Genomic DNA, 253,584 nt, shown 5'->3' with positions numbered 1-253,584 from the left:
AAGCCTATGACTAGAATAAACAACATTTTCTTACTTATGTTTTGTATTCTCTTATCTCCTCTGTCCTCTCTAAGGAAAGCATGCTGACTGTAATCAGTGTAATAATGCTGCATTATTTGTCTTTTACTCTGTACTTTATGCTTCCTGGTGAATAGCAGCGTGGATTCTTTCTTACTGTGCTGCAGTGACACTTCAGTTTCCCTTGGGATTAATAGCATATATATCTACAATCTATTTATCTATAATAATGATACCATTTTTCATTTGTCTGTTAGGGGTTTCATCGTCAACTTATCTATCTCTTGCTGAATTCCATTAATGCTACTGAACTGTCTATGCTTTGCTTTTTGTTAATCAGAGGTCAAAAGTCGACTATAAAACAGCTCCCTTGGTTCTGTGGGAAGAGGTGACATGTTTAGGGGCATACTGGAGCTGTTATTTATCGCTATCTTGTTTGAAGCTAAATGGTCCATTTAATAGATGCAGTAGGTGGAAGTGTGGCGTAGAAGCAGCACCAGACGTATAAAAAGAAATACTTAAGTATGTAAGCATTGCTCATCAATCAAACAAAATACTAAGCCCCAAATAATGTCAGCACATCAAAATGTGCCATTTTACATTCATGGTACGCATCCTGTATGAATGTAACACCATCCAGTGAGCCCAAAAGGTTGAGAACAAGTAGTAAATGAGCCGTGCTCTTTGCTGACTAATAAAGGCCTTTCTCTGTCCTAACTTTGAAAAGCAGACAGTGCAACCTATTTTTGAATCTATTTGTACACCGCTGAAAGGGTCAGACATGACAGAACACTTCGATTCAAATGCGCCACTCCAAGTCTCTTCTTCTCTGCAGCGGATGATTTTTGAAATGAAACACGGCTTTCACAATCAGTCCTTTATTGGATTCATCAATCACACACCTCACAGTGACAGCTGGGTTTGTCTTTAAAGATCTAGGACTTCATTACAGCTGCAGTTACTTGTTTGTTTTCATTGTGAGTTATCTGGTTGAAGACATGTCATCAATCTGACTATGCAAATTGTGTAATACAAAAATAGTCGGTGGCGTTTACACCTTTAATCTGGGCTACACTTGCTATGTTTGGAACTATCATGGGTTTGTGTAGATGCAAATAATACTAATAGTAACACACGTGCAATTTGCATGTTTCAATAGTTTACTGATTCTTAAATTCAGCGACAAGCGTTACGCAAGGCACAGTTGCCTCGGTGATACTGCATCTGCTCAGGCTTTGTCACACAGTGCCATGAGTGATCTGCTTATTCCAAAGATCCAAAGCCTGCCTCGAGCAGCTCCCTCTGCTCTATCTGAGGATGTCGGGTGAAAGAGCTCTGCTTTGGAGTGATGTCACTGGCTGTCCTGACTGAAGACAACTCCCACCTGCTTCCTGATTTCATCCATGATCTCTGTCAGTAAGACAGAGTCCGCCAGAGGCATCCGTGGGCTCTCCTTAAGTCCTGCAGATGCAGAGGAGTTGACCAAGAAAATCAGATTGAGGGACCAGATGTGTGTTTATAACCACAGTTAAATTATGCGCATATTCATAATTTAGCATTAACTACGGTAAAGCAGGGATGTAAAGATTATGTAAATTAATAGAAGAAGACAAAGCAATGGGACCGTAATACACTATAGGCTAGAGGACATTCCAAGGACTGATAACAGCACTGATTATGACTAAATCTGATGAATGCATTCTTGTACAACCATTTGTCCAAATTTAGAAGCAACAAAAATGCAACAGTTTCACTGAATTGCATTGTCTTTATTTCAAACTCGCTTTACCTTTGAAACAGTGGCTTGGGCTGTTCAAACAATTTCATCTCTTTGAAGGCAAATACGCATCCTTCCTTTTATCATGACCTACCTTTAAGCAGGCACTGCCTCACTTCTTCTGCCTCATAGCGAAGCCCGGTGCTGTTGGTGAAGTTTAGAGGGAGACTCGGCTCAGGCAGGGGGTACTCAGTTTCCTTGTCGTTCACCACCAGGGTGGTCGGGCAGTGCATGGGGCCAAGGACCTGATGGGTAAAAAGGAGGAAAATATCTTGTGTACATCCAGTCTTTCAACTTGTAAATCATCAGATGTTTTGGGAATGGATCTCTGTCTGAGTACTTCTGTTTAATTAAATGTGAAAGTAATTATCAGTCAGCTCAGTCTTTGCATGTCTCTGTCATTTCTTAATTAAGTGAAATGTTCCTGCACAAGCCTAGCATAGCATACTTTAATGGAGCCCTTAGTGCCGCTGATGACAGCATCATTTGGAAGTCGAGCAGCAATTGAAAACGCACAGAAGGCCATCCTCTTCCTGGAGAATTTCATCACCACAACCACTGACTCATCCACTCCTGCCAAACATTTAGAAAAAAAAAAAAAATCATTGTTTAACCCGTGAGCAGAGAATAAAGGAATGAATGAACACCAACGTGCTGCTTCAGGTCACTTAAGATCTTTTCAATGTGCTTTTTATTAGCACATTCCATCTAGATTAATATGTTCAATTCTACTCAGCTTTAGTAGCATGATTTCTTAATTTTAAAATAAAGAAAGTGAAAATATATACAATGAAAAACATTTTATTTTGTATATTCAATAAATTGTCATAAACCCCACATCAAGGGAAGAAAATGCTCATTGCATGTACAATGTGATGGTCTTGCATTGAAGGATATCTTTCTGAGACATGCTGTTACATATTCCCCTGCCAGTTTTACTGTATTACTGTATTCTCCAGGGGGATTTGGATTAGTCTGACATTTAAATGATAAGTCTTGGATTTTCTGTGTGAAGAATTCTGCCCTGAGGTATTTACATTTTGGACTGTTCATTTAAAAAGTGATTTTCTGTCTAAGTTTCTCAAGGGAGTCTTTGCTCTTATTTTCTTCCTATTATGAGGCTCAATAGGCCGTTTGTGATCACTGATTCGTGCAGCGTGGTTAATGATATCTACTTACACTCCAGGTCTGCCACATGATCTGAGTGCTGAATCATACCTGAGTCAAGCAGCACCCCCGTGGCCTGGATGGACTCTGGCCTCTCGCCGTTGAACACCATCAGCACAAACTGCAGGCAGTAGACTCCAATATCCAGCAGCGCTCCTCCACCCAGCTCCTTCTCCACTGAGCGGGAGATGTGGAGCTGAGGGGAGCCGAAGTACGCCTTTACCAGCTTCACCTCCCCTATTGCCTCCTCCGCCAGCAGCCTGCGCACCTCAGCGTGAACAGGGAAACAGCGGGACCAGATGGCCTGAGAGGGACGGAGCAACTTAGCATCACTTACAGCAGTAAATAGTTTATACTGAACTTTCACCAGAGCCGCAGTTTATTGCCACAGCTCTTCACTTATACGACTACTGTGGCAGATGCGCACCATGAATCCTGAATATTCCCAGGATGCACCAGGTTTTGCTTCTTATCCAAGTCTCTTGGGTTTCAATGTGTACACTAGTAGTAAGATGAATGCAAGCTGTCGTTATTTATGCTCCACAATCGATCATGCACATAGGACATGATGCCAAGCAGCCACCTCAGCGGGTTAAAACGTTTGATATTTTGAGAAATTGCTCAGCGTTAGATGAGAACATCATGACCTCTTGTACACTGGTAATGGTGAATATGAAGGTACAGTCAGACCTAACAGATCTAACTTCTGTCAACCAGCTAATCTAAAACCCATTAATTGATTCAGTTTGTTTAATCTGTACATAAACTGAAGTTTACACAAACTGTATAGAGTATTTATTAAAATCAACGAATCCTCCATGACATAATACAGAGATTTTCTGAACTCAGTGCGGTGGCTCTGTCCAAACATCTCAGCAGTTGCTGATTTGTCCTAACCCCCAGCTAATCTAAAAATCAGCAAAGAGGTGGAGTGCAAGTAGAGCTGACAGGGGTCATGCAAAAACCTCTGAACTGTGAACTGTCCTGTGGGAGCACTGACCTGTGCCATTAAATATGTGTAATTCTAAGCCTTACCACAATTTAAATGAGTGAATTGTCCAAAAATCCCTCATGCAGTTGTCATGAAAGGGAAGTTTGCCATAGATACCAAAACATTATTTCTTACCGGGCTGTAACCATCTTATTTTCTGGTGTAACGTTGGCCATTCTTTGGTGACTGACTTGTTTTGGGGACAGCCTTAAGTGGCAATCCAGTGAACTGCAGCAGCAACTGCGGGGCTCTGGCTTAAGTGGTAGAGTGACTTGTCCACTAATAACAAGGTAGGTGGTGGAGCCCCCTCTACATGACGAAGTATCCTTGGGCAAGACAACCCGAAATAGACCCTGATAGCCGGCAAGCACCTTCCCTGGCAGCTCTGTCACCACTTATGTGTGAATGTGTGTATGAAGGGATAAATGGGTAACATTGTAATGTGCTTTTTTTTTTTTTACCGCTAATGTAGAAGAGGGTTATATATATGCAGATTATTTACTATTTACTTACCTGGGTTTTGTTGCCAGTGAAATTCCTACAAGATTTAGTATAACAAGGCAAAGTATAATACATATATAATACATTAGCCAGAAATAGAGGAGCTGCTGGGCTCTTTAAAAAGAACCAAACAAGCTGTTTGCAGTCCTTCTCCCATGCTAAACTAAGCAACTGTTTTGTATTTACCTCAGAAACACAATATTAATAGTCAATCTTTTCTTCTGTAGGAAAAACAAGCTAAGCTGTTTGCCAAAAATGTCCAACTACTCCTTTAACAGCAACATCAAATCTATGTATTTGTCATGTTGAGGTTATCATCATTTAGTCTTCATTCCTAAATGTCATTTTTTTTATGCACCTCAAAATCAGCTGCATGTCCCCAACAGTAAAGGGTCCCTGGACAAAGGTCTGTATGAACTCATTCCATCCCTGAAACCTTACCTCCATTAGGAAGACATTGTTTTTCTTGGCCGCAGCGATAAGGTCTTTCACTTGTGTGGAGTTCATAGCGAAGGGTTTCTCACACAACACATTTTTTCCCGCCTTGAGGAACAACAGACCAACTCGCCAATGCTCTGTGTGCAGCACACCCAGGTACACAATGTCTGTGAGGACACAGATGTTTTAGTAACACTGACACACCATTATCTCTGCCTGTGCAGCCATGTTGTTCCTAACTCGTACCTCACCGATGTCTGTGCTGTTGGCCAGCTCCTCATAGCTTCCATAAGCTTTAGGAATACCATGTTTCTTGGCAAAATCTTTGGCACGCTCCATGCTCCTTGATGCAATGACTACTATCTAAACATCAGAGCAGCTCTGTTCAGTGCAAAGGAGACATCCTGTGTGACAATAAAGATGTAGCGATGATGTTTGTACTGAGTACCTGGTGATCTCCAGGAGGAAGCGTCTTCATGGCCACGCTGAAGTCATGGCTGATCTTTCCCGCTCCACAGAGTCCCCATCGAGTTGCCATGTTGAGTTGGATGGTAGATGGCAAATGAGTGGGATGTTGCTTTAGCAAAGATCTGAGTTGCTGGCGAGTTGTGACCTTGGGAAAGGTTGGCGCGTTCAGGGGAAGAAACCTACTAAACTGTCACGCCTTAGAGCCAGCAGCTACACGGCTCCTGCATTTATATGCTGGAGAGGCACAATGTGTCACCTTCCTTCTGCTCCCACCCCGAGGTAGAGGTTGTAACACACACGCACAAACACGCACACACATCATGCTGTGTTGTTGTGATGTTGCTGATACAGGCCTTTCAATCCGGGCTGAAGTTGTTTGCACCAGTAGTCTCCAACAATCTGTAACAGCAGTATCATTGGGCCTTTTGCCCATCATTAACATGTTGAAGAGAAGTGCTCAGTTTAATGTGCACTGGCAAGGGTGAGGGTTCACCTTGCCCACAGGTCAGCAGTCTCCCACAGCAGCGCAGGTCAAGCATTGGAACCAGGAGCTGCTTTGTTTCCCGCTGGGAGAGAAACTGATTAGCCTGCGATGGTTTGACAGCCGCACAGAAGCCAATGATTAAACCAGAGTCTCGTGGGGCTTGCTGGAATAAATAGATTTGCTGGGTTCACAGAATGCTCATGGAGCCCAGCGCAGGGCAATTTAACTGACCAGTAAGCTGAGCCAGGATGACTATGGAAAAGCATCAGCTCACTTGCCCTTGAGCTAAATATTATCTGTTTAGTCAGACAGGCAGTTGTGTAAACTTCCTGCCACATGCTGCCAGTAGAGGACACTGTGTTGTCAGCAGAGTTTACTTTCTCTCTCAAGCTCTGAGGATTTGGCATGGCTCATTGTAGGGAATTATATACAGGTTTGGAAAATCAGGTGAACCAAGGAGGAGGTAGATGCACTGAAATGTCCCCACCAGAGGTCAAACTGAAGATGTCGATCATTTCGCAAAACAAAAGCAAAGATCAAATGTCATGTCAGGATACTTATATGCTAAGACAATCATTTCATAAATGTTTCAGATTGAATCTACAGTGAGTGTGTACAGTAGTAAGACAAGTTGTGGATTCATAACATTTCATAGTTCAAACAATTTGATCTACATTAAAGCAATTATCTTTTCCAATAATTGCTGTCTTGAGTGTATGACTTCTCCTGCAGGTGATGTATGGTGATTGGATTTACACGCGAACATCGTGCCAGCAACATCTTCATTATAGAAGAAAAGAGAATTTTATCAATGACTCTCCTAGCTGGAAGCTTTCCTTTTGTATTTCACTTCCAAATGAATTCTGGGAGCTGTGTGCCGTTGTCATAACAACAAGGTACCAGCTGGGCAATTTGTATGCAAATGGCATTGGGCTTGGCCTGATATCCCTGCCTATACCACAGAACCTGGTTGCCATGGGAATGCCCAACTCCTCTTTGAGTAATTTTTACTTTTTTTGAGGGAAAATACACAGCGGTGTTTCTTCGCAGGACTATTCGGTGACATCATCACAGGTGTTAAGAAAAAAGGTAGATGTGTGAGAGAGGAGGTGTAACCTGACAGGGCAAGTGCAACTAGATTTTGAATTGGTGTGAAGCGATGAATTGGTTCTGTGCTGCCTGACTCGACTGCCAGCAGATGGGCACACGACGCAGAGGCTCAGGTGGTCAGGGAAGGGTGTTCTGGACAGGATTTGAATGGGGTCACCTGATCACCCCCTCCTCCTTCATGCCCCTTCGATCTCACCCTCAGCTGAGCCATGAGTTCCTACTTTTCAACTTAACTTAAACTCTGAATCTTCTGATGAAAGCTGCCTTCCCCCTGCATGGTCAAGGTCATGAGGAAAACAAGGCTGTAAACTGATCAGACTTTCTGTTTTAATGACTGAAGTGTGGCCAGCATAGAGTGGAGATCAGCTTTCTGAGCCCGCTGAGCCTGGCCCGGGGATGGGCGCAGACGGTAAAGATGGCTGATGAGCCGAGTCATTCAGAAACCTGGCATGCGGAAGGAAGCCAGTGCCTCATTAATTCAGCATGGCCAGGACGATTGCCTTCCACTCCTATCACTTCTCACTGTCTTTATTTGATTAAGAATTCATGCATCATCTCTTGTCCACGTCCCCATTCCCCCAGAACGTGAAAGAATGGCATTCAATGGGTCATGTGACCGGTTACAAGTTTCTTTAGAGGGGGTGGATCATTTTGCCTGTGGAGGTGGTTGATCACAGCAGACAGTTTTGTTTCACACATTGTCATGTCATTTCATCTGTGTATCTTGCTGTCAGAAACATTTTGCCCCCGTTTGTCATTTGCATTGGAGATATAGGAGTGTAATCCCAGTAATGAGGATGCTCGATCTTTAAAGATAAAGATTTTTGAAGGGGGTTACAGTTCAAACATTTAAAAGCTTCCATGTTTTTTGGGGGGGAAAAATATAGATGTTTTACCGTTTCTGAATTAACTGGTGAAGATAGTAAAAGATACAATGGAGCTCTGCAACTCCAGTTACCATTTAACAGCTCCGTATTTCATCAGCAACTTCAAGTTAATGGGAAATAAAAAGGACCAGAGAGAGGCACCCTAATCCTGTTTTGATTGATGTAGATATGCAAAGGGTCTTTTTCTCCCTCCCTCCTCCAGCTGTCAGTAAAAGTGAGAGCCATCTTGGTGCTGTGCATGTTGGTTTTCTTGTGTGCGGGGGGAGAGAAACTGTATTGCAGCAGTCATGGGAGCACCATCACTCCTTCATCTCTGTCTCAAGGTCACTGCAGAGGAAGGGTGACAGGCTAGACGAGCGCCAGGAGGTGCTAGACATTTTGAGGGGAGGTTGGGAGCTTGATGAATCCAGCGAGGGAGAGGGAAGTGTGCAGTGAGGAGTAATAAGTCATTTTGTCAATGCTACAGCATGTTCTGATGTGTGGGCTGGGTTATATATATTTTTTCCATTAGAAAAAAGTATGATAGAGGGAGACTGAGAGGAGCAGGCAGAAATGGGAGCCTTTGAGCTGCCCAGTATTGTGCTGGCCCTTTGAGAGTCCTATCTTTGTCTGCAGCACACACACAGGGAGGCTGAGCTGTGGAGCAAGAGCAGGCTGGACCAGAGCTGACTTAGCAGCCCTTCATCTGGATGTTAGAGCTGATGGGGAGGGGAGCAGGATGTAGAGTGAGTATAGCCACACATAGAGGCATTACATCAAGTTCCCCTTCTTCATTTTAGCCCACTCTCTGTGTGTTTCCATGGCTTTTGTTGTCTTTTTCCAACAAATTCACATTTGCCATGGTGAGACACCTCTTCTCCGTATGCTTTGATGAGGCTGAAAACTCTCAGCAGGCTGGTTTTTATATGGTTGATAGTTTTATTCTAATCAGCATTGTGTGTTTAGTTGCAGATGCTCGGTCCAAACTTTGCAAGTAGACACCACCCTGAGCAGTATGACCTAATCCTAATCCTGCTTGATCTTAAACCAGTATTCTCCAAACTGATTTTAAACTGAAGTTATTTTACACTTGCAATATCGCATTGTGGTGTGTTCTGTGTTTATACAAACTACACACCAAAGGTTTGGCCAAAGTTGCACGAGGTCGGGCTTAGCAAGGTGAGTTTTCATGATAACAAATGTACTAAAATATGTCCCGCTTTTTCTGTTGTGTCTAATGGAGCTGAAAAAGGTTTTTCCAACCAGCAAATAAAGCCCTTTGAGAAGAGGTTTTGGACCGATGGTGTATGTTTATTTCTGTTTAAGTCATCAGTGTTGTTGTTCCACTGGAGTCGGTGCTATCTGTTTCCATTAACCACAGCCTGAATCCAGGGAGCATGGGACACACACTCTCACTCACTTTCTGTTTTTACTTACTGTATCTGGCTCTCTCTCTCACACACTCACAAAACAAAACAAAGCTGCGTCTCTATCCAAGTCCAGGGTGGTGCCACGTTATATCATCCAGATTGTGTGAGGAGATATGAGTCCATCACAGGGTCCCTGCGGAGGTGAGAGTGGTAGACGTGGCAGGAGCCCAGACATGGAGTAGATACCAACTTCTATCACCCCGCTGATAGTGCCTGTTTGGGTTTGAGGAATGTCCATTATGGAGTGAAGATCTGTCACCTCTGTGATGTTCTGCATGTCCAACAGTGACCTAGTTTCAGGGTCATAACATTTACATGCACAAAGAATGCTGCAGAGGTGTAAGACCTGTGATCTCAGATTGTAAAGTTGTTCCTCGGCTTGAAACCAGGCTTGGTAGTGATAATAACACTAAGTGTTGAACTGTGGTGTTGGACACATAGAGGCATCATCAGAGATGGTGGTGAAAGAGGTCCACAACAATGGAGATACCACAGTAGGAATCTAATGACTCAAGTCTATTCACCACACTGAAAGTAAAGAAACTATGAAACTAAGTGGACTCATGCATTCTTTATAAGGAGTTGTAATAAACTGCTTGATTAATAAATAATTTATTTGTGTTTTATAGATCAGAAATCAGTAAGGCTGTAGCGGCAATTCTTTCACAGGCAGTAAATGGTCAAATGATCCAATTCAGAGCATAAAAGACAATCACAGCTATTCTTAATTAAAATCTTGAATGCATAGATAAATGACTTATTACCTATTAATTAAGCCATAAGTTACAAGTTAAAACCCATTTATAAAGTGCTACAGAGAAGTTAAAAATACAAACGTTTTGAGGATGAGACCAGCTGGAAGGATCTTCAAAACCTGGCAACTCACCATTGTCCTCTTTAAAGGCTTAATACTGGAGAACATAATACCTTCACTGTTACTAAACAACTATGGTTTCAATATTTAGAAAATACCTATAAGCTACTGAGGATTGCAAATTTAACCTTCAAGGGTGACAGAAATGTGTTTCCAAATGTCAGTGATTAAACTCTGAAGTTCAGATTTCAATTTTTTCCCCCCAACAGAAACATTTTCTGAATACATGGTAAATCTTTTTCCACCAAATGACAGAAAAACTGCTCACTGTGACCAATGTAGCTGCTTCTCCCACCTTTTGCTTTCCCATTCCGTCAGTGGTCTGTATCCCCCCTGTTGGCCAGTCACACTGACTTCTCTGCGGGGAGGCCAAAGCCATTAGGCAGCCAACACACTCTGCTGCGTCTCCCTGTTTAATTGCCTGATAGGGCCTGTGATATTTTTATCAGCCATCCTGCGGCGGATGGCTGCCGAGAGGGGAGATGTATGTGTGTGTTTTTGTGTGCGTGTGCGTGTGTGTGTGTGTGTGTGTGTGTGTGTGTGTCTTTACGTGTCATGCCTCGGTACACCTCTGACAAGAGAGCTGCCTGCTTGCTGCAGGAAACCCTGGGCTTCTGTGCACCTGCATATCAAATGATGTGACCCAGCCTCTCAGCCGTGACATGGCACAGAACATCCATACCTAAATACAGCACTGACTTGGATGCCTCATCATCATTGTGCACCATGATAATGAATCATGTCCCCGACACTTTTGTGAGTTTTGTTCACTTTTATCACGGACAGCCATTTTCCAGCATACAGCGCACAGCTGTTCCTCCACTATATAAAATGGGAAGATGATTTCATCTGGTTGTGAGGTTTAAAAAATGGCTACAGAAAAAATATGTTGGATGGAGTTATCACTCCAGGCTGCTATCAGTATCACATGCAGTGCTTTTTCCTGCCTAGAGACTTCATATACAGATACACAGGTTACTCTGGCTTTCTCTCTCTCTCTCTCTCACACACACACACATGGATAACACTTCCCTGCCGGCTGTTAGGTTTATTAACTGTATGCTTGTCCACAGCCACAGTGATTTAGGGCTTTGGAGGGAGGTGAAGGGAAGAAGTGTCAGTAGGAGAGCAGGAGAGAGAGAGAGAAAGACAGCAGAGGATCCTTACTGGAGTTTTAGAGCCTTAACAACAGGCCAACATCAAACCAGGGGAAAACCAATTCTCTCGTTTTTCCAGCTGAGTTTTTGGCAAGGGATTAGGAGGTGGATTTCACCTTGCTGGGATCTCTTTGAGTGCAAGCTCTGTCTTATGTGGGAATTATTGAATTCGCTCTGAAACTCTCTCCATGGGGTTTAAGACATTTCACTGCGGTCACTCCACACACTGATTGGAAACAGCCCGTTAGTCACACTATCTCACAAAGCAAGCACATTGTTCCCTAAAATGGTGTAGGTGAAAAATTGGGAACTTTGGAATAAATGAATGAAAAAAATAATTCATTTTCAGTTCCGGGGCTGATTTTTCTTCTTTTATTTTTGATAGCACTAGCAATAATTTCATTCAGACAATACAATCGCAAGGTTCGTATGGGCAGAAATATGTGTCACTACAAAATGGATTTTATCAAGTTATATGAAAATTTTAAACTGCACAGGTGGAGTAATTGAATAAAAATTTAATTTGAATCTCAAGAGGATCAAATAGTTTCAGAGCGATCAAATCCAATCAGTTAAAAGTTTATTTGAATTCAGCTTTCATCTATAAATTCAAATTAAAATCTAAGTGATTCCAATTCAGTTTCTATTGACACACACTTCTGACCATAGATTTCACTAAGCTCCTTGGCTCCGAGCTTCCTATTTATTTCACAGCACACATAAAGTATTAACGGGAACAGATTGTGTCTCAAAAGTTTTGGTAATTGTTATCCATCTCAGTCAGAGATAGATGAAAGATTCTTGTAGTTTTCTAGTGGTGACTGATGGTTTTTCAGCCTGAGATGGTGACATTATATCAGCTCCAGAAAGCTGATTAAGTTAATGTTTCTGCCATGAGTCAATTAAAATGCTGCCTCAGCTGACTTTCTGATGTTTCTAGTTGTCTTCTTTTAAAATGCGAATCTTGTCAAAGAAGAAAATGAGTTTTCACAATGTCACAGTGACTTCTAGTACATTTGGACATTTTTACTATTTTAGAAATAAAGCTGCTTTAGATGAACTCTTACCAGCAGGTAAACACTTCAGAGCCAGACAAAAATAAAGTTTTAAACTCTCATTTGCACCCTCATAGCAGACACCTCTTATCTTTTTTGTCTTCTTATCTTTTATCTCTGGTTTTAGATTACATTTTATTTAGTATCGCTTACCCCCGCTCTTATGATCTGATTCAGAGTTTGATTTGTTTTATTGTATTTCATCCTGTGTCATGTGCTCATACGATCATGTTATAGCTAATTCCATGAGTGAAATGATATAGAGCTGTTGGGGTTAATCACTTACTGATCAGCTGTACGGTATCATGAAGAGACTGCACCTGTTTAATTTTTCTTTTCCGTGGAAGATGTACATATAAAACAACATTTTCCTCTCAGTCATCTGTCTGCTCTTCTGTCACTATAAAATGTGTTTCACTACAGATTATAGAATACATATCCTCTTTAATATAAACCACAGCATATCCAGATTACTCAAAATGAGCAACAACATTGTCTTACATTAGTATTCCATGTAAAACTGTACATAAATGTGGCATTCACACAACGCGGCTATGTAAACATTATTCCTTGTAAAATAAAAAATGGGACCAGAAAAGGCACTTTTTACCTTCTGTGTTTTCCAACTGCATAGTGAAAAAGATAAAACGAAACAACAATAATGTAAATTTCAATTCTGCACAGAGCGAAGAAGCTGGCTCGCATATTGAGTGGATGTAATTCTTAAATGTTTAAAATTAGAATTCCCAGACATTTAGATTTAGTATACATATAAGTTATTGGATGAATATAAGGGCCCTAAAGTATAGCAGACATCACGCATGTTGTAAATTGGCTGGTCTATACTGTTTTACTTTGTTAAAAGCCTATAAGCAAACTAGATGTAGCTCAGGATACTGTGGCGAGAGTTTGAACAAAAACATAGACAATGGTTCACATTACCCCACTTCTTAAGACACTGCACTGGCCACCAGTAGTATGTTTTAGAATTGACTTTAAAGGTACTTTAAAGAGCCTTATATTTCAATATATCTGAGAATTGATTGTGTTCCAGCTACATCCCTAAGATCCTCTACTGCTTTCGTTTTAAATGCTCCTTATATAAAGCCACCTACTATGGGCTTCATAATTGCATGACATTTGCTGTACAAGTAAAGTTTGTTTCAGTGGTGCTAGCATGTAAATAAATACTTTCACTCTGCTGTATAGTGCTTGGTTAGCACCATCGCCTCATGAGATCCCTAGTTTGCATCCCAGCCTTGGCCTAGAATTCTGTGAGTTTGCATGTTTCTCTGGGTACTCTGGCTTCCTCCCACGGTCCAAATACATGCTGAGGTTACTGGCAATTGTAATTGTATATAGGTGTGAATGTGAGTGTGCTTGTTTGTCTCTATGTGTAGCCCTGTGATAGACTGGTCACCTGTCCAGGGTGTCCCTATGCATCAGCTGTCACAGATTCAAAAAACTCAAATTGTAAATACATCCCAAATTCAGGGAGAGATAAACAAAAACAATGTAAATTAAACCGTCATGTACACAGTGTCAGTGTAATCTGTTTTACTTTGAACTACATGTTTCATTGCAAAACCATCCACAGCCTTCATAAAGTCCAGAGATCTGTCCAGATCACTGGAGCGAGCAACCAATTATGCCCACTGAGCTAACAAGTAGGTTTCCTTCTTGGGATAATGAACATTTCCTGCCCATTACCTTTGCAGCTGGTGCAGGTTAAAACACAAAATCAGTTTTCATGTTTATCTGTTGATTTATCTATGTCATTTTGACAGATTTTCTGCCCCCTGCCTGTACGTACATCTCACTAATCACTGGGAAACCTCGCATAAGGCTGAGACTGGAGCGAAAACTTAAAGTCTCAAAACATCCAGCATCCTTGTTAGATGATGATCTATGCAGAAAATACTGCTTTGTTAAAATATTTGCATTGGTTTTGCATTGAAGTGGAGAGCAGTTTATTGGTAATGTATGTTTGTTTTGAAACTTATAAATGCAAAATATTACATAGTAGATCTGCTAGTTATAAAAGCTCTACCTTTTTTGAATAAACTGTAATAAACTGTAAGATATGATCGATCAATCCATATTTAGGTTAACAAGAAAACAACACCACTGACGTCCAGCTTCATTGCAGCAGTACGGAGGGTGGAAATGATCCATACGAAGATATTATTCTAGTTGAACTGACTCCTTTAATCCCAATGAAGTAAAGCAGAAGTGGATATTAAAAAGCCTGGACTATTTTCATCTCCTTGTCTGTAACACACACACCTCCAGTACACTCACCCAGGCCTGAGACACACTCCATCAATCACCCATCACCTCACCAAGTCTTCCCTCTCACATCCTCCTCCTCCCTCATACATTATCTCCACTCTGTGTTCTCTCCTTCGCCCCCTCCTCCACCCCTCTTATCACACAAAACACACACATTTGCACATACTGACATACTTACAGCCTTTGTGTCCAGGCACACAAATGCATATGCACATGACCAAAGAGGCAGCGCCACACATATATACACACACACACACAGACACACACACACACACACACACACACACACACACACACACACACACACACACACACACACACACACACACACACACACACACACACACACACACACATTTGCTTCCTTCGTGTTATGTAAAGACTCTATAGTCTCTGTGAAACCTGCTTCAGATGGCTGTACTTTACTTGCATGAGACATGACTTTAAACCGTGTCACAGTTTAGAAAGACCAGCATTTGTCATTTCTGCAAATATGGCACATGCGTAAGTTGAAATGATTATTGTTCCCATGCATAGTTAGCCATAAAAAGACCAAGAATTGAATATTGGACTCACATTCACCAGTTGATCAGAGTCACAGCTACACATTAATAATAACATTCTGTAACTGCCACGTGTGCAGAAACTGTCTGCTGACAAGTTTGGCTGTCAGCCTAAATAATTGATAATTTGTTCTAAATTTGTTTCCACGTATTAATACTAATAAGTATTCATTTAAACCCAAATCATGATCTCTCCCTATTCCTAACCAAGTCTTTGATGTGAACAAACCTACGCAACCTGTTTCTGAAACTGTCTAAGATGGCACAAATTTATTGTACTTTTTATATTAAATTTAAAAAATGAAAGCTGTTTTGCGTTTTCCTCTGCCAGTAATATGTCAGTCGTCACACATGTAGCTCTCTTTGTTGACAAGATACGGACATAAATAATAACTTCAGTTCTTGTCCATATTACATGTTTGCTTCATCACAATAACTGATATTGCTAATTAAGCTGTGGAATATATTTTGGGGGCTTTGCAGAATTTTGTTTGTGATTTTGTGATTGTGTTTGTGACTTCCTTGTCTGTGAGTAATTCTTGTCATTGTTTACAGTTTGACAGGAGTGTAAACTGTCCTGCCGTGTTGGTGCTGATTAAAGGAGATTATTCAAAGAGAAACTATATCCGGCTTGTCACCCACAGCCCAGATAGTCTGGATAACGCTTCCCACCAAGAAATCAGGGTTACATAAATGGCACAACTTTGCAGCCCTGACAGGCAGAAAGAGAGAATCACCAAATGCCTGAGTGATCTGCACATCTCCTAAAGCGATATGTGACTTGATTCTTTCTGAAGTCATATTGGCAAAAGTGCAGAAATCCTTTTAAAGTGCCCTTTGCAAATGGCAGCTAAAAGATGACCAGGCCTGATCAATAAGGAATGTCAATCAATACATGGGTATTTCAGAATTTCGACCATATCGCCATTGTGCTAAAATTAATAAATTTCGCTCAAGGTCTCCTTTTTCACCAGCCTCTCATTCTTCTATCTTCTGTGCTCTGCTCTTTGCTCACCCACTCCTCTCCTCCTCCCTCTGCAGCCCTCTTTTTGTGAATGTGCTGCTCATTGTTCAGCAGTACTTTGAGCCTTCCAGTGAGATCTATTTCTGACTCTTAAGCACACCAGAGGTGGTCAGCAACAGGGAATTTTTATGTTTCATAATAATAATAATAATAATAATAATAATAATAATAATAATAATAATAATAATAATAATAATAATAATAATAATAATAATAATAATAATATTAAAAGAAGTCATTCAGTGAAAAGCCTTTCAGGCTTACTTTGTATGAAAGTCCAACAATCTCGACTGATTCTTATTTCACTCAGAGCTGCTAAATGTAACAGCTCTCCTGGGCTATATGACATAACATTACAGGCCACTTGACATAAGGTGGATGATTGCGATGATGGCTTTGACTCTTTCACCATGTGCATTCCATCTGCTACCCGGTTGACGAGAAACATTTTGTTTGTGAATCCAGGACAGGCATGACTATAAGATGGCTACCTCAAGATTGTTTGTTTTTAAATTATGACTTAATTGGTCGTCTCTCACCTCGGAGAATTAGGTCTTTACATGTGCTCCAGTCACATCTGGTATGAGCCTGACATCCACTATATGAATGGTCACATTTTTTCCCCTTCCCACCAGCAGCTAAGACATTCATTTGCAGGTGAGATGAAGCATGGAGGTCAGCAGGGCCGCTGTGACATTCAGAACATTGGCTGGCTCAAAATTGCTCCTCTTCTGTGCTCCCCTCGAGGAGTGATTCTGCTCAACAGACTGGCTCTTCTGCAAAATTGTAATTATGGGAGTCAGTAATGACACTTCAAACTATCTTAATTATTCTGAACAATGGCTAGTCTTACACTGGTGTAATTAAGCCGTTCTGGATACATATGGCGGATGATAATTTGATCCTGGCCCCTCCAACTGTTCATGACTGACTCTCACATCAACGTGATTTTATCGTAAAACACACTGCTGGTAATATTTATGAGGTTTTCATAGGCACAGAGAAAATGATTAAAAACTGTGTTTTTTTTTCCTTTTTTTTTGATTTCAACCATGGCTGGAAGAGGAGCCAAGGTAGGAACACAAACCTACCCAAACAGCCCATAATTTGCTCCGTTCGAAGCCTGCCGATGGTTTACTACAAGGCCATGTACTGTCAGAATTTAAACCCATATGATTTATGGTATGGCTGCTCTGGTCTGCTTCCCTCTTTAGTTCAAAGGCTGAGTCTGGTTGCAAAATGCTCAAGGGCACGGGCTAATATGATAAACAGGGAACAGTGGCTGCCGGCTGGGGGGGTTGGGCCTTCTGCTCTCTACAGTTTACCCTCACCCTGTGAAAAGCGAGCGATGGCAAAGTGAGGGATGCAGCGTCTGCGGAGCCGAGGGGAGGAAGAGATGCGAGGAAAGGAGGTCTTTTTCCCCACCAGCTCTCACTGGGGGAGGAAGGAGGAGGAAGGAGGAGGAGGAAGTGTTCCTCTGGGTTTCTTTTTATTGTATTATTTTTAGAAAAGAGAAGGATTTTCTGTAGTATGTAAGAATCACTGACTGAACTAAATGTATCCGGTTTCGTTGCAAAATGCCACGTTTGTTGTGGAGGGAAAATATCAGATTACTGTTGAGCATTAAAAAGAATCACTAAACATCACTCCATTTTAAATTAAAACCCAAAAATATCCGCTGGAATATTTTACTGTCACGCCAGCAATCAGTTAAGCAGAGTAAGGGTCATGTTTTGGAAATGGAGGATATCACATTTTGGAATTAATCTCTGCAATTCAATCTCAAGGGCCGATTCAATAAACAGTATTTAAACATTTTATTGGAAGATGGATTTAAGCCTTTCTAGTCACAAATAGGCAGCAAACTGCATCAGGCTCAGCAAGCTTGTCTGCAGGGGGGGATTGGTTGTGCTTAGAAACGGACATTTAGGACGGACTGTTAGCAGATGGCAGGGTGACAACTTGAGCTACTGGTTCTTGTGTTGACATATCACAGCAGGGTCGCAGCTCAAGGCCGCACATCATCACATCAAAGTCTGTCTCTCTCAGTTTCATTAACACTCAGCAGACGACCTGGAAGTGGCTGAAAAATGGTTAAAAAGAGCAAATATAGTGTGATGTATTTGATGGACATCATAGTATGAGCACAATATGAATGAATGGGTGATTGAAGGAGTGCTCTGATCTTTTATTTAAGTTTAACTACCAATACCACAATGTAAGAATATTTCTTCAAACTAAAAGTCCTTCATTTAAAATGCTACTTAAATAAAAGAACAGAAACATAGTCTTGACTGGTATATTAGGAGATTCTTAATACTGATTCATCAGTGTGTATGAAGCATTTTACTGCTGGAGCTGGCAGAGCTGAAGCTAGTTTTAACCGATTTATAATAATCTTGTATCTTGCTGTAGTAATTCAAAGGTCTGCTCCCCTCAAGGGCTCAGACGATAAGTCTGATCAGTCATGAGATGATAAACTCTCATTCTTGCAACTGGGATACCCACAGACCAAAGAGCTATCCTTTTCATCAAATCTCACAGGTGCTTTATTCCATTGTTCCAGTTTTTCATTACTTTATCATTTTGTTCCTAATGACTTCATATCACTGCTTTCTGTTTTTTGTTTTAATTTATGCTTTGAAGAAGGAGATCTGGATTAGAATATATCTGTAAATTATAGGTTTGAATGATATCAGTGTTAGATTTTTAGACAACAATGGCCAGCTGATCACAAATGGCATAGCTAAAATTTGGGGCATACACAAGTTTTTTTTTCAAAATTGGTAAAAACAACTGATACCAGAATCAAAGGAGTTTTTAGAAGTAATAGGGACTTTGCTCTCCCAGTGGATAGGTGCATTTCATATCAAAGCAAGTATTACACAAGATGAATAACTCTGATTTTCTAATTGTATTTTTTTCAGATGACATTACTTACACAACTAACGACACTTGGAGAAGAAATCAGCTAGCGCTGCTATGATGTTTGTTCCTTATATTTGCTAGTACTTCTATGTTAAACATGATGGTAGCATGAGGGTTAATGAGATTGGATGGAGAGAAGAAAATGAAAGCTCTGTTGCATAAATAAATCTGGATTCATATTTTAGAATCTTCAGTCATTAAAAGAAGTTTTTTAAGTTATATCTCTTTGGGCTACAAACAGTGAGAAGAATCAGACAGGAATCTTAGAGAGAAAAATGTCTCAATGTGAGAACTCTTAACTGATGGTTTGTAAGAGTTCAAAAGAAGCCAAAACGGTGGAGGCATTTGTTTCAGTTTTAATATGCTCAAGTATGGTATTGTATTTGCTTACTGCATGTGTTTTTAATGCTAAATTCTAAATAACTATGAACTTCATTGTCAAATAAATACAATTAAGTACAATAGTTCTATCTGAATTGTAAGGAGATCAAGGTATGGAAATGGAAATACTAGCAAAAAAAAAGCAATGTACAAAAAATGAATGTACTTAAGCACAGTATTTTCAGATTTTTTCATCATTGCAATTCAGAGTCATCAAAGTCCATGAGTTCATAATGCGCAAGAAAATCCATTTTGACAGACACGCATTCACTACAGGACTAATCACATTTCACATGTCTTGCCCTGGTGATGGAAACTATTAACTTGGTCCCAGAGATCATATTATCACCTTAACAGCCCTTTATTTCTAACACTAACCCACCCAGAGTTCAGTCAGCACTTTTCTCTACCTCTAAGTAGGGCACATATGGCCCATTTCTGACCATCATCATTTTTCAGCAGAGTACCGGGCTTTTTTTTTTTTGGGGGGGGGGGGGGGGGGGGGGGGGGGGGGGGGGGGGGGTAGTTGGCAGAGCAAGAGGCCGAGAGGGGACATCAGGTTGGCAACCTGTGGCCATCCTTCTGATGTTATCCATGCGTATGCTTTCATGAACATAATCCCACAAGGCACACACACGCATACGCGAGTACACAAAGTCGCCCACGTGCATGGGCACACACATACACACTGACACAGAAAGAAAACTTTCAGCCATGCGCATCAAAAGCTGGAGCCTCGGAAAGTTGGCATTTGGACAATATTTGCGAACAAACTGGCAGATGTCAAAAGGCTTTGACGGTGGGATTTTAGAGAGAAAAAACACTAATACGGATGTGCTGTAGTTACTGTGTGTGTTTCTGAGTGCTCTGTGCCCTGGGCTGCCAAAAAATATAGTGCAAGGCCTCCATGTGATGAGCATGAGAAGACATGGAAAGTAAAAGCATATTCCTTCAAAACAAATGGCCTGATATAACAGGTGCATAATATAAGGCAGAAAAGAGGACAGTTTGAAACCAGGTACTGACACATCTTAGTTGCTGCATTTATACCGCAACTCGACTTTTGATCCACTACTTCTCTGTACAGATCTTAGACATTCAGGACACTCAAATTTCATCCCTCTGGCCGACAGAAATCCATCCTAATCCCCCATGTCTCTCTCAGACGTCACTATTACAATTTCTTAATTTATGTGAGAGTCAAGCCAATCTCCACATTCCAGCACCAGTGTCAAGTTGAAAAGGGGCTATCTGGAAGAAGAGGAAAAAAGTTGAGACACATGCATGTACAGTGCTTTAACCCCGAGGCCGGCGGGGTAATGGTAGGATTAATTACCGCTAAGTTTGACCCAAGGAGAACTGGAGCAGATTATCCCAGATGCTGCAGAGGAAGGCATTAGTGCTGCTCGTCCCTCCATGGCAGCAGAGAGACAGCCACCTCAACTGCTAGGATGTCACCATGACCTCGCTGATCTGGCCTGGTGCACCAAACCTCACAGAGATAGCATAAAGGAGGCTCACGTGGCAGCAGCGCTTACACAACGCTAGCGTTTTTTGTCGCCATCAGATGCCAAGCAGGCGGCTGTAAGCCGGCTTCTCTCCTCTCAGCAGGCAGGCATCAGAGGAGGAGAATAATATGTAATTACAATAGACAATCTAAAACAAAGCCCTTCACTTTCAATGAGTTCCTCTTGGAGAAGGGAAGGTTACCTCAAGGGGGAATTCTAATGAAGCAGATGGCTGAGTGCTCACAGGGGCAGACACAGACTGTCCTCCTTTTTACAGTCTGCCAACATTTCCAGCATTCTGAGGAGCTTCACCTGTCTCTTGACCGCTCTTTGTGTGTATCTGAGTGAATGTGTGTGAGTGTGCGTGCAACAGACTTTTACTTATTGACACATCTCACAAGCTGGAGCGATAGAATAAGAAGAGTAAGCTCACAAATTTGCCACCGCCTGCATCGTGCATGCATTCAATAAGAATGGTGCCAGAATGCTCTACGGAGGTGTGAATATGACACTGTGAGATTTTGTGAAGTGTGACTCAGAGTATGCCACATGTAATCGAACCAGAGACAGAAACCACTCCAGGCAGGTGTTCCTTATATTTTATTCTATGCCATTTTATTTCATCCAGTATGTGTGCTTATTGACAGTTCACTCCTTTCACCGACACACAAACTATGAGCCACGGCTACCTGTGTGTGTGGTTGTTGTGTGGGTCAGCGCAATGTCCCATCGGTACCCATCAAATCACACCACACCTGCACAGTTCCCTTATTGCTTTTTCCCATAGTTCCCATGTTAAATGCAGAAAAAAATAGATATCCATTGAGCAATAGCAAATAGCAAATACTGTCCTCCTCAAAAGGTTGCGAGTCCTCATAAGAAGTGTTGAACCAGTCACTGCCTTCGTGAAACAAAAAGGTTGAGCCTTCAGGTAGAAAGTCTTTGTCTGTAGCATCATGTAATGAAAATGTCCCGCTCCTGCGCCGTACTAAAGTAAGTAAGTAGAGAGATTATACAAAGCAAATGACATGTTTCCTTTAAAAATCATGGACATGTTATGAATTCTGTACATACACACAATTAGGGGAACATTGCTTAGTATTATCTGGTATGGTGCTGATATCACTTATTAAGAGATTCTAAAATAAATACAGAAATATAAATAGGTCCTATGGAAATATATAAATCTGTGTAAGTAAGTACCTTGTCGACATTATGTCCCCAACATCAGATTAAGTGGAATTATAGTACGTACTTCAGCAAATGAAAGATAGCTTCGAGAGGCTGGATTTTTTTTTTTTTATGTAAACCCTCATCTCTTCAGAGTATAAATGTGCCCTTTCTGTTTCCTCCCCCTCCTACATTAATCCAGAGAAGAGCAGCCTCACCTTTGGCTTTCACACGAGGTTTTATGTTCAGCTGCAACCAATAGAGAAACATATGTAACGTGTATGTTCCAAATCTAAGCTTCTGTTTTTTTATATTCATTAGATTGAACAACCCTGTCAGATTTTGTACATGAACAAGGTGTATGTATTAATGACTTTTTATTGACAGCAACAAAGAGAGACTCCTGACAGTGTCATTAACCTGAAAGAACTTTAGGTGATCTGCAGAAGTCAACTGCACCCTACTGTTGCATGTTATTCCTAAACTGGGTCATATTCAGGTTACACTGCCCACTTTGTTGTCATTACTATCAAGTTATTCCATCTCACTGGAGCATCAGCAAAAGAGGTCAGTTGTTTTAGACGCTACAATAAACAACTTTTCACCACATATAGCAATTTCCATATCATATCCAGTCAATCTGAGGTACATTGTTACACCGAACACCTGATTCTGGTGCTTCTGTGTGAAATAAGTTGAGTGTTTACGGAAAGGCAGGAGGAATTTGTGGTCATGAATGAATAACGAGGGCTTTGGGTGGGGAGAAAAAAAAACTGTAAAAAAACAAAAACAGAAACACGTGCCTTTGTCTCCCCCGAGAAATTACAGGTTCGATTCCTCTGCTGCTACATCTAATCCTCAATCACAGTAAATGATTTCATTAGCGTGCATCGCTGATTTACCAACCCATATTCATGGGCGAGCCGGGCAGCACAGTGGGAGAGGGAGGCTAAGATTAGGCAGCGAAATTGGAAGTGCACCAAACAGAGTCTGTGAATGCTGCGTTACAGAAACAACCATGAATTGGAAATGCTACAGAGGCGCTATGTGGAACGCCACCAAGGCTCTGTGATTGGGGCTGTTGCGCTGAAGCAACTCACAAACCTGCTGTCTGCTTCATAACAAGTCGAGCTAGCTGAGGCCAACAGCAGGGCCAGAGCCAAGTGTGGCCTCAGGTAAGGGCAGATTAACACTTTTGCCAGACAGTTTTAATTTACCTGAAATTTTCCCTCACAAGAATCAGTAGCCCTGACCTAGATTTCATTCATTTGAAAATGAAAAACACATGTTTACGCATGATGGTAAACAATAATTTACAGGTGCTGATTTCTGAAAAAAACAAGCTGCAAAACATTATGACAGAATGCTGGCAGCTGTTGTAATCTTTCAACTGGCCTTCATTGCCATTTTCTCTATTGCTCTCAAACAGCCGTTTCCTTCCAATGTCTAGATGGGTGACACAGGGAGACATAATGAAAATAGTTCTCTGCATGAGCGAGTGAGTCACCGTTGTTTTTCTTTATTCACCTCTCTCAAAAGACACAAAGTTTCAAAGCCTCCTTATCTAATTCCCAGCTGATTCCTCTAAAAACACTGTCTCTATACTACATTACTCCACAGATGCGGCTGCAGCAAATAGTCTGGTAGGATGGAAATAGCAAATCCCCTTGAAGAATACACATTTCTGTCAGGTGAAAATCTTGTTACTCCAATTTTGTCTATTTTCATGTTTTTACTCGGAATGAAGGATTACATGCTCTTCTATAAGCTGAAAGTATTTCATGACCCTAAGGATTATGAACCCACTTCTTATTTCCATTACATACGGTAATTTCAAAGCTGCATGGCCATCAATCAAAAACTGCTTTTCTTAAGTTCATCAAAATTGACAGCATTTTTAGATAAAACGACTAAGACAGGAGATTTTGCAGAGAGGCCGGTCCGGATAAAGCAGACAGAACATCATGCAGATTGAGTCAGCTCTTCAACTGACAGTGACAGACCAGTACTGATACTGTGTACCCACCCACCTGTCCCCTAAACCACTTATCTGTGATAATGGACCAGACCAAGTTCAGGCCAACTAATCAATCCATGTCCAATGTCTATCTCTCCCTAAGCTCTGACCTTTGCCTCCGTGTCCCTCCCTCCTCCAACAGCGCCCAGCCTACACCATCGACCCTGTCAGGTAGCATGGAAACACTGAAACACACACACACCCAAACACTAGCTGCTACCTTAGAGCTTTCCCTCATATCCTAACAATCAATAACATGCTGAAAGACATCAACTAGCGCTCTGGAACAATCATCAAGGAATGGGGCAACATGTGACAAGTACCCCGTCAGCCTGAGTACCCCACAGGGTGGGTGCCTGTCTACCTGCCTTCCTCACGGCTGAGTGTCCGACTACATCATTCCCTCAGTGCATCAACGTCTCCTCACATCTGCACCTTCGTCTCACAGACTGGCTTCAAACTGTTCTTCAACTCCATACTTTTATAGGGTCATATTGTGAGGAGAATCTTTGCTGATGTGTGAGGCACAGCAGTCTGTCTGCTGTCGTGCAGAGGACCATGGAGGCTTAAACGCCTACACCGTGTGCAGACAATCAATATTCCAGATGTGAAACCGTTCCAGGTGTTTACTTTCTGTCATTTTAGCTGCAGAGTTCTGTCCCTCTCACCCTTTTAATCCTCTCGATGATGGTCTAAAGAGTCCTGCAACGAGGCGCAAGGCCAATGTAAATGTTTCAGAGCCTTTCAGAATGCTGTTTACTGCAGACGTAGGGAAGGTGAACAGAGTATCATTCCACCTATGAGTAATACAGTCTTTCTGTTTGGAGCCAGAGGACCATGAAAATGTTGTGTGCATCCACATAAACACAATGAATCATTACTGTTTTCACCCACAGTATTTAAACTAAGTCAAATGGAAATCTGTAATTATTAATGATAAGTTCTTGCTGTATCCTCTTCCTTCACATTCTGCCTTTTGTCATACTGTGGTAGAATTCTGTAGTGGAATGATGGTGGCATCACATAATGATGCCTACATTTAGACATTTAGACACTCAAACAAAGGACAGGGGAAACACATCACAACATTAATCCACACATTGCACCTTCATATAGAACACAGTGCTGCTCAAAATACAATTGCATGGTTTCAGAACGGACAGTAAAGAAGAAAAGCGTTGTTCTTTAATCATAGTGCTTGTGATTGATTTGGAAATGGGTGAAAAAAAATTAAAAGCAGTCATAATAACAAAAATAATATGTTAAATCCCTCATCGCAAACATAGTGCAGACTACTGGCATGAACTGGTCTGACTGATCTGAAAGCAACAACAGAGTGGAAAATGAATCAGTCATTGATTTGCTTACTGCAAATTTAACCAACGATATTTTCAACAGCTTGAATATTGTGGATGAGATATTGTTGAACAGTTTCTTATTTTTGCAAGGAGCAGTCACTGCGTGATCTTGTGGTTCTGTGCATGTCTGTAAATGGGAATCTGTGCACCTGTGTATCATGTCATGTGTATTGCTATACTTCATTATAGGGACTTGACGGAACTGTAATGAGGGGGGAACATGGTCGCTGTGCACCTCTGTGTAAGTCCATGATAGCTTGTGAGGGTCAAGGGATTACAGACATGTCTTGTTAAATTAGGCTGCCGTGGCTGAGTGCTGTGACTGAGTTTGGGACTCAGCTGTCTGAGTGGAACCTGGGTCTGTCTTGGTGATGAGCTACAAACAAACATGTAGAAGCATATCACTGCTCCTCTCCTTTGGGACTTTCCTTCGTCTACTGTGTATACAGTTTTCTTAACCACTGCAAGGCTCTCTGAGGGCCTTAACAGATTTTAGATATGCTTCGTTTAAAGGGTCTTTTCTCATGTTTCATTTTTGACAGGAAACATCTAAATGTCATCTATCAGATAAACTGTTGACCTTTGAATTTAGTTGGCCATGCAAACATTTGATCCTCTTTGAAAGAGTGCCAATTAATAAAGTCAGTCAAACAAATGACACAAAATTGACATTTTGTGGAAATTTTTCTTAAAAAAAGAGAAGAAAACAGTCACAAGGAAACAGTAAGTACATTACATAAGTACATTTATAACACTCTCAAATCTGTAAAAATAGAATCAGGGATTCAAGTTAGGTGCCAGTAATTAGAATCTCCATTAAGACTCTGCTGTTCTCTTTGCTTTTGAAGTGTGTAGTGTCATCGTGCCAAGATCTAAAGAGCTCTCTAAGGCTCTCAGAAAAAAAGGTTGTTGATGCCTCCAAGTCTGGCAAGGGCTTTAAAAGATCTTCAAATTATGTGAAATAAATCATTCCACTGTAAGGAAAATTGTCTACAAGTGGTTTAGATTTCAAACGACTGCCAATCTGTCTAGGACTGGTTGCCCCAGCAAATTTAGCCCAATAGCAGAATGTCTGATGCAAAAAGAAGCCTACAATAACCATAAAATTTCATCACAGGACCAGCAAGTAACTGTTGGTGTCAAAATTTTGCATCTACAATCAAAAATAAATTGCATAAATTTGACCTGCACATGAAAAGCTTTTTTCCAGCTGGCAAGTGAACATATACAAAAAGAGTAGGCCTATTGGAATAATGTGCTCTAGACAGATGAATCAAAGGTAGAGTTGTTTGGTCACAGTAACAGTATAACATGTTAGTCAGTATAACATGACCAAAGACACCATTTGGGGAGACATACCTCATAACAAATGTGAAGCATGGTAGTAGAAATGTCATGGTTTGGGGTTGCTTCACTGCCTCTGAGATCAGACAGCTTGCAGTCCTTGACTGAACCATGAATTCTGCATCATATCAAAGAGTGCTTGAAAGTGACATGTTCAGCATTATGTTCAAACATTATGTATGGAAGCTGAAGTTTAATCAGAAGTGGACCATTTAACAGGAAGGAATGACTCAAAAAGAATAAACAGAGGGCTATGGGATAACCAACTCATAGCACAGATAGGAATCCAATTAAAATGCTGAAGTGGGATGTGAAAAAGAGAAGCATGTGCAAGAAATTCCTTCAAACATCTTGCAGCTAGTTAACGTTTTGGCATGCTGATGTTGTATACTGGTGGACAATTACACAAAACAAGAATACAAGAGGTTATTTCTACTAAAGGGGACAATACAAACCTCTGAGGCCAAGAGTGTATTTATTTGTTCTATAGCAGAATTTAGCATCTATTGATATTTTAATTGAATAAATGGTTGAAAAAGCAAATCTTCTTTGTAGTTGCTGTCAAGTACACCACATTCACCTTCTGTAGCATAGTAATACAGAGGATCAAAGTTTTGCTTTCCAATGTCAAAAAAGCCAACAATTTTTAACATGCACTTGCTCCATGTACAGTACGTAGTGTATATTAAGCTAACGTCTTCTTTTTAAGTAGGGTACAATCTCTCTCACAGTTACAGCAGCAGAGCAGTTGTACAATACTTCATGGGGCATATGCAGTAAATAAGAGGACTGTTTTAGGCCGCTTACTTAGTCACATATCCAGATTGCCTCATAAACAATTTATCCTGTAATGGTTCTGTGTCTTTCTAAAGGACACTTTGGGAATAGAAATGACTGCTGATGAAAATGTGGTCAAAAATATTGAATCAAGGACCTTTTCAGTTATGGAACAGTCTCTTAACCCCGTGGGGCAGCGTGCCTTCAGTGCATCTACCATAGCTACAATACTTACTTTAATAAGCAATAATCAATGTGTATACATTCAACATCCCAAACTCAGCACTGCCCTTTCATCAGAAGACATATCCAAGTTGACCATATAGCAGCTATAGTAGAAGAAGTAATGCACAAATGAAGTATGCAAGTGGCATATTTCATTTTCCAGCACTTTTTGGATATTTCAGCTTGTGGAGTGAACGTTTTGCATTTCCTTAGTGACTGAAAATCTAGCTTTTGGGGCTATTTTATATTTGACAACTTTTGACTTTAAACTGAGTGCTACGCAGTGCATCACACAAGCTGTAGTTAATGGAAATCTTATTTTTTGTGTGTAAAAAGGCAAATTTCCTTTTGATCAGTCGAGGAGAGAGTCTTGCCTTGCATCTGACTGTCCCACTGATTCACACTTATTCTCATGAACACTCACACATTAACAGTTGCACACAGTCAGGAAGGAAAACAACACATGCTTTCTACACACATTAGTGGCATGAGCTTGGAAGACAAAGTGAGCTTGTTAGGACATGGTCGAGGACTCTGCAGAAAGCCAGTCACTCACATATTGTTACGTCTCAGTATTGAGATGGAGGGTAGCTCGCTGAACCCCTCTCCCCCTGCTTCAAAAAACAGTATTAATACAATAAAGTGGTATAAAATAAGGATCGACGGGCCAAGAGGAGGTGAATTATTATTATCCCACAGGAAAAGTCTTTTTGGTTTCCTAAAATCTCTTCTCCATCTCTCAAGGTTTTCAAAAGTTTATACAGAGAATAAATAAGTACAATCTAATAGATACATTTAAGGATCAACAATATGTGATCCCAAATGAGATGGTACAAGAGTCAGCCTGTCTTGAAGCATGTTGTTGTAGCTAAAAATTTCGATCTTTTTTTTTTTTTTTTGAAACACACAAAAAACCTTTATACATGCAGGTATTAGTGCATAGGTTCCTGCAGAAAAAGAGTATTATTGTGTAGTCCATTAAATTAGCTTCTCAAACATCACCAGATGAATTTGGCATAGTTATAGAAATAAAGAAAATGACTGTCCTTTAAATAAAGATCATTTTCACACCCTCCTAGTCCCTTGATTAACTTATCATTTAAATATATCTCTATCTATATACAGTATGTATGAATAAAAAAAAGACAACGCATAAAACAAATATAGAGTATTCTAGAGCTCTGAGTTACCCGGTAAAGTGTCTTTTAAATCACAGTAATTTTAAAAATCTTGCTAAAATGAGAGGAACAATGCAGTGAAGTCTGAAGACAAAAAAGAATGCCACAGATGGAGATAGTTTGTGTGTGTTTCAGTTCAGAGGAGCACAGGAGGGTGTGATCAATCCTCACAAATTGGAAGGGAGTTTAGAACGGACAGTTTGAGTTTCTAAATCTGGTGAGTAGGCAGCAGAGCGCCTTTGTAGAGACAAGGCTGGGGAGCCCCCTGGGGACTGAGTCTTGTGAGGGTGCCCTGGAGACATCTGGGTTGGAGGAGTCATGTGCCCTGGCACTGTGCTACAGGGTTTGGGCACAAGAGTAGGCGAGGAAAATGGTGAGGGGCAATATCCAGGTTCCACAGAGGAGCAAGGAGTTTGGTGGCCTAAGGCCTGGGCCACCTCCTGGGGCAGAGATGGGTGTGAGCTGGATAAAAGCTTTAGGTCCTCTGAAAAGCGTCCCAGTGGAGAATCTCTCCCTGTTGTGTGTGGCTGGCTGGGTAGCTGTGAAGGAAGAGAGGACTGAGGCATGAGCAAAGAACTGTGGGATCCTGTGGCACTGGAAGGGTCACTATAGTGGAAAGTCCTGCCTGTCACTGGGCTTTGAATAGTGGGACTGGGAGCCACTGGGGTAAGGCAGGGAGAGGCGTTTGCTGAACCATACTGGGCCAGGGAAGCCAAGGCAGACCTCTCCAGTGACATCTGGTGAGGCAAGCAGCCAGACTGGAGCCCTCCCAGAGTAAAATGGCTGAGGGAGGATGGGGAGCCCTCAGCAGGCTGCTGACTGTGCTGTCCTCTACTCGAGGAAGGGGAGCCTTGCGGGGGGGACTGGAAGAGGCTTAAGCCACTGTTAGTCCTGCCTCCTCCAGCAAACTGCTGCAGAGGAGCCACAAGAGGAGGCTTGGGAGGTGGCTGGTTATGGAGAAGCTGACCAGGCACAGGGCTGGATGAACCGGTAAATATAGGACTCTGACAGCGAGAAGAACTAACAAGTCCAGCTGTGACTCCACCAGTGGCTCCTGCACTAGTGAAAGCTGTAGACCCTGCTATATGGCTCCCTACACCACCTCCTACTGTTCTGCCAATATGTCCTCCAATCAACCCTCCCCCTGGTCCACTTGAACTTCCTCCTATATGGCTAGTTGTTGATCCACCAGAAGCCCTTCCCAAAGATCCTCCAGGATTCCCTACTGTCATGTCACCAGAAATGCCTCCAAATGTTCCCCCAGAGGCCCCACTAGAAACAATTCCCATTGATCCATCAGAAGCCCTTCCTAACGTTCCTCCAGTAGTTGTCACTACCAGTGATTCTCCAGAAGCCCCTCCCAATGACCCCCCAGAAGCTCTTCCCACTGATCCTCTAGAAGTCCCTCCTATTGCTCTCCTGGCTGTATCTGGTATTGACCCACAGGTAACACCCATCACTGATCCACCTGATGCCCCACCTGCTAACCTGCCACAAACAGCACCCACTGATCCCTCAGATACTCCTCTAACGGTTTCCCCTGAGATCCCTCCTACCGATCCACCAGTAGCTCCTCCCAAACCAAAGTGCCCTCCAGGAGTCACTTCCGTCACTCCAGTTGTAAAGTCTTCTCCAGCCCAAGAAGTGTCCCCTCCAGTGGCTCCTTCCACAGAACCTCCAGCAGCTCCACCTGAAGACCACCCTGTAGCACCACCACAGGCTCCAGCTGGCCCTCCACTTAGTCCTGACCCTGTGCTTCCACATATAGATCCTTGGTGGAAGAGGTTTGAGAAAGGTGGGGTGCTGGAGCGAAAAGGTTGTTGATGCTGTGGTTGTGGGTGTAGCTGGGCTGTACTAGATGAAGGTGAACCAGACAATGAGTATGGACCAAAAGGGAAGACAGATGCCCCTCCTCCACTGGACCCAGATCCAGCCCCACCAGGTCCAGGATGGCCTCCGCTACTTGATGCATGTTGACTTGAGCCAGTTGCCCCTGAACCTGATGACATCTGCTGTGCTCGAAAAGAGGCTAGCAATGGCATGTCCACCCCAGTGCGCAGCTTAGAAGGTGTGCTAGAAGGAGAGTCCCCAGCAGAGCCAGGAGCAGTGGAAGAAGGAACAAATGTGTGGAACTTCTTAAGTCGGCTGGGAGGATCTTTTAGGGAACCCAGAACAGACACTGGAGGTCTGAAGAGCGTTGGTGGGAGGTGGGGATGATGTGTCAGGGCGATGGCTACTGAAGTGGTGGCAGCTGCTGCCTGGAGTGGGGCCTGGATGAGTGGGGCCCAGATGACAGGGGTAGGTGAGGGAGGAGTCTGGGGTGGGGCGTTCTGCAAGAGGTGGGCACAGTGGGCCATGTCCCTGTCGTGTTGCACAATCTGCTGGATGATCTCATTCTCCTGGTAGTTGAGCACACCAGAGCTGAGGTCGTGTTGTACCTTGTGCTGCAGGATGGAATTTTTCTTGCCTTTAAAAGCACATGCCAAGAAGAAACACAAAAACAGACACACAAAGAGAGTGACAAGTGAGAGAAGAAAGACATAACAGGAGAGAATGAGCACACAACTTATAGGAATTTACAACCAGGTTAACATTTGGGTGCACTCAAGAGTCTCCCTATTTTCGAACAACCTTTTCTAATAGAAGAAGCTAGCACAGAAACATATCTGAATGAAAAGAATAAGGAAACGCCTGTACCCGAAAATCACATTTGTGAAAAGGGAGGAAAAAAGATTTGAGAAAACGACAGACGGTGGAGCCGAAAGGAGAAAGTCAAAGCATAAAAGAGCACATAATAAAAGTAACAACAAAGATAGGTGGGAGATAACTATCCAGAGACAGAAGCTCAAGATGCATGACAGACTAAGTTGAAGGCAATGTATGTTCAAGTAGCTCCTACTGAGGCCCTAGGTAACAGGGACAAAACATAAAACAAACATCATGCCATGCGGTGCAGGTTCAGGCTGGGACACACTGTGAGCTGCACTAAGCTCATATCTACAACACTCTCTTTATTATTATGTTTTCTGTGCTGTTACTGGCTGTTAATATCAAAGGGAATATTGCAAAAAACCTGTGATATAACTGGAATTATTGTTTCAAAACTCTGTAACATGTATGGGGAGAGTAATTTTACTATGCAGAACAAAAGTGAAAATAAAAATCAGAGATTTTGTTTAAGAATGGACTATTTAAGAATTTTCATTTCACAAGTGCCTAGCAGTTTGTGTTCTATCGCTTTCCATTCTAGGAACACATGTCCTCTGAAGTCCTGTGAGATGTGCACAAGGTCAAAGAGACAAGTTCGAGTTGCATCACTATGACAGGCTTACTAAGAGCTGACCAACCCTCCTCAGGAAATATGCGCAACCCCGACCTTAAAGTCCATTAGTCATTGTTGAATGGATGCACTAGCAGTGACAGGGTTAATTCACATGAGTGCCATTTTCAATTTGGTGTTAACAAAAGGCTGTGAAATCCAAAGATATTGTAAATGCAATTAGGTCCAGATCAATCTCTCCATTTTCTATTATGACTGGTGGCAGATTAGTTGAGGTGTTTCTGTGAGGTACTGTATCTACATCAAGCCTGACCTGGCACCATCTGACCCTTAATCACCTGCAAACCTCAAATCAGATGGTGCAAAGTCCATCAAGAACATAATTAATTTGGGGATCAGTGCGGAGTGAGTTACTTTATTAGGGAAGAAGGTTGTATATGAGAATCAAGCCCAGGAGAAAGGACATACTCTAGAGACCATTTCACAGAAACATTACTATCAGCCCACCACATCTTTTCAAAGCAGCCATTTTCTACAAAGAGACCCCCTAAAGCAATATCTCTATCTTCCATTCTAAACATAGCTGAGGATAAAACAGAGCATGCAGTGATGGCTGAGTGATGATACAGGCGTGCCTTTCATTGTGAATTTTTCATCTGCCCAGGCTGAGCCTGGGAACAGTGATGGAGAGAATATCAATTGTATGCATAAGAGAAGTCACACAGGGATTTCAAAACGAGAGCTCCATCTGCATGTTTATATGCAGATGACTTTGAAAGTAATTTCAGTCACTGAGTATCAGTGTGAACATTTTTATAGCCCTTAAGTTTTGTCTGAGAGCTCCAGCTCTGGGTTGAAATATTTTTGTTCTCCTGATGCTAACTGCGGCCTTCAAGCAGCATGAATCCTACTGTCAATGTCACTGAATCTCACTAATTTGAAATATTTTGTTTTGGTTTCCACATTGACTTGAATGGATGGGATTTCTGTCTTAAAAGATTTGTTTCTCACCAATGCGGTCCAGTCTGTCCAGGGCTACAGTCTCAAAGGCTCTTCTCATCATAGGATACTCCTCCAGTACCTCGTTGAAGTTGTCAACAGACAGTGAGTACAGACGACAGTATGTGTCGGCTCGGACACTGGCTGTTCTTCTCCCCCGTGTCAGCAAGCAAATCTCTGCAACAAAACAAAGCAGATAAGATACAGTTAGTGGAGTAAATCCTGGAGCTCTACTGCCTTTTCATGGAAATTGTTGAAAAAGTTTTACCAGTGCTAGAGCTATGGTATAGCTGTAGCAGGCAACCACTTTATTGTAAGCAGCTTAATTACAGTTACAAAAATTCTAAAAGGTAGCATTTTCTGCTAAAACTAGTTTGGTTATAAGTGTGCCAGACTTGTGAACAGAACCCATAATCACTATAAAACTCCTAAATGCAGAAACATGTACAGATTTTAACTGCCCCTTCACACCAAAGACTTAGAAGACATGTGAAGTTGATGATAACGTAATTCTTTCCTTGGTAATCATCAACATTGAGTCAAGTCAAGACCACTTGACGTATCACAGTCAAAGTCTACAAACAAAAGATGCCTTCATGAATGTGAATACAGAAGGTTTACTTTAAGATGTAAACCACTGCAGAACAGAAAAAAAGATTTTGACTTTACTAGAAAATCTGTTTTTTAAAAAAAAAAAAAAAGCCTGTCCAGTTCTGGAATAACAGTCCAGATCACACCAAGATGAACTTGTATCAAAATGAAAGAGAGTCTGGAGAAGGAAATGGACGACTCATGATTCAAAAAACGCAACATCCTCTGTTAAACATGATAGAAACAGTGTAATGGTATGAGCATGTATGGTTGTCAGTGGAGCTGAATTTACTGATGCTGTGACTGCAGATAGATGTATAAAGATAAACATTGAATTCTTCTGTTTTTCACTCGCTGACGACAGACCTGAAAGCAGAAAGACCCACAAACAAGCAGCAACTAAAGGAAGCTGCAGTAAAGCCCAGGCAAAGCATCTAAAGGGAAGAAACTCAGCATTTGGAGATGCCCATGGGTTCCAACCTTCAGGCAGTCATTGACTGCAAATGTTTGCATCCGACTTTAAAAATAATCACAATATTTATAAGTATATTTGTTTGTCCCATTACTAGGGTAGTATGGTGGATCAGTGGTTAGCACTGTTGCCTCACAGCTAGAAAATCTGGTTTGCTTCCCAGCCTGCCATCTTTCTGTGTGGAGTTTGCGTGTTCTCCTTGTGCAGCGTGGGGTTTCACCGGGTGCTCAGACTTCCTTCCACAGTCCAAAGACATGTTGATGTTAATTGCTGATTCTAAATTGTCTGTAGGTAGGAATGTGAGTGTGTTTGATAGTCTGTCTTTCTATATGTCCCAGCGATAGACTAGTGATCCGTCCTGGGAGTATCCTGCCTTTGCCCTGGGATAGGCTTCAGTCCCCTCTTGACCCTACAGAGGATCAAGCAGTGTACAGATAATGGATGGCTGGATGTCTGATTACTTTTGAGCCTGTGAAAGTGGAGGGACTATGTAAAAAGCTGCTTTAAATCATATTAAAACATATTAATGTAAAACATATGAATACTGTTTAGTCACTGACTATAATACATTAATTTACCTTCGTCTCTTTCAGTATTAATCAAAGTACAAAAAAAACCAGTAGAATTTCTTGACTTTAATATTTCTCCCAACAAATACAGTATGAAAAGTAAAGGACAATAAAATCTTTTTTATGAAAAAATAGAGCATGAGTGCAGAGTATCTTTTAATATTTAAAAAGCAACTTTTTTGTAGACCATCAGTGCTCTGGTTAATGTCATTTTCAAAGCTTATGGGTCTGTCAGTCCTCATCTGCCAATCCCGCTCAGGAAAATAATGCTCCATTTAACGAGCTGCACCGCAGTGCATGTGGGTGCAAGTGTGTTTGTGCTACATGCAGATGTTGCATGTGCATGCATGCATTATTCAAGTCAGATGTGTCTGTGTGAGTGCATGTCTGTGCAGGACGAAACTGTGATTGTGTTGGGATACAAAAATGTGTGTGGATGTCCTATACGTGTGCGTGTGTGCGTGTGTGTGTGTGTGTGTGTGTGCGTGCGTGCGTGCGTGCGTGCGTGCGTGCGTGCGCGTGCGTGTGTGTGTGTTTGTGTGTGCGTGTGCGTGCGTGCGTGCGTGTGTGTATGCGTGCGTTGTTTTATTCATGATAGTGAGGCAGTGTGGGAGAGTAAGGTATGGTGAAAATACAGGCTGTATATTGTATACTTTATAAACAAATGTACATGAAGGTATTGTATACATGTATAAAATTCTATATGCTTTACATGTGGGATTATTCATATGGACAGAGATTACTTTGACTGTGACGTATACATTTGTAAGTGTGTCGTGTTTTTACACATCCCCTAATGTCTTTTCTAGTCAGCTTTCATCTCATCTTCCGCCCTCCCTTCCTGTGTTCACTATCATACTCCGTCTTTCTCAGAAACCCATTTCCAGTTCATTCACTCACATGTGCTCTCATATGTATTCTCCTAGAGAATGCACTTCCCTACCCGCCTTCCCCAGCCTATTACATAAAATCTGAATTTAAAAAAAATCTTCCTTCTAGCCAATCTCTCTCCAGAAATTTCATGCATAGTTTGACTCTTTACTAAAACTGTAATTCTCTCCATTGTCGCTTCACCCTATTTTACCCTTTTAAATGTTGGGTTGTCTTTTTACACTCCTTATATAGTATGGGGCATGCCAAAGCAACACATGTTTAAAAAACACGTGCAGCTCTGTCTGATGCGTGTGGGTATAATGACAGTGAGCTGTGTGTGGGTGCGTGATAAAAAATTATGCTGTCAATGATCCAGGGTTTGTTAGGGGCTAGCAGCAATCACAGCTAATCACATCATCCCTTTACAAAGCAGTGCTCATATTAACATATTAACAAAACCTGCGTATTACATTCGCTAATATCATGTCATTCATCAGTCATAGGATGACCTTTATCACACCCAAGAATGTCACAGTTTTGCAGATTTTTACTGCAGTCACTGCAGGAAGCTTTGTGAAGTACTAAGATACAGCTGCAAGGTCTGATGTCAACAAGAGCGTTGAAGGTAGGGCAGCCCAGTGCTCTCTGTGCAAATATAATCACAATGTTATTGTCATTTGCAATTTCACAGTGGACACTAAATACATTATGAGCTGCAGATGGAAGACATTCTGTGTAGTACAGCCATATCAGGCAATTGCAACTGGAGTTAATTAACCTTAAAGAAAAGCACTCCCAGAATGCTTCAAAGTGGCTGTCAATGAGAGATGCTCCCAAGTATGACACAGGCATTGCTGAGATAATCACAAATAAACAAGTTATTTTTGCATTAATTAATGTGTAAAAGGCTGGTGGTTAGCACTGTTGCCTTGCAGCTAGAAGATCCCTGGTTCGCATCCCGTCCTGGACCTGGGTTCTTTCTGCATGGAGTTTGCATGTTCTCCCTGTGCATGCGTGGGTTCTCTCCAGGTACTCCAGCTTCCTCCCACAGTCCAAAAATATGCTGAGGTTAATTGGTAATTCTAAATTATCCATGGGTGTGAATGTGAGTGTGCTTGTTTGTCTCTATATGTAGCCCTGTGATAGACTGGTGACCTGTCTAGGGTGTCCCCTGCCTTCATCCTGAGTCAGCTGGGATAGACTCCAGCCCCCCCACGACCCTAATGAGGATTAAGCGGTGTATAGATAATGGATGGATGGATAAATAATGTGACCAAAAAAATGAGAGAAAATGAAAGTCAGTAATCTGTTATTGGGAACCATATCAGTGCAGTCCTGCTTTCTCTAAGCATGTCAGTGCCACAAAATTACAGCATAGTTACTAGTGTGACTCCCTTTGCTCCTTAGCAAAGAAAAAAAAAACAAACAATACCACAAACGTGTACACACATTGACTACAAATTGTAAATATTATAGGTTCAAGTTAAATGCCAGCTCAGTGTGTAATTTCTAATTTCCTTTATTGTTGTGACTAAACTAGTGAAAGCAGAAAACAAAGCTCATGTTGCAGTTGGATAAATGGAGTCTTACAATATATCTGTGAACAGAGTGGGCACTTTTTCCCATCTATTAACATATACTAGTATGCAATACATAAATACCTGTTAATATGATAAAAGCTAACAAAGATCATCAAAAAAATGCCAGCATTACATGTTTCACTTACTGCATGACGCCTTCACTGCATTGCATTAGACTGAACAGAACTTTGTATTCTCCTGACAACTGAGTGTAATGTGGTTATGACTGTGTGCAATGGTTTGAAAACTGAGATAGGGGAACTGATAAAGAGAGAATGCATGATTTGACAGGACCTCAGAAAGGCATATGAGGTGTACACGAGGCATAAGACCAACCTCATGCGCAGTGTTACTGTTTGTGAGTCAGAGAGAGCATGGGTGAATGAACGATAGACAAGTTAGCAAAAGAGCTGTGTGGATGTGAAGGACAGACTAAAAACATCTGTGCATGTGTTTGTACACTCATGTGAGTTGGTGTGTACTGTAAGTGTGTGCTGGCGGGGCAGCCCTGGCTATAAGTGTGCTGGGGGTCCATTTCTCGCAGCACTGCTCCAGTAATCCCCTCTGGAGAGGAGCATTGCAGCTCTGTATTAAATCCTCTCGTCCCGTGGCTTTCTGGATGAAGCCAACACTGCCAGGATGAGGCAGTGAGCCCTCTGGCCTCATCTAACTGTCTTTTCAAAGAGCAAGTAAAGCCCAGGCACTTAGTGGTGCCATCTGAAGTATAAGTGTGGACAGAAAAAAAAGAAATCATGGCACAGCTTGGGTCTGGTGCAGCCCACTCCGAGGTAAACAATGAGTGATTAGTGGGCATCTCTGAGTGCTAAGAAGCTAAATGCGGGTGGATGCCTTGAAGCTCAATGCTGTCCTGAATATCAAGATTTTTCAATATTGGGGGCAAATTTAAACGTGACATCAAAAGGAAATGTAGGTTATTTTTGCTAAATATGGTATTAAATGTATATAATGTCTTTTATACAGAAAATGGTACAGTATTCTTGAAAAGAAAGAAAAATTCAAACAAATGGAAGCATAAGATTTCAAAAGCATTCAGAACTAGAATGACAAAAAGCCACTGGAACCACTTCAGATAGCAGCGAACAAAAAAGCAAAAGTATTTGTGGATAAACAAGTTGAATCTTTATTTCTGACTATCCTGAACCATTCACACCAGGAAAAGATTTTTAAGTTTTTCTATTTTGTCATCAAAACAGTTATGATTTTTCAATGAAACCCATCATATTAATTTTAAACACACATTGATGTAGAGATCTAAAATGTTCAGCGTCAAATGAATAAATCATTTTCAAATGTATAATCACATACATGAACTCAAAAATAGAAACAAACCAATGAACTGAAATAATTCAGGTGACAATTATGCGTATTTTTGTAGTTTTGCTAATCTGTTTTGTGGAATTTCATTGATTTCAAAACACTCCTTTTCCAAAGCCTGTTCTTCTTTTATAACTCTTTTTTGTTTTAATTTCATGACATTTTAATTCTGTGTTGTCTTCATGACAGTGGTGTCCCAATTGTCCAACAATTCAGTTGATTACAACACAAAAGGCCTCAAAAATTAACAAGCTTATTAGCAGCTACAATGCCATGTTCACGTTACAGAGTTACTGTAATTACCTGTAAGTAGCGCAAATGTCAGCTCAATATCCAAGTAGCAATTACAAGTGGAAAAGTAAAAAATCTTCTTAATGTTAAGAAGTATGTAAGTGCGGGCAAAAGCTAGAAAATGTGGCTGTCATGTGGTCAAGAGACTCTAATAATTCTATCTTTATTCAATCTTTAATAAAGCATTATTAAAGATAATTATTTAAATTAATATCGTGCAATATCTGACAAACAGTGTATTGTTAACCTCGACAAATCCAACATATACAGTTTTAGGAAACAATTTGCTTGCCATATATTATGACGTTCTTTGAAGAAATACAGTTGAATAATAAACACAGTGTAGTGAATTAATGTCTCCTTTTATCTAGCTAAACAAAGCGGCACAATACCCACCGATACCGCTAACAAGCTAGGCTGGCTTTTGGAGCTGGAGTTATTTCTCTGCATCAAAGTGAGGATGCAGTGCTATCGGCAGCAGATACAGTTAATTGGCAGCGCTCTCATTCTAAAGATGTTCCTCAGAGAAGGACATGCAACTCTGTGAAGAGTTGAGAACAGTTGCTTGAGCCAACAAGAGCTCGCCTCCAGGCAGCTGGCAGTACAAGCCGGACCATGTGAACTCCACTGTGACAAAAAGTCGCACATGTGGGATGAAATAAAAATGTCATTATGTATATTTTACAACTTATGCATACATTTACATGTTCATTTTCATTTATTTAATATTAGATATTTTGGGGCTTTACTGCAGCCAACTCTACAATGTAAAGCATAAAAAATGTACTGCTGAGTGACATGTAAGCTGCACTGTTAAACTCAAGAATGCTTTCTGAGATACATTCAATTTATTTATGAATGCTCTGCTCCCACTGCTTACTCACATCTTCTGTGACTCATTGCAACACTCCCAAATCCTGCATGAAATCATAGAACAGGCTTAGTTGGTATAGTTCTGCCTGTATTCTGTAAGGGGTGTGTGTTTTCTCCTCAAACTGACTGCTGCTTCTATAGTTACTCATTTTTGGGTGGTCCTCGCAAACAATGAGCCCAAAATAGTGGACATTGTTAGCTTGAATTAACAGAGCCATAAAATCCTCATGATACAAATTAACTGGCTGACTGTGAATGAAATATGTTGTAATATTTTCAGACTGTCTATAAACAGCATTTAAGAAAACAATAATAAAATCGGTACAGGATTGCTTGCCCTGTAAATAAACTCAAAAGGACTAACTTAATAAGCATTTCTGTTCAGTCGCCCTGCTGTGCTGTTCAGCTTTGATCAGGACAAGTGTAACGACATGTTCCCACCACTGTATTTAATCAAGTTAGTGCCCGAGACACAAGGTTTTTTAGATTGCCATAATTCATTTCATTTGAACATTCACAATTACAGTACATCATGCATTTCAGGAGCATTTTTTGTAAAATTTTCTAAAACTCCCTGTACATCTTGACAGCAATCAATAGGTGCTCTGACAACACAAAGAAGAAGGAACATTCTGTCATCTGAGCAGTCACAGATCTGCCAAAAGCTCCTCCATTTGGCATTTTAACTACAAGAGATAATTGGAAGGCCTACCTGTCTGTCTAGTTTTGTATCCATCTACCTACACATATCTGTCCCTGCACCCACTGTACATTGCTGGAATCTTCCAGGCAGCTAGGCAGACACATTTCTATTGCTACTAAGCAGATACCTTAAGAACTGCAGACAAGATGCAGTCACATTATAGAGCTCCACCTAAACATACCACATTTTGGACTGCTAAATATGGCAGATGATTGCATCCTGATGCATGTGAACTGTTTAGGGAACATTGGGAAACTGTAGATAGATAATTTGCGTGTGCAGCATTTAGAGGACACCTGTAAATTGTAGCATCAGACAAAAACCTGGTTATACTCTCAACCTCTAAACTATGAGTATCTGCATGCACATCAGTTATACCACATCACCCACCACTGCAAGTAAATTCTCAACCACTGGGAAACACTAAAATATGATAAACATTATGCATTGCATATATTACAAAGACTGCAGCTGAAGCATGGCAAGGGACAGTGCTCCTGCTGTCAGGACACTGATGATCTGAACTGAAATGTCCAAAAAAAAAAAAAGCACAACGTCTCCAAGAAACTCATCCAGTAGCTGGCAGAGCTGCCCCCCTCCAGCATTTCAGTGCCAGTCAGCAGCACATTCAAGCAGTATGGAGTCAGAAATGATGATAACATTTACTACTGCTTATAATCTAGGAAAAGAAAAGCTACCTTTTAGTAACTCTAAGTCACAGTTAATCCTTATGAAAAAGAATGGTTTAAATGTGCCGAACATTGATCTGCACCTTTATTCCTGCTTACAGTCATTTACATAATGTGACAAAAATGCGTATGGGAACTGACAAAACAGGTGACGCTTAAAATGTAGTATTTGTGGTGAAAAATTGTAAATGCACCTAAGTTACAGTCATGGAAAAAATTATTAGACCACCCTTTTTTTCTTCAATTTCTTGTTCACTTTAATTTCGGGTACAACTACATTTGTTGCTGTTTGGATAAAATATAGTGATAACAACAAAAATAGCTCATAAGAGTTTAATTTAAGAGCTGATATTTTTTCATTTTCCATGGTTTTCTTGATAATAACCAAAATCAATTAAGTTTATACATTAATGTTCTGGTTCTCCATCCAGGCTTTAGTTGACCTTGCCGTGTGGCAAGGGGCATTGTCTTGTTGGAAAATGCAGTCAATGGAGGCAGGAAAGAGTTTTCCATCTGATGGAAGAAGACTGTTTTCAAGAGTAGCCCTGTACATGACCTGGTTCATTCATCCTTCACACAATTGCATTTGCCCTGTTCTACCCAGACTGAAGCAACCCCAGATCGTCATTGAGCCACCCCCATGTTTTACTGTAAGGGCAAGACAGTCTAGTTTGTAGCTTCTCCAGGATTCCTCCTAACTAGTAAGTTGGCTGGAATGGGCATCAACTGAAAATTGGATTCATCACTGAAGAGAACCTTAGCCCAATCATCAACAGTCCAATCTTTGTGATCCCCAGTGAAGAGTAACCAGGCTTTCCTCTGCCTGTCGTTGATGAAGGGCTTCTTTCGTGCCGTGTGACTTCAGACCAGCTTCAAGAAGTCGGTTTTGAACTGTCCTTGCCGAACAAGTCATATTTCTTGATGGTGCCCACTCATTTTTAAGGTCCCTGAAGTTTTGATGACGATTCCTGACACAGGAGCAGATGAGGGCACAGTCATCTCATGGGGTAGAAAGATGCTTCCTGCCACAACCAGCTAGCAGTTTGGTATTACCATGTTGGGCTCGTTTTTTCTTGGTGTACTGAACGGCTGTCTTGGAGATCTTCAGTTTTTCACTACCTGTCTCTCACTCATGCCAATTTCCAACAGTGCCAAGATGGCTGCCTTTGTGGCTTCACATAATTCTTTAGTTTTAGGCATTATGTGAGAGCTGACAACTTCTGAGTTGTGCTACAGCTTGAATATAAGCAGAAATCCACTCTAGGCCTTTGCTTGTGCAGTGCTGCTTATGACATGAAATGGCCTCTTATATACCCTGGGAATACAATTAAGCTTAAGCATGTCAAATAGGACATAAAATATTATGTAATCAGCTGCATTTTTTGTTGTGTTCATTGCATTCTTCAGGTAATATATCTTTAGTGGTACCAGGCATTAAAATGAATCAGAATTTGAAGAAAACAAGAGTGGTCTAGTCATTTTTTTCCATGACTCTATGTGCTCATGAACCTGAATGGAAAAAGTAGTACAAACATTGTAAGAAGTTAGTCTGGAACCCTGAGTATTGTACATTAGTTGGCAGCAATTATCATTTTCTTACGCGATTCTATAAAGACATTTAATGGGATGTTTTGCTGACGTGGTGATGTGGCCTACTTGTGTTTTTAGGCACAAGGCTGTTTTAATGTGCCATGCTTCTCTCTCTACAAACACTCTCTCTCGTGGATTAGTCCTCCAGCAGTACTCAGACAGTACATATGTTTTGGAAGACAGGCTTTGAAGGGAGACCTGAGGGGAGGGGTTTGGATTTTTATGGTTATATGCCATGATCTGCAGTTCTGCATACTCTAGCTTAAATTGACAATGCATTCATCAAAATTGAATGACACCAATTAAAATTAGATGATGCTCTGGGAGGGGAAGCCTAAGACATCATCTGCTATGACCTTGGTGAGAACACACATGACTGGTCCTCTGTTGGATAGTGCAGCCCACGTGTCCCGGGGTCTTACTGGAAAGATGCTTCCCCCAAGTCCCTGCACCAGCTCTCAAAGCTGAGAGTAGTGTATGTGGATGTATAAGTCTGCATGTGAGAAGGAGAAAGCAAGAAAGGCTAAAAACTGAATGAGATATCTTGTGTGCATTACCGCCTTTACATGCTTATGCACAGCAGAGTTTAAAAGTCCGAGACCACCTCTGAAGATTATTCCATTTTGCTTGTGAATATCTGAAATTTACCCAAATTTCAAAATAGCTTAGTATTTATTTGAACTTTTATTGCTTTAATGACAGGCTTGATACGCATGCACTCACATTTATGCTGAACCCAATATCCAATGTTATCTCAGCATGATCAAACAATGTTTCAAAGAGCTTCTTGTGATGTCAGGAGTGTTTGGCTTTCTCAGTTTTCAAGTGCTGCCATAAATTTTCAATAGGGTTGATGTCAGGTGACTGTGGATGGGTAATACATTATGGTGAGTCTTATCTCATCCCGAGCATTTGGCCTTGTTTCCCCTCCTGAGAAGTGGTTTAGACACAGTCATCCTCTGGGACAATACTATACAGCCTTGTTTTGACAGAATTTTGCTAATTGGAGTCCCATGTTCTTCATTTAGCATATTCTGCACCTGTGATGAAGTTGCTTTTCTAATTCTCAGTGCACAAATCTTGAAATATTGGTTTTCTGATGGCCTTTTTTGTTTGCGTTATCCTCTTCCACATATAGCACTGCCTGTTTAGAAACCCACATCTACTTAGTTCTGAGGCTTTTATTCCCCGATCATCTCAAAGCCATTTAGTAAGCTATGTTCAGCTAGACACTGGACTCAAAGCCATCTTTACAACAAGGAACATTACTGCAAATTCATTCACTTGAAAAAGCCTCAGAGAAGAAGGTAAATCCACCTGAGTATCATCTGAACGCTGCTTCAGCGACAGGATACAACTCAGAGTAATGCCACAAATTTACCCAAATTTGATTTCTGACCAAGAAATTATGCAGAATCTTAAATACTACTTTTTCATTTTACCTGTCAGAGCTTGTGGTGTTTTTAAAAGGCATCAAATCCTTAAACTTTCAGATTTTTTCCAGGTTTACATGAACATATGACAGATGTTTAAAATGGTCTCAGACTTTTGAACCCAGCTGAACACTGCATACTCCCTGTTTGCTCAGTAACACGTCTACATGTTGGACAGATAAACACAGAGTCACAAACTGTGTTCTCTCTAAGGTTTTATTGACTTTCCCTTGGCTACATCCACACTGGGAGCAGGAAGATGAGCAAAATAAAGTCAATAAAAATCTGCAAAGTAAGACTGAAAGGCTGTGGCATGAAGATACAAACGTTTCTAAAATTTTGATGTCTACATCTACATACTTGGAAGATGTGTAGTTAATAATACACTACCAAAGACAAAGCATCATGGGAAGGATGTTAAACTTACTGAATTCAGTTATGAACCCAGTGGAAAATCAATAATAAATACGCTTTAACTGAATGAAAAGTACATATTCTTTAGGTACAAGTTAAAATTTAGAAATGAACAGCATTTTTTTTTGTTTTTGAAAACTAGCCATTACAAACATTGTTTCAACAGCTTTGACAGCTTTAAAGAAATCTATATAATATTATGTGTAGGTCTTACGTATACATGTTCACATGAGGTACCTGAAAATGATTGTACTTGAGTTTGAGTGAATGCAAATGCTGGCCTTTGAATGTGCTTTTAAATAAGTTTATGTCTGCATGTGCATCTATCTGCATGTGATTTTACTTGTACCTGCCGTCCTCCATGCTTACAAGTGTACATGGATGTGAATTAATGAATACGAGCAGGGCTGCTTGGTCTGTGATGAAGTGTTTGTGTCCTGCAGCTTGGTCTGGCAAAGCTCACCTGGACTCTAAGTCCTGCCGTCAGTTCCCATCTCCCTCGTCGACAATGCCCCCAGCCCACAGAGGGGACACTCTGTAACCTTTGAAACATCCACAGTGGGCTGCCTGATTCCCCCTGACATGCAATGCTCACTCCCTTACAGCATTAGCATAGCAGCACAAACACCTTCCATTTGGCGAGCATGTACACAGAGATAGAACATATCTGGTGTTTTTGTGCACAGGGACTGAGGCTGAGGTCCCGTCACAACTCATCGTCTCTTTTTCATCCTCTGAACTGAGGGTGGATGATGTTTACGGTGGTGAGGGACCAAAGGCACAATAAAGCGACATTCAAGAACCAGAGGATGAGGGTGTACAAAGTCATATTTACAAGTTGGGTAATTTTTGCTTTATGAAAGCGAAATGATTTGAAAGGCGTGTTGTCTAAAAAAAATCCACCAAAAATCAGGGCAAAAAAAATGTAAAACAAGAATTGTCAGATTTCCAACTTCTAGGTGGAAATCTGACAATTCGTTTCCACCTGGTGGTGAAAAGGTGGTCGTTTAACTACTCATCTATGAAGTGCCATACCATTGTGCAATTCATCCAAATGTAAGTTGAATTGTGGTATTTTATCAAAGTGCTTTAAATAAAGAAACAAACATCAAACATAAACCATTTGCACAACATTCAGTAAGAAAACTAAAAAAATTGGTTCTCCTAAGTGCAACTGGGAAACCGTTAGTGGCTCAGCTAGACCCAGCAGTCACATGACAAAAATCAGGGACTTCTTGGCTGAACTTGGCTGCAATGCAGGTACAAAGTCACCATTTTTCCAGTTTTAGTAATACATCTGGGCACATGAAAAATTGAAGGAAATCTTCATTCCTTTTTTCAATTTTGTAAAATTAAAAAAATATCAAAGAACCTCAACTTGTGCTTTTTTTTGTTGTCTTTTTTTTTGAAGATTTATGGCATTATTACTGTGTTACAAAGCACAAAAGACATTCTTGAGCTCTCTCTACTACTAGTCATGGTGGTGCTGTTTTCATAGAAAGGAGGACCGTATACCGCAATGAAAAATTAGCCAACAAATTTTAAAAAAAGGGACAGGAACAAGAAACTGTTTGGGGTTCAGATGATAAACTTCAAGAGTAAAATTTTATGTGTCCCAATAATTGCTTTAATTTGCTTGATTTTGTAAAACCAATTCACAAAGTCTAATAGAAGGACAGTATTGGTGGTTTAATGATAAAAAGATGAGATGCATGAGTCTCTCATCTCTGGTGTGTCTATTAAAGAACACAGTTGACCATGACAACACTGGCATTTGGCACCTAAAAGCTGTTTTGACCAGTGAACATTAAATTTCGAAAACCCTTCCTATAGTACACAGGACATTTTAATTTTAAAACAATAGTTTTCCCATCCAGACACACCTTTGAAAAACTGAATGAAAATGTATGGTATTGTGTAGTATGTGGCATCGCATCATATTCCCAGCTGACTGCATGGTGCCCTTAGTATTTGGATGATGCGGCCCAACATGTCTCACAGTGTATTGTGTCATATCACATCACGCATTGTATCAAAGCACAGCATTATATCGTATCATCCTAACCTATCCAACCTGTCACATTATATAAGACAACTCTATATATCGTCATATCCCCCATTCTGTCACTCCGTCAGCTGAAGCTCCTTCAGAATAAAAGATGCAGAGGTGTTAACTGGGTTAAGGGCTGGGAGGATTACCTGGGCCTTTGCTGCTGACAGGCTCTCTCACTGACCCACTCAGTCAGGGTGGCCATTTGGCAGCACTATAGCACAGCCGATCTGAGCACAGTGAGGGGGCAAAAAGGCAAAAAAACTGACAGAGTGCAGAGACAGGAGGAGTATTAGTTCCCTAACCTAGGATTTCACTACAGATTTAGAGAGCACCATTCACAGTGAACCAGTCAGAGAGTGACTAAAGCCAAAAAGATGACACAGGAGATTGCAAACTGTGCAGTCGACTGGACTCCCCTCCTCTCCTCGATCCCCTCCCTCTCTCAGAATCTGAGTCGTACTTTCTTTTTTCGTCCCACTCACAGAGCAACTACAAGCCTCTCACTCAGAGGCAAAGTGAGCCGTCTTAGAGGTGTAATCAAAGGCAGCTTTTGATAAGCACCTCTGACTGGCATGCAGGGCCACCACAAGGTCACTGAGCTCTACTCCGACCGAGAGAGAGTCACAGTCAGCGCCGGCAACACATCAATTACTGCAGGCAACAAAGGATGAACTATAACAACACAATAACCTCCTCAGTCTGGGCACTGAGAGGGAAGCGAAGATGCTGTTCAGATAAGTGTTTCAATACTGAACTATAAGGAGAGAAAGAGGCAAGTGGAGGGTGGGGGTGGAGGGTGCATGTTTTCTTTCTGAGCCCAGAGCTGCGTCCAAAGAGCAGCCTTGGCAACAATCCATGTGTCCCTTGGCGTTAGTACTGCAGTCACATTACATTTCCCCTCTCCACTAGATGGCTGTGTGCCCAGCCGACGCTCCCATCCAGGACATGTCGTGTCCACTTTAGACTTTAGGCTCTGGCTCAAGCTTATCCAACAGCTAACAAACTGCAGCAGACTGCTGAGTTTATAATTGTGTAAATAATTCAGGTCGTCTTTGAATGAATGAGTTACGGTACACGAGTTAGTGGAGATGCTGATGAGCAAATACACGCATCGTTTGCTGTATTCTAAAGTGGAGCCTGCTGACACTGAGAGTGTTTGACAAAAATAAAAGCTCGTGGATGAGTGGATGACTTCTGCTCCTTGTTCACATGCTCGCGCAATTAAAAGAACGTTCCTGTGCTATAATACAGAAAAAAATACTCATTGCTTTTGACTTCCTGCTTGCTGATACTGACAGCCACACAGAAATCCACATGTGCCACACACTCCCTGTGCTGATCCTGCACCAATTAATTTCATGAATGACTAACTCGTGTTTGGTAACAAACTCCCAGTGGCTCTAGGCTTACCTCACTAGCCCCCACCCTTACACCCCCAGAGGAGTGGCACTGCCAGTAATAGTCACAGGATAATGGAGTGAAAAGCCTTGTGCTTATACCGCGCAAGAGGGAAAATAATTACAAATCCAGGACGTAAGATTAAAGCGAGAAAACCAGTTTCTGCACTTTCATGGTTTACACGACCCAAAGAAGAAAAAAAGTCAAATGCATATGCACTCACTTTAATGCATTTCGATAATACTGTCACCAAGAGCACAGGAGGTTCAGTATCTTTGAGTGGCACAATGTCCAAGCTGTCACACAAACTGTGCCATTACCAGGATGCATGTCTGAGAACCTTTCTGTGGATCTGAAGTCTGCCTCGCTGAAGAGGGACTGAAGGAGGGAACATTCTGGACAACATTTTAGACAAAATGGCTTTAGAGAGAGCTGAGGCCATGTTGTCTAAAATGTTGATTAGTTTTGGCATGTGTAGAGATAGATTGCCTGCCATCTTTTCATTATTTCTCTGGAACCCCCCGGAGAGAGGGCATGGAGATGGACTTGAGCAGGCAAGCCGTAATTAAACTTCCACAGACAGGTCATGTGCTGTTAAATGCTTTGCCACCACTTCTAATTACTGAACAGTGTAGTCGAAATGATACGCTGTCACTGGACAAATTAATTGGTATTTGGTGAGGGCAGTATGGCACCATTGTCTCCTACATGTGTCATAGGCTCCGTGGGACCATGAGAGGCCTATGCATTATCTGACCCTGATTAAGAACATAACACAAGTTAAGTACATAACAACTCCCGGTTACCCGCACAAGTCTTAAGCATTCATATAGTATGTAATTTCACAGCTTTCTGACCCCTCTGACATTTGGATGCATATTTCTTAATTTGCTCTACAGCAAGTGCTGTTTTCGTAATTTAGATTTGCCCTACATTTAAGAGACAGCTCATGATGTGAATTAAGGGAAAAGTCCTGCATAAACCATGAAGCTGAATTTTAAGTGAGGTGACAAGCAGTGCACAACATACCACTTCAGCCCCACAACGAGCTAATATTAAAGGCAGAAAAGCTCCTTCCGAATGCTGCTGCCTCACAAACCAAAATTCAAACCCAGGCCAACCTCTTAATGTTGCTCAAGGACAGCAATATTAATATTAAAACAGCACAGATTTAAGCTCCACAGAACGATGTGTGTGGATGCATGTGACCTTTGAGTTTGTGTTTCTGGTGCCAGCACCAGCTCATCTTACCCCCAAAGTAGGAGCCGTCTGAGAGCTTGGTCTCTTTATTGCCTTTGGTTAGTACGCTGACAACCCCATGTTGTATGAAGTACATTTTCTTGCCAATGGTGCCCTCCCTGATGATGTAATCCCCCGGCTGGAACACCTCAAACTTCAACTTGGTGAGCATCGAGGTGACAAAATTGGGGTCAGCATTGGCAAATAAAGGCATGGATGCCACCAGCTTTCGACAGTTAAAGTTGATGATTTCCTGTTCGAAAGAAAAGAGAAAGATTAAAAAAAATGAGAACAGAAGTACAGAGCTGGGGCTTTGCAAAATGCACTGACCTGTCACAATTTCATACAAGAGGGATATTAGAGTAACAACAGGCAAAATGTCAGTCGGGAAGAAATTTTGTAATTTTTTAAATTTTTTTTTACAAGTCTTTCAGTTTTACTCTTGTTTGGAAGTGGCCATGTGGCCTCAAGAAAAAAAGAAAAAAACACCGTTCGGTTGTGTAAGGATAAAATGTCAGGTAATGTTAGCTAAACTGAGGGGAATGTGAAGCAGTACACAGGCTTTTGGATACATCAGAGCAGCATGTGTAACCAAGACAGAAACAGTCGTCCCACCTCTCGGAGTGGCTCGTTAAGCTCTCCCAGAATGCTCTCCTCGTCGAACATCTTGCCCTGGTAACGGTGCTCGTAGTAGTCGTGGATTCTCTGCCTCATATCTGCCGGCAGCTTGTGGAAGGACATGTACTGCTCCACCTGTTTGTACTGCAGGGACACAGAAACACACACAACAATCAGGTTACTCAAAGGCCATACAGCTGTAGCACAAATACACAGCCACTGGGAGCAGCTGGCACTGAGGTCAGAAACACAAGGAAATGGAGATGGATACATGCAGGCCATTTGGGCTCTTGCAGGTTATGACTAGCAAAGTAGCACTTTTCCAGTCTTTGATCAGGTCTATTACAGCCCTTCTTTTAGTTCTCTTTTAGGAGTATCCTGAACACAGGCTAAATATACTGACTTGCTAAAGGAAATATAGATTTTACAATAATGAGAGAAATGTCAAGTCATGTTATTAAGTGCACAGTGAAGCTGACTTTTATATGTGCATCACATTGACTAATCTAGATTTATGCTTACAGTAATGTAAAAGTGTCAGGCTACTATTTCTCAAAAGGTTTTTTAATTATTGTAAAATTAAAACCAGTTTTAGTTTCCCTTGGGATAGTTTACAGATCAGAACCTGCTCGCAAGAATTTAAGGTGTATTTGATAAACACAATAAATACAGTACATCAGAAATACTAAAAATGTACATAAAAATCGACTACAGTATGGATGAAGCAGTGTTTCTGTTTTACAGTGAAAATTGTGTGGGCCTCTATCATCCAGTCTTTATGTTGTTAGTGGCAAAAAGAGAAAATGTGTGTCATTGATGCTATGGAATCAGAAGCAGGGATGCAGATCAAAGCAAGCTGAGAGCATCTTGGGAATAATAATAGGTAGAATCTTTGACCCACAGTGAAAGAAAACAAGGAAGAAAAAAAAAGGAAATTAACCATTCATAGGGCAACGCTGTGGAGGTGCTCTTTGATCACCATTTCTACGCAGCCAGCAGCCTTACCACTGAATGACACGGCTGACCTCAGATGTCCTACTCTTTTGTTATCTGACACTAGTCACCACTAATCTTGGAGGAAATCATCAAAAGGCCAGCCTTGTGGAAATATAGCACAGTAAATAAGGACAGCCGTCTCATGCAAGTCAAATTGTTTTTGTGAAAGCAAGAAATCTCTCGGGCTTACTGAAGATCAGGAGTGACACATACAGACCAAAGAACTAGAATCCTAAAATATAAAACACATAAGCAGACAAAAGTGATTCCAATGAGTCTGATCAAGGGCCAACAAGGGTGTTCTGGTACAATCTTCTATCCGTGCACGGACCTACTTACACCTTGCTGGATGTGTAATCTTCCTATATACAGCTCCTTCTTTTTTCTTTCCACAATGCTCACATTCTCTTTTTGACCTTCTTTGCCAATTTTAAATGAGTTCTCGTTAGTATATGTTTGACTAGAGCATTTTGAGCCCCTCAAAGACACAGAAAACAATCTGGAAGCACTCTGTGCATATTGATGATGCAGCTCCCTCAACTGTGACCACTTAACTACAAACTGTTGCATGCCCCGTCATGTACTGTTGGTCTAGAACAAGGCATTTGGCAGATAAGGCACACTCCTTGAAATGTGTGTCTAACACTAAGAAATTGCTCATATTATATACTTAAAATATCCGATCACCTCTTAAGAATGTCAAGCTAAGTATCTGACAGTTTTTGTGCCGACACCGTGTAAAGTGACCTGGAAAATTAAATACTTGCGCAAGCAAGAGCAAGATATGGAAAGAAGCTTTTAGATATCCAGCCTCTGTGGCTCTGTGGGGAGATGTATGAGTTCTGTCATGGGGTAAGGGTTTGAGTCTTTATCCCCACAATCCCCTTGGCATAAAATTGAGCATTTACTGATGTGATGATGAAATAGAATTCTTCCACAGAGAACAACTTTTTGCTCCCTTCCTCCACGAAAGAGAAGGATCTAGAAAACGATTGCAGACATCTCCAGGTGCAGTCCCACTGACTGCTGAGTAGTGCAACGAAGATGGCTTGTCTGCAAGTGATGCAGGGGTGAAGATGACAGGTGTAACCCACATTCTGAATGTTGTCTAATGTCTTTATGTCTCCTGCATTAGACATGCTACAGCATGGTGCTCTGTTTCAAAGGCGTGGATTATCATCTCATTTTTAATATACAAAAAGAAAAAAACACAGTCAGCATCTAATACGTCCATTTATCCTGAGCTTTGTAGCCCATTACACAGTTTGAATCTCCCAGCATGAAAGGGTATTAGTCAAGTGAACAAATGCAAGATAATGTCCTATTGCTTTTACTGTTTTGATGAGTACACGTGTACTACATACAGTAGCATGACATCAAAGTCAAAGACATTTCAAATTTATCAAGTGCAGCTAAGTCTCAGAGGAGGAGCTGACAGGGATGCAAAGACATCGACCATGGGGGGGCAGCGCTCTTCTGACGCTATGATGGGCTGATAAAATCCCCCGTGACAGGAAATTATCTTATTGCTATACAGCCGCCATCATGCTGCTACCAGAAAGATCCCCGCTCTCCTGCTCTACTTGGCCAAATCAAATCATAGTCGGCATTTAGGAGGTAATCATATCACCATCAGATTTCCTCACTGTAAACTGCAGGGTGGCGGGTGGTGGGGGATTCAGGCTGACGGGCTGTTAAAAAATTAAAGGTGCTGTAGATGACATTTAGAACCCCTGGATGACTCACCAAAATAAATCGCCTTCCTCCAGCAGACCTTCACATTCAACAGAAAATTTCATAGACACAGCAAAAAATAACCCAGCCACAAACACTAGACCACGCTGGCATTGCATAAAATGGATTGAATGGCCATAAGGAGTTGTCGTCAACTCAAAAAACATTATTTTAGCTTGACCTCTCTTTACTTTGCTCCATCTACTCCACTCCACTCCGTGTGTGTCTGTTTCACTGTGAGTCCATGACTGACAGCAGAGATGGTGAAACTGAGAACAGATGAGAGCAGATGAGAACAGCAACACTGCAGCAGACTCTCTCACTCTAAGATGAAATAAAACACGTGCATGTAAATTAGGTAAATAACATCAATAATACACTTTTGCTCTTCATAAAATTGGCAAAAAAGGCATTATGCCGCAATTTCAAAGGCAGGGACTTACACACACCAATATGATTTTTATATAAATGCATGGCCGTATTGGCTGCTGAAACTTTGAACTGAGAAACTCATACTATCACACACACAAAGGGGGTGTAACGTCTTTTTCTGATAAGGGCACAATTACTCCATATACTAGAAAATACTTCTTTGCTGCTAAAGTAATGTTACAAATGTGGTATATAGAACTTTTAAGAAAAGCCTTTTTTTTCTCTTTAATTTGACATTTTGGAGAAGATGCAGATGAAATGATGTCTGTACAGTTGCTGACCTCCGTTAATTTTGCACAGCAGGAAATAGCAAGTGTAGTTCTGTCTAAAGGTATGAAAATCCATTTACAGCTCCACTTGCCTTTTTCTTGCAATCAGCAGAGTCTGGCAACCTCATGGTAACATCAAGAAAGTTACTGAGTCCAGCCCCCTCTCCCTCCTCTGACATGTTAATGACAGAGTTTGTGATGCACAGAGACAGGCTATGTGTTTCCTCCTGCTTCTAGTTTTTTTGTTTGCTGTCTGGCAGTAGGCGGTAGCTATTTACTTAGTGTACAACCATTAAAGCGGTTTTTACATGGCTCTTGAGGAAAAGGTCAATAAACATAAAGTAATTATGTGTGAATTTTGGTATGTTAAGGAAAAACAACCAAATAAAAGCTAAAAACTGTGATATCATGATCAAAATCATTTTATTATACATGACTTATTTTGAAAAAACTCAAAGATAAATCATTTGCCGTACCCATGAAAAATAAATAAATTAGAAAAAAAAATGCACCATTAAGCGTAACCAAAATGTAATGTGAGTCAGTTCCAAAAATCAACCACATCAAAAAAATACATGGACTTTTCAGCTATACTAGGCTGAAATGCAGGCTGTGCTCACACAGAGCAGAGAGGAGATGCGTATGGAAGCTAACTAAAAGTCTAAGTAGTTTAATATCTATAATATGTACACTAGTAGGCACCTGGAAAAATCTTGTACGGCTTGATTCCAGCTTTTCATTTTTTGCAAAAATCAAAATAAATTCAACTTGGATTTTTTTTTTCTTTTTTGTGATTTATGAAATTTTAACTTTGTCATTGTGCACAAAAAGACTTTACAGTTCTCCCTACTTCTAGCTGCAATTACACTGTTATCATTGAGATGCAGGACTTTATACTGTAGTGAAAAATGAACCCATAGAGTTAAAATGTGTCAGTAAAATACACCTAGACACTTTTTGTTGTTCAAATGGTTAAATGACACAACCATTTCATGAAAAAAAAAAGACAGTTTTTTTTCCATCTCCATACTAATGGATTGTTTATCTGGGTATGTCAGTACACAAAACATCCCCACTAACCTCGCATTCACTAACTGCTAACTTGTCAAGGTCGAACACAGCCTCTCCATAAAGTGCGAGTGCTGTCTTCTAAGTAGATGACAGTGGAGAAGCTATTTTTCTCTGTGTATGTAGATGAGGCTATTCATTTTCAGCCTTAGAAATATTGCAGTCGTAGAATACTCTGTCCACTGAGCTGTACAGAACTGCATCTTCATTCTATTCCATATCACAAATCCCTTTCTCTCATCACTTTTGATCTGTCTCCACATGGCCATTCTTTGGTCTGTTTCCCATTCATAGGCTACTTTTCTTTTCCCTTCTGTCCTTCTACTCTTTTATCATGCTTCTTATTTTTTTCCAATTCCCTTCTCTCTCTCATGCAGCTATCCAAGCAGATGCAAATTTTTACCAAATAAAACATGAATAATTCATTTCCCAAAAGAGATGTCAGCCACTTAATTATACTTTCTAAACATTTATTTTTCTCCACTGTTTTCTCGCTTCTTTTCTCCAACCTTGTGCTGCATGGTCAAAAGCTATAGGTCATATAATAAGGCTAACTGAAATCTTTAATATTTGCACTTACAATCTTAATAGTAGTTTAAATATGCTGGTAGTAGGAAATAATCATATATTTTTTTCTGTCAATTATAGTTTGTCATTTTTCCAAAGAAATAGCTGCCTATTTTATCTTCATGTTGCACTATAAACTCCATCCTGTAATGAGCCACAAAAAAATTAAGAATTTTACAATAACATTATTTTCTTTGTGGCTGCAAAATGAAACAACAATAATGACAGCGACACTTGCAATCACTATTTAATATAAAAAGTGGAGAATGCACCATTGCCCTGGTTACCCTGTGTTTTGGATTAAGACACCAGGGGAAAGACAGGCAGGAAGTGATGTTCCTAAAGGAGTTTTTAGCTGAGAGAAGATTTTTCTTTCAAAGTCTATGACTTTTCAGAGTGTTTTCATGTCTCTCTACCTCACACGGCTGTTGTATTGGAGTAAAAATCATAGTATAATTAACCGGAACGACAAGTCTGACATGTACTTAAGTTGTGGTTTCTGTGGTTATTTTACATCCATCTAGTGCTTGTTCAATGAAACACAACCAACGGATCTGCTGTACAACATTATGGTTTGAAATTGCACAGACACCTGTTACCAAGAAATGTATCCAAAAAGAGGAAATTCTGTGACGGAACTGTCACAATGTGCACCACACTCCTCCTCCAATTGTGGGGCACAGCGTGTGACTAAGAAGCCGAGCAATTAACAACCGGGCCATATTTAGTTAACCTCTTCTACTATGGAGGGACCTGTACTGGGACCAGGCTGTATCTGGTGTAATTTTGTAAAGGTTATCAAATGTGGCACATTCAATGAGGAGGCCACCTGGTACAGCTAAGACTAATATGGATGTAACGTTGCTGTGTTTCGCTTTGGCGTCAGTTTGAGTTGCAGTTCAGAATTTTAAAAACAGGTTTAAAACAATCAGTGTTACTGACACAAAATGTACAGTTTTGATAAGGCGGAAGTAAAAATGTAATTTTGCGCTGGAGTTTTTGAAATCTCTCTCTGGTCTTGTAGTAAGCATAAGAAGCCTCGTATTTCAAAATTCAAGTGTCTCTTATTCATACAGTCTAAGGTAGCTGAGTTTAGCCACACAGTTTCACAGCTGCTACTGACTTTTCAGGTGGATTTTTATTAAAAATGCTTAAAGGGTTAAGAGGATATAATTGATTGACGGTCTATATTTCATCCAACTCAACTCTTGACACACATCATCCTGAGATGACATACCTAATGAAATGCTGTACATCTGGATAAATTACAGCCATGACATGAATCTTTGCAAACACTGAAGGGAGCATACAATTTCTGTGACATTAAATATATAGTACACTGACGTTGGTTGTACTTTTGATTTTGGTTTTGGTTGTATACTCAAAGAGCGTTTGAGTACCTCTGAGGCATGTCAGCAGTCCTTGACTCAGCAGTAAAAGTTGTGTGGCAGACATGGAGGAAAAGGGAATGTAACAGGGTTTAGATTAATGCCATCAGTCAGGTCCCGCCTAATGAGAACAGCTCTTACTGTAAGGCAGAATCAGACTTAAGCTCCTCAACTTGTTGACAGCTGTGTCCTTGGGTTGATTGTACGGGGAAATTGTGACAACCTCTACAGGGCACAACAAACTTACTGCTTTTGTTGGATGAAATCTACATCTTCTTTATATGAGGGGCGTTTAAGGTCTTCAAAACCAATCGAAACAGAGAAAACCGGGAAAACATTTTTCCAAAATTACGAAAACACTAAAACTATATGTTTTACGTCTCCCTTGGCAGCATCAATCTTCTCTTTTTTCCTCGTAAAGAACAGGACAATTCCATCAAATACAAACATAGTCTCCTATTGATGACTGTTTACTGTATTTCCAAAGGTGTTGTTTGAGGGATTAAGGAGGGGGACTAAAGATCCTCAGGAGCCTCTTCACCCACAAATAATCAGCTTTGGGCCTCTTATTAACAATTCCCCAAAGAGCCATGTTTAATTGCCAAGAGTTAATTAGAGATTTAAAGGGGAGGGACTGCAGCACCATTTGCGTCTAAAGCCATTTGGGACTAGCATGCCACAACATGCTTTCTCCAGGGCATCCTTGATTTGACCACCAACTGCCAACAACAAACAGAACACCACACAGATATCCTACGCTGAAAAATAAAAAAAAAAAAGAGAAAGAAAATACTGAGAAAAGAAATGCTCACAAGGATCAGAAAATCAGACAGCTTCTGTACAGTACATAAGACAATAAGGATCACAAGTCACCTACAAATGATGAGATTATCTCTTTTGTTTGGTGCCCCCATCTCCATCTCTGTGTACTGTATAAATTACCACAGCAGAGAGCCATAGTGACAGATAAGCAGCGGCTTACAGAGAGCTGGAGTGGCAGGCATACCCCGTATGCACAGTCACATGTGCAGCCATCTTGTGGCCCCAATCTGGAGAGATGTAATTCTCTTTGTGTGATAATGGTTCTCAACATGCCCGAGACAAGAAGGAAGAATTCACAGGGGAATCCGGCAGTTGCTTAACCCATTCTGGCTCGCAGTGGTTCACAGTGCGGTTAAACAGAGCTATTCAATGTGTAAAATATTAATATGATTCTGTGTGAATAACATTCTAATCCTGTAGAGACAGGTATGTATCCAAAATAAAGGCTGGTACACAAAATGACAAATGCAGAAGAAATATGAAGTTTAAAAAATTATAAAGAAAAGCAAGTCATTGTTATACCAAACAGTTCATGCAGCATTTAGTATTCAAATAAAATTCATCAAAACCTTTTGTTTTCACTTTTACTGCTAGATATTTGATGCTGAAACTATTAGAAGAATATGCAGAAAAAATAAACTGCTTCAGTTGGTTGTGTTTTGCTGCTTTATTATGTTCACTGCAAATTGAATATATTTTGATTTTGGACTATTATTTTGACAAAATAAGACCCTGGGATCGAGGTAAATTTTTTATCATCACTAGTTTACTATTTTAAATTATTGATCTTTTAATTTGACAAACAGCTGACCTTAGTAAGAATAAAAAGGGATTCATAGCAGGGCACAAATTGGTACATTTGAAATAATGTCAAGTAGTAGGCAGCATAGAGATGAAATAAAGACATAGTATGAATCACTATTTAAAACAAAACTGATCTGATTTTAAATCCAGCGGTTACAGCACTCAGTAACGAGCACTCTGGGAGTAGCTGAGTAGAAGATGTAGCACTGAGGCAAAGCTTGCACCAACTCCAGCCCCAGTCAGTGTCGTTTTCATTCAGCTCTGATGTGGACCCCACTTAGTCCGTGAAGTCACATGCATCTGCAACAAACTGACTTGCAAACAGGTGGAGAATGTAAATGCTATATTGTTATTGCACTCTGTTTACACACGGCAAACAACCGCTGACAGGAATATATTCTTAGCCGAGTGAGAATGAATCTAATAAAGCTATTTTTCATCTCAGTAGGGGCCACACTTCAACCTCTCTAGTATTTAGTGTGATTGCTAGGCTCTCTACTTTGTGTAACAGTTAACATGCTGCCTGATTCCTAAGAGCTCATTTAAGTCTGCTTGCTAGCTTCTGACAGCCCAGGCATTTATCACATGGTGCCACATTGTAATAGAATTCTATTCAGAAAAGATTATACCAGCGCTTTCTGATGATAATTTTCACCATCTTTGAAAGCAGAGCTTTTTTCCCCCTCCTTTTCCTCTTTCCCATCTGTACACTTCTGAGAGTCCTTCGTAGGCTGGTTTTCGTCATCATAGCCCCTCAGAGGGTTTTTCTATGATTTGTTTCCCATCTAAACATAAAAGTTACCTGGATATTACCTCTGCATGCCAAACAGACAGATGGCTTCTCATCTTGACATTATAGCCATGTATAGAAGAGCTACTCAGTTTATTTAGAGTGAATGAAAGCAGGACCTGTATTCAAAACCACTAGGAAGCAGTTAAATGTGGCATTGGAGCTGCTTGGCGCAACACTGATCCACTACTGCTCTTCTTTTATTAATTAAACAGTGGTCAGTATCTACCCTCCATCCTACAGTGACAGTAGTGGGAGTTAGTTTGTGTTGTCATCCACCGGTTGTTTGCTGGTTGGCTCAGGACCAACGTCATAATCTGCACAGCCCCAATACAGATACGTCTAGTTACTGTAGCATGTGTCCAGCCCCACGCATGCTAGTACAACCCTGCAATAATAATAATGGCCAAAACTGCATGTTATGGTTTATGGGTCTGTATAGCATCTACATTGCAGATGTCAGAAGTACAGTAAGTCACAATTCTTGCTACTTCACAGACGGTTAGCGTATGCAAATCATGCAGGGTTTTTTTTCACTTCATCTGGAGTATCAGCACATTTGGCTTCCAAACACAAAAACCTGAAACTGCAAACTACAGACATCCATTTCAGCCAAAGGAAGAAAACTGGAAGAATTTCTAACATTAACTAATGAGTCAAAATGTCCAATTCTTAATATCTCACAGCCTACAATCTAAAAAAAAAAACAGTTATGCATGTGTTGTGAGGATGGCAAATTAAGTATTAAAAGACTGTGATGTTGTTAGAAACCCTCAAATGCTGTGGAACCAAGATGAAACACTGCATTTGTGGCACAGTTGTGGGGAAGCACATTTCCAAGAGTTGAAATACAAAGTTGTTTAAAAGCCAGCATCAAACATCTTTGAGACAGATATCTGATGAAATAATAAAGAATTTTTGCACGAGAAATTGCAGTCTGTGATCCAAATGCTGAAAAAAACCCCAAATCTGTCAGTTTAGCTGTCAAAAATCTAAACATAGGACCGCAAACAGATTGCAAGATTTTTAAATACAAGCCCTTCAAATAATCTGGTTTATTAATGTTGACAGACACTATATAATATTTGTTGTATAATTTTTGTAAAAACTGAACAAAACAGGAATTCATTTGAATTTGATTGGTTCAGTCATGTGTATATATGATATTATACTGTAATGTATATTCATGTGGTCAGAAATTTTAAATTGGGTTCTTATAGAGGGTATATTACATGCTTTTCAAAAAAAAAAACCTAAATGCCAATTAAAAAGCAAGTCAAACGTAGCACATTTGAATAATATTTTCAAGGCTTTAAAAGGATTCCCATGGAATTTGTGTCATTTTTTAATTGACACGTGAAAAACCCAAACATCCACTTTATAGTCTTGTTTCATATGATGTGTTACAAAAATACATTACATTTAAATTAAAGCTTCATAGTGTCCTTGTACTTTGAATACCCACAAAGAGACTGAGCTTGTTAGTTCAATAACACTCATAAAAGTGACCTGCGAGGAGGGAACAGATCAATGCGAACACATACACCGATCAGCCACATCATTAACACAACCCGCCTAATGTTGTGCAGATCCACGTTGTGTTACCAAAACAGCTCGGGCCCATCGAGGCCTGGACTCCACGGACCTCTGAAGGTTTCCTGTAGTATCAAACACCAAGACATTAGTAGCTGATCCTTTAAGTTCTGGAAATTACCAGGTGGGACTTCCACAGATCGCACTTGTTTTCCAGATAATCCCACAGATGCTCAATCGGATTGAGATCTGGGGAATTTGGAGGCCTTCAGCTGTTTGCCATGCTACTGAAACCAGGTGCTTTTGGCAGTGGACATGGCTCAGGATGGACACGCTGACCAGTCCTATGTGCAGCAAGAACACACAGTGCAATCGCAGCTTTACAGATATGTAAAGCCAGAAAGTATCTAAAATTAAAAATAATAAAATGATTTATTTCTCAAGATAAAATGTGTCTGATATTGTTGCTGTTCAATCAATTTGTAATCATCAAAAATGTTATGTTTACGTGTACTACCAACCTCACGCTGCATACTATCATTCTGCTTTAGGGGAAAAAATATCTGGCTTGTTCGTATTTCTTTAAATAAATCATAGTTATCTTGTGCTAAGCAATGGTTGCTGCTTCAGTTTCCCCAAAATAGTGATGAGTGGCATTGCTTTGGTGGAAGATTTGCATGCATTGAATGGAGCACTTTAAATAAAATGAATACTCCACTGAAAAAAAACTAGCAGGGCTGCTTTATTGGACGATCCTAATTTTCAGTGTGGTAGGTTGCTGCCTGTAGGTACTTGTTTCCTGTGGCAAAGGAAACAGTAACACAAAGATTGTGGAAGGAGAGGACAAAGTCACCTAAGATGAGCAGCCAATGGCAGGCTCATACCTGCATCCTACATCTGGTGAGTCACACTACAAAAAAAACAAATGACTCGCTAAATCTAACAAAATGGTGCGTATGATAACTTCGTGTGCAATAGTGGGTTCACTGCTGGTTGCAGTGGTTGTGGCTCAGTTAGCAGATTTCTCTGCAATCTGAGTCCCTGCAGACAGGAACAGCTGTCCCTGTCATGGCAGTCCAGCAGCCATCTGAAAACAGCCACCTGCCTTCTCAAAACTCCAGGGATTGACCAATGGATTGTTCACTTCTTGAGCATGTGGATTATGGTATTAGTCTAACATGGAAAAGCAGAGGGAAATCTCCAGGAAGAAAATCCCATTGTCACACGACTGATGGATGGGCCAATGGGAAAAGAAAGGTTTATGTCTTTGAAGGAACAAACCCTGATAAGCAGAGAGGAAGGGTATAGTACAGTGTAGTAGAAATTGCTGCTATCTGACTCCCACAGCCAGATGAGCACACAGTGAAAGTGTACACTGAGTGTGTCTTATCACTGAGCCTCCGTAAAGATAAATGAGAGAATCTGCACTCTTAAAAATTAATTGCAGTCTGCAGTAATAACCTTTCTGCAGGCAGGCACTGTGGGAAGCAGTGGGAACACAGGGGAGCCTTTTCAGCTGTCTGGGGATCCTCAAGGCGCCTTAGGGGGTGATCCCACAAATGGCAGCCAATGGCTTCGATAGTACATGCTGACTGGTGCTGAGACAGGCCAGCTGTTCAGTCTACTTGGCAGCAAGGCATCTCTAAAGCAGAGCAGCAGACATGTGGAGAGTGCAGACCCGGGAGCTGGTTTGCTCCCCTTTGCCTAAACAGCTACTCAGATCAGGAGTATTAGTCCTAAACTTACTCACATTTGTTACTTTTTAGATTTTTCACTTTTTTAGTTGTTGAGAGTTTGCTGAAAACTAGTTTCTTTGTTACTCACCCCTAGATTTGTGAGGTGTTAATTTATCCTGTGCATTTTCTCTCCTTTTGAAGATGTAGCACCACAGACGCATTACGTCAGCTAATCTGTTCCTCTGCCTGTCTGCTGGGTTCTTTTTCTCTGCCCTCCTTCCCTCCCACTCTCCCTCTTTCATTTAGGTGTGATCTCTCGAGCCTCTGGCTCCATTCCCTGGAGGTCATCCTCTCCTGTCTCCTCCTCTCTACAGAAGGTGGGCAATGTGGCAGCCTAGCAGCTCAGCTCATTATCACCCACGCTGGGTCCACAGAGGGCATGGCAGTGTGGAACACGTCTTGGCCTTCACAGCTAGACGTCAAGGCTTTCCTTTCCCTGAACTGGGGAGACTGGGGTTCCTGTCAGTACAAATATGGTTCCATTGTAAAACAATCCATTAAAAAATACTGGTGTGGAGGAGCTGAGTCCTAATATTGAATCATCACATTTTCTGTGATTGTTGCTGTCAAAGAATACCTTACATCTCTCAGTTTAGTTTATTTCATCTCTTTTGGATGAACTTCTGTAGTGAGATAAACCATTCATAAAGCGATTAGGTTGACTGAAATTTTTCACAAATCTAAAACAAGACTGCTTTCTTTGCTCCTAAATAAATCAAGTGAATGTGTTAAATTTCGTCAACGTAGAGCATTGGTAAGGGATGTTTAACAATCTAGACTTACGGCACTGCAAGTCTCGGGGTTCAATAATGTTTGGATCATGTTTCAGGAATTTTTCAAGCAGATGTTTTCAAGTTATGGGACACACAGAAGAGTTGAAAGGGAGAAGCATCATGTAAAGCAAAGATACTATACTGTAAGAGCTAAAAGGCAATAAAGATGAATAACTCTGAACAATTCATTCTTCTTTCATTCTGAGTCATAACTCAATCAAATATGAAAAGATGTGATGATTGTTGTTGGGTTCAGTGTGGCTTTTTACACTTTCCAAGAATGTCATTATCTCCATCAAATTTATTATGAATAAGAATGACATGAAAAAAGAAGACATTGTTATTAACTCCAAAACTTGCTAGAGAACCACCCCATTTTAAAGTTTTCTTCAGTTTGATACTGATGCATATTCAAGGGTACTTAACAAGTTGAATCCACTAATACCTAATTTGGCATAGATTCCATGGTGCCAAACGTCAACATAAAGACTAGAAATACCATCTCAGAGTTGTATGCCTTCACCATCCAATCAGGTTACAGTTTCCATCCATATTTTTCCAGACTCATTTAATATATATAGTAACACTTTGATGGAATGAAATAAAATTAGCTTTATATTGATATGTATGACTCCAGTGAATAACTTCTAGTGAAGAACGTGCAGATTGATTTTTTTCAGAAATTCAGAAATATGGATGCTTCACACACTAGTTCAAGCCAGCAGCACAAAATATTTATACAGTCACGACAGTTTAAAGGAAGGCATCTGAGATCACCGAATCAAATTTGAAATATGGTCACAATCTAACCTTCTGTTCTTCAGTTCTGGCTTTGAATAATGGCAAGAAAAAGTGTTTTAGCAGAAAAATAAAGTGAAGTTGACCTTTGACATTTTTGGACATAAACTTTCATTACTTTTATTAGACATCTGTATGAAGTGTTGTCATAACTGGACTATGAATTCTAGAGTTATGGCCAAAAATGTGACATCAAATTCTACTCAGTTCATCCTTGAGTCCACATGAACATTGGTGCAAAATTGTAAAGAAATTTCTTTAGGGCGTTGCTGAGTTCACAAGAGTGTGTTCACAAGAAAGGGACGGACGGACAACTTGAAAATTTTATTCCTCCGGCCACATGTGTTCCTGGCACGGCAAGGCATAAAAATGTTTCACATCTCCCAATGCATTATGGGAATTGTAATTCCAAAACTTGATTGTCTCCTAAATTGATGAAAGGCAATGAATAGTAATAGGAATGATGCTAGATTTGACAGGGGGTGTTGGAATTGTCTCAATTGTCACTGAAGGAATGCCCACAGTGTCAGACCTTTAAACCACTGACTTAGACTGATGGTTTTCGGGTTTTGAAGGAGTTATCCTGGAACTGCCATAACAACAAGTCCGTGAGACACCAATGAAATTCACTTCCGATGTGTCCTGCTGTATTAACCGTCAAAACAAAAACTAAATAAACAAACAACAATAAATACAAGCATTAAGCTAAGGACAAGCCAGCATCCTACCCTCACCACTGTTTACTTTTCAAAATGAATCAAAACAGCACAGCCAACAGTTAGGCGTCATCTTGACTCACCTTCTCCTGGTACTGCCGTCGAGATGAGTCCAGAGATTGGATTAGCGCAGTGGCATGGCCCACGAACATGGCGTAGCAGGTAGCGCCCACGATCATGCTAAGGATGGTCAGCCACACGTCTGTCATGCCCACCGGGGGGTACATGCCATACCCAATACACAACATGTGGCTCATAGCTTTGAAAAGCGCGTAGGAGTACTGCTGTCCCCATGTGTCATTCTGGATGGAACAGAAGAGACGGGGTGAATTAGGGTGAGCACACTGGAACACATTCTGGCTTGCTCACTCTCGCTCTCATAAATAAGGGTGTCGATGGCACATTAAAGGTCAATGAGCACCCTGACAGCTCACACACGCACGCACGCACGCACGCACGCACGCACGCACGCACACACACACACACACATCAAATTACTTAAAACAAATCCAATGGCAGATGTCCATTTTAAACTGTCTTCACTCACTACAGAGCAGCTGGCAGGGTAAAACATCTTTTCAATATGCAAACAGTTGGAGCAAGCACACATTTGGGCAGAAGCCTAAAACAGAGCCCTGAGAATGGGCGGAAAGAGCGTGAGACACTGGAGGCTTGCATGACAGAAAGTAGGTCATCTATTTAGAAAAATGTGATTTCTCTGTGAGTTTTCTCATTTGTAGATAAATTGCCCCTTTTCCTTTAGATCCCGGTGGTGGTTCATGGCAAATCAATATCAACTCTCTCCTGGGGGTGACATGTCCAAATTGCTTTCAAACTCATTTCCACAGCGGAAAAGCCAAGACAGATAGCAATTTTATTAGTGCCCTCCTGAAAAGGTAAGAAGCGATGACCCAGCAAGATAATGAGACAGCTACTGTAAAAAGAACACCAAAATGTCTTCTAATGATCCTAATCAGAGTCTAATCAACTGTGACGGAGTCTATCAACACTAACAACTTCTTTGTCTACCAGGTAATGTGAGGAAAACATGAGGAGCTTTCCATCAGTGAGGTGCGTGCCCCTGAGGCTTGAATTAATTCCGAAAGATATATTTGTTATTCTGTCACATTGAGAACCATTCTTCTACGTAATGCAATTAATTAGACAGTGTTTACTGTGTGAAACAAAACAAACTCCATTTTGAAGTTAATGAGAGGCTACATCCCTCACACGGGAATTTAAAGTAAGTACATTATGAATGTTCTTCGTATCTCAGGGCCTCTTTGCACCCCTAGATGCAAAGAGCTGTTTTTGGGTGCTGCAGTCTGAGGAAACAGCCAGCGGAAGTTATGGGAACACAACTCTGAGCTGTAACAACATGTGAAGTAGAAAATGCCTAAATATAATCTAGTCAGAACTGCATGAGATCATTGTGTGACAAGGCGTTTGGCATGTGAGACAATATTCCAGAGTCACTGAGACGCAGGTATTATAACATTTTAGAAATGGAAGAAGAATTTTAGATTAGGTTTGGGTAAAAGGACCGTTTTACATGAAGTGTGTCAGAGCGGCAACATATTTCCTTTGAAAATGCTAAAATACCAGAGAAACTGGATTCTAGTGTAGAAAATACAGGATGGCAAATGTCTCATAATCTCTGCAGGACTATTTCAAGCTGTCTCGCTTTGTTCTGGCTTTATGTATCATGCAGTATTATTTCTGAATCTGCAATGTGCATAAGTTACAAATATGTTTTTCAGAATAAAACAAAGAGATTAGTACAGCAGTCATATCATTGTTTTCACTGCTGCAAAGTAAGACATCAAATCCAATCTTAATCCGTGCATACTTCACTGTACCTTAATCATGAGCCACAGTTTACATTATGTTGCCTGACAGCTCAGTCTTACGTAACTTAAGATAATCCCCTTGCAAGTTGGCTTAATGCATATAAAACCCGAGGTAAAATGCATGTTTTATGGCAGCAATGGGAATAAAAACAACACAGGATGAGAACAACACATTCAAAATAAAAGTCTGAGTATACAGTGTACAATAAGAATACACCCATATGCAATAACACTTAAATGTAACAAGATTTAAAATTGTTTCACCTCTGAGTAACTGTATTATTTGTGCGTTGACAAGCAAGCGCAATCTGTCATATGAACAATCAAAACAAGCTGTAGAAACTAAACTCAAAGTGACAAAAAAAGAAAAAAAATGCACACAAGTTAGAAAACCTGTGGTAAATGAAACTAAATTGAGAGCACCTGTGATTTATAATTATCCTAATAGCAGAATCATGGCTATAAAATGCTCTGTGAACATCAGAAGTTTTTCAGTTTTGTAACTAACATCAAAGACCAACTAAAAATCAGTCAAAGTACAGCTGCTGCAGCAATCAGAAGGAATAAAATGAACCATAGTATCGCTAATTAGAGCTGCAGTGGTTGTCACGGAGAGTGTGTGCCTTGCACTATTTAGCTCTGAGAAATGGATGGGCAAGTGCTTCAGACTTGGCACGGGGGTTATCAATGGAAACCAGAGATTCTGTGACAGCTCAGACAGTGTGAAGGACGTTAACATATACAGACAGCATCCAAAAAAACCCCACGAAAATAAGCCTGATAAATACTGAGAGCACATTCTTCTGTCAGATGAGAAAAAGATAAATTTGTTTAGCTTGGACTAGGTCCAACATGTTTGGTATGAACCTGGTCAGGACTACTACAGTGAATGCATCGTCCTAACAGTGAAGCGCGGAGGTGGGAGTGTGATATGGGGCTGCGTGAGAGCAAAAGGTGTTGGGGAGATTACATTTATAGATGGCACAATGACTGTCTGTAGATACACGAAAACATTGGCTGACAAGATGACTCCTCCAGAGGTTTGGCAGAAAAGAAATATACGAGTATGATAACGATCCAGATCACGCTGCCAAAAGCACACAAGAATTTCCAAAGAAGAAATAAAGTGTAGACGACAGCTTGGCCAAGTATGTCGCCTGACTTGAATCCAATAGAACACCTTAGGGGTATTTTAAGAAGAAAGATAAAGCAAAAAAACCCCAACCTTCTAGCAAAGCTAGCAAAGAGCAGCTGAAAAAAATGTCTCTGAACACTGGCAGAACATCTCTCCAGAAAATTTGCACCACACTGGTATCCTCAATGCAAAGGAGGATTGGGTCTGTTAAAAAAAAAAAAAAAAAAAGTGAACATACAAAGCACTAATAAACAGATTTGATTCACAATAATAAAAGGTTAACTGACCTTTGTTGCAGTTCCTACTGTGGGGGTTATAATTTTAGTTTTGTAAATCTAAAATGGTTGTTTTTTTTATTTAACAAAAAATAGCAAATACTCTACTGTTAAACTTAGAAATAATGCAAACACTCTGTAATGTAATCCATATTGCACAGGGGTGTGGTCATTTCTGCTGCTATGTCTTCAGAGAGGCTATTTAGTAAATGCTGGTTTGACACCAAGTACTGAGATCGTTTCTGAACAGGACTTCCTCACCTGAGCGTGCATCTCTGTGTAAAGACAGGTGTGGAAAACAAGCTAAAATTAGCAAATGTGTAAAAAATCACAAGGGACAGGGGTTTGCAACATCTGTCGTTGCTTCTGCTTAAATATAAGAGAGGCAGATTCAGTGAAACAAGTGAGCATGTCAGAGAGGCAGTGAGGCATGATGAACCAAATACATCAAACCTTGAGCGATGTAACTTCTCACGTGATATCTGTTCTGGCACAGAGAGCTGAACTTAGAGCTAAATAAAAGTTGGTATACATATATAACAAAGTGGGCTTCCTTCAATGTGTTGTTCTGTTGTCAGTGGTTAATTATTTGTTAATTCTGGGGACCTAATCTGTCACCTTTCTGTTAAGTAACTTCAGTATTCCCTCGCTCGACTGACTTGAAACATTGATTAACTTGAAGAGGTGATTTTATTCTGTACATAGCATTACATTCTAAAGAAAATAATGTGCATTATTTGCGACAGAGAATAATAACTGTGATTATCATAGTGATTATCACACTGCAGCAAACAGCTGAAAGCAATGCACTAATAGAGGAAACCGTGTTTGGTTGAACTGTCCCTAATGAACCTATTCAATCTGGCTAAGTTTTATTCCATTAAACAAAAGCCTCAAGTTTGCCCTACTGACTTTTGCATTGACAAGCCATCAGTTAGGGAACCACTCTGCTCAACAGCATTGTTTAAGGGTTAAATACATGTTGATTTATTGGTATGTTACACGAAAGACATGAGCTTTCATTGATGTCAGATCAATTCCGACCATAAAACCTGACAATAACCCTGATTCCTTTGGAGCTGCACTACTTTATAACATGCAGAGTTGACACGAGGCCATCGGCTGCGGGTTGAATCACACATCAGGTGTGACGCAGTCCGCTTCCATAAGCTAACAAAAGATAACTCTGTAATGAGTCAGGCTTTAACAGAGGCTATACTCTGGCAGCTGTTTTAACAATACAACAAAATTAAAGCACAGCAGGAGCGCTCACTGGAAACTGTCAATATTCAACCAATATTGGATAAAAGCTGTTTGTCCTTCTCGGAAAAATCCATGTTCCATACACAGCCTCCTTTCACAATGAGGACAGATGTCAAGAATACTAAATAAATGAAAATAATTAGCAGATTAAATAAATGTGGACAAATGTAGCAGATAAACATATCTGAATTAGGGTTTAAAATGACAGGTATGCAAGGCAATCTTTCCCAGGAAGCTAAAGGGTTTTTGTACAGTAATTACTGAGGGTTGATGGATGAGATAGGGCAGAGCATAATCTGATTCAAAAGGGCATGAGGACTCTGTTCAGGAGAAGCACGTACCACCATCTTATTTTTGGACACCCAGCAGTCAGCAGGGAAGTCCTGCAGCATGGGCACCAGGAACTGCAGGCAGCCATCCCAGTGACACAGCAGCAACATCATGCCGATCAGGTTGACTATCCTCACCATGGCACTGGCCAGGTCATAGGTCATGTGGAAGATCTGAGGGGTGACAGAGGAAGAAAGCAGGAAATTGGTTAGGGTATGATGACTCAACAGGCTGATGGTCAAATCCCTGAAATCTCTCTAGACTGCAAAGTGTACACAAACACACACACGCACGCACGCACACACACACATCCTCAAGGGGGATATTCCTCCTCCACAAACAGTTCAGTGACTTTTGGGTCTATTCTCTGCTCATGTCATGCACAGGGTTAGTGGAAGTGGAATTAGACAACAATGTACTTAGCCTGTAGGAGCGGTTGCTTTTTATAAGGCACACAGCTGAGCTGGTGGATGCCAATGTTGCTGCTGCTGAGAGCAGTCTACTGGGGATGGTCAGCAGAGTGGGACCAGACCTTTACTTCTTATGCTGCTGAATCACTGACATCATCAGCCACTCAGCTAAACACAATAATGGTACAAGGGTAGAGGTGGCGGTGCTCTTGGGGTGAGAGCATTCACAGACCGGGTTTGTTAATCCTAATGATAAATATGCTCATAAGGCGCTCCAGGACTGCTGGGCTGGTGTAGGTTTTAATGGCCTCAACCATTCAAAGCCTCTTAATCCCATTGAAGACGACGGTGCGCACTGCTAACTGCTCCACTCCTTATTAAAATCCACTCAGTGCCTTTAAAGGGCTTGTGATGGAGAGGGGATATTCCATCTTCACTTTGTTGTTCAGCAGTAGGTGATGATGAAGACGGAAGATGAGGAAAATTTAATCTTAGTCCTTGTTCCCAAAGCACTGGGCCTGTTTATTTTTCCAACTGAATGCATGTGAGTGTGCATCTGTGCGGGCTTGAGTAGGGACGAGGCTGGCAGGGACTGGTGTCGTGTTTGTCAGTGTGGGTGCTGCTGTACCATCAAATCACATCAATTTAGTTCTGTCAACAAGCTAGCATGAAGCCAGAGGTATTCCCAGGAAAATGTGCCTCTCAGAGTGGATAAAGACATCTTCAGTCATACACTCTCCATCTCTCTCTCAGACACACACTGAAACTCAGCGTGTCCCTCTCCAGCTTTGTCCCTTTTCTTTTTGGACTCTTGTTCAAAATGTTTAGCCTTAGGCGCTTAAACATCACCTAAGCTGAATCATTCACCCAGCTGCACCTTTTCTGGCTTAACCTACCAAACCCCTCATTTTCTACACTTTCTCTTCACAGCTGCATGCCAAATGTGAGCTAATTTTTGTTTATTTAGGAGCCATCCTTTCTTTAAGTACTGTGATAAATAAGTTATGTTACCTAATATGCAGTGTTGTCTGATGGTAAAATTTCCCACTGTAGCTGTAATGGCGTTCTATAACATTAAAGTGTTAAATTCACTTTGTGGCGAATGAATAAATCATGAGATACCCCTTCCCATCTTCTGCATTGAATCTGATACATTTTTCATCTCTGAAATCATCGTTCCAGACAGGAAAGTGAAGCTTTATGAAACAGAAGGAGCTATGAAAACTTGCTAAGTAATGTGCAAATTCAGATACAGCTATTCTTAGTACATGACAGATGGACAGAGATATACAGCATTACAAGTGGACAGCATACTGTTTATATTTTAAACAGTTATGTCTGACATGCCATTCTAAAATTACATTTACCCTCAGTCTAACTGCAAGGGGAAGTATTTTGTCGTCAAAGACTGCATGCTAGCCTATAGTAGCAGACATTCAGCGCAGGGACATATGGGATGTCAAACGTATTAAAGACCCCTTCCGATCAAAATTAAATTTGATCAAACAATTGTTTTTTTTTTGTACAAAACAAATCATGAGTGAAGTAATACATGACGACTTGTAAGAATTCAATCCTGTTACCTCCTAGTGTGAGGAAGTGAAACAGAAAAAGAGTTGTGTTCTGTTTTTGGTGGCAAATTTGCAAAAAGACTAAATGTAAACCTTTACCTACCATTAGTAACACATTATTACCTGCTTGATAACATAGTTAAACTGTTTTTATTGGTTACTGTTACATTACCATTTTGACACTACACTTGTAGGTGATCAACTGGCACATTAACACATAGGCTTGCCAGGGCATACAGCTAACCAGGAGTTCGGAGGCATGAGATGAAATTTTTATACCCCTTGTTGGTCGAAGGCCCGACTACAACAGACTTGTCATCATCACACAAAGTGAAACTATGATGGAAAAAAGGTACTTCTGTGAGTGCATAAGCTATTTGTAAGCTCATGATGCTGGCGAAGCATCCAAGAGTCTAAAGTTGGTGTAGAGTCTCAATTTCAAGCAACTGGGCTTCTCTTTCAGGTTCTTGAAGACATTTCACCTTCATCCCAGAGGCCTCTTCAGTTCTAAAATGTTAGAACCAACCTGGGGTGTCAATGAGGCTTGAGGTAATTTATAATTTTTTTTTTTTTTTTAACTTTTTTGTCTTGAGTTGGATGAAAGGTAAAATGTCTTCCAGAATCTAAAGTAGTAGCCTACAAGCAGACTGCACATTAAAGTCCAGCCAAGTATTTTAAAGAACACATTTTGTGTGCTACCTTTGTTCCTGCAGTCATGTACCACCAGGTGGCGCCTTGCAGTTTGGCCTTCCGCGACTGCAATGCTAACCATTAGCATGTCAATGGGTTTTGCCATAGGAATTAGCATCGAGCTAGCAGACTTCGTTTATATGCGTATTTTCGTGGATGTCGTTACTTATTCTGTTTTTCTTGTATTTTCAGTTTTACAGTAATTCATGTGGAGATAACAAAGCGTGGCCTGAACCCACAAAGCGTTGTCTTTGTATGAAGATTGTTAACTACTTGCCAACTTGACAAGATGTTGGGGAATAATTACATTTAAAACCAAAGATACTACATGGGATTACAAACATGGTGTCCCTCAAAATAGCTTTGTTTTTTTTGTTTCAAGTCACACAATATATTAACCATCACTGTGGCATATCTGATAAACCTTACAGTAATGGTGGGAATATATGAAGAATGAATAATTCATAAGGTCTAATGATGCATAAGTACCAAGGTTGTGTGTCAGCAATAGGTGTGTTTTCAAATATTAGCTATTTAAAGACTGTGTGGGCTAGAATACACAAGAAGAATTCTCCTTTATTGTATTTAAATACATGTTTTCAATCTCTAGTCAAACTCATAAAATATGTAATCACTGGATCAGCTTATATGATGGAATACTGGCATGAGAATATGCCAGAGGCCAACAAATTTGTGATTTTCAGTCATATTTTTCTCCAGGTGGCATGCCTCTGGAACCCCTAGCTGCTTACTTTTCCGATGGGCTGGCATCTTCATATACTTGTGGAAAACCCTGAGTAAAGGCCCTTAAGCAATTGTTATTTAGTCTTGCCAAGGCTATTGCATCTTCATCTGTCGGCACTGTACACCGTGCCGCTCTCCAGGGTGCTGATCCTGCTGCTGGGAGCAGCTAGGAAGTTAGTGGGAGCACCTAAACGTCCATAACCTTGATTCCTTGAGTAATCTTAAGGTGCCCCTGAGGTGACACTGAACAATTTGCTCTTTTTCCATAGAATTGGCTTCTAGCTCAGGTATGTATAGCTGAATTACTCCAATATTACAGCTCGCCATTGTGTAGCATAGAGTGCTTTTTGCAGTATTTGAGCAGAGTCAAAGGTGAACAGGCAGCTTGAGCTGCAGGCAAGCAGTGGAAGGGTGGGTGGAAGTAGATGTAGGGACACATTTGCATATTCTTAGATCCACACATTCTAAAGAATTCATGTATGAAGGCATTACTTTCTTGGAAAAAAAATGGATGAAAACAGATCAGATTCCAGGTGTTAAATGCCTGTCAGAAGTGTTATTTTCAAAGATTTTTTTCAAACCATTAAAAAAAAAAAAAAAAAATTCAGCTGGTTCTCATGAAGAGCACCAATTAAAGGGACACTCCAATGATTACAGGCAACTATATCAATTTACTTCTAATGGGCAGTAAGTGTGTCTACAGGAGGAAGTCACATGGTAACTCGCAATGTCCTGCAGTTCTGAAGATTAAATTCTGGATAGTTTATTCACAAATACGAAAAAAGTATTACATCAATAGTTAGCAGTGTTATGGTGGCAGAATTTAAAAGGTGGTCAGTGCACGTATTCAAGAGTGAGTTTTGGTTCATCTGCAAAAAGAAAGTAAGTGCTTGGATTCATTTTATCTAATAGTGACTAGAAAGCTCATTTATAGCTTTAATTTATTGTGGCGATCTCAGACAAAGTCTGAGAAAGTAGCATCAAAGATACCATAGTAATGCTACCAAGGTTAACATTCATGAAGATTTTCATTTCATAAGCCATACAAACTGGAGATGTTTTGTTTTTGAGACGTGAAGGTTTACTGTGGAGAGTGCACCAGATGCGTGATACTAATTTGTTGGATTCTAAGAAATGTGGGATCCAATATTTGTGACATTTAAAGGGAAAAGTCAGGCTATCTTATCCTCAGTTGCATTGGTTTTGTCCATTATCTTGTGAGTCCCCCTATCTCCCGGAGGTATGATGCTAAATGGCTTAACATCTACATGTAAAAGCATCATTATTGCCTTGACTTGATTGAACAGGTGTTATCAGTAACATCTACTATAATTCATTTTGGGACCCTTTGTACCATGTAGGTTGTCCTTGAACCTCTCAATATACTGAATACTATCAAGCTCTCTATAGTGTCAGCATATTTCTGACGCCGGTTAAATCCCTTTCACTATCTTGTGGCACAGCCTGAGTGACTCATTACTGTTTAACAATAACTCCTGATACATACCTACTATAGATGTGCCCTCAAAAGACCTCTGGCACTTAACCACTGTGTGGAGAATAAAGCCTATGAGAACTGTGATGGCTAATGCCATGCAAATCTCCAGTTTGTAACCCAAACTGTACCGTCACTGCAGGAAGGTGATTCCCCTATCTCCCTTCACAGCTGTAATCAGTTCAAATACACCCATGCCAAGCGGGAACAGACTTTCCAGTTACAAAAATTTATTCCCAAGATTGGTTCCGTTAGAAGGTTGTTCGAGAATCATTATTCTCAAGCAAAGGAATTTGGTCTGTTTATCTCCTCTCGCTCTCTTTTTCCTTTTTGTTGGGTCTTATAGATTAAAATACAGCTACACGCAGCAGGGCAACTTTATTCTCCATATTTAAAAAAAAAAGGTACTGCTAGCATGTACATGTACAGTATTTAACACACAAGACAAAATGTGCATACACACACTGTTAGCATACACAGCATTGCACAACATGGCGCATTACATGGAGGATGATGGATTGCTGACCACTTTCTTTTAATTGATAGGAACACAGAGTGAGCCCGGCAGTATTAGCATCAGCATAAACAAGAGAGCTTTGATTGATTAGGGCACAGAGCAGTAACACAACAGTTTCTTACAGGGGCTTGTTCTTACTCTGATTAGGCCTCTCCATATGACACACCAAGCTGATTTCTGCTTGTTTTGTTTTTTTTTCCTTTCATTATTTTCCCCCATCTGTTTTCAATCAAAAAAATGGCAAATCACCTCTATGTTGCAGTTTAATAAAAAAGATAAATTAAAAGACAATTATAATTGTTTGCATTGTGAAATGGTGGCTTTAACTCTGAAAAATCAAGGCAAAAAAATAATAAAAAAATGACGAGAATAAAATGACTAATTACTACCAGAATCACTGATACTGAAATCTCTACTCTTTCTGTCTACCACTACGATCCAAGCATCTCAAATGCTGTTCCTGTAGACAAAGGTAAAACATGCACTTGTGCTTAAACCTGGAAAGAAAGCAAATTTTACCTCAAACTGACTTCTACAATACTACAACTAGGAGTATTTCTACACTACTACAACCAAATAAAAAGAATGACTCAAGACCAATATAAGCCAGTAAAACAACAAACGTCAAAAATGGGGTTACACACTCCAGTTACAAACTCATCTGTATCTTTGTGAACTAGCAGCGATGCCTGGACAAGCAGAGAGGGGATGACGGCAGCTGCCGAGTCATCTCAAACAGATGGAATGAGAAGAGTGTGATCCAGGTGACAGAATAGATGCTTACGTCCCACGGTACTGATGGCAGCTGCCCAGACACAGTCAATGTAGCACTATACTGAGGCATCTGGTGTTTGCTGCTCACACTGCTAATGATGATGAATGTTTGGCATCATAGTGTCTCGACACATAAGAGAAAGCAAAATTCTTAACTCATATTGTATATCTGATGTCATTTTGCAGACTGAACCTCAACACGTCTTGTTTGCCAAATAATTCCACCTGTAAGCAATTTGCTTTCAAGGTTTACTGCTTTGCACAGTGTGACATGCTTAAAAGTGAATTTGATTGAACTGGTTCTGTGTATTTCATGTTCAAACGCTACATTTCTACTGCAGCTGTTTCATCTGTTTTTTTTTTTTAACACAGTGGACACTTAATCACACTGTTTTGGTTGTAAGTTAATCCAAGCATCATCACAGGCAGGCCGCTTTTCCAATTAAATCCTTTATTATTGTCTAAAGCACTAATAAATTATTTGATTTGAGTGATTTTTGGCTTTGAGGATTCAGCAGCATACAGTGGAGCTCAGAATGTTGATGCCATTATTGTTTGTACTACAAAGATCTGGTATTAAATATGCACTTGAAAGCAAGAGCTGAATTTATTCATGAGCTTAAAACGCTTGTTAATTTTACAACTGCTGTGGATTTTTAGCAACATATTTGAAAACAACTATTATTTGAACTATTTGAAAAAAATTAATACATTTTATAAATAGACATGTACAAAGCATATTCCAAACGAACATACTGGCTAGTTTAATGTAATCTGTCTTGTCTCTGTAAATTGTGCACAAGTATTAGATGGGTTTTTTTTCGGTATATTTACCGTGTTAATTGCAATATGCTGCATCTCCCTGTGTTTGAGTGAGACATGATTTCCCTGTGATGAGTAATGAAGTTTATCAACCAAATCAACCCATGCATGCCTTGGTGTTATTTATAATCATCCAGCATGATGGCAGATTCGTGGAGCAGGCTGTGTGCAGGGGTTAGATTTCTCACTGTAAATGCCTCGACCAAAATGTCATGCTCATGCATGCTGTCATGGTGGACGAAGCACATGTCGAGAATGAGAAGTAGACCTGGGAGTGGACCACAGGGAACACCCTTCCATCATCTGTCTAAACAGGCCTGGAGGGCTCGGATCACAAAAAACACTCTGACTCTGCTCCCAACCAAGATGTGCCACTGGGTCTGCGCAGGATTACACATTTCGGTGTAACAGTTTTTTAAGCAAATCCACCGTGGGTATTCATATCACACAAAGCTCATTCAGAGTGTTGAGGACCTGTCACTGTTGCTGGCAAGCTTCATTGTGTACTCAATAATAGCCCATTAAATCCATTCTTCCTGCTTTTCTTATCTCTGAAAGACCAGTCCTTGGCTAAGGTAATGGGTCAGTGAGTGGGGAACTGATTAGTCGATTTACCTTATTTAAATATTTTTGTATAGATTTAGTGGGTGGAAATGAAAGGCGCTTCGCTCCTTCTCTCGACCCATGGGGCAGCCACACAGCTGACTTCTATCACAGCACCTGAAAATCGCTTTGTTTCTCTGTAACTGCAGCACAAAGCCACTTCGGTGAGCAGGGCCATAAATCTTAGCAATCCAAAGTGCCGATATTAATAGAGATAGACGTTCTGCCACCTTGTAATAAATATACACAGGTGATGTGGCACAGCTCCCTTTATACCTAAAGTCATCTTACTACACAGTGTATCAAAAACTGATCTTTTAAGCACCCTGCACTTCACTGAAGACCTCTGCTCTGATCTTCTTAAAATAATTTTCTTCTTTTCTTGTGTGTCTTTTCTTTGTCACAACTTGGTCTTCCCTTTGTATTTACGCCTATATAGGATGCATACGTACAGTTGTTTGTGTGTTAAAATACAACACTACAATTTATCCTTCATCCGATGAGTTTGGTAACCTTCACCACGGTCAGGACACGGTCTGAAGTCATACGTCGTTTTGCTGGAATGTCCACAACTAAGTCTTTTGTTTTGGTTTAATAAACCAACAATAAAGGTTTCAGCTCTCATCTCACAAACTCATCTCCATCCACGCTAAAAGCAATGGTTACTGGGTCGGCCAGTCGAGACGGTTATGTTGCAGGCATCAGGCACAATGAGAGGAAGCCCTCAGAGCTTAGTCATTAGTGCACTGCCTTGAATCTGATTTAACAGGATGACTAATCTCATCCAAGTCACTGGTTCGTCAACAGGAGACAACTCCAATGAGGAGAATATCCGGTTACAGTCTTATTTATATCCCAATGAAAAGTGACAAGAGGAAGCTGACAAGGAGGAGACAGGGGAGACGCATAACAGCAGTCTGCTCTGCACGTGTGTGTGATGGATATCTGCACACGACCATGTTAAACACCATTATGCATGACAGTGTTATCACTGGCATGTAGCCACTACCACCAAAACCACTGTGTTTGCAAACAACGTTCTGTCAATATGGCACTTGTAAAAACACCCTTATACCAAGAGTGTTTGGAGGGAAATGGAAGCAATCAGCACTAATTTATGACTGCTGTGATAAAATATAACATATAAGAAGAAGATTTCATGAGCTGGCGGGAGACCAGGCATTGCTTCGGTTACGCAAAACGATCCGGATGGTGTTAGTGGTGTTGAATTAGGAGTCTGTGAGGAGATGGGGATGATTATTGACTGATGATGATTGCAGCATCAGACCACATTTTACTTTCTGAAACATCCTAGAAGAGTTTTGTGGTTTGCATTTTAAGGTTTCTTTAGTTCATCAATACTTCTGAGCATGGTGGGAAGAGCAGATTGCAGAAGAATGTACATGTTACAGCCAGGAACATCCATCCATCCATCCATTATCTATACACCACTTAATCCTCACTAGGATAGTGGGGGATGAGGGGTTTGGGGGGTTGGGGGTGTGGGGGGGCTGGAGTCTATCCCAGCTGACTTAGGCCGAAGGCAGGGGACACCCTGGACAGGTCACCAGTCTATCGCAGGTCTACATATACAGACAAACAATCACACTCACATTCACATCTATGGTCAATTTTCATTTCATTCATTTCATTTATTCATTTATTTTTAAAATGGGACAATTTGTATTGATGTACATTTTCATGTAAATACGATAGATTGTAGCCATACGGCTAATTTCCGTCTCAAGTCCCATTGGCAGATCAAAATTAGAGAACATCATGAGACCATAACTGAACAAAAACATATATATATAAAAAAAACAAACAAACAAAAAAAAAACAATTCAGGGTTAGTAATTAACCTCAGCATGTTTATGGACTGAGGGAGGAAACCGGAGTACCCGGAGGAAACCCACGCATGCACAGGGAGAACATGCAAGCTCCATGAAGAAAGATCCCGAGAAGGCCAGGATGTGAACCAGAGATCTTTGAGCTGCAAGGCAAAAGTGCTAACCACCAAGCCACTGTGCAGCCCCAGCCAGAAACAACTATGTGGAACTGAGTTTTCTGATTATTAATCATCAATGTTACATCTATTTGTGTCTGGTTATTTGTGTATAAAAGGGCTTAGTGAAAAATAACCAAGCATAATATTTATTTCACACAGCAAGAATATCCTTGAAAAGGATAGAAGCGTGTCATTTCCCTGTAGATACGATAGTGAGGACATAAATTTACCCCTTAGCTTCGTCTGTGTCAATCTCAGAAAGACTCTCATATGGTCTTAAAATGATCATAAGACACTTAAATGAATTCCATTAGGTCTATTATTTTAATGTTCCCGTGCTGGCTTTATCCATCTATTACATGTCTTGTCTGTCCTGTAAGAGGGCTCCCTTCTCCGTTGCTCCTCTACAGGTTTACTCTATTTTTTTTCTATTAAACGTCTTTTAGAGGGGTAGTTTTTCCTTTTCCAAATCAATGGTCTAAGGATAGAAGATGTTGCACGCTTTACAGATTGTAAATAGGGATGTCCAATAATATCGGCCCACCGATATTATCGGCCCGATATTGGCATAAAAATGCATTATCGGTCAATATCGTGATCGTTTTTTTTTTTTTTTGCCTATCATGAAAACCGATAAAATAATGCCTGGATTTTGCCGGCATTTACCGGCGCGCAAATGATCACATCATCAAACTGCGTCGTGAAGCGTAGTGAAGCGTGTAAACAACTGTGTCGGATTTCCGGTGTGCTGCGCCGGCGTTTGGCTCAAAAAAAAAAAAAAGATAGGACTATATTGCCAGTCGACTTCGTCTACCAGTGGAATGAGTGGAATGCAGGTTTTGCTCTCAACCAAACTAATATCACTAGCCAATGGAGAGCAGAGTGGAGGCGGGTCTTAGAATGAAGTTGAGATCCAGCTGCGGGTGAGTCCGTTGTTGTGGTTATAATGACGCAGTAATACAGAAATCTGTGGATTCAGACTATAAGCCGCATCACTGCCAAAATCTAATCACTTGGTCCTTGTGTCATTTCTGACCTTCTCTGAAAATTTCATCCAAATCCGTTATTTCCCTTTTTTGAGTAATGTTGTGCACAGACAAATAGATGTAAAGACAAACTTACGCTGATCGTCACATAACTCCGTCGCGTTCCTTGGCAGAGTAAATAAAAATAAAAGGCGCTTCCCTAGGTTGGAAGAGTTAAACAGAGACGCCAAGCCATTCGGTTGCTGGTGCAAAAAAAAAAATGAAGGAGCCTGGTGCTCAAAAAGCTCATGTACGCAACTAACGTCAGAAAGTGCTGTCACGTCACGAGTCAGACCCAAAGAGCTGCTGTCAGCTCTGAAACTCACAACTCGTTTACCGGGAGCAACAGTCACTGCTAAGGTACCGACATCAGACTGACCAGGTTTGAGATTTAAAAACACGCGTGTGCTCGTTCATTGCAGAACACGACTTCTTGTTCACCAGATCTCAGCCACTCGTTAATCTGTGTAAAAAACTGACTGAAGATAAAAATGCTTTGTCAAAACTATCCATGTCAAATCAGCATGCTGGTTCCATAAATCCACATGGCATAGCACCAGCATTTAAGAAATGAGCACTTTAATGTTTTTGTTGTTATTATTTGAACTGAACTATAGTTTTCTGTTATAAACTATATTTGTATTTATTCATTTTTTGCACTGTAACTGTTTGCATAGCTGTATTTCAGAGTAAGTAGTGCAAATGGTGCACATATTGTTAAAAGGTGAATCAATGTGCTTTTCCATGTCTTTTACTGATTGGTTGCTAAACAATATATTTGCAGATGGAGTACCTACCACCACCTACTGATCTTTTTAGTATTACTATAATCTTCATTCTGAGTTTGTGAAGGCAGATATCTTCATTTCTTATTAATTAGCTAGATTGTACCCTAACCCCCACCCAAAAGGACAAAAATTCAGGTTTAGGATTATTTTTCACTTTAAGCCCTACAAGTGTGGCTGCAGTAACAAGCTTGCTGTGCCTGACTAACAATGTGTATGTGGTTTGGAATTATTTCCAAAGTCCACATATATCGATATTGATATCAGTTGATATCGGAATTGGAAATTGAGAGTGAGACAATATCGGCATATTGTTTTTTGGCAAAAAAGCCAATATCGGACATCTCTAATTGTAAAGCCCCGTGACACAAATTGGCTTGACTTGATTTCTAGTAGTTCCACCCAAAAAGTGTAAAAGTGGGGAAAACTACTCATCCTTTGTACTCATCATCATTCGTTGCGCTCCAGCATGTGTGATGACAGTTCGTAAAAGTGTGCAGCACTGCTTCGAGCCACAATCCCCTTTGCTGTCTTTTCTGGGAAGACCCGGTGGAGCAGTTTAGGGGTCAAGAATCGTGCTCAAGGACACTTCAACAGTTTGTGGTTATGTGCCAACATGTCTGAGCTTCAGGGTAGCAGAGCAGTATATTCTCCAAAGGACATGCAATTATAGTCCATGTCAACAAAGCTAGCCAAAGCACGCAAACACACACGCAGTAAAACACAACTAACACGCATACATGTATTATAATAAATTCATATTGTTTTCATTGTTCTAGATGATTATTTATTTACCTGTGCATATGTACCTACATATCAGAACTAATTCGTTGACCAATAATGCAGTTTCATCAAACTAAAGCTAGGGTGACCTCTGATAATAACATCCTGTTTTTTCCTCTATGGAGCCATCAGTTTGATTCATCTTGCTGTTATTTCATTTATAATATACTAATTCTATGTCCAAGGACATCACTATGTGTATGAGTTAGCTAACTGTCCCCAAAGGATTACGAAACAGATTTATGACGTGTCGACCCAGCCTATTACTGTGAGAGTGCAGGTCATAGTGGCGCAATTTGTTTTCGAGTGAGGATGTGAAGCAGCAAATGATTAGCTTAGTCACCTTTAGAATGGTTTCTTTATGGAATTTGTCTAGAAGTAATTTGGTTAAGTATCAATCTATTTTTGGTGCCTTCAAAAGGTGCATCCCTTATATCTTTGACAACACTCCTTAGTCACTTCACCTGTAATGCATTTAAACTCCCTTTTGGTATAAATTGCATCTCCATCTATTTGGTGCATCAGATATTATTATATTCATTTGTCTTGTCCTGGATTCCTGAAGAGCTTTCTTCGCTACACTTCAGTGTACGGGAAAAGATTCTAATTTTAAAACTTTGTTCCCAACAGTATCACTCTACGAGGCGTTAAACCATGCAGTAGAGCTCAGTGAGCTGTGTTCAACACTTCCCAGAAGAAGTGTCCTCTCCGTGACTTCTTACGGAAGAGGAAATGGAAATCAAACAATAATAAACCAAATGAGTTCGTGCAGGACTATTTATAGCTTGCAGACACTTGTGAAATGTGAGTGAAACAAAACAGCATTGTCTTTTGGAGGACATCAGGACATCACAGGTCTACAGCTTCTGCCATGTCACTGAAGTACACGTCTCATTGCAGTCTCACATTTGGAGTGGCAAGCAATGCTGAATTGCATTCAGTGATTTTACAGAAACTAGAAGTGTACTGTGTCAAAGAGGATGCTATTTCAATTATGTGTAAACAGGGACAAATAATACATTTTTATGAGTGTTCTTTTGTTTTTGTTTAGTACTTTCTTTATATTCATTGAAAAATACGAACACAATAAAACACAAATAGGACCGTTTCCCTTCCATCAGATTCTCCTCAAAGCTGAGTATGTAGGTGAAGTAAGAGACCGAGGTAAGGTCAGCGGGAAGTCTACCAATATATTTAAAAGGCGATGAGATATATACATGTTGTCTGAAGTGTAGCTGTCAATAGGAAAAGTCAAAAAGTCAGTCAGGTGGTGACATCTTGGCGACAAGTTATTCTGCAGTGACAGATGACATTTCTGTGAGGTTGCATCTGGAGTACTCTGGCACTGAGGCAAAGCTGGCCTTTCACTCTGTCTGCCTAACTAGCATTCATCAGCAAACCCTCACACACACAGACACCGCCCACACAGGGATAGAACATGTAAATGGCAGCTGGCTCCATGAGTCTAGTGTCCCCTCTGTCGTATCGTTTCGATGGCTTTCAGATGCTGCAGTCAAAGTTGTCCTGCAATGTCCTTGCAAGTTTATTTTTTTTTTAATGACATGAATATGAATCATTATTCCTTGTTTTCTTCCCGTCTTTCTGTTTTTCTGTCCCTCTAAAACAGAGCACTAGTCTGGAGTGCTGCTCGATAAAATTCAAACAATGGCTCGTGGCTATAAGCTCGTTCAGCAGCCACTACTGCTATTTCTGTATTTATCTCTCTTTAGTCATTTCTTTTTCTCCCTTCCATTATTTCCTTGTCTTCCCCTTGTTCCTTTGTTGTGTTTTGGCACAGGCTGAACATGTGACAGCCTACTGTCAGCGAATCCACTCTATTCAAATGATGGTTGGCCTGAACTACACGAATCCCTGCCTTCATTTTGGGTTCTGAAGAACAGCAGCAGGTATTCATGCAGACACGGGGCAGCAAAGGGATTCTCCCCCAGTGATTTATTTGAACTTTTCCTCTTTCTGAAATGGCATCACAGAGGCTCTGCATGATTAATGTCACCACACTTATATACACTGTTCTACTCAGAGTGCCAGTTGAATATTGGAAAATCAGCAACTTCACTGAATGCCAGTGGGCAGTTCTGAATAAACTGTGGTTTGATTGGCAATCAGCTCGCTATTCAACCTTTCCAGCTGTCCGTGTGATGTCGTACACTCAGGTGAACACATTCACCGGCTAACAGAGTAGTGCTGCATTTTGACAATATTGTACAAACAGGCTAATTAATGGAGAGCAATACAGTGTTGTTAGTAAGTATTTTTGCAGTTGAGATGTCAGTTTAATCTGTAATTAACGCAAAATATTTTTTAAAAAAGTACAAACGGTTCCTGTGACATGAGCCTTTTCCATGATAAACAGCACTGGCTGCATTTCATAAATAAGATAAAATATCTTTAATTAGTGATGTCACAAAGAGAGAAAGACAACCACTGACTGAAGCTGAAGTTATTGTTTGTTGACTGTGGCTCTGTAGATGAAGACAAATGACTGTTTGATGATCCTCAGTAATACTGAAGCCCAGTGGAGCTCTTTGTCAATAAATCACAGCAAAATAAAAACAAAGTCCTATTCGCACGGGACTAGTATTACCTGGGGGCCTCCTGTAATTTGTAATGATTGTGGAGGTAGTCTGTGATCTTAATCCTGAACAAATCTGCCATGTCCATAATTTGTAATGTGAAAATTCCATGGACCTCTGTGTTTTGCCAAAGCATGAAGATCCATTAATAGAAAGAGCCACTTGAAACACATCAAAGGAGAAAAAAAGGATGATTAAAAGAATGACATGCAGTTAGGAGCATTTCACTGTCTTTCAGCAGGCTCAACTGTTATGTGGCAGTCTAATAATATCATATATTGGGAATAGAGTCAGAATAAAACAGAGCCTTTGCTTATCCTGTGTGAATGTACTGCATCAAACAGAGACTTGGAGGGCAAACTTCTAAATCAAAAAAGGTCAACAATGTAAAACTTGTCCCATGTAAATAGTGCAAAATACATTTTTCTGTCAATTGGTCTGAAGCCGCTCTATTTTTTCACACTTTACAGTTTCAGAAAACATATTTTTTAGTAATGCAAAACAAAACTTTGCTATTTCGTTATAGTACAATATGTTTTACCTTATTCTACGATTAGGCCTTAAAATGTGAGTGTACTGAAATAATAAATCCACTCACAAAATTGACTAATCCCCATTTCTTTCATTAATGTTGAATTTAAAAAGTTATTTAGTGATTGGGTGGAAGATACATGGACTTAAATTCACACAAAAATCAACACTGTGGAGCTCAGTTATGTTTCAATATTTTCACAAGATACACTTCTTGTATCTGCTAAATGTCTTCTAAGCCTGAAAGTCCATAGTCGGACTTGTAACTGAAAATATTGTTTTGCATGTATTGCAGTGATGCAGTGCTGCTATCTGTATAATGACCGTGCTTACGGATTCTGTCAAAGTACTCTTAATTGAAACTCTAAACCGTGAACTAAACCCTCAACCTTGCCCTGCTGCCACCTCCAAGAAGTACAAACTTGTCAGTTGGTTTGTTGTCTTTAGGGAGGATGTGTGGAATGACAAACAGAAGTCCACTACTTCTTCTTATCCAGTGTGTTCTTTCATTTTGTGACTGGCCAACATATATGACCAGCTCTCATTAGGCCGGACCACATAAGTGTTTGCTCCACTCGTCTCTGTAAAATATTAACTTGTGCTGCCCTGACTGTCCCATGTTATCCTCTAGGGGATAGTCGTCTTGTTGACTCCATCCTGAGATTCTGATGCTTCACTTTGCACATTCTACCTCTGAGACTAAACAACAAGATCCATCCAGTGAGAGCAATGGGAACTTTTCTAATTATTGCTGCAATTATAATCATGCTTGTACGGCAGTACTGTCTCTCTGGGCTTTGAGGTCCCACTGCTAGCTGGATGGGCACACAGAGAAAAATGCTAATCAACATCCCAGCTTCATCAACTTATTGGTGGCTGGTGTACGGCAAAAGGGCCTCTTCACTCCTTTCAAGGGTGGTTGCAATCAGAAGCAGCATCTATCCATATTTCCTTCCCAGGGGAAAAAGGGCTCGGCAAACATACCTGCAGTAAATCCCCAGGATGGGAATACTATCTATATTATAATTGGATTCAGGAAGTGAAACCCTATGTGTTTGACTAGTTTCATCAAAATGTAGTCTTGAATGATTGTCAACCACTGCGATTTTCGTGGTATTCTCTCATTTTCATTTGGTTGTTTTCGCTGTGTGAACCCACTTCTAGCCTTCCAGGGAATCAGTTTCCAAAGCACAACTCAGAACAACTCCCAACATACATATGACATAGAAAATTGAACAGCATTGAGCACAACTGTACAATTTAGCACACCGAGATGACGCTTCTTACCTCCTCCCACTGGTGGATGTAGCGAATGAGCCTAGAGAGACGTAGGAGTCGCAGCAAGCTGAGGATCTTGGTGAAGCGGACAATCCGCAAGGCGCGCGCCGTCTTGTAGAAATCTGAGTCAATGCGTGTCTCCACGATGAGGAAGATGTAGTCCACAGGGATGGAGGATATGAAGTCCACAACAAACCAGCTCCGCAAGTACTTGATCTTGATCTGCTGTGGATCCAGGATGATCTCCGTGTTGTCCTCCTTGACGATACCCGTCCTGAAGTTGAGAACCAGGTCCATGAGGAAGAAGGTGTCGGAGACCACGTTGAACACAATCCAGGGAGGTGTGTGCTCGTCCTTGAAGAATGTGATGCCCACCGGGATGATGATGAGGTTGCCAACCATCAGCAGCAGCATGGTCAAATCCCAGTAAAACCTTGTTAGAGAGAAAGAAGTTGAATACTTAATTAAAACACAGTAAATTGTCCAGATCTCCAACTTTGTATAACATTTTCAGTTAGAAACAATCATTGCATATGGCATCATGTAATAATATACACAATGCACACACTTTTCGTTCCAAATAGGGTTAACACTGGACAGCTTTCTAAAGGTTTAAAACCAATATTTGTATGAACTGTAAACACTTCCTGTCTATCATAGAAATCCAACAAATTAAAATAAATGGAGACAGAACAGCTTTGCTATAAATGACACAACTTAGCTGCTTCCACATAAGTTAAAGAAAACAGAATATATTTGTTAACATCTCTAGTGCAATAATGAGTTAAATCTAGAGTGTAAGATATAATAGTGTCTCATGTATTATTTTGGTATGATTTTTTTGTAGATGTAAAATCATAAACTTACTTCTAATGGAACTTTATAGGTTTAATTTTATTTTTATTCTCTAGTTATTATCATGTATGTAAATAAAAGATCACAATTTTAATAGAGGAGTGGATTAATTAACTACTAAACAACTAACATTCTCTGCACTTACACAGTTTAAATTGTTAGATAAAGCATATATAATTCAAAATTAGACTACATTCAGTTAAAGTTCTTTTTTAAAATATGAAGTCGTTTCGTCTTTTGAAAAAAAGAGATTTTTTTGCACATGCTCTCTCATACAAAAACAGGGCACAACTGTTGGTCAGTCATTGGTTATTTCTCCTCGAGTCTCATAAGTGACCAATTATTTTAACCTGAGCTAAGCATTGTGTGCATGTGTGGTGGACGCCAGCTCACAGAGACACAGTGTAATTATAGTGTAATAATTAATCAACAATCTATATAAATAATATGCAACCTCCCCAGCATGCCAGTAGGTGGCTTACATGAAAGCTTTTGTGTTTGAACTGTAAATCACAACTCAAAGGTCAGTAAGGGTTAACTGTTAATTACAAACTGTACTGTGACCTCGTCCATCTTCCAAGCCCAACAGTTTGGACATTAATTGCACTCTCTTCTGGCTTGGTAATTGAATCCAGATTGGCTCTTTTGTGATATATTCTGGATAGTCCACAGATTGCACCATGAGGGGTTCCACATTGTGTGCTGCTCCAGTGATCCTTAGTGATTTACCTACCCACCTTTTACTGGGCTGTAAAGATTTGTCTCTGTGCAAAACCAATATCAGCTGCAGGGTCATAAGAAATAAGAAAAACTGAGGCTACATACAGAATCAGGGTAGGGTTTTACTGCAAGCTAGCTACACTACACCAAGAAATTACTGCTGTTTCACTTCTTTGTGGCAGTTGATGTTTATTGATTTCATGGTGCATTCAGTGTGTTGAAGTAAAGAACTTATCGGTTTACACTGAATTGCTGCTCTACAGAATAAACACAGCCTGATCCAAAAAGACCTCTGGTCCAAGGCAGCCAAAGAGAAAAATGTAAGAGTTTGATACACAAAAACATGCATCCCTTTGTTTTTTCTTTTATTGACAACTAGATGAATCTAAAATAGCCTTTTCTCTTTAAATCCCTTTGAAACATGCGTCATTGAACTGAATTGAATTTGAAGCAGTTTTAAAACTAACACTATGCAATTTATGTGACTGCAATCGCTAATGTTCCACATTACAGCTAATAATGAGATTTTTTTTGGCTGCGTGCATGACCAAACTATATTACTGACGCAGGGTAGAGGCAAATCACTGGACATGTTGGCGCATCATAGTTTCCATCTTACTGATCTTACTGTTATTGTTGCCTCTGAATACATTGTCTCTGTCACAATTGTTAGGACAGACTTAACACCGCTTTGAATAAAAATGCAAAAATGTTTCTGCCAGAAACTACACATGCTGCTATCTAGCAAACACTGGAGTTGTAATGTGCTTGGATTACAGTTTACAAGGGGAAGTCACACTTACACGGGCATACATAAATATACATTACGCACAGACACAGATCTTGGTTTTATGCATGTTGCACACACAGACAGACACACACACCCAGGAAACAGTGACAGTAATTGGAATTCTTCAAAGTAAAAGGGTATCTACTGTTCCAGCTTGTTGTCAAGTGGAGTTATATTTAGACAGACCTTGCCACCACAGTGCTCGCTCACATTAAGGCTGAGAACCCAGGAGGACAAGAAAAAACTTCAAAGGAAGAAATGCAAACATAGGTAATGACATTTGTTCTTTATGCTGCCATGTTTTCTAATATTACAAATTCTCAGTGTTCTGTGCATTTATAAAAACAAACAAACCAACAAACAAACAAAAAACACTCCAAGCACTTGACAGGGTCCAGAACTGAGCTGTATTATCATACAGGATCTGTAACAGCTGCAAATCCTTGCCTTTGTTTTGCTATTTGTACCAGTCACAATGAGTCAGCCACACAAAAAAACTTCACTGTCAAAGAACAATGTCAGCATTTTAATGCTTCACAAGCTTCTTTACAACAAATTACAAAGTACGATGACAAATATCAGCCAATTTCTAAAGCGTGCCACAGTGTTCCTTTGTTCCAGGCAGATGTTGTTTGATTTAGTTTAACACCACACAACTATTGTAAATTTGACAAAAAAGGCAATGTGTACATGGTACTTCTAACGTATTATATAGAGTACCTTTGTTAGTGGTAAAACACCTGATTTATAGTAGATTCTCTTACATTTGGAATTGTCCTTTAAGGTTAAAGAGCACTAATATTAAATTACTTGGCACCATCCAGTAGAAGATAATGTGTGGTAAAACACATGGGTAAACTGGTTCCAATGACATAAGAATGCTAAGAGTCTGCTCGTGCTAAGAGAAGCTAGTGGCTCTGAGAAGCTGCAGTAAGGTACAGTGGTGCTTTGAGTTAAATGCTAACATCAGCATGTGAAGATACTTACAATGATAATGCTAGCATGCTTAAGCAACAGCGCCAGGTGTGTTGGATTTACTGGCATCTAGTGGTGGGGTTGCAAATTGCAACCGAGTGCCACTCGCCTCACCCATACCTTTAAAGTGTGTAGGAGAACCTACACAGACAGTTGAAGAAAGAAGAAAGTTACTCCCTCCTTAAAAATAAACTGATTTCAAGGCAACAAAAATATAACGATTCCTATTTTCAGGTGAGTATGTGCTAATGTAAGCAGGATACATTTTATATAAATTATGTTCCATTTCTGCCAATATATCCCCCTTAAACTGCACACGCTGGACCATTAAAGCTGGAGCAAACAGTATTTTTATGGCATTATTGGGGAAATTCCATTCGAATGTTTCAACAAACAAAATCTAGCCTGTGACAGGAGATTTCAGCCAATCACGCGGCTTTAATTTATATAAAGTGAGAAAGAATGAATATCAACCAAGTCTGAGGTGATTATTGGATATGGGGGCCCAATGGGAAAAACGGACACAATGGATCATTCTCATTCAGTAGTGTAGAATTGAATTGAGTAAAAGCCAAGTATTTAGCTAGATTATCTTTGCACATTTAAAGAATGAGTTCATCTAATGGGAGGAGCTTAGAACACAGAGGGGGGAGAGAAATGCTGCAGGAGAAGGGCTGGATGTTTTCAAATTCAGTGTTTTTTTTCTCTTGGCCTTTTTCAGATTTTTGCCCATTGCAGCTTTAAAGAAGTGAGGCTGATGGTCATAGATCAAAAGCATTAGAAAAATGAAAACACAAAACAAACCATAGAGATAAGGACCTGACAAAGACGTATGGTTTGTCAAAAAACAATCAAAGCTTGCAGAAAAATCGCTTCCAGCAGTTATGTAGTGTCACTCACCAGATGTAGATTGCAGGTATAATGCTGCCATTGGCCACACATCTCCCTTACCACTATCTACGTGTCACTGTTTTCAATACCTCCTTCACTACAGGAAACAAGAACAACCTCCTCCAAGCAGCAACCTACACACTGACAATTTCAAGTTTTGCTGAAGGTTTGGATGGTTAAATGAAGCAACCCTGCTAGTTTTTGTCAGTGAACCCCCTGCGTGCAAATGATTCACCAAAGCAACTCCCTCATCACTATTTTGAGGGAACATCCTCAATACAACCTGTTTAAGCACCACAAAAGACAACTGTAATTGGTTTAAATAAATACAAACAGGTCAGAGTTTGTTTTTCCTCTGAGGTGCAACCAGACCATTGTACATAGTGTGGTGTTAATGCTTGAGAATGGTCTGACTAGCAGCTACATTATAATGCATTAATGGCAGAGAGAAGAAAAAGTTTGAGGCCTGTGCCAGAAAAGAGCTCTGCAACATCTTTGGAGGAGGAATACAATGACAGAATGGTGTTTAAGACCTCTGGACAGCAGTCTGGCACAACACAGCTACTGCTGCCACCTGTCTGAGGAAGCCTCACTTGTCATAGAAGTGTGGGGATTGGTAAGATTAACAACAGCTGCTGTATCCTCATTATGCAAATGCATCTTTCCAAATCTGAAGGGAAATGCATGATTCACAAACCAACAACAGAAAAAACAGAAAGATAAAAAAGATCATGGCACATTTACATGGTGTTATTGCTGTTTTCAGTTGAACCAGTGTACTATGTATCACTAATCAGATAAAGTTGGACTGTGCTAATTCCTGTGATTGACCAACTACTATATCTTGGGATAACGACAGACCTCAATCTGTAGAATTTCAAAGGTCAGTGAAGGAATCTCTGTGCATTCTCTGTGTTGTTCGTTGTGTGGTTTCACATGCACATGTCTGTGTGTAAGTGTAAGTGTGTGTGTGTGTGTGTGTGTTTGTGTGCATGCATGTGTGGAGTAAATGCTCATGATTTCTCCTTTTCACTCTCGTGGTTGCCTCCTAATGGAGGTCAGGCCACCTAAACATAGCAGGGATCCATTTACTGTGTTTTATTATGCACTGGAACCCTGACATAGAAGAACATTGTTCTATAAATACAGTTGGGCGAGTGCGGGATGTTAGGCGGACATTTCAAAGGCATTAAACAATCCCATATCTCTGTGTGCATCCCAAATCACAGACTCAAGCTGTGTGTTGGGATACCACCTGACTTCAAATAAAATGAAAGCGAAATGCAGCGACCTAGCAGTGGTGATATGAAGGTGATATTCCCAAGTGTAGGTGTGGGAGAGAGAAACACTGCGTTTAGAACAAAAATGTATCTATCTTTTCATGTAGCCTTATTTTTCTAGTTTTACTCTTATTGTGTTTTATCTTATTTTATACATACTTGTCATAGGCAACCCTTGTGATGACGGAGATAGTTTGTTCACTCCACTACACACAAAATGTCAAACTGGCAACATGCAGAATCTAATATAAATGTGCTCTGAAAGCTCCAGCTTCTGCTATGACAGCAATTAAATACCATTTGTCCAACAGATGGAAATGACTGATTTCATGGCATTTGCTCTACGTGAATTAATGTTTTTCCTTGGACTTGGTAGCAAATGCATAGACTAAACTAGATATTTCACAAAGTGCTTTTCAGGAAACAAGATATAACAGATAGAAACATTTGATAGAGAGCTGTCTGCATGACAATGAGCGAACTAGCTGGAAAGCTGGTCTGGTGAAACAAAACTTTTAGAAAAATTAAGCCCAGAGAAGCAGAGAAACACCGAAAGCATTGCGAAAGAAACGCAGCGGGATAGCTCACACCTAAGTTGTTATGATGCTAAGAGTTCACTGTACTGATGAAGGGAGCCCTGACATTTCGCTGTCTGGAGGGACAGAGCCACAGCCCACTTTGCTCTCCGGTGGGGTGACCAGGGACGGCGGAAACATGTTGTCACCCTTAGAGTGCAACTGACTACACGATAAGCCTCTCTCATTCTCCTCACCCTGCCAGCCAGACTACCTGAAAGAGACTGTAAAAGCCACCACAAAAGGTTCGAGATGGACACACACTTACCTTTCAGAGTAGCCTATATTTAAATTGAGGAGGCAGTGGACTCGAGAATAAGGCATGTGTAGGTCTGCACATACAGGGGATGAGCAGAGATATATGTTTATATTTGTGCGTGCATGTATGCGTGTGTGCACTTGTTTACATTTCCCTTGTAGAGGCATCTATCTGTTAGCTACCACGCTGGGAGACTGATGGAATAGCATGCCAGCAGAGCATCTGTCACGTCAGGTACAAGAGGTAGACAGCATTTAACAATGCCTACCTTTATTCTGCGCCACACTGACTGAATGGGAACAGGACAAGAGCAGTGGCTGATTCGAGACTACTTCCATGAGGGCGCCAGTGAACATTATGTGAACCGTAAATGTGATTTGGGCTGATTAAATGATTGAAATTTATCTGTTTTTGTATAAAAAAATGTTTCCCTTTTGAATAATTCATTTGTGCGTGCGTGTATGTGAGCATCTTTGCTTCCATTTTCTCTTTGAAGATGTGGTTTGTTATCAGGAGTCCTGCTCAGAAGTACTGACTCACTATGTGTCTGACAATCCTAGTTCATGTTATGTTAAATATTAGCAGCAGAAATCTCTGGTTTCAATTGGACTACGATGGGCATGCATACAGTTCCAATTTTTAGCACTTTTGCTAACCAAATTTCAGAATATCAGGGTTTTTCTTCAGTGTATAGTGTCTGTTTATGTTTGTTTATGTCTGTCTCTCTGTCTTAGCTTTTAAGCCAACCGGCTCTGTAATGCACAGAAAAAAACTGGTTCCCATGACCCATATGACTGTTACAAAGACTACTTATTTCAGTTTAATAATCTGCCACAATATATGGTTCAGGTTTTCTTAAATTCAATTGACTAGAACTTCTCGGTGAGGTAACATCACTCTGATGGTGAAAAACAAACTTTGAGTATTGGTAGGTGGCAAGAATTGAATTGGGGCATTCAGTGTCCAACCTACATGATTATAAACCTAATCACTCCCTCCAACCTCTTGTCTGAATGCATTTTTAAATGGTTGGAAAGCACTGTTAAGTTACTTTATTTTTGCTTGAAGTCCAGTCACCATTATTAATTAAATGATCCCATGAGCAAATGTAATTATTGAGCGGCAAATCTGAAAAAAAGACATTGCGGTCATTCTTTTGTGTGACTTTACACCTCAATGGCCACTGATGCTTTACTAAGTCCTGTCTACTGGATTTGATTTAAATTCTTCAAAACTCATTTCTGTTCATACATATTTAGTTTAAGTTTATTCCCATGAAAATAATCCTTCCATGCCGATCCATCACTTGTCTCTTTGCGCACTGTACTACATACATACTGTATTACTGGAGTAACTCAGTCATGCATGTTTAAACCAAAAACGGATTCTGAAGAATAACAATTATAAAGGAATCCCCACCTCGTAAGTTGATGGAATAGGTTTTATTACATATGAAAAGTCTGACATCTTATTCTGTGTTTTTGAGACTGTTATCAGTACACTGCAGTTTCATGGTGAAAATGCTCAGCCAAGGCATTGACTGCACATTTTTCCCATGATGTGTCTTCTCGCACATAAAATGTTAACAAGGGGAAAAAAAAACACTTTTATTATTAAAAGGGTTCAGCTTGACCCAAGACTTGCTGTTTTTTAAACCTGTTTTCTGTATGTTCTATGTGTGTGTTCTAAATTTTTTTAAAGTTCCTGAGCCACAAAACTGAGTGAAAGTGTCTGCCGGTCAGACGATTTTCATATTTTACAGTATTGATGTGTTTTGCTATTTATGGGTACTCTTTGTAAACGTAAATTTAATGCAGTATTCTATAATTTAATTTGAAATGTATCACATGTGCTTTAATAAATACAGTAAAATAATGAATATATTTATATACAAAGCCACTCAAAGGCCTTTTAGCAAACCTACAGTGTGGCAGCATTTTAGCTGTGAAAAGCTGTCATGGCACCAATTTAACAGAACCAGTTCTAAATTGCAGTTAAACTCAAATGATAACTGAGAGAGAAACAGCTTAATTCAGTCCACTGCCAGTTTTGAATGAATGAATAAGGGGGATTGAATGGAAATTAAGCATGAAAGGCCCTTGTGAGAAAATATCACTTAATTTTACATAAGCTACACTTAGCCACAGGGAGAAGCAATCAATGATAAAGCCTGTCACACTTAACAGGAGAGCAACATCTGTAACAACAACAAAGGCGTCTGTGTATTGCCCATAAAAGAGCATCCCATTGGTTTTAAACAAGCCAGTTGGCAAACACAGCAAGATTTAAGTGTCTAAGAGAAAAAAAAAAATCAGGTTAAAAGGGTTAATCCTATTTTTGTTGTCACCCGCTCCAATGAACTGTCATAACGGCGCTGTCTTTGCTAAGCACAGCCGGCAGGCACACTGCAAGCACATCACTGACACTGAGGCTGTGCAGTCGCAGGTGGCTATATTTAGGTGAGGCACGCTGTTTTATCAAACCTAGGCTAAGAAGATTTCATTAGAGGTAGAGGCAAATCTCCCCAACCTTAGGCTAAGAGAAAACAGAGAGATTTACTAAATGCCTACAGAGGGGAGAGGGGAGACGTAAAATCAACTGAAAGGAGTCAACCTTACCTAACACTGCTAAAAGAGAGCCATAAATAAGATTACAAGTAGTTTTGCTGGTAGGACATCAAGGTAAGAGCGCATGGTATGATTTTTCATTCACCTCTAAAGCTCTGTCTGGGACTGTTATTCAACACACAGCCAAGAGAAAGACAATGCTAAAGACAATGTCATGACTGCTGCAGCAGAAAACGGCTTCTAAAAGATAAGAAGTCTGACCCTTTAACAGGAAGCACCGGCAAATGTAAGCAAAGGAACTGCCCGACCTCCAGAAGAACAAAAAACAACAAAAGTGAAAGATCATTAATATCTTATGATCAGTTGAAAATGAATGTAAACATTTTGATTTAAAGGTCAAACTCTGGTTAAGTCTATAAAGAGATTTCACATGTTTGTGGTCAAAACCCTTTGTTTGGAGGGGGTTGGGGTGGGGGGGCAGTGCAGAGAGACAGGAAATGTGAAGGAAGACAGCAGGATAACGTGCAGTAAGGGCCCACGTCAGCTGGGAATCAAACAAGGGACTCAATGCTTGAAGGTATTTGCATACATGTGATATGCACCCTAACCACTCAGCTATCAGTTGGCTTAAAAAGGCTTTACTTTTAATTTAGAAAATTTTCCTCCTTCCACACTTCTGTCTGTCTCGATGTATGCATTTATGTATGTCATTTTATCATGTTGTTTAGTTGAATGCATAATAGTGCTTAATATAATGTCAAATGCGCACAGTTATGATCACTGTACAGTGGCGTTAACTGATCTACTACATAAAGACAAGCTATTACTATTATTAGCCACAATCAGCACATTCCTGAAATGATGATTCTCTACTAATGGATTGAAAGGGAATTTAATATAATCACTGAATTGCTAGTTTCTTTTTGCTTCATCTTCATTTGAATTTGGAGATTTGGCATGGGCAGTGATTCAGAAGTCCATCTCAAGGAAACTAAATGCTGTCGTGTCAGTTCCAGACATTCAAGAATATGCCCCAGATCCACTCACTGAAATAAGTCCAGCCTAAATTTGCTCTGATGTTTGAATAGCTCAGAAGTGTGCACTTGAAAGCCCTGACTAAATCATGAAATCACCAGAGCCACTTTGCAAACTGACCAGATGTAATCAGTGAGCCCACTGAGAAGAATGCTCTGAAGGAGCCAAGTCTGTGTTTCCTGTCCTCTTTTTGTACCGCTGGGATCTTTTTGTGTGTGTGTCTGAGAGAGCCTCTATAACCCAGCAGAGACTGTTGCAGCTTCCCAGAGCACAACCTGCTACCTATCTGCTCCACGGTACAAAAACTGTACAGGCAGTCTACAGTCAGTAAATAAATATACCCTCAGCAGGGAAAAAAGAGACAGTGAGTGACAGGGTGGTAAAAGACATGGAGAGGACAGAGAGCGCTCTAGCCAGTGCTATGAGCGTGCACTTATCCTACTAGCATGTGCCAGCATCTGCTTTGTGGACTGTCATCCTGCCACTAATTGCATCTGTGTTTTATCATGATGCCTTGTTATCTCCCACAAGGTCCTTAGGGTCATGTCAAAGGGGTCCCCTGACAGCCAGACAGAGTGTGGTGAAGGTAACACTGGCCAGTGCCCCCCCCCTCCCTCAATCAGTACACAGCTCAGTTGGATAGAGGAGTGCTACATTAAGGGAGAGATGGAGCAATGGGCTTTCTTTCACCACAGATGAAGTGCTAAGATAATGTGCTGCCTATAATACCTGGTACTGGTCACAGTGTACAGCATCACCTTGGCTGGACCAGTGCCGGGCCATTATCTTCGCCACTTAAGGTGCTGCAAATCAGCACAGTCACAATAGAAGCCCTTTCTATCCAACCGCAAAATGGTGGTTTGACGTCAAAAGGTGACAGGACGAGTAAGGACATGAAAACAAACAAACAAACCAAAAATAGGGAGGAGAAAATGAGAAAGCAGTGAGAGAAAATAAAACTAATGGGAAGGAACAATCATAAGTATGAAGAGAGACATGAGGACAAAAGATAAGGGTCATCACTTTTCCTGGAATAATATTTCAAGAACAAACATTTTTCTGGGATCATCATCTTTTTGAATTAGATAAAAAAAAAAAAGGTAGAGGTAAATAAGACCAAAGTTAATAAAGCGGATGAAAACTCTTCCTTAAAAGACACTTGGCATGAAATTAAATCAAATCAGAGAGGAGGTACAAAGTGGGGGTTTATGTTACTGTTAACAGTGCAGGATTTATCACGTTTATTTGTAAGCTCTAAAATTTCTCAACTGTACATGCTAAACATGGTCAGAATTTCCCTTCATACAAACTAACTTTACTAGTTTCCCAATTTAATCAAGATCTGAGTAACTTGTTAGGATGAAACTGGAGAAAAGAACGACATGCTATTGACACTGGAGATAGTGCCGATAAATCAGGAGTGCCGCCCTCATCCTCCCAATAACAGAGGAGAGTGAACAATCTGTCTCTCACCACTGCATGTCTCATAATCCAGTCATTTGTCTGAGTGTTCAAGACACCCAGCATGTGGCAGGGCCAGGCCAAACACATCAATCTGGGGAAGTATTTCCTGTGAATCACACCAGCCACACACAGACTTCTTTATTCAGTGTCCGGATTCTGGTTCTGTCTGAGTGGAAACCCCACTGTTTCCAAAGCGCTTCAGTTTTCTATACAATCGTAAAGAGTAAACTGTGGAGAGGTCCCTTAAAGGAACCTGTAGACATACGTGTTCTGCACAGATGGAAGGACAGAGTGATATTGACAATAGGTTAATGGCAATTACAGGGCATTATGAGTCGCTTCTGCAAAGCATCATTATTGGACCTGGTAGAAAGATATGTAGAACTCTAATTTTTCATTCATTTACATGTAAATTATGGCTGCATCTTGACTCCCCAAAAACAAATGTTGATTTTTTTTTTTTAATGTATTGAGCTTCATCTTATGTTACTAATCTTATTTTCATTATATAGTTGCAGTGGAATTCCATATGATAATGTTGCATTAAGGAATAACCACAGCATCTGGTAAATCTGTGTGAAAGCCATACACTCTGTTAGCTAAAGCTACTACAAGAGATAAAGTTACGCCAGTTCTTTTGTTTACACTTCTGGCTTTTTGTGCATTACAAAAGTCAAAAGGTACAACAAAAAACCAAGAGAGACATGAATCTAATGAAAGTCTTGACCAAGTCTGTCTGACTGTCCCTGTTAGGTGACACATGGTCGTGCACCTGATTCACCTACATCACGTTTCTGGGACATTTGGCTCATTTGCTCTGAACCTAATGGTAATTTCCTGCATACCTGACTTTGAAATGGTGAGTATCTAACATTAACTTTAAATCCTTTTTAATAAGATGTTTCTCTTATTTCGACCAAGCCCTGGGGCAGTATACTGGTGCCAGTTTCCCATCTTGGCCATTTCCTATCTAGGCTGATAGGAAAAAAGCAATCCAATTTCAGATGTGTGAGAATCCACCTGGGACACAAGGAGGGCTGAAAAGGTCAACCTGTAGATACAACAGAATCTCTGTAAGGAGGAATGAGTGGGCTGGGGCTGCAGCAAGCAAACGGACGTCAACAGGGATGCCACATTTTGATTATTATACTATACAAACCATAGTCATTTTATTGTATTTTTATTGGAGAGTGAAACAATAGGATGAACCACTTTTCTCCAGGTGAAAGACAACTCAGGGTCAAATTACAGTTTGCAATTAATACTTGCATGTATTTTAATCTGCACTCTGTGCAAAAGGATGGGCTGAGATGCATGATTATATTGGGATTGTCATCAGCACCTGCTGATATAGGATTTTTAATAAAATACCTGTTTTGAAACAGAATAAGCATTGACAGCCAGGCAACACTTGCATGGCTAAGTTTACAGTATAGTTTGAAAATGTTACATAAAAACAAAAACTGCATGTTTTACAAGTGAATGTGTGTATTTCAAAAGTTCTATATTTGATGTCTGCACCTGCCGTGATAAGAGTAGGCATAATACTATGTTAATTCCTCTACAAAAGAACATTGATGTCCTGTGCAATTAGGTGGAAAAAGCATGTGCATTCAGTCAAATGATAATATATAATATATTGGCAGATCAGATATCAGGACAAAAAAAATATCATGCATCCCTTGCTGTTTTGTTTTGAATCCATTGTTAAATTTTTAAATCTCAGCCATTTGGCTCAAAAAAAAAAAAATAATAAGAAAATTGCTTTGTTCACCTATGAATAGTGTTCCTGGACACTAAATAGGACACATCAGAGAGAAGTGATAGCCTACAGGAAGTATGTTAACCTAAGCAGTTTTAATTATTCATTTCAACCATGCTGAGAATGTACCATATAAAATGTTACATACTTCTCTGTCTACATTGTTGGAAACCAAGCGATTTCTTGTTTTAAAAGTTTGCCATGTTTGATAAATTCTTCACTCGTTGCACATGGATTAGTAAAATCAATATTACAAAAAATGAATATTTTTAGTTGGTTATCATTTAGGTTACGATGCAGAAGGCTGGATCACTGCAGTACCCGTAATCACAGTAAAGAATGCCCTCTTGGGTATAATTGGAAGATTACACCTATATGATATGTGCTGATGCTGATTGCTTTTTCGACCAGCACTGATTACAAGCTGAATGCCAGATAGAAATTAAAATTAAATGTGTAAAAGGAGATTTATAATCACCACTATTTGGATCGAACATAGTTGTCACTGTGCCATGACAAAAAGGATGAAGCAAACAGCAAGTCACGGTGAAATACAGACTTACAACCACTTTTGTAAGTTGTGAGTTGCAGCGCCTTCTACACAATCCACAGGTGTTGCAAGGCTGATGAATGCTGTTTAGTCCTCTCTGATACTTCCCTGTATGAGCCAAGTAATGGAAGAAGCCAACAAAGGATGACTATCAATTTAATTTGATATTTGATCAAGAAATATTTTTTGCAGCTCACTTTTTTTTTTTTTAATCAAACAGGATTGGGTGCCAAAATAATGCTCTGGCATAGCCATAGCAGAATGTGTCAATAGTGACAGAGAAAGGTCCACAGAGGTGTCAGTCACACACAAGACACTTCAAATGTAACTTGCCAAGAGGGTAACAAACAGATAACTACATGTTTTCTCCATTAACCACCAAATATGTTGAGATAAGTAAAAGTGACCCATTTAAATCTGGTCAGTGGGGCAATAATCACATCTGTCCAGTGGCCAGAAAAATAAATATGACACTGAAACGTGTTAAAAGAGGGAAAACTCAAGAAGGGGTCTTGGCTGACTAGTGTTGTGTATCCACCTGGAGTGATTATAAATTGATGTTGCAATGCAGAGGATGATGGAGCGGGAAGGACACAAAACATCACATTTGTCAGGTGACCAAAATACATCAAGCATACCAGCTGGGTGACATGCGGCACTTAACAGAAAATGTTTCCAGCAGGCTTTCCCATTTTCAAAATGTATATGATGTCCAATCAATCAATATAATCTTACCTTGAGATTACCATCACTTTGCCAAGGTTAAACTTAGCTTTCTGCTAATACATAAAGCTGAATTAAATGACATATCAGGCAAGGGGGGGTCATTTCGCTGAAATGCAAAAAAAAAAAGGGAAAAAAAGGACACTCTTTTACAGTTGTGATCATGTGTCGTGATTTCACACCCTACACAAGTGTGCCTGGCGAGGTCACACAGTAGCGTTCAATCATTCTGCCACTATGACAGGCAACCTTCCACCCATCGGCCACGCACATCCTCCCTGGGCTCCCTCCATTAAATAAATTGTGCTGTAATAATCTCTTGGCTCCTAATATTGGTGGATGAGCACAGCAGCCTATTTTGATTACCCCACTTTCAGACCTAGCCAGAACCAACTGTAATCCCCATGTTTTCCCTCACTACATTAAAGGAGGAATTATTTAACGGAGACTGAAATGGAAAGAGTGTCATTCATCCTACGTTGTCTCAAGGAGCCTTTTTCCCTCATTTTGTCATGGACACAAGTCATGATATGGTCCTTGAAGGAACATGTTAACACTGAAGTGTACCACTCCGGATTCAATTCATGCATCTATTAATTTAAACATTTATATGCAATCATTGTTTAGTTAAAAAGCACCAAAAATCTATTAAAAACTGTTTAAATGGGGCTAAAAAATATAAGGCTTTACATTCCTCTGCTGCCTCTCCAGCACCTCTTTGTGACCTTTGTCTCACCTTTTGTCTATGACTCCTGTCACCGCCACAAGAAGGGGAATCACCCTTGTTGCAACCATGTATGTGACTCCATCTCATTTTTCAATAAATCCAACAATGGAAAGCTGGAGGCCCCATGAGACACAAACAAATCAATAGCAAAACCTACTCTCAAATCAAGTGTAATCATCCTCAGTGAAATAGAGAATGCTATCATTGAATATGATCCCATACGCTTACAAATGCACATGAGAGTGTGCAGGCCGGTACAGCAGTAGTATCATGTATCTTCAACAGAAAGCCTGTAGCTGTTAGTTACTGTTAATGCTTGATAAATTCTGTAACGCTAAGGTGCAAAATTTTTAAAATATATCTTAAATAACTTTTTTTCTTGCCATTTTAACCTTTTGAAGGCTGTTAACATGCAGTAACTATGCAAATATCATGAAAAACTGTGCAAAAAACATTTTTTCTATTTCGGATTATGGAGGAGATAGGTTAAACTAATAGGTAACATAAATGCCTTCAGGAATGCAGTGCATATTTTCATTTAGTCAACGATTTACCTAAAAGTTACCTCCATTTAACCATAACATAGCCTTAATGTGCACATCGGTGACCACATCTGCTCTACTCTACTTTAATGTATTCTCTGCAAAAAGAAAAAAAATAACAGAAGTAAAATTGTAAGATGTCTGTTCAGAGGATTAATTTTTTGCCTCTGTCTAGGTAAGTGTCTTTTGGGAAACAGAACTGGATGTGCGAGTGGAATAAAAGGCGGCTGCAAAAGTGGACTTTGCAAGAGGGGATGGAAGGATTCGCTTGACTGTTGCAAAGGGATTTAACTGACTGACAGAAACTACAGGACAGTCGACCTCCCTCCCTGGTAGTATTGGCAACGCGGTTCTAAAGCATAATAGAGCCTTCGCTGTAAAAAGAAAAAAAAGTTTGAATGTGCTACATATTCTTTTCTATCTCTCCAGGGAAATGTGGAAGACTTTCCAACAGATGTGTCCTCTGGGCTCTGAATCACAAGATAATTAAAAGGCTCTTCACGATCAGAGGGCTGAATCCTAATATTGCACCTCATCATTTGTCGACAATGCTGCACAAAGCAGTTGCACTGACAGAATCCCCTCAATGGTCTCTGTGCAAACAGGTAAGAAAATAATAGTCAGCCGGTTTTCATCATACCAAGATAGAGGATTCATTCTGTGAGAGGGACATCCTTCTGTCAATCAAGCAGAGAAATACTCCATCTATCAGCATTCCATGACTTTTAGGAGTCTCTGTTTATGACCAAGGGCATGCAGCATTGATGGGTCTCAGCACAGCTTATGCCACAAGAGCTTTTAAATAATAACCACACAGTCACATTTTCATGACTGAGTCAAGTAAAGTTGCAAAGCAGATATCTAACAAAAGCCTACAGCACGAGAGAGGGCAAAGGGGGTAGTAATCTCAGGAAATCATATGTATTGTTCAACAATCCCATCAATCTCCAATATATTTGATGGTCAGCGGGTGTTTTAGGAGGATGATAATTGTACTTATTTAAATTAATCCATACATATATCAGTCAGTTTCATGTTTTTGGAAGCGCAGTAGATGTCACCCTGTGGTTAAGTGACCACAACTGCTCACTGGGAGATGCTTGTTCAGAATCGAAGGAGGCTGTTCAGCTTCGGATCTGGAAACGAGGCAGTAGATTGGATTATGATGCCATTTTTAATCTGCCTTTTTCCCTTGCAAGATATTGCTCCTCCCCTGCTTCTTAGCATTATACAAAACTCGAGAAGAGGAGATTTTACTGAATTCCAGCACAGTGATGACTATGTGATTCCTTGTGACACTCTAATTTGAGCTTATGGTGCCAAAGCTTTGATGCAGACATGGGAATAAAACTTTTAGTCACAGAGACCCTTCTCTTCTCTAGGCCCATTAAAAGGTCCCACTCATCTCCTTGTGTACTTTAATTGCAGTCATCTTGTCCCATTTCTGATCCTGATTTTGGAGGATGTAGGCGGCTGAATATCATGTTTCTCCTTCACTTAGTCAGAAATTAAAAAAAAAAAAAAAAACAAGCTCTAACTCACTGCAGTGGTCTGTGCTAACTCAATAAACAGGTTCCATAGATGTTGGCTTCTTTCAGTAGGGCCATTATCTTTTCATTTATGTAAATAAAGGTACATGAATGCATTTATGTGTGCTTTGTCTTTTTCTATGTCAGTCAAAGATAAATGTACAATATACCATGCAGAGCTAAGTGAAGCACAGGCTCAGCTTTTACTCTCCTGGTAGAGTGCCACATCTGTGGTTTTAATTGTAGAGTTGAGTGATTACAAAATCATAGAGCTGAGTGTTCAAACCACAAGCAAACCGTTTTCAGATCGCCAAAATGTTTCATTATTGTAATATACGGTATCCACCCTCAGACCCCAAACAAGTGGGTGGCCAACCTCATTTTTTAAAATCACTTCTCTCTCAGTGCATTTTCATTTATCTGTTTATTTTGGTGCAGCTCACCGACAGAGTCACACGGGCATCTATTTCACTGAGTGCAGTACGGAATAGAGTCTCCATTTTAAAGTCTTGCTCAAAGACACTTCAAATCCGATGGCTAGCGCCAAATCTCTGACCTTTCAGTTTCAGGACAGTCTCCCCGAGCCCCAAATCACCCTTCCTCATGACATTTAACACTGAGTAAGAGAGCAGAGAGGGTCAGAGGAAACACAACCAGCTGGGAGGAGCATAACAAAAATGGCAAACTGTCTAATAAATGTCTCACTTCCTCCTGATGACCTGTCCAAACTGTGTGTGGACTTAGAAATAGTAATCACTAAACAACGTAGTGCTTTAAATTACCTGCAAATAGTTCTCTAACAACAAGTATTCTTGAGAGGCTTGTACTTGTTTTCAAGTTATTTGTTTTTCTACTGCATCTGTCTACCTCTCAGAATTCCTGACAGCTTTAGACAGCTGACTGAATAGTCAAACTTGAACACAAAATTCACCAGAAAACACCCAGTGATGTCAAATAAATGCTTGCTTTCTGTTCTAGGTAGAGTCTTATTTAGTCTTTTCCACTGACACCTCAGGCCTGTGAGCAACTCGCACTACAGCTCACATGTCTCTCAAAGTCAGACATCTTGTTCTCAAGGCTGAAAAACATGCTTTTGGTGGTAAGTTTCTATATAGCATGCCATTACACGGTCACAGGCAATCAAACACAAGGCAGGCTGGACAGCATTCAGCCTCATAGAAAAGGATAAATGTTACTGTATCTATAACAACGGCAATGTAGCTCTATATCCTTTTACGACAAATCCAGTGTCGATATGTGTACATAAATTAAATGATGTGTAGTAGACAAACTGGTGAATGAAATGATGAGGTTGACACGGCTTGGAATTAAATAGCTCTGCCAGAACTATTAAACCACAGGAAAATGCATCCAATTCTAAAAGCTAAGGTTCATTATGCGCTTACAATACCGGCTTTGAAGCAGGTACAACAGATGTATTTTTAAAAAACTGACTTCAATGGATAGGTTCAGGGAAACAGATTATATGACCAATCTTCAATCAAAAGCATATCATTTTAGGATACACATCCAATAACAGCAAGAGCATACTGTATGCACATTAGTATGTAGTATGTAAAATGTGCACATATGTAGTTCTGCATAAAAAGCATTGTGTGACAACCACTACGAATTCCAAACGGCTAGGATTAAGGATCTTGAAGCCAGTCTTTTTTGTCAGTTAAGAGCCTCCATGTGGCCAAGAACCAGAGGCATGTGGCCAATAACAAACTCAAGGGCACTAACAACAATGAGGAATCGGCAGGCCTTTCTCTGAGTTCCTCTATTCGGGTTACAATTTGTCACAAGAGTAGTCAACAATGTATAATTCAGACATAAAATGTGTTGATCATTTCAAAACTGATCATGAACTACTGATCAAATTTAACTCAGATAAAATGATGTGATCCTGATGCTTTTTAAAATATCATTTATAGAAAAAGAAAATCAATACGTACGTTTGTAAAGATTATGTAAAGTGAGGGCTTCAACATTAATTCTTAGCAGTAAATTATGTCCACTGAGCATAGATTTTCTCAAAAACAGGAGAAAATACCATCTAAAAGATGAAATTATTCATCCATTTGGACAGCTTCAACCCAAGATAGGTAGACTGCATAGTCCTAATTAGCAAAAATTGTTCTTCTGTGGGCTGCTCCATAACACAATGTGTCTGAAGGCCTCTTGTGTAATATGTGCATTCACTGAAACTAATGAATAGAATTCCTCAAATGCTTTACTGCACTGAAAAAGTCCTTATCACAAAAACGGATGGTAAGGTTTTTATAAGGATTCATTGCATTCAGTTGTTTTTATAGACTTTGTTAAATGTAATCTTTCAACATGAATGAGCAAAAAAAGGTGATGAAGGTGGTACCAAACTGAATGAAATATACTGACAGGGCTTCTCCTGAGCAGAGAAATGAGAAACACTAGGAAAAACATATGGGCCTGTCGACGCTTAACGTGACGCTTCACTCTGAACCTTTTGTTGCTTAGAGAGGAACAAGTGTGAGGTGTCTAAATTTACCTGAAATCACTGTAGGGGTGAATTATCCAAAATCCTGCGGATTTAACCCGCTCTTGTTCCCGTTCGACCGCCTTCTCACTTCCAAACATCCTCAGGGAGAACTTGTTGACCCCTGGTTGAAGCATTGCTCCCAACTGTCTGTGTATGAACCCAGCCTGATATAATCTCTCGTCGTCCGGCAGAATTTGATCAATGCCATCCAACTTTATAAACCCCGACTGCTGGTCTTGAGAATCATTCTGGGCGCCACCACCGCCACCTCCACCGCTGGCCCCTTGCGCACCTTGATCCGGCTGCCCATCACCGACGGCTCCAGGGGGGCTCTCTTCGCTCGGAGTGACATCCCCCTCGGTGATGAGGCGTCTCTCCTCCGCCGAGTCCGAGTCGTGCACATGCCGACTTGTGATGGACGAGAGGCTGCCTCGAAATCTCCGGCAGTCCCCGTTTGAGCTGGTCTTCATCGGTCTCCCTATATCCGTCTCCATGATCACAGACTCCCCACTTTTGGTCTCGCCAATGCCTTTGCAGCTTCCCCCAGAGGTCGGCGACGGTGAAGGTAGAGGCTTCATCCTAATACTCTTCCTCCGGGTGTCCTTGTCGGCGTCTTCTCCTTCGCCCATTATAGATGCTTTCTGTCCAATGTGCTGTGGCAAACTGTAGAGCCTTTTACGCATGGAGGAGTGCAGCCTGTCCATTATGACATTGAGACACAGTGGAGAAAAAGAAATAAATCCAGATTGTTTGGCTGTGGGCTATTGTAACGATGATTGCCACCAGCCCCGCGCTCTCTATCTGTTTGTGAGAGCGATCAGTCTGGAGCTAATCTGAATCCCTGAAAGCCTGCTACACATGACATGGACCGCCGTGGCTCTACTGGAACAGATGAGAGATACTCTTTTTCATAATTAGACTACCTGACAGTTTGCATATGTCCTCACGCACAGCCTGGGCGGTCCGGTTGGCCACTGCGTCCCCGATGTACATCTTTGTGCCGTTCCGACATTGTGCGCAAAAGTGGAAAAAACTGCTTGAAAGTCACCTTAGCGTGACATGTAAGAGACGTGCCGACGGACGGTGATACGGAGACCAAGGAAAGGTCATGCACGACGAAGGATGCTCTTTTCACCAGATGTCTTGCCAGCTGCCATCAAACAACACGACACAATCGTGCAAAATACAGTAGAGCATTCCAGGGACGGCTGATATCACTGATCCATAGTCAGGGTGCGTTTTGGTGAATTGTGAATATTCATGATGCTGATCTATTGGGTTGCCATAGGAGCGAGAACTGCAAATAAGCTCAGCCCACCTTGTTTAAAGGGGAATGCTCTTCCCATTCTTAAAATGCTCTCCTCTTCACTTAAGTTAAGGCTACAGGTAGCAAAGCAAGCCCACTGTTAAACCCTGCTGTGGGCTTCACTTGGTGACACCAAGAAGCCCGTTTGTCATCACTATTATCGCTGTGATCTACTGCGTAATTTGCGCACAAAAATGCAGCTGAAAATTGGATAGGCTCGTCTAGATTTTGTAAACAGGTTCTCCTGTATAAAATCATTGATGCGTACTGATGGATTCTCTAAATAAAAAAATAAGTAAAAACCCACACCATTCGTTCTAATTCGATATTATTTACGCAGCTATGGATTTTTACATATTTAACTACGGATGCCACACCAATTAGTTCGTATTCTTTAAGTAATGTATTTTACGAAATTTTTCTGCCGGTCTAAGTGGAGGATGAATAAAAAGTGAGGCATATTGTGTTGTACACAGCAATTAGGACATATGGTTTTAAAATGAAATCTTTTTTTGCAAATATTTACTACATCTTGGCATTCCTTCATAGTTTGTCTAACCATATAGTTAAAAAAAAATCAAAAACGTTTAATTGGTACCTGCACTATGAATCACAAGGCAGCCTGACTTCTGAGTGTTTATTTCAGTCATTCAGAATCCGGAGCAAGAAAATTTCACTGCTGAGATCCTTTTCTTTTGTATTATATCGTCAGTAGCTCTGCCAAAAGCCTGTACTTTTACAATATAGCCTACTACAAGTCCCCAAACAAACCTAGTGTATACATGACGTTAGTCAATTCTTATTTAATTAATAATCTTAATATAAATATACTTGGGAAAAAATTTACAATAAAACAAGAATAAGTAGAGAAAACATTCCAGGACTAGTATAGTGGAAACTAGTAGTGGAGTCCAATTCCTCGTAGCTTGTGGTACCTTTGCTTAGATTAAAATTCACTGACACCAAAATTAGAAAATTTAACAAGAGAGAAATTACATCAAGCTCTTCAACAACAGGTTCTCAAAGATGGATCAGAAATTTTGCACAGAGCATAGATTATTGTATAATGGACTACAGTGAGTAATGTTGCATAAGCAGGAAGCATTGTCTGAGATGCTGAGGACAAACTGAAATCAAAGGGTATTTTTCTGATGAAAAATAGTTAAGGTTAACTTCAGTTTGGTTCCCTGTTTAAAAATGAATACAATTAACTGAAGCATAGCGCCAAATACCGACACTGTACTCACTGAAAGTCCTCTCAGTTCTTTCATTTGTTTTAAAACACAAATTCTAAGTAGGCCCTTTCCTGTGTTTTATTAATGAACCTACTGACTGAGTAGCAATTTCAAAAGGAGACAGATTAACAAAAAAGTACAGTGGGCTCGAAAAACACAACTTAAAGCAGTTATAAACCGTCAAGCCAATAACCGACAAGTCCCATTGAGGCAATGCTCTATGGTATTTTACATTGAAGTTTAATTTCCTGCTGACTCATCTCGGTCAACATTTTCAAAAAATAATTATTAGATTTTCAAAAAATCAGGGAATCATTTTCAAAAATGTTGGTTTACATTATGCCTGTGAAAAAATATACATTCATCAGCCACAACATTAAAACCCCCTGCCCCATGTTGTGTAGATTCCCATCAGACCACACACGTGACATAAAGGTGTAAGAGTGTTCTGTGACACACTCAGACATGCAAAATATCCAAGGATACAGTATTAGGTTTTTGATTTTAATTCAAATGCTGATGACACATCTTTATCCACTACAATAATGAATCGTAATCATTTACATGTCCTTCCAAACTATTCCAGTGAAGACTAGAAAGAATCATGAACGGAACAAAATATGTGATTGGGTTTGTACAAATAAGCTCTCTCTGAATTTATCAACAAGGAAACAAATGCTACTCTAAAACAATTTGCCAGTTTTTATAATTTTGTGCATTTCCAATACAGGTAATAAACTGCGCTAGTTTTCGGGGCATCATGATTGACAACAGATCTCAAACACTCTCAGGTAGTGTACACAAACATCCAACCAACTTTCTCCACTTGAAGAATCAAGACTGTCTAATAAACTATAACACTGAATGGTTCCAACGTCTATTCTGTTCAGTAAATATTCCACCATATGTAAGTATATTTAATCATATTTTTTATGGATATGTTGAACATTGTCAGAGAATAAATGATCTAAACCTGAATTTTGTGCTTATTTTTTTGAGAAATCTGATAAAACACACACTACCATTCAAAAGTTTGGGGTCACCCAGACAGTTTCATGCTTTCCATGAAAACTCACACTTTTATTCATATGCTAACATAATTGCACAAGGGTTTTCTAATCATCAATTAGCCTTTCAACACGATTAGTTAACACAATGTACCATTAGAACACAGGAGTGATGGTTGTCTAAACAGTGAGAACAATGATGAAATGCTCCGACACATCCTCAAGACAAGTCATGCATGATCGTCAGCCTCTGCTGGAAACTTTGACAAATTCTGATCTCAGGAAATTGTGAATAGATTTAAATTTTTTTTTCCCTCGTTGGCTTATAATTATATGACGTAGTAGCACAGACTAAAGCATCATATTGTCAACAGCTTCGATGTGATTAACTAATAATATTGCCCAAAAAACAATGGTACCTATAATTGTGAAAAACCAAAAGTAAAATTTTGTCAGTATTTCCTTTAACTACTATTCAATGCTCGTTCTTCTATGCATGGGTACAGTTTGACAGGATTTAAACTGGCCTCCTTCATATGTGGAATGTCTTGGGCTCTATGTCATGTTCATCGAGCCATTCCTGAACAGTTTTTGTAGGAGGGTGGTGTCAATTGTCCTGCTTAGAGAGGTCACTACTGTGGGTTAGGTTTTGTTGTCCCTGATCAGTGTGCATTTAAAGGGTCTACATAAAATTACTGCATTAGTCTCAAAAGTCCAGTTACACAGTCATGTATCAAACTGGAAAGAAAAATCGTGGACACAGCATTTGATTTACACTTAAACTATAAAATTTTTAAATTAAGTTTTCATTTCCCCTTCAAAAAAGAGCAACATTTATTTTTTTAAAGCTTTCTTATAGCTTTTTTTTTTATATGAAGTTTTCAGAGATTTTAGTTCAGGTATAGTGGTTGCAGGTCATTACCGGACTTGTAGAGTATGTAGAAGAAAATTCTCAATTCAGATGTTTTAAGACAAAGAGCAAGAGAGGCATGTGTTTGGAACTAGCATCTCCCACGAGTCATAGATGCACCAAATGTACTGTTGTATACTGTATGTGAGAAATGCTTCCGTAGACGCACTGAATGTAGAGCAAAAATTTATACCTACAAAATCAGCATAGCTGTCCGCTTTAGAATGTCCACTTGATTCTATGAAATTAAGAACTTTTGTATGACTCAAAAAGATTTCTTAATGTATTCAGTCCTATGATGATGTTAACACTATTGTTAAAGGTACTGCCAGGAATCAGAGTTTTAACTTACTGAGGTTTTTGTGAAATACTTTGTGAGTCATTATACTTTCTCTGTCTGTCTTCTGTCCTATATCTCACCGTTACTGTGGTCTGCCTCTCTTGTTAGTCAAGAATATATTAAACAGATCTAAGAGGCACAAAGGGATAAAGACTATTAAGGCTGATACTGCCTAACTGCTCAAATCAAATTTGTCATTTTTAGTGATGCAGAGCAAAGAAGATCTGGAATAATATATGGTTTTGTCTAAAGATGGAATTATACTTATTAAAAGTTAAACATAAACTTCTCTGTGAACCTGTGCAGGAAACGGTGCTGTGGGTAACTGCAGATCACAAAGGCTTGCAGAGAGGCTGGCATACACACTTCTCAATCTAAACTATGTGATATACGAACCTGAGTGTGAAGCAAGTTGATTGGTTGACTCCTGTGAGTAGGTGGGTTTGCAACAGAGAGAAAGAAATGTGAACATACACCAAACAACTAAAGGGTAAGCCAAGTCTAAGTATGCCCGACTCACATGAACACTGCCTACATGTATAGTCTGAAATAGTATAACTCGAGCATTAGGATGTATCCAAGTGAACCATGTTACTGAGCCAGCATTCACAATACCAGAGCCCAGAGAATGGTACACCTACATGGAGCACAGCCAATAATTATCCACCATTATAATTAGCGATGCTGGAACATTTCATCAGTCTTAAGGTTAAAATAAATCCCCACTGACTACAAACCATCTAACACCTTGAAATGTTGGCTGGTAGGTCTAATGCGTCAAAACAGGTTATCATTGGAAAACAGGAAAACTCACCAGCCCGAAATCCGTCCCAACATCAAGTGGGAAGGAATCAAAGTCGCCCACCAGGTGTTGGTGGATGGCCAGAGGATCATCAGGAGCTGACGGCCATCCTTGAACAGAAAATAGGTTTCAAATCCTCTACCCATGTGAGCACCTGTCATCGTTTACATGATGAGACAGGAAACAGCTCTGTTTGCCGACGAAATAATGCTGAACCTTGATTTTCTTACAGAAATCTGTAATGTTCCTTTAAAATCATTTCTTTTTACCACTGTCACATATCATACATCCATACATTATCTATGCACCACTTAATCCTCATTAGGGTTGTGGGGGGCTGCAGCCTATCCCAGCTGCCTTAGGGTAAAGACAGGGGACACCCTGGACAGGTTGGCAGTCTGTCACAGGGTTACACAGAAAGACAAACGAGCACACTCACATTCACACCTAGGGATCACTTAGGATTACCAATTAACCTCAGCATATTTTTGGACTGTGGGGGGAAGCCGGAGTACCCTAGAAAGCCCACGCATGCACAGGGAGAAAATGCAAACTCCATGCAGAAAGATCCCAGGCCCAGGCCAGACACAAACTGGGGATCTTCTCACTGCAAGGCAACAGTGCTACATATACAATTTAACTGTAACAGAGATTATGGGAGAGCTACACAACAAGAACTGTGTTTCCTCTGACAGTTAAAGGCTTTTACTGTCTTGAAGTGCATGTGAGGATTGTATTGTATCAGCTACCATCGAAATACCAAGAGTGAATTGAAAACAAACCTTGGAATCGCTGCAGAACTGAGTACAATCTTAAGCAAAGGTCTTACAATACAAAGACAGTAAAAAGCTTTTACTCTAAAAGGCGAAAAGCTCTGAACATCTATCTATGTATCTTTCTATCTATCCATCCCTCACGTCTTCCGTCTTGCGTCAACACCCAAACTGTCCTGCTCGCGCTATCCGGAAGTTAGCAGCTTAGATGGTGCTTTGCTAGACAACATCAAATTTTAGTTGACAACTCATTAGCTTGAAATGACCACCAGTCTGACATGGAGGTTAAAACGCTACGGGCGTTTCGTCCCCTCCTCCAGAGAGACAGGAGGGAAGCCTTGGAAGGTAACTTAAGTTCACTTGGTAGCTATTAGGCGGCGTTACGCTAACTAGCTTAACGTCGTTTTTGTGTAAGCTAACCTCGCTCTATTTCGCGTTGCATACTCCAACTTAAGCTGGTAGCTACCGTCGTTACATGTGTCTTGTACTATTAATGAGGGCAATTATAGAAAATTTAAAATTCACCTTTTGTAAAGTTAATTGGGTTTCTACTCTAGACCTACCTTCTAGCTAGAACACAGGTTGTGGCTCCAAGGGCGGGTCTTTCTTTTTTACCTGCTTTCTATCCTGTTTAGCAGCTTAGCTAACATTTTTACCTTTGACCGCTTTAAATGTGTTTTTGTACTCCTTATCTATCCTAATACTCCTCTCCATTGCACAATAAAATATTTACCAAATTATTATTGTTGCTTTCTGATTACCCATGCAGTAAGACTGTCAATATTCACAAATAGGGGCAAGTAGAATAATAAAATGTATCGGCAAATATGAATTGCTGTGTTATTCCAGCACTTCCAACAAAGGGTGATCAAATTTACCAAAGTATATTTATATTACGCATATTATCAAAAGAAATCTGTGCGTTTACTATAAACGCAGTCACAGATGGTCATCAAAGTGTAGCTACAGCACATTGGGTTTGGTAGCCCAAATTGTCTTTATTTGAGTATAAAAGTGTAGTCACCATAGGTTTAAAGATGATATTTAGGATCATGTATTCTAAACTAACTCCGAACATATATATGTCAACATAACAAAATGGCCATTGTCACTGATACAGCTTTCATTTTGCATCTAAAAAGAAGGCTGTAGCCTTTTTAGTTTATGTCAGAGAATTTGTGTTGTAAGACCTTTGTTTGAAAGTTTACTCAGTTCTGCAGTGATTCCCAGTTCTGTTTTAAATTCAGTTTTGGTATTCGTGTGGTGGCTGATACAAAATCAGAATACTCACATGCACTTCAAGACACATAAACAAATCTCCAGAAATAGGTTGAAAATTCAGCTGTAGCTTATTCAAAGTAATGCTAAAGGAGTAAATATGTGTACAAGCAAAAATGCTAATACACTGCTGTAGATAAGTAAGAAAAAACATGCAAGACTTTATGTAGAAATTTGCATGTTATTCAGTAATTATTGGGCATTCTACATGAACCTGAACGAAGTAACTCTGACAGGAGAGTTTGACAAAAGCTAATTTATGTATATACTTCCAGTAATTAGATAATGCTGTTCCTAAAGGTGTTACATTCTAGAAAAACATTTGTAGTGGGAAATTAAATCTGTGCAATGCTGGTCACACTCTGTTATACTGGTAATGGTAATATAATATTGTGTGGATGATGAGTGGGAGTCTGCATTGCCTTCTAATGTCACGCACAATCAGGTCTCATAATTTTCTAATAATCATGTTTTCACTTTGTCATAAACTTTAAATTGCCATTGAATTGTGTTATGTTTCTAGTTAGTCGTCTTCAAGATAGTTTGGGAAGACAAAATAAGGAAAGAAACCATTGTGGTTTTAGCTTTCATTAACTGCATCAGACTCTAGATGGCAAGCTGGAGCTGTATATTTTCTGTGAAGACAGGGACGAGTGGCTCTGAAACTAAAATATACCTACATTGTACAGTATACTTCATGAAAAGTCTGAGAATAATAGGCATACATTCAGAGCTATTTATCTAAAATTAGTCTAAGGGCTTTTTACAGTCAACCCATAAAACTACCACACTACAGAGTGAAATGTACAATTCAAGGTGATTTTTGACTGTGGAATTACAAGAATTTACCAGACTGGTTTCATACTAAAAAGTAATTATTTCAAATATCTATGGTCCACATTAGGTAGTTCACCTTTGTGAGGAACATTTTAATCCATTTTTTTTTAAATGACATAAAGCACACACTAGATTGTCAAAGCAGGTGCTCTATAGCTCAGAATGGACAACCTTATAATGCTGTGCTGAACTATATGGTACTATATAACTGTGTCCTTTACCTTAATCTGTAACGGTTACCCATGTTATCATGTAAGCAAACACCTAACACCATTCCAGAGAGCATACATCTAGAGCACTTGTCAGGAAATCTAATAAGTAATTCATTAATATTCTTTCTCTTCATTAGGTATTTGAGGCCCTAGGTGACAAACCTGTAATTGTCCTCACAATAGTGGAATCGGGATACTTGCTGATATTGCAAGGACAAGAAAGTTTGGTAAGGAAACTATGTGACTGTTTTTAGTTTATTTGTTTATGTTTTCATGGATTTCCCCTTTGGCATGCACACAACATCTGAAGGATAAGCCTCATATTCCAGATTCCAGATTGTGGTACACTGTTTTGATCCAACCTTATGGATGAAGTTGTTAGTGGTGTGAAGGAAATTCTTTCTTTAAAGGTTTAATATCATCCATTTAATTCATTATACTGTTGATTCAAACCTTAAGAATGTGCAATGGAATCATCTTGGAACCTGACTTGTATATGATTCATTGTATTCATGACTTGACCTTTCAGGAAATGAGATTAAAAGTAAAAAAAAAAACAAAAAAACCCTAGCCTATGGATGGTGTCATGGTTCAGTATACTATGTACTTTGAACGTTTGTTATTATAGATTAGAATATGCAGAGTTTGTGGTTCAAAATGTAAAGGATATTTTGACAAAAATGAACATGTAGTAAAGACTTAAGTCACATGAATACAAAGAAATAATCTGTTTAATTTTTTGCAGCTGTTCTGCAGGCTACATCAATTAATTTACACTTCTAGAATGCAGCAGATGTCAGTGCAATAAACAATGTCATACAAGAGTCTATTGCAATGTTGCAATGTACCTTCAGATGAAATTATGTACCCACTTCAAAGTAACAAATTGAAGCCATAGGGGAATTCTTGGAAATCATTTAAAGCTGCAGCTGCAAATGTCATGCTCTAACACTGGCAATCTATACTATGTCACAGTTATTATTGTTGGTTGTGCTCCTCCATATGGAGGGAACACTAAATACGAATTCTATTAATTAGTAGCTAAGCTGTGCAAAAATGATATTTGTGGTGGAACATGACGACTGTGCCACCCTCCTCAAGAAGAGAGACATTTATAATATTCTACTACATTTAGTAGTTGTTTGTCTGTTTTTGTGCTTTTAGATTTATATTGAAAAATAATTGTACACACATACATACATACACACACACACACACATACAATTTCCTTTGCAGAATCAATAACAGAAGTCCTCTTTCCAGATAAAATCTTCGATGAAGGCCATATGAAATATTCTGCTGAAGATCTTGGCATTTCTGCTTAAATCTGTTGGGCTTTGCCTGCAGTGTCTCAGATGGGTATAGCTAAATATTTCTCAGAACCTCTAGCATACTGTTTCAAAATTGCTTAGAGATATTATCGGTATAATGTTCAAGTTCAGGCTCACAAAAAGCTCAAAACCTCTTCAGGCTTGGTTAACATTTTTATTAAAATATTTTACTTGGTAGTAAAGTTCACATGCAGAAATGAAAAGTCAACGCTGCCCTGCAGACAACAGAAATTTGAGGGACTACTCAATGTCTCATTAATGGTGTTCTGGCAGGAGACGCAGCTATCTTGCTGTGCCAGGTTGCTGAGCCAGACAGATATTCAGGTCAGACTGCAGAGAGCTTTCACTGAGGACGTTAGACTGGTCTATTATAGATTGGTGCAGTGAATGCTCAGGAACTTTCAATACAGAGAGCTCCGACCTATAGGCTATGATAAGGTCTGACGGAAACTTTCCAAACTGTCTTTGAACATAGCTAATATTGGCTGTCTTAAAGAGAATCGGGGCGTTACTAAGGATCTTCAGCAGTCAACTCAGAGTATGGATACTCCTGAAAAACCAGGCAGAACTTCGCAAAACCTATCTGTAAATGCATTTATATCTTGAAATTATGCATACTGAAAAAAGGAAAAAAACAACATCAAATTTGTTTCAGTAAACGTTTGGTCCACTTTGAGCCATCACATCCGCTCTAACGATCCTTGGCACTGAATCTCTGAGTTTTATCACTTTAGCAAGTATAATAAACCAGTTTTCCAAAAGGTTGAAATTAACATCTTACACATTGGTCTACAAGTTGCCTTCAACTAGGATGGAGCTGGTGACTGTAAATGCCATAGCAAATGATTTACATTACTTTCGTACTTGTCGAACCAGTAATGACTCCTTGTGCCCTGTATGGAAGCATCTGCATTTGTCAGATTTTTCTACACACACTTACTAAGGATTTTCTTTTCATTAATTAACAGTACAGTAGGTACCTAAGTTAGGGTTTTAATGAGATTTCATATCTATATCCAAGAAATGTGTCCATAATTAGTATGTAATGAAGAATTTGGATATTCTGCAGAAACAGACTTTACCACCCCTAAATTACTAAGCATTATAAAACTGTCAGTTTTAAACGTCTATTATTAACACTTGATTTGGATTGATGGTGCTACGTTTCAGAAAAGCACATACTGCATGGCACATTGCAGTTGTTTGAAGGAAAATCTACTTGATATGAATAATTGTTATTTTTAAAGTCAAAACAAATGTATTTGTGAAATGTTTTTGACAAAATCATAATATAGGCTATTGTTTGCTTGTTGCTTGATGCCCGCTTCTGTGAACAAAGCTTATAATCCTCACAGCTGAAGCTCAGAGGCTCAGAGGTTACTGAGTAAACAGAGACCCCTGCAGACAGTTTCGTGTAACATTTTTTTCCCTATCAGCTTCACAGCTGTGATGGTTTCTTTTGTATATAATTTGGATCCAATAATTTGTAAAAAAGCATCAAAAATATTATGTTATCTATAAGTAGAAGTCACCAATGGAAAAAAGGATTTTATTTACTGGCTGCTAAAGATGTTTTTCTCTGGTCTTTTTCCAGGATACAATTCCTTTGCTCTGTGGCTCTGATTCTCTCAAAGTACATCAGAAATCTGATAACTTGTTAGTTCGCTTTACTGTGCAGGTGAGTCATGAGATCCATTTCAGTCAGTGGTTAGCATTCATTTCAAGGTAAACTTAACTCTCCTTCTAAGAAACCATTACATTACCGTAACAAAAATGAAAACTACTAATACATGGCTGCCTCATACTTCAGCTGCTTGAATATTCCTTTTAAGTCTCCCTGTATACCCAAGCTTTTTTTTTCTTAATGAGATGCTGATTTCACAAAGGAAACACAGAAACCACAGATTGTGTTTTCATTGGCACAGTTTATACTGACAGATACAGACTGAGTGTATTTGTGGATTTCTGCAGGGAGAGAGCCGCATGGTAAGGATGCAGTTTGATGGAAGAGGCAGAACCGAGGCCATAGATGAGTGTTCAAGTGCTGTGGCAAAGCTGATGGAGTATGTTCCTGTCACCACTCAGGATGACGTCCCACTGCACCCTAATCAGCCACCTACTGAGGGCCCTGCACCAGCAACACAGGTAGCCCACCGTACATTTCAGCAAATGCAATTTCTATATCGAAATCAGGACTGATGCACAAATCCTTTATTTTTAGAAATCCCCAAAATAGGTGGTAACTTGAAGCTTGCACTAGCTGTACAATATCAAAAAATCAATGTGTCTTTCTTCCTGCTGGAGTTTCGATTTATTGAAATTTGTAAAGGATCTTTTGTGTAACCATTTATTGTATAATATTTTGTAAATTGAGTAATGGTATCATCCTAATGCTAAAACGACATTACTGAAGTTTTCTTAGATGCATCACTCAAGAACAGTGGTTATGCCACAAAGCTGTGGTCATCTTCATCAACAGTGGCCATATTATTCCCACTAGATGGTGCTATTTACAACCCTGTCCGATTATTGGAGGTGCCGTGTCAGATACAGCAGGTGGAGTAAGATACACTATATAATGTGTATGAATTATTGACTAACCACAGTACAGGATGTGGTTTAGATTACAACATGCTCCACCCTGAACATACAATCACAGAGGAATGTAAAACAATCATATAATTGATTTATAAATACAAATATTAAAATGGCATCACCCTGAAGCCACTCAGAAAATTAGTTCTTAATATTGCTTTAGGCAATCAAATTGTTAATTATGAAAACAAACCTTTGTCTCTTGAGGCTAAAAAATATCAATAACAAAAAAAGAAAAACAGCAAAACATGGCATTAAGCCATTTAAGCGTAGGAAATGTATGCTCTCAATGGCATACTGTTGGAATGAGATTGTTGTTGCTTTATTATTCAGTTCTGCTAAATGGCTGTAGTCACTTTATATATTGTCATGTCACAACATATGGGTAATTACAAATGGGATCCTGAGGTGAAACTTACATCCAGCTTTTCTAGGCTTAACAGCTTTAAACATGAAGGACTGTGAACGGAATGGAGTCCACTATGGGGCTGAAGTTGACCTTTAGCAAACAGACACACTGAAGGAGTTCACAGTGAAGATGAAAGGCCTTTGCGGGGTGGATATCTTTCAATTAGTAATGAGGCCATTGATTGGTCTCTTAACCCTGTGGTTTCATGTCGTGTTTGTCAAATCTTTTATTCGTCTTTTGTGTGTCACTCTGTGCTAGCATACTTGTCAAGGGAAGGCTGTGGGAGTTGAGCCTGAGGTCGTCCAAGGATCTTTGTCCATCAAGCGCCTTACCCAGGTATTAATTGCTAAAAGCGAAACGCAGTGAACAGCAGGTCATGAAACGCTAACACCTAACAAAGTTAAACATTCGCTGCATTTATTGTAATTTTGTGTTAAGCTTAGACTGCTGGACTTCAATATATAAATGAATGTCACATTCAAGCTCTTGCCAGCCAAATTTCCATAATGATGAATAAGCCTATTAGTGGCAGGTAAATCTTTCTGTATTCCATAGTATAGGCTACCAGAGTTGCTAATTTGATTTTCAGTGGTGACATTCCTGCACTGGTGCACCGGTAGCGACATGTTTACATCAGCCAGCAATGATTGATTTGCCAGAGCTGAAGAGGGAAGCGGCTATAGCAACAGTGACAGAGTAGACTACACAACTAGGAGTATGGTGGGAAAACCTAGAGTTGCTACTGAGCCAGATAGAAAGTCCGCACTGCAGTGTTAACCAAGGAGCACAGTGTTTTTATTGATTTTCACGAGGCACATGACTTTCATTTAAATGTATTTAAATTGTTAATTTTAACACAGGCTACTCAGTTTCTTCAATTTAATTTTACTGAAATATCCTCTTGACCTTCCGCAGCACTTCTTGGGAGAGGCTGCTTTGACTCTGCCTAAAATGTATCATCGCAGTTCTTTGGCACAAGGTGACTTGGAGTCCATCTTGCGTGTTTGTATGTTGGATCCCACCTTTTATGCATTTGTAGAGAATATGGAGGGGGAACTGAAGAAACTGCTTGAAGAGTAAAGAATCCTAACAACAGTTGAAGGCAGAAAGGTCAAGTCAGTGCAAAGTGTGTACGTGTGTGTTTTCTTCTACAGTTTGTGTAGGCTGTGCATTTTGGAGGTGGAGCATTTCTTGCTGTGCTGCTGGTGTTCTCTGAAATGCTTTTACACATTATTTGCTATGGTATATGGATATAGAGGATAATTTGAATGGTATTGGTTCAGTTGGTTAGAAGACTTGCAAATAAAAAAAAAAACTGGATTCATTTTTAAACTTTTTATTCAGAAAAAAAAATATTGGTCTCACTCATTTGTTTGATCGTGGCTATATACTCTGGTCCCTCTGTTCCCATCTTAATGCAGGCCCATTTCCACCGCAACACACATGGATACATTGTATTGAAAGAGGAGTCATGCAGCTACAGCAGTGAATTTTGCTATGCCAGCTTCCAAGTGATCCCACAATATTAAAGCTTCACTGAGTAAAACAAACTGCCCTCCATATATCTATTTAAGAATACATATTGCATAGGATTATAGCCATGCTATACAGTTAGAGAGAAAAATAAAAATAAAAAATCAATTAATGAAATTGGGAAATATAAAAAAAATATTATTTTTTTTTACAGATTTCCTATCATTTGAACACTCATACTTCAACATATACAAGACATCTAAGTTACTCTGGAAAGAAAATAAAAATAATACACATATCATTTTTGTTAAGATAGTTAAACACACAGTAATCATTTTCTGTAAGCACTCTCAATTAAATTTAAATACTGCCAGTCATTGAAGCCCTTGCTTCACAATAAAAGTTCTGTTAAAAGTAGACTTGTCACAAATCAAATATAGTTAAATGACCATGATATGCTGTACAAATTTCCAAGAATAAAACTAATATATATATATATATATATATATATATATATATATATATATATATATATATATATATATATATATATATATATATATATATATAAACAAGGATGACTCCATAAAAAAACATAGGTCATTTTGGATGCAAAAAAAAGCCACACGAGGGATAACAACAGAAAATGTCTATTCTGAGTATCCTATTGCGTAATTATCTTGCATGCATTGTACATGATATGTAATACAAAAGGGATCACCTCATCTGAGGATATGATAAAATTAATGAAGGAGACATCAACATCACATTAAAAATGTGTACACCTCTGTGGTGGTTTTAGTCATTATTCGTCAGCCTGAATTCTCCATGTAAGACTGAATAAGGCATGCTTAAGACAGCCATTATGTTCTTTTTGTTGCCAGTGTTATGCTGATATTGTTTCTCATAAAATGAGACAAGATATGCTTTTTCAAAACTGCCCGGAGCTCTATCCATCTCTGATACCTTCATGAAGTCAAAAAAATGCAGTTTAGCCATCTCATCTGTGGAGAGAAAATCAAGAGAAGGCGTGACTATGGATAATCCTCACAGTCAGTTCTATATTTAGCACCCATCCCCTATAACAGTGCTCACTTGAGTAAATTGCTTATTTTGTATTCCTCTGGCGAATATTTTTGTCCTTGTGGTTGTTTGTTGAATTTGTTTTCCTAGGAAAGAAGTAGTTAAGATTTAGTGACCTACAGGTAAAAGGCAAGTCACACAACCCAGTACTTCCATATGAATTACATGTCAGCAATACAAGTATGTTTACTTACATGGTTCCAACTGGTTCATCATCTTTGACATGCGGAGAGAAGAGGACAAAAAAAAGCACACTGTGAGATTAAGATAACAGAAAAATGCCTCTCTTGCATGTTTCAGCACATTTACTGCTAATATGGACTGTGCTGTTATCAAAGTTTTCCTGTTTTCCCAGGCAGCTATTAGTTCACTGTAATTTCAAAATGGTACGAAAATCAACTTTCTTACACCTGAAATTTTCTGCAAACAGCAAAAAAAATTGAGACAATTCTTTATTTGTGCATTTGTATTGTGCAGTAAGGCAGCTGGAAACACAGCTTGCCTTGAATACTTGAATTGTGGTGTGGTACAGTCATGCAGTGGTAGGACGCTCTGACATTACAGACGTGGGAGTCAGCTGCTGAAAAGCTTATACTGTACACGCTGGTATGTATATGTTTTTATGTCTGACAATCACAGCATGAATGTGAAATTGGCAGCTTCTTACACTATAAACAATGTGGACACCAATGGCTGCTTGGGTAAAGAAAAAAACACATTCAGAAAAACGCAACTATTTGAATTTGGAAAATGATCAGCAGTGACATTTAGAGTTGAAGGGCTGAAATGTGAAAAAAAAAAATACTGTGACATGGTCCCTGAAAGAGCAGCTTTATCACCAAACATTGAAAACTTAACCTCACACACCATCTGAGTCTCATCTGGTTCCTGTTCATTTCAGACTGAGCATATGTGTAGGAGGGTTACAGATGGCTCACTTAAAGCCATCTTTTAATTACACTCAGTGATTTCATAGTGATTTTGACAGTGCCTGGTACATGGGTGTGATAGTGTAACTGACTTGGCATAAAGACATGTATCTCCTCGAAGCTGTCTCTTAGCATCGAAAGGATGTATCCAGCCCTTACACTAGTACATGAACTTAATGAAAATATAGATTATTAGTTTAATCAGTTTTCTTAGTCCGGAAAACACATACAATTGTCATTCTTGCTAACTATGTGGTAGTGCAGTAAACAACATGCAGTGCATTACAATGCAGCAGTAAGGAATACTGCAGGCAGAACTGGTGAATAGTCGTGAATATTGTTGCACCGATAAAAAAGTTAGTTCTAAATCCCACAGCCTAGGGGTTGACAAGGTGGTCGGTGTTTTGCATACAGATGAAATGTGTTAACAGGTAAATAACCAGTCACAGTGAGATATTTTCCATGCAGTTGTAAGTCTGAGATAAGCAGCATTAGCAGCATTCCATGGCATTAAAATGGAGCAGATTATGGCAGTTATAATGTTAGACAAAAACATGGTTCTGTGACACCTTGGAGGAGGAACATCTGTCAGCATATATCACTATTTTCACACCTCATATTTATACACCACAAAAGCTATGTTTACTATTATGGCTTTGCAAGCACAACAGCAAATAACAGATTTTTACTGTGTGAGATTAACAAACAATAATAATCATTCATAATCATTGTACCACATCAAGTCAGACTGCATCAGTTGTAATTTCACTTCTTTACTTAAAAAAATACAGTATGTGGTTGCAAGATTCATAGCTTAAGATTTGTCTTATTACATAAAGTCAGCTGTTATTTAGGAAATCATCACACAGCAAAACCTGTAATTTCAGCAACTGGTTTTGAAACATAGGATAGAAATGTCAGCCTCTGCACAGAGCCTTTGGCTGTGGAGTATAAAAGTGTTCAAACACAGCTAAGCCATCAAGAGACCAGAATTCATAATGCACACAGACAGGGGCCAAAACCTCTGGGAATACAGGATGCTAAAAGGAGATTTTAGAGAGGCTGTGCATCGTGAGCTGGGAGTCCTCATTCCTGATTTGAATGGCATAAACATGGCAAATATAATCTACCTTAATCGCTTCATTTTTGCAGTAGATGAAACCAAACTAGAGGCCATGCAGCTTACTTGAGCCGTGTGGTTTATTTGTATCTGTGTGCGCATAAATCTGTTTCAAGCAAATACCAAACCCAAATGCGTATTTGTTTGCTTGTTTTTTTTTTTCTAATCACAAACATAAGAACACCTTTTACACTTGTGTTGAAAAATATACTTTATACATTCCATAGAATGACTATAAATACATACAGTGTCTTAATAGTTTGCTAAAGCTTTAAACTTCAAGAACCATTGTGGTAGCTCATATCTGTCCTATGAAAACATCTTAAACGTCAGTGAATATTATGTAGTTGCAAGTGATGTTTACAGTCATTAATAAGTGAACTGTGAAGCATCAATAAGCACTACTTTGGACCCCATTAAACGATTAATCTATTTCTAACCAGTCACCCTAGCCCTTGCTATGAGGGTTAAGTGTATGTGCAGAATTAAGAGGATCGAAATGAGAAGCAGCATCATGTCCGAAGAACAGTTTAAGACATTGGGGATTATCTGCTTAATAATCCTTGCACATTTTACATGGTAAATCTTTTTTTTTTTTTTTTTAATATATATTGAGCTAAGTAAATGAAAGGCAGGATGTACCCAGAATCTGTATTTGTTTAGTCTGTATTAGAGTGTGGCGTACAACTGCTGCCCAGCTGGAGTGATTCACATGAGTGGAATTACTGTGGAGGCTTTGTGTTTTGCTAGTGTTCATGTTGTATTTGAAAATGAAAAGAAGGCAAAGCCATATGAGTCGAGGTCAGACAGAATCTTTGGTGACTGGAGATGCCTTTGGGCTTTCTAGACGTTGTCATCTTGTGACAGTCTTGTGATTCTGTCTGCCTCCTGAAGCACGGGCCACTTCCTTAGTTTAAAGTGGAAAAAGCAATCTTGTGCATTTTGTACTAGATTTAACTAAACATAAAGTGTTAAAGTAAAAATACTCAGATATCTCCAGCTGAAAAGTGAGTGGATGGATACTAAATTAAATTAAGCTGCACTTTGTGTCATTTTTTTCCTGTACTTTTTATTTTTGTTTTCTTCATTTCTGTGTTTTCTGTGCATTTCTTTGTTCACATTAGATATAGTTTTGCTATATCAGCATACTGTTCTCCCTCAGACTGCAGATACTTACGCGTAACCTCAACTGGCCAACAGAGCTAAAGCTCTTGATGCTTTTTTAGTACTTTAGCAGTCAAGTACCTCTCTAATACTTCAACTATATTGGCCTGAATAGAGGAGAGTGTCTGTAGATGACATTGGAAAATAAGGGTTACCCTGTGTTAGAGGGCTAGACACTGAAATGCTCATACCAATATATGCTATTGAATGGAGCAAGTACCATTTGTTACACGGTGAGACTTAGTATTGGAAAATGGCCTAGGCGGGTTATAGCCTTAATATTATTGCAAGTCCAGATGGATCTATGTGCTGATTCAATGTGTGTTTGCTTTCCAGTAAGAGCCGTTTGTTGAGGCAGAAGTATTATGCAAAATGCATTGAAATGTTTGTTGTTTTACTTGTGTCAGGAAGACATCAAAATGAACCATGCAGAGAACACAAAACAATCCATTAGCTTTATATTTTTTGCTCACGAGTCAGCAGCGCAGCCTATTAAATACACTATGTTACGGCATGTTAAGCAAGTGAGTACACTTAACAAGCCAGGGTCATAGTTATTCAAACAATAGTGAAAATGATTCAAGACCTGCTTGTGTTTTTTAGTTGTTTTTTTTTTTAATAGGTAAAAGTAAAACTGAATATTAGGGCCTGTTCATCAGTGATGTGCATTTTGTATTTTAGATAATCTCCCCAGACTTAGGTTCTGAACTGGTTTAGGATTGTTTTATTAACTTCTTCCGCTCACGTGATTAAGTTGGATTAGTACAAATCTGCAAATTATTATTTATAACTACGATTCCTGACTAAAACTGATGGCTCTGTGAAGAAATACAAAACTGATTCCAGTATCTATCAAAGCATTTGCCTATCTCCTATAGAAACATATCAGATTTTATGGGTTCAACTTTATGGAAATGGCAATGAATGGAGACAAGTTTTTATTTCACCATAACTGGTACAAAGCAAACTGAATTTATTGTGTTAGTATTTCAGCAATATCTCGTCAGAGATCGTAATGTTTTTGGATGAACTGTAAGCTTGTAAAAACATACAAATTGACAGAAAGGGGGGAAAAAAATCTCCAAAACCATGCAGGATATCTCACTTACCACCCATTTAGATTATGTTGCCATTTGGAAAGAAGGGGGAAGGGGAAAAGAATCGTAACCAATTACATTATAAGTTGGGACTGATGTGTTTTATAGCGACAGGCTGGTAACCGCAGGTTGATTAACACTGTTATTCTTCTATCACAATCAAAACATCTGTAACCAGAATCATCATTATAGTACACAAATGTGTACAAATACACAAAATGTTTACCTGATGTGCATCTATACAGGTCATATTTGCATGTGTCTAAAATGTAGCTTACTGTTTATGTGACAATGTCCTTCGGTTCTCCTTTTGGCACACCATTCAAGAGCAAGAACACAAATCTTGTAACCACATGGTTCAAAGTTTACTTCCGTGCACATCTCTTGGCCATATATGAATTTACTTTCATTGTCATTTTGAATATTGCAATTATTAGACAATTTCTGTACCTGGACAACATTAAAGTGTCTCACAGGTTTTGGTTTGTAGTATTTTAAATAATATGTGATATATACATTCATACTTGATTAACAGAGAAAAAGTTTTCTTACCGTCCATAATGTCATCTGGCCTCTTGCGTTTCTCATACACAACGATGATGACTACTAGGATTATAATTTCTGCCAGCACACCCAGGAAAGGCCATAGTGGAGCGAGATGGCTGCGCACTCGTAGTATAGTGGTCTCAGCTGTGTTTCCAATCACGTTAGTGGCATTGCATTCATATTTTCCAGGATCTGTGTTTATATCCAGATTTAATATGTTGAGCTCTGTGTAGTTGTCTCTGTTAGTGATGAAGAAGCGTCCAGTGGAGTTGTCAATGTCCTGGAACACAATGACCATGTCTCAAAGTTAACTATGCTGAAAAAAAGAGTAGGTGAGAACAGTAGCATGCCCTCTACTGTGTCTGTCTATTGTGCCTGTACAGCTTCTTTTTTCTATTTTTTAGATTGATATACTGTATATATACAACATGCACACATACTGTGTAGGATGTTCCGTCCACTTTACGCCATGTCCAGGTGGGATGTGGGTAGCCGACAGACTTGCAGTAAAGCATTGCATTTTCCCCCTCATTTTTATTTTCACTTCGTTTGTGGCCAGTGATGTCAGGTTTTGCTGGAAAGGTAAAATAAATAAATACAATTGATCATTAGCTGAGTTGGCAGAAGTAAGACAGTCAAAGGAACGTTTAAAATCCTACCAGATGGCAAGAATAAAGAAAGCCTGATTGGCTGTTTGGCGATGCTAACATTGTGTGTTATTCAGATGTCTAGGTAACAGAGAGCAGTGTAATTAAGAGTCTCTACTGTAGGGATTGATTCACTGAAAAGGCTCCATTTTCTTTGAAATTTGCAGACATATTGCAGGCAACAAGAATCATAGTAGGCTCTTTGCAGATAATTTCAGAAATCAGCGTTGCTTTGCATCATCTGGTTTAAGTCGTGTCATTTCACACAGAGCTGAGTTAATTTGTGCTGTATATCGTTTCCTCCATTTCAATTTCTCACTTGACTACTCAGAATTAATTTTGTATGTTAAGGTAAATTGTTACCTACACTCTACTTGGCAATTTACTTTGAACACCTGGTCATTTCAACATTTTATGATTTACTGATTAATTTCACAAACTGCAGCGCCCATGAATCTTTCACATAGGCATACTATCACAACCTTATCGGGGCTATAGTTAAATGCCTATTAAATAGCTGTAGCTAAGACTTATGTTTTTTTTATATGTTTAGTTTTTTTAATGGTATATACATACAGTATATTTGGTAATAGATATCAATTTTGCATAAAAAATGCAATGTGACTTAGCCTACCAGACAATGACATAAACCCTACATCCAAAACTGTACAGAATTAAGCAGAAAAGAGTATCATATTAAAACTTAAATTATTTTGAGAGCATGTACTATGCACCCCACACCAACCCAGTGAAATATCACTATGGAAAAGATAAAAAGCATTTCAATACAATTCATAATGATGTCATGGAAAGGGGTATCAATATGATATGAGAGCATCCAGATGTCCCCATTCAAAATAATTCTGCGGTCTATTTCACAAAAGCGATTCTAAGCCAAAGAATAACAGAGTAAATTGGCTCTTAATGAATAAACTGATAAAGAAAATGAAATAGAGAGGGTATGAATTTAATAAATTCAGGCACATGTCCTAAAGCATCGCAAGACATGCCAAGTCATACTGATCCATCAGTGGAGTCTCTCTCAAAGGTGAGACACAAATTCTGCTTTTAACTCTGCACAGCATCAAGTAGATAACTGTTCCTGCTTTTTCCACTAATCCCCAAAACTACAATAATTCCTTCCATGTAATTAAACAGGATAAGGGAGAGGCCTAGAGTGAGCATTTTTCAGCTGCGCATGGATAATAGAGCAGGAGGGGTCTGAGCTCTTTGGTGACATCATCCCACTCTAATTATGGTGCACACGTGCTCCCTGAGCAAGGGGAGTGGCCAAGCTCATTTGTGCCTTATCCTTACTGTATTATGTCCGTGACAGACAGCACAGAGACAGCCCTCAGAGTGGTGCTAAAACAGGCAGAAACCTCCATTTCACACTCTTGACTGTGATTATTAATCTCTGCGTGCTAGACAGTGGTAAAGTGACATATGAATGTGAGAGGGACGTGTGAGAAGAAGCAAGGTCATGGCTGTCAGACAGAATAAAAAAGAGTTGATTAAGATGACAACAGATGCTAAAGAGTGGTTGAATTCTTTGTTTAGTTGCTTTTCAGATTTTGCCAGTGTATATGAAGCTACGGCATATGTTACGATTTTGATTTGTGCGCATTTTTTTTTTTTTTAAATCTCATTTTTCCTTGAGGAAAATGTGAAATTATCAGTGTGCACGTGAAAATATTTTCAAGGAGAAATGAGCTTGGCATTTATTAGAATTTGAGAAATATGAGGCACCAAATATGTATCTGTGGTAAGCTTAGTATCACAGACAATAAACTCCACTCCTGCCACAGAGATGGCTGGGACTTGATTCAGAGCCTTAATCCTACAACATCACAGAACCCTCCATCTGTTGCCTCTGAGCTGAGTCCTGCAAGGATGAGTGTGCCAAGGACACTGTAGGCGAGGGATCTCAGTGAACTGCTGCCAGAAGCGCAGTGCAAAGCTGGCTTGCTTAACAGTGGGCTTGCTACCTGGGTCACAAAAGATCTCAAACACTTCTAGAAAATCACAAAAACATTCAAGAACTGAAGAAAATGCCTTGTTTAGATCCAGCAATGGTACCTCCACTGAACATCAAAACACTCTATTTTAATGTTGTTGGGGGTTTTTTTTTGACACAGAATGCATAAAAATTTGAAGGACAAAATCATGCATCATCAGTTCAGTTTCTGAATTTCCCCCCAGGGGACAGATAGCAAGCCTCAACAGTCAGAGGCCTGCAGCCTAGTGATGGCTAGGACACTTCAGTTTGAATGGCGACAAGTCCCATCATCTCACAATCCAGTGAAAGCAGAACACACACGGTCATCACCCATGTTACGCAATCAGGCAGCGCTTTAAGACAGCCACAGAGTGAGAGTCAGGGCATGCTCAGTATGCACCATAGCCATGCCACAGCAAATTGGCTTAAGCACTACACTCAGGCGAGCTTCTCTTGAAGAGGGTTTCACTTGCCCTTTCTCAGGGAAGATTCCTTATTCAGGTTGATGGCTTCACTGTCAGCTTGAATGAAACCAACACAGTAGTTCTTTGGTTAGCTTCCCTGCTATTACACTGACTGTCCTAAATACTTGAACACTTAGTAATTCTATCAAATAAAAAAAGCAATTTAAAAGCATTAAACTAACTAATTTTGTAAGTCTCTCAGCCCTTAAGGATACCTCCTGGGATTGTGTGTTGCATATTTTGGAGAGCATGTGCAGTGCCTGTCCATTTCACTAGACTGTTGTCTCAGTGAAAGCCAAGAGTGACAACAGCCTCAGGAATACTCCCTGTCATCACCACAGCACCGGGTGAATTCAAACATCTTTGTCAACAAGTACTCTCCACCACAGCTGTAGGTGGTTGACTTTTGTAAGACACCATTAACTCTCTCTTTTTCGGCAAAAAACTGCAGATGACTTTACCACGTCATCATGCGGCAAGATAAAATTAAGGCAAGAGCTTTCTCAGAATTTCAGCGCACAAGAGAGAAAATCATTTGTTAGACATTTTTTCCTCAAGCGATCTGTGTGTCATTCAGGGAAAAAAAGTACGGTTGTCATTATGTCGCTGAGAAATCTTACCTTTTACTTCAATTGTAGCATTTGCATTTGGTGCCGTGTCAAATGTGTAAACACACATGTATTCACCAGAATCGTCTGCCCGTGGTTTAGTGATTCTGCAGCAAAATGCATAACAACAAATTATTCCATATATTTATCGGTCACTTACACTGTAAGTAGTCAAGTCAATAAAGTCAACTAATTTCAGTTTAACACTAGTAATTAGTTTGGACTACAGCAGTGAAAGCCTGTAGGACCCATGAGGCCATGAGAGGCAAAATGTTGGCATTATGCTGTTATATTACGGAACAGCAGCTCTCGGTTCTGCAGGGAAGGGCACCACAGGCTTTTTAGCTGTAATCTTCAGAGTATTACTGATGTAATGTGACAAGGAAGTGACCAATTGGTCTTATCTTGTGGCTAGAGAGAGTCTGTGGTATGTCTATGGGGGTGACAGTAGCTTTGTGCTTCAATGGTTATGTTGTGTGACAGCAGGAACTAACAACTAGTTGGTACTTTAGGCTATAATAGAGTTCTTTTATATTAAGATAAATGCATAGGTGTAGTTAAAAGTCTGGTTTAAGTAAGCAGTGATATGATACATGAATTTTGAAAATTACATTTTGACAAAGTCAGGAATTATTTCAACATCGATTTCAATCAGTGGTGGTTTGTGATCAATATACTTAGGATAGGATACCAAAATTTAGGAGGGTTTGTAACAAACTCTGGATTACTTAAGATTATTTCAATAAATCACAGATTACGAACAACAAAAGAACTACAAACCATAAAAACTACTGCTTCTACATTTCAGTGTATCGACATTTGTAGTGTCTTGCTATAGTGAACTGGCAGCAATGAAATGTACTATATAAGTAAAGTTGTCTGATTTCACACCATGGCATTTGTCTATTTATTTATGGGACATTGTACATATTGACAAGCATATGTATTTACGATTGGTCTCAGTAACTGCTTGAGGATGAGTGTACATAGAAGCTAATTTTGGTGAGCTGTTGTCTCTCACACGTCTGTGAGAACAGAGCAAAAATAGACTCACTGCTTGTAGAAAGGAAAAGGTCTGTCCCACTTACAAGCAAGTGCTTACCATCAGTTAGCCAAGCAGAAAAACAAACCTGAGTTACCCATTTAGGAGAAATGTGTGAAGCGCTCCCATTTCCAACGAGGCGCTAATCTGTATAATGCCTTTGTCTTTGCCTGTTCTCTAAGAATTCCTCCAGACCCCCACTGAGACATATATAAGTATGCAAGATTACCTCAGCATTGGTTTTGTTCACATAACTACTTCCATTTTACACGGCACATTTAGACAAATTCTCGATGGATTCTCATTCACTTTCCACTGCTGAGAGCATTTATTATGCACATTGTCTTCACTCCCAAACTTTGTCCTACTTACAACTTGGAGGGAAAGCTGTTGGTCACCTGTATGTTGTGTTCCTCTGCTCTGTCCTTGTGTTGGGGATCTCATGTCCATTCTTCATCCAGAAGCTTTCCTTGTGGGGCGTGTGAGCAGTGGTGAGGTTACACTGAAGGGTAACTGGTTTACCAGAGGTGTCCGCTGTCAGGATAGTCTGATCAGAGGCATTGATCTTTGGTTCTGGAAGACAGAGACAGTCAAACCTTATCCCAGAACTAGGGTTCAAAGCTGTTTTAATGCTTCTTCCCATGCTGGAATAGCTGTAGGCTGTATTCTTTTTTTATATGAGCCGTGTAGGAGGATGTCTATGAAGTGAAGTGAAGTTCACAAAACAAATAAACAAAAAGCATAATAAGTACATGAAACCGCTGGAATGCCTTGTATCAACCATTTTATCTTCAAAGTAAAAATGTAGTATTTTTGAACAAAGCATGCGAGTGCTTCATTTGTCTGATGAAATGCAGTAATACACAGTAACGCTACATCAACTCACCATAATCAAATATGAATTTTGACTGTTACACTGTCTCCAAGGGGATAGGCCAAATAGAGGCTATGTTGTGAGTGATATATGCCGTAATTTTGATGCTTAATTCAGGAAACTGTATTAAAGATCCTTACCCTACACCTCTAGACTCACATAAGTCATGGGGATCAGGAGCCTCATTTATAACCATTGAGCAGTTATAAAACAGAGCTTACATATTCCGCTTCCCACAGAAAAGTTGACCTTCATCAAATATTCATCCATAACATACACCATCTACAGTATCTTATAGGCCACCAGTGTTATTTGTGTTTGCACTTCATTTTTAACCTATAATTAAACTTTTTTTTTTGCCTTTCCTCAAAAATGTATGTCCTGATCTCTTTTTAACACAACCACATTGAGATCATCATTACATAGCATTACATTTCTTTGTAGAATGGAGAATAGACTATCAGTAGACTTCAAACAATCATTTCATATTTTAAATGTTGCATTAACTACAATTTTACTTTAGTCACACATAGTTATACATATATACCACCTACACTCCACTGTGAAACTGAGACAAACACCTATATGCTTGATTTTGGAGCTAAATACTGCATTGTTTGCTGATATTGAGTCTGTCTAGATGTTAAACAAACACCAGGCGGTGTGTCACTGTGCCTGAACACCCAGGTGCAGCTAAGCACACCTCCATGTCTGATCACAGCGGTGTTTAATTTGGGAAATTGTCCTGTTTGCTGCTGCAGCCGTCAGCTTCTCCAACTTTGTTGTGTTGGTAATGCCGCCTCCATCCACAGGAGCAATACGTACATCTTTATTGATTAGTGGTTTGCGTTGACCATTTATGGTTAATTGTGGGAGTGTAGTGGGCGAAATATGAAGCTCACATTTTCAGTTAATTGTTAGTTGCACACGGCTTTATAAATGAGACCCTGACGATTGATGTAATACCGAACAGACCTTTGGCATTTTACATTTCTGCTGAATAAGCAGTGAAACTTTTGAACTGCTAGCCATGCTGTTTACTAAGCAATACCAGGGTCCATTTCTCAAGGACGATCAGGGAAGCAGGAGGTGTCATCTGAGAGCGAGGCGCCCTTTGCTCTGTCTTGACTAGTGAGCAGGAATCCTCCTCCGCACTGCCCCTCCTCCTCCAAGGCGGGCCAACCATGGCAACGATGGAGCCCCCGAGGGGAGGAGCGGAGAGGGGAAGCATCTAATCCTACTACTGCCTGCTGCTGCAAGACCACTAGCAAGGCAAAGGGGAAGAGAGGGGGAAAGAAGGGCTACTGACACTGACAATTGACGTCTATTAGCGTTCATGGCACCCTCTTCCTGCAATGCTGTAATACTCAATAGCTAAGGGGACATCTCTCCCCCTCCCCCCTTAAATCTCTCTCTCTCCCCCACCAAGCAGAGCCACATGTACTATTAATAGTATCTTCGAAACATGCGTACACACACACACACACACACAACATGAGGTACATAAATTAACATTTAGCAAACACGGCACAGTGGTCCACAGGCGATTTAACCACAAGGTTGTTTGTAGGACACCTTGTCACAACTTAAAATGTGGTAACTGCTGGATAATATATCACCACATCAGAATGTAACCAATATAAAATGTTGCTCTAAATGAGTCAACGTGAAACCTAATCCCCCTTTTCTCCTCTAGCGGGTTCTCTAATACACTGCTGCACTGAGATTGATATGTCCAATCAACTGACAGCTACTTGACAGCTTTGTTTAAATGTCAAGTACAGCTGCATTTTATTACATTTTGCCATGATGTATGAAATTAATTAAATGAAAAAAACTGGCACATAATAACCAACTTGGCAAGATGTATATTAGGGGAACATTATGTAATTGTAAAAGGCAAGGCGGGCCTCAAATCATGACATTATAGCACAAAGGGAATAGTGGGCCCTCTGAGCACGTGGTTGAGCTAAATGATTTGAACCACTCATTCTTAATAAAATATGCAATTTTCATTTTTTTTGGTCAATTTTGGAATAACACATTTGTGTAACTTGGCAGTACAATCAGTGGAACTTCACACACCGTTATGACCGTGAAATATGTCTCAGAGACTTGCTTATTTTGAAAAAAGCTTCTTTGATTTTAGGTGAAATAGTTTAAATATCAATTCCTTTACCTGAACCAATAACATCTGGTGATTTTTGTTACATCCAGCTGATCCTAGAGGTTGGATCGTATCAATTAATTTTAAAAATCCACTGAAATCTATTGAATGCAGACAGTTTAAGTGATACTCCACACAAAATCTACTTGGTCATGAAACACTTACCTATAAAAAAGTGACTGAAAGAGATTTGCTGTTTACCTTTCAGAGAAAGCAGCTGTGTCCTGTATTATTAAAATTCAAGTGAAATGTTTTTTATGCTGGAAAAAAAAAGAGAAAAAATTCAGACATATCTCTCAAGCCTATTCTACTGGTATTTGTGTGGATGTTAACCACAGAGTTTCAAGACGAATGACAAAAAGGCATATAATGCAGAAACTGTATTTAGCCATATTTTGGTGTGACAATCAGCAGTGATGCAGGAGTTGATAGAGAAGTCTCTGTTAACATTTTAATATATATATTTTTTGTCTGGCTTTAAAACTTGTCACCATTGAAGTAAGTTGGATAAATTAAAGCAAATCACAACTGCAGTTCCTTTTTAAGGAATAGAGCAGCATTTTCAGAAATATGCTCATTTGCTTTCTTGTTGAGAATCAAATACAAGGACCAAAGCCACTTTCATGTCTGTATGCAATACATGAACAATGAGTAGCGCCAGCTGCCAGGCCGTTTAGCTGTGCACGAAGACTAGTAACAGCTGAGTCTAGCCAAGAAATGGCAACTTTAGTCACTCTATTACCATTTTTCTAGTGTTTTGTACGGATTTATCAAACATGTTAATTGGTACCTACTGCTACTTGCAGACAGAGACAGGCTAACTGTTTCTGCATTTTTTTTTTTCTGTTCTTCATGCCAAAGTAGGGCTAACTGGCTGCTGGATGTGGCAGCATAGACAAGAGTGGTATCACTGTTTCCCAAAATGTTAAACTATTCCTTTAATATAGAACCTACAATATTTTCAGAGTTTGAGTACAGTATCACTTGTAGCACATGTACAAAGTATAAATGGTGTATCTCCTGTTCCCCTTACTGAAAAATCCAAATGCCAAATCGAGTAGTAAGTGAAAGGCTTTGCAATGGAAATGAAATACTGCATATATATTAATATACTGTATATACAGATTTAGGTATATTTGTACAGAGTGATTCACATTCACAAACTAAATTAAGCAAAACTAGAAGGCCAAAACAAGACAATCAGACCGTAGCACATTCCCGAACTACAAACTATACATTCATATCAAAGGGCTAATATGTATAGCCTGTAATATACATGTAATAATTAGGATATTACATGTATATGCAAAGAACATTTACTCCTCAGTAATGACAGAATATGTTTAGTGAGGATCTGAACTGTTTGAAAGTAGGAGAGTCGACGACACATATATGAGACATCTGAACAGCTGCTGTCGATTGGACTTCTTATAAGAGTGGAAATTACATCAGCACCTAATAAAATAATAGCAACACGTGAATCAAAATTTGCCAGTCCAATCAGAAGAGCCAGCGAAAACCAGACTCATCTAAACTTCTCAGAGAGCTTCACTATGATTAACAACATTCCACATCTCCCCGTGCTCCAGTGGGCAGAGCACTAAAGCATGCACAGATTAGAAGGGTCCAGTTGAAATTCACTTTGCTTGACTGTTTGTGTGCATAGAGCAGAGGGTTAAAGGATATAATGTCATTACTGATTCACAGTCACACACTTAATGGCTGAGAAGGCACAAGGTACCACATTGCATAAGCAGATCCAGAGAGACCGTAGTGTAGAAATGAAATCTGTCTCATCTAAAATGAGACACTCAAGGCCCCCACGTGGTCGTATCCTTTATTGGATTACCACACACAATTTGAAAGCAGAAAATGTTTGCTTTTATCAGGAAGGAGTTGACAGCAGGAATCACTGTTTTACACCTTAACGGATCCCTCCTTGTGTCTTCTTACAGTCCCATTTACACTGTGCCCAGAGTGAGAAAGCCAAATCAAAAGCAGCATTACTTCAAAGCACCACTAGGATTCCACCGCATTTGGCAGGCAGGGCTTTGAAGTAAATAAAACAATCCACGCAACGCAGGAGACACGACATAAAGAAATAAGTATCACAAATAACTCTAGGAGTAGAAAATGGGAGGAAATTAGGACACAGAGAAAAAGATAATGATCAGAGTATTATAAAAGGGCACATGAGACAGTAAGAACAAAGGTTTGGTGTGGGAGGAAAAGAGGGAAATGTAGATAGAGACTGGGTAAAGTTCCTGGGTTTGTGGTCATTTACAACAAGATGCTCAAGGGATTTGGGGAGAGACAGGGAATTTAGTGACTTCAGAGGAAAAGAACAAAAATATTTACTAACCAAGTTTAACATTAATGAAAACAAAACACAAAGGACAAAGACTACCATAAGGGATTTCAACTATTTGAATATTTTTTTCTGTTAAATAGCAACAAAAAAAATGAATATGAATAAATAACTTGGTTGGTGTTTGTTTTACTTTTTTTTTTTTTTTTTTTTGCCTGGCCAGTGACTGTTGTGGTAAGGGTGGGCTCTTGAGAGGTTGGAGTGGTTGGGAGAGGGGATTTGTAGTTCGTTCACCATCTAGGTACTACAGGACATAGACCACTCACTCTGTAGCACCGAAATGGTGGCCTGGGCGCGGATCCATGTGATGGCGGGGTTTTGTCGGCGGTCATTGCGCCTGGGGTCGTTGCTCGCCCGACACTCATAGGTCCCAGAGTCCTCCAGTGTGAGGCGCGTGATGCCGAGCACACTGACCCCATTGGCGCCGTAGGCCGTGTTGATGGATACCCGACGCTTGCGGGCTCCGTCCCACAGCTGCTTGAAGGAGTCGGCTCGGTTGACCTCGGCATACCACCACTGGATCTCTGGAGTGGGGTTGCCGACCACCTCGCAGTACAGCTCAAAGGTGTCCCCCGTGAGCTTAGTCTCAGACAGAGGCGACTTCACAAACCCAGCTGGAGAAGAAAAGTGTATCAGGATGGCAGGGAAGGAAAGGGTAGAAGAGGGTTAGAAGAGCAGTAGGAAGGCATGGAAAGGTCAGTGGATAGAAAAAATTAAAGAGGATCAGCGTACAAACAAACAAAATAGAGGATGATTAAAGGCAAACCAAAAAGAAGCAAGCCCCAAATCACTGATAGGTGGAAAAGGAAAAGGTTAATGACTGTCTAAATCCAGTCCGTTCAACGTCAGGGTTCCCTGGCCCACTGAAGGCCAACTGTCAGACAAAGTCATAGTCAACCATTCCGAAATCCATGCCAGCAAGTAGTGCTGGTACCATGTGTCTTTTCCTTTTCTTTTTCTCTCTTTCTCTCTGTCATGTAACCTTATAAAGATGAGTGCAATAAGATTGTTCAAATGTTCCTTTCATGTGCTTGAGCAAACAGAGAAAACATTATTTACAGTACATTAAATGCAGTACATGGGCAAAAGTAAAGACATTATACAGTATAACGGCGAGCTTAATCAGACACAAGCGGTTTCTAAACAGTTGGTTTAGTTGAGTAGATGAATAACTGCCCAACCCTTTTTTATATACTTACTGTGTTGCAACACTGACATGAAACCTTCTTGTGCCATACATTTGTAATAGGAACGCTGCAAGAAATCACTGCAAAATAGTGGACTCAAAGGTACAGTAGGCATCATCAGTTGTATCATGTTATTGCCTCCTAAGATATTAGTAAGTTTGTTAGTTCAATAAAATCAATAAAATCTTGAAAGTTGGATAACAGGCATTTTTTTTTTCCGCACCAATTTGACTCCCAATATTGTGTATAAACTTGTATGGATTTTCCATTTTGTTTTATTTTCTGTCATACCAGTTTCATATTATCATGAATCAATTTTTCTGTATTCACTTATCCTGTTCATGGTCACGGGTTGCTGGAGTCTATCCCAGCGCACGTTGGGTGAGAGGTGAGGTACAGCCTGGACATGGTGCCAGTCTGTCACAGGGCTAACACATACAGACAGACAAGCACATTCACACCCACTTTCACACCTACGGGCAATTTAGAGTCACCGATTCACATAACATGCTTGTCATTGGACTGTGGGAAGAAACTGGATATGCTGAAGGAAACCCCTACAGACACAGATTTGTGCCCGGGGTGTTTTGCCCCACTGTTTTCTTACAATCCTATAATCTGTAGCAAGATTCTTATAGGTGTTAAATAACCCTAAAAAAGCTCTTTATTTTTAAAAACACTCTCAATGAAAAATGCTCACATCAGTTTTGACAGTCTGCATTTTATGTTATGATTATAGAAATATCTGACCTGGACAAAGATTGATCATTTTAAATTAAAAATATTAAATACAAAGATAGAATAACTATGCAAAGTCCACAGATTTATGCAAAGTCCTGTGGTATTGTGTTGTCCCAAAACTTGAAATGTCTATTAAAAGCAATTCTCAGAAATTGTCACAAATAAATGCAACTGTATGTATGGACCATAATCTCTTTATCCATATCAGCTCTTGCTGGTAACACCAGAAATTAGGTCAGCTAGCTTACATTTCGGATAAGCTGGACTTTAAGAGCAGTTTCAATATTCCCATATGGTCACAGTGGTATAGGAGAGTTCAAGTTCAATCAGCTTCTCCATAAACACTGAATGTGCATGTTTGATTTGTGATATTAAATTAAATCAACTCTATTAAAGTAATGTGAAACTTGAGTAGGCTTGCATATTCCCATTATAATGCAGCACTGGTCTGTAGTCTCCCTATTGCTTCTCACACTGGTGGACTGTCTTACTGCCTTACTCCTTTAATGTGAAATAAAAATTTGATTCTGTAATACTCTAAAATTTGTAATAAAATCTATAATCAATCCATGGTCACTATAAGCATTATTACCACAACTGTGATTGCAGCATTGCTGCGGCTGTTGCTGATTCATGACCCTGTTTCACATCAGTAGTTAGCCCAGCAATACAACGCCAGCCTTAATGACCCTCATCTAATGACAAATCACCTGGACCATAGACACTGTTCTCTGCTGGCTCTACAGCCTGTCAGCTGTGAACCACATGTGTCTAGATAAATCAGGGGAAATACACTGCCTTAACTCTGCCCTGGATTGTTGTAGAGGAAAAAGGAACAAAGAGCCTATGGTCCCTTGAGTGTTAGACTGTGTGCTGTGCCTGAATACAACAGCTTTCAGGCCCTCCTAGATGTGTCTGCCCTGCTCAAAGAAATGTATCATAAGCACATGAACAGATGAGCTTGCAGAAGCCTGAGGAGAGAGTACAAAGCCAGTATACAGCTCACCCCCACAATGCAGCCAGTTGCATCTCATTCATATGATTTTTATTCAAAGTTTAGCTTCTACTTGTTATGTTGTAAAGTCCTTTTCTATACTGCTATAGTGCACAGTGTCAAACAGGCCATCAAAGTACGGGGAGAATTTCCATCAGTCTAATAACAAATGGATTAGTGGCATGATGACCAGTTATCAAGTCTACAGCCTAACACCGGTTTGTGACTCACAGCCATGTGAAAACAAATTAGAAGATAAATTGTGAAGAGAATTTACCCCCACCCCTGAAAAAAATACAGAAAAAAAAATGCATCTTCCCGCTAGGAGACGTGTCTGAGGCTATTAGGTGCTTCCAACTTGTGCTCCTATGTGTGATGCCTAGAGATATGCCGAGTAATTAGCATTTGTTTCTTTTTTCTTCAAACATCTGGGCCCATCACGCTTACCACATAATCCCAGAGGGTGAATCCAAGCCTGTCCGCCTACACAGTTAAAGCAATATTTCAGTGTGACAGAACATTTACTATGGCACTCTTTACTATGATTACAACACGAAATCAGTGTGGCACACATCACATAGTGTTATCCATGGACAAGAGCTCATAATCACAGCATTGTAGCTACTTAAAAAAAAAAAAAAAAGGTAATGAATGTCCTCCAAGGTGATTGCAAATTAAATCAGAAAAAAGGGACAGATGACTTCATTTAAATTCAGGCTCAGAGACACTCTGTGGAGAAAATACTCACTGAACAAACTAGACAACACCAGACCAATGAGCACACCAATTTTCATGTTGTTTAAACAAGGAGCTTACACTGGCAGTGAAAACAAAACCCAAAGCAGCCAGCCGCTACTCATTCATTTCAAAGTCGTGCTGGGAGACAAGAAGTGACAGAGGATGGTGCTATGGATAGTGGACAGATCTCAGCAGCTTGGCAAAGGAATAGAAATAGACTTCTTCTGTTTTAAGAGGAGGATGTGGTCGACTGATGTGGCGTTTTAAGTTCCAATCATTTTTTTCCAAACTAATGCAAAAAGGCAGAATATTCTGGGCATTTTTGCAAAGCTGATTACACTTTCATTGTATGATGATGTTTGCATGTTTGTGGAGTAGGCGGAGAGAGCCTGAGGTGCCTTATTGAAGTTTATATTTCTGCCTGACCAAAAGTCGGAGCACATCATTGTATATGCATGTGCATTCAATTTACAACATCAATGAGGAAAGCACGATTTTTAAAAACTTTTACTTGGCAAATTACTCTCATAACAGATGCTGATTAATATTATGCCACTGACGAATAACTGATTAATTGCACTGCAAAGCGTATGAGTAAGATTAATCAAAATTCATTTTATGCATTTTTCAACTATTTTACATTTCTACTGCCTGAGGTTTGCATGCTGTACTCCAGTGTTAGGGACTTGTGTAATTTTTCAAAATGCAGTTTGACAGCAAGACTGGCTGCAAGAGAACTGGTAAACTTTGTTTCTTATTGCAGTACGGTTCATGTACATTTACCTTTGTAAAAAGAAAAAAATAGGACAAAGGGTGCCATCTGTCACAGGTGAACAAAAGAAATGATAAAACACTAAAGGAAATCAACCCTGAAGTAGACTTTTCTATAGCAGTAAATCCAGAATGCTGGTGGTAATGGTGCTCATTAACTGCTGGAGGCGTGAAGAATAAAGACTGCTTATATGTCAGTCACTTGAAAGCACTGCAGAGCCTGCAGAAATGTAGATTGGTCCTCTGTCCACTGTTTATTCCTCTTTTGAGTATCACGTAATTGCTGTCTGTAGGTTTTAAATGTCTCTCAAAACTGAAATGTTATCTCTATCAAGGTTATACTTGCAATATATGCAGTGCATTATCATTTGCTTAGTTACTAGAGGTGGTTTATTGCTAATAGTAGCAGAGCTAACACATGCAGGATTTCCGTTTCACTCACCCCTTCCCAATGACTCATCTGGCTGTTGTGTATTGTAAAATTACTTGTCATATAATTTTAGCACATTTGCAAGACTAACGTAATGTTTAAATTGATACAAATGACTACGAACTAAAATATTAACCAAGCAGAAGTGCTGTGGAAGAGTTTTCTTGCAGGTCAGTGTCAAAGTAAACTGGGTTGGTGAGGGGCTGGGTGTTACATCACTGAATGCAATACCCTTAAAAATATTATAGTGTAGTTGAAACAAATGAGAGCTTCAATGCAAAAATAGATATGCGTCTCTCTTGATTTTGATTCCCAGTGAAGATAACATGCAGGCAGGTAGCTGCTCTGACGGATTATATGCAGTCTAACCAGGGAACATTTATTGTGAGTGAATAATTTAGCAAATTATTTTAACATTAAGTATAATGAGGTCCCTCGCAGCACCATGTCCAACTTGCTTTAGCTCCCCTTACTTCCATATGACACGTGCACCACAGTATCGCAAAATAACCTGTAGCTTTCTGCGACGTGCTCTGTCTAAAGCTGTACAAAAGTCGCAGGCATTGCAGCCTACATACTCCCCTCATGGAAGCAGAGAAGAGAGCTCCCCTGAGGACTGACAACAAGCCACACAACACCATCATGCAGCCTGAGAGTGAGTCAGCTGCCTGCCTACAACCTGGGTCCCCATCCACAGTCCCACAACACAGACAGAGAAATCACAGGGTAGGAAACCCCCGAGGGCAAATGAACTGGTTATGCGCTAAGCAGTGTGTGTGTGCTGTGGACGCGGGTGCATCTTTGCTGTACCTGCGTGGTGCTGTGACTAACAGACAGGTGACAGATTAAACGGAAAAAATCTTCTTGCAGTGAAGGGATCCAGTGTCTCTTTTACCCTGTGAGGGGCATCTTGCTGGCATAGTTTGGGTCCACTTGTCCTTTTAGAGAGAAGACTCACTGCAGATCAATACAAAGTTGTTGTGAGTAATCACCTTTAGCCCACAATGAAACATCTCTGTCCTGGTGGGAATAGTGTCTTCCAGGTTACTAACACCCCCATCCATATGGCACGAGGGGTCACTGAAAGGTCGGATGAGCATTAAAGTTATGTGAAGTATATGCTCTGACCTTCACAGTGTGTTAGGCAGCGTTTTCTAATGAGGGAATATGTTTTCAAAGAAAGGTGCTCATCCCTCAAGCAGAGCTGTTATGACTTTTATAATGCTAAGACACTCTATGTTGGGTTTTCTTTTAATTTGTCACCTGTCTGTTTTTGTGCCTGTACATGTTACTTACAATAGCTGGATGTAGCCATTGTTTGTATTTAACTATCTTTATCCCACTCTTGCTAACTATCGCGGTAGTGGGCAAAAAATTTCTACTAGAGTCTGAGTTTTGTTGTTTTGATTTATTCTAATAAATATGCAATGATTTGTTTTCATTCTTTTAACGGTAAAACTTAAATGACCACCAATAATCACAAAGGTGGGTCCAGTTGTTTTAGACAGTTCAGAGCTCCTTTTGTTGAAGTTGGGCAGGGCCTTCCTGGGTGTGTGTCAAACACAACAACCTCCAGATACCTAAAATGGTCATACAGGTATAACATGTTTCACCTGAACAGGTGTCACAAAGCAAATAGATGAGTCAGGGAGGTAACAGTCAAGTACAAAGTGCACACACCCACAGAGTTCTCACAGACGGTCAAATTAGGCTCCTGTGTGAGTGTGGGTGAAAAAAAATGATTCATATAGGAATAATGATTATTACCTTCTACTACTCTCAAATTAAAAAATCCAAAATGTCTTTGTAATCACATTAATAATTAAATTATGAGGGAACTCAGTCGAAAGAGCAAAGTTCAGCACACAGTGTAGAACATGCACAAACTGGAGCTACATCCAAAAAGGGGAAGTTTGGGCACATTTGGATTTAATGAGATAATAATTAGCTCTGTAACACTAAAGTGAAACATCCTGTTCGTGCCCCTTCACCTGTAGATGTTAGCAGAACCCGGAATACCAGTTGACCAACACACACTGCAGCACTTTAGAAAACTTTAACTGAATCTGGTGAGGCAAAGAAAAAACCCAGTATGTTGTCTGCTTCATTTTAAAAGCCCTGTGCCCATACATCATTTTAAATAACGCACTGCAGCACAAAGAGTGCTCTCCACTGCTGGAGATATAATCTGTTACGTAACATGCAGACATATGGACCTCGTTATCTTTTTTGGCATGTCAAAATGAAAGCACAGTTAAAGTGTGAAGGGTCATATTTGTGGTTATGCATGTTACAGCCCATTAACTTTGAATCGCCTGTATATTACTTTGCCATTAAACACGTCTTTTTTAATGTTTGTTAAAATTTTTGATTAATTTCCTACTTTCCAAACACTCAGTGGTTTCTATTCATTTCAGGGAACTCTGAAGATCATCAGATTACACTGAGTGGCATGTTTGACAAGACTGAAACTACACTGTTTTTGTAATACAGACAGGGACTGTTTAGATATTTAACTCTTTCCTGCATATACAAAACAGGTTTGCATGTTCGCTGTTGCGAATACATGACACTTACAAGCTTGTTGCAGGAAATCCAAACCTAGAACCCAAGTGATACATCACACTGAGTCTTGTAGATACTTCTATTAAAATTATTTCCGTTTGACAGCAGAAACATACACATAAAAGTGCATTATTAAATAAATATATGGTTCTCAATGTTTACCCAGTGTCACCCAAATTTGAAGTCTCTGTATTCGTACATGCTAAAACAAATGTAACACACTGTATGCATGGATAGTGTGTAACTGCTAAATGATCAGTACTAACTTCTGGAGCAATGCAAAGCACATGTCATAGTTTTCAGCATACGGGAAAAATTCTACTCAGTGAAGTCATGTAATGTAACATTTACAACTCCACTGAGATGTAATGCTGATTTGCTGCAATAATAGTTTAAAAAACTAAACAGCTTATGGGCTGACAAAGTTGACATAGTCATCAAGTATGCATATAAGAACTACTAACACACTTTGACAACATTTGTATGTGTGATAATGTATAGAAGGGAGCCTTAAATATACCAGTTCCTCACTGACTTCACCACAGCACTGTCAGCGACATGACAAAATAATACTGTCTGCAAAGCTGAGTTGTTTTTTTTTTTTAAACGAGGCGTTAGACTCACTATTTCCGTTTTACTGGTAATACTTGAGCCTGTCATTCTGATCACAGAGGAGAGGCAACAGTTTAATGAGATTTAAATCCCAATAACCCCTGTGCAGGGTAGAAATGCTCTAATCCCAGCCTCTAATCACAGCCAGCGAACACTTCATATTCAGTTTCAGGGGTCAAAACAAGGGAATTCAAATGATTGGAGGTAAAACCTGAGAGGTAAGGAGATAGATATATCATGGAACACTGATTCTCATCATCAAAATTATACCACAATTTCAAAAATGACAAGAACCACAGCTCCAAGAGAATTTCTTGCAGGGATGGCACCTGCTATCTCCTGCTGTACTTGTAGTTATTATTATTTGTTGTATAAGATAAATGATTCCAGGAAGCTGAACATCACCTGGCATGAGCCTGCGGGTAAGAAAGGCAACCTTCAGTCTGCTGTGTCACTAGTTAAAATACTCAGGCCCATGGGAAAAATTGGCAAGATATAAAAGAAAGTAACATCTTTGAGTATTCTGTCTGTGAGCCTGAGTCCTTGTGCAGCACACTTAACCTGAGTCGTTCCTGCAGAACAGCCAGTAGAACAGAGCTGAAGCTAAACTGGGGAACTTCCAGCTGTGACCGCGTGTTACTATGAGCGTGAAGCCGGTCGGTGCTGAAAAAAATCAGCGTGCACACTCAGCAAAAAACTCCAAGATAAATCACTCCCCAAAAAAACCCCTCATGGATCACCTGAAGTTGAACATTAAGATATAGTACGTCTGCAGTGACTTTTATACAGTGTGATGCTACTCCTAATCAGTGCAGGCCATATCAGATTTCACAGTACGCAAGCGTGACTCAGTGTAAGAGTTTGGCATGAGTCCTAAGGCATATTTTCCACACTCACAAATGAACCTTTGTCCAGAGCCAGCATGAAACACGATAATGGACAAGCTGCTGCATCATATAGGTCCATTGATTGAATGATGTGTGGCTGAAGAAATGCTTATCTTAAAATGCACCGTCGGCCTCTGTGGATGATAGTGCATAAAGGGCATAAAGAAGAACTAAAGGGTCGAATATTGACAAAAAAAATGTGTATTTTAATGGCAGAACATATCGCAGCGATGCATCTTTATGCTTCGATTGTGAAACCCATCTTTGCTGTTGCATTTGTCTTAAACAACTGCTCGCATCATTTCTGCAACCAGTGAAACGACAGAAAACATACATTTTTGAAGCTGTCAGTGATAATATCAGCTCATTATTTTAAAGGTTATCTTAGTATGACCTGCATGTTTTGATTCACACGGGCACTGATGACACAAAGACGAGCAGCGCTAGGCTACATGATTCGTAGAGGGATGTTACGTAAGACACAAAGACCCTTCCTCAGGTCAGTCCCAGCCACCTTCTAAATAGCCCGCCCTTTCTTTGTGAAAAGATCACATCATCTCTAGCTTAAATAGTTCACAGCCACCTAGTGAGTCTTTAGAGGGCTGCGCAGCTGTGCACAAGGAGGCCGTCCATTAAGAGTTAATGGATTCACTTTCACAAAAGGACCTTAAAGCCACAGTTCTCCGTGCTGTGTCTCGGTGGTAAAAATAGAAATGAGGCAGAATGGACGGATGCTATTTACAGTCCTCCAAATATCTGTCGCAGAAACCGGCCACCTATAGTAGACCTACTTTTCCCCTGAACATGAGGAAATAATGGCATGAATTCCCTCCGCTTCCCAGACAGAGTGATTACATCTGCTGCACTTATAATTATTATTGTCCCCGCGTCACTACGTGAACTCTGCAATATCACAGGAAAATTGGGGATTGCATAAGATGCCATGTGCCGATTACCCTTTAATCTGAAGTATGAGAGAGAAATGAAATGGTTTTTGCATGCAATGTGAGCAAATATCAGAATATTACCTTTAGCGCTGCACATTAACTGTAGCTTATTACTGCTCTTATCAAACCTGAAATGCACCTCTACATAAGAAAGAGGGAACGCAGACAGATTTTACGACTGGGTGGCACCAGTGTGCCTTTCACAGACCGCTGGATGAATCTATGTGTGTTTCTGTGGCGTGAACTGGGCCTCAGTGAGTGGGCTCTAACACCGGGCAAAGACCAGAGGAAGTGCTTGGAATGCCTTTGCTTGAGCTTTGTCAAACAATGGAGGGTTTATTAGGTATTTGATTTTCCAGATAGCAAGAGGAGAGTCTACCCCACTGCGTACGCACTTGAGGCACTTAAGAGAAATTAAACACAAAGACAGAAAGAAAAGAATTCAAGTGATAATGTTTTGTTATATAACTGCTGTGATTTTTGAGTGTCTCCTCACGAGCTGAAGACGTAGGTTGCTCCAGTGTTTTCTTGTAAAATGATCTACATTCCAGTTGTGCTTTTTTTTCATTTCTACATATTTGGTTTTGTCAATATGATTTTAAAAAAATAGTACAAACTGTTACACTTGTTAAGTTGATTAGAGTAGAATAATACTTGCAAAATGAAATCCCAAAACAGCCTGACAGCGCTGGAGTGAGATTTCTTGCTACCTCCTCAGCCTATCATTAAAATACATGTCTTATTAGGTATGAAACAGTGGGTGTCCGATAATCGCCCACAGCAAAGACGAGGTGGACACTGAGCATTCAAATTATAAGTATGCAGAATAATTCTCTGCCTTATTTTTCTGTGAAAGGGGATTAGACCATGTCAGTGATACTGATTTTCCAACACGTGGGTCTTCACATGTGGGTATCACAGCTTCTTGAAAATGATCCATTGATTATATTATTAACAAAATCCTGAAATACTTCAACTCCAGTGCATATCAAAGTGTCACCTTCTACATAATCACGTCAGGGTCGCTCAAGGAATCTATTCAGGTTCTTTTAAAAACTGAAAACATAAAGATTAGGACGATTCCACTTTCATTTCATGAATGGCTGCTGATTTGGGCTCCCTGCTGGGTGATGTGATTCAACAGAATTTGAAGTCAGGATGTGCTGCATCAGTGGAAGACAGCCTGGAACACCCAACAGCATGTTGCTGACATTTACTTAAATCATGACAGTTTTATTATGATTAATGAACACTGAACTCTTAACATTCACAGACAAACATTGTTTAGGTGTCTGAGTGGTTGTCAGCCTAACATTTCATTCCTTTTCTTTGACTGTTTTGGAGGAACCATGTGGTGTTCTCACATGATCATCAGATGAGGGAACAACGCTGTTATCTCTGTTTATACTTAGTGTTGCAATGAATGCAGACTGATCAGTTGGGAAAGAAACGCCCATTTAAGATGGCTTCACACGAAACGTGGTAGATTATAAGGGGGGGGGGGGGCAGTTTTAGTGAAACAAGCTTCAGTTCTGGCACAGCCTGTTATTTACAGTATTTACAACACACAGCAGGTGAGTGTTAAGCCTGTGTTTGGTGTAGATAACATGTTACTCGATCAGCATCCAGAGCAGGTTAGTCTTGCTTGACACACTCTTGCTGCCCAACCCCCTATGGCTAAACAAACTATGCACTGGCAGCCTGAGGCAACCCATCCAGTTTATGTGGCCAGAGAAGGTAAAGTGGGTAAATCTATTCCCAGCAACACTCCTGGTTGTGTTTTAATCTGACAACATATTGGACTTGTCTGAAAGTGACTGTTAATGCCTCCTGCAGACACACCTACACTCCAGCAAGAAATAACCTTGCAAAAAAAAATGGCACAACACTGTCAGTTTCATCTCTGTTACACTGTGTGGTCACTGGTTCAGTTTGATATTTTTACTGGCTTACTCTGGCCTAGTTGTCGAGATGCGTAAAACTATAGTAGTAGCTGTCATTCTCCAAATCCTCTTTAGAAACATCCATCGGGCGTCCTCGCACAAGTCAAGTCACTTTCCCCTCCATGCGATGTTTACAATTATGCCACGATCACATCTGTGTTCTTACCGTTTTGAGCCGAGACGAAAGGCAGCATCAAGTTCCCCAAAAGGACCACCAGTGCCAGTGTCACTGCGTTAGGATGCATCGTCGGGGCTCGATCAGAGTACCAGGGTCTCGGTCGAATGTGGGAGGAGAGATCGTGTGGCTATTGATCACAAGATCTACAGAGATGGGCCCAGCATAGCACCGGGTTCTTTAAAAAAAATAGTCAGCCGATAGGGATTTAAAATAAAAAAAAATGTCTGTAGAAACGTCTCCCTGATTCAAAGACCTTTCGAGGACAGCGGTGGGTGAAAGGTCCGGGACGAGGCCAGCGCGGCTCAGGGATGCCGATGTGCGGCCATAGGCGGCGGAGAAGCCTCGTTGGATTGCGGAGGAGAGGTCTTCGGATGTCAGGGAGATTGTCCACAGTGTGGTTCTGAAGATTCAAAGATGCGCAGACAGATGCGCATTTGCGCTCTCGCGGTCACGGCTCGGTGATTAAAATGAAAGTACCGCACAAATGATTCCCGACGGGGGAGTGATGTAGCCGAAACATAAGTCTGTTATCAGCACCGGTCTATTTTTAATTCCGAAAGAGGAACAGATGCTGGTAGGACACCGACGGCAGCTACGACAAGCTGCGCGTTCCCATTGCGCGCATGACCGTGGATGCACACGCACACACGTATGTAACTGATGTTTGTGAACTCGGGCGGTCAAATGCGCCTTAACTGCCATTTTCTCCGCGTCCTGAAGCACAAACGCTTAATTTCCAATAAACCCATGAGGAGAGAGGTGCACATTGCATTAACACAATCTGCCATTTTAATCTGAATGCTGCTGCACGTTAAAATAATAAATACATCATTTCCTTTCTCTGTTGCTCCTGCAGTGTTAATGTTGCCTAAACATGGCCAAGTGGTTTATTTGCCACAAACAAATGTCCACGCACATTTACATTTAAAAGAAAAAAGTAACAAACTTGTAAAGGTTATGCACATCAACTAAAAGCAACCCAGCTGCAGTTTTCACTTCCCATATCTTTGCAGGCCTGTTTCGCAGAGCCTCCATTCTTTCTCCTGTCTGGTTTTAGTGTGAGGAGATTATGGTGATGCTCTTGAGCTCACTGAGGTCATTTATAAATTATGTCATCACATCGGTGGCCTGGGTGTTCGCAAGCTGTATGTACCACATCCCCTTGAAAGTTCAACATGGCCTCCTGTAATCCTTTTCTATCCTTAATCTACCCTGCTGCATGAGCGCCCTCATGTGGTCAGTTGAGGTAAGCTGGAAAGTGTCAGCATGCATCTTTCTGTCTTTTTTTGTGTTATTATTCCAGCAAATGAGCAAAAAAAAAAAAACTGATCACTTCACACTTTTAAAAACTTTGCAGGTAGTTTTCTTAAGTAAATTCTGTAACCTTTCTTTATCATTTTAATTCTAACATCTTCCTTTGCGTAGTTGTAATGCAAATTTGGGGTTGGAACTTGATTCCTCAATGTAAAGCCTTTACTTTGATGTATAGCTACACCTCCATGCATGTTTTTTGCAGGACTGTTCCAAAATGGCCAGTGTGTGCTCATCCACAGAACAACACAGAACAAACTTCCCTCCACTTTACAGCCCTCCCTCCAGTTTGTCCATGGGACACCACATTTAAAATGTAACCCCACCTGAAACCTTGCACAGACCAATCAGCTAGAGAAATGTCAGAGCAGACAGCACACCCTCCTTTGTTCAAAACCAATCAGAGTGGAAGTGTGGCATTTTGCCCGAGGGGAAAACTTACCCCTGGATGCGTTAATTACGCATCACTTAGCTGTTGCCAATGTGTTCACAACGGTGGACCCTCTTTTGGGCTTTTTACAACGATTGTCTTCATTTTTCGGTCAATCTAGTATGGAAAGTAGACAACAATGGCTTACCAGGCTGAAAAATGAACTTAGCAACAGTCCTCTGGTATCAAATGTGGCTTTTGGCTTTATCCTCATGGGACTAGAGAAGCTGGTGGAGCTGGAGTTTGAGTGTCCTTGCAACCCTACATGGAACGGAGTGTTTTCATCAGCATTCTTCATCATTCCTGCCGTCATGGCCTTCACCTTGATGCTGATCATTCAAGGATGCAGATGTGATTCGTGGTGCAGGAAAACTGTTTCCCTCTCCAGTTTTGTTCCTGCTATCGTGTGGCTGATTTTGTTGTTCCTCGATGGCCAATACTTTGCTTGTGCGATGACAGACTGGGAGGGTAGATTTGTACTAGTTGACAAGGCAGCTCCGCAGAAGTGGTGTGAGCCAATTAGCGAGGGAGATGTCACACCACAAGAACTAATGCTCCGCTCACAGCAGCTGTTTGTTTTTTCTCAGGTGAGTTGAATATTTTCTACTTTGCGGAAGAGTGTGTAGGATGAGTGGAGTGCAAACACCTCCCCCTCAGAGTATGCGCTGTATAGAACGTACCCATTGACATTACACTTTGGAAACTGCTATTTATATACCTCTGCTGCGGATATTGAGATTGGTGAAGAATATGCCTTTCATGTGGATTTTTACTTAACAAAGTGTTGCTTTTACTCTTCTGCACCCCAGGTTATAGGCATAATCCTCCTCATTTTCATCTGTGTGGGTCTCGTAGTGTATGTAATCAGAGAAAGCTGCCAACAAGAGGTGGAGATGCAGGATGCAGATGTAGCCGAGCTCACTGTGCTCAGGATGAGTTCTCTACGGACCAGGACATCATGAGAGGACTTAGACCGCCCACCACACCTGCCCTGCTGGCACGGACACTTTGTAAATACCACAAACAGACTTTACAATCAGTTTTTGCAACTTTTGTGCCGTTTGAAAGTATTTTCATCTGTAGAAACTGGATATTCAGTGTGCCTTGAATGGTCATTGATGCTGCCAAATGAAGTTGCCATGAATATGGTTGTTATTGTAAACAGCTGTTGTTTTCACTGTATTATTGTTCAATTTGTAACTAGCGGTGTGCCTGCGTTCATCCGATACTTCAATGAAGTGACTTACTAGTTTTTACCAACCTTTGAAGAAGTTGTTTGACATTTTGGGGAATAGGTGTATTTGTGTTTTGTTTTTTTTACCCAAAAAGTAAGAGGACAAGATCAGACCACTCTCATGTCTGTCCAGTGCAAGCTATAGACAGTAATGGATTAGTTTGACGTAAAGACTGGAGGTTGGAAACAGTTATTTCTGTCCAGAGTTTTAAAAAAATCTGTTTACCATGACACCTAAAGATCGCAAATTCATCTGTTTTATCATGCTGTTTCTTCACTTGGAGCAGTAGCCAGGCAACCAGTGCAGCCTCCAGGAAGATACTGTAAGAAATAGCTTGGCGCACAACTCACCATGAAACTGTGAATTATATGCTTCCCACTATTTATCTTTCCACAGCTAAGATAACTAGTTGCTGATGCCAGCTGCATATTTACTGTACAGACACAAGGATGGTATTTCCCCATCTAGCTTTTAGCAAGAAAGATAATAAGCTAATTTCAAAAGTTCCAATTGTTTCTTTAAAGCAATATTTCACTTTGTCGTGTTTTCTGAAGTTCTAGTGGACACAAATTGTCAGCTTGCAGCTCAGAGGGTGCTGCACTTTGTCAGCTTTTTATACCTTAAAAATATTTCATTTTTTATCTAAGTTTTTGTTCCTATTGAATTAGATATTTTGTCACAAGTGGAATCCATCAGGCAGCTTATATTGATCTGATTAATATTAGTTGACTTGTACTATTGTTTGATGTGTGCATGCCAAAAATGAAAATGTTCTAATGAAGTGAAAATTCACTTTTGTTTTCCCTCATGGGTAGCAAATGTCTCCAGACTTGGTAGTATCCGACCCCCATCATGTATAATCTTAGCAAACAGTGATAATGCAGACTGGATTGAAATTCCTCATATTTACTTTTTTTTGTTAGTTTTTTTTCTTGTTTTGTTTTTTGACAGATAGAGATGTAAAATGATGTGCTGATGATTTGTATCATGGCTGCAACCAGCCCAAAGTAGGATGTAGACACAAATTCTATAACAATACTTGCAGTACATTTTTTTTATTGTTTTGTAATAAAAGAATTTATTTATTTAAGTAAAACCCTCAGTGATTTTGTACAGTTGTGTTTTACGATCCCATTAGTTTCCACAGACATCATAAATGTTTATGTCTTGGGGATTCGAGTATGTTTTAAAGTGTGTTCCACTCAGTTTTGAAACTAGCATATCTCCCGTAAAGTTTACTCATTAATACAGTGGTAGCAAAAAGTAGAACAATCTAAATTACAAGCAATACTGCTTCGACATTCCCCAAAAAGTATTTCAACAATAGGATCAACAATTTTTAGTGGGCTTAAAATAAATGCCATGCAATACTTCAACAGAGCAGACACACAGGCCAACTTGCTTTAAAAAAAAAAAAAAAAAAAAAAAAAAAAGGACATGCAGAATAATCAGTGTAACACAAGATGTATTGTATCTACAGTTTAATGCCAAGGCAGTCTATAAATCCTCTGGCGAGCAGCATCTTCTTCCTTTAGGACAGCCTGTATCCTGGGGACACTGTGCTTCTTTGGCTTAATTGGATGACCAGCCAGGAGATTCTCTGCAGGTTGTCCAAAGCTGTCACTTACAGCAGTGGTTGTGTTCTGAGTAGTATTTCTTGTTATTTGCAGCATTGCCCGAGTGCCAGTTAAACCCATTAAGTGTTGAAATCGGGGCAGGCCCTTCATGTTCTCTTACTGTGGGCGGGTTTATTCAAGACTTCCTGAGGAAGTTGTTGTCTTTATTCACTCCGCTCCCTTCAGCTTTAGACACAGCAGGGTGGTTGTTGTCATCAGCAAACAAATGTAGACCCCCAGCTGGGATTCAGTTGAATTTTGAACTGCATGATTTCCTTTTTTATTTGGGGTGAACTTGATAGTAAATTGTTCTTGCCCACAGTGTCTGGTCTATGACTTCTGTAAAAAGATTTTTGTCTTGTTTTGCCCTAAGCCAGTTGTTTCTTTCTTACCTAAAGATATTCTTAGACACATTTCTTAACATTACACCTACACCACACACTGATGAAGCAAGATCAGTGTGCTTGTGTACTCTCAATTAAGCTAGCTCTAAACATGCTAGATAACTCAGTAACAGCCACAGTGTGCGTGTCATTCCAGATCACAGCTAAAAATTTTTTTTTAAATTTAAAAAAATAATAAAACACAAATTAAGGCCTATAAGAAACATTGATTTAAACATGTAAGCACCCAGTATAACCCCGGTGTGTTAGTCTAATCTCCGAGTGTGGAACTGAACATGTTTAAATTCAAACCTACACTTGGTTTGAATGAGATAAGAACGTGAATTCTAACTATTGTGCAACATTCATGAAAGATTGCAGTCATCTAAAAATATAAAATCTTAAGTATATGGTACCGCTGTATATGAATGGATTTAAAAATCATAAAATTTAGAGGAGCAAAGATGAAAAAGAGCACAAATATAGTCAAATTTTGAAAATGCTTTTTAATTCTTCCCTTTAAAGGGGCAGTATCACCATGTAATTATCAACTGTTTCCCCTAAGGGTTCAAAGTTTGAGCATTGTAGAGTGCATCTGGAGTTTCCACAAATCAGTGGCTCAAAAATTCCAGCTGCAGTGAATAAATTTAATGTACATAATTATTTTTAAGAAATAACAGTACTGTGAAAAACACTGAATCAAATGCAGTCAGCCTTACATGTGTGTGTTCTCCCTTGCTGATAAAGAATCACAAAATATTGAAGGATTTGTATTTGTTTTCTTTTTGGTAAGAATCAGACATATTTTTGCAACTCACTGGAATGAACCAAGCGAGTATTTTATCCATCCATTCATCCATCATCTATACACTGCTTAATCCTCATTAGGGTCGTGGGGAGCTGGAGTCTATCCCAGCTGACTGAGGGTGAAGGCAGGGAACACCCTGGACAGGTCGCTAATATTCTGTGTTTTGCATATTTAAAAGTTACATTAAAGCATATTTGTAGTTGAGATTTCAGTTTGATTGCTACTTTATTTCTCTCTAATCACGTTTACTTTTTCTTTTCAGGCATGCAGAGCATAGACATTTAATTAAGGCAGCAAAGGTGGACAGAATAATCAGCACAACTCCAGCTAAGACAAGCATCACATCAACAGAGTGATAGGAATACCAGGGCATTCTGTACGACTCGGTTCTCAGGTGAGCTGCACCTTTGTGTCTCATGACAAACTCAATCCAGAAGAGGGCGTTATCTATCGGTTTTATTGGCTGATCTCTGTGCAGCCTGGAGAGTCTCTGCATGTTCATCCTGTAGGAGGGTTCATTCAGGACCTCCTGGATAGCCTGAAAGAAAATGTCTTCATTCATAGTAAAAAAATCTATTATCTTCCCTGCTCCTCTGACTCCAATTCTAAATAGATTATCACGTTGATCAAAAATCAATGGAAGTCCAAGTATAGGGACTCCATGATAAATAGCCTCTTGAACACCATTTGTCCCTCCATGAGCCACAAACAGTTTTGTCTTAGGATGTCCTAAAAGGTCACTTTGAGGCATCCAGTCCACTAGTAAAGTGTTGTTGCCCAGAGTGGATGGTCTGCTGCCTTTGTATCTCCAGATGACTTTCTGGGGAAGTTTAGCAAAAGCTGCGGCGATCTCATTTGCTAAGTCATGAGGAAGCTCTGCAATTAAAGTCCCCAGAGACATGATGATGACTCCATGCTCTCCAGAACTCTGCACAAACTCCTCCAAGTGTTGAGGCAGAGGTTTTGCAGGTTTACACTGGAACCCTCCCATGTACACAACATTAGGCATTGTGGGACGAGGGAACTCAAACACAAAGTCCACTCTCATGAGCCACAGATCTGCAGCTTGAAACAGAGAGAGGAAATCTACGTCTGGACTGAAATATTTTTTCATTAAGCCTGCATAACTTGGTAAGACGTACTGTGAAATCTGATATTCTGAAAAGGCAAAAACTAGCACGTTAAGGACTCTCTCAAGAAAATTCATTTTATCAGATAGCTCGGTCCCTGTCAATGGAACATAAGAGAGAGGAGAAGGTGCAATTGCACAGTGGCCTTCACCATGAGTCGTCCACCTGACATTTAAAACAAGAGGCAACTGGAGGTAGTGGGCAAGTATGACACCTGATGGCATAGCAGGGTCTGTGAGGACAAGGTCATATTTAGCATCATGTAGTGACTGGATCAGCTCTTTGTTTTCAAACATCATTTCAAGCATTTTGCATATTTTGTCATGCATCTCAGCGGCCCTTTGGGCAGTTTCCAATTCAAGCTTTAAACGTGTCCAGGCGGATTGTCCTTCCCTCTGGATTTCCAGCAACTGGGTCACAAATTCAGTGACAAAGTCTTCATCAAATCCAGAGCCAATATCGACTGTAACAGACGTGTAGAATGGGGAGGTTTCCTTGATGTACCAGCTATCTGATCCTCGCACAACAGATACTTGATGTCCCCTTGAATGTAGCTCCTCAACGATGACTTTCATGTTCACCCAGTGGCTCCCATCCACTGGAAAAACAAGCACTTTCCCACCATAGACTGCAGCTGGACAGAGGCAGCTGAGAGTGATCAACACCCATGGCCAATGCATTTTTATTCTAGAGCTGGGGAAAAAAGCATAGTATATCGTAGATTTTTAGTAAATGTATAATCTCAATACGAGTAGCTTTTTAATCAAAACTCTGTATTTATTCATGGAGACAGCTATTTATGTCACTCATATATATTGCCACTCTCTATGTCTTTACATTGAAAGGTTTTAGAACTGCTTATATTGTTTGCCCTTAATTTTGCTGTAGGATATGTAGGCTGCTAGTTTCAAAGCAGGGAGTCAAATATAAAAATAATCCCAAGTTTTAAAATGGTGGATTTAACACCATTAGTTAGCCTATTGTTATGATATGATGATATGATGTGTTATACACACAGTGTCTATAAAAGTATTCGCCCTCCTTGGAAGTTTTCTTGTTTTATTGCTTTTGAAGCTTTGAATTTACAGAAATATTATGTCATGTGAAAATGAAAACAAGATTTTTTTTTTATAAAGAAATGTGATTGCATATGTATTCACTCCTTTTAAGGTGTCTCACAGTTTAACACAGGTGCAGCTAGTTATACAATTAGTGAGATTGGGATCATCTGAGTGTAATGAATGGCTCTCAAGTGATTGTGGTATAAATGCACCTTTATCTGGAATGTCCACTCACTGGTGAGTTAGTATTCCTTACTATAAATACATGAATACCTTGGGGGCAGTGGTGGTGGTGGCCCTTGAGCAAGGCCCTTAACCCTTCCTGCTCCAGGGGCGCCGTACCACGGCTGACCCTGCGCTCTGACCCCCCAAATGGGGGGATATGTGAAAATCAGAATTTCCCCTCATGGGATTAATAAGGGATAATAATAAGCAACTATGTGAAAAGTTATTGAAAAGCACAGGTCAGGGGATGGTTGTAACAAAATTCACTGAATATTCCTTGGAGTACAGTTAAATCCATCATTAAGAAATGGAAGGAATATGGCACAAGTGTAAATCTGCCTAAAGAAGGGAATCCTTAAAAACTAAGTGATCATGCAAGAAAGAGACCAGACTGTGCATACAACGACCATTGCCCGGTTCTTTACCAAATAAAGTTTTACAGGAGAATGGTAAGAAGGAAGCCATTACCGAAAGAAGCTTAGTAAATGTCAACTAGAATTCACCAAAAGACACATCGAAGACTGTGGACTCTCAACTATAAAAGAGTTCTTTGGTCTAATGTGACCAAAAATGAACTTTTTGGCAATCAGACACAATGCTTGGTGGACACCAAACACTGCACACCACCACAAACACACCATCCGCACCATAAAGCATGGTGGTGGCAGCATCATAATGTGGGCCTGCATCTCAGCAGCAGGCCCTGGAAGCCTTGTAAAGTTAGAGGCAGTAAAGTATAGGGAAATCCAAATGGACAACATGATGCAGTCTACGAGAGAACTGTGACTTAGGGGAAGATTTTTTTTTCCGAGCAAGATAATGACCAGCAGCATAAAGCCAAAGCTACATAGAAATGGTTTAAAGACAACAAGATGAATGTTTTGAAGCAGCTGAGTTGGAACCCAGATCTTAGTCCAATTGAAAATTAGTTTCTCTACTTGAAAAGGGCAGTTCACTCATGATCCCCATGTAACCTTACAGATTTGCAAAGAAGAATGGGGTAAAACTGCAGTGTTCAGGTGTGCAAAGCTGAGTGAAACCCATCCACGCAAGTCACTGTCGGACCTTTTTACAAGGCCAGTAACCTTATCTGCTCCATTGAGTCATAGTGTGGCTGACCCTTTGCTCAGTGAAAACTGCATTTCGTTGTACTCTGTGCAATGGCAATAAAGTTGAATCTTATCTAACTGCACCTAAAGGTTCATCTACTAGTACTAAGTATTGACTTAAAAGGAGTGTCTATTTACCCAGTCACTAATTTTATTTTCATATTTCATATTTTCATTTCGACAAGAAAGAAAGACTTTTTTTTTTTTGCTGAACTTAATTTGAAAAAGCCAAAATAAATTAACCATAATTCAGAATTGAAAAAGAACCTTCAAAGGGGAGTGAATACTTTTTCTTGGAACTGTAGTAACTGTTTTTTTATCATCACTAACTACCAAGCAATATATAGCCCTGAAGAGAATGACAACCACTAGTTGCAAATTAACTTGAAAATACACAGTATTTCCACCCCTATAGCTATCAGGATCTTCTGTTGGTTAAAGATTAAAACGTGATAGTGTTACCTTTTTGGCAGCCGGTGTAGTTTGTTTTTCAGTTGTCCTCCTTTGCCAGAAAGCAGAATGTGCTGGGCCCTCCAGGTTCAAACCTGAGTATGACTTTGTATTGCAGGAGCAAAGTCATATGCTTTGAACACATGCAATATCATGACTTTGAACAGAGGTGATAAGGAAGTACAAAGTAGAGGGAAAACTGCCAGTGGTGTTTAAATATTATGCTAGTATAAGTAACGTACCTACGTGGCTATAAAACAAAAAAAAATAAAATAAAATGCAGGGTTATTCCTTCACTGTCATAGATGTTTTCTCACATAACAGTTTCTGGGTGGTAAAGATATCAACAAATCCACTTTTAGGTTTTTTTTTGCACTCAGTTGTTTATTAGCTGAAACTTGTTTAACACAGGTTACAGTGTTTTTGTTGAAACCATTTCAGAGAGAACTGTATGATTAGTCCGAGTTCATTCTGCAGAATGAACTCGGACGGTTGAACTGAGGACATGCAAAATAACAGAAGAAAGTGCTGTGTGACACAATACAGTTCATAGTGTAGCATACAGTAAAATAGGAATTAAATGAACTGCAAGAGAGCATTTAGGAGTTAAAATGTGTGTCCTTCTTTTATTATTTCATAATTCTGCTTTCATTTTCTTAGAAACAAAAGTAAACTGATGCATGCAAATACATAAATGAAATTACTTTAATTTAAATGAAGTGATCAAACTGATTCTTTTTTCCCCCCTTTACAGCAGATACATTTCTGTGAACCATTTAAGTAGAAACCTCACAGGAAACCCAAAGATGAGACAAATGTAAATACATTTAAAACATCTTTCAATATTAGCCAAACTGATAGATGTTTGACTATATATCAACGAAAATGAAAATTATCTGTTTCCTAGTTAGTCAGACTTCTGTTTTCTTTTAAAACATAATCTCAAACAGAACCATATTAACCCAATGAAAAACAACGCTGAAAGTAGTGCAACTGCCAGTAAAAATAATAGGACATCTACAGAGTAGTAGGAATACCAGGGCATTCTGTACGACTCGGTTCTCAGGTGAGCTGCACCTCTGTGTCTCATAACAAACTCTATCGAGAAGAGGGCACGGTCGAGCGGCTTCATCGGCTGATCTTTGTGCAGGCTGGCAAGTCTTTGCATGTTGATTGTGTAAGAGGGCTCATTAAGGACGTCCTGTATTGCCTCCAGAAATATTTTCTTGTCCAAGTCAGAAATATCCAAAACATTTGCAACACCCTTTGCTCTCAGTCTGGAGAGGTTGTCTGCTTGATCAAATACAAAGGGAATGCCTACAATTGGAACACCATGATATATAGCCTCATATATCCCATTTGTTCCCCCATGACTTATAAATAGTTTAATGTTTGGATGTCCTAGAAGGTCGTTCTGAGGCATCCAGTCCACTAGTAAAGTGTTGTGGCCCAGAGTGGATGGTCTGCTGCCTTTATACCTCCAGATGACTTTCTGAGGAAGTTTAGCAAAAGCTGCGGCGATCTCATCTGCTAAGTCATGAGGAAGCTCTGCAATTAAAGTCCCCAGAGACATGATGATGACTCCATGCTCTCCAGAACTCTGCACAAATTCCTCCAAGTTTTGAGGCAGAGGTTTTGCAGGTTTACACTGGAACCCTCCCATGTATACAACGTTAGGCATTGTGGGACGAGGGAACTCAAACACAAAGTCCACTCTCATGAGCCACAGGTCAGCAGCTTGGAACAGAGAGAAGTAGCCGACATCTGAGCCAAAGTAGCGGTTGGTCAAAGCAGAATAATGTGGTCCGACTATCTGCTTGTACAGATGCATCCTCATGGTGTAAAAAGCCATGTTTTTGACCCGCTCAAGAAAAGTCATTTGATCTGTTAGCTCCGAAGGTGGAAGTGGGACGTAAGAAAGTGGAGAAGGGGCGATTGCGAAATGGGCCTCGCCATGCACAGTCCACCGAGCATTGAAAACTAATGGCAAGCCAAGATAGTGAGCCAGCAGCACTCCTCCACCATTAGCCGGGTCTGTCAAAACCACATCATACTTGGCTTCTTGAAAGGACTTCATTAATTCTCTATTTTCAAACATGTACACAACCACTTCACAGATTTGTTTGTGTAATTCAAAAAACTTGTCTTTTAGCTCCATGTCTAAAGCAAAACGAGCCCACGCAGAGCCCTTGCTTCTTTTAATTTTAATAACCTCAGACACAAAGTGATGAAAAAATTCCTCATTTCCACCACCACTGACGTTCACTGTGACTGTACTGTAATGTGAAGACGTTTCACTGATGTACCAGCTGTCTGCAGCTCGAATGACTGTCACAGTGTGCCCCCGCAAATGCAGCTCCTCGACAAGCACCCGCATGTTCACCCAGTGGCTGCCGACATGTGGAAACACCAGAACTTTCCCACCATGAGCAGCTGGAGTAATGAGAGCCAGAAAAGAAATGATGCAAGCCAGTAACAAAAACATCCTCAGATCTCTTCAAATAGTGTCATGGAAGAAAAAACACACAGAAAAAGATGGCTGTTACTCCAGTTACAGAGGAAATGTGTGCACAGCAGATGCCTCAAAGAGAGAGCTGCAAATGATTTCTATTCTATTGTCTCTTTATTTGTATGGGAAAATTCTTTCTGACCGTCCTCACGTGTATGTAGCACATGGAGCCCCTTTTCAGGAAATTAGAGTGCTGCTTGGTGCCAAGAGCTCTGCATGCATTCTGTATCACATCCCCGTCTGTCTGGGCAGAAATGATTTTATAACCGTAACTGTGTTCAATCTGCATAAAAGAACATTTTAAGAGCTTCCCTTTAGGAATACACATAATCCCTGTATGCATGACAAATCCCATGCAACCATTTTCTTTTTGATCAGATGTCTAAACCTTCAACAATGGATTTGATTCCATAAAGTCTCTGTTCCACTTAATAACTGTAGCTGGCAAAGGGTAAAAACAAATGTTAGAGCACTGAACATTGGTTTTGTTCCTCAGAAACTAAAAGAAAAGTGATTAAAAATCAAGCTTACAGTGAAAGTATCCTTGGAAATCATGTCATTAAACTTGGGTTAAACTTTGGGTTAGAGAGACCCAAACAAAACAAACCACACAGTGAGGAGTCACACCAGTGCAACTAAAAAACACTTCCTGGTTTCATTTGTCCCACCCTCAAGACATTTGTTGCAAGAGATTCCTGTCTTAACAGGAACCGTCAGTCACAACGAGCCAGAGATGCAGTATCTTCAGCAGGAAAGAGTTACTGTCTGTTATAAAGGCTACACAGATGTGGTCTGCACCATATTTGGACTTTTTTTCCCTTTATACTGTCAGTAAACCCTTCGTTTTTTAACATGAAGTGGCACCTTGTGTGTGAGACCTATTGATATCTAAAGTGCAAAGACAAAAAAACAGATAATATGGATTTCTGTTCATTAACTAATACCAGAAAAACAATAACATCGAAAAAACATAACACAAATGTAACACCATATGTTAGCTATGGCAACCAAGTTAAAACATTCATACAGGCACTCAGTAAAAAATTCTGGACAGTAGTGAATGTTGCATAATGTCCAGTAAGATCGATAGCATACATCTGTTGCATGCTTTTTGTATCAGAGTTGCTTGGTTGTAGTACAGAAAAAAGAACACATTATGTGCACATACTGTATCTATTTTTCCACATTATAACATAAGTAACTTCCAATTAAATATTCCCAGTTTTGTTGAACTTCATAGTGCGGAGGCACGATTGTACAGGGCTGCCTTCAAATGAGTGAGACTGAAAAATAAACACTTCCTGATTTCTTTCCTTTTTGTCGCCTCACCCCTGCAGTTCTGGTGAACTTGTGACATTAAATTCTTGTCTTTGTTCCCTCCTCTAAGGGAAGTTGACTCACTTGGTGTGGCAAACTCCAAAATGTAGTATTTCTTCAACGTGGCCATGCTCACATTTAACATTATATGAGAATTAAAGTATGATATGAAATATTATATATTAATAATTGAAGAAAGGTTAACCTCACTTCTAGCCAGATGCAAAGTACCCGGATCCAAAGGTACACCTAAAACTAAGTGCCAAAAATTAGACGTCTACCTCTGTTTCACATCTACCAGTAACTGCTTCCTCAGGTTCCATACAGAATAATACAGACTGTGCTTTGTAAAAAAGAGAAACACTGATTCAATCAATACCCCACAGGAACATGCATTCAGAAACACAAATACACAATGCAGCTCATCTCTATCCCACTGATTGATAAACCATTTGTGACTGATGTTTGTTTGTTGAGGGGTTGACATATTATCAGATACCCCCAAGCTCCCATTGACTGTTAACAACGAATAGAACTCAGTGGGATCTTTATATTGAAGGTTGAAAGAGTTTAAGATAATAACATGCACGTTGACCGAAAATGACTGTCTGGAGCTGTTTCTCTGCACCCACAGTGACCCATGCATCCCCCTGAGGGACAGACTCCACCTCTTGTATGTTTATGTTACTCAGATGATTCATGTTAAAGGAAGTCAAACAAGCTATCATGAAAAAATTGTAGAAGCCACTGAAATGCTGCTGCTGCTGCTGTGAGATTTAACAGCAACACATGCTTTCAGTAAATGCCAAGTTTGTAGATAAACATGCAGTTTGTGCTAAAATATGAATATCAAGGAAATTAAAGGTCCCATATTATGCTCCTAATTAATGCAAATCTCACATGTTCCCACAGTGTGTATTTTCACTGTTCAGCTCACAATACTGCAAAGATGGTTAAATTTAACAGGGCTTTATAACCCCTGGGTTTAGGGCTGTTGTGCTCTGAAAAACCAGTGAGCCCCTGCTGTCCCCACCCCCTCCAGCAGGACAACTCTCTCTGCTTGTGTAATTGACATTGCAGAGATAAACAGCTGACCACGTGACTGCTGACATGGGGAGATTAGGATTCTAACTTTCTCTCTGAATGATCATTTTAGATGTGAAAACGGCAAATCCACAGCACAGTGGTTTGCTGACATGCGTTTGGTGAGTTTGTCAGACAATGTTGCTGGCATAAAATCAGTAGTTTAGAAGTGAAGAGCCACAGTCGGGGGAAATACTGCAGCTATGAAGTGACTGCTGGTTCACGTAGTTTTAATGGGCTGCATTTCAGTCACTATTTCATATTTGTTACATTGTCTGACAACAGACACAGAAAAATAAGTAAATGAGAGCAGCTATGTTGAGAGTTCAGCCACATTAAAATGCAGTTTTTGAGCACAGAGACAGTAGAAGAAAAGAATGGAAACATCGACTGAGCTTGCATTGCACTGAAGCACAAGGGACAAGAAATCACAGTAACACACCGAGTCCTTTTTTGGTTCAAATTTAAGTTTCCATTATCTCTGAATGTCCCTCGGTGTTGGTTTCAGCAGACCTCTGGGGATTAAAGGTAATGGTAGCATTAGCCACATTAGCACAACATGATACATCTAAGGACTTTACTCTTATTGTGGTGACATTAACATCACAAATAAAAATAATTTGCTGCCTCTTCAGTTCCTCAGATGCTGGGAGTGCATGAACACTCTTGTATTCACTCCTTCAGCCAACAGCAAAGTTTTTGGTGTCCTTTGCTCATAGGTGAAATATTTGTGTTAGCAAAAACAGCGGGGCTGCACAGTGGCGTAGTGGTTAGCACTTTCGCCTTGCAGCAAGAAGATCCCTGGTTCGCGTCCCGGCTTTCCCGGGATCTTTCTGCATGGAGTTTGCATGTTCTCCCTGTGCATGCGTGGGTTTTCTCCGGGTACTCCGGCTTCCTCCCACAGTCCAAAAATATGCTGAGGTTAATTGATTACTCTAAATTGCCCGTAGGTGTGAATGTGAGAGTGATTGTTTGTCTATATATGTAGCCCTGCGACAGACTGGCGACCTGTCCAGGGTGTCCCCTGCCTTCGCCCGAGTCAGCTGGGATAGGCTCCAGCCCCCCCCCGCGACCCTAGTGAGGATTAAGCGGTGTATAGATAATGGATGGATGGATGGATGGATGGATAGCAAAAACAGCTCCAGAAAGGTTTGAACCTTGGATCTTCTAGCTTGAGGCCACAGTATGAGCCACTGCACAAAAAAGTAACACAACTGCTGCAGCCAAAACCATGAATAAAAGCTAGCAAAAAGAGCAAAGTGCCAACTTTGTTTTAATAGGCTTGTTATTATTTCTGCCGCATAAGTCAAAATCAGAGAAAAGTTTTAATTATGTAAAAACTGCTTTGATGTGAGTTTGTTACTCAACCTTCAACTAAATTATCGATATGCAACACAGCAAAATTACAGATGTAACTGTATATTTAAAAATCAAATGGTTAAGTATTTTTCAAAAAAAAAAATAATTATGTGAAGGATGAATTTGCTGATCGTACATTCACTGTGATATTCTTAATAATGCATAAGACAGTTTTAGCCATATTTTTTCAGCTGCTTGCACAGAGCTCCCCAGGGTTGGATAATGGAAAACTGATTGGTCGATAGGGTCTGTTTTAATACACACTGATCTGTGATCTCGAACACAATCTTCTCAGGAGCAGGTTAGGAGTTTAAGATACGATGGCAGTGTACCCTAGTAAGAAGTGAACCACCATCATAGTTCTGAAAACCAAGATTAACTCCGAAGTTACCTCACTGACATGAACTGCTGTTTTGTACAGACCTTTGCTAGACTGTGAGGCAACTGCATGTTGTAAATGGTGGGGGGATTTGAAGAACGGCAGCTGAAAACATCTTGATATCTCAGCACCTTTTACTTTATACCTCCAAGTGTATAGCAACCACAAAACACAATAAAATGGATTTGAACAGCTTCAATCATTACTCTTGTTTCACTTTAGATTTACACATTGCATTGCACAAACATCTCATGAAGAAGAAAATAGTTAAAACCATGAGCAGCACAGCTCCACCCAGGAACAGAGCTACGTCTACAGAGTGGTAGGAATACCAGGACATTCTGAGTGATGCTGGTTTCAGGTGAGCTGCACCTTTGTGTCTCATGACAAACTCGATCCAGAAGAGGGCGTTATCCATCGGTGTTATTGGCTGATCTCTGTGCAGCCTGGAGAGTCTCTGCATGTTCATCCTGTAGGAGGGTTCATTCAAGACATCCTGGATAGCTTTTAGGAAGTTGTTGTCTTTGTCCACTGTAGATAATGTAAGAATCTTAGCTCCTCCTCTGTCTTCTAGTCGGATCAGGTTGTCATATTGGTCAAAAAACACTGGGAGACCCACAACTGGGACTCCATGATAAATAGCTTCTTGGACTCCATTTGTTCCTCCATGAGCCACAAACACTTTTACTTTAGGATGTCCTAGAAGGTCGTTCTGAGGCATCCAGTCCACCAATAAAGTGTTGTTGGCCAGAGTGGATGGTCTGCTTCCTTTATACCTCCAGATGACTTTCTGAGGAAGTTTAGCAAAAGCTGCAGCGATCTCATTTGCCATGTCAGCAGGTAGTTCATTCACAAAAGTCCCCAGAGACATGATGATGACTCCATGCTCTCCAGAACTCTGCACAAACTCCTCCAAGTGTTGAGGCAGAGGTTTTGGAGGTTTACACTGGAACCCTCCCATGTACACAACATTAGGCATTGTGGGGCGTGGATATTCAAACACAAAGTCCACTCTCATCAGCCAAATGTCTGCGTCAATCAATAGCTGGTTAAAATCATTCTCAGGCCCCAGATACGTGTCACATATTTCCTGATATACTGCTTTGATCAGCAGATGTTTTTGTGTTTGGGTTATTAGCTGTAAAATCATGTTTTTAACTCTCTGAAAAAAGGACATGCTATCAGTTAAACCAGTTCCTGTTGTCGGAATATAAGATGTGGGTGAAGGGGCAATGGCAAGATGAGCTTCTCCAACTACTAACCAGCGAACATTATAAACCAAAGGAAGGTTCAAATATTTGGCCAAAATGGGTCCACCACCCCAGCAGGGGTCAGTGAGGACCACGTCAAACTTGGTGTCATTCAACATTCTCATCAACTCTCTGTCACTTAGCAGCGCTGATATAAATTCACCCACAGCTTTGTGAGCATCAACAAATGAGCTGAACATGCCTACAGTCAAATGGAAAAAATTGGCTAAGGGGAGACTTCCCCGTTCAAATTCCATGATCTCATATATGATTCTTGTGATGAACTCCTTATCTAAGCCCCTCTCTACTGGAACTGTGTAGGTACTGTAATACGTGGAGTTATCCTTGATGTACCAGCTTTTGCTGGAACGCACAATAGTTAGATTGTGTCCTCTGGAGTGCAGAGCTTGAAGTAGGATATCCATGTTTATCCAGTGGCTGCCTTCCAAAGGAAAGACCAAGATGTTGCCACTTTGACAGGTTCTGGACAGAAGGATGAGCAGCAGCAAAGCACTGCAGCAATAGATCAGCCTCATCTGGAATGAAAATAACTGACAGTTAATTGACTAAACTGAGGAATTTTATTACATTGTAACAGTACTGGGATCATTTCAAACTCACTTTATGTTAACTTCATCAACTAGATTTGAACAGTGATGCAATTTCAACCATCTACACTAATTTTCACGTCTTACCTTTCTCATTAACTGGAATTAGAATTCATTTCTTCCTTATTACAGACATGAAATCCATTTGATTGCCGTGAATCACAATTCAACATGCTGCTTCTATTGAAATTGAGTCCTTTCGACATGTAAATGCTTCAGTCTTTAAAATGCACATCACGGATTTTTGCAGAGTAAGAGGATTTACATTGTGCCTACTTATCCGCACACACTGTCAATCATTAAAGCTCGTTTTTACTGAACTCTTGCTTTTTAAAAGTACTACAGCAAGTTTCAATTTACAAAGGGGTGCTTCATTTCAACAATCTCTTCTCTGCTGATCGAGCTGTAACGTCAACGTGTGCATTTCGTTTACATTCAGCATATTAAGTGTACGCTGACACGACCTCAAAATGCAAAGCGTTTCCACGTACTGTAGTCTGTGTTGCTCCTTCACACCGTAGGAATCACGGAGATCGAAAACTATTCCGTACAGCAGACGAGTCTGTGATTATTTAGCCGAGGGGAGGAGATGGAGCAGGAATCAGGACGCACTATGACCCAGCGGCGCCTTGGAGAGCCTCCTGACAGGGAAGTGGATCAGTCTGAGAGGAAACAGCTGCAACAACGAGACTAGAGCCCGATAGGATCAGTGCATGAGATGTAGTTGATTACCGTGGATCACAATTCATCATAAGTTCAACTTTAAAGCGCATAGTTTACTGAAAAAAATATACAATAGGTGGTGGCGTTGGAGTGCGAATCTAAACACATTATCGAAAGGCCGTTCCAACAATGTAATGGATGGATCAAAGGACACAGTACACAAAGACAAAACAAATACTGTTGTATGTCAAATCAAAATGTCATCACCAGCAAATAGTTTGATAAATATGGTAGGCTGACAGTACTTAAACTTACTTAATTCTTGTGAAGACGGTGCGTGGCAGTCTTGAGTTTCTGTGATGGAATGATTGAAACACATGCATCTTTGTCAAAAAATAATTAAAAAAAAAAAAACTTCTTCTTTCATAGGTTTGTTATAGATCTTCTGGAAATTTGACAAAATGTGCTTGATCCAAATTATACATACAGCATCTTGAATTATACGTTTTGGTGATGTGAATAAGTGTGTTAATGCAATTTTTTCTTGATAGCTTGGCCTCTCAATTTTTTGTTAGTGATTATGATCGATTGCAGCTGCTCACTTCTCTGAACCAATTTAAACAGGGACCATTTGATACCTTCATTCGACTTGGCCACAAATATTACAGGGAAAAAGTGTGTGCCCTAATGATCCACTGAAGTTGGCTGCCGATCACACAGAATAATAAAAGGCCTTCCAGAGGAAAATTCTGTTGTCAGTTGAAACAAAAAATGAGCTATTTGGCCACAGTGACCAGAAATATGTTTGGAGGAGAGAAAATTAGACCCTTATCTCCGAGAACGCCAAACCTACAGTCAAGCATGGTGGTGGTAGTATTATGCTCTGGAGCTGTTCTGCAAATGAAACTGGTGCTTTATGCAAAATAAGTAGAATAAGAAGGAGGATTAGCTCTACATTGTTTCGGAAAACCTAAAATCACCAGGCAGAAGGTTAAGTCTTGGAGGCAGTTAGGCATTTCAACTTTTCTGGAGAGAGAAAAGAGCTTTGGAGGAAAAATAGATGGGGTTGTACAACCTACTGGTGTCTATAGGATGATGGGCTATGCAGTGAGGAGTGTGACTATCAGGTAAAGTGAGGTGCTTAAATTAGTTATTTTATTAATAATAGTAAGTAAGTGCCCATTCAGCTGCATTGGCTACACTGTTTCACTTGTTATCATCGATTTAACAATAATCCCAGCCTCTATAGGCCGGCCGCACAAAAGAATAAGCAATTAATAAAGACCTACATGGAAAATATAATTTATACTGTGTATCAGTCTTGTCAGTGCTGACAGCATCACCTTGTTTGGATGTGAATAGCCGATTTCTTGTCTTGACTCACTACAGCCTGTTATGCCAGCAGAAAATAATTGCCACTACTGACAAAAAAATTTTGCAACTGTCCGACTGATAAAGTGTGGTTAGAAGGTGTTACAGAATTAGCAAATTGGAACCAATCAGCCATTTGCATGATGCGACTCAACCAGTCATGTCACACTTTCACCAATGCTCATTTAAATTTCTGTCTGGCAATGGGTCATCAGGATCTTGTAATATTTGCTATGCTTTCGTTTTTTAACCTTTGACTCTTAAATTTATAATTGTTATATTTATACTATTTTTGATGTGAGCAGTTCTCCACTAAGACTCTGTTGCTGTGAGGTTTAAAAGACACTTGCTTCCAATAAATGCCAAGTCGGTAGATAAAGAAGCAGTTCAGATTTATTGTAGTTTTTTTTTACAGCTGACAATTCCCTGTTGCATTATTGTCAAATGTCATCTTCTTAAATGTTTTACAAAAAATTGTTTTTAAAAAAATGCAGAAACGACTAGAGCAGAATGAAAAACGGTACACTTCACAGACCTATGTAGAACTGATTTCAATGACCTCCTTTATTACACTGGATTCTCAAAATGAGGATGCTGCACCTGCTGGATGCAGATGTAAACACAAACACACAGAACTGCAACGGACTGATAAATATCCACAGCAGGATGTGCAATTCCTACCTTAATTAACATTAAGTTCAGTTGTTTTATTTCTGTACTGTTGGTTATGAAGATGCCCAGTAGATCCATTTAGTTCATCCAAATACTTTACTAGAATATTGAATGTTTGTGGGGCTCCACAGTGAATCAGTGGTTAGCACTATCGCCCTGTAGTTGGAGGATCCCTGGTTTGCATCCCGGCCTGGGATCTTTCTAGAGAAACAATCTGTAAAATATTTTTCTATAAAATCATGACATTGCTTAGTGACTGTAGATACGCTGCATCAACTCTCAAATCTTGTCATCACAGGAAAAATTAATTCATTTACGTATTGATATTTTATTCTTGAAATAAATTTCTTGTACAAAATGTGCTATATATTTTTTTAATCATTACTCACGTTTGACTTTAGATTTACACATTGCATTACACAAACACTTAATTAAGAAGAAAGTAGATAGAAGCATGAGCAGCACAGCTCCACCCAGGAACAGAGCTACGTCTACAGAGTGGTAGGAATACCAGGACATTCTGAGTGATGCTGGTTTCAGGTGAGCTGCACCTTTGTGTCTCATGACAAACTCGATCCAGAAGAGGGCGTTATCCATCGGTGTTATTGGCTGATCTCTGTGCAGCCTGGAGAGTCTCTGCATGTTCATCCTGTAGGAGGGTTCATTCAAGACATCCTGGATAGCTTTTAGGAAGTTGTTGTCTTTGTCCACTGTAGATAATGTAAGAATCTTAGCTCCTCCTCTGTCTTCTAGTCGGATCAGGTTGTCATATTGGTCAAAAAACACTGGGAGACCCACAACTGGGACTCCATGATAAATAGCTTCTTGGACTCCATTTGTTCCTCCATGAGCCACAAACACTTTTACTTTAGGATGTCCTAGAAGGTCGTTCTGAGGCATCCAGTCCACCAATAAAGTCTTGTTGCCCAGAGTGTCTGGTCTGCTGCCTTTATACCTCCAGATGACTTTCTGAGGAAGTTTAGCAAAAGCTGCAGCGATCTCATTTGCCATGTCAGCAGGTAGTTCACTCACAAAAGTCCCCAGAGACATGATGATGACTCCATGCTCTCCAGAACTCTGCACAAACTCCTCCAAGTGTTGAGGCAGAGGTTTTGGAGGTTTACACTGGAACCCTCCCATGTACACAACATTAGGCATTGTGGGGCGTGGATAATCAAACACAAAGTCCACTCTCATGAGCCAGATGTCTGCATCAATCAATAGCTGGTAAAAGTCCTCATCAGGCCCCAGATACTTGTCACAAATTTTCTGATATACTTCCTTGGCCGCCAGATGTGCTTGTATTTGGGATACTCCATAGAAAATCATGTTTTTAACTCTCTGAAAAAAGGACATCTTATCAGTGCAGCCAGATTGTGCTATAGGAATATAAGATATGGGTGAAGGGGCAATGCCAAAATGAGCTTCTTCAGGGATGAGCCAGCGAACATTATAAACCAAAGGAAGGTTCAAATACTTGGCCAAAATGGGTCCACTTCCCCAGCAGGGGTCAGTGAGGACCACGTCAAACTTGGTGTCATTCAACATTCTTATCAACTCTCTGTCATCTATAATCGCTGATACATATTCACCCACAGTTGTGTGAATTTCAGTAAATGCACCAAGTATGCCAACAGAAAAATGGAGAAAACTCATCAAGGGAAGAGCTCCCCGTTCAAAATCTATAATGTTCGACATTATTCTTGTGATGATCTCCTTATCTAAGATCCTCTCTACTGGAACTGTGTAGGTACTGTAATACGTGGAGTTATCCTTGATGTACCAGCTTTTGCTGGAACGAATAATAGTTAGATTGTGTCCTCTGGAGTGCAGAGCTTGAAGTAGGATATCCATGTTTATCCAGTGGCTGCCTTCGGTAGGAATGACCAAGATGTTGCCACCTTGGCAGGTTCTGGACAGAAGGATGAGCAGCAGCAAAGCACTGCAGCAACAGATCAGCCTCATCTGAAATAAAAACAATTAGCAATCAGTTGACTGAACTGCAAAGCGTTATTGCATTGTAACTCAGGGATCAACAGATCGGCCTGGTCGACGATCGATTTATGATATTTGTCATTTTTCTCACTATCAGTATTGTAATTGTTATTAACTGAATGCTGTTAAAAAAAATTAAAAATGTTACTTTGACTCTGATGCAGCTACTTCTCTCTCTCTGTAGTCACCCTGAGGCCTGAAGCAATGTTCCGCCCACAGCACTGTGTTATTAGTTACACGTCACGACTATCAACACTGAAAGCTACTGTTTACAGAGAGGGACAGATTAGTTCTTTGGAAGAGCAGAACAGCTCTGTTGAGGTGGAGGAGCTGTATTTCCAGACTGAAGCACTAGATGTTGCTGAAACAACACATCTTCTACAAACTTGACCAGTTTCCTTACTACACTGAAAATGTGCTTGTTTGTATCAGTGCACCTGGAACCTATTTTACTAACAGTGCTGTGCTAAGGCTATTACAATGATGGTTGCTGTGCCTCTTAGCCTGCGGCTAACACTATCAGGGGCACCTGCAACATCTTTCTAAAGTAAGATTAACTTTCGCAGTCTTGTCTAACTGATAGACACACCTCGAAGCCACAAGCCGCAACAACTGAACAAGAACCACAACCATCACCACAAATCAAGAAACTGGTTACTTTCACAGTGGCTAATCCTAGCGGCTAAGTTAGGACGCAGCCACAGATGACACTGAAACAGTGTCCAGAGAACAGCAACAAACAATGCACCAGGATTTGGATTTAGGTGAGCAATAAATGTGATAGAACAGTGAAAGATTAACCCAACAGAGATGAGCAGTAGACATAACTGCAGGAGACAAACTGTTTAGTCTCAGTCAGTATCACGGTAAATAGAGGAGAACGTCTTCACATCACATGATTCTCTGTCATCATCACTGCTATTTCTATTGTATATATTCAGTCACAGCAATTACAATTAATGAAGTAACCGAGTTATGAATGACAGATTCGCTTCTATGACATGCTTTTAATATACAGCATTTAAGATATATCTGCTCCAAATATTGGTCAACAGCGTTTCTTGATTATGAATGATCACCATCAGTATCGGCCATGAAAAAAAACCACATCAGTCCATCCCTACTGTAACTGTACCGTGATCATTTTAAGTTTTTTTTTTTTTTTTTAATTAGTTAGTACAAAATGGTAACGATGATACCATCCTCATTATCCATAATTGTGCCCTTCCTCTTTCCCATAATAGACAGTTATGCTGCTTTGTTTGAAAGTCAGTTCTTTTGACATAAAAGTGATTTAGTCTACACACTACACATCACCACTTTTAATGTAATAAGACAATTTGCACTGTTTCTGCTGCTTCACAAACTCTGTAAGTCATGAAAGCCCATTTGTAATAAATTATTACTTTTCTAAAAGTGCTACAGCAACTTCAAATGTGATTTACAAACTGTATTTTGACAATCTCTTCTCTGCTGACCAAGCTGCAAAGTTACCTTGTACATTTCTTTTGCATTCATTATAATGTACTTTCACACTGTGTGAGTGGAAAGTTTCTACTTACTGTTGTCTGTATTGTTTCTCCACGCAGAAAAAATCACGGAGATGGAAAACTGCTTCGTACAGCACCAGTACGGAAGACCAGTCTGTAGTTCTGTATTCCAGAGGGGAGGAGCTGAAACATGATTCAGAATGCACTGTGACCCAGTGGGGCTCGAGACAGTGAAAGGTAATAACTGCTCAATGTAAGAGCTAAAAGCCACGATAAAGAGATTAGTGATTATAGGATTAGTACCTGGGATGTTTTTGATTGCTGTGGATTGTAAATTCAGACTTCAAGGTGCACTATGAACAGTAATAAATGCTCATACAGCTGCTTTGGCACCACTGTTTTTCTTATTATCATTTATTTAGCAATAATCCGAACCTCTCAAAGCCAGCTAAACACAAGATGACATGACAATGATTTTGGCCACAATCTGAGAATGAACAATGGACTACAAATGAAATGTAATTGAAATTGTGCCAACATCAGTCTGCTGTGGATTTCTTCTACTGAGAACATAAAAACTAACTTGTCAGTGTGTTTGGCAGCATGAAAGGATTTGGATGTTAATGTCTTGTCTCACTGCAGCCTGTTATAGTAACTCTGCTGCTGTAGTGAAAACAAAGAATAATTGCCAATACTGACAAATTCATGTTGGAATTGTCCAACTCAAGAACTGTGGTTAGAAGGTGTTATAGAACGAGCAAATCAGAATCATGCAGCTCACATAGCAATCAGTCTGAAGGTAGATTTCAGGTGCAGACTGTTAAACTGTAGTAACTGGTAAAGAAATAGATTGTAGTACTTTCTTTCAAGTAGGGTGTTTTATGCAGTGTCACAGTTTTTTTTCCCAGCCCTTGTTTTCTTTTCTGTCTGTCAATAGGTCAAAGGCCTCTGTTTATTGTTTACTGACCTTTTATTTTCTAACCTTTTACCTTTACAATTGTTTTTTTTATTTTTACTTATTTTCTATTGGTTTAGTGTCAGCAATTCTGAACTGAGAGGCAATGGCTGTTGCATTTAGGTGATACATCCTTCCAGTAAATATCAAGTTAGTAGATAACAAGTAGTAAAGATTTATTGTGCAGTTTACAGCTCGCCTATTCTTGTTCCAGTATTGTGAAATGCTTTCTTTTCAAATATTCAACGAAGAGTAAAAAAGAAAAACCTTGACACAAAGAAAGGCTGGAGCAGATTCAAAGTCTGTAGACTTCTCACATTTTTGCAGAACTGGATACACTGACCGCCTTTATTACATTGACGTCTCAGAAAGAGGATGCTGCACCTGGTGCATGCAGGTAGCAACACAAAAACACACGCATACGCAGTAATTAAAATGATTTCGACACCACAATTATTATAAATATCCAGCTGTTTTATTTCTACAGTATTTATGCAGATGGTCACAATAACTATTTACTTCATTCAAATGAGAGAATACAATATTAAATATAGAGCAAATCAAAACCTGTAAACCATTTTCTCCATAGAATCATGACATTGCTTTTTAAGTGATTTGTTGTATTAATTCTTAAACCTTAAAATAATCTCAGGAACAGATGAATCCATCCCCACATTGGTGTTTAATTTTTCAATCAATTTCATCTAAGTATTGTTCTGTATATCTTTTCAATCATTACTCACGTTTCACTTTAGATTTACACATTGCATTACACAAACACCTAATCAAGAAGAAAGTAGATAGAAGTACGAGCAGCACAGCTCCACCCAGGAACAGAGCTACGTCTACAGAGTGGTAGGAATACCAGGACATTCTGAGTGATGCTGGTTTCAGGTGAGCTGCACCTTTGTGTCTCATGACAAACTCGATCCAGAAGAGGGCGTTATCCATTGGTGTTATTGGCTGATCTCTGTGCAGCCTGGAGAGTCTCTGCATGTTCATCCTGTAGGAGGGTTCATTCAGGACCTCCTGAATAGCTGTTAGGAAGTTGTTGTCCTTGTCCATTGTAGATAATGTAAGAATCTTAGCTCCTCCTCTGTCTTCTAGTCGGAGCAAGTTGTCATATTGGTCAAATAACAAGGGGATGCCCACAACTGGGACTCCATGATAAAGAGCTTCTTGGACTCCGTTTGTTCCTCCATGAGCCACAAACACTTTTACTTTAGGATGTCCTAGAAGGTCGTTCTGAGGCATCCAGTCCACCAATAAAGTGTTGTTGCCCAGAGTGTCTGGTCTGCTGCCTTTATACCTCCAGATGACTTTCTGAGGAAGTTTAGCAAAAGCTGCAGCGATCTCATTTGCCATGTCAGCAGGTAGTTCATTCACAAAAGTCCCCAGAGACATGATGATGACTCCATGCTCTCCAGAACTCTGCACAAACTCCTCCAAGTGTTGAGGCAGAGGTTTTGCAGGTTTACACTGGAACCCTCCTATGTACACAACATTAGGCATTGTGGGACGAGGGAACTCAAACACAAAGTCTGCTCTCATCAGCCAGATGTCTGCATCAATCAATAGCTGGTTAAAATCATTATTGGGTCCAAGATATTTGTCACATATTTTCTGGTATATCTGATTGACCAGATGTTTTTGGGTTTGTGTTAATATATGTAAAATCATGTTTTTAACTCTCTGAAAAAAGGTCATCTTATCAGTGCAGACAGATCCTGTTAACGGAATGTAGGATGTGGGTGACGGAGCAATGGCGAAATGACTTTCACCACCAAACAGCCAGCGAGCATTATAAACCAAAGGAAGGTTCAAATATTTGGCCAAAATGGGTCCACCTCCCCACCAAGGGTCACTGAGGACCATGTCAAACTTGGTGTCATTCAACTTCCTCATCAATTCTCTGTCATCAAGCATTGTTGTTACTACTTTACGAACACCTTCATGACCTTCTAAATATGTGCCTAACATGCCCACAGTCGACCCAAGAAAACTCATCAAGGGATGAGCTCCTCGTTCAAAGTCTATCATCTCAGAAACTACTCGAAGGATGAACTCCTTATCTATGCTATTATGTACTGGAATTGTGTAGGTACTGTAATATGTGGAGTTATCCTTGATGTACCAGCTTTTGTCACCACGAATGATAGTTAGATTGTGTCCTCTGGAGTGCAGAGCTTGAAGGAGAATATCCATGTTTATCCAGTGGCTGCCTTCGACAGGAATGACCAAGATGTTGCCACCTTGACAGGTTCTGGGCAGAAGGATGAGCAGCAGCAAAGCACTGCAGAGATATATCAGCCTCATCTGGAATAAAAACAACTGACAGTTAGTTTACTAAGGAAGGAGGAATATCATGACTGTGTAAATTCACTGTGATCATCTAAAACTTAATTTTTAAGCTTAGTCAACACAAAATGTAAACAATGATGTACTTTCAAGCCAACTCCTTCGTAACAGGTAGTTACGTATTTTCTGTGAAAAGTCAGTCCTTTTTAAAAGTCTTTTTAGCAGCACATCACATCTAACAGAATCAAACAGTTTCCATGTCTGCTCTTCCACACACACTGCCTATAATTAAAGCTCATTTGTTTTAAACAATTGCTTTTCTAAAGTTTATACATAATGTGTAAATGTGATTTTCCCAATTGTAGCTGCAGTTCAAACATCATACTTGCAATAAACTTCTAAACATTAACAATCAACATATGAACAGTCAAACAGTTGTATCCTACTTACTGTGATCTGTATTGTTCCTTCACACAGGGAAAGCTGGTACATTAAACCACAGTCTGAATTTATATAAGCTGGAGGGGAGGAGCTGAGCTAGGTTTTAGAACACATTTTGACCTCATCATGCACGGGATGATGAAAAGGATCAACCAGAGTTCAAAGAGCAGCAATCATGAGATTACTGAGTGATACTGATAAAAGGACAAACTTGCTTGTCAGTGTGTTTGGCAGCATTACAGGATTTACATATTAATATTTCTTGCCTTGGTTCATTGCAGCCTGTTGTTGTAGCTCTCATTACGTAAAGAGACAAAATGTAAATTCCATTAATGACAAACACATCCTGTCATTGTCCAATTCAAGAACCATGATTAGAAGATGTAACAGAATGGGCAAATGAGAATCATGTGTCTCAAATAACAATCAGATTGCAGGTGGATTTTATCTGCAGAACATTAGACTGCAGTCAGTGATAAAGAGTTTATGGTGCTTTGGTTAAAGGAGGGTGTCATATGCTGAGTCATATCACACTTTTTTATTCTGTCTGAATGCAGGTCAAATGTCAGCTGTACTATTTGCTGAACTTTTACTTTTTAACCTTTTACCCATATAGTTAGTTTTTCTTTTTATTTATATTGACTTGATATCATCAATTCTTCACTGAGAAGCTGCTGTGGTGAGATTTCGATGATATGTCCATCCAATAAATACCAAGTATGCAGATAAACACACAGTTCAGATTTATTGTTTAGTTCCTTACAGCTGGCCATTTCTTTTTTCAGAAATGTTAAATGTTTTCTTTTCAAATGATCTACAAACAGTAACAACCAGAAAGCTGGAGCAGCTTCAAGATCTTTACACTTCTAACACCTATGTAGAGCGAATTTACATTGTCTTCTTTTCTTACATCAACATCTCGAAGGAGGAGGATGCATCTGCTAGATGCACATGTAACATAAAATGCACAGATGGTGGAGTAAAATCCACAGTTTGACAAGTAATTTCTAACTTAATTTACATTAAAACCACAACATCCATTTAGTTTATTCAAATAATTCATGAGAAGTTTGAATATTGAACAAATCAAAACAAACAGAAAAATTTAGCACGAAACATCGGACCATTTAACAGTTGACATCCAAACATGTTCCTTTGTGTTTGTAAAAATGCTGAACAGGTCCAGTTCTATATTTTCTATAAAAAGGGAAAATAGGAAAGACTGAAGTGACTCTGAATGAGGGTTCATTGTTGGGGTTTGGATGGCAGGAGCTTCAGTCACAAAGATTTTTTAACTGGCAAGTGTTTCTGTAGGAGCAATGACTCAAGTGTCTGAAGTCTGCATTTTATCTACAGGAGAGACATCAAATAATAACGCTGAATATTGTGGTTTTAAACATGAAGAAATAACTTCTTATTTTGAAAATGTAGCCAACCCAGAAGAGCCAAAAACTGCATGCCTTGAATCCCAACTTGAAGCTGGCTCCAAACGAGAGTCAGTTGCCATCAGTCCTCATGTTAAAAAGCTAAAATTTACAGCAGAAATCAACATGTTATGACCCTGGAATTAAAATATTTTTGGTCCCTCTAGATAAGCTCTATCATCACAAGTACTGTATAGTGTATGCCTTTTTGTAAAACTCCTCCATTATGAAGGATTACAACACAGGTATGCATGATTAAGGTCATGGCTAATTTAAATGACAAGTGGATGTCATCATAGGACAGGACATGACCCAGAGGTGTACAGTGTCAGTACACCAAACCTGACCAGTCTGTATTTATATATTCCAGAGGGGAGAAGCTGAACCAGCATTCAGGACGCACTGTGACCCAGTGAGGTTTGAGATGGTGAAATGAAATAACTGATCAATGTGAGAGCAAAGAGCCGTGATAAAGAGATTACTGATGGATAGGATGAGTACATTTGATGTTTCTGATTGCCACGAATCACAATGAATCATAAGTTCACGCTTCAAAGTGCATGATGAACAGTAATAAGTGCTCATACAACTGCTTTGGCTGCATTGTTTTACTAATGATCATTTCTTTAGCAATAATCTTGACCTCTAACAACCAGTCAAACACAAGTTAGCATGATGATAATTTTGGTTGTTTTCTGTCTGGCAGTGAATGAAGGACTACATATGAAATGTAAATTAAACTGTGTTGATATCAGTCTGCTCTGTAATTGTTCCACTGAGAACAAAAAACTTGCTTGTCAGTGTGTTTGGCAGCATGACAGGATTTACATATTAATATTTCTTGCCCTGATTCATTGCAGCCTGTTGTTGTAGCTCTCATAACATAAAGATGCAAAATGTAAATTCCATTATTGACAAACACATCTTGGAATTGTAGTTGAAGATGTAACAGAATTAGCAAAAGAGAATCATGTGTCTCAAACAACAGTCAGTCTGCAGGTAGATTTCATTTGCAGAACATTAGACTGCAGTCAGTGATAAAGAGTTTATGGTGCTTTGGTTAAAGGAGGGTGTCATATGCTGAGTCATATCACACTTTTTTATTTCTGTCTGAATGCAGGTCAAATGTCAGCTGTACTATTTGCTGACCTTTTACTTTTTAACCTTTTACCCATGCAGTTCGATTTTGTTTTTTACATTGGCTTGATACCATCAATTCTCCACTGAAGCTGCTGCGGTGAGATTTCAGTGATAAGTCCATCCAATAAATACCAAGTATGCATGTATGCAGGATTCGGGATGCACTCTGACCCAGTGGGGTTACAGGAAATAAGTGATCAATCTGATAGCAAAGAGATGTGATAAAGAGATTACCGATGGATAGGGTGAGCATATTTAGTGTTACTGAGTAATAAGAGCTCATAAAGCTGCCTTGGCTGCAATATTTTTCTAACGATCATTAATTTAGCAATATTTCAGAGATGTCAAGGCCAGCTAAATGCAAGGTGACAGTGCTATAATTTGTCACGTTGTTGGCAGCATTACAGGATTTCAATTTTAATAACCCTTGTTTTTTTCTTGACTCACTGCAGTCTTTGAAGGTCTCCTTGTGTGAAGATTCAAAATGTAAATTCCATTAATGATAAATTCATATTGTAATTGTCCAACTCCGTAACTGTGGTTCAAATGTGTTAAAGAATTACCAAATCAGAATCATGCAGCTCACACAACAATCAGTCTGAAAGTAGATTTTAATCTTCAGATTATCTGCAGTCACTGATAAAACAAGAATGTATGGAGCTTTGTTTAAAGTAGGGTGTATTAAACTGAGTCTAGTCACACTGTTGTCCCTGCTCTTCTTTCACGTATATCTAAATACAGCTCAAAAAGCTCCAGTAATATTCCCTGGTGATTTTCCAACCTTTTGCTCATACATTTACAAAAGTTTTATTGAAATGAACTGACAATATTGAGTTCTCTACTGGGACGCTGCTACTGTGAGATTTAAGAGACGAACACTTGCAATAAATCCCAAGCATGTAGATAAACAAGCAGGTCAAATTTATTGTATAGTTCTCTACAGCTTGATATTTCTTTTTTCGGTATTGTGCAATGGTTTTTGTTTGAAATGTTCTACAAAGAATTAAAAAAAATACACATTTTAGAATTAACAACAACTGGGACACCCTCATAACCCGTACGCTTCGAAGACCTATGCAGGTATAAACACAAAAACATACATATATACGAAATAAAAATGATTTCAACACCTAGATTGAGTACAAATATCCACAATGGGACAAGTAATTTCAAACCTAATTTACATTCATTGTCTCTGCTTCATTTCTACCATGTTATTATTGAAGATGGTCACAACATCCATTTAGTTCATCTAAATAATCTACTAGAACATGAATATTGAGCAAATTCACTCACAAATCCCATAAAAATCTCATTATAAATGCAATTTTTTGATGACATTCAGTTTTTAAAGTAGAATTTGTCTACATATTGTACAGACAGGCGACAAATAAAAGGAAAACCTAAATTTAAAAGTGGAGAAACAAAACTAACATGCATGCTATGATTCACTATTAAGTAGTTAACATCCAGTCAGAATTTGGTGCACGTGTAAAAATGCTGACCCAGTTGTTTCTGGTTTTCTGTCAAGATTGAAGGAAGATCGACCGCGTTAAGTGGAAATGTCTAAAAGTGAAGAACAAAGCCAGTGCAAAAATGACAAAAACTGCAGTTCCTAGAATCCACACTTGAAGCTGGCTCCAAAAGTGAGTCAGTTTCTATCAACCCTTGTGGTGAAATGAACACATTTACAGCAGAAATTAAAATGTTTAGAGCCTCATACAAAAACGAATCCGAGTCTCCAGATAATCTTCTTGATCGTTATACATGTATGGTAAGTTAATATTTTTGCAGCAGTGCAAAATTCACTGGATCTACACAGATGTGGAAATAAGTGATATTGTTAGATGAGTCATCTTTCACTATTGTCTTAACAAACAAGTGGATGCATGAATGGTGTGCATGAAGAAAACATTTGAGCCCTATAGAGAGAAGATCTGGTGGTTCTGTTATGTTGTAGGGGCCGAACCGAAAAGAGAGGTCCAGCTGATTCAATTTGCCACTTGTCTGTACATCCCTTAAATCATTACTTATGTTTCACTTTAGATTTACACATTGCATTACACAAACACCTAATCAAGAAGAAAGTAGATAGAAGCATGAGCAGCACAGCTCCACCGAGGAACAGAGCTACGTCTACAGAGTGGTAGGAATACCAGGACATTCTGAGTGATGCTGGTTTCAGGTGAGCTGCACCTTTGTGTCTCATGACAAACTCGATCCAGAAGAGGGCGTTATCCATTGGTGTTATTGGCTGATCTCTGTGCAGCCTGGAGAGTCTCTGCATGTTCATCCTGTAGGAGGGTTCATTCAGGACCTCCTGGATACCTGTTAGGAAGTTGTTGTCTTTGTCCACTGTAGATAATGTAAGAATCTTAGCTCCTCCTCTGTCTTCTAGTCGGATCAGGTTGTCATGTTGGTCAAAAAACACTGGGAGACCCACAACTGGGACTCCATGATAAATAGCTTCTTGGACTCCGTTTGTTCCTCCATGAGCCACAAACACTTTTACTTTAGGATGTCCTAGAAGGTCGTTCTGAGGCATCCAGTCCACCAATAAAGTGTTGTTGCCCAGAGTGTCTGGTCTGCTGCCTTTGTATCTCCAGATGACTTTCTGAGGAAGTTTAGCAAAAGCTGCAGCGATCTCATTTGCCATGTCAGCAGGTAGTTCATTCACAAAAGTCCCCAGAGACATGATGATGACTCCATGCTCTCCAGAACTCTGCACAAACTCCTCCAAGTGTTGAGGCAGAGGTTTTGGAGGTTTACACTGGAACCCTCCCATGTACACAACATTAGGCATTGTGGGGCGTGGATAATCAAACACAAAGTCCACTCTCATCAGCCAGATGTCTGCATCAATCAATAGCTGGTTAAAATCATTATCGGGTCCAAGATATTTGTCACATATTTTCTGATATATTTCATTGATCAAATGTTTTTGTGTTTGTGTTAATAGATGTAAAATCATGTTTTTAACTCTCTGAAAAAAGGTCATCTTATCAGTGCAGACAGATCCTGTTAACGGAATGTAGGATGTGGGTGACGGAGCAATGGCGAAATGACCTTCACCACCAAACATCCAGCGAACATTATAAACCAAAGGAAGGTTCAAATATTTGGCCAAAATGGGTCCACCTCCCCACCAAGGGTCACTGAGGACCATGTCAAACTTGGTGTCATTCAACTTCCTCATCAATTCTCTGTCATCTAACATCGCTGTTACTAATTCACGCACACCTTCATGAGCTTCAATAAATGCACCAAACAAGCCCACAGTTGAACCAAGAAAACTCATCAAGGGATGAGCTCCTCGTTCAAAGTCTATGATCTCAGAAACTACTCTAATGATGAACTCCTTGCTTATGCTTGTCTCAACTGGAACTGTGTAGGTACTGTAATATGTGGAGTTATCTTTGATGTACCAGCTTTTGTTAGCACGAATAATAGTTAGATTATGTCCTCTGGAGTGCAGAGCTTGAAGGAGAATATCCATGTTTATCCAGTGGCTGCCTTCAGTAGGAAAGACCAAGATGTTGCCACCTTGACAGGTTCTGGGCAGAAGGATGAGCAGCAGCAAAGCACTGCAGAGATATATCAGCCTCATCTGGAACAAAAACAACTGACAGTCAATTGACTAAGGAAGGAGGAATATCATGACTGTGTGAAGGTACTTTAATCATTTAAAACTTACTTTTTAAGCTTAGTCAACACAAAATGTAAACAATGATACAATTTCAAGCCAACTCCATTCATTCTCATTTATTTTCAAAATGTCTTAACTCCTTTGTTTTCAATCGTTTTAAGTTATTTTCTTTCACTCCTTTGTAACAGGTAGTTATGTATTTTCTGTGAAATGTCAGTCCTTTTTAAAAGTCTTTTTAGCAGCACATCACATCTAACAGAATCAAACAGTTTCCATGTCTGCTCTTCCACACACTGCCTATAATTAAAGCCCATTTGTTTTAAACAATTGCTTTTCTAAAGTTCATACATAATGTGTAAATGCGATTTCTCAATTACAGCTGCAGTTCGAACATCATATTTACAATAAACTTCTAAACATTAACATTCAGCATATGAACATAAGAACAGTCAAACAGTTGTATCCTACTTACTGTGATCTGTATTGTTCCTTCACACAGGGAAAGCTGGTACGTTAAACCACAGTCTGAACTTATTTAAGGTGGAGGGGAGGAGCAGAGCTAGGTTTTAGGACACATTTTGACCTCATAATGCCTGGGATGATGAAAAGGATCAAGACCAACCAGAGTTCAAAGAGCAGCAATCATGAGATTACTGAGTGATACTGATTGTCAGTGTGTTTGGCAGCATTACAGGATTTACATATTAATATTTCTTGCCTTGGTTCATTGCAGCCTGTAGTAGCTCTCATTATGTAAAGATGCAAAATGTAAATTCCATTAATGACAAACACATCCTGTAATTGTCCAATTCAAGAACTGTGATTAGAAGATGTAACAGCATGGGCAAATGAGATTCATGTGTCTCAAATAACAGTCTGCAGGTAGATTTTATCTGCAGAACATTAGACTGTAGTCAGTGATAAAGAGTTTATGGTGCTTTGGTCAAACGAGGGTGCCCTATGCTGAGTCATATCACACTTTTTTATTCTGTCTGAATGCAGGTCAAATGTCCCCTGTATTATTTGCTGACCTTTTACCTACTTACTTTTTAACCTTTTACCCATATAGTTCCGAGGGTCGCCACCTGACTGAGCCACACCTGCAATCAGTGGCTCAGCTGCGTTTAACGTGCGTTTAACCGCTCTCTGACAGGAGCTGGTGTCTGCGGAGCTCCAGCCTCACGTGTGGGTTTTTGTGGCGTTTGGGCCTTGACGGCAGTGTGGACTGCTTTTGGATTAGGCGATAAACATTCGTTTTTCACCGTACAGTGGTTGTCTCCGAGTTTTTGTTGCAACTGAGGAGCCGGGTTGTAACAAATGGGAGCTCGTCCAAACAGTCCAACCGGATTAAACAGCGGCAGCTGGTCTGTGTGAGTGCCGTTGTGGGCGGAGACTGTGGTTTTTGTGAATGACTCAGGTGCTTTGTAGTGTCGGGAGTGACGCTGTGTGGCTTGTTCATTCATTCAGTTTAGGAGGATCGGCGCATTCTGGGTGTTCGGAGACACGTGTAAGGTGAGTAGACAGCTCTTGGAGTTCCGTTTAGTGCGCAGACGAAGTTGTCGTCAGGCTTTGATGCCAGTGTGTGTGTGTTTCGGAGTTTGGGTGTTTCAGTAGCGGCACCGTGGTGATAAGTTGCTGTGGTTTTGTCACTGTTATGCTTCAGAGCGAACCCCCTTGGAGTCCGTTGGGGGGTCGGTAGTGTGGTGAGAACGTGGTTGGAGCGGTTGTCTCGGGAGCACGTCCGAGGCTGCAGGTGGAGTCGGCGATCCTCGTATTGTGTGTACCGGATCAGGTGTGCGCAGCTGGGAGTAATCTTCCTAATGCACCTGGCTTGCTGGGCGGTGCCACGCCCAGTTATATCTGGGAGAGGGCTGCGCGTCTCGTACGTGCGTCCTCTTTCCTGTTCCTTGAGCCGGAGGTCTACATCAATAGCGTGGATTTGCGTGGTGGTTTTGAGACGCTGGCTGTCGAGCTTTCGCTATTTCCTGTCCTCAGGTATGTGCGGACGCGGTCGCTACATCGCTGGGCTGTATTAGTGGTGTTTGATGTGCTTTCTGCTTTCTAGCAGAGTCGGGCCGTGTTCTGGCTGAAGGCTGGGAGCCGGGCGTAATAATTCACGCGCTGTATTGAATTCAGGATGAAGGCTGGCTCGTTTCTGTCTGTCGTTTCTTTGTGTTTTTGCTGGGCTGCACATGAGATGACTTTGGTTTCTGATTGCTGTTGGCAGTGATCATGCTGCTGTCTCCCCTGTTGCCTGAGGAGCTGCGTCTTCACGGACGGGGGGGTTCAGCGGGCTACTGCTGTTCTGTCTGCGGTTCATCGCCGCAAGCTCTCCGCTCATCGGCAGTTGTTGTATTGTTTTTTTGTTGTTGTTTGATGTTGTAAAAAAAGAACAACTATCTTGGTGTGCGCGTGCCTCTTGCCCAGCACGCCTGTTATTGAGAGTATTATTATTATTAGTGTTGTTGTTATTATTAGTATTAGAATTTTTAGTATTAATTTTTTTTGTATTAGAATTATTAGTATTAGAATTATTTGTGTTAGTATAGATCTTGGGATTCTTTATTAGTTAGTTTTGTTATTTATTTATTGTTTGTTTACTTATTTGTTGTGATTGCATATTTAAGTTATCCAGTTATTTTTTTGGGGAGTTTGTAAATTTTGTTTTCCTTTTTTTAGTTTATTGGGTTGACTGGGTGAGGGAGTAAGGGGTGCATGTTGGCATAATTGGCCTTGGTGGTGACCTCCTGGGCCCAGCCTAGTGTGGTGTTGGGGCAGTTTATTTCAGATCTATGTAGGTGTGCCTCGTTTTCCCGTGACTAACAGTTTGCCTCTTTTTCTTGGACAGGAGCTGTTGGGCCAGGTGGCTGGTGGCTGACTGATTCCCCCGGCGGTGGTGGTCCCTTCACTCCCTGTACAGTAGTGCACTTGGGTGTCCATCAATGATTTTGTTTTGTTCATGTGTGGTGTGGTGCATCAAGACCCTTCCCTTCTCCCCTTCAGTTAGTCATCTCTGCCTGGTAAGCCCCCAGCCCTGTGCCTAGCGACTGTGTTTCGTTGGCAAACTTAATTAAGTCAGGAGGGCCCTGGAGGATTAGATTAATACTGTGCCACTTACTACCGAGTGATGTCTTGGCATCGCCACCAAGGTTTGTTTTACAAAGAGTTTAAATTTTTAATTATTGTTAATAAATTTCCATTTTTATACTTTAATTGGAATCGTGTCAGTCTCTGGTGTCTCTCGTACCTGTGTGACCTTTCTTTTGTCTGTATTGGAGTCGTGGTCCTCCCTAAATAGATCTCCTGGGGGTGAAACTCCCCCCAGGTGGCGTTGTTGGACACGTGGTAAATAACAAACATACATCTAACCCTCGTAGTCTTGCCACACTCGGTTGCTTCGCCGGGCCTGCGGGAGATCAGTGCGTAAATACCCGCCATAAGTAGCACCTGAAGACTAGGGAGGGAGTTCAGTCAGATTCTGGTTGAGGCAGTTTTAGAGGGACGGAGCCAGGGAGACGAGTCAGCTGTTTCCGCTGCAGAGAGCTTAGTGACAGAGCAGCTGATTGAGCCTGTCGGTATTATTGTGGTTATTCGGTTTGTGCTGAGTCATGGCTTCGGTGGAAGATTTTTTGAAAGCTCCATCAGAGGAGCTGTTGGACCGCTGTTCACGGGAGCAGTTAGTGAAAATAGCAGAGTACTTTAAAATGGATGTGGGGGATAAACGATCAAAAGAAAACATGAAACACATCCTGAAAATGAACCTACTTGATGCAGGGGTTCTCCAGCCTATAAAGTTCAAGCTGTTGAGGCTGGTTTAGACTCTGGTGTAGCTGCTCTGAGCAGTTAGACTTTAACATTTGAGTAGCGTGAGAGGTTGCTGATGTTACAAGTCGAACTGAAAAAGCTTGAGCTGGAGGAGCGCATGTTAAGCCTGAGATCTGCTGGGGTCGTGGGTCAGACTCCTGGGGGTTCGTCTGGTCCTCCACCTTCATTTGATGTGTCCATGAATCTGCGGTTGGTTTCTCAGTTTTGTGAAGGGGATACTGACACGTTTTTTTCCCTGTTTGAGAGAGTGGCTGAGACCAGAGGTTGGTCTGATGCTGAGAGGACGTTACTCCTGCAGTGTGTTCTCACAGGTAAGGCTCAGGAGGCGTATTGTGCTCTTGGTGTTGCAGGCAGCAGGGTCTATATTTCAGTCAAAGCCGCTGTTCTTAAGGCCTATGAGTTGGTGCCCGAGGCCTACAGACAGAGGTTCAGGTCATGGGAGAAGTCGGGTCGCCAGACTCACATGGAGTTTGCCAGGGAGCTAAGTACACATTTCCATCGGTGGTGTTCTTCACTAAATGTTCATACATTTGACGCTCTGTGTGAGTTGGTTATTCTGGAGCAGTTTAAGGATTCAGTTCCTCCACATATTGCTGTCTATATTAGTGAGCATAAGGTGAGGACAGCAGAGGAAGCTGCGGCCCTCGCCGATGATTATGTATTAACTCATCACGGTGATTATGACTATCGAGCTCCGGAATCTGGTAAAAGTAGAATGGATAGGTCCGTGCAGAATCAGACACAGGGGGATCAGAAAAACATCTGTCACTACTGTAGAGGCAGGGGACACTGGAAGGCTGAATGTCCGCTAAAAGGTCATTCTGAAAGTGGGCAGGTGGAGCCTGTTGCGCTCGCTGCTCCTGGCAGGAGGTTAACCAGTGTTCTCTCTACTGGTGTCAGCTCTCGCAGAGTTAAGGGGGAATCTGCAGGGGACTATGGGAGATTGCAGTCTGACTTCTCAGCTTTTGTGTCTAATGGCTACGTGTCACTGGTAGGTAGTGATGTAAAGTACCAGTTAAAATCCTGAGAGATACATGAGCGAGTCGCTCATACATTGTGAGTTCTGTGCTGCCGTTCTCTCAGTTCACTGCTACTGGTGGTAACGTTTTGATGCAGGGAATGGGGTTGGGTGTGCTGCCTATTCCAGCCCATGAACTGGTGCTAGACTGTGGTTTGGATCAGGGTGAGGTGACCATGGGGGTGCGACCAGCTCTACCAGTCCAGGGGGCGCAGGTTATTTTGGGGAATGACCTGGCTGGTAGCTGTGTGTGGGCTGATGGTCCACCTCAACCTGTGGTAACAGCTTCTCCTGGTGTTGTAGAGTGTTTTGCTGGTGGCGGTACAGCTGCCCAGACCGTATGGGCTAGAGAGGCAGAATCAGACCTGGAGCTGAGTGGTACTGAGGATAGTGGGTCCTTCACTGTGGGGTTACCTGATGTTTTTCCTTCAGTTTCTCACAGTGACCTGGAAGCAGAACAACAAGCTGATCCTTCTCTTAGTGCGATGTTTGATTCTGGGCTCTTACATGGGGAGAGTTCTGCACCAGGTTATCTGGTAAACAACAACCTGTTGCTAAGGAAATGGGTGCCAAAGGGGAAAGGTTTCATTGGTGATCCTGTTTTTCAGACTGTTGTGCCTTCAGCGTTCCAGGGGGAAGGTACTGGGGACATCATATGGTCGGTGTGGACATCTGGGGGTACAAAAGATGTACTGGTACATCCGTAAGTACTTCTTTTGGCCTCGCATGAAGGCCAGCTTTCCCCTTCTCTGAGTAAAGAGTGCTGGTATGACCGTGAGGCTGAGGTTAACCGGCTCGTCAGTCGGTTTAAGCCTATGCCCTGCAGCATCAGACCCGTGAAGGGGTGCATGAACTGGTGACTGAATGTTGGCCATAGTTGTCTTTTACCATCCCACTGTTTGGATGCACGCCACATTAGCTCTGAAGATGTGGTGGCTGTTTGTCCAGAGTCCCTGGTTTGTAAAACTGTGCTCATTGGATTCATGCGTGGTCCTCCTGGTTCCTGTTTGTTTCTCCTCCTACACGCTTAAAAATGCTCCTCCTGCCACCAGAGGTTGCTGGGTGCAGCATGGAGATGAGGGGTTGCCTGGAGTGGTCTACGTAGGACTGGTGAGTACGATGGCTTGGACATTGTGTCCAGTCGACTGAAATTTGTCAGTATAGGAGTCTGTACAGTTTCCGGGGTGTGGGAAATTGGTGACCAATTCAACTTAAAGCAATGAGTTTGTGTTGTGTATTGTTGATGCGGCTGTTTGAGATTTCCCAGGGGGAGCATCGTCTTAAGGGGGGGTGTGTGTGATGACCCTTCATCTGGACACCAGGTGTGCCTGATCAGGAGCTGAGGGTCGCCACCTGACTGAGCCACACCTGCAATCAGTGGCTCCGCTGCATTTAACCGCTCTCCTCTCCAATTGAGATGGGCCTCGCTGACAGGAGCTGGTGTCTGCAGAGCTCCAGCCTCACGTGTGGGTTTTTGTGGCGTTTGGGCCTTGACGGCAGTGTGGACTGCTTTTGGATTAGGCAATAAACATTCGTTTTTCACCGTACAGTGGTTGTCTCAGAGTTTTTGTTGCAACTGAGGAGCCGGGTTGTAACTATATGTAACTATATATATATGTAACTATGTATATATGTAAATATATATATATATATATATATATATATATATATATATATATATATATATATATATATATATATATATATATATATATATATATATATATATGTATGTATGTATATATGTATATATATGTATATATGTATGACTTGATGTCACGAATTCTCCATTGAGGAGCTGCTGCGATGAGATTTAAGAGAAGAATACTTTCAATAAATCCCAATTCTGTAGATAAACAAGCAGGTCTGATTTATTGTACAGTTCTCTTACAGCTTGACATTTCTTTTTTCAGTATTGTGTAATGGTTTTCTTTTGAAATGTTCTACAAAGAGTTAAAAAAAGTACACATTCTGGTATTAAAACAACTGGGAGACCCTCATAACCTGTACGCTTCACATGCCTATTCAGGTATAAACACAGAAACACACATATACACAGAACTGAAAATGATTTCAACACCTAGATTGAGTATAAATATCCACAATGGGACAAATAATTTCAAACCAAATTTACATTCATTCCTTCTGATTCAATTCTACCATGTTATTATGAAGATGGTCACAACATCCATTTAGTTAATCCAAATAATTTACTAAAATCTGAATATTAAGCAATTCCATAATAATCTCATGATAAATGCAATTTTTTCATGGCATTCAGTTTAAAAATAGAATTTGTTGACATATTGTACAGACAGGTAACAAATAAAAGGAAAAACTAAATTGAAGAGTGGAGAAACACAACCAACATACATGCTACAATTCACAATGAAGTAGTTAACGTCCAGTCAGAATTTGTTGCATGTGAAAAAATGAAAAATGCTGACCCAGTTGTTGCTGGTTTTCTATCACGACTGAAAGAAGGAAAGATTGAAGTGAGTCTAAGAAAGGGTTCATTGCTCTGGAACGGATGGCAGGAGCTTCAGCCACAAAGACCAGTTAACTGGCACTGTTTTCAATGGGAATACTAACATGTCTCAAGTCTGCATTTTATCTACAGGAAAACATAAGAAAAGAGGGTTGGAGATTTTGATCTACAGCGTTAAGTGGCAATGTCTGGAACTGAAAAACAAAGCCAGTGTAGAAGAGGCAAAAACTGCATTTCTTAGAATTTATAATTGAGGATGGCTCCAAAAGGGAGTCAGATTCTATTAACCCTGGTGAAATGAGTCATCCTTCACCACTGTCTTAACAAATAGACGGATGCATGTGTGGTGTGCACTAAGAAAATGGACTGAATACTTGAACACTACGGAGAGAAGATCTGGTGGTTTTGTTATGTTGTGGGGTCCAAACCGAAAAGAGAAGTTGGTTTAATTTTTCACCTGTCTGTATATCCCTTAAATCATTACTCACGTTTCACTTTAGGTTTACACATTGCATTACACAAACACCTAATCAAGAAGAAAGTAGATAGAAGCATGAGCAGCACAGCTCCACCCAGGAACAGAGCTACGTCTACAGAGTGGTAGGAATACCAGGACATTCTGAGTGATGCTGGTTTCAGGTGAGCTGCACCTTTGTGTCTCATGACAAACTCGATCCAGAAGAGGGCGTTATCCATCGGTGTTATTGGCTGATCTCTGTGCAGCCTGGAGAGTCTCTGCATGTTCATCCTGTAGGAGGGTTCATTCAGGACCTCCTGGATAGCTTTTAGGAAGTTGTTGTCTTTGTCCACTGTAGATAATGTAAGAATCTTAGCTGCTCCTCTGTCTTCTAGTCGGAGCAAGTTGTCATATTGGTCAAATGCCACGGGGATGCCCACAACTGGGACTCCATGATAAAGAGCTTCTTGGACTCCGTTTGTTCCTCCGTGAGCCACAAACACTTTTACTTTAGGATGTCCTAGAAGGTCGTTCTGAGGCATCCAGTCCACCAATAAAGTGTTGTTGGCCAGAGTGGATGGTCTGCTGCCTTTATACCTCCAGATGACTTTCTGAGGAAGTTTAGCAAAAGCTGCAGCGATCTCATTTGCCATGTCAGCAGGTAGTTCATTCACAAAAGTCCCCAGAGACATGATGATGACTCCATGCTCTCCAGAACTCTGCACAAACTCCTCCAAGTGTTGAGGCAGAGGTTTAGCAGGTTTACACTGGAACCCTCCCATGTACACAACATTAGGCATTGTGGGACGAGGGAACTCAAACACAAAGTCCGCTCTCATCAGCCAGATGTCTGCATCAATCATTAACTGGTTAAAATCATTATTGGGTCCAAGATATTTGTCACATATTTTCTGATATACTTTCTTTGCCACCAGATGCTTTTGTGTTTGGGATACTACATAGTAAATCATGTTTTTAACTCTCTGGAAAAAGGTCATCTGATTAGTTAAGCCAGATCCCATGATAGGAATATAAGATATGGGTGAAGGGGCAATGGAAATATGAGCTTCTTCAGGTATGAGCCAGCGAACATTATAAACCAAAGGAAGGTTCAAATATTTGGCCAGAATGATTCCACCTCCCCAGCAGGGATCAGTGAGGACCAGGTCAAACTTGGTGTCATTCAACGTTCTCATGAACTTTTTGTCATCTAGCATCCCTGATGCAAATTCATCCAAACCTCTGTGAGCTTCAGTAAGTGTGCCAAGCATGCCGACAGCCAAATGGAAAAAACTTGTCAAGGGAAGAGCTCCCCGTTGAAAATCTATGATCTCAGAAATGGTTCTTGAGATGAACTCCCTCTCAAAGCCAATTTCTATTGGAACTGTGTAGGTACTGTAATACGTGGAGTTATCCTTGATGTACCAGCTTTGGCTTGAACGCACAATCGTGACATTATGTCCTCTGGAGTGCAGAGCTTGAAGTAGGATATCCATGTTTATCCAGTGGCTGCCTTCCATAGGAAAGACCAAGATGTTGCCACCTTGACACGTTCTGGGCAGAAGGATGAGCAGCAGCAAAGCAGTGCAATAATAGATCAGCCTCATCTGACATAAAAACAATTAGCAATCAGTTGACTGAACTGCAAAATGTTATTACATTGTAACTCAGGGATCAACAGATCGGCCTGGTCGACGATCGATTGTGATATTCATCATTTTTCCAATTATCAGTAACATAATTATTAACCAAATACTGATTTACTGTGACTCTGATGCAGCTGCCTCTCTCTGCCTGTAGTCACCCTGAGGCTTTGAGCAATGTTCCGCCCACAGCACTGTTTTATTGGTTACACGCCACAATCAGCTTATCAACACTAAAAGCTACTGTTTACAGACAGGGGCTGATTAGTTCTTTGGAAGAGCAGAGCTGCTCTGGGTTTGGAGCTGTGTTTCCAGACTGAAGTAGCAGATGTTACTGAAACACCACATCTTCTACAAACTTGACCACTTTCCTTATTACACTGAAAATGCCAAAACAATCTGCTCATTTGAACAAGAACCACAACCATCACCACAAGCCAAGAAACTTGTTACTTTCACAGTGACTAATCCTAGCGGCTAAGTTAGGACGCAGCCACAGATGACACTGAAACAGTGTCCAGAGAACAGCAACAAACAATGCACCAGGATTTGGATTTAGGTGAGCAATAAATGTGATAGAACAGTGAAAGATTAACCCAACAGAGATGAGCAGCAGACATAACTGCAGGAGACAAATGGTTTAGTCTCAGTCAGTATCACGGTAAATAGAGGAGAACGTCTTCACATCACATGATTCTCTGTCATCATCACTGCTATTTCTATTGTATATATTCAGTCACAGCAATCACGATTAATGAAAAAGTAGTACTCTTTTAACCGTAATTAACACAAAATGTGAACAAGGATAAATTCCTCGTTATCCATAATTGTAAATCCTCCTCTTCCTCTTTCCCATAATAGACAGTTATGTTGCTTTTCTTGAAAGTCGGTTCTTTTGACATAAAAGTGCTTTAGTCTTTTGAACTACTCATCACCACATTTAGTGTAATAAGATCATTTACATTGTTTATGCTGCTCCACAAACTCTGTAAGTCATGAAAGCCCATTTGTAGCAAATTTTTACTTTTCTTAAAGTATCACAGCAACTTCAAATGTGATTTACAAACTGCAGCTGTATTTTGACAATCTCTTCTCTGCTGACCAAGCTGCAAAGTTAACTTGTACATTTCTTTGCATTCATTATAATGTACTTTCACACTGTGTGAGTGAAAAAGTTTCTACTTACTGTTGTCTGTATTGTTTCTCCACACAGAAAAAATCACAGAGATAGAAAGCTGCTTCGTACAGCAACAGTATGGAAGACCAGTCTGTAGTTCTGTATTCCAGAGGGGAGGAGCTGAAACATGATTCAGAATGCACTGTGACCCAGTGGGGCTCGAGACAGTGAAAGGTAATAACTGCTCAATGTAAGAGCAAATAACCATGATAAAGAGATTACTGATTGGTAGGGTTAGTACCTGGGACGTTTTCAGTTGCTGTGGATTGAAAATAATCATAAATTCAGACTTCAAGGTGCACTAAGAACAGTAATAAATGCTCATACAGCTGCTTTGGAACCACTGTTTTTCTAATAATCATTTATTTAACAATAATCTGCACTTCTCAAAGCCAGCTAAACACAAGATGATGTGATGATGATCTTGGCCACATTCTGAGAATGAACAATGGACTACATGTGAAATTTAACTGAAATTGTACCAACATCAGTCTGCTGTGGATTTCTTCTACTGAGAACATAAAAACTAACTTGTCAGTGTGTTTGGCAGCATGACAGGATTTGGATGTTAACATCTTGTCTTGTCTCACTGCAGCCTGTTATAGTAACTCTGCTGTTGTAATGACAACAAAGAATAATTGCCATTACTGACAAATTCATGTTGGAATTGTCCAACTCACGAACTGTAATACGGTGTTTCTGGACAAGCTGACACTGAAGCTCCAGAACCCTGGGACTGTCCACATCGCTGTGTCACTGGATCGGGGACTAGGTGGTTAGAATGGGAGACAGTACATCCTCTACACTGATGCTGAGCACAGGCACACCACAGGGATGCGTGCTCAGCCCAGCCCTCTTCACTCTTTTCACCAGCGACTGTTCTACCATCCACTCCACAAACGCGGTCGTGAAGTTTGCCGACAACACCACCTTAGTGGGTCTCATATCAGAAAATGATGAGACACATTACAGAGAGGAGATCCAGCACCTTATTCAGTGGTGCTCAGACAACAACCTTGTTCTGAGCACTAGTAAGACTGAGGAGGTCATTGTGGACTACAGGAGGTCCAGGAGGACAGAACACGCTCCTCTATTCTTTCAAGGGGAATCCGTCGAGCGTGTTGACAACATTCAGTTCCTGGGTGTCCATATTATATCTGAACTGACCTGGTCCCTGAACACAGCTCATCTAATAAAGAAGACTCAACAAAGACTTTCCTTCCTCAGGAAGCTGAAATGTGCTGGTCTCTACCCACAGCTCCTGACATACTTCGACAGAGCCACAATAGAAAGTATCATTTGTCACAGTGCAACAGTGTGGTACGGCAGATGCACAGCTCAGGACAGAAAGGACTTAGCGCGGGTGGTGAACACAGCAAAAGGGATTGTGGGAAGTCCTCTTCCAGACCTGGACTTAATAAATGCAGGCTGGTCCAGAGGACGACCTGACGTATCGCAGTAAACAGTACAGAAACATAAAAACTCTAACTTCCAGACTGAAAAACAGTTTTTATCCCAGAGCTGTCCAATTCATTTCCCCCCTGCACACACAAACAGACACACGATGTGCAGTAAAGAACTGAGTCTTGCGCTGGACTGCATTTTACCACCCATTTCACTGCTCATTTTGCACCAATTCCTTTTACATATTTATATCTTTTGTTTTATTTGTAAATAATCTGCCTTTTTCTATGTTTTATCTATAGGTGGCAGTCACCAATCGAAACTATACTGTGTGAAAACATAACGATAAGGAAGATTCTTGACTCTAGACTTGACTGTGGTTAGAAGGTGTTCAAGAACGAGCAAATCAGAATCATGCAACTCACAGAGCAATCAGTCTGAAGGTAGATTTTAGGTGCAGACTATTAACCTATAGTCACTGGTAAAGAAATAGATTGTAGTGCTTTCTTTCAAGTAGGGTGTTTTATGCAGAGTTGTGTCACAGTTTGGTCCCAGCCCTTGTTGACTTTACTGTCTGTCAGTAGGTGAAAAGGCCTCTTTCCAATATTTACTGACCTTTCATTTTCTAACCTTTTACCTCTACAATTAGATTTTTGCTTTTTGTTTTTTTATTGGTTTGATATCAGCAATTCTCCACTGAGAGACCATGGCTGTTGCATTTAGGTGATACATCCTTCCAATAAATATCAAGTTAGTAGATGAACAAGCAGTGAAGATTTATTGTGCAGTTTACAGCTCACCTATTCTTGTTCCTGTATTGTGAAATACTTTCTTTTCAAATATTCAACAAAGAGTAAAAAAGAAAAACCTTGACACAAAGAAAGCAGATTCAAATTCTGTACATTTCTCACACTTTTGCAGAACTGGATACACTGACCACTTTTATTACACTGACGTCTCAGAAAGAGGATGCTGCACCTGGTGCATGCAGGTAGCAACACAAAAACACACATATATGCAGTAATTAAAATGATTTTGACACCACAATAACTATAAATATCCAGCTGTTTTATTTCTACAGTATTTATGCAGATGCTCACAATAACTATTTACTTCATTCAAATGAGAGAATACAATATTAAATATAGAGAAAATCAAAACCTGTAAACCATTTTCTCCATAGAATCATGACATTGCTTTTTAAGTGTAGATTTGTTGTATTAATTCTTAAACCTTAAAATAATATCAGGAATAGATGAATCCATCTCCACATTGGTGTTTAATTTTTCAATCAATTTCATGTAAGTCATGTTCTGTCACAGTGAATCGGTGGTTAGCACTATCGCCCCATAGTCAGAAGATCCCTGGATCACATCCCAGCCTGGGATCTTTCTGAAGAGACAATCTATAAAATATTTTTCTACAAAATCATGACATTGCTTAGTGACTGTAGATATGCTGTGTCAACTCTCAAATCTTGTCATCACAGGAAAAATTTAACCATTTACATATCGGTATTTTATTCTAGAGATAAATTTCTTGTACAAAACGTGCTATATATTTTTTCAATCATTACTCACGTTTCACTTTAGGTTTACACATTGCATTACACAAACACCTAATCAAGAAGAAAGTAGATAGAAGCATGAGCAGCACAGCTCCACCCAGGAACAGAGCTACGTCTACAGAGTGGTAGGAATACCAGGACATTCTGAGTGATGCTGGTTTCAGGTGAGCTGCACCTTTGTGTCTCATGACAAACTCGATCCAGAAGAGGGCGTTATCCATTGGTGTTATTGGCTGATCTCTGTGCAGCCTGGAGAGTCTCTGCATGTTCATCCTGTAGGAGGGTTCATTCAGGATCTGCCGTAAAGCCCTTAGGAAGTTGTTGTCTTTGTCCACTGTAGATAATGTAAGAATCTTAGCTCCTCCTCTGTCTTCTAGTCGGATCAGGTTGTCATATTGGTCAAAAAACAAGGGGATGCCCACAACTGGGACTCCATGATAAAGAGCTTCTTGGACTCCGTTTGTTCCTCCATGAGCCACAAACACTTTTACTTTAGGATGTCCTAGAAGGTCGTTCTGAGGCATCCAGTCCACCAATAAAGTGTTGTTGGCCAGAGTGGATGGTCTGCTGCCTTTATACCTCCAGATGACTTTCTGAGGAAGTTTAGCAAAAGCTGCAGCGATCTCATTTGCCATGTCAGCAGGTAGTTCACTCACAAAAGTCCCCAGAGACATGATGATGACTCCATGCTCTCCAGAACTCTGCACAAACTCCTCCAAGTGTTGAGGCAGAGGTTTAGCAGGTTTACACTGGAACCCTCCCATGTACACAACATTAGGCATTGTGGGGCGTGGATAATCAAACACAAAGTCCACTCTCATCAGCCAGATGTCTGCATCAATCATTAACTGGTAAAAATCATTATTTGGTCCAAGATATTTGTCACATATTTTCTGGTATATCTGATTGACCAGATAAATTTGTGTTTGGCTTATTAGATGTACAATCACATTTTTAACTCTCTGAAAAAAGGTCATCTTATCAGTGCAACGCGATTGTGTTACAGGAATATAAGATAAGGGTGAAGGGGCAATGCCAAAATGAGCTTCTCCAGCTATTAACCAGCGAACATTATAAACCAAAGGAAGGTTCAAATATTTGGCCAAAATGGCTCCACCTCCCCACCAGGGGTCAGTGAGTACTAGGTCAAACTTGGTGTCATTCAACTTTCTAATCAACTCTCTGTCATCTAACATGGTTGTTACAAATTCATGCACACCTTCATGAGCTTCAACAATCGTGCCTAACATGCCCACAGTTGAACCAAGAAAACTCATCAAGGGATGAGCTCCTCGCTCAAAATCTATGATCTCAGAAACTACTCTAATGATGAACTCCTTTTCTAAGGTACTGTCTACTGGAACTGTGTAGGTACTGTAATACGTGGAGTTATCCTTGATGTACCAGCTTTTGTTAGCACGAATAATAGTTAAATTGTGTCCTCTGGAGTGCAGAGCTTGAAGGAGAATATCCATGTTTATCCAGTGGCTGCCTTCAGTAGGAAAGACCAAGATGTTGCCACCTTGACAGGTTCTGGGCAGAAGGATGAGCAGCAGCAAAGCACTGCAGAGATATATCAGCCTCATCTGGAACAAAAACAACTGACAGTTAGTTGACTAAAGAAGGAGGAATATCATGACTGTGTAAATTCACTGTGATCATTTAAAACTTAATTTTTAAGCCTAGTCAACACAAAATATAAACAATGATACAATTTCAAGCCAATTCCATTCGTTCTCATTTATTTTCAAAATTTCTTAACTCCTTTGTTTTCCACCATTTTAAGTTCTTTTCTTTCACTCCTTCTTAACAGGTAATAATGCATCTTCTGTGGAATGTCAGTTCTTTTGACGTAAAAGTGTTTTCAGCTGCACGTCACAACATCTAACATAATAACATAATCCACACACAGTGCCTGTATTTAAAGCTCATTATTTTAACTCATTACTTTTGTAAAGGTTATGCATAATGTGTAAATGTGATTTCCAAATTGCAGCTGAAGCTTGAACACCATATTTACTATAAACCTCTAAACATTACCATTCAGTATATGAACATATGTACAGTCAAATAGTTGTGTCCTACTTACTGTGGTCTGTATTGCTCCTTCACACAGGGAAAATTAGAGAATTTTTTTAACAGAGCTGCTACGTTAAATCTGAGTCTGTATTTATTTAAGCTTGAGGGGAGGAGCTGAGATAGGGTTTAGGACACATTATGACCTCATGAAGCCCTGGATGTTGAAAAAGGACAAGATCAACCAGAGTTCAAAGAGTAGCAAACACTACAAACAGTAATAAATGCTCATACAACTGCTTTGGCTGCATTATTTTACTAATGATCTTTCATTTAGTAATAATCTTGACTTCTAACAACCAGTCAAACACAAATTGACATGATGATAATTCTGGTTGTTTTCTGTCTGGCAGTGAATGAAGGTCTACACATGAAAAGTAAATTAAACTGTGTTAATACCTGTCTGCTCTGTAACTGTTCTACTGAGAGCAAACAACTTGCTTGTCAGTGTGTCTGGCAGCATTACAGGATTTACATATTAATATTTCCTGTCTTGGCTCACTGCAGCCTGTTGTATCTCTCATTACTTAAAGATGCACAATGTAAATTCCATTAACGACAAACACTTTTTGGAATTGTAATTGAAGGTGTAACAGAATTAGCAAATGAGAATCATGTGTCTCAAATAACAGTCAGTCTGCAGGTAGATTTTATCTGCAGAACATTAGACTGTAGTCAATGATAAAGAGTTTATGGTGCTTTGTTTAATAGAGCTTGTCATACATTGTATGTTGTCATATCACACTTATTTTTATTTCTGTCTGAGTAGATGTCAAATATCACCTGTATTATTTGCTGACTTTTTATTTATTTAACCTTTTACTCATATACAGTAGTTCATTTTTTAAAAGAATATTGGCTCATATTATCAATTTTCCACTGAGAAGCTGCTGCAGTGAGATTTAAGTGATACGTCTATCCAATAAATACCAAGTATGCAGATAATCAAACAGTTCAGATTTATTGTATAGTTCGTTATAGCTTGCCAAAACAAAAACAACCAGATGTAATTGGTTTGCTAAAGTAGTTTATTGCTCAGTGACAGAAGTAACACAAAAGTGGTCAAACAAAGGAAAACAAGAGATGGGTTCTTGCTAAATCAAAGAATGAAATAAAACCAACTGAAACTAATACAACACAAATGTGTCCTGTGCATACAAATAACTAAATAAAAACGGTGCCTCAAAACACAAACATTTCCAATGAAACAAAAGACACAAATCACCACCCTTCAGTCTCTACAAAACACATACTCACCAAAATTAGCAGGATGCTAACAGGAGCTACAGTCTTCACCAATACTGGTAGCTCCTCACCAAAATAGCAGCTGCTAACAGAAGCTCTAATTTTTGTTTAACCACCCCTCAGTGGCTACGGAAGCTATGGACCACACAGAGCACACAACAACTCAAGAGGTACCAAGGTAAACTGGTCATGTTAAATCCCAACTTTCTTGACTGAAAATTTGGTTGCAGATTCTATCACGTGTGGTGATAGTTGGGATTTTTTGGGAAGAGGAGTTGTGGTTGTGGGCCAATCCGACAGTTCAAAAGGTGTGGGGAACCAGGGGTGAGAGCAGGTCTGGAGCTCCAGGCCAATCATTTTTCATAACTGCCAAGTGGGTCTTCAGCCACCTATAAATAATACAGTCTCCACAAGCCATCCCAACACACAAAGTCCGTTACCAACCACATTGAGTATAAATATCCACAATGGGACAAATAATTTCAAACCTAATGTACATTCATTCCTTCTGCTTCATTTCTACCGTGTTATTATGAAGATGGTCACAACATCCATTTAGTTCATCCAAATAATTTACTACAATATGAATATTGAGCAAATTCACTCACAAATCCCATAATAATCTCATGATAAATCCAATTTTTTGATGGCACTGAATTTTTAAAATCGAATTTGTCTACAAATTGTACAGACAGGCGACACATAAAAGGAAAACCTAAATTTGAAAATGGAGAAACACAACTAACACACGTGTTACGATTCATAATGAAGTAGTTAACATCCAGTCAGAATTTGTTGCATGTGTAAAAATGCTGACCCAGTTGCTTCTGTTGCTTCTGGTTTTCTACCACAATTGAAAGAAGGAAAGATTGAAGTGACCCTAAAAGAGGGTTCATTGCTGGGGAATGGATGGCAGGAGCTTAAGAGTACTGTATTCAGATCTCAAAATTAATATTCAGATGCCACCACAATGACTGAATATTCGAATATTCAGGTCTTGCCCTAGTGGTGTGCACTAAGAAAATGGTCCAGGCCTGAATGCTTGAGCCCTATAGAGAGAAGATGTGGTGGTTCTGTTATGGTTGCCAAACCTAAAAGAGAGGTCCAGTTGGTTTAATTTGTCACCCGTCTGTACATCCCTTAAATCATTACTCACATTTCACTTTAGGTTTACACATTGCATTACACAAACACCTAATCAAGAAGAAAGTAGATAGAAGCATGAGCAGCACAGCTCCACCCAGGAACAGAGCTACGTCTACAGAGTGGTAGGAATACCAGGACATTCTGAGTGATGCTGGTTTCAGGTGAGCTGCACCTTTGTGTCTCATGACAAACTCGATCCAGAAGAGGGCGTTATCCATTGGTGTTATTGGCTGATCTCTGTGCAGCCTGGAGAGTCTCTGCATGTTCATCCTGTAGGAAGATTCAGTCAGGACCTCCTGGATAGCTTTTAGGAAGTTGTTGTCTTTGTCCACTGTAGCATACGAAAGAATCTTAGCTGCTCCTTTCTCTTTAAGTCGGATCAGGTTGTCATATTGGTCAAATCCCAAGGGAAGACCCACAACTGGGACTCCATGATAAAGAGCTTCTTGGACTCCGTTTGTTCCTCCATGAGCCACAAACACTTTTACTTTAGGATGTCCTAGAAGGTCGTTCTGAGGCATCCAGTTCACAATTAAAGTGTTGTTGGCCAGAGTGTCTGGTTTGCGGCCTTTATAACTCCATATAACTTTTTGAGGAAGTTTAGCAAAAGCTGCAGCGATCTCATTTGCCATGTCAGCAGGTAGTTCATTCACAAAAGTCCCCAGAGACATGATGATGACTCCATGCTCTCCAGAACTCTGCACAAACTCCTCCAAGTGTTGAGACAGAGGTTTTGGAGGTTTACACTGGAACCCTCCTATGTACACAACATTAGGCATTGTGGGACGAGGGAACTCAAACACAAAGTCCACTCTCATCAGCCAAATGTCTGCATCAATCATTAACTGAAAAAAATTCTTATCAGGCCCCAGATACTTGTCACAAATTTTCTGATATACATCTCTGATCAAATACTTCCGTGCCTTGTTTTTTAAATATGAAATCACATTTTTAACTCTCTGAAAAAAGGTCATCTTATCAGTTAAACCAGAACCAGTTATAGGAATATAAGATATGGGTGAAGGGGCAATAGCAAGATGAACTTCTTCAGCTATTAACCAACGAACATTATAAACCAAAGGAAGGTTCAAATATTTGGCCAAAATGGGTCCACTTCCCCAGCACGGGTCAGTGAGGACCACGTCAAACTTGGTGTCGTTCAACTTTCTCATCAAAGCTCTGTCACCTAGCATTGCTGATGCATACTCACCCACAGCTGCATGAGCGTCAACAAATGTACGAAACATCCCTACAGTCAAATGGAGAAAACTTGTCAAGGGAAGAGCTCCCCGTTCAAATTCCATGACCTCAGAAACTATTCTTGTGATGAACTCCTTATCTAAGCCCCTCTCTACGGGAACTGTGTAGGTACTGTAATATGTGGAATTATCCTTGATGTACCAGCTTTTGCTGGAACGCACAATAGTTAGATTGTGTCCTCTGGAGTGCAGAGCTTGAAGTAGGATATCCATGTTTATCCAGTGGCTGCCTTCAGTAGGAATGACCAAGATGTTGCCACCTTGGCAGGTTCTGGACAGAAGGATGAGCAGCAGCAAAGCACTGCAGCAATAGATCAGCCTCATCTGGAAGAACAACAGTTAACAATCAGTTGACAAAACCGTGGAATGTTATTCCACCATAAGCGTACTGTGACTGTTTCAAACTCACTTGTTTTAAAACTTAAGCCTTTTGCAATTATGTTCTTTGATATGATTGCTCCATGTCTGAATGAATACTCTGATAAGTTTTCCATAAAAGATTGGGGAACAAGCTTACTAGGTTGAACCTAGTAAAAACTGAGCATCGTTTTAAACATGGTACAAGTAATAACTGCAGGCAGTTACACTAATGGATGTCAGTGTGGCTTTGTGAGTTTATGAAGTGATCTAGGGGAGGCTTAAGCCATATTCCAGCACCAACAATAGTCCAGAAAAATCACAGAGCTTTTTCATTCATCTTGCTATAAATTTTTTGACCGATCATGTATAATGAAGTTTAGTTTGTTGCTTCAGCTGTTCGCAAGTGTCTTATCTCTGGGGTTTATTAAATACCTGTAGCATCAAACAGCAGCAGGGTGCATATGGGCACCTCCAAAGTGAGCCCCTGTGCGCATTTAGGCACATGGCACAACAACAGCAACCACATTAATTCGTTGTAATAATGAATTATCTTCGACATGGGAATGGAGGCTCGATCGGGACATAACAGTAAATCACACTGTACTTTTCTTCACTTCAGATAAGCGAGCTGTAACACAGAGTCACAGGTTATAAGCTGCAATAAAATAATTTGTCACATGATGTTTTTAATGTATTGTGCAAGATCTCTCTGGATGTACTGTATGATCTTGCACGTACGAATGTCGTCACTTTAACAGATTGAAGAAGTCCGCAATGTGTGAGTCAACAAAGAATTCGAAAAACATTCCAATTTCAAATCATCCAAACTGCACTTATTGTCACGATTTCTCACTCCTCTCATTTCCCATCATTCTAAGGTTTTCTCTCTTACTTTTCCATGACACCGAATAGTCATTCCTCTTCCAAAAGTCAGTTATTTTGGCATAAAAGCGCTGTAGCTCTTTAAAACTAAATAATAATAATAATAATAATAATAATAATAATAATAATAATAATAATAATAATAATAATAATAATAATAATAATAATAATAATTAACAAGTACAAAATGCTGATTTTTCTAAAGATACTTCAACACGTTTAAATGTGTTTTAAAACTGCAGCTGCATTCAAAACATCCCTTCTCAACCTAACCGGGCTGTGAGATGAACTCATGTATCATTTTAACATGCGTTTAGATCAACAGTTTCTTACTTACTGTGCTCTGTATTGTTTCTGTAAACGGACAGAATCCCGGTGTTAGAAAACTGCTCGGCACAGAACCAGTGCGCCAAATCCGACAAGTCTGTATTTCAGTAATCCGGAGAGGAGGAGCTGAAGACGTACTATCGTGTCAGTGGAGCTCTGGGTAATGAAAGGCAGTAACTGATCAGTCTGAGAGCCACCAGTAATTATAGCACAGTTTACTGATTAGCAGGGCCTTTATTACACACAGAAGCAATGGGGTGTCTTTATTTACTATGGCTCGTTAATAATCCTCCATTTATATATGACTTTGGCCATAATGATTTAATAGTACCTTTAGGTCATTTGTCTGGTTATTTAAGCATAATCCTAACCTCATTACAAGAAGATGATTGATTTATTTCCTCTCTGTCACTTGGCAAAGACTGTGGAACTACAGAACAGACTACACATGAAATGCAGTTTAAATTAGGCTAATATCAGTCCGCTCTGGCTTTGTTCCACTAAGCACAAAATGAACTTATCAGTGTGTTGGCAGCATTGCAGTGTGTGGATGTTAATCCTGCTTGTCTCCACTCACTGACTGACAACAACTAAATGTAATTTGTATGACTGGCACTGCAAACAGCTTGTTTTTGCAATACTGTAGCCCTGTCAAGCCTGACCCATCCAAAAATATCCAGAAAATAAATTTTTTTTTTGGGAACTGAGATGTTTATTACCCCTTTTAACAAAATTCTAAGCAAAATATTTGCCATATAATTTTGTTTATGATATATTTTTGTATCAAATTTGATATATTAGACATTATAGTTAACTTTCTGCTCACAACAATCTAAAGCAAAACTCCACTCCAGTCTACTAATTAGCATTGAGAGAGCTGACACACTTCACAACAACAACAACAAAAAATAATAATATAATAATAAATAAAATTAAAAGAAAGAACAAAACAAACTGCAGGGAGCTTTGTCTTCATCTCCCAGTAGGTTCTCACACTGGACATATGTACTAATCTCATATGCCTGTACATGACTAGAACCTGCTCTATCTCTGTCTAATTGCTTTTTCTCTCTTCTTCCTCTAGTTTTTTGACATTTTAAAAATAGGTCAATATAGTATAGTGATTATGATTTCACAGGATTTGTTATTGTAAAAATACTCAAAATGCATTTGAAAGATGGCTTTTCATTCATTAATTAACTTAAGTAATTAAAATAGTATGTGTTTGTATTTTCATAGGTATAGTGTAGATTACATTACAAAAATGGTACATGACAATTCAGGAAAAAAGCACGTTATAATCCTGGAGTATCAAATTTGATACAGACATTTTAACAGAAGTTAAATGAAATATAAACAACGAATTACATAGTAAATATGCATTCGTTCAATGCATAAAATACTTATTTTTAAAAATGAGTAACAATTTAGATGTTATTTTTACCATTACTTCTTGAAAATTAGCAATTATTTTCCTGAAAAACGTGTGTGGACAATGTCATGATACTCGTCATTTTGGAAAGGGAAAAAATACTTCAGCTGACTGTAGTGGAATGATAATCCACTAGGGGGCAGAATACACGTATTAGGCTATTCAGTCAAAGTCAAAGTCAAAGCCAGCTTTATTGTCAATTCTTCAATATGTACATGAAATACCAAGAATCGAAATTTCGTTACTCTCTCTTCGTGCAACAGTAGACATTAAATAAAGACTTAGAGAATAAGATATTAAAGGGCAAAAAAGAACAAAGGAAGCGAAATTAGAGCCGAGCAACAACTAAGAACTAAGAAAAGCAAAACTGAGTGAAATGTAAACATGACCATGAGATAAAGTGACGGATTTAGTGCAGAATACTCAGAACAGTGCAAATAAGTAACAGTCCAAGAAGTGCAAATATGCTTGGTGCTTGAATGTGCTATTTCAGTGCAGATCAGAGGTTATTTGACCAGAGTTTGTGTATGCGGTGGAAAGGGGTGGTAGAGAGGGCAGAGAGGGGAGAGAGTTCAGCTTCCTGACAGCCTGATGGACGAAACTGTTGCTCAGTCGGCTGGTCCTTTACTTACAACAGGTTTTTAACCCTGTGTTGTCTTTGGGTCTAAAATGACCCGTCCACTATCTTAAATAGCACAGAAAACCCCCTAAATGACCTTTTTTCAACGTGAACTTTTCCTAAAGTGAAATTCTTATTATTGTTGTAGGTTCTGCATCTTGTGGGAGGGAGCAATGATTCAAAAGATGTAAGAAGATTCAGATTTTGTTCTTTAGTTTTGTAGTTTTCCATTCCATTGGACGGTATACAGTACACTGTTGTTTCCCTTCAAAAATACATTTCAAGCTACTTTCCGCACATTTCTGGTACTTTCTTCGGATATAAAAGCACTATCTCTTGCAAAACAAATAATGTTAACACCAATGCAGTATCTTTAGCAGCAATAATAGTGATAATAAACCTCTACTTAAGTGAAGAAAACAGTGATAACACGTGTGATGTAATAAAAATGAGCTGTGTCCACTGATTAAATACAGTCTTTCTGCCCTCTGAAGAGCAAAAAACCCAGACATTCACAAAGTGTGCGATGCAGGACAGGTTGGTTCTTCATGTAAAACTGATTTTTGTTTGAAAATTGAATAAAGCTGCCCTATTTTAGAGGCTCAGGGGAAGTGAGTCATTTTTGACTCTTAGGACAAGGGGAGTGTACAGGATCATAAATCAACACGAGGGTTAAGGAAACTATTTATTATGCTGATGAAATAGAAGTCTCGGGAACTCATGTATCAGAAAAGGATTGTTTGTTTCAGGTATGGCCTATTGATGCTTTTAAATATCTGTTTTATATCACAGATCCTCTGCTTTTATTTCCATGGAAATGCCATTGTATCTGTTTGTTTGTGTGATATTCACAGTGAATATTTAATTATCAGTTTCTATGTTTACCTCTCTTTAGCAGTGTTGTGTATGCATCCATTGTAGGAAGATAATAGGTGTAGGTGTATCCCTTGTGCTTTTTCTGGAGCCACAGAAAGGAAAAGATGCCTCCTTGCACTTATCAAGTGTTTGAAATAACAGCCAAGGTCAGAGATGGGCTTCCTTCTCTCATTCTATCATGTAAGGGGACACCACATGCCCTGGAGGGATTTTTCCTTTAATAAAACATTCTTCAAACTGTTTTTTGACAGCAAATTCTGATATTTTTCAGTTGCCCCACTCATGCTCATTTTCACACTCGATAAAATATACAGTAGCTAAAACTGAACAGTGTTATATTCATGCAATATTCAAAAGGCAGCCTTTCTAGTTGATACTACAAGACTGGTTTTGGGAGCCTTGTATATTCCCAAAACTGTGATTCCTCAGTAGCAGTAATTTGAACATTCTCTTAAGATTTTTAAAAATTGTGCTTCATAGAAAATTCTATTTTATCCTTCTCATAAATTAATAAACAATTCCCCTGTTTATGTTTAGAGATACTGGAAAATTGCTTACAAAACTATTAATTCTAAGATAGGGAGTAGCTACCTTTATTTAAAGGCACATAAAAAAATGTTGTGTTGTATGACCATGTGTCATTATAAATCTATAGCTCTGCATATGGGAAAAAAATGTCTAAAATTACTGTTTGTGAAATTCTGTAATTCAAGCGTTTTGCAATCAAAAAATTCAGTTGTGAAATATTACAGTACTACATATGTTCAATTGAACGTGGAAAATCATTTTTCATTGCAAGCTGGATGTAGACATCTTTTCATCCCAAACATCTCTGGATCACACAGTATGTTGTTGTCAAGGAAGCACAAACATGTTGACATGACAGGAAAACTGCTGGTACAAAGTGAAGCATCACATGCAGCTGTGGACACCAGGTAATGACCTTAAAACTGTTCCGGAAATGTGAGGCACAATCTCAGTGGCAGATCTGGCCATTTGCTGCTGTGGAGAGGCAGAGAGGCGGCGACTATTCCTGCCTGTGATTAGTGACCACAAGAATGCTAGAGGAAGGGGAGGGACGGATGGATGATGGTGGTGGTGGTGGTGGTGGTGGTGGTGGTGGTGGTGGGGGCTGGGGCGGACTCTCTGAAGGAGGAGGAGGAAGAGATGAGGATGCACTGCCTGTGCACAATTGGAGGCAGCAGGGAGTGAAGCAGCATCTGTGAGAGGCGAGAGAAAGAACCTGCATGGAATGGAGGAGCAGTGAAGCTGCGCTGTCGCTGTTGCGAGGATTCCCCCCCACTTCCACAGCCACCGCCACTCTGGATTGTGTGTTAATGGAAGAGATTCAGAATAGGTCTGTGTTCAGCATGTGCATGCTTATATGTGAAATGTAATTATTACCCTGGCTAGGCTCATATTAGCAAGGTGAAGGTAGTACATTCTTGTTCAGGATGTTGCTCAGTGTGTAAAAGGTGTGTAATCAATGCTTTTTGTTATTTAGCGTAGGTGATGCTTTTGGTGCTTTACACAGCATCTTCACTGTACATGTAGCTTTATCAAAGTGGAGCAGGGGTGACTACCTTAGGATGTGAACCTTTAACCCAAGGCACGGTTAAAGCTGTTGCCCTTGTAGCGCAAATGTACACACTGTACACAAAAGCTGCTCTTTCTAATGCCTGCCGTTTCTATTGTTCATTCTCCAGCTCTGGGATGCCCAAGGGACCAGCTGCATGGAAGCAGTGCCACCTCTGATATAATGCTGAAAGCAGGAGGAGCAGCCACCTCTCTTGCACTGCTGCTGCTGCTGCCGTTGCTGTGCTGGTGCCACCTGTGCCATTCACTGCGTGAGTGTTTTCAGGACCGGGAATGTCTCATGACATTAACATAGTGGGATGGAATAGGCTCGGTATGACAGATGGCGTAGCGGAAGATGAGTTGGACTCATCCTACTTGGAGACATGTCGAAACAGATAAAGAAGATGCAGATATTCACAGATGGAAGAGTAAAAAGCAAAGAGAGAAAAGCACTAATTTGACTACTTGCAAGTTCATATGAAATTTTGCATTTGTCCAGATAGCGTTAATGTCCATTTTTTGGCAATCAGTGGTCTTAGCTTAGTGGAAGCCACAGTAATTGAGCTGTTGCACAACACTGTATAGAACGTTAAATGTCTAGCAGCTAATAAAACAGCACATTTTGGATATGTACTAAGTGAAAGACTAATTTTAGACTTACTTTTAAACAGCTGGGCCTCATACTGATTGTTTTATTTAGGGGGTGGGGTATCAACAACATGAGTCTTCTTTGGATGTAATGCTAATTCATTAATGCAGGAAGATGCTGGGCTAATGCAGCAGTTCAGGTCATATCAGATAAACGGTTGTGATTCACAATAGTTCACAATACGGGACAGCTTTACTATTCACCACCACAGGGCAGAGCTGTGGGAGCTAAACTTAACTTTGATATGACATTCATGTGGCTTGAGGCACACAGTTAGTCATCAAAATGTGGGTAGATGGAAGACATGTAATCTGGATTTGAATACTTCTTTCTGTGAGAACTTTGCATGTTCTCCCTGTGCCTGCATGGATGCTCCTTCTTCCTCCCACATCCAGAGAAGTTCATTCTAAACAGGCTGTAGGTGTGTGTCACAAATGTGTGATTGTGTGTGGTTGTGTTTTGCTGGACGGCAGCCTGTCCAAGGGGTTCGACGTCTTTCATTAAATGTCAGCTGGGATGTACTCCAGCTCCATGTGAGGATAAAGCAGGTTCAGCTAACAGATGAATAGATGATGTGATGGACAGGTTTTGGGGTCAGGCAGGTATTGTAATCCTTAACATTATATATTCTGTGGTTATTTTACGCAGCTGCTTTCTTTTTGCAGTGCTTCCCACTGATCCTGGCAAACAACAGCTAGCCCTGCCTCAAGTGAATCATTTAACATTAAATATTAATTTTACTCAGCATTCGGTGTAAATATCATTTCAGCAGATGCTGACTTTAAATGAGCTCCCTCTTTGCGTCATAGCACAGACTTCATTTCATGTGTTACTGCATTTTAGACTTGTCCATTTATCAACAAGCAAATCAGCAGTGATGAATGTAGAATCCAGCCCATTCTGCTGCCTGCTTTTCAGCCAAGCAGGATGCTGGTGACAGTGCAGGAGAAGCATGAAGAGATGATGAATTTGCTGATCACACAGTCATTGATTGTGGGTGTTGCAGCCTTGTCTTTATTGATCCACACACACTGAGAGAGTGGCACCACATATTTGTGGTCAGTCCTGTGGTAGATTTCCAGCCACGTTCTCCATCCATAAATTGAGTTTATTGCCACATAGAAGAATGATTTAAAGGGCAGGATGAATGAAACTGTGTGCATTTCAACATGTAATCAATATTTGCTACTCGCTTGGAGGACTCTGTTTCTGCAAAGCAGTGCAGCAGTTTGACTGATTCAAGAAATGGTAGCTTTGTAAAAGAGTTTCACCCATCATATACTGAACCTACCTTTAATGCCACATGTCGTGTCACTTTGTCAGTACATGCTTGATATTATTATAGAAAGAATTACAGTTTATTCCTTTTCTTTTGCGGAGCACAATTTTGAACAAGAGAAGATCCAACGTGATTAGAAAAAAGTAGAGGTCAAGCAGCCGATGTGTGTTGGCACCATACAGTTGATGAAGGTTGCTACAGTTTTCCAGCAATGTAAGTCTATAGGAGTCAATTATAAAACTAATTACTTCTTTGAAAACCAGCACATTGTCAGCACATTGTCATGTGTAAGTCCAAGAAATATTTTCACATTTTGAGGTGACTATCCAATAATTTCAACATCCACCATCCTCAGCCAAAAGTTGAGGTTCTGTTTTTATTTATTTTGCCATATACATATGCTTCACTGTCCCATTTACAGCACCCTACTGTATATTTACCATTTATTATATGTGCACTTAATATGCCAAGATTCATTAGTAACCAGTGATTTATTTATTTAGTTTTTAATGAAAGGCATCCACCTTGAATCAAGAGCGTCTGCATTATTTACGTTCACTAATGCATATGAGTCACAGTGCAAGACAGGTAAATAAGCACATCAGGTTCTTACTGTAGGGAAGGATGGAAAGACACACAACAAATAGGAAATGGGCCAGGGCTCTGTTTCACAAAGCAGGTTCAACAAACTCTGAGTGTAACCCTGAACTCTGAGTTTATCTACTCTGAGACAGAAAACTCTGAGTTTTCGGTTCCAGAACAGCTGATCTGAGTTGGTTTAATCAATTCGGAGTAGTTTCACCCAGAGTTAAGAGCGTGCACCACAACTCTAAAAAGCCAGCATCAATGGAGCCACAATTTGACGAGTCGCCATGGCAACGGGGAAGCGGAGGGCTGCGTTTTTCACCCCACTTGAATTGGAAATCTTAATGCGCTCATATGGTGAGCTTGAACACGTTTTTAAAAAGAAGTGCTACAGCTGCAAAAGAGAGGGAGACAGCGTGGGAGAACATTGCTGCCCGGGTCAATGTGTACGTTTAAATGTTGTCCTTTGCAATCACAATAATATTACAGGGGAAAACTGTTTGAATGGTAGCCTATTAAGTTATTTCATTTAGGTGCAATCCTGTGGGGGAGAAGCACACGTGGCAGCAGCTTAAGATGAAATATAAAAATACTCCCTGGGAAATCCTAAAAGAAATTAAAACTACTAATCCCAGTCTGAGGTTGCAGCACAATGTCATTAACAGAATATGATTTAAATATAATTTAACAGATCTCTACATCATTTACCTGCAATCCTGTGGAACTCCTCCTTGATGATTCTGACAGGTTTATGTCCAGGGAAAACCACAAAGATGGTAAAAGTCGTTTCAGGGCCAGACACACTTTTCTGACCGTCCTGCATACAGTTGCTTTACTGAAGTGCTCTGCATCTCTGATATTATACAAAAACTTCCATTTGCGAAGAACCACAGCGCAACACACAATATCTGCTGGGATGTGAGAGCATGACTGCGGCTGGTAATGTTGCAAATGTAAGGACGGATTAGGTTGTATGTAGATTATGGACTGTGACGTGAAACGGTACCGTTCAAAAAGATAATTGTCTGGAAATGCGAGAACATCTGTGCGCGGTCTGATAACAATATCCCGACGAATATTTAATTCTCTACGTAGTAATGCTGCTCCTTCATCCACTGGATCATTAATGAAAGGACATTTCACTAAACCTGCTTTGTGAAACGGACCCCTGGTCTCTCCTTTGCTTTCTCCAGTCAGACTTAAATATGTTCGGATGGTATACATGTAGGCTCTTTGCCGTGTTACTTGAGCTGTATCTTAGCTGTTTTTGCACTGTTATGGCCTACATTGTCCTGCAGCAGTGTTTAGGTGGGAGGTGTATGTCAAACTAGCATCTACATGAATGTCAGGACCCAAGGATTCCCCTGTAGAACTATGCATTGTAACAAGATGATCAATGTCATTCACTTGACCTCTTGGTGGTTTGTTGTTGTGGTTGATCGGTGCATATTTTGGAAATACTAACAAATGACAACATAATATTTACGTGGAAGTCCTTTGAGACTTCACTGTGTGTTATTAGCCAAGTGCAGCACTGGGACAAAACAGAATCGCGCTGAAATATGTTGGCTCTGGTTGACAGCCATGCAGCCAGACTATGCAAAAGCACAAAACAGTTCCTACTGTCCACTCATAACTGCTGCTTTCAGTGTTATTCTTCTTTGTGATAATGGCTCCATTACAGAAACTCTATCAGGTAATACTCATCTCTTGTCTCTTTTGTTAATGGATAGCAGATGGGTGTCACATGTAGAAATTCTGGCATTGCTTGTGAAGTTTCCACATGCTATATTTAAAGCAGTTGAGTCACATTGTATATTCAGTATGTGTTTGGGTCATAGCTTTGAATGCTTTGTCTATGTAACCAAAGGTTTAGGTCACAACCAGAAACTGTACACATAAAAACCATAGTAACGTCATAGAGGTGAATGCAGTGTTGTTCGAAACCAAAGCCAGAAATGAAGCAGGGAATGGGATAATTATTAACCACTGAGTCCATGATTACTCAGTAAGTCAAAAGTACTGCTGCATTTGCTGCATTAGCTTTAGATAAACTTGCATTTTTTTTTTTTTTTTTAATTTTTCTTCTTCACATCTTTTAGGTGTTCCAAAACTTTCCTCCTATGCAAAAGCAGAGGACAAACTGTTCAAATATCTCTTTGGAAACTACCAGAAATGGGTCCGTCCAGTGGAATACCTGAACCAGACGATCAGTGTGAAGTTTGGGTTGGCTATCTCCCAGCTAGTTGATGTGGTAAGAATCAAAGGGCACAGATTATGAATGATGTTTCTGACTGTGTTTATTACGCTATCAAAATTTCATCTAACTGGGTTTAAAGTGAAACTGTTATTTTAACTATTGCTCTATAAAACTTGCTTATCTTATCAACTTCTTACATTTGAACTTTGATTTCTTCTTTTACCATGTTAGGATGAGAAAAACCAGCTAATGACAACCAATGTTTGGATGAAACAGGCAAGTAGAGTTTTACATTTAACCTAAAGAACAAATAGAGTATTACATTACCCCAGATAACTTGCATGGTTGTTAGTGTAACGTTTTGGCCACGGAAGTCTTCTGAAACAACCTCTGGCTTACATGGCATTCACAGACAACCAGTCTGCCCCTCCTCACCCCGTTTTAATCAGGTCTGGTGGCATTTCACTGACAGTTCTCATCTATACAAGTCTTTTCGGCCCTCTGCCCACGCACCTGCCTCCACAAGCCCATTTCTGCTCCTGTCAGCCTTATTCATGGTCTTGGATGTCCTGTTTGTCATCTATCCTATGAATTTTCCCCAAAGATCACACTCTGCCATTCAGGTTAGTTGCTTCCTTTCACAGTGATGAATTATATCATGTAGAAAGGGAAATGGAAGGGCAGTGGCCTCATCAGTGATGTCTATCCATCATAGATGTCATTGGTATTCTGTATCGTGTCACTTTCCCCTTTAACAATCACCTTCTTTGTTTTGAGAAAGTATAATAAAATTAAGATTTTATTCAACATTTGTTTACAGTCCTAATCATTCTATTACAGCGTCCTACCATGCATACCAGCTTAAAGGAACATTTTGCCATATAGAGGAATATGCTTGTGATTAGTTTTGTTGACAAACATTTGAGGAAAAGACAGAAGACTTATGACTGCAAACTAAATATGACGCTTCTGCTAGCAGCTAGTAAGCTTAGCTTAGCACAAAGTCTGCAAATGCAGAGAAACAGACTGGTTCTGTCCCAGGGAACATAATCCATCTAGCAACACTTTATACACTTTGCGTTTTAAATGAATTAAACAAACAGTAAAAGATAATATACGTTAGATTGCGTTTAGGTACTTGTAGATAGAATTTGTCACCGGCGTACTAGACTACTTGTCTTCTTTTGTTCCCAGCCTTTGTGCTATTAGATAGCTAGCTGCTGGTGTACAATCATGAAGCGTTATCAACATTCATTTAACGCTCAAAAAAGCAAATAAGTATGACCTGATTGTCATTGTTAGTTATTTTGTTTGGGTTTTTTTTTTTGTAATTTTTCTAATAAATTTCCCATTTTACCTTATGTAGGAGTGGATGGACATGAAACTTAGATGGAATCCTGATGACTACCTGGGCATCACAATTATCCGAGTCCCCTCTGACAGGATCTGGCTCCCTGATGTTGTACTGTATGATAAGTATGTAATGTAACATGTTTAAGGCAATCACATAATGTTATGGATATTTTATATTTCAAAAATATTCTATGATAGTTGTGACATTAAAACACTTTAGAAAAGGGTAGGGAACCATGTAGAAATAAAAATGCAAACATGTCACTCTGCATGAAGCGGAGGCCACAGTTCCAAGCTATCAGCTTTAGCATATTTCTGTCAACAGTTCAGATGGACGTTTTGAGGGAACTGTCACCAAGGCTGTCGTTAAGTACGATGGAACAATAACATGGACACCTCCAGCCAATTACAAGTCAGCCTGCACCATCGATGTCACCTTCTTCCCTTTTGACCTCCAGAACTGCTCCATGAAGTTTGGCTCCTGGACATATGATGGATCCCAGGTGAGTCTGCACAGTGCATTAGTGTTAGTCATAACCTGTGACTGACATGAGATTTCACTCTGTGTTTTACAGGTTGACATAATCCTGGAGGACTTCCATGTGGACAAGCAGGACTATTTTGACAATGGTGAATGGGAGATAGTGAAGGCCACAGGCAGCCGTGGTCTGAGGACTGATGGCAGCTCTTCTTATCCCACCATCACCTACTTCTTTATTATCCGCAGGTTGCCTCTTTTCTACACCCTCTTCCTCATCATTCCCTGCATTGGCCTGTCCTTTCTTACCATCCTCGTCTTCTACCTGCCTTCAAATGGTGGTGAGAAGATTTCTCTCTGCACCTCAGTACTGGTGTCGCTCACAGTCTTCCTCCTGGTTATTGAGGAGATCATCCCCTCCTCTTCCAAAGCAATCCCTCTTATAGGGGAGTACCTGGTCTTCACCATGATCTTCGTCACGCTTTCCATTATCATCACTGTCTTTGCCATCAACATCCACCATCGCTCTTCCTCTACACATAATGACATGGCACCCTGGGTGAGGAGGATTTTCCTGCATCTATTGCCCAAACTGCTATGCATGCGTAGCCATGTGGACCGTTATGCGACAGCTGGGGCTGCCAGAGTGGGAGGAGCAGTTGGACTGGGCAGGACGACAGACTCACATCCTGAGCTCACCCCTCTCCTCTACAACCGACGCAACTTACAAGCTGCTTTGGAGTCTATTCGCTACATAACCATGCATGTGGTTAAAGAAAATGAGGTCAGAGAGGTGAGCTTCACAGATTGTGACAAACACCATATGTTTCACATGAAATAAAGGGAAAGAAAGTCACTTCCCTTGTTTAAATAAATCATGTCTGGTCTATACATTTCTTTGCACTTAAGTTTTGGGGATATGTTTCGGGCTGACATGCTTTTTTGTTACTATAGGTGGTACAAGACTGGAAGTTTGTAGCCCAGGTCCTGGATCGGGTGTTTCTGTGGGCCTTCCTCCTGGTGTCGATCCTCGGCTCTGCTCTTCTTTTCATTCCAGTTATTTATAAATGGGCCAGCATCATAGTCCCTAACTATACTGGAAGTACCCTCTGAGTTCTACTTACCACAACTGGAAGCAAAGCACATCAACAGCTCTTTATGGTCTTATTTGAGATTTGAAAGAAAGAGATACTAAGACTGCCATTCAAATAAGAGTCCTGTTCTAGGTATCCATGTCTGTCTGTGAGCTACAGTTGTGCCAGAGATCAAGCTGCAGCTTCCAGGGCCTTGTTTGCAGATTGCAGAGACATGCTGTCTCAAATCCATACTACAGTAAGAGTGTAGTGCATTCAGATTGGAAGTGTGACAAAATAAAGCATACTCCAAGTGGACAGCACGTTTGCTGATTCTGTCAGAGCTGCTCACAGCTAGAAGTTGAAAGGTGGTGAAGCAGGGGAGATATTGGGAAATCTCTTTAAAAACAATTGGTATGTTGCAGATATTATATAGAATTAGTGTGAATTTGGTATAAACCTGCTGTGCAGAACTTTTGTCCCCCCGTTCTGCCAGTGAGAACACTGTTGATGCATGCTCATGATGTATGCCTTGCTGCTGATTGCTTCTTTTTAGACTGTATTCTGTTCCCCTTAAACGCCAACCGTCTTGTTCCATCTGGAGCATCACAGAGTGTTCTTGGACACTTAATCCCAGTCACTGTAGCCTGTTCCATCTCTGTCACTATGGTTGCTCCTCTCTTCAGCTCTGGCAAACCAATCATTGCTGGTTGACATAAAATACATTGCTGTCAGTGCACCAGAGTGGGGATGTCACCACAGACAGAAGATTTAAAACTCTGGTTTACTGTGAAACATAGTGAGATTTATCTGGCACCGGTAGGTTTGTCAGCACTGTATGAACTCATTTGGCAGGGCTTGAATGTAAAAATCCTGAAAAAGTCCTGCACTGTAGCTTTTAGGATTCTGAATTCTGTATTCCTGAGATTAAAGATGATTTAAAGAAGATGAGCTGCATTTTGTCTGCATTTCATACATAAATAAATTACAGTACAATACAGTACATTAATTTGGCCCTGTGTACTTGCTGTCATCATGGAGTAGAGATTTATTACTGGGTCTGGTAAAGATAGATAAAATACAGCAGGAAGAAAACTTTGATGGAAAGAAATAAATTATAAATGTATTGAAACTTGTTTGTCATACTAATTGTTGGTTCTTGTGTGCCTATCAATTATCAATTCTAATAAATGATTAGGATTTTGTTGAACTAATATCCATAGTTGTATGAATACAGTCTGCTAGTATCACAATTTATACTGCATGTGAGTAAAACACTCCTTTTTAAGGACATGCTTTTGTTTATAGTTTCTCCACCCATTCTACTCTGTGTGGGAAGGACAATGGCCTTTCCTGCCAGGACTTGAATTTCCCAGCACTCCCCTTCAGCCTGAGGACAAATCTTGTATGCACTGGGAGGGCTGTAAGACGATCCTTGGTCACTTCTGAGTACAAAGATGCTGCAGATCCAGGATGTTTTTAGCCGACTTTGGCTTGGAACAAAAACCGAGATTCATGAAGAAGTAAAAAAAACTCTCTGAATCTCTTTTGTTATTTAATTGAGACTGCATACAAATAGTGCAGACAATGAAGTTTAGGTAAACGTAATGAAAGGCCTTTGGTACATTACACTACTGTCAAGACTTGTATTTGTGTCTCCTGCCTTTGGGTAAGCCTGCACTGCCTCTACATGGCCACATGTTCACATTACAGCTGTAAAAAACGTCCCGCCAGCATGAACATGTTGGTGACTATACTGATGCAATCAGTGACATTCCAGTTCCAGTTTCTACTACACTAAGTACAGGCACTAGAGATGAAAATGATGAGAGCTGAAAAAAGCACAAGTAGTGCTAGTACAAGCCTTTAAGAAGAAAAACCAAAAACACAATGCAAACGAAAATGATAAAAAGGAGTATGTGCTGGAATGAGACAGTAAGTATGGTATGGAAAGCAAAAGAGGCCATGGATACCGAGTAATCAGTCCTAGCAGAAAAAAGATACCAGCAGGGGAAGTAACCTAGAATCAAAGACAGTAAAAGTGTCATACCAAATAAAAGAACATTCATTATCAGTTAATGTTACAGAAATGTGTCTCTCTGATGAGTTGCTTTTAGTTTCAGCAAGACTCTCACTTCATCCACACTGGAAGAACTTTCAATAGAAGCTAGTGCACTTTGGATCATAATCCTCACTAAAGAGTTACAGCTGCTACTTGAATTATTTTTTGGCAGGTTTCTTGAAATTTGCATCCACATTCATCTATTCACTTTATAATTCACAATTCTATGAGTAAATCAATGTTTATCTTTAACAATGTATGAAAAACAGTCACAAATGTTGATGTCAGAAGTAACACAATGTAGACTGTCACAGTTCAATGGGGATTTATAATTACCTTTTAACATGGCTGCTGTGGTGAAGTCACTCTTTTACCAGGACATGTTTGTCAACTCATGGTACATGAAAATTGTTTGCTATGTAAGCTAGTAGTAGAGGATAGTATTCCCGTATTCTGTAACACACTTCCAGGACATACTGTATTAACGAACATTTTATCTATGACAAGATCTAGGTCAATCACAAATGCATATACCAATATGAAACTAGTCTGAGATTAATCATGAATTTTTAGTTGTAAATGTACATATCACATATAATGTAAGAGAGGTAATTAGAAAAAAAGGATGTGCAGGATGATGTTCCATTACTAACTGTTCACTTTTTCTGTGCAGGTCCTGTTTACTTTAGAGGACCAAAACTGAAAATACTGAATGAGCAAGTAAATATATTTTCAATGTAATCCCAAAGTGTAGTTTAACACTAAGTAAAAGAAAAAAAAAATCCTGAACAGAATCCACACCAGGCTGTACAACACAGCTTCAACAAAGAGGCAGTATTGTTCTCCATTCCTGGAGAAAAGCCTAAAGAAAAGCTAATCTGTAATCCACTTGTGTAATCTTTCTTGGAATCTGTGAAGTATTGGACCTACAATGCCTCACACTGAGACCTAAAAAACAAGTGTGTAGAAGCCCGGAGCTGCTCCTCGTAAAACAGGTATGCTACAAATCAATCTTTTGTGTAATTTAATGTCACTGAATTTGAATTTGTCAAAAAAAAAATCTGAATAGAAAAAAAACAACATTTTGTAATTATGTTTTCATGGCCACTGTTGTTATTTTTCTTAACCAAAGTGACTCACGTTGATGTTTTGAAGTGTCATTTTCTCTTCCAGATTAAAGATGACCAATGGAAATGCAACAGCATTTGTTCTCTTATTAACTGCAGCTTTCTTGTCGTGGAGTCTCAGTCATGGAGGCAAGATTTTGATCGTTCCTTTTGAGGGAAGCCACTGGGTGAACATGGACGTCATGATCAAGGCTCTCCACTCTCAAGGTCATTCTATCGATGTGGTACGGACTAACAAAAGCTGGTACATTAAGGACGGCGCTGCACACTACAAGACAATCACAGTTCCAGTCACCGAAGCCTTTAATCACGATTTTATTAACCCCATTGTGAAAAACATAATTGCCATAGAAAGGGGGGAGAGCTCTGTTATGAGTTTTGTGAGTTTACAGTTGGAAATGTTTAGTTCAATGACTGACATGCATGCAATGAACTGCAAAATGGTTACTAACATGTTTCAAGATAAAGAGTTGATGAATAGTTTAAAGGCACCTAAGTATGACCTGGTTCTTACTGACCCAGCATGGGGTGTAGGTATACTGTTGGCTCACGCTCTTCAGCTTCCTCTAGTCTATAATGTGCGATGGGTAACTAGTGGGGAGGGACATTTGGCTATTGCACCTTCACCTTTATCTTATATCCCAGTGACTGGCTCAGGACTGACAGACAAAATGACTTTCATACAGAGAGTTAAAAATATAATTTTCTCCATCATCTGGCAAGCTCAGAACATATTTTTAATCCGTCCACAGTATCAAGCTGTTTGTGATCTGTTCTTTGGCCCAGAAGTTAGATATAGTGATTTATTACAAGGAGCAGATCTGTGGCTCATGAGAGTGGACTTTGTGTTTGAGTTTCCTCGTCCCACAATGCCTAATGTTGTGTACATAGGAGGGTTCCAATGTACACCTCCAAAACCTCTGCCTCAACACTTGGAGGAGTTTGTGCAGAGTTCTGGAGAGCATGGAGTCATCATCATGTCTCTGGGGACTTTTGTGAATGAACTACCTGCTGACATGGCAAATGAGATCGCTGCAGCTTTTGCTAAACTTCCTCAGAAAGTCATCTGGAGGTATAAAGGCAGCAGACCAGACACTCTGGGCAACAACACTTTATTGGTGGACTGGATGCCTCAGAACGACCTTCTAGGACATCCTAAAGTAAAAGTGTTTGTGGCTCATGGAGGAACAAACGGAGTCCAAGAAGCTATTTATCATGGAGTCCCAGTTGTGGGTCTCCCAGTGTTTTTTGACCAATATGACAACCTGATCCGACTAGAAGACAGAGGAGGAGCTAAGATTCTTACATTATCTACAGTGGACAAAGACAACAACTTCCTAAAAGCTATCCAGGAGGTCCTGAATGAACCCTCCTACAGGATGAACATGCAGAGACTCTCCAGGCTGCACAGAGATCAGCCAATAACACCAATGGATAACGCCCTCTTCTGGATCGAGTTTGTCATGAGACACAAAGGTGCAGCTCACCTGAGAACCAGCATCACTCAGAATGTCCTGGTATTCCTACCACTCTGTAGACATAGTTCTGTCTTTTGTGGCTGCTGTTGCACTGATTACCTTTTTGAGCACTGTGTCTTTCAGACTGTTCTGTCTTGACAAATGCCTGAAAAGAAAAACTAATAAAAAATGACAGAACACTGTACCTTGTCCTCTATTAAATTTTATTTCTGGGGGTATTTAAATGATACTGAACAGTTTCTTATTATATTGTGTTAAAAATAAAAGACAACTTTCATAGCATAATTTCAATAAATTTAACAACTCAAAAAACACAGAGAATACAGTCCTCTAAAGGCTAATGTCAGCTCCCTAGTTTGTCATTTTAAAGGCAGTGATATGGATCCGCACCAAAATTAAATGAGCTCCCCCTTTACCCGTGGTACTCCTGTCTACCAGGTTTCATGGAATTCGGCTTTGCATTTTTTTGCATAATGTTGCAGGCAGACAAGAGGGTAAAGAGACAAACAAATGGCGCTGGAAACATATCACTGCCTGTGCTCCCACCGACATAGAGGAAAAATACAACCATAAAAGGGATTTGTGTCCACATGCTGTAGGTCCCCCTTGTGATGCAACAGGAGAATTAAATCTGGACTGCATATCACAGATAGGAAGCATTAAAAGAATTTGTTTGATTTTTCTGGTTGGTTAGGCAAGATTTTACTGAAGGTGTGAAACAATGACAATAGACTAACAGTTACTACTTACATTAAACATTATTCTTTGCATTCAGTTATTCAATTTTATTACATTTCTAAGCTGAATATAGGCAATTCTCTAAATTATGAGGTGGTCTCATAGGTGTTAAGAATGCAAAACATATATTTGAATGCAAACAGAACACTTAACACACAGTCATAGTCACTGTGTATTAAAGATGAATATTTACAGTCCTCTGCTGAGAACTATTCAGAAATGACACTGCAGCCGACTGCAATTTAAACTGATTTCCCATATTTTTTGATAACAAACTATCTGACTTCATTTTTTTCATCAACTCCCCAGCTGTATTTCAAACAGCAGAGCAGCTGCAGCGAGACAGAGGAGGAAAGCAGCAGTGACAGATTTATGTTGAATGCTCCACTTGATTGACAGATCATCAGCTGAAGGAGTCATTATGTAGTCAGTGCTGCTGACATTGTTGAAGTCCTCGGCTGAACTTTCACAAGGGTTAGTTATTAGTGGATGCTGGAAGCTACTGTACCTTTGTAATTAGACACACAAACACACACACACACACACACACACACACACACATACACACACACGTCTCTATTTACATATTATACAGTTGAAATGTTTGCATGTCTCACATTCAGATACATTTATTGAATGAGCATCTCATGAAGCTGACATTAGAGACAAACACAGCATTTTCTGTGACTGACTTGCAAAAAAAGCCAGTGATACTTTAAAACAGTTTTGATACATCCTCTGTAACTGAGAAATAATTACAAATGCCAACCCTGGATTACTTACACCAATCAGGCAGAACATTATGACCACTTGCTTAATACTGTGTTGGTTCCTTTTATGTTGCTAAAACTCCTCTGACCCAGTGGGGCATGGACACAGGACCTCTGGGGATGTCCTGTGGTACCGGGATGGTGGCAGTGAATTCTGTAGGTCTGTTGCAAGGTGGGACCTACCTAGATCAGGCTTATCCTGGTACATCCCTCAAATGCTCAAAAAGATTTGGATCTGGGGAGCGTGGAACCCAGGTGAACACTTCTGTCATGTTCCCCAGGTCACTCCTGAGCAGTTTTTTCGGTGTGTCGGGGCGCATTATGGTGAGGAGGGTGGCAACCGGCATCAGAGACTGCTGTTGCCATGGCGGGTAGGGGCTTGGTGGGTTTGGGGGTTTGGGGGGTTGCTTGGCCTGCAATGTTTAGGTGGGTGGTACATCTTAAATATCCACCTGAATGTCAGGACTCAAGGTTTCCCAGCAGAACGTTGCATTGTAACAAGATGATCGATGTGACTCACATTACTTGTCAGTGGTCATGATGTTGTGTCTGATCGGTGTATTTACTACATGCAAATACATTTATGGCTACTGTAGAAAATACAGACTATGAAAAATAAAAAATGGGGTTTAATTTCATTAATATCTGAATAATTTTAACTTACAATATGGCAACATGCAACCAAAATGCTTTATACAATTGGACAATAGAAAGAATAAAAACAAATATGTCTAATATGTCCCTTTTGATGCAAAAATAAAATCAATAAACAGAATCATAGCATTAACAAGTGCATTATTCATGATTTGAAGCAAACTGTATAGTACATAAGCACGTGCATTGTTCTGATCAAATAGTCTAAAGATTTGAATTTTATTGGTTTGAGCACCTCCCAAATGGTGGACAAAACACCCACGAGAAGACTTTTTCTTTGTTTCTTGTTCTTGTTCTTCTTGCTTATCAATAAATATAGGACATTTTTAAACATACTCCATAAGGATCATGCCTTTCTCTAGTTGTGCTGCTAGACTTATGGACTGAAGAAAACAGGGGTACAACACAAGCAGGTGCTCCATTTGTGCATTTAACTGTCATTAAACTCTGATGACAGCTGCATCTAGTGGTTTTTATATTTGGAGGCTGAAGCATACACGTGGGCTGCATTTGGTCTTGCAGGGAAATCATCTGTGGGTAGAAAGTTCACATTTAAAGAGCAGTCAGGGTTGTCTCATTTTAGCCCCTCATGTATTTATTCTTGCCTTCGTCTCTTTTTCTCATTTCTGTTCTCTCTAACGTTCACACGACAGAATTAGCTCTTGTGAGTCAGACAGCATGTTACGAAACACAACTCACATCAACCCTGCCGCTACAAAGGAGCATTTGGTTTTCCAGTGAGATGCACTGAATTCAAATACACATGGTCAATGTGAAGCAGCAAAGCAGCATCATAAAAAGATACATTTGTTTTATTATTCATTTTATTCTCATTTTAATGTCCATGTCACCTTGTTACTGAGCAGAGCAACTCAAGATAAGAAGAGAAAACAAGCATCTAATTATAAGAAGCAAATGGTACTTTGGATGAATGAGGCTACTTCTCATATTACCAGCTGTTATTAGAAATAAAGTCATCTATATGACTTTTAAAAGGCAACAAAACTGTACCTAAACAGTGTTAGGTCAAAGCTTACCTGGAAGACTGTATGCTCCCTCACCGACATCATCGTAGGCGGAGCCATCAGAAGTCACACTATGCTGGAACCTGCAAAAAAAATTAAAAATGCTGTCAAGATGTATCATAATTACATTAAAGTATGCTGCATTTAATCAAATATAAAACCTGTAAATTTTAAAAGATAAAACTAGAGTTCATTTTCATGCATGTCTGAATTTGCAAGTGAAAAGATAAGTCAGAATTTTCTTGTGTAGTTCATTGTAATTGCTACACATTTATAAAATAACATAGCAAGACGTGGCATATGCAGAACAGCAAGAATAAAATAACAATTAGTATTAAGATTGTTTTATAGTCTTACTCGTCTTCCACCTCTAAGCTGAAAGAATCCTCTCCTAAAAAATTAAGAAGAAAATGGTTAAATATATATAAGGTATTATCAAATATTGATTATATCAATTCTATAGATCTGTTTTCTTGACATACAGAGCATTACAGAGGTGATTAGCAGGAAGACAGTTTAGCTTTAAGAAAAAGCAATAGAAAAAGTAAGCGGAATTAGATATTCATTTTCTTTCGTGGATTAGAACGGCATAGAACTGAGCTCCGTCATGTTTTCTTTGTAAGTCATCATAGATCCTTTTATTATAAATTCCCTAGAGTATGTCTTTAGTGTAATTGAATTTTCAGTATACCATCCTGTGCTTCCAGATGCACTTCCTCTATTTGCTCCTGCTGTTCCTCCAACATGTCTGCATTTGCCTGTTGACTCATCACACTGGAGGAAAACACATTCAAAGCACCATGCAAGTCACACAACAAATAGAACACACATGACTCAGTAGGTTATGAAACATCAGGCAGACTGAATCAAAGCTCACCAAGGATTGCACGATACTGAGTGGCCTGCTGAAACATGAAAGAAACAATATTAAAGCAAAACCAAGCATGTATGTATTGCATGTGACTGGTGAGATAAACCAGTCTTACAGAGTAGAAGCTGTGCACATCTGAATTGTTTGCCATTACTACTTTTCTACAAAATATGAAATTGGGAATTGAGTGGTTTTTGACTTCATTCATCTGACCTTGTTTAACTGAGATCCACACACACAGACTCAGGAATATCATTAGGATTGTCACTCCACATATGACAAACGCTCGGAGGACCATATTAACTGGAAAGCAAAACAGACATGATAAACTATGTTTCAAAAGCAATGTTATTTTTTGAAGATGGAAAAGTATTACTGAAAATTAAAACACTATCTGTTGCAAATAAAACTTCCATTATTATTTTTTTTTACCTTAGGCTACTAGCATCCTCACCTTTGACCTCAAGAAATACTGTGTTTCTCCCATAGAGTGCATTTTCCTGCTCTTCAATGCATTTAGTTGGCAGCACTATGCAGCTGTAATGACCCGAATCCCTCAAAGCTGCTTCCTTGATGGAGAAAGTCGTCTCCATCCGAGTGACATTAAATGCTTGCAATTGGAGGACAGTGTCATTCTTCCTCAGGTGGGAGAGGATAAGCTGACATTCACCAAGTGTATGCAGTATTTCAGAAACTCTACATAGGAATTCAACATGGTCTCCTTCGTGAACAGTAGACGATCCGACAACTGAAATATCTGCTGGAAAAAAACTGGCTGCATAGCAGCAGCAGAAAATGAAAGGTAAGGAATTACACTGACATAATGCTATCAGAGGAATGAAAATACTTACCAATAACCAGAATCTCAATGATGTTGTCTCCTCTCTGGTCTATTTCAGAAGGAGTGTAATTTTCGGGAGAACAAACACAGCTGTAATTTCCACTGTGATGAACACCAACTCTGGATATGCTGAAAGTGATGTCGTTCTGATCTTGCTTTTGTGTAATTTTTTTGATTGCATGTCCATCCTTCCATAAATACACAAAAGTCACGGACTGTTTCTTTCTTCCAAATGTGCTGCAGGTTAAATGAAGGTCACTGTTCTCGCTAACAGTCTTCTGGTGGGCCAGAATCTTTGCAGGCAAAATATCTATATGACATCATAGCAGGAAAATAACTTCAGAGAATATACCACAGATGTGCATTTTGATAAATAAAATTTCTCTCACCTTTGGTCTGGCATATAACCTCATTTATCAATGCACCTTGGAGAAATAAATGGATATAATTAAATAGAAATGAAGAAATAATTTAGGTAAGTAGGTGTAAATATACTCACACAGAAGAACCGTGATTATCCTGATCATTTTAAGAAGAGTGGCACCGTGAGACAGTCTGCCCAGCATACTTAGTGAAACCTTGTAGAAGCACCTATTAAAGTCTTGTGTGCATCTGCAGAAACCTTAGAGTCAACGTGACTGTAATGAGCCACTTCCTGAACATTCTGTGGTGACTTTTGATCAAAAACTAAACCTCAAAATGGTGTCTGGAAAACAACAAAAGCCACCAGATAGTATTCTGAAAGAAGTTTTACTTTGACTTAATATGTTGTAGAATTTCAACCACTGGCTTTCTTTGACATCTTTTCCTCCTCTACTCATGATCACGGAAACTGTCAGAACATCTTTCATGTCATACCTCATTCAGTATCTGTCAGAGATCTCTTGCAGACGCACCACATGAGTTCTGAGAGAGCTTTAATTAAATTCATTAGCCAGGGATTTCTTATCAGATGTGGCCTAAAGTTAATACAGTGTCTGTCTGCGCTTCCCTGCAAGGATTTCATTAATATGGGCTGGGCTGCCTTATAATCACATAGCTCACCATCTGCTCTGACTTTTTGTTGTATAATTATCCAGAGGGTGATAGACTGACAACTGGAGCTCTTTAGGATATTTAAGCTCTTTCAGCACAGACACTCACAATTAATGTAGAAAATAGCAGAGCTCTTTCTTTATGTGTATTAACAATGAATAAAATGACAAAAGCAGTCATTCAAACACTCATTTTCTGCAAGTATGTATGTCATATAACTACACTTCTTGCTATTGGGAGATTTTTCATGGCGTATCTTCAATATGGATTTTTATTTTAATTTACACCAGTGCATTTCTTGGATAACTGCAGCAAAATAGCAGATGGCAACATATATATATTTAGGTATATAATATGGCTGTGTCATACCATCACCTATGTGACAGCATCAGGCCTGCGGTGTATGAACTGAATTATTAGGGGTACCATAAACCGTATGTAGGAAGAGCAAAAATTGCATTTTTCCCAGCAATAATAGCTAGATGAAAAAAAGAGGGGGAGCCAATAAAATCATTTATCATTTGTTTTCTGTATCGACTGTGATCCAGTCAGTTGAGTTCGCGCCCAGTTGGCACAAAGGATGCGAGAAAGCAAAAAGCAGAGCCTCTGTGGCCTCTTTGGAATTACATCTACATCACACCACTTTTGTTTCCAGTCTGACAAATATTTAATATCTTCAAGAAACCACCATTTAATAATCATCTTGACATAGCAATTCTGACCATTAAGTACATAAAAATGTGAGTAACACATTTTTTTATTAGTATTTACAAAAGTATTTTTATTTTGCACTCCAAATCTTCACCAAAAAACATAAAATTATCTTTTCATCACACTGCTCAGAAGGAAACATTGTCAAAATTGAACTACAGCTCTCTTAATGCATTTGAGAAATTTGAACTATCATTATCAGTACACAATTTCATAAAATTTTACAAGTGACAATGAGTGAGGTTGCAACATCAATTGGGAGGACAAAGTAGGTGACGTATTATTCTGAAATAGCCAGGAAGTCGCTTGTAGTAACCAAAAACTGCCACATGGTGCCACTCTTTTAACACCACCTGCATCAGTGCTAGGTTCTCATAGACAAGGAAATCCACATTAAACGTTTTACAGTTTGACATGTAGTGTTTAAAAATCTTCTTTCCTTTCAGCTTTTCTCTTCAGGGATCGCCACCTAACCCTATCCTCTGCATCCTCTTCTCTCAGATCAGCTAACTTCATGTCCTCTTTCACTACATCCATAAACCTCCTCTTTTGTCTTTATTTAGGCCTCCTGTCTGGGAGTTCAACACTCAGCATTTTTTACCGATGTACTCACTGTCCTTCCTCTATACATGTCCAAACCATCTCAGTCTGGCCTCTCTGGCTTTATCTCCAAAACATCTAACATGTGTACTGTATGCACTTATCCCTGGTCCTATCCATCCCGATCACTCTCAAACCACAACAGTTTAGTCTTTGCTACATCCAATCCTGCCTCCTGTTTTTTCCTCAGTGCCACTGTCTCTCAACCACATAACATTGCTGGTCTCACCACCGTTTTGTACTCCTTTCCTGTCATTGTTGCTGATACCCTTTTATCACACACCAACATATACATATACTGTATATATATTCCATCAAACAGTGCCCTCAAACATACATCCAGAGTTACAGAGCACTTCCTTGTGCGAGACAAGAACAACAAAAAATCCTGCAACAGATGGTGTGGTCCCAACAAAGCCCTGATCACAACATCATGGAGTCAGTCTGAGATTACATGAAGAGACACAAGGCACATTCACAGTCTAAATCAACAGAGGAACTGTAGTGAGTTTTCTAAGATGTTTACTTGATGTTCTATTTACTTTGTATGCCGTTAGCATGTATTATTTTTGCACAAACATTTGCACTGTACTATAAATACTTCTGGCATGCCACTTAATATGGACTTAACAGGAATAATTCAAATGTTGAACTTTCTGACAACGTGTGTTTATTCATGTGCACCTTTGCTTAATGTGCTTAAATTTTGTGACTTTAATCACTTTATCCATTATTTATTCATCAATAACAGATTTTTTAAAAACTTGGTATTACCTTGGTGTTTTGGATTATATTACAACCTATTGCAAGTCTGCACTGCGGTGACTAACGCTGCGTTCCATTCAAGTCAGGGGCCAGAAATTTTCAAGCTGAAGATTCTGTGACTGAAGATTTTCATGACTCACAGAGGCAAATGTAATCCATTAACAAAGCTGATATTATGGCTGGTAGTACATGAATATTTGTTTTGTCAGCAGAGCTTAATTAGATATGTCCAAGAAACAGAGGAGAATAAACAATAGATGTAAGAGGCTGTCATATACATTATTTTTCATCAGTTTAGTTGGATTACCCTTTGAGGTAACATGTTTCAAGTGTCATTTTCACTTAAGATATCCAAGTAATGTTCAATTCTGTGGATGCCGCTATATTGAATAATTACAGGATCTGACTCACAGTGAATTGTATGAAATTAGCCCAAATTTCCCAGTCATACCTCTGACTTTGACAGCATATCAGATCATCATATTTTTTTCAGGTAGCATAGTCAGGTGAAAGTCATCTGAATTGCAGGATAACCACTGTCCATTTTTGGTCAGTCATGTACTTAGCATTCAGGAGTCCAGAAAATTATTTCAGCGGGGGGAAAAAAGAAGTCTCTGAACCACGGCCATCCTTTCTCCTTGACTTTGGCCCCACTCTGTATTTACTCTCTGTAAGCCACGGCCAGACTCTTATGTGTAACGAATGGTGAGCAGTTCAACAGTCTGGAGTATTAGGTTTGTCAAACTGAATCAGATGTCCTCCCCGAGTAATAGAGGCTGGAGGAAGAGGCCAGCTGTTCCCAGGATGCACACGAGAACAAAAACCCATAGGAAGATCCTGTCAATAACCATGGCAACATACTTCCAGTCATCCTGAACCTGTGAGGGGATCACAGCAAAATCATTGTTACTGTTATCTTGATATTGTCCTAATTTTCTAATTCTCATTTCTTAGTAAATTTTTAAAAATGTACATCTATCAGTCATTTAAACCACTGACAGGTGAAGTGAATAGTACTGATTATCTCGTTATGAGACAATGTTCTGCTGAGAAACTTTGTGTCCCAAAGCTCCTGTATCTGTTCCCTGACAGGTCAGACCTGTTTTGGCAGCACAATTGGCACCTACCCAGTGTTATACAGGTGGTTTTAATTTTGTGACTGATAGAGGTAATTTTATAACAAAATGCTACAGTTGTATGCTTAGCCTTGTATAAACTGCTTTTCTGAGAACCTCTACTCACCTCCTTTGCTTCATTCTGTAGTCTCATATTCTCTGCAATGTATTTAACACTCTCAATAGCCTCCCTGACCTCAGGGGAGAGTGGCAACAGAGACAACATTCCTCCATCCAGAGACTCGGAGCTGGAGCACTGACTGCTCCCTCCGACCCCAACGGCTCCACCTCCAGTCAGGGTCCCCAGGCTGCCCAATCCTCCGCTCCCTCCTCCAGAGTCTGCAGGCAGTTTACTGGATCTCTTCTGCCAGCAGCAGTTACAACGGCCTTCGCAGCACAAGAACCCAGAGCCGGTACATTTGGTTGAGTCTCCGCTCAAGTTATTGAGATTGGAGAGCTCTGTGTTGTTAAGAAGCCGCTGGCGGTTGGTCAGGGTGGACACCACACTGGTGGTCAGGCCCTGAGGTTTGTGCTGCTTCTGCAGAGTACCTGTGGAATGAATGGCACACGGTCTCGAATGCGTCGCCTGAACACTGCCAGCCACAGTCACATTTTCAGGGTCCTTCTCTGGCCTGGTCATGAACATCACCCTGGGAAGCAGTCCCAGGAACACGCTGCGCACCCAGCAGGGCATAGTGTGAGTCTTTGGTGTGCGGTAGTGGACATTCAACACAAAAACAGTAATGACAATAGAAAGGGTGACAAAAATCATGGTGAAGAGGAGGTATTCACCGATCAAGGGTATGACTAGCGAGGTGGATGGGATTGTTTCTGTTATGACGAGGAGGAAGACAGTCAAAGACAGCAAGACGGAGATACACAGTGTGACTTTCTCACCGCAATCAGAAGGCAAGTAGAAGACGAGCACAGTGAGGAAGGAGATGAGGAGGCAGGGGATGATCATGTTGATAGTGTAGAAGAGCGGCAGACGGCGGATGTACAAAGAGTACGTGATATCTGTGTAGATCTCCTCACAACAGTTGTACTTAATGTCATGTTTGTATCCAGGGGCATCAATGATTATCCACTCGCCAGTCTCCCAGAAGTCCTTGAGGTTGATAGTTGAGCCAATCAGCACCAGGTCAATCTTGGCCTTGTCGTAGGTCCAGGAGCCAAACTTCATTGTGCAGTTTTGGTAGTCGAAGGGGAAGTATGTGACATCGATCTTGCAGGAACTCTTAAATATGGCTGGAGGGATCCAGGTGACGTCACCGTTGTAGCGAAGCAGAGCCTTTGTTTTGTCGTCAACCTGGAAATCTCCAACTGCACTGTAGAAAGAGACAGAAGGCAAGAATAAGCAAACAAAAAGGCAACAGGGTGAAAGTTAGAGAGAAAGGGAAGACAATTGAATATTGTGTTATAGAGATATCATCTTAAAATGTGGCTTGTGGTTTTGGTAAATTGCATCCTGTGATGTTCCGTATATCCTCTCCAGCATATTCAGAACAAAAAATGACCTATGCTAAATGAACAATGAAGACTGATATAGTAGCAAACCCTTCTAGTAAATATATCCAACCCAACAATCAATGAAGATGCTGTGCTAGGTTTTAATTTGTTGTTATGCTCACTTGTTGTACAGCACAATGTCTGGCTTCCATATCCTGCTGGATGGCACACGGATAAACTCAACGCCTCCAAAATCTTTTGGGTTCCATTTGAGTTTGTAGTCATTCCAGATCTGAGAAAAAAGTCAGAAAATTTACAATATCAGATGAAACTCATAATTTCTGTTATCTTAAGACATGAGGAATATCAGTGAACTGAATTGTTAAACTGAAAATAAACTAGGCCCTGTGTTCTGTTTACTTGATAATACTGGTTTTGAATCAGTTTTCTACTATAATCTGAATTTAACTCAGGTCTCAGATCAAGTTGGTAAATCTAATGAATATGACAGGACAATAAATGTCTTATTTATTCATTTATTTATGCGAAATATTCTAAGATCCAAGAGAAACTATAATACAAAAGCAGCTAAAATATAAAAATAAAATAGTTTAAAGCCACGTGTAGCCGGACGTATAGTCACAGTTGTGATTTGAGCTAAATGCTATTGTTGACATGCCTGTGTTTCCAATAAACTGAAGACCAGGGTATTGGACAAATTGAAAAGTTTACCTGATTTCAGTGGAAGGTAAAAAGTTCAGGGATGACAAAAGGTAGTACAATTTGTCCTCAGGTACACATGAATGCTTGTTTCAAATTTGAGCACAGCTGTTTCTGTGGTAGTCTCATTAATACCACTATCTGCCTCATGGAGGCATTACAGGAAAAGAGTTTTGAGTTTGCTGGACTAGTACTAAAGCTGGTCACTTGGCTGCGTGTGTGTTCTTTTTGCAAGCAGAGGAAAAATCAGGAGATTACAAGAATACATCCTTTGGGGGCTGTATACTGTACGTGTGTGGGCTAAAGTGGTGGACTGATATGGAAATCACTAAAGCAAGGCTGCTAGCATGACTAACACCAAGTTGTTTTTAGGCTATACAAGATTGTCTTTGAAAGGGCTGTATGGGGCTGCAAAATGCATAAAAGCAGGAAAATGCCAGTTGCAAGTCTGACTGATTTTAAATGCATTCTCTTGAAAAATATCTCCCAATAAAACAATGGAAAGTTGTCATCTTATATAGTAAGTGTGTGTGTAAGGACATAAATTAGATCACACTTTATAGTGTGTTTTATGGACCTTTTGGCCACTGTTTTTGACCCTCTGCTCAGGACAGCCAGGAATCCTCGTGAGACTCATGAAACCACAACTGTAAAGCACCTTCAGAGGGCCGTAAAAATTTCACTTAATTATGAAACACTGTGTATTTAGAGGGGATTGTAAGATTGGGATGGGCACTGGGGTAAATGTGCCTCACAACTGTTGTTTGCTACTAAAAACAATGACGTTAAAGTAGGAGCAGTTATGCTTTAGCTCTTAACACCAAAGAGCAATTATAGCTCAACCCTTTAGCAGAAACACAGCTTTGCTCAGTACTTGCAAAATAGGACCTGGAGACCTGCCCTGTCTCATTGGACTCAAAACTGGTTCACTGCACCATGCGTCATGGGAACAGAAGTGCCATGTGTGACAATATAAATTTAAAAAAAACAAGCATCAAGCCGTACAATGTATGGGCACTGTCTTTAATTCTGTTCCTCTGTGCAATTCTGGAATAGAAGTGAGTTAAAGCCAGGTTTAAATACACTACAGAAGGTTACAGATTTCTCTCACAGTATCAAAGTAAACATTATGGGCTGTCTAGAGTCCTAAACCACTGTTTCTGATTTCCAAAACATCTTAACATGACTTTGAATTCCAAGTGCATTTGGTTTATGTGACTTTTCTTGAAAAATAGGCTCACAGGGATCAATGTGTTTAAAAAGCTTCCTCCCATGAATAATTCAACCTGTCAGTCTAGCCGCAAAGAATCATATATGACAGAAGGCTGGATCTATACTTGATGCCCTTGCTCAAGGTCTATTTGCAGAGTCATTGACCATAAACTTACATGTCTTAGCCACAGATTGGTCTCCATGATCTGATTGACTTCATCCTGAGAACAGGGTAGAATTGATAATGAAAGAATTAAAGCAAGGAAAAAACAAATAAATGTTAGCACTTTTAGTGAAATCAGTAGCAACATTGTCATGGACGATCATCCAGTTCACCACTGAGGATTATTTGTGAGCTTTCTGCAGGGCCAGGGACGCTGGACTAGAGGTTTCAGAGAGCAGCACCTGAGTCCTCCACGCCTGGAGCAGAACACACATGACAGCTGGAGCCATGAGGTCATAGCACAGCCTCAACTTTTATTCCAATAACTCAGCAGTAAAGCTGGAGCTGAGAGACTAAAGAAGGGAGGGAGAGAAAACTGTGGGGGTCAGGTTTATGTGTGACTTAGACCGTGAATGAACCAATCTCATGACCCAGTGCATAACATTAACCATTCATGTGATCATTTGTTATCCAGGAGGAACGCTCTGGTTCTGTGGTAAGCACAGGTGGACAGACAGCCCCAGGATAATCTTTATTCATCATCTTTGTGAAATGTGGGATTTTAAAGCACTTTGATAGCTAAGTGCACTTTCTGTGACTTATCATCAAATCAGTCTGAATGCAAAGACACAAACATGAATTCACTCAGATCAGGGGATTCATTTCAATTTTAATGTTTTTTCAAGAAGATGTAGAATGGAAGCATGGCCATTTTTCACTATCTCTGTGATTTTTGGAGTGATTGAATCGTTGGAGTAGCACTGTTTCACACAGTGCATCGTGTTACAGACATTCCAGTCATGGCTGACTACATGAGCTGAGGTTGTGATAAAACCTTAGAGTTAAAGGATTATTCTGAAATTTAGAAAAGGCATCTAATCATTTTCTTGGCAAGAGCTGGATGCGAGGATGGATCCCACCCCAAATATAAAGCTGCACATCCAGCAGCTTTGCTCAGCAAAAAAAAGACCAGTGCTTTCTTTGTCGGAAAACAGTTGGTTATACATGTTGGTTTGTGTTGGAATAAAACAAACACGATTTGACATATTAATCAGTAAGCCATGCCAGTCTTTATGCTAAGCTTAGCGAACTGTTGGTTTGAGTTTTATATTTGACTGAATAGTTTCAGTTTTCATATCTAAGTCTTGCAAGAAAACCAATAAGTGGATTTCCCAGAATGTCAAACTGTTTTCTTCAACAGAACACACACCTTCATAACCCAGACAGCCTGTGCTACAATCTCTGATTGTGAAATGATGACTCAAGCAGCCCTGCTGACGAGCTATTGATGGTCTAAATGAGCTTATATAGCCATGCTGTAATTGGTGTTGGTGAACCAATACCAATTGCATCTTTGTTAGGAGCAGCAGCTGTGTGGTGGGAATAATAGTCATCAATCAGCACTGGGAGCTGTGCAGCCTGCCACATTAAGTGAGTTAAGACAAATATAACAAAATATCCTTTTCTCTATCGCTGTGTCTTCTCTCTGTCCAGACCGGTCTTCAATACTTATTTAAGTCCCTTGAGATAAAAAAACAAATACAGATTGCTTTTACACAAGTAAACGAAAACAGATTGAGATGGGCTGCAAGGTGTCAGATCCCTCATCATCTGCTGACGCCTTGTGGCTACAAGCACTGCACACATAGTGAAATACTGTTACAGTGCTGATTATTATTGGCTGACACTACAGAAACATAAAATATAAAAGCAAAATAACAGCATTGCCTCGTGTACGATAAGACATTAGCTTTGCATTAATAGGGAAACAGACACCAGCACTTGTAAATCTCACATATTGTATCTTGTTTGTTTAGTCAATAGAAAAACAGAGTTGCAATCAAGACAATTTGCAGTTTTAAATGAGTCAGTGTGAGGGTGATAGCTGGATTTTTTAAAAATTTAACCAAGCATGAAAGCAGATAAAGGAACTACATAAAATCAGTAACTTTCTTTTTTGTATAATTCCATTTGACAGGTAAAATATTGCTTTGAAAGCAGATGTACCATTAGATTTAGGTAAAATGCCCTAACATAACACAAGCAGATGTAATACTATATATCCAAGGCTGTGCATTTTGGAAAGGAGGCTAGATTGCCTGTCAAACACAATCCTTTTTGCTTAATTATCGCCATCCACCCCGGATGAGTCAAGTAGAAGACTCGTATGTCTGGCCCATCAGTCTGCCATCAACAAACTTCAGCAAAACGCGCTGCTAAATCCACGAGTGCTCATCTGTAGTGGCAGTGACTGACTGATAGACGCTGAAAGGTACTCAGACAGCTGATTTCCCATCTTGTCTTGGCCAGACAAACAGTCACACTACCTCTCTTTTCATCTAGTTGCCTCCTCAGGATTATAAGCCAGCCCCTACTATGTATTGTCAGGGCGTATCTCAGGTGTCTCAGGTAGTACCACAATTTTCCCCTTTTCCTGTTGTCCACAAAAGCCTAACAATCAACACACAACCTGTTTTTTTGAGGTGTGCAACCAACAAACCAGAGTCTTATATATAAACTCAGATCTCTTACACTCCCTATTGTCTTTGTGTTACTCTTTTTTTTTCCAGGACATGCTCAATGAGCTGAGTGATATATGTTTGGCTGTGGTGAAGTAACTGCCTCATAAATCACCAGCACCATGAACATCAGCGCAAAAAGCAAAGGAACAAAACGCTACTTACCACTTTGACCAGCTGTGACATGGACACCTCAAACTGCACAATAACTGGGTCAGACACATTTTCTACAGGTCGAATGTACTGGTTGTAGTTGGAGAATATCACAGAGAAGAGCTTGTGCTCTGCTTCTGAACATGTGCCTCCTGAATCAGAACAGAATATCAGTCATGGAGGGTGAATTAAATGGTTGAACAGCTTGTTTTCAGGTGGATTTTTCTTTTTGCCCCTCATCAGTTCAAAGAAGAACTCCAAATGTCACATTTTACAGGAATTAACAATACGTATATATTTTATTTTACCTTCAAGATATTTTCTTTAAGTTTCCCTTCAGTGCAAAGAATCACATCTGGCATTATAAATATAATCAGTCTTTTGCAATCTATATTAACCAACTACATGAAGTCACTGTTATCTTGATTGGAAAAAAATCTGACATTTGGATATGTTTAATTCATGCATGCAATTAAATGCAAAGGTAGTGTACAAAAACATTATCATTAGGCCTTATAGTGATAACATTTATGTAAAGCAACAAGTAAAAAAGATGTCACGGTAAAATCAAAGACTGTTGCTCACCTGATAGAAGACACAGAAGGTATGACCAAATAGGAAATACGAAGCAAAAAACGTCTTTCATCCTGTTTCAGTTGACAAATGCCAGATGAATCCAGGGTCAGCGGCAGCAGCGCTCCGAGGAGCAGACAGGAGGAGAAAGTGGGAAGAGTGAAAGCAGCTGCCGACAGAAGCAGAGTGCAGAGGGAGGGAGGCAGAGCCACACTGTGGCGCACAGCCAGTCACTGACAGGAGCCATACTATGCACACAATGTGCAACCTATAACAGCCTAATCAAGTAAAACAAGGGGAAGCTGTTCAGTGGTGCAAATTCTTCTCTCACAATTATAATATGGCATTTAATTTTGATTCCCAAAGCCAATTCTTTGTGAGATCTCTTCTAATAATCACGTAGAAGCTGAAAAAACTGCTTTGGACCAATATGAAATGTGCTTTTTGCAAGAAAATATGTATATTTATGATATTTTTATATACAATTTTTATCGTGTGTGATTTTTGTGTTTTTCCCTGGTTTGAAATGAGAAGGGTTTCTTTTGTCACTGTCTTGCATCAATCAGGATTTAGCAAAAAATGAATCTGAATCAGATGAAAACATTTCAACTTTTCGCTGATGTCTGCAAAGCAAACATATTGTGCTGACAGTGGACCCAGGTTGTTATTCAGACATATTTTCCTCTCACAGACTTTCATATTAAATTAACACGTAGCCTACAAACAAGATCAATAGCTTCTGTGCCACAGCATTGGGTGGCCAGCATTAAAAATTGTGATTCTTTTTTCAAAGAAATATCAGTTGGGATTTGGACTCTTTCCTTTTTTCTTTCCTTATTGTCAGTCCAGAGTGGTGTTATATTCTCCACCGGCCCGCCATGCGGCCCAGTAGTTTGGCACTTTGCCCTTCGGCTGCATGAAGGGGAGGTCCCAGTGCTTTTCAGCTAACATCCAACCAACTGAAGTGTCATTAAGCGATAAATAAATCTCCACTAGGACCAGGGACACCGTTTGGTGTCATTCTGAACTCCTTTAAATGCAGAAAGTGAAAGGAGAAAATGCTAGTTTGACCTTCAGAAAGTTTTCATTCCCCCAGACAGGTCAGAATAAAAACATAGGTTGTTTGTACACCTACACACAGAAAAGTTTAGCTGAGTCATTTAACAAAACTGTCTTTGGTGACAAACAACATTCAAATATCCCATACTGTAAAGGTTACCCTTTAGATTTAAAGAGACATGAAGCAAAATCTAATGCTATTTTGATTGAATCTTCACCTTTTCAAGGACTATATTATGTTAAACTGTTGTTAGAGACAGGTAAATACTTACATGTGTGGAACTGCAATTCTTATTTTAATACATCTCTTATTAGAGCCTAATGACAGAGGGGCTGCTGACATCAGGCCTGTGATTAATAGGATCTTCACTGAGTATTGAATGTAAGAGTCATCCAGCTTTATTTGGATGGTAAGAGATGATAGATTTCTGATTAATATGTTTGGGCACCGCAGTGTCCCTCTACACTAATAACCGCAGGTTAACAGGTGAATGAAAAAACAGTGAATGATTCAGAAAACTGTAGAAGTGCGACTAAAGTAAAGCAAGTCAGTCCATTAACTCAGATGCTGATTGCTATCTGTTGATTTAAATGAAGGTCTCACTAAAGAACCAACCGTCTGCAGAATCTCTAACGAGCCCACTCAGCACTGTTTATTGAGCAGTAAATGTTGTGTGTGTGAACACTGTGGTTGTGTACTTCGTCTATAGCTCCCTTTGTGTGTGTGTGTGTGTGTGTGTGTGTGTGTGTGTGTGTGTGTGTGTGTGTGTGTGTGTGTGTGTGTGTACTTGGCCATCTGTACAAATGAGCAGTTATCAAAGATCAGCTCTGGTGTAAAGGCACAAAAGAGTGGCCAAAAGATTAAAGCATTGCAAAAACAAAAACATTCTGTTTTCTCTTCTTCATGGATTTAGAACCATAATTATTTTTTACGAGTGTTATTTAAGAACAAGTTTCAGGTCTATGGCATCGCTATGGGGCAAGCACTATGCCTCAAGATATTGCAATCATGACCAGTTTTATCTCCAAGTTTTGTTGTATCAACATTTTTTTTTTAATTTTTATTTTTTTTGCCTGGTCACACATTCTCACATTTAAAGTGATCAGCTGTCTTATCTACATGATGAAATATCTTAACTGGCACGTCGGCATTGACCATATTGGCTCCGAGGACGAACGTCATCACCGGCGACACGGAATAACTGAGCACTTTGGCAAGACCTCTGACAATTTTAAGACTTTATTGGGGATGTGATACATTTAATCAAACTAAAAGAGGACGCAGATTTTTCTTTATTATATTCCAGTAACATGGTAACACAAATAAGGAGTTAAACAGCATCTGACAGCAGACATATCTTTGTCATATTAGGTATAGTATTTTTGTAACAGTTCTGCATACTTCAGTGCATTGAAAGGTACACTCAGTCCAGTTCTGCACTTGCCCTTTGTAGACGTAACAATGTCAGAGAAATTACCTCAGTGGAATGATGCTGCATTAGGTCCTTTTGCAGACTTATCTTTTTTTTTTCTCAAACTATGGTATGGTTTATTGCTGGAGGCCATGTGTTTTTTTTCTTTCATATTAATGGACATTCTGTCAATTTGCTATCATCCACAAACTTTCCTTCTATTCCAACGATATACATGAATTCTGCATTTTCTGCCTGATTTTGCCCTCTTTGGTGCCACGTTGGTAAGATTTGGCACCGAGGACATCATGTTAGTGCTTCTGATCCTTGTCAGTACAACATTAAGAAGACATCAAATCTTTAACCGGCCTGGATCCCATTACAACTCTGCTTATCCTAATAGCACAGTTGCTTATGAAAACCCTGAAGTTGCTCAGTCTTCCTTGTTGCTCATCATATGCGAGGGGTCTCTGAGCTGGGCTGCTCATTAGGAACAATGTGACTTTGGAAGACAGGCTGGAGAAACAAGCCCAATGTGCCCACCACACACACTATCACAAAGATCCACAGGAACATACGATCAACAACCATGGCCACGTACTTCCAGTCCTCTATCACCTGCAAAACACATGTAAATACAGTTGAAATTACTCCGTGTGCATGCTTTTCCATAACCTATTTCCCACAGACATTCATTTTAACAGTAATGAAGAGGAGTAAGATGAATTATTAATACTGTTGAAACTCAGTGTATAACTGAATGAATATGTGCCTTTTGGATTTAATGGAAACACTTCATATATTCTATAATATAGTGTCTTGTATGTGTTACATGTATTTATAACAATAACCATGCTTAGATTGTAGGTACATTTATTCTTAGGACGTTGATATGGACCATTGAACAGAAACATTGTCAAGGTATATCTTTGCAAAAACATGTCTCCATATTGCTTAGATCTACACTGAAACAGCCATTTACCCCTTCACCTCATTTTAAGTGCTGTCCTTGGTAGTTTTGAAACATTTCTCATTCTGAGTTTCCTCCCTATTATATTGATTTGTCAGAAAAGCCATTGATTGGGCCACAGCCACTACTTAAAGTTAGTAGTATTCCTTCCTGCACCTCAAGGGCCACGGGGAGTACAGTAAATGTTATCATGTCAATACAAGCACCTTAAACCCAGTTTATTGGGACCAGAACAGATGGGTTAGCAGGATGACAGTGGCACCTGAACTTGACAATTTGCAAATAGCTAATTCTAATTAGCTATTATGACAAAATATTCTGTTTGAATTTGAAATGAAAGAAATTGTATACTCACGCATGTTTTTTAAAGAAGTGTGACAATTTTCTCTTCCTTAATACACACACAACTCAGAAACAACATTAAAACAGCTAACGGGTTAAGTGAATATCACTGATTATCTCATTACAGTGAAAGATGGGATACATTGAAAAGCAACTGAACAGTCAAAAGTCCATTGTTTGGAAGCAGAAATAATTGGCAACTACAAGGAATTGAGTAACTTGGATTAGGGCCAAATTGTGATGGTTTTGGATCAACATATCTCCAAAATGGCAGTTCTGGTATGTAGTGGTCAGTACCAGTCAAACTAAACTGATCCAAAACATAACAACCAGTAAATCAGCAACAGGATCATGAGGACTCGAGGCTTGTTGATACTAGTAGGTTAGCGAAGACTGATTTGTTTTTTGATCCCACAGAGGAGACACTTAAACATAAATTGCAGGAAAACTTAATGCTGCCTATGATAAATACAAGTCAGAGCAGACAGAGCACACAGTTTACTGCATAAGGGGCTCAGTAGCTGTTGTCAGAGTGGACGATGCTGATACCTGCAGTGAACAGGTATCAGCATGGTCATCAGAACTGGACCACATAGCAATGAAAGATGGTGGTCTGGTCCAATAAATCACATTTTATTTTCCATTATGTGGACAGGCATCTGGGGAAGAGATGGCAGCAAATGGATGCACTACAGGAAGAAGGCAAGTTGGTGGATGCAATGTGATTCTCCGGGCAATGTGTTGCTGGAAAACCTTGGGTCCTGGCATTTGTGTGGATGTTACTTTGAGCACCTACCTAAACACTGTTACAGACCGTGTACACTCCTTCATTTCAACAGTAGTATTACGTAATGGCACTGGTCTCATTTCACTGAATAAAACACCTTGTCACACTACAAAAAGTGTTCAGAAAAGACAAGGAATTTTAGGTGTTGATTTGGCCCCTATATTTCCCTTGATCTCAGTTCTTCCGAGCATCTGTGGGATGAATTGAAAAAACTAATTCAATTCATGGAGCCTGCCTACCGTGCAACTTTCAGGACTGTAAAGACCTGCTGCTAATGTCTTGGAACCTGATACCACTGGGCACCTTCAGAGGTCTGTGGAGTTCTGGCCTTGACTGGTCAGAGCTGGTTATGCAGCATTAGGGTGACCTACACTGAGTTAGGCAGGTTGTTTTCATGCTGCGGCAGATTTGTGCATCTGTGAGCTGTTAATTGTTTTTACATGGTCTGGTGAAGACTGTAAGTTAAAATGACATTAAGTCAATCTTTGTAAAGCTCTGTGCCTTGGTAATGTTTGGTTATGACTCACTGATCACAAAGCAAACTACAAGTCTAACCTCTGTCTCTCTTCTTGATGTGTCCTCTGATCCAAAGAACACTTGCTTTTTTTGATGCATTTGTGAAGCAGCGCTCCTCAGCCAACCTGCTGGCATTTGTTCTCTTGAAATAAATTTGAGAAATGATAACGTTTGCTGTCAGTCCAAGTGTTCGTTAGGAATACTGATACCAGTTTTTTTTTTTTTGTTTGTGTGTTAACTATGGAGTTAGAGCCAGAAGGCAGTTAGCATGGTTTAAACCAAGAAGTAGGAGGAAACATCGTATGCTGTAACTACTTTTTAATGAAAAGCAATTTATTGTCATTCATTTTTGTGTCCAGCTGTTGTTCCCTTATAAATAGTTACAGTAAAAAGATCCTCATACAATCACAGATTGTTGGTTTTAGTTGGTAGGTGGACTTTTAACTTTAGACAAAGCTAGCTGTTTACCTCGGCTTCCAGGCTTTATGCTAAACTAAGCTAATTGTTGTGTGCAATCAAGCTTCTCATCTAACTCTCAGTTATATGATCAGGTATCTAAATTAGATATTTAAACATTCCTATAGAGTCAGACAGTTTCAACAGTTCATGTGACCAATGCCCACTGGTGCTTAGAAATGACCCAAGGCGGTCATTAGAAATATATACAATAAATATCCCAGATGTCACACTTTTCACATAATTGATTCATTAAGAAAATAATCTGTTTTCTCTTGTCTACTTTAAGACAGGTGTATTAAGATGGCTGCAGAGTTGCAATCACAGGGGCAGAGCAGACTGAATTTTATATGCACATAATGATCCTTACACTTACGTTTTCCTGTTCATATGAGAATGCATTATGCACCATTAAAAATACTGTGATTCCACTCAAATTCCACTTTCATCTTTTGCTGTCCATTTGTAAGTTCTTGCAGTTATTATTTTTAAAAACAGTAATTATGCCAGTAAAAAATGTTCAAATTTAGCAGCTACAAGGAGAATATTAGATCTAAGCAAAAATAGCAGAGTATGACACGATGACATTTTTTGCTAGTGAAACGTTGAAGCTAAATAATAACACGGAATGTAATTGCTTCTATGCAGCCAAGATTTCTTAATCTATTTCTATTTTATAACATTATAAATATAGACAGTATTCCTCTGACAAAATAATTTCTTAAATTTTTGAAGTTCAAATATGAAATGATTCTGTGGTACAAAAAAAAGAAAAAAGAAAAACAAAACCTTTATCATGAGCCTGGATGAATAAATAACATTTGAATATTTGAAGGTGTATACATACACTCTGATCATCATCATCTCCCATCATGTGCTCAGCCACAAAGCGAACTCCGTTTACCGCCTCCTGAACATCAGCAGCCCAGTCTGTGATGTTTCTCTGCTGGACGTCCTGGGTGGAAGTGAAACCAGCCGGAAGATAATCAGTGGAACGCACATCCCCTTTTCTGTTGGAGTGGCTATAGCCCATTGGAGGGGCTATATTTTTGTGTCCTGGAGTGGAAAAGGCAGAGTCGGAAGACAGCAGGGCAGAGGAGGACATGGTGATACCTGTTTTGGTTGGAACTGGGTAACCCAAACCCAGAATGGCTCTCCTGGCCCGTAGGCACCGCTGTTGACGCAGTCTTTGGCGTGCAGAGTTGTTGTGAGGTCGTCTCATAAAGAGCAAAGTAGGCAGTTTCACAAGAAATATCAGCTTGACCCAGGAAGGCATGGTATGGGTGCTTGGAGAACGGTGGTGCACGTTGAGCACACACACACTAGTGATGATGGAGAAGGTCACCAGCACCATGGTGAACATGAGGTACTTGCCAATCAGAGGCACATCCAGCGAGGTGGGAGGAACAATCTTTGAGATTAAAAGCAGAAACACAGTGAGAGCCAGGAGGACAGAAATGCAGAGGGTCATCTTCTCTCCACAATCTGAAGGCAAGTAGAAGACCAGAATGGCCAAAGAAGTGATTAAGACACATGGAATGATGAGGTTTATGGTGTAGAAAAGGGGCTTCCTTTTGATGATAAAGTCATATGTGAGGTCAACATATGTGGGATCCAGAGGGTTGACAGTCCGTCTGCCTGGCAGCGCCAAGATATCCCACTCCCCGCTAGGGGTAAAATCATCCATACTGGCAACCTCAGACTTCAAGATCAAGTCGATCTCTGTGTGATCGTAAGTCCAGGAGCGGAACTTGAGGGTGCAGTTTTGCTGGTCGAAGGGGAAATGCTTGACTTCAATCTTACAGGCGCTTTTATAGATGGCTGGAGGAAGCCAGTTGATGCTGCCATTAAAAAGGACAATGGCATTGGTGAAGACTGTTACCTCATAGGTTCCATCAGCACTGTGAGAAGAAAGAGGAAGAAAATTTTAAAGAATCTCTTAACTGGTCTTTGAAGATTGCTTTGTCAACATTACAATAATTGTGACATTAAGACGAAAACTACCATTAATAATTTCTAGAACAAAGAAGAGTTAACCAAAATGCTCAGAGGAGCGACCAAAATCTTTATTTAAATGGAATTACAGAAAAGGGATTAATAGGAATGGAAGAAATGGAAAAGGATTAATTGGAAACCTATTGGACAGGGCAACAGCCACGAGGTGAGGATGGATTACTTTTCAGCTTGTGAAATTAAGTCCAAGTTCTCAGTCATCTTGACAGAGAGAGCTATAGTTCCTGTCCAAAAATGTAGGTTTAGTCGAATTCAATTTTCTATTTCTTTTAATACCAACATTGTTTGGCCAGAGAACAACTCGTTAAAATGTAACACCACGATAAGCCAGCGAAGCTTACTTGTTGTACAGGACAATATCCGGGAGCCAAATGTGTCTGGAGGGAATGCGCAGCTTGTCAATGCCTTCATACTTTGCAGGGTCCCATGATAACCTGTAATCCTCCCAGTGCTGGAGAGACAAAGGGACCTGGTTCGTCAAGTCTGACTCCAAATTTCAGTACGATTTTTTAATGCTTGCCCATTTCTAATTACATGCCTCATTATCGGTGAAAAACACAATTACAAAAGCTGTTTGTTCCACGTTGAGAGGAAGAAATATGGTTAGTAATGGATATGGTTTAATTCAAGTTCAGGGGAAGGACATTTAACAAAACACAGGCTTACTAAGAGTATATGACTCTGAGCCACCTGACACTTACCTGAGTGAGCCAAACATTCGTGGTCATGATCTGTTCTCTTTCATTCTGAAAAATGAGCAAATTTAGTAGAAATGAGTTTCATTACAGGTTTCAGACAAAAAAAAATACAACTGAATCAGAAAGAATGTGAATGTTGCAACCAAGGTATTGCTACATATGGATGCACAATCCAGATAATACAGCTGCTTCCACCATAAGATTATCATTGAAGACGCTGAGAGCAAGAATAGAAGATGATCTCTGTACCTGTGCAACCAAGTTTTGCATAAAGACTGAAAATTAGTGTCTAAATTAGACAATGCCTACATCTAAACGGCTTCCTCTGCAATGTTCTTTTGCAAAGAAAAAGAGGAAAAGATCAATATTTGAGTTGCTGTAAAACTAATGAACTTTAGATGAACCTCCTGGTTTACTGTCATCTTTACTCTGGCATTAGATGTGAAGTGAGGTCAAAAATAACCGGACTCAAAAGCTCCTCTCATCTCAGATTGCTTGTTAACATGTTTGTTGATTGCAGTGTCTTCACAGTGCCATGACATACACATCCTATAAAGTGATACCAAATGGCAATTACCCAAAGGGGTACAATGCAAACTCATAAACTGCGGCTGTGAATGAGGCACGCCGCCTTGGTCTGCAGCTGGGAGGAGCCTCCGCTGTAAATCAGAGGAGAACCTCTATCACTGTGGCTAAAACAGCTTTATGGCCCCTTTTAATCCAATGTGCTGAAGTTTCAATCTGGACATGACAGAGGCAGAGATCACAGCTGACCAGATCTATCCTTGGCTTCATCCATCCATTTAGAGCTACGGCCCCTCAGCAGAGGCTGCTTTGAAATTAATTGCTTTCTCAAAGCTCTGTGGCTCTTTCTCTGTCTTTTCTATCATCCTACTGCTTTCACTGTCTTTCTTTTACTGTCTCTCTATTTTCTCTACGGTACATATAGTGACTCACTCACTCACAAACTTCAAAAAAATCCACACACATCCACATGGAGTGTTTGGGGCCTTACCACACTGATGAGTTGTGCCAGAGACACTTGCAGCTTCACTGTTACTCTCTCCGTCCTGTTGACAGCAGGGCGAATAAGCGGATTGTAGCGATCTTTTCCCAGCAGCCAGTTCATGAGGCGCTCCTCTGAGTCAGCACTGCTGCTACCTGGTGACACAGTTTCGTTCAACAATCATTTTAATACTCATGTAGCGAATGCACATCCAAACCTGTGTCCAGATAAAAACCCGTGTAATATTAAACCAGGCACTGTAAGCTTGAACATAGATTTTTAAGGTGACTCTGGAGTGTTCTGTCATCTATATTGCTGTGGAGAAATGATGAGTTTACCTTTAGCTTGTTCTGGATTCACATATACACTCTGCATTCTGTTGGTTAAAAATCTATGGTTTTTAAATTATTCATTTTTTTCAAAAAAAAAATTAAATTTCATGATACAAAACAGTTTACAATGTAAGTTCACGAAAAAAATTTCCCCTATTCTTTCCATATTTGTCTAAATTTCATATACACTAGAACTAACCTTGGCTATGGGAAACAAATGCGTAAGAATTAAGCATTTCAATGGGAATAAAAAACAAATTGTGCCTTAGTATTTCTGTAAATAGTCAGTCCCTTGAGGGTACAGTACTGTGAAACAAATTGGAAAAAAATATATTTGATGAAAACTAAAATAAAGTTATAATGCTGAGTTGTCTTGTTAACAAAAGACAGCAAAATAAACTGTAATTTTAGGTGTGTATTATAAAGTGTAACCTTTATTTCTATTATATCTTTATTTAGAAACTAGAGTATTATTATGGTAAGCTTAAGATTACAAAATAAGTATTTTAATATTTGTAATAACAGTACAAAAAACATCTTGAACTGCTTATAACAGCATATGAACTCAAGGTTTACCACACTGTGGGATTCTACTATATTGACCTCCACACCATTATTGTCTATTTTGTCACATTAAGTGCACACGTCTTCCAGTTTCAATGCTCAGTGTGTGGAAATGATCATACTGAACTCATAGTATAACTTACTAACAATCTAACAACTAATTACACTAAGTGCTTCAGTGGAAGGCAACTAAAGTTCTTTTCTTCCTGGTTCCTGATGACATTTCCATGAAAACTCACACTTTCATTCATGTGCTAACATAATTGCACAAGGGTTTTCTAATCATCAGTTAGCCTTTCAACACCATTAGCTAACACAATGTAGCATTAGAACACAGGAGTGATGGTTGCTGGAAATGTTCCTCTGTACCTCTATGGAGATATTCCATTAAAAATCAGCTGTTTCCAGCTACAGTAGTCATTTACCACATTAACAATGTCTGGACTGTGTTTCTGATTAATTTAATGTTATCTTCATTCAAAAAAATGCTTTTCTTTCAAAAATGAGGACATTTCAAAGTGACTCCAAACTTATGAATGGTAGTGTATATCTATGAATAAGAATAAATACCTGGGAGTCTGCATTGGTCAGTTAACTGCGGAGACCTCTTGGATGAGAGGTGAAACGTCTTCAAGAACCAAAAAAAAGAGAAGTCCAGCTGCCTAAATCTGAGACGAATAACTGAGAATCTACACAGACAACCTAACCCCTCATTAAACTGGGTGGACACATAGGGAGACAGATCAGTTTCAAAAGCAAAGCTCATAACTCTTTTGGATTGTTGCAAACTCAATAAACACAGAAACTGCTCCTGTCCTCCTCACATTTATACTTTCTATATTAAAAAATAATAAATGAAGCTTTAACACTGTTACGGTTGTATGTCATTTCATTGGGTAGGTATAACTCTGCAAAGCAATTCTTCTGCCACTCTAATAAAACTCTGAAACACTGAGAATTAAGTAAACAACTTATAAAATACTATTTCTCCACTCCAGGTTTGCATCTTACAAACAACATGCGTAACTTTCTGAGTATTAAGGGAAGAAGTCACTATCCATTAAGAAAGTCAGAGATTGCTGTGTGATTGAAATTATACTGAAATGTAAAGAAGGTCCCAAAACCATTTCCAAATAAGCAATTAAATCTGAGATTAGATATTTTCACAGCATGCTAATAATTCTACTTTTGTATCATCAATGCTTAAAGTTAACTATTGGATGTGTCTTTTAAATGAGAATAAGCTGAACACTAGCATGTAAATTCCACCTCTTCCCCTCCATCCCTGATAAATGAGGCCCGTGTCAGAGGTGAAGACGGGCCTGATTGAAACTGATGTCTGGCTCATCTCATCTGAAGCAGAACAGATATATGTAGCACTACCTCTTCCATTTTCTTTTACATGCGGCTGGTTATTAATGCCCCCGCATGGTCTGGAGTAGCTGAGTCGGCTAACTCATGGGAAACACTCCAATGAGGTGAGACTCTTACTGATGAGCCTGCTGAAGAGGGATTGCTACTTTTATCAATATACAGCCGGGCAGGATTCACGGCCACATCGATTCAGCACATGTGCCGTCTGTAAAGCTATGTCATGATGCCATGCGGTGTCTCCTCCGACTCCGTATCAAACTGTGTGTGTCATTATCGGTCCAAGGACTCCTGCAGCTTGTCAGGGTGTGGTGTGGCGACAGTGGAGCCCCCGACGGGTCAGTTCATGCTGCCATGACTGTGCCTTTGTCAGTCACTTGGCTGAGGTCCCGTCCAACACAGCAGGGCTTCCACAGCACTATTCAATAGATGGTGTGTTGTCAAAGCTCTTGGAAACCAGAGTCAAACAAGCTCTTCCTTTACCAGAGGTGAAGGCCACATGCACAACAGCCAGACCAGATGAGGTCAACCGCTGTGAACGGACTTTAATGCGTGCGCAGGTTTAATGTGTTAAATGAACAGCCTTTCATAAGTGTTCCATTGGCATTACACTGATTGAGAATGAGGTCAGGCGTGTTAATGCAATGCTAGAGTAAGCCATTTTGGTGCTGATAAGGTCATTCTGTACAGCAGCACTCTCAGAAACATTGTTCTACAACAATGCAATAGAGTCAGAGACTGAGATCCTAATGAAGTGTGCAAACGAATCAAAACATGGTGCAAAGGTTAACTAAGGTGTTACACAAAATACAAAAACTTTTTTTCCCCGTCTTCTACTCCTTAGTATTCCACTTGTTTTAATATTCTGTAAAACCGGGGCATTAATCTCTTTGTCGTTGCATTTTATTCCTTCATTATATGTTGAACAAAGTAGAAGAACACAGCCTTTTCTCTGAGTTCATCACTCACATGTCACATTTTACAGTCAAAACACTTGCAGAGGGAGAAGCATTTGTTTTTCATTCTGGGAATTACACTTACCATGTGAAGCACTGATTTTTCAAAGTAATCCCACTTTGGTTATGTGAAAATGTGATGCTGTAGACGAGGAAATGATGTCAGCATGCAACTTTCCTTAAGTTTAATGTATGAAAGAGTTTCAGTTTGTAATATTGGGTGCATTTCTTGGACACCTACTGGTTGTGACCCCTAAACTAAATATGATAAACGTTCATTGGAAGGGTGATTGCTGATTTGGTATCTACAGGCCACATTTGATAGCAGGACTGACTCATCAAATTGCCTCCAGATGAGACAATGTGTCGAAACACAGTCATATCATATCTCAGCTGAAGTTGCAAAAATGCAGCGAGGATTTATATTCATATATGTGTCTTATTAGTAGTTAAAATATTAAAGCAAGAAATTAGGAAAAGTTCCAACTGTTAAAAAAAAAAAAAAAGAAAAAGAAAAACATCAAAAATTCTCCCTATGCAACTGAAAACTTAATTCAAATTCAACATCTGCGATCCGACTTGGGGACACCAGAAGGAATATTTCTCAGCAGAGAGACACTTTCTGCACTGAATTTGACGCACAGATAGAGGCACATGTTATAACTGTCCCCATTTGTTATTTATGGCACAGAAAGAAAAAAAAACACGCACTTACAGTGAATCAAAGAGAAAAAGTAAGCGAGGATGGAGAGAGCCCGAGCCATCTTTACGGCACCATCTGGTCCGCGGGAGTCGTCAGTGATGAAGCCTCAAAGCTGCAGTGTTCAGCGCTCTTCCCCTCGGACATGCCGGTCTCTCCTCGGTTTGGTCACCTCACCAACATTGTGGTGATGCCTGTTGCCCCGTGGCTGGGTTACTTCACTGCGGTCCACCCTCTGAAATCCGTAGAGTCTCCTGTGGGCGCACTGGTCTTTGCGCTCCTCCAACGCGCAGCAGCTGCCCCTGGCGCGCTGCTCTCTCTGTCCCCTGCGAGTCCTCCTGGTCCTGTACCCGGTCTGTGATCAGCTCCTGCAAGTTTACACCAGCTCAGCAGCTGTTTTAGATGGCAGGTTTCACATACAGCGTGTGGGCTACCAACTGCAGATGGTATTGGCTAAATTTTGCCAATAGAAAGGGACAAGGGGGCAATTTTTTATCAGATTATGTCTTCTATTTTTTCTCTGACCTCATTAGCCCCTACATCCTAATAAATTCAAGGATTATCATCTTCCTACAGTAAAGACATACAATACTAATAATTTTAAAAGCTCTTATGTGTTTTTTCCCCCCAGATTTATAGTTTTACTCTAAATCATGCTTGTCTTGAACAGCCACGTGTCTGCACAAGACTTTTGTCCTCACAGCATCCTCAAGAAGATCATCCAGCTACAAGCATCCAAGCACAGATGCTCATATACATATCTGGGTCTAATTCTCCCACCAGCCAATATACCTTGACTGCTTTGATGACTTGTGATCATTTACTGGCTTGACACAGCTTTGGCAAGTCTGCTCAGGAGAGGCCAATAAATTCCTCTCTGGTCCTGGATGTGAGATTTAGTGCGGTGAGGTCCAGTCAGACCTGGACCAGTGCAATCTTAGCATAGCAGATTTACAGTCACCAAGCTGCTTAAAGCCTCATTATAATGACCAGTAAAGGAACTGTATCAGGCATGAAGAACAGCCCCAAGGACTCTCCTGGGGTTATAAATTTGAACTCCAAAGACTTGTGTTCTGGATCATTGCAAGTGGATCAATATAGACTGATTAGGTTTTGACCTTCTCTTGTTTTTAACAGGATGAAGGGGTCCGGGCCACGGGCTGCATAGACTGCTCATTTGTTTGCAAAATCGTATGTGTCAGACATCTTGTTTATACGAAAAACAAATGTTTTCTTAAATATCACATATTCAAATTAACACTGACGCTTTGAATGGAGGGAAGCCTTTGGTTTTTTGAAGTGTTTTGGTCACTTAAATATAAATCATATATAATTTATATTATTGCAGATTATTTTTGAAGCTTGATTATAGTATTTTAGATTGTTTACTTTAGCTCTACCATTAAAAAATAAAGGTTTAGCTTGCATCAGTCTTTTTGAGTTGTGACAACTTATAATAGCATTATGTTCAACCAGTGAGCAATGCTGAGTTGGGGAATTAATGTTTCTTCTACAATCAGTAGTATTTTAAATGAACAGTTACTTATGACTCCCAGCATAAACACACATTATTTAAGTTAAGGGCTTGAAATCCTGAACTCAGATTGGGGAAAAGTTGCATTTGCCAACCAATGTCAAAAACTTTCTTCAATTTGAATTTTGATTTTAAACTAATTAATGCAGAAATTTCAGCTTACATTACACACATTATCACGTTGGTGTAATTACCAACATTATTATGTTAACACAGCTCATCAAAGCAATGTTTTTAGGTTTCTAAAAGGTTTATCCAAACCAGTAAATTTAAAGTTTTAGTGTGCAACTATGCATTTAAATAATTGGTGGTAAATGATCAGCTGACTGTTAATCAGCCACTGGTTTTCATTAACATCTATATCATATCTTTGTGTATCCAGTCTTAAAACTTGCTTGAGTTATTCAGTGCCGATCTTTCAGATAAGTCTGAACTTAGTCTTGAATTCCAACCCAATTGCAGCATGGCTTTGAGGAAATTAAAAGCAGACATTATTTTCACTACAACAGTCAAGCAAGCAAGTTTCAAGTACCTGCAAGCTTGTTTTCATATAAAGAAACAAATGAAAAGCAAAAGCAGTCCAGAAGCTAGAAATGAAAGTAACTTTCTATTGGCCATAATTAGTTTAGCAAAATATGTTTTGATGGAAATATAATGTCACCTAGAAGCTTTTATCTTCAAGGCATTGTCTACAAAATCTTCCTTGTCATCATCAGAAATTATTTAATTGTCTGAATGCCGCAGTTAAAATATGATCAAAGTTCCCCATCAAGCGTGCTTCATTCTGCATCAGTTACTGATTTAATCTCATAGAACATAGAACATTTCTGAGTGACGCCTTAAACTCAGAGTCAACCTCATTTGAAGCAATGAATTTAAAACAGCCCTATATGTCAAACTCTGCACACATTATTCTGCTCAGTGAAGCTCAGCTAAGTGAAGTGACAATAAGCAAAACACATTTTTTGATGGACCGTACCATTACATTATTGTTAAGATTAGAAACTCAAACTACTCAAACTATTCAAAGAATTTTAAAATACATGGTCAGCTCCAATACTTTAAAAAAATCTGAATCCATGTGAGATTTAAAGTGATGCAACAGACTTGACAGATGTATATGCAATGAACCAAAGCACAGGCATGAGTGGTGAAACATGACTGCTCAGAAACCAACCATGAGCCAGTTCATTTTGTAAATGGCCACCTCCTTCATTATATTACACAGTGATGACAATTTACAGGGACATATTCTGTGAAATGCTCAAGATCGACAATCTAATTCCTGATTGGAGAGCAGGAGCTTGTTTGTACACTGGATTAAAGCCAAGAATCCCATTTCAAGTATGATCCCATCCATTATAATTCAATGCATAGATAGATAAATAGGTCATTGATTCCAAAAGGTTGTTTGCAGAAGACTTGTTGCAGGATTTTTGTGCAATTCTAGATTTTTGTTAATTTATTTAATTACTTAGAAAGAATACTTGCTCAGTATAAGCTACATAATATGCTTTGATGCTGTCTGTAGTGTTTGATTAAAGATGCCAGGATGCTTAACAGAAGGAATACTTCAAATGGTAATATGCTTGATGGCAATAGTAATCCTTCTTCAACCCCTGGTAATGTCTCCTAAATGATCATATATAGTACAGTCACACATTTTATAGAAGGCAGGCACAGCAGCTATCTGAGGGAATCAGTGAGATGTTGGCGGCTCTCTGTTATTAAGTTCAGTGATGAGGCCCTGGGGGAAAATCTCTCTGGCCATTCTGAGTCATGAACTGCAAGCTCTCCTTTTACATCAAGGCGGTGCAGCATTTTAAGGGTTTAAGTACCGCTAAGTAAAATCCTGCACTAGTGGCATGGCTTGATGAATGAAATGTCTCTGTAACTATTGAATGGATTGCCATGAAATTTAAATTTCAGAATAAATTTCAGTCTCTTCAGATATTTTGACCATTCATCTTCTTCCACCATCAGAATAAAATATTTAGGTTACCAACATATTCGACTGTAATTTTGTGTTTCATACTAATAAGCAAATGTTTGATAACCTACGACGGTGAATATGGTAAACAGTGCACCTGCTAAAGACAGTATATCATCAATGTCACTGTGAGCATGTCAGCATGTTGACGTGTGAATTTACCTCAAAAACAGGTATGCCAAAGTGCAGCCTCACAGAGTTGCCAACAAAGCCGTAGACTCTTGAAAACATGACAAAAATTATGTAATATTTCATGTTATTTTGCTCTATTCAAAGCAGCCTATCTTTCAATGTACCAATATCAGGTACATATGTTGAAAATTGAAGCATAACTACTATTCCAGGGTCAAACAATCTGATTAATCATATTACTATAAAAAAAACTGGCAAACAGCACAATTAAGCTCAAGAGTCACAGCATTTAGGATTGCAAGCTTATATTTTCTTGATGTCTTGGCTGGTCTGCTCATATGCAGAAACTCTAAGATATCAGCACAAACAACGCTTTTATCATGTCTCTAAATCATCCCAATCAAGTTGACTGTAATAGGAAGCCTGT

General features: G+C 39.9%; 18 protein-coding genes and 1 pseudogene across 23 annotated transcripts; 5 read left to right on the top strand and 14 right to left on the bottom strand.

Annotated features, from left to right (window-relative positions):
* Positions 1 to 880: 880 nt before the first annotated feature.
* Positions 881 to 5,576, bottom strand: LOC111571659 (trans-1,2-dihydrobenzene-1,2-diol dehydrogenase-like). Its single transcript, XM_023274923.3, has 7 exons — positions 5,341 to 5,576; positions 5,144 to 5,255; positions 4,896 to 5,059; positions 3,014 to 3,266; positions 2,244 to 2,368; positions 1,890 to 2,040; positions 881 to 1,479 (listed from the first exon to the last, which is right to left on the bottom strand). The coding sequence occupies exons 1-7, from the start codon at positions 5,428 to 5,430 to the stop codon at positions 1,370 to 1,372; spliced, it is 1,005 nt and encodes a 334-aa protein (XP_023130691.2). The 5' UTR covers positions 5,431 to 5,576; the 3' UTR covers positions 881 to 1,369.
* Positions 5,577 to 21,621: 16,045 nt separating this feature from the next.
* Positions 21,622 to 107,061, bottom strand: hcn4 (hyperpolarization activated cyclic nucleotide-gated potassium channel 4). Its single transcript, XM_035950316.2, has 8 exons — positions 105,785 to 107,061; positions 86,020 to 86,443; positions 69,392 to 69,553; positions 64,611 to 64,829; positions 50,099 to 50,245; positions 49,496 to 49,736; positions 33,393 to 33,557; positions 21,622 to 31,568 (listed from the first exon to the last, which is right to left on the bottom strand). Exons 1-8 carry the CDS (start codon positions 106,477 to 106,479, stop codon positions 29,269 to 29,271), a joined length of 4,353 nt encoding a protein of 1,450 aa, XP_035806209.1. The 5' UTR covers positions 106,480 to 107,061; the 3' UTR covers positions 21,622 to 29,268.
* Positions 107,062 to 112,171: 5,110 nt separating this feature from the next.
* On the top strand, positions 112,172 to 120,078 carry rec114 (REC114 meiotic recombination protein). The gene is made up of 6 exons (XM_023274925.3): positions 112,172 to 112,493; positions 114,613 to 114,702; positions 117,401 to 117,484; positions 117,778 to 117,951; positions 119,069 to 119,146; positions 119,726 to 120,078. The coding sequence occupies exons 1-6, from the start codon at positions 112,410 to 112,412 to the stop codon at positions 119,888 to 119,890; spliced, it is 675 nt and encodes a 224-aa protein (XP_023130693.2). The 5' UTR covers positions 112,172 to 112,409; the 3' UTR covers positions 119,891 to 120,078.
* A 52-nt stretch (positions 120,079 to 120,130) lies between these two features.
* Positions 120,131 to 148,998, bottom strand: nptnb (neuroplastin b). 2 transcript variants are annotated; one of them, XM_023274927.3, is made up of 9 exons: positions 148,373 to 148,998; positions 136,658 to 137,005; positions 131,381 to 131,555; positions 129,953 to 130,047; positions 126,663 to 126,796; positions 126,229 to 126,502; positions 121,561 to 121,582; positions 121,379 to 121,452; positions 120,131 to 121,287 (listed from the first exon to the last, which is right to left on the bottom strand). In XM_023274927.3, exons 1-8 carry the CDS (start codon positions 148,449 to 148,451, stop codon positions 121,392 to 121,394), a joined length of 1,188 nt encoding a protein of 395 aa, XP_023130695.1. In that variant the 5' UTR covers positions 148,452 to 148,998; the 3' UTR covers positions 120,131 to 121,287; positions 121,379 to 121,391. The 2 variants fall into 2 exon arrangements, with proteins under 2 accessions (XP_023130695.1, XP_023130698.1); XM_023274930.3 differs by lacking the exon at positions 136,658 to 137,005 and having other exon boundaries at positions 148,373 to 148,991.
* A 1,046-nt stretch (positions 148,999 to 150,044) lies between these two features.
* On the top strand, positions 150,045 to 152,766 carry LOC118470634 (calcium homeostasis modulator protein 6). The gene is made up of 2 exons (XM_035950327.2): positions 150,045 to 150,712; positions 150,935 to 152,766. The coding sequence occupies exons 1-2, from the start codon at positions 150,248 to 150,250 to the stop codon at positions 151,085 to 151,087; spliced, it is 618 nt and encodes a 205-aa protein (XP_035806220.1). The 5' UTR covers positions 150,045 to 150,247; the 3' UTR covers positions 151,088 to 152,766.
* Position 152,767: 1 nt separating this feature from the next.
* Positions 152,768 to 158,301, bottom strand: LOC111571652 (UDP-glucuronosyltransferase 2A3-like). Its single transcript, XM_035950326.2, has 2 exons — positions 158,155 to 158,301; positions 152,768 to 155,990 (listed from the first exon to the last, which is right to left on the bottom strand). The coding sequence occupies exon 2, from the start codon at positions 155,975 to 155,977 to the stop codon at positions 154,403 to 154,405; it is 1,575 nt and encodes a 524-aa protein (XP_035806219.1). The 5' UTR covers positions 155,978 to 155,990; positions 158,155 to 158,301; the 3' UTR covers positions 152,768 to 154,402.
* Positions 158,302 to 158,573: 272 nt separating this feature from the next.
* On the bottom strand, positions 158,574 to 164,766 carry LOC111571637 (UDP-glucuronosyltransferase 2A2-like). Its single transcript, XM_055013659.1, has one exon. The coding sequence runs from the start codon at positions 160,625 to 160,627 to the stop codon at positions 159,050 to 159,052; it is 1,578 nt and encodes a 525-aa protein (XP_054869634.1). The 5' UTR covers positions 160,628 to 164,766; the 3' UTR covers positions 158,574 to 159,049.
* Positions 164,767 to 164,905: 139 nt separating this feature from the next.
* LOC111572426 (UDP-glucuronosyltransferase 2C1-like) lies at positions 164,906 to 167,296 on the bottom strand. 2 transcript variants are annotated; one of them, XM_035950867.2, is made up of 2 exons: positions 167,139 to 167,296; positions 164,906 to 166,575 (listed from the first exon to the last, which is right to left on the bottom strand). In XM_035950867.2, exon 2 carries the CDS (start codon positions 166,573 to 166,575, stop codon positions 164,992 to 164,994), a length of 1,584 nt encoding a protein of 527 aa, XP_035806760.1. In that variant the 5' UTR covers positions 167,139 to 167,296; the 3' UTR covers positions 164,906 to 164,991. The 2 variants fall into 2 exon arrangements, with proteins under 2 accessions (XP_035806760.1, XP_054869631.1); XM_055013656.1 differs by lacking the exon at positions 167,139 to 167,296 and adding an exon at positions 166,735 to 167,083.
* A 1,756-nt stretch (positions 167,297 to 169,052) lies between these two features.
* LOC111572424 (UDP-glucuronosyltransferase 2A2-like) lies at positions 169,053 to 173,063 on the bottom strand. The gene is made up of 2 exons (XM_035950870.2): positions 172,911 to 173,063; positions 169,053 to 171,318 (listed from the first exon to the last, which is right to left on the bottom strand). The coding sequence occupies exon 2, from the start codon at positions 171,316 to 171,318 to the stop codon at positions 169,735 to 169,737; it is 1,584 nt and encodes a 527-aa protein (XP_035806763.2). The 5' UTR covers positions 172,911 to 173,063; the 3' UTR covers positions 169,053 to 169,734.
* A 1,183-nt stretch (positions 173,064 to 174,246) lies between these two features.
* LOC111572428 (UDP-glucuronosyltransferase 2C1-like) lies at positions 174,247 to 176,607 on the bottom strand. The gene is made up of 2 exons (XM_035950868.2): positions 176,542 to 176,607; positions 174,247 to 176,109 (listed from the first exon to the last, which is right to left on the bottom strand). The coding sequence occupies exons 1-2, from the start codon at positions 176,581 to 176,583 to the stop codon at positions 174,529 to 174,531; spliced, it is 1,623 nt and encodes a 540-aa protein (XP_035806761.1). The 5' UTR covers positions 176,584 to 176,607; the 3' UTR covers positions 174,247 to 174,528.
* Positions 176,608 to 179,996: 3,389 nt separating this feature from the next.
* LOC111572425 (UDP-glucuronosyltransferase 2A1-like) lies at positions 179,997 to 193,497 on the bottom strand. 2 transcript variants are annotated; one of them, XM_055013012.1, is made up of 2 exons: positions 193,360 to 193,497; positions 179,997 to 182,703 (listed from the first exon to the last, which is right to left on the bottom strand). In XM_055013012.1, the coding sequence occupies exon 2, from the start codon at positions 182,701 to 182,703 to the stop codon at positions 181,123 to 181,125; it is 1,581 nt and encodes a 526-aa protein (XP_054868987.1). In that variant the 5' UTR covers positions 193,360 to 193,497; the 3' UTR covers positions 179,997 to 181,122. The 2 variants fall into 2 exon arrangements, with proteins under 2 accessions (XP_054868987.1, XP_035806765.2); XM_035950872.2 differs by lacking the exon at positions 193,360 to 193,497 and adding an exon at positions 183,215 to 184,401.
* chrna5 (cholinergic receptor, nicotinic, alpha 5) lies at positions 183,933 to 216,689 on the top strand. Of its 3 annotated transcripts, none has more exons than XM_055013029.1 (8): positions 183,933 to 184,254; positions 208,250 to 208,390; positions 212,737 to 212,888; positions 213,066 to 213,110; positions 214,201 to 214,310; positions 214,513 to 214,690; positions 214,763 to 215,458; positions 215,620 to 216,689. In XM_055013029.1, exons 2-8 carry the CDS (start codon positions 208,303 to 208,305, stop codon positions 215,776 to 215,778), a joined length of 1,428 nt encoding a protein of 475 aa, XP_054869004.1. In that variant the 5' UTR covers positions 183,933 to 184,254; positions 208,250 to 208,302; the 3' UTR covers positions 215,779 to 216,689. The 3 variants fall into 3 exon arrangements, with proteins under 3 accessions (XP_054869004.1, XP_023130653.1, XP_054869009.1); XM_023274885.3 differs by lacking the exon at positions 183,933 to 184,254 and adding an exon at positions 207,682 to 207,900; XM_055013034.1 differs by lacking the exons at positions 183,933 to 184,254; positions 208,250 to 208,390; positions 212,737 to 212,888; positions 213,066 to 213,110 and adding an exon at positions 213,117 to 213,457.
* LOC118470711 (uncharacterized) lies at positions 184,275 to 189,166 on the top strand. Its single transcript, XM_035950874.2, has 2 exons — positions 184,275 to 184,737; positions 185,591 to 189,166. The coding sequence occupies exon 2, from the start codon at positions 186,623 to 186,625 to the stop codon at positions 187,592 to 187,594; it is 972 nt and encodes a 323-aa protein (XP_035806767.2). The 5' UTR covers positions 184,275 to 184,737; positions 185,591 to 186,622; the 3' UTR covers positions 187,595 to 189,166.
* On the bottom strand, positions 189,452 to 192,152 carry LOC111572429 (UDP-glucuronosyltransferase 2A3-like). Its single transcript, XM_055013002.1, has one exon. It carries the CDS (start codon positions 192,135 to 192,137, stop codon positions 190,554 to 190,556), a length of 1,584 nt encoding a protein of 527 aa, XP_054868977.1. The 5' UTR covers positions 192,138 to 192,152; the 3' UTR covers positions 189,452 to 190,553.
* LOC111572430 (UDP-glucuronosyltransferase 2A1-like) lies at positions 195,802 to 198,525 on the bottom strand. Its single transcript, XM_035950871.2, has 2 exons — positions 198,411 to 198,525; positions 195,802 to 197,907 (listed from the first exon to the last, which is right to left on the bottom strand). The coding sequence occupies exon 2, from the start codon at positions 197,905 to 197,907 to the stop codon at positions 196,327 to 196,329; it is 1,581 nt and encodes a 526-aa protein (XP_035806764.2). The 5' UTR covers positions 198,411 to 198,525; the 3' UTR covers positions 195,802 to 196,326.
* On the bottom strand, positions 199,408 to 203,783 carry LOC111571628 (UDP-glucuronosyltransferase 2A2-like). Its single transcript, XM_035950325.2, has 2 exons — positions 203,627 to 203,783; positions 199,408 to 202,371 (listed from the first exon to the last, which is right to left on the bottom strand). Exon 2 carries the CDS (start codon positions 202,369 to 202,371, stop codon positions 200,791 to 200,793), a length of 1,581 nt encoding a protein of 526 aa, XP_035806218.2. The 5' UTR covers positions 203,627 to 203,783; the 3' UTR covers positions 199,408 to 200,790.
* A 142-nt stretch (positions 216,690 to 216,831) lies between the features above and the next one.
* Positions 216,832 to 220,589, top strand: LOC111571641 (UDP-glucuronosyltransferase 2A1-like; annotated as a pseudogene).
* On the bottom strand, positions 220,590 to 236,540 carry chrna3 (cholinergic receptor, nicotinic, alpha 3). Its single transcript, XM_023274889.3, has 10 exons — positions 236,332 to 236,540; positions 235,759 to 235,898; positions 233,088 to 233,132; positions 231,162 to 231,271; positions 229,658 to 230,858; positions 224,470 to 229,293; positions 224,284 to 224,366; positions 223,950 to 223,983; positions 223,605 to 223,675; positions 220,590 to 223,098 (listed from the first exon to the last, which is right to left on the bottom strand). Exons 1-6 carry the CDS (start codon positions 236,390 to 236,392, stop codon positions 229,165 to 229,167), a joined length of 1,686 nt encoding a protein of 561 aa, XP_023130657.3. The 5' UTR covers positions 236,393 to 236,540; the 3' UTR covers positions 220,590 to 223,098; positions 223,605 to 223,675; positions 223,950 to 223,983; positions 224,284 to 224,366; positions 224,470 to 229,164.
* A 2,062-nt stretch (positions 236,541 to 238,602) lies between these two features.
* On the bottom strand, positions 238,603 to 249,996 carry chrnb4 (cholinergic receptor, nicotinic, beta 4 (neuronal)). The gene is given in 7 exon segments (XM_023274888.3): positions 238,603 to 239,408; positions 242,709 to 243,762; positions 244,216 to 244,325; positions 244,576 to 244,620; positions 245,588 to 245,733; positions 249,517 to 249,588; positions 249,591 to 249,996. Coding segments are annotated over 7 exon segments (1,650 nt in total). The 5' UTR covers positions 249,649 to 249,996; the 3' UTR covers positions 238,603 to 239,243.
* Positions 249,997 to 253,584: the final 3,588 nt, after the last annotated feature.

The sequence above is a fragment of the Amphiprion ocellaris genome, chromosome 1, assembly GCF_022539595.1.
Source record: "Amphiprion ocellaris isolate individual 3 ecotype Okinawa chromosome 1, ASM2253959v1, whole genome shotgun sequence".
Taxonomy (NCBI): Eukaryota; Metazoa; Chordata; class Actinopteri; family Pomacentridae; genus Amphiprion; species Amphiprion ocellaris.
The sequence above is the reverse complement of the archived record's forward strand: the minus strand, read 5'-3'. Positions and strand labels throughout refer to the sequence as shown.

What these genes read in the sequence shown, in the direction of transcription:
- LOC111571659 (XM_023274923.3), bottom strand. Translation starts at nt 5,430, where the DNA reads ATGGCAACTCGATGGGGACTCTGTGGAGCGGGAAAGATCAGCCATGAC. An exon ending in TTCCTCCTGGAGATCACCAG is followed by an intron (nt 5,256 to 5,340) that starts GTACTCAGTACA and finishes TCTGATGTTTAG; the next exon opens with ATAGTAGTCATTGCATCAAG. An exon ending in GCACTAAGGGCTCCATTAAA is followed by an intron (nt 2,041 to 2,243) that starts GTATGCTATGCT and finishes TTTACCCATCAG; the next exon opens with GTCCTTGGCCCCATGCACTG.
- hcn4 (XM_035950316.2), bottom strand. Translation starts at nt 106,479, where the DNA reads ATGGACAGGCTGCACTCCTCCATGCGTAAAAGGCTCTACAGTTTGCCA. An exon ending in GACGGCAGTACCAGGAGAAG is followed by an intron (nt 50,246 to 64,610) that starts GTGAGTCAAGAT and finishes GTGTCCCTGCAG; the next exon opens with TACAAACAGGTGGAGCAGTA. An exon ending in GGACAGACTGGACCGCATTG is followed by an intron (nt 31,569 to 33,392) that starts GTGAGAAACAAA and finishes GTGCTTTTAAAG; the next exon opens with GCAAGAAAAATTCCATCCTG.
- rec114 (XM_023274925.3), top strand. Translation starts at nt 112,410, where the DNA reads ATGACCACCAGTCTGACATGGAGGTTAAAACGCTACGGGCGTTTCGTC. An exon ending in TAGTTCGCTTTACTGTGCAG is followed by an intron (nt 117,485 to 117,777) that starts GTGAGTCATGAG and finishes GGATTTCTGCAG; the next exon opens with GGAGAGAGCCGCATGGTAAG. An exon ending in GCCCTGCACCAGCAACACAG is followed by an intron (nt 117,952 to 119,068) that starts GTAGCCCACCGT and finishes ACTCTGTGCTAG; the next exon opens with CATACTTGTCAAGGGAAGGC.
- nptnb (XM_023274927.3), bottom strand. Translation starts at nt 148,451, where the DNA reads ATGCATCCTAACGCAGTGACACTGGCACTGGTGGTCCTTTTGGGGAAC. An exon ending in TGGACGGAACATCCTACACA is followed by an intron (nt 126,503 to 126,662) that starts GTATGTGTGCAT and finishes ATTGTGTTCCAG; the next exon opens with GACATTGACAACTCCACTGG. An exon ending in GATGAACCAGTTGGAACCAT is followed by an intron (nt 121,453 to 121,560) that starts GTAAGTAAACAT and finishes CTTCTTTCCTAG; the next exon opens with GAAAACAAATTCAACAAACA.
- LOC118470634 (XM_035950327.2), top strand. Translation starts at nt 150,248, where the DNA reads ATGGAAAGTAGACAACAATGGCTTACCAGGCTGAAAAATGAACTTAGC. An exon ending in AGCTGTTTGTTTTTTCTCAG is followed by an intron (nt 150,713 to 150,934) that starts GTGAGTTGAATA and finishes TCTGCACCCCAG; the next exon opens with GTTATAGGCATAATCCTCCT.
- LOC111571652 (XM_035950326.2), bottom strand. Translation starts at nt 155,977, where the DNA reads ATGCATTGGCCATGGGTGTTGATCACTCTCAGCTGCCTCTGTCCAGCT.
- LOC111571637 (XM_055013659.1), bottom strand. Translation starts at nt 160,627, where the DNA reads ATGTTTTTGTTACTGGCTTGCATCATTTCTTTTCTGGCTCTCATTACT.
- LOC111572424 (XM_035950870.2), bottom strand. Translation starts at nt 171,318, where the DNA reads ATGAGGCTGATCTGTTGCTGCAGTGCTTTGCTGCTGCTCATCCTTCTG.
- LOC111572428 (XM_035950868.2), bottom strand. Translation starts at nt 176,583, where the DNA reads ATGTACCAGCTTTCCCTGTGTGAAGGAACAATACAGATCACA. An exon ending in AAGGAACAATACAGATCACA is followed by an intron (nt 176,110 to 176,541) that starts GTAAGTAGGATA and finishes TTTTTATTCCAG; the next exon opens with ATGAGGCTGATATATCTCTG.
- LOC111572425 (XM_055013012.1), bottom strand. Translation starts at nt 182,703, where the DNA reads ATGAGGCTGATATATCTCTGCAGTGCTTTGCTGCTGCTCATCCTTCTG.
- LOC118470711 (XM_035950874.2), top strand. Translation starts at nt 186,623, where the DNA reads ATGTTACAAGTCGAACTGAAAAAGCTTGAGCTGGAGGAGCGCATGTTA.
- LOC111572429 (XM_055013002.1), bottom strand. Translation starts at nt 192,137, where the DNA reads ATGAGGCTGATCTATTATTGCACTGCTTTGCTGCTGCTCATCCTTCTG.
- LOC111572430 (XM_035950871.2), bottom strand. Translation starts at nt 197,907, where the DNA reads ATGAGGCTGATATATCTCTGCAGTGCTTTGCTGCTGCTCATCCTTCTG.
- LOC111571628 (XM_035950325.2), bottom strand. Translation starts at nt 202,371, where the DNA reads ATGAGGCTGATCTATTGCTGCAGTGCTTTGCTGCTGCTCATCCTTCTG.
- chrna5 (XM_055013029.1), top strand. Translation starts at nt 208,303, where the DNA reads ATGCTGAAAGCAGGAGGAGCAGCCACCTCTCTTGCACTGCTGCTGCTG. An exon ending in CCACCTGTGCCATTCACTGC is followed by an intron (nt 208,391 to 212,736) that starts GTGAGTGTTTTC and finishes CACATCTTTTAG; the next exon opens with GTGTTCCAAAACTTTCCTCC. An exon ending in GGACATATGATGGATCCCAG is followed by an intron (nt 214,691 to 214,762) that starts GTGAGTCTGCAC and finishes TGTGTTTTACAG; the next exon opens with GTTGACATAATCCTGGAGGA.
- chrna3 (XM_023274889.3), bottom strand. Translation starts at nt 236,392, where the DNA reads ATGAAAGACGTTTTTTGCTTCGTATTTCCTATTTGGTCATACCTTCTG. An exon ending in TGTCACAGCTGGTCAAAGTG is followed by an intron (nt 233,133 to 235,758) that starts GTAAGTAGCGTT and finishes CCCTGTTCTCAG; the next exon opens with GATGAAGTCAATCAGATCAT. An exon ending in TACAGAATGAAGCAAAGGAG is followed by an intron (nt 229,294 to 229,657) that starts GTGAGTAGAGGT and finishes ATCCCCTCACAG; the next exon opens with GTTCAGGATGACTGGAAGTA.